We start from the raw sequence: 288,358 nt of genomic DNA, 5'->3' as shown, positions 1-288,358 counted from the left end.
CTGACGCGGCATTATTCTGTAATAAATGCACACACATAAATATAAGTAACTTAATTAAGTTAAAATTAGCAGGAATGTGTTCTAAATTTCATTGAAATGATTATTAGTATGATATTATCAGTTTGTGATTGTTGTATTATTGTAATGGGTTTATTGATTAATTATGTGTAGTATGGTTAATATTTATTTTCACTAAATATTGAGATGTCCGATGAAAATTGAATTAAAAAATCGAAATGTCGTAAAATTAATAATTAGTGTAATTAATAAATTTTCATCCACATTACTACTAATTTTCACTTAACATCATTTTAAAAAAGAACCTCTTACATATTTTTTTTTTTATTTAATAATTTTGATGTTTCATAACCATGTAACAGCTTAATTAATCAATTAATAAAATTTTAACTACGTTAAAATTTTAGTCGAAATTTTTATTATTTTTCTCATTCTTTATTTTAACATCTATTTTACCAAATTTTAGATAATTGTAAATTAAAAATAATTTTAGAAAACTTTTTATACAATTAATCAGCTAAAACATTATAAATTCAATTTTTTAAATATACTTTAAACTATATTATAAGTAACTTATATTTTAATTTTATAAATGTTATAATTTATTTTACATACTTAAATTTTTATTTTCAAAGAGCCGTTCAATACTTCATAAGTTGCATAGAATCAAATGAGAACTGACGAGTTAAATTTGTAGGTTAAGTTGATTGTTATTGAATGCACGTGTATACTTCATTAAAATTCATGAAAAATCATGTAAAATACTCACTTCAATATTGCACCTTACAAATTTGCACAATGTACATTTTTTAATTAAACTTTAAAACGTTATTTCAATAAATAATAATATAATATTCTCAATAAGCGCGCAATTCTAGCAGACTCGGCAATGCTTCGCTATTGCTAGATCTGAGTATACATACAGATTAAATGACAATTGAAAGTTTCATAAAACCTTAAAAATCTGAACATTAGCAATTTAACCTTTCACTTTATAAAAGTCAGAATGTAAATAAATTCAAATGGCAAAACAACATCACTACCTATCGGACATATTCACACCAATCTCTAATCACAGCATTCGGTGGAAAATACTTTTTTAACGAAAAGTGTTGTGGCTGCAAAATCATTTCAATTAATACTGAACATTAAGAAACTTACAAAACATTACGAAACCTTATTAAATATCACCTTTAACTTTATAAAATTCAGAATGTAAATAAATCCAATTGTCAGAACAGCACTACCTATCGGATTTAATTCAAACTATTCTCTAAATACGAATTTTAATATAAGACCAACACTAAGCTACGACGCAAGTAACTGATAAGCGAAAAAGCAACAAAATAAAAAAATTCCTAGAATCCGATCGCAACACCAACTACCGTTTGGTTTGACTGATAAACCAAAAATTAAAAAAAACTTCTAAAACGCGATCGCAGCTCTGCCTACCGGACCCAATTGTAAACCTTAACCATCCCAAAATCAACACATAAATAAATTTAAAAAACATTTTCACTTCAATACTGTCTTTCTTTTTTCCTGTTTAGCATCCGGTAACTACCGTTTAGATAATACTTCAGAGGATGAATGAGGATGATATGTATGAGTGTGAATGAAGTGTAGTCTTGTACATTCTCAGTTCGACCATACCTGAGATGTGTGGTTAATTGAAACCCAACCACCAAAGAACACCGATATCCACGATCTAGTATTCAAGTCCGTGTAAAAATAGCTGGCTTTACTAGGACTTGAACGCTGGAACTCTCGACTCCCAAATCAGCTGATTTGGGAAGACGCGTTCACCACTAGACCAACCCGGTTGGTTCACTTCAGTACTGTACCTTACAAATTTGCACAATGTATATTTTTTAATTACACTTTAAAACGTTTTTCAATAAATAATATAATATTTCTCAATACGCGCACAATTCTAAACGCGATCGCAGTGCTGCCTACTTGTTACTTAATCAGTTGTGATTTTGTTTATATTGGCAACGGCCATACAGACTCTTTGTGATTGGTCGTTGTGTTTGACAGCGGCCATCTTGTATTGATCTGATTGGTTTTCCTTTGTTTACATTTCCATCTGATTTATTAGCCTCTTATTTATTAAAAAACTGTTTTCTCGCGATTTTTTGTGACACAATAATAACACAAAATTACGAAATATTTTCTCAATTTGATCGCAGCACCAACTGTCGGGACAAACTAAAATTAAAATAGAATATTATTGAATATTCGATACTGCAATGGTAGTGCAGTCTACCGGATTCAATGTAAAACATTCCAAAATTAACAACTACTTATAAATAAAAAATTAAAAAAAAAAAACATTTTCCAGTGGACCAAATTGTGAATCTAAATCATTCTCGAATCCCCTTGAACACACCCACAAAATATCATCAAAATCAGTCCAGCCGTTTAGGAGTTCACTTTCATACACACGCACACAAGAAATATATATATAAAGATTTGAAACAATTTTGTTTAAAAAATCATAAGCATTATAAAATAATTACTCTTTTTTTTACCAAAATATTATTTTTACTACATTCATAACAAATACTACTTATAAAAAATAAATGTATCCAATATTGATCCAGTGTAACCATTTAAGGTAAAATGTACTGACAGAAAGAAAAAAAAAATTAACCAAAGGAATGAACTGAAATTTAAGCAGTACACTTTAGATTAGGAAAGATAACTGGCCAATTTATATCATGGGTTGATTAGAACAGTATTAGAAGAAACAATAAAAAAAAGGAGTGTGGCAAAAAGGAAATAACATCAAATAGGAAATAACATTATATAACATCAAAAAGGAAATACCATCTAAAAGTTACCTGAAACTCGGAAATTAGGCTTGGAAAAACGGGACATTGATCTAGGTATCTGCATCAGGGTAGTTAACTGACAATACAGAGTTTTCCGGAACGTATTCGGCGAATTTCGAAGTTGAAGAACTGATTCAGGACACCAAAATGAGATAAAAAGTTCATATCGACATAAGTCCTATTTTGCTTTGTTTTCCTTCTGGACGCCATTTTGTAATTTTCAACAAAAAATTTATTTCTCAGGAACGGGTAAATCTGCTTTAATTAAATTTGTCAGATCTAAAACTAGTGTCATGTGTTACAAAATAAAAAATTTTGAGAGTCACCTTCAAAAATTTTAAAATAGCGGTATCTTAATTTTTTAATCTTAAATCTCTTTGTAATTATTTTTTTGATCAAATTTTTATTTTCACGAAATTTATTAAGCATTTTATTTTGAACAAAACTATACATTATTTGTAAAAATCCGTTAACAAACAATCAAGTTATTGCATGCAGTTAACCCGTTAGTACGGTTGCATACCATGATACAAGCTGATAATTTTTTACCTGTTTTATTCCTTCTAAATGTAATAAGAATTATATAATGGTAAATTAATATAAAATAAATTAATAATAACTAATATCACCTTGCATTATGGGACCCAAGCGTATTATCGGTTTAATTGTCTGCAATAATTCGATTGTTTGTCAATGGATATTTAGAAATGAGGTGTCATTTTGTTCAAAATAAAATACTTAATAAATTTTGTATAAGTAAAAATTTTATCAAACAAATAATTACAAATATATTGAAGATTAAAAATTAAGATAGTCGCCATTTCGAAATTTTTGAAGGTGACGTTGTCAAATTTTTTTATTTTATAGAACAAGACACTAGTCTTAGATTTGCCAAATTTATTTAAAGTATAAGTATTTAGTATAAGTATAAGTATTTAAAGTATAATCTGTTCCTGAGAATTAATATTTTTGTTAAAAATTACAAAATTGCGTCCAGAAAAAAACTAGGACTTAATGTCGATATGAACTTTTTTTTTACTCAATTTGGTGTCCTAAATTAGTTCCTGAAGTTCGGTTATTACGTCACGGAAGATTCTGTATGATGATTTATTAATGTATTTGACCTTTCTCCAGCTAATTCCTAAATAGATAGAAAAAATCTGGAGTTCCATCATTCTAGGAGTTTTATGGAACCTGATTTTCTATTATTTAGAATAACCAAACTGTTTTTTATTTTCTACTCTATTAGAATAGTAATTTTTATAACGGTTATTAATTATTCGTATCTGTGGTATCGTCTGGTTCGTCTATGGTATCTAATGCAATAATAAATGTAATGATAATAATAATTTTAAAAAAGTGGTATAAAACTAAAAAAATCGATCTCGGCTAATTTGGTTAAGATGCAATAACCTTATCATGAAAGAAAAAAATACTGCGTAATTGAAGGCCGTTTAAAAATCTAACGAAATGATTTCATGAATAAATTTTCTTAACTGAACATTCTTTTTAATATCATTGGCTTATGAAATTTAAAAATTCATGACTTCTTATGTAATTTAAGAGTTTATGTATTTTTAAAATCTAACAACTGGTTTAACTTTTGGTTAACGTTTCTTTGGTTATAATTAGATAGTTCAGTAATTTTAAATTTTAAAATTCTTATCAATAACATAATGTCAGTGATTCATTCTTTCTTTTTTATGTTTAGCCTCTGGAATCACTGTAAGCACTTCAAAGAATGAATGAGGATAATATGTGTAAATGTAAATGGAGTCTTGTAAAATCTCAGGGCGACCGTTCCTGAGATGCGTGTTAATTTTAACCCAACCACTAAAATAACACCAGTATCCACGATCTAGTATTAGAATCTGTGTAAAAATAACCTTTACTAGGATTTGAAAAATTTTAGTATTCTTATTATTACCACATGAAGAAACGGAAAGCAAAATACTTTTAATTTAAATAGTTTTGTTAAGTATCATAATTTTCTTCTTCAAATTTATTCAGTTTTTAATAAATTTTTTAGATAGATTTTATTGAGAAAATTTTTGAATTCTCAAGATCGATAAAATTTAAAGATACAAAACGTAGAAAAATTAGCTAATAGTCTTTAAAAGATGGCATTAAGTGTACGAAAGATATAAAATATGGATTTTCAATATATTTTTAACAATTTTAAATTGCCCAGCCAGCTGATTAATTCGTCCTTTTTTTCTGGGCGCAAAACGAAGTGTCGTTGTCAACGCTTGGACACAAAATTACTGCAGTATGCAATTTAGCCAATCAACATCGAACTTAAAAATTTAGATAACAGCAAGATAAAATACGAATAATTAACAATTAAAACGCGTATAAATACCACAATATCACAAAAAAAATGATTGTATAATATAATTTTATTTTATATTATATAGAATAATTATTAAATATTCTAATACTAAAATATTCCATTGCCTTAAAAACAACAAGCCTTAACAACAACATTGTTGCCTTAACAAGATATTCGACAGAAGATAACAACAAGATATTATCGTCATATTGTTTCCTGGAATATCTGGAATGTTAGCTCCTAATCAAAATTTCCGACGCAATGATGCATTGACACAATTCACAAGGATGTGGGGTACCGATGGTTAATAGTTGCAGCGAACACAAACGGGTGGATTGGTCTGATTCATTAGGTGTCCATGAGTAAGTTTAGTGTGCCTTATTCGCAAACGGCAAATGATGACCTCCTCCCGACAGTTATTTCTGAATGAAGAGCTTCATGGTGACACATTATCCTTAAATGAACGAAATGGTAGTATACCACTCACTCTTCCACTCATCACGAACCACCCGATTTAAGAAAACAAACAATATCGATCGAAAAAAAGCGATTAATTAAAGAGGCTGCAAGTAGGCCTATTTTGCCGTACAATCAGCGCGCTCATTGCTTGGAAGTCAATTATGACTAGGGAACCAACAGAAGCTCACAGTTACGTTACGCTGAAACTCGGTTTGGGTTTAAATTATTCTTGATATTTGTTCTTCGCTGGTTCATACAAATAAATAAAAGACTTGACTTCGTTTATAATATAAATTGTTCGTATTATATTCTTGAACTTGTAAATTATATATTTAACATTACCTGTACATTCATAACAAACACAAGTTGAGTCTCTGGATGAAGAAACTAGACTGAACTATTCTAGTGCGGAGCCAGCTTTTACAGCGTGGATGGAGCCGAGTGAGCCGCCAGGGGCTGTGTGAGCTGCACGGAGCCGAGTGAGTTGCCAGGAGCTGTGTGAACCATACAGAACCGAGTGCAGCTGTCCGAAGGACTTAAAAATTAAAAGTCCTTTAAATAAAATCTAAAGTTCCTCACTTAATACCCTGCGACTTAACATAACTGCTCGCTAAGAAATCATATTATAATTTTTTATTTTTTTTTAACAATAAATGTAATTATTACAGATAATAACATAATCAGAAATTACTAATAAGTTAGATACATGAAAATAATTAAAATGGTAATTTTCACGATTAGTAGAAATGGCATTTACATTCATTTGCCATATAATTTTAACAGTACACAACAATTGTATAATAAATTAATTAAAAGCTCATGAAAAACATAATCTGTAATTAGCATTTCAAATAGTAATTATGTATATTGCTTAAATAAATAATAATACAATTGAGTATCGCAATATATAACGTTTTGAAATTTCATTCGCATAAATCTTATAAAATAAATCCAGGGAATTCAATTCCTCAAAATCAATAAATTATTGCATTATTAGTGGTGTTTTATTGCACCTTTATAATTATATAAATCCATATGTAAGCATTTAATGTATAATATAAATGTGAAATCATAAAAAAATTAATCCAGATATGTAAATTAGATTATAAATGTTAGTACAATGTTTTTGAGCGTGTTAACAATCATATTACAACAATAAAAATCAAATGAAATTACAAGAACATAGTACGAAAATAATTAAATCAATAAAAATATTACCGAAAAATATTATTTAAATCAATCATTTGAGATTGGTAATAGGCATAATTTATACACAGGTCTATTTGTGTTAAAACTGTGTATAATTCCTCAAAATTATGAATCGTTTGTACAATTTACACGACGCATGTGAAATTTAACGTCTTTGATTGCGCTTCCCATCAACCACCAAAATGGGGTGATAAGGGAGGCCTAAATGACCAGGGAAGAATAAAGAGAGGAATGTTGTAGATGAAAATGTTTGAATGTCTTGATATAAAATTGATTGAATTTAAAGGTTGATACAAATCGTACAGAATATTTTTGACGCCACGGAAATAAGAACCGTTGTCAGAAAATATTTAAGTAGGTATACCTCTACGTGAAATAAATCTTTTAAATGCTGCGATGAAGGACTGTGAAGTCAGATCAGAAAATAATTTTAAATGAATTGCTTTAGTAGAAAGACATATAAAAAGCACGATATAAGATTTAATTAAGGTCTTAGACCTTCATGACGAATCATAATTGGACCGCTGTAGTCTACTTCGCAAATAGAGAATGGTCGGTTGGTTTTCTGATACAGAAATACTACGATTGTTGTTATTATTATTATTATTAATGTTATAAAAATTATTTTTTTGTGATTTGTTGGAAGATGTTTCAAACCGAGCATTCATATTTTTAGCACTTGCTATATTTTGTGAATATTTACTAGCAATATTAATCGGTTTTTTCGGAGGCACATGGAATTCATAATTTGTAACAGATCTTCTTTAGTCTGAGTTAGATTAGTTCTGTCATAAGTTTTTAGTTACTATTTTGTTTTTGTTTGGTACTTTATTTTCTATTTCTGTTTTCATTTGTTACATTTGACTTCAAAGTTGTCATCGGTTCATCTATTTTAGTATTACCGAATTGTTTCATCATTTCTGATGATTTCTGTCTTTGGACATGAGATTGACTTCTCTTATCTTTTACAATACATTTCTTTGATCTATCAAGTGCTTTTATATGAGTTACCGAAAAATTGTTTGATTTAACGGTTTCGATTGTTTTTATTAATTCATTATGCTTACTAGTATGCATTAATGTCTAACTTTAAATATCTTTAAATAAGTGTACATCATTTTTGCTCCTCTGGCCGCAGATGATATTTGAGATTTTGAAGAATCATCATTTTCAGTCTTCCAGAACCGCGGATAAACCTGAAATTTTCAAGAATCTATTATTCAACAAATCACCACAATAAAGGAACTCGCAACAGTTAAATCAAAAACCTCATTTGCGTAATATCTTTTTAATTTATTAGGTTTAACTTACATTCTTTCATCAAATGATGAAACAATCAGCTAATATTTCGAAGTCAAACATTCTGATGTTCAAACCCTAGTAAAGGTTAGTTGCTTTTATACGGATTTGAATATTAGACCGGTCTACTTTGTTGGTTGGGGTTCAATTAACCACACCTCTCAGAGATTGGTCGGCCTCATTCTGTACAAGACTACATCTCATTTATATGTCATACAATATCATCCTCATGTCATTGAGCCAACCGAGGGGTTGCTCATTGTTCACTAGTTGAATAGATTGCAACGTACAAGTTAGGAGAAAAAAAATTAAATCGTGCTTGTCCAAATAAATTTTTTTTTAAATTTGTTTCACAGTGATTTTCTATTAAATCCTTCTTTCAATTGATTTATTACTAATTATACAGTTTTACCGTGATAACAATTATTATAATTGATTAGAAATTTCCTTTATTTTTTGAAATATATAGCGTAAATGAAATAAGCCATCAAATTTAATTACTTTCCCTGTACTTGTTTATAGTGCTAAATTTCCTATTAAAGGTGTAACGTAATTTTAATTATGAAAAAATAAATTAAAATTTGAAATAAATATAAGTAAGTTTGAAATAAATATAATATTGTAGTATTATTAACTTTTTACGTGTAACATTATCTTTCTTTTTATTAAATTCTGGTTAATATAGAGCAATTACATTTTTTAAATTTCTATACGATCGTGTTAACATACTTTTGTCGGTGTTTTTTTTTTCCAGGAGTTACACTATTCATGTTTCAACAACTTAATTTAAAAATGTGTATTTACTGAATACAAACCTAGCAGAATATTTTAATTAATTATAATTTTCTAAAAGGGAGAAGAAAAAGTTGTTTTTGTTTGTACTAATAAACAAATAAATACTTGAAGGTATAAATTCTAGTATTAATATGATTAATATTATTTTCCTTGTATATAAAACTGCAACCAATTTTAATTAATTAATTAACAGATTTACTTTAATGAAAATAATCATATCATTAAAATATTTTTCCAATGAAATTTTGCAATGTTAAATAAAATATGATATTTAATTTTTATTTTTTTTAATGGTGATTCAGAATATGCAATTTTGTTTATAACTAATCCTGAAATAGTTTATTAGTAGTTACTCTCTGGAAACTTTACTCAGTTATGGAACATTTTTAGTGATTACAATTCCGAAATAGCAATTATTTTTTTAAGTGTCAGTATAAAAATGTTAGTATGCTATTACAATTTTAATAAAAAAATTATGCTCGAATATTTTTTTCGAATTACAAAACACACATATATTCCTATTTATTTCTTTACATTTCTAAATAATATACTTGTATTATCGATTCAATGTAGTTTAGGACCACAAATATTTGAATTCTTACTCATTATTTTTTTCAATTTATCAATTAATAACTTTATCAATTTTTGTTTTATATATATATGAATTAATGAATAAATAATTTCTATATACTCGTATGTATATATATGCTTACATACATAATAGCCGCGGCTTCGCCCGCTTGCGTTTCCCGTTGCGGTCCAGGGTTGTTTAGCCGGTTAGGATACTCTGCTCCCTGGACCCCCGGCCCCCGCAACCCCCGGGTTTTAATTAAACGTATGCTTTTGAAAATAATAATGATAAATAAAAATTAAACCCTGTCCCATTTATAAAAAATAACAGTGTAAAATAATTTCTACAATGCAACAGTTTATTCAGTACAGAACCCGAAACTTTGAGGGATTTGAAAACTGCGGGTTTTAAAATAGTCGGTCTCCATCTTAAATATATTACTTATAACTGGTTACCTTTCGTACGGGTAAAACTGTATTTTGCGCAGTTCTTAATGTTACCCCACTAGGAAGTGACTGTACTTAGTTCATCTATTTTTTTATTTTATGTTTTTAGTCAAGTAACCGGAGGCAGGTGCATTAAGGCGCGTCGCATATATTATACAGTAACAGTGGCACTGGCTGTATTGGTTGAGCCACCCTTAAAAAATTGAAATTAAAAAAAAAACCGAAAATATTGTTGAGATATTTATCTGAAGATTATTTTCAAATCCAATTCAATTAAATCTGTTGAATATCGTGTTTAATATAGTCGGTAAAATGGAAATTTGCAATCATTATTAAATTTTTTTTTTTACCTTTCTTCACCCCTTTCAAGGTCGAATTTCAAAAATCTAGAAATTTTTTTTTGATACATAACGATTACAAACACCTAAAATCATGTTATCTTCCTTTGTTAGCAAGAAATGAAAAAAATTTCCGGGTTAAAACAAAATTTTAAAATCCATTTTAGTCCTTTAAAACTCGGAATTTCAAAAATCTAAAAATGAGTTTTTAGGTATTCACATGAAAATTACACATCCAAAATATCATGTTGATGTGTTCATTTGTTATCGAGAAATAAAAAAAAATAATAAATTTCATTGTTATTCGGAATTTAACCCTTTTACCAGGAATTTCAAAATCCTTTCTTAATATGCTCGTACATCATAAGAAACATTATATACAAATCTTCATCTTCAGTTGTTTTTGGTGGAGCGTTGATTATAAATCACTCACGACATGTTGTTTTGTACATATATATATATATATATTTACACATACATATTACTTTGTTAGTTGAATTAGTAAAAATGTTTTTTATTAGATATGAATCCTAGAGACAAAGCAGTACTATATTTTGCGGGTAAAAATGTTGATATTTAATGGAACGTCTGATCATAAAATTATTTCAGTGTTAAAATTATTACAGCTCTGAATGAATTTTAATTACAAAGACTTCATATTTAACTGTTTAAATTTATAAATTGAAATGAATGTTGACGATCGAACTAATGTTCTAAAACGAAAACGTTTCTTTTTAATTTATAAAAATTCCAGGCTTTTTTCCACAGCTAAGTTTTTGAGATCTGCGGAAAGGAGCTTTGCAATAGTAGAAAAAAGTGATACTGATATCAGTCGAAAACAATGATATCAGCTACTAATAATAGTAGTTAAAAAATATTAAAAAAAGAAATGATCCTTTAAAATTATTCAATGTTGAACGACTTGCTTTTAAAATGCTCGACTTGTTTCTTCCAGTAGACCTTTTAGAGCTAATTATCTTCTTCAGTGGAGTTAATGGTGTCATTGTTAGTAATGGCAGCACTAATAACAATGTTGTCGGTATTAATGGTACTTTAATAACAGTATTCAATCACCCACTGAAGAAGGTGATTGAATTGTAGGTTGAATTCTACAGTTCAACCTCAAATTCACTATGAATCTCTGCATCGTACGCTAAAGTATAACTATTTTATAATAAAATTTTAGTTTGCAACTCATTTTACCTAAGATATGTTAATTCTGACAATAAATGTAGGTCGTGAATCCATAAGTACAATTTAAAAAGAGGCAATAATGGTTATTCTTTTTCAAGCTTACAAAAAAAATAAGGAATTATCTGGACAAATTTTGTTTTGGAAATGTAGTGATAGACAAGGAAGGAAATATAGTGGGTGAATACAGGATGGTCAAAAGGAATAAAAAAAGGGGACCAACTTATTTAGTTTTGCACGAAGAATAATTTAGTAGTTGCCAACAACCAGTTTAAAAATCATAATAGAAGAATGTATGCATGGAAATAGCCAGGTGATACTGCAAGGTATCAGGTAGATTATATCATGGTTAAACAAAGATTTTGAAATAAACTTTTCAACTACAAAGCATATTCAGGATCAAATATTAATAGCGACCATAATTTAGTGATAATTAAATATAGATTGGGTTTTAAAAACCTGAAAAAAGTGTCAGATGAATCGATGGAATTTAGAGGAGCTTGATGAAGAGGAGGTAAAGAAGATTTACGAGGAGGACGTTGCAAGAGGTCTGAGAAAAAGGATAAGGTATAAAATATTGAAGAAGATTGGGATACTGTTAAAAAGGAAATCCTTAAATCAGCAGAAGCGAACTTAGTTGCAATATATTGCAACTGATGGATGAACGTAGAAAGTATAAGAATGCTAGTGATGAAGAAGGTACAAGGAGCTGTCGACAATTAAGAAATACTATAAACAAAAAGTGCAAATTAGCGAAAGAAGAGTGGATTTAAGTAAAGTGTTAAGAAGAGGAAAGGGAAATGATCATTGGTAAAATACAGGAAATTTAAGGAGAATTTTTCCGTAAATAAGTTAAAATCTAATAATGTGTTAAATAAAGGTGGTACACTGATTTATAATACGAAAGAAAAGTTCGATGGTTGGGTGGAATATATTGAAGAGTTATATGGAGAAATGAATTGGAAACTGGTGTTATAGAGGAAGAAGAAGAAGACGAAGAAGAAGTCGGAGAGGATAAAAAGTGAGATACAATATTGAGATCTGAATTTAATAGAACTTTATAGAACGTAGATGAACATAGATTATACAAACTGTTGTGTAATATTTACGAAAAAGGGGAAGTTCCATCAGACTTCAAAAAGAATGTTATTTTCATTATTGTCATGACACTAAAGAAAGCAGGAGTAGATAAATGTGAAGAATACAGAACAATTAGCTTAACTACTTAACTACATCAAAAATCTTAACTTGAATTCTGTATAGAGATATGTAGAGAATTCTGTATAGAGAATTCTGAATTGAGAGGAGAGTGGAAGAAGTGTTAGGAGAAGACTAATTTAGTGTTAGGAAAAGTATAGGTACAAAGGAAGCAATTTAGCGCTCAGATTAATAGTAGAAGGAAGATTAAAGAAAAAGAAACATACGTGGCATTTATAGACTTAAAAAAGGCATTTGATAACGTAGACTGGAATAAAAGGTTCAGCATTTTAAAAACTTTTTGGGCCCAAGTATAGAGATACTAACATTTACAGGAACGAAACTGCTACAGTAATAATCGAAGAGCATAAGAAAGAAGCCGTAATAAGAAAGGGAGTCCGACAAGCATGTTCCCTATTCCCGTTACTTTTTAATATTTATATAGAACTAGCAGTTAATGATGTTAAAAAACAATTTAGATCCGGAGTAACAGTGCAAGGTGAAAAGATAAAGATTCTACGATTTGCTAATGATATAGTAATTCTAGCTGAGAGTAAAAAAGATTTAGAAGAAACAATGATGAAGTCATGAAGAAATCATGAAGTCATTGAAGAAATGGTGAACATGGTGAAGCCCTATGCGAGAACTACCGCAAGAAAATAAACAAGAACAAAATGAAAATAACTAACTGTAGTAGAAATAATTTAGATGGACCAATGAATATAAAAAAATAGGAAGAAAAAAAATATGGAGGTAGAAGAATTTTATTATTTGGGAAGTAAAATTATTATTAAAGATGGACAAAGCAGGAGCGATATAAAATGCGGAATAGCACAGGCGAAACGAGTTTTCAGTCAGAAATATATTTTGCTTACATAAAAAATTAATTTAAAGGTCAGGAAAAGATTTTTGAAAGTATATGTTTGGAGCGTAGCTTTATATGGAAGTGAAACTTGGACGTTCGGAGTATCTGAGAAGAAAAAATTAGAAGCTTTTGAAATGTGGTGCTATAAGAGAATGTTAAAAATCAGATGGTTGGATAAACTGACAAATGAAGAGATGTTGTGGCAAATTGATGAAGAAAGAAGCATTTGGAAAAATATAGTTAAAAGAAGAGAAATTTGTGTAGGCTAATCTTGAATAATCTTAAGGCATCCTGGAATAAACGCTTTGATATTAGAAGGACAGGTAGAAGGGAAAAATTGTACTGGAATATGTAAAACAAATTGTTAGGGATATAAGATGTAGGACGTATAACGACATGAAAGGACTGACACTAGATAAGGAATCTTTGAGAGCTGCATCAAACTCGTCAAATGACTGAAGACAAAAAATACTTTATTAACAATCTTTTCAGTTTTAGAATAGTTATTTAAAGAATTTTCAGTTTTTCCTTAGTGTTTGTCGAATCCTATGTCACTTTACGCTTGAAAATTGCCGTAACAAATTTTTAATCAACATAAACAATTCTCTAGTGACACTTCTGGTGACTCTTTATACTGGTGAGATAGACTGGAAAGAAGAAAAGTGGCTGGTATCTCCCTACGTTTTTAATAAAAATGTATTTTGCGGCGATTTTCTACCCACTATCCTCTAGGTATCGCCATGCAGCCGTAGCCTTAGAAGATCTTTGTAGCGACCAATAGTGTGAGCAGTCGGAAGTAAAGTCTTAGTAAACACAACAGATTAAGAAGAAAAGGCTGGAAATATAATTTTTAATATCCCAAAAATTTTCATTAAAGATGAAATAATGATTACAGTTAAACGAAAAACCCCTGTATTTAGTGAATTTAGATAAAGAAATTCAATAAACACGTTCCTTTAAGTGAAATTTTCTTTAAAATGAAGAGAACTTTTGATTTAGAAGTTTACTCCATGTTTATCCTAAAAAGCCATTGTGTAAATTATTTATTCGTCGGTTGTAAAAAAAAATTACATTATCATAAAATTGTATGATTCCGCTTGATATTTCCACGAATCCCAAAAGGTTTACCGGAATGGCCCATAGCGATAATATTTTCCTTCCTGCTGTTAATTAATGGCCTAGTCGAACCAATTAAACTTTAAAGGGTTCCTCGATACTGTATTTTAACCAACATGCTATTTTTGGTTTCTTATTATTTTGGGTATCCAGATATGTAGCAAGGTACACTCATTACTTGAAAAAGCGTCTCAACTGCATATATGGTCCTAAATTTAAAAAAGCCACATTATACGGAGAATGATACGAACCAACAGTTGAAAAATAATTCTTGATAGCTATTTTTTTTTCATTTTGTGGTATCCAACTTTATTTAAAGTTTCCCATTAATTCAAAATAAAGTTGTTTAGAGTTGTATCATTCAAACTAATTATAATAAACTTAATTAGTATGTGCAGACCCGTTTAATCGACATCCTTTTATTTAACTATAATTTGATTAACTGTACCACTTTTTTGTGAATTGATTTTTCTGAAATAATTTTTTTTATGTAATCACTAGCCGGTCTAGCCAGAGGGCTCTGCTCTCCTGCACTTTCGACGCGTTCGTATCCTCATTTTTGTTAGAATATTAAGTATTTTGCACAAATATTTTATGAAAAGAAATATTACTGTGAAGAAAATATTTTTCTGAATATTTTGGTGTTTTTATATTTAGGCTTAAGAATTGAGTAGATATAGAATTTAATAACTTTAATAGAAACTTAATGTTTAGCGCTTACCATATGATAACAGGGAATTGGCTTGGGACACTCTCTTCCTCATTTAGTCGTGTGTGTTCATGTGCGGTTGTGTTAGATGCTAGTCCAGCTGCTGCTATTGGCGCAGAGCGGGCCACGTGATGTGCCCGCCGGATGCACGCCAACAACTCTTTCCCGCTGAATTAAGAATCTTTTTTTTTTTACTTCTGAATATTAACTAATAATCCCTTTCTTTTATTTATGAAATTACATAAATAAATTGAATAAATAATAAGTAAATAAAAATATGAATAAAAACAATATACGCTTAGAAACAAAATTAAATAATCTGTTAATTAACTGTCAACGGATTGCCTCTAGTGGGAGAGAGTCACCGTGCACAGCTGCCCGCCAAAACACAATTGATCCGCTCTGCGGCAATAGTAGCTAAAATAAAAGTGTGAGCACGTACGACAAACAAAAAACATACAAACAAACCCACGCACCATCATTTTTACTTCCTTGTACAAAGTAAAGGAATTATTGTAACCACAAAACATTTCGATTTTCATATTTCGACGGAAATATCCATTTTTACCATCCCTAAATCCATTTTGACTAGTTTCAGCGTGACGTCTGTACATACGTATGTATGTGCGTATGTATCTCGAATAACTCAAAAATGATTAGCCACAGTATGTTGAAATATTGGATTTAGGATTGTTGTAACATGCACCTCCCTTTTTGATTGTAATCGAAACTAAAATTAAAATTTTAATTAATGAAATATTTGGATCTTAAAAGGAGGAAGGCACATCAGTTCGAATCAGACTTCATCACCTTTTGTTTTTAACGTTTTATACTTTTAATGTTTTTTTTACTTATTTTTTTAAGTTTTACGTAAGTCTTTTTTAAGACCTTACGTTGTAGAATAATCAGTTTTTATTATTGGATTATATGGCAAACAATTTATTGAAAGAGTAATTCAGCGACTTTTACTCTAACCTAAATTATATGTATATGTAATTTAATAAATTTACAAGGAAGGTCATGTGGTGTCTACATCAGATTTTTTATGAGAGAAATAATCTCTTTACAGGTTATTATATCTTTACAGACTAATTTTTTATATGTACGACAGTATTTGGCAATAAAAGTGATGTATTAAAAAAAATGAGTAATTATTTAAAATCTGAATTATTATAAATTAATTATGAAGGTTGTTATTTTTTTTTAAATCCTAGTATGGTTTACACTACAAAGTAGTTTCTTTGTAAATACCATTAAGTTTTATTATTTTTTGATAATAAAAACTTGTTTTTATATTATTATGAACGATAAAGTTAAATATTTATCATATTTTTATTGATTAATTAATTATCTATTTTTAAATTAAAATCTAAAAACAAATCGTCACTGAGTTTTATAAAATTTTTTTATTCTAGCCATACGTTTAAAACAGCCCACCTTTTCCTAAATTTTAACTTTTTGTGACTTTTCATTGTACTTAATAATATCCAAAGTTACAACAACTTCTGAAAGTAAAGCCCCTGCTTAACGAATCAGCACTAAAATTGATTATTTGAATAGAAATTTCATTAGAGCAGGGAGTTTTCAAAGACTTAAGTATTCGTATTTCATTACTGAAACAAAACTTCCATTAGTACTTAATAATTAATTAATTTAAATATATTCAACTGCTTTCATTTTTAAATAAAGAACATTATTTTTAAAAGTTTTCTTTTCTCCGTTTTGATGTAATATAGTGGTTTATTTTTTAAAGCCCATTTATATCTTTTAAGGTCGTTTTATACTTTCAATTAACTTTGAAATCTGTATAAAAACTTACGTTAAATGATAAAATACAGATCTCAGTATTTTTAATTAAGTTCCTCATTTTTAAAGTATTTTTTTAAAGGCTTTAAAGAAATTACTTGTGATTTTCCTTACAAATTACTAGACTCTACGTTTTGACATGCATATCTGAATTATGATAGATTCATAGATAAATCTTTATTTTTATTTCTTATTTGATAAAATAGGATAACCTTAAGTAAAGTTTTGTGTTTTTTTTTTTTTTTTTAATAAAGTGTTTACGTGCCTGATTTTCACCAAGGATTTTTATTACAGAAGCGAAAAAGAATTCCTTCAATAATAAATTTATTAAGTGTTTAAAATTTTAAATAATAATATTTTTGTATATGACCTTAGTTGTCCATTCTAAAAAGTTGATTACATCAATAAATTATATCATTTTTTGAGAAATATTTTTAAGACTTAGAAATCAAGTTAAAGTTTTTAAAACTTTTATAACTGTGTCCAATATAACGTATTAAAAAGTAAACTTTTATAAAATATTTTGCTAAGCGGGTACGAAAACTGAATTTGTTTTTCATTTATACTTTAAATACTGATTTATATTTAAAATTTTCTTTATAGTGTTGTACTAGATTTTAGTGAAAAACCAAATTCTATATACAGTATTTACGTATTTCTAAAATAATTAATAATTTAGGTTAAAAATTTTGATTTTCGATACTGATATTTTATTGTACAGCTTTTCAATAAATTTTGATGATTTCTTTTTTTAAATTCGTGGAATAATTTTATCAATTTATTTAATAAACTTATCATAAATGTATCGCAAATGAAAATTTACTAACATATTTTGCATTTTTCGTATATTTACAGTTTGATGTTAGTTTTTTAGATTTGTTTAAGAGAATTGTTTTATATTAATATGCCAGTAGTGATTTTTATTTCCAAAATTTTATTGTCTAATTATAAAAATGGAACAAAGTTTTTAGACAGTAAGAGATTTAATAATTGTCTTAAGTATACCTGTAATTAAATGTTTTTATGATTAATTCAACACATAAGTTCGAACTTTGTGCCGTGGAATTATGAATGGAAATTTTGTAGTTTATGAAAAATGCCATGCCTATCTTGAGGGATTCAAACCTCAAGACCTCTGGATGAAAGGCCGAGTTGCTACTAATCCGCCATGGAGATAAGCGGTGTGGTGTATTTATTACGTACATTTTATGAAGGTGTATGTTTTATGTTTAACACAAAATAACACACTAATAATTAGATGCATACACTTAAATATATACTACTAATGTTTGTATATACGAGAATTACCCATGTTTACGTTTCTGTCTTGTAATAGAAAACTATTTGTACAATGAAAAAAAAAAATTTGTTGAAACGTAATATAAAAGGATTATTGTTACATCGTTACAAATAGAATTATCTTACATATGAAATGATTAATAAGTTGTTTTTGATTATAATAAACTTTTATCATTATTTACACATTATAATTTTATAATAATAGAAACAGCTAATATTATATATATATATATATATATATGTAATATAATTATTATTTAATAAAATAAATCACTTGTTTTATTATAGTATTCAGCAGAGTTTTATTTAAAAGAAGATAGTAAGTTGCATGTACTTTATATGCTCTTACAATGGAGAGAAGTGTAATACAATATGTATTTACACACAACATAAATAATCACTTATTCTTTGCACGATAACAGGAAGAGTTTTATATCATTATTATTAACGTAAATTATTTTTATTATCGTTGTGCAGTGTAAATTTAATTTTATAATAAATACAGTAAATAGTTTAGTAGAGTAAGTACTGTAATACCTACATTGTAATAATTGCTTTTTTTTTTAATAGGGAAATTAAATTAACTAATAATTCCTGTCAGTTAGTTGGAATTATTAATATAATAAAATTGAATTTCGACCTTTTAATTACTTTTAATTTCTGAACTTTTTAAGTAGAGGAGAAACATAAAACCTTGAAGTTGTAGGTTTTATGTTCTTCTTAATTATTAATTTTTATATTAAGTATATACCTTTCTTAGCTTCCTCATAATTAAATCATTTGTTGCGTTTCCGATATACCACATTTTCAAAATTCACAGTATTGGTACTTTTCCATTTTGTAAGGCTTTGTGTAGAGTTATGTCACGCCTCTTACCCCAGTCAAATCATATACATTAGATGGCTAGTCTTTCTTCTTGTACTTTTATCTATCGGTTAAATTATTTATTTTATAATCTATTTCCTCTTCTGAGCAAATTATGAATCCTAAATAAAATATCTGCCTGATTATTAATCTGTTCATTAATGTTCGTTTTTCAACTATTTTTTAATTAAAAAATTTCTAAATTTTCTAAAATATTTAACCTTCTTTTTACGCAATTATGAATCAGTTTCATCGATTCCTTCATTTTCAATGTGGTATGTACTTCTTTTATTAAATATGTTGCACAGTTAGAATTTTGTTTTAAATAATGTGTATGATTTGAGTGGGGTTAGAGACGTCACCTAATGCTACATAAAGCCTTACAAAATGTCAAAATCAACATATGACTTAATTCTTATGAAGCTAAGAAAGGTACGTAATTACGACGTACCTTTGTATTGAGTACAGTTGTACTCAATACAAAAATTATGACTCTTGTAGCAGAAGATATAGTAGATATTTGTGTGTATATATATATATATATATATATATATATATCCATGTTTGACCGGGATTCGAATCCAGAATATTATATGAGTAATAATTTTAATTCTTAATTTGGCAGTGATAAAAAAAAAAGTATTATTATTGTGTAGAATTTTTTTAACGTTTTTTACTTTGGTCGCATGTTGTTTGTGGTGGGATGAAAATAGATTTTCTTTAGTTTTTGCGGTATTAGGATTCTGAAAATACAATTCTCTTAAGTTGGTGTTTCCTTTGATATATTTATATATAAAATACAGATCTCCAAAATTACTAGATCAGTTCCATTATTTGATCTAATTTGATGAAGAATAAGGAAGTCATTCTTGAGTTACGCACAATTTAATTCGAAAAAAATTGAGCGGGGCAAATTAGAAGCGTGGTTCATTATGATGCTGCACGTTAGATCGTTGGCGTTCTTTATGTGCGGTATCTATTTTTAGCAATATTAAACCAAATTAAAAATATATTAAAACCAAATTAAATTAACGAAAAGTCTGTCTTCTTGCGTAGAACTGAGCAAGAGTTTTTTTTTGTTTTTAATTGCTGGAGAGTTTTAAAAACAAGTTTTATTTTTATTCAGTATGTTAAATTATTCAGTTTATTTATTAGTTCTATAGAAAAATGTTTTTAAGAAGAATGTTAACAATAAGAATAAATAAATATCGAGAAGAATATAGTGAAATATTGTAAATTAACTATTGCCAATGGAAAGCTAAGGTGTCTGGAATGTGAGAACATTTGTAAATCTTTAACCTCGAGTTTACCAACCTATTTTCTTAAATTATAACCCAAAAAGAATTTGAGAATCGTAATTAGAAACATTAAGTGATCTAAGAATGTGGATTTCAAAAGAGTCGGAAGCCATCTTAAATATATTAGTTATTAATGGTTACCTTTTGTAGAGGTAAAAATGTATTTTACCCGGTTCTTAGTATTATACCAGTAGGCGGTGACTGTATTAGTTTCCCATCTTTTTTTTTTATTTTATATTTTTAGTTAATGGTTGTGTTGGTTGAGCTTTCGCCGTGTACCCCGTTGAACCCCTTAAAAAATTGAAATTCAAAAATACATAAAGATAGTTTTTTAGATATTTATCTGAAGAGTATTTGCAAGCCCAAATCTAGTGTATATCGTTTAGTGTAGTTGTAAATGAGGAAAATTTGCAATCATTATTCAAATTTGTTAAACTGTCAAGGCCAAATTTCGAAAAATCTTGGAATTATTTGTTTAGATGTTCGTATGAACATTACCAACACCAAAAATGAAGTTGATATCATTTGTTAAGGAGAAATTTAAAAAAAAAGAAAGTAATTTCATTGTTTGTTAATTTTAACTCTTTAAAATTGGAATTTCAAAAATTCGTTTCTTTGGGTGCATTTACACCGAAAGAAATACAAAGCTTTTCTTATACAAATTTTCATTAGTTTTTCTAGATGTTAATATGTCAGTCAGTCAAGACAAGTTGCTTTACAAAAAATGAATATAAGCTGTTTTTGTATATTCTTGGTCATGCTGCTTTCCTTCATGTATTTTCCCAGCTTCATTCTTTCTTTGCGATTGTAGATAAATTGTTTGAAAGTCATAGATCCAACTAGTAGGCTGATTTTTAATGAAACAGATGTCAAGTTATATATTTTAATGATTAGAGTTCAATGTAATGTAAATATTTTTTATAAAAACAAAATGGTGACGTGGGAGTAAATACTAGAATTTTGTTTTTCAAAATTAGCGTGTATTATTTTTATACTTATAAAATATTTACCCAATTAATAAAAACCGTTATTTTTATTTATTTCAATTCCGTATTTTTATGAATCAGTCCCGCTATTAGTGAAAACGTTTGGTGTTTGCAAATCACTACAATTTTTTATTTATATAACAAGAGTACAATCACTACGCTGTTTTCATATTTACGTGTTTCTTAACCCAACACAGTAATAGCTTCTTTTTTTTTTTTGTCTTCAGTCATTTGACTGGTTTGATGCAGCTCTCCAAGATTCCCTATCTAGTGCTAGTCGTTTCATTTCAGTATACCCTCTACATCCTACATCCCCAACAATTTGTTTTACATACTCCAAACGTGGCCTGCCTACACAATTTTTCCCTTCTACCTGTCCTTCCAATATTAAAGCGACTATTCCAGGATGCCTTAGTATGTGGCCTATAAGTCTGTCTCTTCTTTTAACTATATTTTTCCAAATGCTTCTTTCTTCATCTATTTCCCGCAATACCTCTTCATTTGTCACTTTATCCACCCATCTGATTTTTAACATTCTCCTATAGCAGCACATTTCAAAAGCTTCTATTCTTTTCTTCTCAGATATTCCGATTGTCCAAGTTTCACTTCCATATAAAGCGACACTCCAAACATACACTTTCAAAAATCTTTTCCTGACATTTAAATTCATTTTTGATGTAAACAAATTATATTTCTTACTGAAGGCTCGTTTAGCTTGTGCTATTCGGCATTTTATATCGCTCCTGCTTCGTCCATCTTTAGTAATTTTACTTCCCAAATAACAAAATTCTTCTACCTCCATAATCTTTTCTCCTCCTATTTTCACATTCAGTGGTCCATCTTTGTTATTTCTACTACATTTCATTACTTTTGTTTTGTTCTTGTTTATTTTCATGCGATAGTTCTTGCGTAGGACTTCATCTATGCCGTTCATTGTTTCTTCTAAATCCTTTTTACTCTCGGCTAGAATTACTATATCATCAGCAAATCGTAGCATCGTTATCTTTTCACCTTGTACTGTTACTTCGAATCTAAATTGTTCTTTCACATCATTAACTGCTAGTTCCATGTAAAGATTAAAAAGTAACGGAGATAGGGAACATCCTTGTCGGACTCCCTTTCTTATTAGGGCTTCTTTCTTATGTTCTTCAATTGTTATTGTTGCTGTTTGGTTCCTGTACATGTTAGCAAGCTATACATGTTAGTAATAGCTATATCAGTTTTAATAAACAAACAGAGAATTATTTGCTTTTGTTTTTATATTAATTTTGAATGTCTGTTATCGAAAACAGAATGTCAGGCGTGACATCTTAATATTCAGGCATGTCAATTACAATATTTTCTCAGATACTAATAGGAAACAAAATTTTTATTTTATTTACTCATTTTATAGATTCTATGAAGTAATTTAGTAAATGATAACTTTTGCTTTATGTAATTCGTATTATGTTAATTTTAAAAAATATTTCATATGAAAATACAGTGATTATAAAACTGGTAAATGTTTTTAGCTTTTATATGTTTCATTTGTCAAATTTTAAAATATGCTACATTTATTATAAAGTTTAACAGTTTTTATTTGGTATATTAAAATGTTCCTGTTATCTATGTTTCCTACTAAAAAGTAATCCTTTTTGCTGGTTTAATATATCAAGTAATCTGAATTTCTTTTGACTTGCCGTAAATGGGATTTTTCAGAATACTTTATAGCTTTTTATAATTTTTTTAAAAATATAATGAATAGCCAACCTGTATATGTAAAAGATAATATATTTTGAACGATTATTTTTTATTTAATGGTTATAACAAAAAATTTCGTTTTTTGTTCCTAATATTTCAATTTACGTATTTAAGGTATTTATTCATGAAAAACAATGTAAAAATCTGTTTAGAAGTTGGACGGTTACAACGGGGAAATTTGATATTTTTTAATTGATAAGTATTTTATTGTGATCTACCGGTGTATTAATTAACATTTATTCAGTTTTTAATCATCAGGTATAAGAAAAGCTTAAAATATTACTGTTTTTTTTTTTTTTTTAATGTTTTACACCACTTAATCAGGCTATATATTTTATTTCTGTTAAACTAAAATTAAGTATAAAATATTAGTATCAACATCGTATAAATACTTAGTTCAGTTTGTACTAAATGACAAAAATACAAGAGAGAACGGTTCTAGATGAATAATATTGCCAGCAGCATCAGATAATTTCTAATTTATTATGTTTGCAGTTATACCTTTTTAATGAAAAATTAAATTTCAGTTATATCTAATGCTCCTGGCTATTATACCTTGATTTTATTATTATTTTAAAACCAGTTACATCTAAATAAATTCAATATGCGTATATTGTTAAGCTAAATAGTAATGTAATTTACTTACCGTTTAATTAAATTTTCTCCTTCTCAAAATAACTAGAATTTATTACATACTTCTTCCGTTCTTCTTCTTCTACTGTTGTATTTATAAAAGTTAATATTCCCTAATCTTCTTTATTCAGACCTAAAATTACTTTAGTGTCTTCTTTCTAAGATAGATAATTTATTAATGGGTATTTAAATTAAAAAGAAAAACATCTAAATGTAAGAAACTTTTTCTTTTAACTTAAATTCAATTTTGTTGTCATAATTCTAATTAAAATAAATTAAATTATATCTAACCCAATTAATTTTCCTTTTATTATTATCATACTATATTTATAATTATTAATAATCTCAAAGTCAATTAACCAGTGTAATTTAGTTTTGTCTTAAGATACGGTTGTATACATAAAACTATATTATGTAGTCATTCCAGTTATAATTGCCTATTTTTCATCTTATTTTTTATAGAGCTTATGTGGTCATTACCTCGTGTCACAAGCTAAAACTTTCTCATTAAAATAAAGTTAAAAGGCAAGTCTTATCAAGCAGGTCATCTGAAAAACAGACTTATCATAAAACAATAAAACCCCCCAGAAGAAAAACAAGATGACAAGTGTGTGCCCACTTAAAAACCTATAATCCTGACGTAACCAACTCAAGTGTTGTAATGACAATTTATTCTCAACAGGTCAGAGCATTTCTTGTTTTAATGGAAAATGGGCTACTAGTCTTAAATTAAGCTTCGCATAAGCATAAGAATAAGAATTAAGCATAAAACGAAGGAAACAGCTTGCTGAATAGCGTATAACTCTGCTTTATAGACCCTCGCTATTTTAAATAAATCCCAAAAGTGTGATTCGTCAAGTACGACTGTAGCTTCTGATATCATCTCGGTCTTCGACCCATCTGTGAATGTATAGGTGTAGCTTTTTTATACGAATATCAATCGTCGAAAAGTATTTTCAATATAAACATCCGGTACTCTCTGTTCTATCGTCTTTTTTAAGTTGATGCGGCCCTCCACAGTCGGCATTAGCCAGAATGGGGCTTTTCCTTTGGAAACTGACAGGACGTCTTGGTAAATCAATGCCATGATTTCCTCAGATTTCCAGTCTTCTTATCCCAGCAGGACTGAAAAAGATGGGTCTTATCCGATATAATTCGCCAAGTCTATAATAAAACGAAACGAAGTTTATGTCTGAGAAAGCAGAGACATGACCTGCGTATCTTAGGAATTTCCCTTCTGTAATTCAGGGGCATAACTGCGGCTTCTGAAAAAGTACTCTGGTTGCGTGGATGGTTCTTGTAGCGAGCCTGATTCTTATATTATGGATCACATCAAGTTTCGTTAGGTGAGACATTTTGGCAGAGTCACACGCTAGTGATCCGTAATCTATTCTAGACTGGACCAATGCTTTGTAAAGTCTTATAACAAGAGCCCCAATTAATGCTGGACATACACTTGAAAATATCTAAGGCTTTCGGACACTTCGTAACTACTTGCGTTATCTGCGCTCCCCACGAAATGTATCCATCCAAAGAGAAACCCAACAAACAAACTGTTTCTAAAGCCTTGTTATTTAGGCTATTATATAGTCTTATAATCCAAATTTTCTATTTTATCTGACAATAAATTTTTCCTGAGTATTAAACTGTTTATTTTTAACTTCCGTTATAGTTAAAAATAGCATGTCTTTTATCTTAGGTTTATGTATTTAAAACCGCTAATGTTTTTAACGATAAATATATGTCGTTAAAATGATGTCTAAACATCAAAGATGTTTAGGCTGTTTCATTATGAAATAATTATATATATATATAATAATAAATAAATATGAAATAATGTTTCATTATTTCATAATGAAACAGCCTAAACATCTTTGATGATATCGCCACGTAAGCTTAAAGCTTGTGCGTAGGGTATGGAAATGAAATTTTGTAGCGTAGGAAAAATGCCATGCTTGACCGTTATTCGAACCAGGGTCCTCCAGATGAAAGGCCAAGACGCTACTACTCGCGCCACGGAGGCCGATTGTAATAAACAGTATTTGTTTTTGGTCCATACTACAAGATTATTTGATTAATCTATGAACTTTGTCCCTGTATCTTTTGTAATGACAAATTCGTTATGCTGATAGAAATATTTTTATAAGTATAATACAAAATTTAATTTTTTCTCCAGCTGGTAGATGTAAATTTAATATATTTATAGTATAATATTTAGGATTAACCACTTGACTTACCCGACACTCAGTGCTATTTAATCAGGTTACGATGTTTAAAGAAACTTTTATCTTGTGAAGTGTCTTCTTGAGGTAATTCTATCCATGAGTTTTACTTCTTGCAGTTTTACTTAGTGTACATTATTTTTGTATTAGTTTTAAATGTTTCTATTCTTTTATTAAAGCATTTCTACAAAACAGTATGACAGAAATTATAAAATAAAATACTTAATTTAACTGCTTATTATATTACACTACATTATAGATACATAACAATGCAATGAATCTAATTTGATATACAATTATATGAAAATCTAAGAGAAAAAAGGTTTGTACTTAATTTTGTCTCATTAAATTCTCTAGAAAATGATAAATTAGAATTTATATCCAAATAAATACCTTCTGATTTAACAGAAAAGTTATCTTAACTACAAAATATTATTTTCTATTCTATTTTGTATAATTCTGGTTAGAATAAGCAGTCAAATGACATCTTATCAAAGAAAAAATATTACTTTTTTTGTAACGTTATTGTGAGAATTGGTACTAGAAAAACTTATTATTTGCATATTTATTGTTATTTTTTACATTTTATTTTACTGGCATTTTTTAAGACACATTTTATTTTGTATATTATTAAACATAAATAGCATAATTTATTATAGTTTGTTTCGTGCTGCATTTTTTGAAAGAGCTCTTCAGTGTTGTAAAACCCCTGGTGATTGAAGATAACATTCTTTCAAAATAGATTTTTGAAATTAGCGCTTATACCTGGTAGTATCACCAGCATATTTTTACTGTTCATTTAGTTTTTGAGAAATGCGAAATTCTTCCGAAATTATTATAACTATCAGGGAAGAGTTAAATCTCTATAATTAATCAAAATCCAGCAATATTATTGCCAGTTTTTTCTACTTTTTCATATATAACTTGGTAATATACTGTGTTTTCTTCTTAATTTTCGATTATTTTCTTAATTCAAATATTTCGATTATTTTCAAGATTTTAAATATGTTTTAGAATTTTTCAAACTATATTTTAAAAAAATGACTATGTTTGCATGTTTTAATGTATACTTACTTCAATACCTTTCTTGAGATGATGGTTAGTCATCGAAAGCACCAAATAATAAAATAAAATATTCAACTACTTACAGTGAACAATATTAACTTAACACTTACCAGTTACTCAACTAATTATCTGTTATTTTAACTTATTTTGAGCAGTTGAGCTTATTGTTATACTTTTTTTTTATACATTTATCTATGTTTTTTTTATTCTATTTCAATAAATATGCTTTAAATATATCAAGTGATAGAGCCAATGGATTTGATAATTATATATTTATTAGATTATATTGTAAGTAATTTTGTTCATTATATTATACTTATAATAGTTGAAGCTGGTAAATCTGTTTGATGAACAAAACGAAAGTGTTAACTTGTAGATATGAAATTCAACTTCATTTGGATGATCTTTGCGTGTTAATATAGAAAGATATATTTAGCTTAATGAAAAATTTAACTGGATATCAACTCGCTTCTTACTTTCTATATTAAGCCTGCAGTGGGATATTTATTATTCTTGAAATGGTAATGGAATCGTCAGGAGTAACTGATGTCTGTATATCCGGATATGTTTAACCATTAATTGTTACACTAAACATAAATATAATGAAATAGATAATTTCTAAACCCCATTTAAAAGTTCTTTGAAGTTAATCTAATATAAAAGAAATTAGTCTTTTCTTTAGACTATGCTTAGGTTTTAAAAACTGAATATTTTTAATTGAAGAAAGGACGTTAATGGAAATTGATTCACAAATTAAAATTTATTGCAATGGAGTTGTGCAAAGTATCCCATTATTTTTTTTGTTGAGATATCTTAAAAAATTTATTGGTAATAAATAATGTATCGTTGTTGCATTATATTATTGTAAAAATTACATATTATATTGGTAAAAATATACGTATAAATGTTGCTAATCGTTATTATCACTAATCTTTGTTATTACAAATATTTTTATTTGAAAAATGATTAGAATAATTTTCTAGTAAATATACCTACTTAGAATGTCATTAACTGTACATATTAAAATGCATTTATAAACCTTTATTCAATTGTTCAGGTTGCCGCTAATGGTTAAATATTTATAACTTAATGAGCAGTTGTTTACTATTTTGCTATAAAAATAAATGTATTGTTAGTCTATAATTATATTTCTACGGTAAGTGTACTTTTTATTTAATTTTTTTTCTTTTAATTATACTTTATTTACTGACAGCCGAAAGAGTTATTTATAATATGCTGCTAAGACTTGGCTTGTATTAATCTGGCATTATTTCATTGCCGATGAAAAAGTTATTTTGATAATTTTCTTCATAATAATAGTATCTTAAGCTAGTTAAATTTTACAATTAATTTTCTGTTAAAATGTTTCTATATTAAGCCTACAATGAAATATTTATTATTCTTGAAATGGTTATGTCATCGTTAGCAGTAACTGATGTCTGTATATCCGGTCTTATCTTATTACATTATTAAAATCATTATTTAAAAAAAAACTAAGAAAAACTAAAGAAAAAGATGACTTTTTAAATAAATTTTATTTAAAGTCGAATTTTACACCCGTCTGCAAATTACAAGAAAAACTCTGGTAATTAATCTTTACCATTTATAATAATATTTATTTTTTATAATAGCTTTCCATTTATTTGAACATTTTCAGAAAATATCTATTTTAACCAGTAATGATTATTTTTAATCAATAGATAACAAACTGGTATGTTCATTGTATTTTTAGTTATATTCGGTTTTTTTTAAAAAAAAATTCAGTTTCGAGATTCAGTTAACAAAAGATTATTTGTGTAGTAAAACAGAATATATCGGCGGTTTTTACCTCTTATGTAAAAACGATTAACCTTCAAACTCATCTGCGTGCAAGAATTTGCACCAAGAATTAACCTTCCAAGCACCAAGAATTCAATAATCGTTATACATTATCAGTTATAAAAAAACCTAGAATTAATTATTTATTACTATTGAAAGTAAAAATTTATAAAATCTTTGAAAGTGTTTATTTATTCGTATTGTTTTCGTTACATATTGAAGACAATGTATATTGTCATTTACAGTGAATTTAAATTTAAATTTCATCACAACGTTGATTGTTTCTCAAAAGAAAGATATATCTATATATATATATATATATATATATAAATTTTTTTTTGAGATTACAGGCATTGTCTGCTATGGTCATTTAGCCCTAATGGAAATTTTCAGAGTATGAATAATGCCATGCCTGACCAGGATTCGAACCCGGGAGGTATACATTAATTTGTGGACTTAGATTATCCGTCCAAATCTTTCTTGTAGCTAAGATAGATATAGAACTGATAACAGAATCTTTTCCTTAGTAACGTGCTAAATGTATATGATTAGCTAACATTTACATGTTTATTGAGATTATTTGTTACGAGTGTTGCTATTTGTTATTTAATTATATCAGAAAATAACTCATTAATCTGTAAGTGTTTCCTTATATATATTTCCTTCGTGTACGTGTTTACGGGCTTAAATTCTTATGATCTTTTACAATTGAATTTAAAAAATTATGTATGTTAAATGCTAAGAAAATGGCTTATAAACAGAAAAAAAAACATAATTTTGTCAAATTTTTTCATGTACGATTTATCACTATTTGTTTTAAATAAAACCGCCATATTATATTTTCCTTGTTCCTTTTAATAATGTAAACAAAACATGTGATCTGTAATCTGCCTGTGAATTCATTAAGTTTTGTTTCATTTTAAATTATTAAATGTAATGTATTTTCTAAATGTTCTGGATTTTATTAATGTTATTATTTACTTCAACGGATTTTTTTACTAGAATTTTTGATTTTTTTTAGTTACGTGTGTGCTATTTTTTACAGAGTTCTCACCTAAATGTAACAATTTTTTCTTGGTTTTATTTCTGTTAGATGAAGCATATGTTTATGAATTTATAGCTGATTTATAAAAAATATTCTTCAAGAATAAAGAATGAATTAATTGCACGGAAAAACATTTTCCATTTTGTGTAAATTTGCTGATATGGTGAAATCATTAAGAGTTTATAATTAAACTAAATATGTACGTGTATATCCTTGTATATATAGTTATAATGATCTTTTTACGTAATTTAATCATGAAATAAAATTTAATGAAGCTTATTATGATACAGTGAATTCATTTTCACTAAGTTGAATGAAATGACAAAATATTTTAGTTTGTGTCATTATTACTTTCTTTTTTTTTTAACCCTTCACCGGTTGTTTAAAACTTTAACTTCAATATACATTAGGCTTGTTTAGAGGTGTAAAGAGATTTATGACACACCCGGCTCAAGCAAAATTAAACCTTGGATCATCCTTCTTAAAAGCACCATTCTAGAAATGTTCGTGGTAACACTTCTTAACTTTTAATTTTTAATTTTAAAAAATGTTGTTTTTATTTTTTTCTCTTCTTTTATGAATAATCATTAAAGCCTTTTTTTATTATACAACGTAATTTGTAATTTTAATTTTTAATAAATTTTATATTTTTATAATTAAATTGGAGATTGTACGGTTTTTTTGCTGTATAATATCTACAATTTTTTTTCTTCCTTACAGAAAAATATACTGAAGAAATTTTGAATGTATTTAAATAGCCTTTCTGAATTAAAATTCCAGATTATTAATGTTTCTATATTAAATATGATGGTGGAGTCAGTAAAATTTATTTATTTATTTCAATGTTTAAATTAAATAATTAATTTATAGCAGTTAGGAAAGTCATATTTTTCAGTAAACAATATATAATATAATGTAATTTTACAAACAAACAAAATTAATCTCTTGTGTTTAGCAACATATATTGTTAAACGTTTTAGTTCTGATGTGTAAAAGAGAGAAGAGACTTCTGTGATGCCTCAGAGACCTCACAGTGATATTCTGAAGTACTTAAACCCAGCTGAAAGTAAATCATTTAATATTAAATATTATAATTTCATAATTTGCTGTTGTTAACACAATTTAAGTTAAATTTATTGTTTGATTGAATCTGAAAGAAGCACAATGAATTACCATTAATATTAATTAATTTTATAATTCATTTATATTTAAATCACAATATCCTTCAGTTATTTTCATAAATCGCATTGGTATTTTCCAGATAGGTTATTAATTCAGTCTGAATACTTAAAATAGTTTTTGTTTCAATTTTTAATTTACATATAATTAAGTATTGTTGATAATATTCTGAAATAACTTACCTCATCAAAATTTCATTAATTTCGTAAATTATAATCTGCATTAATTAAAATAAAATAGTTCAGATAACGGACAAATTTCAATAAGAGGTTTTCTTTCCTCTTTCCTCGGTTTTTAAAAGTGTAAAAAAAATTAAGAGACATTTTTTAAATTATGAATTTTATTGTAATATTTTCACATAATATAATATTTAATGATGTAAATATGTAGAGAATATAAATTATATCTTTAATTTTTTTTTTATTAGATATAGGTTATTTTATTTTTTATTTTCGTACAACGTTTAATTTATTCATCCACGTTTACCTGCACGCGATAATCTATAAATATATTCCATGACGTTGGAATTTCTATTTCTTATTGCCTTGGGTAGAGTAAAAAAATATTTAGAAATGTTAAATTTTGATATCTAATTAAAAGTAATTAATTATATATAATTAACATTACATTTTATATATAATTCGGAGGTTTCCATGTTAAAATGTTAATCTGAAAATTATAAATCAAAGATCTGTCACTAATATCTAATAGTTGTGTATTTTAAGATAAACAAGTAAAAGTGATCAACTTTTAAGTGAATTAAATGTTGATCTCTCGAGGGACTCTCCGATCCCTTTGCGGGTTAAGTATCCGTCACTTATTCCTGATCCCATTTTCTTTAGTAACTATAATACCAGGTATATAAACCCCCATATTAACTATTGATAAGGCGTCTATAAACAGTTGTTACATTAGTAAAAATAAGTTGGTAGATGACTTACGACTGCTGACTAATTCAGTGTTTCCGTTTACCAAATGGGACTGCGCAAAGTGGCTAAGAAGCTTACGAATAAAGAAACGTCTTCTATTACACGTAAATATCGAAATAAAAGATAATGAAAATGAATAGGCAAACACAATTTTGAAAATTACTTACGTGGCTTTGAGAAAACCTTTAGCTTATTTTAACAAACAGATATATAAATATTAGAATGTGTATTTAAAAAAAAATAATGGCAAATAATTAGGATTTTTAAAAAGGTTATTTAGTTAGGTAATTTTATTATAAAAAAAGATTTGCCGAAAAAAATCTGGACTGAATTTGATCAATGAAAAAAAAAAGGTTACTAAAACACTGAATCTCAAATATTATTTATATCTAATATTACCGCTGTATGTATTTGGTGTGTAAGATATGATCCTTTTTTTATTGTCATAGCAACTAAATTTGAAGCGGTTATGTTCTTTAAGGAATTTATTCTTTATTTGTGCAGAAGTCTTCGTGATGTATTCTAAATCAGCTGGTCTTGGGTCCAATTTCTGACAAAATTATGATGTTTCTTCAGCTTACTTTTTTAACCAACTCATTAAAATATGCTTGAAATATGACTGAGCTGTTCATACCATAATTATATAAATGTTAAGCACGTTTAATTATTTAATGTAAACCAAAATTATGTTTATTAGGCTACAGTTAATCAGCCGAAAGTCATTTAAATTGATTAGCATATAACTGAAGAAATTTAACATTTCCTGAGATCTTAAAATCCTTTTTGATTATAATGAAGTTTTTTTTAAGTGAACAGTATAATATAAAGAAAAACACTTTAAAAATTTTTTTGTATATTTTAATTATAAAACATAGGATAAATTTTATTTATTTACCTTACTTTTTTCTTTTCTTTTTTTTTAAACTTAAGGGCTAACAATTGCAAAACTTTGTCACTGGTTACAATTAACTAATATATAAGATAATTGAAATTTATTAATTATAAAATGTTGTTTGGTAAACAATAAATTCGTACAAAAGAAGTCTCTATTCAGTGTAAACTATCGCCAAATCACAAAATGTTGAATATTCCCTTCGCTTTTTTTTAATTAAAATGTTTGGGTTATTGATAATTGGTTTGATAAAAATGTTTACATCACGTATTTTTTTACACTTTGTTAAATTTTATATTGTAACATTCATGTGTATATGTATATAAACACAGAACCTGATACATTACATTGAACCTACTAGGTTCTATTACATAGAACCTACCATTACATTGATATCTATCAATGTAATGGTAGTTATAAATTTCAATTAAACTGTAATGCATTTACAATTTACACTGCGTGTACATTTCTAATTAACCTAATTTTTTATTTATCTATTTATTTATTTTTTAATATCAGATTAGTTTTAACTCGTATTACTACTATTTGACATAGTATACCAAACAGTAAAAGAGTCTTTGCTGTTAATTTTATTGTTAAATTTACTCGTACTTATATAATTAAAAATTCTGATGATTTATTTTAATTGTTTAAAAATTAATGAATCTTATCTTCTGTTTTTGATATTTATAAAATTTAGTTAGTGAAAAGCGCAGCCTTTATACTGTAAATGACAGGTTCTTTTTCTTCAACGGTTTTGTTTTTGATCGGAAATTTTATTGCTGGATAGTTTAGTATTAGATAAAATGTTTCAAATAATACTGAAATGGCAGAAGATTCTTTTCTGTGTATATTTTACTATTTAAATTTTTTTTTTAAACTAATAAAATTAATTAAAATAATGACGAAATTTTTCGAAGATGAATGTATTTAAAAAATTCAATTTTAATAGAAAAATAAAAAAAAACAACTTCTAATTAAATATTAGTTGTGTAATTTACAGAAAAAATAATTATTAAAAATCATGCGTTTTAAATACTCATACACCAAAAAAGTAAAATATAATAAAATTAAAAATTATAAATTTAGTCAGGAAGCGTCAGGAATTTTTAGAAAAAAATCCTGTCTCTTTCTGACTTATTTATATTTCCTGACTTTTCCTCCTTTTTCCTAACTGTGGGAACCATGTTAAAGCTGTTAAAATTTTAATTTTTTTTTTACAGATTTTATTTTCAGTATAATTACAGAATATTTTTATATACAGTTACACAAAATAAAATATTTAGTATTTCTTTAATTGCAGGAAATCCACCGTTGGTTAGATAATTTTATCCATTATGGGTAATATTACCTTGGTTTTACCGTCTTAAATTTCTAACACGGTAACTTTAGCCGTGTTTTTAAAATTTTGATTTGAAAAATTATATAAAAAAATAATTTGTAAGATATTTTTTAACTTAGCGCGAAGTTTCTTTTAACTGTGAAATTAATAAAATTAATTTTATATATATTTATGCATGTATAAATGTAGAAATTAATACAAATGTGTCTATAATAAAATCTATTGGTCGCCAAAGATAACTTCTTTTTTTTTGGTAAAGAAAATTATTATTAATTGAATATTCACTTTGTTTTAAATCCATTTCGTATGTATTAAAAATACCAATTAAATAATGAATATACGTTAAGTAATATTAAACAAATGTTAAACTATATTTCGTATGATTTCAAAAAATAATTTTGTTTGCTATAAAATATCCAAAATGGAAATGTATTTTAGGTATGAACATATATGATGAAAGTATTGTTTGTTGAGTATTTTCCTTTATTATTATACACATTTATCTCTGTGTATTGAACATGCGCGAATGAAAGTGAACCTGGTTCAATTATTATCCATTATTCTTGTGGTATACGATACGTAGTATTATTGTAAGTAAAAACCTGACCAGCAATGATTTTCTTCATTCGACCAACATGAACTCACTTTAATTATGAATGAGTGGAAAAATAAATTTACTCTTATAGAATATAGCTTTTGAATTTGTAATTTAAATAATACATTGTATATAATACTAAAAAGTATTATATACAAATAATTTATTAATAAATAATCAATTGATGTAAACTGAGATCATTCATGTAAAAATACTTCCCTGGTTATACTTATCCTGCACGAAACCTCTTTAGAAATTGAGACATATTCACCTACGGTAGAAAGAAATCAGTAGTTGTCAATAGTAGTATTGGCCATTTACAAATAAACGCTACTGCGAAATTTTGTTTTCCTCAGACATTTAAGAGCCATCAAAGAGGAATTCTTAGGTCTATTAAAGGAACACCCTATGATTTGTTTGGCATTAAGATGATCCAACTATATTGTAATTTTTTCAATTCAATCTACCATAGTTGCCATATATTTGCTACATTGAAAAATGGAATTAGAAAAAAATAATAGAATTTTATTTGTAAAAATAATTAAACAGGGTTATGTTAACATAACCCATACAAATATGTTAACATATGTATACCAGTTTATCTGCATACCAGTATATAACATGTTTGATTCAAAAAATTCATTTTCACAATAGTAAAATAATTCGATCTACCACAAATCAAGCTGACTACTGCTCGTTAATTATTGGCAATATTTCCTAAGGTAAATTTTTATCCTGCTAGTGCCGTAATTATTATTTGAAAGTATAACGGAGTTTAATGATGAAGAAGCTAGCAAATACCTATATATTTTTTGGGGACAAATACCTTTCCAGTGCAATTTTGGCTTTTTATAGAAGTTGATAGATCCATCAAACAGTTAAAAGTAGAATTTGCGATGTCTCTGTGTAAGATACATATTTTATCACCCTTTTTCAGGAAAAGGAAATTTTATCATTTTTACTAGTTTAAGGAAAAGTTTTTTAAAGTGCTTTGATGAAGGAAGATTAGTAGAGATATTAATGAAGATTGTTCCTAGAATATGAGACCGGAACGACTGGCTACCTTGACCTAGTTTCTACGATTTACTGTCCTTCCACCATGAAAAAATCACACAATAATTGGTCAGTACTTCTCAGTTCCAGAGAATTGATTTGTAAAAATTCTTAATAATTCTTCACTAAGTTCCTTAAAAATCAAAATCATTTGTTCCAAATATTTTTTTTTACGATTGTAAAAATCTTTCGTCTATTGTCATATTTTTGTTTTCTTTTATAAATAAATTTTAGAAATAGTTCCCTTAAATATAGATTTTTAAAAATTATCCGCGATCCGCTAGCTTCATTTTAAATCTAAAGAACAACATTTTGGATTGTGTCTTTCTAAGTTCTGAAATTCAGATGATGAACTGGAAAAAACGATCAATCAGTGTTAGAGCAATAGTTAGCACATTGGCTTATCGTTCAATTAGTCCCCGGTTCTACTCCCAGCAAACATTTAGTACCTTTTTCATACTATTTCATTCATCTATCTGTTCGTTAAAATATGTAGTAGATATGTTATAGTAATATATAAATAAATTAAACAATAGTAGAAATTATTATGTTTTTTTTTTTTTTATTAATAATGAAAGAAGAGAATAATTATGATATTAGAATTCTTTTAATAAAACTTTAATTTAATTTATTTTTATATTTTACATAATATTTAATTTGTATACCTGGATGAGTATCTCTGCCTTTGTGTCTAACTCTGTATGTAGGCTTTTGTTTTAAAATCGTAAATAATTCGTTATATCTGAAATAAGCTTGCAATTTTAACTTTTGAGGGGAAAAGTTTTCACAAAGTTCATAATTAGTGTTTTTGGACGCTGCAGATATTACTGCCTAGGCTTCTTCTATTCTTAAGAATTATACTTTCAAGCAAAATAATTTAAGAATGAAAATACTTGAGAAACTTTAATTGTATAATAATAATAATAATAATAATAAGTAAAATAATTATTATTACAATATTAACAATATTATGATGTTAATTTTAAATAAGTGTGATTTATCTACTATTTTTTTATTTTTAATTAAAACGGTTGTGTGTTTTTTGTTAAAATAATTTAAAAAATATATATTTTATTTTATTTTTTATAATTATAAAATTTGAAAAGTACATAAAATTTTATTTCATTAAAACATGATATTTTATCTTTTCTTTTTTTGTAATTATTGAATTATTATTAATCTCAAAAATTGTCTTACAGTAAGAGGTTAAATAAAGCAATACATTAAATTAAACAAAAAAAAGTTAAAAAAAGTAGATGAAGTCTGATTCGAACCGATGTACTTCCATAGATCGAAATATTTCATTAATTAAAATTTATTTGGCTGTAACTGGAACAAATGAAAATAAGTATCACGTATGATATATCGTTGAAAAGCCCTCAATGAGGGCTTATTACTGCAGTTAAGAAAAATTCCATAATCCAAAGAAATTTGGATTTTGGCCTTTTTTTGGACATTTATTATTATAATTTTTTATTTATTTTTGTACACAATAAAAAATATGCAGACAAACTAAAAATAGATTGTATGAAAATATCTGTTCTGAAGAACAATATTTTATTTATGAAATTGTACACAAAAATTCTAAAAATCGACTTTTATTAAATATGAATTATAAGTGGAATTCTTTATCCTTTATTTAAGACTGAAATATTTCAAAACGATTATCACAAAACATATCCTAGACTATGTCTAGAATTTTATGAATTTACCTGATAATGTACGTAGATTAAATTCAGCCTTTCAGCTTTCGTATAAGTTTAATACTAAAATCTTTTATTTTCTTTGATCTTTCCGAAATTTATGCAATTTTTCTAGTAAGGTCAGATACTTGAATAGATTATTATTCTTTTTTCGGTCCCTACCGGTTTCGGATGTTGGCAATCATCTTGACTGTTCTCCTTCTATCGTGAGTTACGTGGAATAATTCTTCAGATGTCTTACAGATTCAGTCTCAGAGATTTTTTACCCAGGAGATCAATCTCCTACTGACACCTCTCTTTTCTGGTATCTTTTCCCGTAAAATTTACTGCAGTAGGTGTTACCTGCTTCTGTTTCTTATAATATGACCGAGTTATTGAAGCGTTCTTGTTTTCACAGTGCTCAGGACTTCATTATTTTTCATCTTGCGATGGATATTTTCGTTTGTGATACGATCCGTGCTTGGCATCCTTAGCATCCTTCGATAGAGCCAAATCTCAAAGGTTTCTAATTTTTTGCTTTCAGTGTCCACGTTTCAACATCACTTCTCTGTATAGAACAGAAGTACATTTTTTGTGCTCGATGTTAACTCACGGTTTTTAAATATTTTTCCCATTTTGTTGACCACATTCTTGGCTTTTCCAATTCTAGATTTCATTTCCTCAGAATTATCCCACTGGTAATTAAAAATGGTTTCGAGATATGTTTTCTTTGTATTCTTTCAGTGAGTTTCTTGTCGATTGTAAGATATAATGGTAGATAATATAATCGAAAGTATATAATAAGAGATATAATCGGTTGTAAGATGTCGGCATACTTCTTTAGTTAATGACCATAGATTTTGTTTTATTTAAATTAATATCAAGACCGTATTGAATTTTGTTGGCTTTAAGTGTTAAGACCATTCTACATTTGGTGTAGAATCCATTCTACACTAACGATTTAGTGTGATTTTTGATATTAAAAATCCTGTCGGCTATGTCACAAAATTTAACATCTTACCATCTATTGATAGTATAACAAAAGATAAATTTACAATGTTCTCTTTTTAGCTTCTACTTTAGTTCACTTAATTAATCATATTCAAGACAGGACTAGCTTAATTGTTTAATATAATATCTAACCATTTAGACTGGCTATGCGACTGACGCTACTTGATCAATATTATGTGAAACCATTTTTTTTTAATTCTATACAATAGTTTTTTTTTATAAATTTTCTTAACAGTTTGTGATGTTAACTTCAAAAATTTACTATAATTAAATTGTGTACCTATGCGAAAAAAACATTTTTCGATAACAAAAGTCTTAATGTACGCTATATTCGCACACAATTTTTTATAATATAAATAAACAAAATCTTAGTGGTATATTAAAATAGTACAGGATTTTTTTTTAGTACCATCTAGATGATTTTTATTTAACATTATATAATAAAGGAAAACTCCATACGTATATTGTATTAAATAAACGAGCTAAAGCTACGTGTTCCAAACAATTTATTCTTTTAATTCATTCTCCATTTTTTATTTTAAATGTTTTTAAACTAGTATTGTTACTGGAATACCGAAGAGTAGGACATGTACAGTAGACAGGAAATATAGAACGTGATGATATAAAAAGACACGTTCAACTTTACGAACACGTTTATACAACAAACCAGCGAACTACAACACAGTCATTGACAGCTAGAACTTTTTTTATCTAATAGTCACACATAAACTGTGAAATCTGTTTATTTTAATTTTATTACTAATTATTATCCGACATTAAGCCGATAATTTCTTTAACGAACTGGCACTATACTCGTGAGGTTTCAGTTTACAGAAACCAGTTTAGTGCGGGATCTGTCAGATCTAAAATAAATCAAAATATTGTATTTGTTTAGAAGATTAAACAGAAATTTTCGCCAATTTATTCTATGAAACTTTTGTAATCTATTCTATTCTGTGTGCATGCGTGCGTGTGTGTGTGTGTCTGCGTCATATGCCTGGAGCAATTTCAACCAAACTTGGAACACATATGATTTACTATCTAGACAAATACTGTGAGGGTAAGACAACCTTAGCAACCCCCCCGGGATTGTGGTTGGAATGGGGTGACATGTAAAAATAATCGAAAACGACCGGTATTAATGTCGATCCCTTAGATTTTAGTTAAATTTATATTATAGTAAATTTGTAAAATATTTTACTTTATAAATTAGGTGGTATAATTTTAAAAACCTGTAAATAAAATTACTTTGATTTTGCACTATAGATAGATTTCTTTTAGTTGCATTGATATTAAAAGTAATATCTGTAACATAGTACATCCTGGACTCCCGTTTGTTTTTACTCGTATTATACTCTGATATTAACTAATAAAATGTTTTTTTTGGTTTTTTTTTTACTGGAATTGATAATTTGTATGCATCTGAATTACGTATGTATATTCTCAGTATTCTCACACCGACGTTGAATTTGATTAACCGTTAAATAAATGAATAACAAAAGGATGATTCTGAGCGATCGTAGCGGGGTGGGCGCACTGTCTTTGATAACATTATGTAACGTAATCCTGTACATACACAAATTGCAAGTAATGGTAATTAAATGGAAAAAAGTCTGCAATTAAATTTTAAACATTAAATGTAATGTGTTAACCACAAATTATTTAATAAAATTCTCCGTGTTGTACAAAGAGAAAAAGTTTAGCATAATTGTAAAATAATGAGTGGAATTATGAAGTTTGTAAAAATATTTTTCAACAGTAATGCTAATTCTTAGTAGATAATTAATTTTGGCATCAGAAGAATTTTAATAATTTGAAATATGGAATATTATGAAAGTAACGAAATATGTGAAATAAAGAATTTCTTTAAAGTGTATAAACATAAAAAATAAAAATGAATTTAACGTACATGAAAGACATTCGTATAAAAAAATATTAATAATAAATAAGACAAATAGCTGCTCTTTTATCAAATTCGGGCTGATCCGGAGACGTAACATAATAAATTAAAAAATTCCTTTCGGCACGCCGGAAGGTGGAGGTAGATTTCACCGGTGCTAAGTAGGGGATAAAAAAAAAATTCCATCTTAAAGTTAAGAAAAACTTCAAATTTATTCAATACGACAATGGTTGCATTTGAAAAAAGTTTCACATATTTAGCATACGACAAGCCCCATCTTTTTACAATCCCAACAAAAATTTGGTCATCCCTTGCCGTAAAGGTTGGTCATATCAAAAATTGTTTCAGACTAAAATTGTATAGAGGACTAACGACCATTTTAATTCGATTCGGTACTGTGCCTATTAAGGGAGGTATGATCTACCCTATCGGTAGGACCTACTCTGTAGGATAGTTACCCTATAGGTAGAACCTACGTAAGTTTTAGTTCCTTATCTAAAGAAAAGTAGGAACTTTAAATGAATTCGATATTTTACTTAATAAGAAAGTTATAGCAATATTTTGTTTTTTTTTAAAAAAGCCCTCCCATTTGCACCGCCATGGTCCGATTTTGCCCATTAACAATCTCGACCAAGATTTTTTATCGTTATACGGTATGTATCAATTTGAAAGTGATTGATGCAAAATTACGGCAGTTATCCTGTCCACAAGAAAATGAAATATATAAATAGATATATAAGTGTTAACCGATTGGTGGTCACACAAATTTCAAGATTTATTCGATTACAAAATTACGAAACATGAATTCAGTAGAACAGAAAATAAATATAAACAAGTAAATATTTGTTGATGATTTTTGAAGTTTAGTTTTTATATTCACTGATTTTTGTGTAGTTATTTAATGCATTATATTTTACTTAATAATTTGTTCCCATCTGTACTTTCTCACTATTTCTCACCCAACCGCTAAGAGTTATTAATGGCAAATCAATGTTTTCTATTTAATAACTCCCGTTGTCGTTTAACTAGTGAAATCACTATAAAGCAATCTTAATTTCCTGTTAAATCCAGCTTATAATACGTTTTATCTTTAGTTTTTACTGATTATTTTGACTCAATTTATTATATATTTTTATTTTTCATAAAAACCGTATAATTACTGTATCGTATATCTGAAAATATATGATCGCAAGATTTAAAATAAAATTCAGAAAAAAACAATGTAGGTTTATCTATTGACAAAATATTTCTTCTTATGAGTTATTCAAATATTATTTTGTAACAGGTACTATTAAAACGCGTTTGTTAAAAAATAAATAAATAAAAACAACTTGTTTCATAATATGACAAGCATCTGGTATGCTTGTCATATTTTCCGTCTATGGTTGCACTAAAAACTAAAGATAGAAATCATCTTTTATCACTTGAAAACAATTTGCTTTTTTGTGTTTCTAACATAGATCCACGTCTATACGTGAACTTTCTCCATAGAAAAACTTAACATTAAAATAATAGTTTCTCCATAGAAACGTTTAAATGAAAAACAAACGCAACGATCTCATCAATTTTTTTTACATGTGTACTTATAAATGTAGGTAAAATGTTTATAATAAATGATTCTTTAATTTTTCATAAAAATGATTTCATTATTGTTTACGTGTAAATTTTTTGGCCAATTTGTAACCCCCAGGTTGAGAAACGCTGTTCTAGATAATCAATTTCTATTGGTCTCCACCCCACCAGACCACTTCACATTATTTATTGGTTAACCGCAGATTGCTTCAGCCATCATTTATTTTTGGCTGAAACAGTTGTACCCAAACTGGAGTATCTCCGAGTAATGATTTTCACTTTTTGCAGTCCATTCTTTTAGTTAACAGAGTGAAGGTTCTTCATCGACAGTGCTGAACATCAGCTGAATTTCGGTTAGCTTCCCAAACTCATGTGCAGTTATAAATTAAGCTTATTTAAAAAGACAATGAAAAACAGTTTCTAATCCACTTAATTACAAAAAACAAGGATCAGTAAAAATAAATAGGTAGCTTATTAGTTTGATTTTCATCACAGACTGTAAAATATGACAAGATTCTCAAACGGATAACTATTGTTAACAACTTTAGAAGCTTGTTTAATTACATCCTAGATTTATGGCAAAACTATTCCCTATATCAAAGTAAGTAACAAAGCTAAGATATTTGATTCGTCTTTCAATTAATTTCTAATCTATCGAATTAAGTTTAACTCAATATAATAGTTATAAGCCGTTTTACCTTTACCGGCGTATGCTTACATATGCATAATTCCTCTATTCGAGAACGTAATACAGAATATATAAACCTATAGAAGAGTTTCTTTGGTACATATAACATATGAAATACTTGAAAATTTGAAAACTTTATCGTTACATGTATAATCAGAGAAGGAATTAAAAGGTATTAAACTATATTATAATGTCGAGATATCTATGTTAAAACAATTTTAAAAATTCATTAATAAATTGCGAATTATATGTGTAATATTAATATTTCTGGTCATTGTTAGTTAAAAGATTAGCGGTACATAATTATGTCACAAGCCATTCTCAAATTATTCTTTAACAGTAACTTAGAAATCATTATAAAGAATTTTCCGCTATATTTTCATTTACCCTAAAGGCCAGTAGTTCTCTATCCCTTGCCAGTATATTTCATAAATGTTATATCTCATATTAGTGAATTTTTTATGAAAAATACAATTGCAGCTATTAAATTATATTTTTTTTACAAAAAAAAAAGAGATGAATTAAAAACTAAACAGCATAGACTTATTACTAGGAGAACATTTCTGTCTGAAAATATACAGAAAAATAATGAATGTGACGTAATAGAAGGTTAATGAGGAACTAGATAATGAAGTAGAGATAACACAATAAACCAAAAAAAAATAAATAAATGTTACATGTATTTGAGAGACATTAAGAATAATGAAAAAAATTTAATTCATCCTTCGTGTCAATTAATTTCGTAATTTTTTACTTGGGTCTTGCAGTGATTATGTTTATGGCTTTTCCCTTACTATTCTTTATCTCCCTGAACTTGCAAATAAATATCCTTTAGTAGGATTTACTTAGGATTTATTTTATGTACAAGTACACTAATTTTGTTAGTTTATAGGATTAAGCATCATCCAAACTGAATTATTTCAGTTGCTTTACAATTTATTTGGCGTTTTTTCTTTATAAATTTATCCAATCGATTTTCATCACATAAAAACTGAAAAGATTCTTTTAAGAATTTTTTATTACAGCTTGTCCTGTATAATTTCTCAGGTTTTTCACTTCTTTAGCAATAGTAACCGGAGGCAGGTGCTGCCAGTCGCGCCGCACGTACAATAAAAGTGGCTATGTTAGTTGAGCCGGCGAACCGTACACTGTCACACCCTTAAAAAATCGAAATTAAAAAAAACCCGAAAATGGTTTTTAGATATTTATCTGAAGTGTATTTTCAAGCTCCAATGTAGTGAATATCTCATTTAGTATAATCAAAAATTTGCAGTCATTGTTCAAATATGTTTTACCTTTCTTCATCCTTTTAAGGTCGAATTTAAAAAAAAATCTAGAAATTATTTTTAGATATTTACATGAAAATTACAACGCAAGTTGCTATTTTCGTTTCTTATTGAAATTAAAAAAAAAAAAATACTTTTTAACCATTTAAAACTCGAAATTTAAAAACATAAAAAATAGTTGGTAGATGTACACATGAAGATTATATCATTACATGCAACAAAAATCAAGCTGATATCTTCGTTGGTACCGAGGAATTAAAAAATTGTAAATTTTATTGTTACTCCATTTTAACCCTTAACTCAGAATTTCAAAAAATCCTTTCTTAGTGTGTACTTACACCGGGTATACAAATTTTTCTCAATTTATCATCCGTAGTTTTTGCTGGGAGTTGAGAAATCAGTTAGTCAGTCACTCAGGACATGTTCTTTTATATATATATATATATATGTATATATGAAAATGGTATGTTCTTTATACAGATCTAAATATTCTTTATCTTTCTTCTTATATATTAGGTTTTGGTCATAAAATAAATTATATAACTCATTACGTTTACAAAATTGTAAATTCCTGTACAAATTATGCTGAGATCAAGTAAGCAACCTTTTATTTTGATTTTATTTGTAGTGTGAAATAAAAAAACTACAAACGGCACAGTTTATTAACTGTTAGAAATCGACTTATTTTATAATACTTAGATTTTGTTTTAATATTAAAACCTACTCTTTAAAAACTTTCATGGTTTCGCATTTTTTCTTTGTTTTAAAATAAAGTTCAGTTAAATTTAAGTTTAACTGTGAATAGTCAAATTAATGTTTTTCGTGGGTGTTAGATGTAGATAATTATATTTTAATATAATTTATTAGTAGTTTTGCCATCTTGATTTAAAATTAGAAAATCCTTAATATCCTTAAAAAGGTTTCAACGTGGTTGCGAGATTCTCTAAGCTGCATTTATTTCCACTTACTACCGTGTTTTTAAAATAATCGTGCGTTTAACAGTAATGAACATAATCATCTGGTAAAATGAAAAGGGAAGAACATGCCTTGTATTTTCACAAATCCGGCCATCCTTTAAAAAAATTAAATGTTTTCCTCCTACCTATATTAGAACTTATGCAGGGATCTGGATTTTCCACAACATTGTGTAACAATTTATACTTTAACGTATTGGAAAGGTTTTATTACAATTTTTTCTACCAAACTTTACATCAATTAGCGATGAGATAATCATTTCTCCAATACTAATACAATTTATACTACTATAACGGTGTACTAATCCCGTTTATTAAGTCCTGAATTTCCTATTTTTTTTTGTTTTATTTGATCCCCTTCTACCATACCAATTATTATATTTATACTTTAAAATGTCCAAAAATTTTAAAACCTTAAAAAGTTTTTGACTAATTTATTTATTTTTTTTGTCCGGAATAATTTATGGGGGAGTTTTGTCAGATTTTTTTACATTACTATTAACTGTATTTAATAGTGTTATTTTTTTTAGAAATATTTAACAACATACATGGATTCACAAACGACGAATTCGCACACGAATACAGAAATTTTGCCTCAAATTTTTTTTGCATTTTTAAATTCAAGTAACCTCAAAAACCTCAAAAAAAGAAATCTTGTACAGTTCAACGCTTTACGACCAACTTTACGACCTACATACGTTCGATTAATGAGTAGACTTTACGGACAAGCATCAAGTTTCAACTCACTCACTCATTATTGTAACACAATGCATAAATGCGTATGAAAAATACACCAGTAGAAAGTCAACATAACCTCAATGTTGTCTGTTGTTGACCTTGATTTAACGTAACTAAAGAACGACTCAACCAATATTAATCTTTAGATGCACTACTGTGACATATTTAAATTTGAATGAAATTGATTCGTAGTTTTGGGAAATTTGGTGCCACAAATTTTTTGCATAGACCTAAACATATAAATATAAGGAAATTAAATTTACCATTCATATAAGTGAATGGTATTTCCGTACTCCTCATACCTCAAAACATAAAGAAAATTCAATTTTCCCGCCCACCACCGAAAGTAACAGAAAGTAACACCGTACTTTTCTTCGAAAAGTTTGTAAAAAAAAAAAAAAGAAGAAGAATCTTACATACAAATTTCCTTCATTATAGCAAATAAGATGTTTTATACTGCTCATAACCGGTAAAAAAATAAATAAAGGTATATTTGCCCTTTTCACTTATATTTTATGACTAAGATACTCTTTATTCACAGATTGTAAGTAATGAATTTTCGATGTGGTTCTACAAATAAATTGATACTCTGTCGTCAGATAAACCGAATGCATAGAATACGCGTATATGGTGATTTTCTTTGTTTTGTTAAAGAAGTATTTACAAATATTGTTTTGTCTAGCAGAATAACATTTTTAAGTTTTATTACTGTAAACAATTACTTTTCGTATTCTAAAAATTATAGGACTTTTTCAGCGTATTATAAAATTACGAAAACTTTCGTTGTTAAAAAAAAAAAAACAAACCAGCAGAATAAATATAATTAGAAAAAAGCTGATTAATTGGAAATTGCATCATTATATTTCACGTGAAATTTAAAATTCTCTAAGTCATTATTTCAAGGCGATTTAATATTTTATAATAGACGTGACTTCAGAATAATATTTTAACGAATTATCTTTGAGTAGTTGCGTATTTTTATTTCATCTTCTGAACTTGAACTTATAATATTTTCTGATTTTCTGATCAGTTAGTAATTAAAATCTTTCCATTCATCGTTTTTTTTTTTTTTTGAATGTCAAGTATTAAAAATATGTAATAATTTTTTGAATAAAAAAATAGATTATATTGTAGTATAACAAACTTCTAATCATGTATTAAATATTATAATTAATTAAGTATAATTGACTAAAAAATCCTAATTTCGTAATTGACTAAAACTTATTTCCTAATTTTTACTTCCATGTAAGAAGTAAACGAAAAAATTTTGATTTTCAAATTCAACGAAAATATTCATTTTGACCATCCCTTGAATCCATTATGACTAGTTTCGGCGTGAGGTCTGTACGTATGTATGTAACTCGCGTAACTTAAAAACGATTAGTCGTAGGTTGTTGAAATTTTGAATTTAGGACTGTTGTAACATCTGGTTGTGCATCTCCCATTTTGATTGCAATCGATTGAACCAAAAGTGTACGAAAAACCCCAAAATGCAAAATAATTTTAATTTTGGACTTTTTCTTCAATTGTAGTAATAAGCCCTCATTGAGAACTTTTCAACGATATATCAGAAGTGGTCTTATTTTCACCTGTTCCAGAGTTATAGCCAAACAAAATTTTAATTAATGAATTTTTTGGATCTTAGCGGAAGGCATATCGGCTTGAATCAGACTTTATCTCCTTTTCTTTAATTTAAATTTGTAGATTTATTAATAATTATTGTCTCGTAAAAATTTTTTACGATGAATTAAGTAACAAAAAAAAAAGAAAAAAATATTAGATGTTATTAATGAAATAAAATTTTATGTACTTTTCATTTTAGAAAAATGTGTAAATGTAATTTAGTAGACGTACAAGGAAGTCATGTGGTGTCCACATCAGATTTTTTTATAAACATATTTTCAAATAAAAACACAAAAGTTACATTATTTCTTGTTGCACTACAGTAATATTATAGCTTTTACTAGAATAAAAATGTTCAGCTTCAATGGACAGTCACTTTTTCCTTTTTTTTGTGCTTGTTCTTCTGATAAAAATGTTATTGAACGTAAAGAATTCCCCTAAAACCATTTACTACAGACGTACTATATACTACAGTTTCTTATATAAGGAAAATGCTTTTAAAAGCATACCTACATAAAACGAATTCTATTTTATTTATTTTTTTAAACTATTTCTTGAACTTACAACATGGTAAAAATTCATTTTATTTAAAATTTATGAGTTGTAGAACAAGTCATCTACAATAAAAGAAAGATTGATCAATTGATATAAATTCATAGGTTCATTTTTTTAAACAATAAATTTAAAAATAAGTCGTTTATTATTTAATAATATTTTAATAAAATGATAACAAAAATACTTTAAAAAATTCAGTTCAGTAAATTTAGAATCTTTTAATGCAACGCCAAGTTATCGATGATTAAGTTACATGTGGATTGATTTCTTAAATTAAAAATGTAAACGAAAATTTCAAAATAATTTCGATTTTTATATTTCGACTAATTAAAAAAGAAATCTTATTTTACATTTCTCAGCCTTATTTTTATTTAAACTATATCTTGATCTACAATAAAAAGCCCATTTATTAAAAACGTTGTTCACAAAAAATTTTAAACATAAAGTAAAAAAATTAAAAAGACTTCTTTATAAAATTATGAAAAAGAAATGCGAACCAACATTATTTATTACTATTGCAGAACATGATGTAAGCTTTTCTAAAGTGTAGTAATATGTAACAATTTCTGTTTAAATTCTGAAAAGAAGTCTAATGTAGAAATATAGTTTATTAGATGTCTACCACAAACATTTAACACCAAGGAATGATGATGCTAAGAAAAAAAAGTTATATATAAAAATTTAAATGGTCTATTTTGAGAATTTAGTTTTTCGTTTTCAATAGAAAAAAACCATTATATTTAAATCTTCAATTTATTTGGAAAAAACTTACAAACGGAATCAAACGAGGAATTTTCTTTAAAAAGAAAAAATGAAATTAGACCATCTGATGAAGAATAGGGCTTGAAGATAAATTAAAATAAATAAATAAACATACAGGTTGGTTTTAAAATATCCGTTCGTATTTGAAGGCAGTTAGAGCCAGATCGTTAGATTGTTAGAGCCAGTAATTTAAACCAGTGAACATAAAATCTTGTGCCATAAATAATTGTCATTTCTAATTCTGAAAAAGAAAAGAGAAAAAAAGCAGATAATACAATATTTTTGATTGATTCTCTGTGACGTAGTTAGGTTCAGATTACTAAGTATTGAATTATCTTCCACTGATTTTAATCTTTAATGTCAGTTTAGACAGTAATTTAAAATCAGTTACAAAAAATATGTAAGATGTTTTGCTATTAATTAATTTTGGGTGTTCGAAGATCAAGAGTTGCTTTTAAAGTTTAATAACAATAAGTAGTGTATATTTATTTCATTATCAATAATTTTGTATAACCTAACATGGTACTTTGTATTATACGTTTATATATATATATAATATAATAATGTAATATAATATATATATATTAAAAAGAACGATTCTTCAAAAGGCTTGTAAAATTAATTTTTTTATTAAAAATTAACCTTCGCAAAAACGATTTATTTGGTCTTAAATCATTGTTCTTAATTAGAATTTTTAATTCTTATAAAAAGAGAGATTTATAAAGACTTGTGTAGAATTATTTTTTTTTTATACAAACTTTTCAAAGAAAAGTACAATATTACTTTTGGTCGCTTGGAGGGAGTGGGGGTGAAAATGAATTTTCTTTACGATTTGAGGTATGAGGAGTACCAAAATATAATTCACTTAAACTGTGGTTTCTTTTTATATTTACTCGTATTTTTAGGCGTTTATATAAAATTTTGTGGCTCAAAATTTTGAAAACTAGTAGATCAATTTCATTGAAATTTAAATCTACTGTAGCAGTTTATTTGAAGTTTTGTGTGTGAAAATTTGATGAAGATTAGTTGAGTCGTTCTTGAGTTAGGCTCAATATCAGATCAAAAAATTTAAGCCGGTCAAGAAAACATGTAACTTAATATTACATTTTTTCAAATAATGAAAAGACGGTCTTATTTTTTTTTTTAACTGTATAATTTTTAACAATTTATATGCAGTAAAAATGTATTTTCCTTTACTAAACTAATTCATTTTTCATTTATAAAGGCAAGGTTTTACATTATTAGAATGTAAAATTGCTTTTACATTTCACACTAAAAAAAAAAGAAAACAATTTTAAGCGAAATTTAACTCAATTTTTACTTCCTTGTAAGAAGTAAAGAAAGTATTGTGATCGCGAAAAATTTCGGTTTTCAGATTTCAACGAAAATATCCATTTTGACTAGTTTCCACGTGACTTCTGTACGTATATATCTCGCATAACTCAAAAACGATTAGCCGCAGGTTGTTGAAATCTTGTATTTAGATCTGCTGTAACATCTAGTTGTGCACCACCAATTTTGATTGCAATCGATTGAACCAAAAATGTCCAAAAAAGCCCAAAATCCAAATTATTTTGGATTTTGGGCTTTTTCTTTAACTGCAATAATAACCCTCATTTAGAGCTTTTCAACGATATATCGGAAGTGGTACTTTTTTTCATCTGTTGAAATGAATTTTTTGGATCTTAGGGGAAGGTATATCGGTTTGAATCAGAATTTATCTCTTTTTTTTAGTTTTTTTTAATTTAAATTTGTAGATGTATTAATAAATTATTAACGTCTCGTAAAAAAATTTTTACGATGAATATTAATTCAGTAACAAAAATAAAATAAATTAAAAAAATATTAGAAGGTTGGTTATTAATGAATTAAAATTTTATGTACTTTTCATTTTATGAAAATGTACATATGTAATTTAATAGGCATACAAGGAAATCATATGGTGTCCATATCAGTTTTTTTTAAATTACTTCATTATAGTCTATATAATGTTAAAAAAAATGAAGTCACTCATTTTCAATTCGGACGCCGTAACCCTAATGATTATCGATGTCTAAAAAGAGATACATTCTTTTCCGATGATACCAGCATTCTGAAAAAAAAAAATCACATTACATACCAGCCAAAATATAATAAGAAACTTAAGGAATGAAACGTCTTTCCGTCATCACTACGGATCGAATATACGTACTAGCTAGTGTATACGTACTAGTACACTAGCTAGTGCTGCACGTAAATATTTAGAGACAAGCCAAATGGTTATATTTAGTATTCTATAAGTTGAAAACTATACACTGTTCAACACTGGGACGACTATATAATGAACATTATTATTATAAAGGAATTCTTAACTGTTGCCTCTTGTACTACAGTTACTTTACAAGCGAACAACCATAAAAGACAGGTTATTTCAAGCAGCAAATTATAACAGACGTAACTCTAACTATCCTAATTTATAAATCTTATTTTTATTCTTATTTCTAAAATGTTTATTTATTTTAAACAACTCGTTTAATAAGAACTGATTAAAATAACAGATACTAATTTTGAACTCTCTTTAAATGGTGTACCTAATGCAGATTATTCCCTTTTTGGAGATTTTTTTATAATTTTTTTTCTATTATTCTCTTAAAAAAAAAACTAGCATGTAACTGTTTTTTTAAAAATGTAACAATTTCACTTGAAAGTATTAAAATAAAATGGGAATTTTTTCACCATTTAAATCTGCATACATATAGTTGAATAACCTATCTAATTTTATTTGATATTAGGTTTGGTTGGATAGACACAATTTTATTATTACACGAAATAACGTTTTAACAAGTTTCACTTGATTCTTTATATTATATTAAAATAACTGCTATAAATAAGTTTTATGAACGTCAGCAATATTAATGATGTATTGGAAGTTAGAAAATCGATTTTGTCGATTTATTTTTTTATTCTATAGATATATTTTATAAGAGAATAAAGTTAAAATGATTTCAGATAATATTTACTTTGGTTTTTGTTTTTGTATTATTATTTGTAATTCAACGCAAATTGCTTCTAGTATAATGATAATAATAATAATAAATTTAATGACGGGTTGTTTGATGATATTAGTTTTGTAAGACAAGAATACGGTCAACTGTTCCTTTAAAACAGAGTAAAGGTATTAACAACAACATAATAATGATGATAATAAAGTTATACATACTTAGATATTCAGTTTCTTCGTTTACGGGTATGGACAATAATAACTGGATAATTATAGAATAGAAAGTGTATTATATGTAATATATATTTCAAACTGGGAAATGTTTTCTTTCATAGCCATAAAACCTAATTAAGCACATATTTCTTTTACCCTATAACTACCGCTATTATTAATAAATTTAATTTTACCTTAATATTTTATATACTACTTATTATTGCATTTTTTCTTTTAGTTAAATGTTTATATCTACTAAATATAGAAGGAAGAAGGAAAAAATTATGTAAGCAGACCACGTTTGGAATATGTAAACAAATTGTTAGGGATGTAGGATGTAGAGGGTATACTGAAATAAAACGACTAGCACTAGATAGGGAATCTTGGAGAGCTGCATCAAACCAGTCAAATGACTGAAGACAAAAAAAAAATCTACTAAATAAAATTACCATTTTAAATACAGAATATTTGATAAATATATTACACACATTATATAAAAATATAATAAAAAAACACAATCAAAAGCGGGTGTAAATAAAGGTAAAAAAGTCACATGTTGGCTATTGTAAGAAGATTAAAGTACTCCGGTGCTGAAACTTAATTAAGAACACAGTAGGTTACTACTATAACTATAGTTACAGGCCAGGTTGGAAAAGCTATGAAAACAGATTGTAATTGTGTATATTGTGTGTGTGTGTGTGTGTGTGTGTGTGTGTGTGTGTGTGTGTGTGTGTGTGTGTGTGTGTGTGTGTATGTGTGTGTGTGTGTGTGTGTGTGTGTGTGTGTGTGTGTGTGTGTGTGTGTGTGTGTGAGTGTGTGCGCGCGCGTGTGTAAGAGTGTTTTGGATGGAAGGTAGATGTCACACGGTTACTGTACTATACTTTGGTTAGAGTTAGGTTTTGAAATTCACACAGTTCTATTGTACTACAGAATAGACGCCCACAGTCCAGTTCATTGTCACAGTTGTCCTATAACAGAAGCTAATGAAATTTTTACGGTGACCGTAAGGCCGTCGTTGCTATTTATAAATACGAATACAGCTTTTCTCGAAGACGTGGAAGGGATAAAAATAATGTAGCTTATTTTGTTCTTTTAATACTAAAATTTTATGATTCATAATGTAGATTTGAAAAAATTATCAAATAGATAATGTTTTAGTTCTTAAAAATAAACTGCTGTGTTATGTTTTTTACTTCAAAATTATTATGGAAATATATTCATTTTTATCGAATATATAGAATGTGTGAAAACTTTCTGGCAGAAAAGGGGAAAAAATTTATTTTTGGATAAATGAAAACAGTTGCTGTTATAGTAATTGTCTTAAGGAGTTTTGGTGAGGAGTAGGTAGAGGGGTAGAAGTGATAGGTAAAGTGCTCTTCTATCCCAATTAGATGGCCCAGTACTACTTAATATACCTCAACCACATCTCAGGCGCCAGAATGCCCTCGTACTACCCTGGAAAAATATTACCGATGCAGTGATATCAATCAACATGACCGTCAGTGGATTAACTAATCAGCGCTTGAAATCTTGAAAAATGCGTGGGAACTGGCCCTAAAGCTTATAGAGGAAGATTTTAAAGTCAAACAACAATGGCAGATCTCTTGAGAAATTCGGCTGCCAATGGATAGAGACGAATCATGCTCAAGTGCCGGGCTTTAGTCTACAAAGACAGTTGTAGTGCAGACTTAATGGCGTAACAGTTGGACATGGTAGTTGTTACTTTGTGAACTAATGGGATATATCACCTACGGCTAGTTGTGATTGTGGTGAGCCTATCCAAACTGTTGAACAACTAATTAAGTACTGACCACAGCGAGCAAACAAGGGTGATCCACAAGATGTTTACCGTGCTACTCGACCTGGTGTCAAAAGGCTGAAAAAGCCATATGTTAATTTGTAGCTATACTGAAGTCTGTAGTTATACTGTATAAATGCAGTGTTCAACTTTAGGATTATAAATAATCCTTTTTTACATAGGTTTTATGTTATGGTACTGTATTTTTGTGACATTTTACACTTTTTACAAAAAATAATCTGATATAGATATCCATAACTTCCTTGATATGACGCCTATTAAATTGCATATACACATTTTTTTTTAAATGAAAAGTACATAAAATTTTATTTCATATTAATAACTTTTGATATTTTTTCATAATTTTTTTTATTGTTATTATTATTGAATTATTATTTATCGTAAAACCTTTTTTACAATCAGTTTCATAATTAATAATAAATTAATATATTTAAATTAAAAAGAAAGGAAATGAAGTCTGATTGGTACCGATGTGCCTTCTCCTTGTAAGATCCAAATATTTCATTAATTATAATTTTATTTGACTATAGCTCTGGAACCAATGAAAATACATAAACCACTTATTATATATCGTTGAAAATCTCTAAATGAGGGCTTATAACTGCAGTTCGTAAAAAGTCCAAACTGCAATATTTTTGGATTATGGACACTTTTGGTTCAATCGATTGCAATCAAAAGGGGAGGTATACAACTAGATGTTATAACAGTTCTAATTTAAAAATTTCAACATCATACGGCTAATCTTTTTAGAGTTATGCGAGATACATACGTACGTACAGACCTCACAACAAAATAAAAAAAAATAAAATGGAATCAGGGATGGTCAAAAAGGATATTTCCGTTAAAATCTATAAACCAAAATATTTCGTGACACAATACTTCCTTCACTTTGTACAAGGAAGGAAAAACAAAATGCTTTTATGGTCAAATATTTCTTTAAATACCAAATTATTTAATCAATTATTTTTTAAGACAATAACCTTAAAATCAGAACAGATTAATTTGGTAAAGTTGAATAAGATTAAATTGAATCCAATATTATTTTTTTTTTTTTTTACTTTTTTTTTCTTTCATATTCACAACATAACGTGACAAATTGGAATAATTTATCCAGACGAGGAACATTACTCTTTCTGTGTACGTTGTGTTAGAAACATACATCCGTATTAAAAAAAAATGTAAAGTATATTTCATTACATGAATACATCTTGTTCTGCCTTAATTAATATTAAACATCATAAAATTATTTAAAAATTATATTTTTGAGAAAAGATATATTAATCTTATTAAAATTGAATTGTTATTTATTTATTTGATAATTCGACTATAATTTGTGTTGTTATGACCTCGAATATACTACATATACTTTAATAGCAAAAACGAGATTTGGTGAAATTGTAGAGGAAAAAATTCAAATAATTTTAGAAATCGAAATCACAATAGTTTAATTGAGCTAGCTTACCAAAGCATTATACCGGCTGTTTGGAGTTATTTTAGTACAAGTACGATAATAAGCTTTCACCAATACAAAATAGAATAAATAAAATGTTATTTAACGTAATCAACAAGCAAGTATTCTGAAAATAAACGTTAATATCATGTAATAAGAAATTACTGAAAAATATTGTGTAAAAAGGAAATGATTACGTCAGATTCATATAAACGCATAGTAGCTATTGTGTTAATTATATATTTGTTGAGAATGCTATATGTAGATTCGTTTAGGCTTTTCGGAGTAGGCCTGTTCTTCTTTACCAGTCATGATCAGATAATTTATTCACTAATTCGGAATATTTAAGTATTTTTTAATACCTAGAATATATACCTGGTAAGTTATGGTGTACATTAGAGGAATAAAAATGAATGTACCTTATCGTAAAGGACCTTGAAGCTCTTGTTTGTAATGAATGAATGCTGTTATGAATGAAAGGAATAATTACTATTATGAACAAACACCTCATATTCGTTCGCATTTATCCGTCTAGTTTGGATTAATGTGTACACATAGTATTTATACAAATTAAATTGAACAAATTTTTATTTAAATAACTTTTGTCGGTTTTTAGTAAAACAATGGAAAGTTATCACTGACTGATTATTTAGGTATAGTCTGAATAAACAGCAAGCAAATTGAAGTATGAAATAAATAAAAAATAAAAAAATAAAAAATATATGTTACGAATAGATTCCGCCTTGTAATCCAATACTGTGAATCCACCCTAAATTTATCATTCTAGAATATGTATTAAAAATAGAAATAAATTTAGTTTCTTTTGTTTTTTTAACGTATTTTTTTTTTAATTATTTAAATAATGTGAATTTGACTATTAAGGTTTGTTACAGAAATTACTTATTATTAAACGTAGAATAAAATGTATAAATAACAGTAACTTTTTTCGAGTTACCCACTTGGGGTATGTTGGATCTTTTATGTGTTTTGTCTGCCTTCCGTTTTATCTAATATTATTTCATTCTTTCTGAGGTTGCATTCATCCATTCTTTTGAAACTTTCAACCCTCTTTTGGAATTTGGTTTTTCTTAGAATCTTTACTTTTAGTATTTCTCTGAAATAGTATCTGTTTTTTGTTATTTAATCTGTAATATTTAATTAATTTAAGTCTTTTTCGATTTGTTTGAACCATTTACTCTTAGTTTTTTATTTTTTTTTTTGGAAAAATTCAAATATTTTTTTGTTAAGTTCTATTATTGTTGACGTTAAATATATGACTACAAAAATTCATTCTCCTTATTTTCTCATGACGTCTTAGAGTTTTCCAATCTTTAGATTCAGTTTTTATTGAAGATTCGTCTTATCTCATTTTAAAATTTTGGGTCAAATATTTTCCTTATTTTTTCTTCCTTTTCTACTTTATCTAGAATTCCTATTTTCTTAGCTAGGGTTTCAGCTGCGTACAAGGTTTCGGATTTTATTAGTTTTATAGTATCTAATCCTGGAGTTCCATGATATTGATTTCTTTTTATATTTGTGTTTGGTTAATTTTTCTATTTTTATGAAAACAAAAGGTAAACATATTATTCACTATGAAATATTTGTATTTATTTATTTTTAATATATGTTTATAAATCTACAGCTGCAAGGATTATAATCTTCGATGTAATAGTATAAAATGAGGAATAATACTTGTAAAATGTTTAAATTGTAAATAAATAGATTGGTAATAAAATGTATACAAAGTACATTATGTTAATACCAGAGTGTATCTATTGTTAGAATAGATGAAACTTCATTACTCTGCACGAACTTAAATCCGTAATTTAATGTTGTAGGTAGTGTTTTAGACAATAAATCCTTTCTTAGTCGTCTATTTATTTTATTCTTCTAAGCTCCCTTTTGTTTTATAATAACTGTACTAAATGGAGAATGAATTACTTTTTAACTTCATAAAAAAAATATTTTACCGACAGTAGAATATTAAACATTATAACTTTCATTCAAGATAACCCGAATCTAAAATGCAGTTGTAAAATGATGGATCTGCGCAAAGGAAAGTAGAATCTGAATTTCGAATTACTGTGTCTCTGATCAATGCAATAATAAAAATTTAAAACGTGGCTTGTATTAAAAAAAATTCTTTTTTAAATTTTTATTCATAACTAATAGCTTTATAACACTTATTTTGAGACTTTACAGTAGTTAAGTAAAAGAAAAGCGTATTAAATGTTTGGTCTTGATTCTTGCGATGAACCCGTTGCACAAAATAATTAATTAATAACGACATGTTATTTATATGTTTATTTTTTTTTTAAATATGTGAGAATATCTTCTTAGAAAAAAATTGTTTTAAATTTTTTGCTCTGGGAAAAACAAATTAAAAAATGGACTGAAAATCAGGTACTTTTCCTTCATTATCAGTTTTCAATAATGTTTTTAAATTACATACTTTTTAACTTCCTACGGCATTTTTAACGACATATGTTTTTAACTAACGAACATGCTTACAGAATGTTTTAGATTACTAGATTCAGAAAATATAGTCTTAAAATAAACTGTTATAAATTTTTGAAAATTTTCGTTTATTTTTTTATCCACTTTTTTTAAAATGAGCATTATTTTAATTGATGAGCTTGAATGTTTGTAAAATTAGGCTTCATCTGTTTTCTGATTTGCAATTTACTACAAGAAAATTAATTTAGCATTAGTTATTTATAATTTATCGGAAGGGATAGTCCTGAACGGGTTTGCAACGGACTTGGCGCTGATTGTGACGGCAAAGTCAGAACGGACGGTGAAGGACACTGCGAACAAGGCGAAAAATGGGATCATCTACCGCCTGCAGGTAATCGGGGTGTAGCTTTCGCTCTAGAAGACTCAACTGGTAACGATGTCGAGGAGGTGTTGAAGAAATTGGGAGATTTCTTTAGCGTCGGAAGAACGGTTGTCCAATCTTCTCCTGCGGTGAAGTACTTCGTGGTATGGATAAATACAAACACCACGTTCCTGAAGCAGGTGATCGAAGTGTTTTAGTAGGCCGAGAAAACAACAGCCGCCATCGGTCGGTTAATCAACAACATCGAGGGTCCGGCATATCAAAGCGGGGAGGGTTTTGTCACTGGTGGTGCTCTGAAAGTGTTGTACAAAGCACCAGTATGATCTATCACGCTGAGAAACGAGAGAGCCCGGGAAATTCTTAACCGGATGCACAGGGCTGTCTCCCTTTGGGTGTGCTGTGATTACAGCACTATCACGGGCGAAGAGAGGACCTATAGACTGCAGATTTAGATACAGATTGGAGATCCTGGACCACAAGAGGTGAGCAACTACTGGTTGCATCATTGGTGCAGCCAATTGCTGGAAAGCAACCACGATGAACTAAAGTACGAATTGACCCAGTACGTGACCGGTCACGGTTGCTTTAAGCATACCCTGAGGGCAGTGAAACCCTCAGCCGAGTGTAATTATTGCGGAAAGGATGACGTAGCAGAACACAGAGTGCGAACATGGGACCGGTTCTTGCAGAAAAGATAATTATACATGAGAGAATTCGGCATGCTTATCTGAGATAAAATTTTGCGGACTATGCTGCAGACCAAAACGGGCATGTCACGCTGTACGGAAGATGTTAGTAACTATTATTTGTACAAAAATGGAAAAAGAAGTACAAGGGTGAATTCTCCTCATTTTCCTGTGAGGGTGTGTTCGTAATCAAAGCAGGTCCGGCCCCAAGGAGAAATATCTGAGAAAAAAAAAAAATTTACTTTTAATTTACTATTGCTCTGAAAAGTTATTGATAAAAATTTAATCATTTAAACTTTGATGATATGAAGAAATTTTTATCAGAGGAAAAGTATTTTCTCAGTTGAACTAAAGAATATTATTTTATTTATTTTATATCTGGGTCACGTCAAATCTCAGTAACAGCAATATTTGATTTTGTAACTTTACAAATCCTTTGATATATACTTGTATATATACTTTCTTTGCTAAATCCCTTCTTCATTCAACTAAACACATTTTATTATTTTATTGTTTGCTTCGTTTTCTAGCTTTGTTAAAAAATCAAACGATACTCTTTCATTTAAAGTTATGTATAAGTTACAATATAATATAAGTTAAATTATTTATAATAGCTTTATTACAAATGACTGTTTTTTTATTATTAAAATATGTTATCAATAAAAAATTATTTATTATTCAAATTATCAATTATAATTACAACATAAGTTAGTAAAATAGCTAAAAATAATATTTCATAATTAGAAAATAAAGATAACTGTTATTAAAGAACGAAAAAGTTATGTAAATTTTATCTTCAGTAGTATAATAAACTTAATTTTATATATTAATTTCAGTGTTAGCTAACCTATGTGTAATATCTTTTTGGTAGATCTAATATAAATTATACACTTTAAAATTCTTCTTAAACAGTCTTTAATATTACAAGTTAAAACCAACTCTTATAAGCTTAATTAGAACTGATCATTTTTAAAGAGAAACATCAGAATTCTTCATAACTGTTTCCAATTAATTATTTCCCTGCTGATTAATGTAGCATGACTCATTTTACTTAGGTATTTTAAACTTTTTACTCTTTTAGTTGGCAAAACCTTCAAATGAGTAAAGAAAATCAGTTGATGTTTCTGCTTTAGAATTATGAGTAACCTAAAAATTATTTTTTTTTTACCTGTTTTGATCATAAGACATGCAACTAAATCATTCGAGTTCTATTATCCTTTTTTATTTAATCCTTTATTTATTTAACTTTTTTTTATGTAACCCGAATTCATCTATTAATCTCTTTTTATCGATCTGATTTCAAAAAAAATTTGAATAATTTCATTTTACCCATCTTGTGAATATTATTCTAGCAGTTGATAAAATACTAAATGCTTTTTTTTAAATTAAGAGATTGATTTTTTTTATTTGCAAATAACTTTTGAAATACAAAATGTAATGCCTTCATGAGCTTTAAAACATGTTACATAAAGTTACTATTATGAAAATTAAGGAATCTAAAAGTAGAATATTCGTAGTAATTGTCTGATACCATAGAATGCCATTTAATAATTTTATGAAATGTTTTAGTAAATTTTTCTACTTTCCGTAGTCTATGCTATCTCAGCATTAGTTTTTAAGAAAACAAAAAATGTAAGTTTACTTTCTAGTCACTTTAATTTCATTACAAGAATCTTTTTTAAAAAGTTTTAAAAAAGTGAAGCGCAAAAATTGTTAATATGTTTTATTTACGTCCTGAGAAGAAGTTGTCTTTTATTTTTTCATAAGGAGAAAATAGTGTTTTAATACAAATAATTTACTAGTTATGATTAATTTTTTGACAATTTTTTATTTTAGTTAGGATTATGTTATGTTTAAAAATAAAATAAAAAGCGGATACAGTATGTTCACTTTGATAAACTTGAAAGATATATAAAATTAAATAACTCAGAGAGAAAAGCACTATACAATCTCTTAATAACATAGATAACATATCTTCTACTGTGGATTGCTTCTCGTGCTTATGAAGCGTTTCCTTTATAAGCTTATATTTCTTACGATATTTACCGTACATCCCCGAAATGAAAAGAAATATTTAAACAGGTTTCTATTTATAAATATTAATTCATCCACGACTTAAATTAGTTGATTTTCATTGCCTTTAATTTATTTTCAATAAAATTAAAATATTTCTACTCATCAGTAAGGATGTAATGTAACTATTGTAGATTATGTTATTTTGACTGAGCACACGCTAACTCATGTACATATACGATAGTTATCCCTCACCACCGTTTCAGGAAAGGTTATCTGTTATTTAGCTTGTTATTATAATAATTTTTGATACGAATAATTTCTAGAAGTGGTTATTTTCATACATAAATCTTAATCATAAAACTTCTGTTTGAAACCATATAATATTCACGCTTCAGAAATGTCATATTAGTCTATTGTTTGCATAGATGATTGATTGAAATTGTGTAATTATATGATTAGTCAATTAATTTAATATTAATTAAATTTATTATTATTATTATTATAGCTTACTGTTAGAAGCTGATCATCTTGGGTATAGTCTAATGTCCCTGTATTTAATTGGAGTAAGCTATAATACCTGTTAACACAATAGATGCAGAGACAAATGTTTATCCTAAGATTAGATAGGGGTTAATACATCCGGGATACACAAACTGTCAGAAGTTAGAAGGAGCTCTAATAACCTTTCTGTGTTAAAGAAAAATGGAAGGAAATTTAAATATAAGTACTGTATTTTTTTCTGTTCGTTGTAGAATATAAATATATATATATATATATATATATATATATATATATATATATATATATATATATATATATATATATATATATATTTTGCCACTATTAATTTAATAATAATTTTAAACTGAAAACATTTATATATTCTACATCATGTAGCCTAGAGTTTTATTTTCTTTTAGCTTTTATAATGTTATAACTTCATACTACCAACTTATCTGAAATTAATATTTAATATATGGTCCGTTAACCTAGTTTTTCATTTATCAAAATTTTGCCATAAGCTTTTTTCTTTTCCAAACTCTTTCTGCATATGTATGCAGAGTAATTGCACAGAGTTTCACTCCGTAATTTTTTTATTTAAACATCACATTTCAATCATTCCTATCTTTTTACTTGTTTTCCGTGTTTCGATACCCAGGATAAAAACAATAATAACATTGTTCAAATTATTTAGATTAATACGATAATTTGCGTTATAAATTATTTCTTAAATAAGGAAAATGTTTGCATTAAATTCATTTATATAAATGTAAACAATTTTTTTTTAAGTTTTAGTGTTTTTTTAACAATTTATTTAAAAGTAAACTAAATTTTATTGGTCTTTTTTATGGTAATTAGCATTGAGTTCGTTTATTTACGAATATTTCTTTGTATGTATAATCAAAGATAAATATGGAGTAGACTTTAATTTTATTTTTTTTGTTAATATTAAAATATTAACGTAAAAAACTGTAATTAAAATCAGTAAGCATTAGGAAGTTAGTTGTAACAAACTACATGAAAAGTGTATCTTCAAACGATTTTATTTTTTATTTATAATAAATTAATTGACTGTTCAATTCAGTAAGATCTGATAGATTTTTTCTTACTTTTTTTCCTTGTAAGGACATTTTTTAAATAGGAATAATTCTATTTTATTTTAGAAATTTAATTTCTAAAGAAGAGTGTTTTGTCTTGTTCTATCACTGCAGTAAATTAAACATACGAAAACTATACGTAATATCCTATTCTAATTATTGCACTCTGATTATTAAAACCCGTTTTTTTTTCTGCACGTATAAGCCTTCAAGGACCATGAAAATATAATTTTATGTAGTTTCTTTCTATTTCTTCCAGAAGTTCTTCATTCTTTCGGACTGGTTGGCTTTCTTCTTTCTTCAGTCAATTCCCCGCTGTTAAGTTTTTCTTTTCATTAAGAACCTTTAATTCAAAAATTTTCTTTTCGAACTAGACAGTAATTTTCTGTAACGTTGAACTTTTTGAGCATTTGTTTCATCTATTTAACATAAACACCTTGACCTTTATAATTCCAGAGTTTATTGAAAATCTGTTTGTTTAGCCTTGATTGGATCAATCGGATCATGTGTCCATACAATTTTAGACGTCGTTTTCCTGTTGTTACTTTTAGGTTTACAATTTTTCCTATATCTCTTTATTTTATCTCAATCTGTGGCTTTCTTGTGTTCTTCTTGGACCATAAATCCTTCTTAAAGGATTAATAAAATAGAAAATTTATACAATTTATTAATTACATATTTTAATAGATAAGATGAATAGAATAACAGTACGAAATATATTTTAATACAGATATGCAATAATTTGTTCTATTGCTACCTTGCCATGTTTCAGTAAAGCAAACAGATTTTACACTATTGTTTATTGTTCAAATAAATGTTGTTTGGCTTAACATTTACAGCAAATACTCGGATAAAGGTTTTTTTTTTCATGCATAACGTTGAGATCTTAAGCGATTATGTTAGAATTAGTTTTGTAATTGTTCAATAACATTATTTAAAAAACAACGTTGAGATCTTAAATTTTTGTTAGTTATTGTTTAATAAAGTTATTTAAAAAAAAATATATATTTTTTTTTTACAATGTAATTTATTTTAATTCTCATGCAATTTTCATGTGATTACTGAGGGGAAAGGATTATTCAGTATGATTAGCTCCCATTCTAAAAATTAAATATTTATCTGAAGAACTTATTATTTTACAATGCTGATGTTTATTACAGCAATCTATTTGTGTATATAGAATTTTTAAATAAATAACTGCACGAATGTTTGCATTTACACCCAGTCACGGACATGAATCATGGGCTCATATATTTTATAAAGGAAATTTCAGATTAAGATATATCTGCAACTATTATTTCATTCAAATTATTGTATTTGTGTGTATATATATATATATATATATATATATATATATATATATATAGATAGATAGATAGTGAGAGAGAGAGAGTGAGAGAGAGAGAGAGAGAGAGAGAGAGAGAGAGATAGCAAGCGAGAAACTCTCTCTCTCTCTCTCTCTCTCTCTCTCTCTCTCTCTCTCTCTCTCTCTCTCTCTCTCTCTCTCTCTCTCTCTCTCTCTCTCTCTCTCTCTCTCTCTCTCTCTCTCTCTCTCTCTCTCTCTCTCTCTCTCTCTCTCTCTCTCTCTCTCTCTCTCTCTCTCTCTCTCTCTCTCTCTCTCTCTCTCTCTCTCTCTCTCTCTCTCTCTCTCTCTCTCTCTCTCTCTCTGTGTGTGTGTGTGTGTGTGTGTGTGTGTGTGTGTGTGTGTGTATGTGTGTGTGTGCTCGCATGCTCGCGTGTGTAACTAACTGACTATTTTAAATAAATTTTTATTGTAAATATGTAATGATTATTAGGGTTTTTTAGCATCTACAATTAATGTTAACTATTTTAACCCATTTTTTTTCTGTAAGGTAAAAGGGCTAAAGAAAATGACAATTTGTTTGTAGTACATTCTCGCACTATGTTAGAGATATCTTATATAATCCAAAACACTACTATTAATTATGAATTTCATTGGTAGAGTAATATAATTGAACTTGTGTTGGGATCGATCCTGGGATATTTAGATTACAAAATGAATATCATAATAGTTAGTCGGCAATTTTACTTACTATTTATAATAACAGAATTGCTTTCGTATTACATAGCGTGATATTTTGGTTTAAGTGAAAAGGGTTTTTATGTTTTTGTTTCTTTTTTCCTTTTTTACTATTTTTTTTTTTTACTATTTTGATGAGATTGTTGTAATACTCACAGAAAACCTGAATTTTCTAGATACTCGTTTATTCACCTACCGGGTTGTTCTAGTGGTGAACGCGTCTTCCCAAATCAGCTGATTTGGAGGTCGAGAGTTCTAGCGTTCAAGTCCTAGTAAAGTCAGTTATTTTAACACGGATTTGAATACTAGATCTTGGATGCCGGTATTCGTTGTTGGCTGGATTTCAATTAACCACACATCTCAGGAATTGTCGAACTGAGACTGTACAAGACACTCATACATATCATCCTCATTCATCCTCTGAATTATTATCTGAAAGGTAATTACCGGATGCTAAACAGGAAAAAGAAAGAAGTTATTTAAGTGCACATAAACGAGTATCTTTTTTATAGTACTTTTTACTCATTTTTCTATATTGATCAAACATTTTTCATCCTTGATCCTTCTAGGCACATAAAACAGCAGTTCATTTTTTATTAGCATACCTGCTGTTTCTCTGGTGTTATATATGTGATATTTAATTGTGTTATATAAAGAATTTTTTTTTATTTGCCATTATTTTTAACTTTTCTTTTTTTAAGTTTTTCTGTTCTGTGTTAAATTGTCGCAAATTTTCAAGCATTTTTTCTATTATATTGATAATTGATATATATATATATATATATATTTTAATTTTGATTACAGTTGTTGAAATCTAATCAGTAACTGATTTATTTCACGGGAGATGAAATTCCGTGAATCAATCTCCTGTGAATTCTAAGCTGAATTAGTTTAATGGGCGATTGTGACATCTACAGCAAATAAAACTTAAAAATCTAGTTGATTTAAATCTATCATTAAATTTAATCTAATCATTAAATGGCTCTACTCTATTTACTTGTTTATTTGTTATTATTCTCTTATTAATCTGGGTGTTTCTTTGAAATAATATGACTTTCTAATTTCGTATAAGGTGGAATATGAGATTACCAGGAATTTTTTTGTTTAAAGCTTGTTTAGAAGTGTAGGAAATATTGTTACCGTAGCTGATCTGTAATTATTTATGAAGCATTTGTAATGTACCAGGGGAATTACTTGGTATTTTGATTTGAGGCGGTATAGCTTAGCTTTTATAAAAGCTTTATTAACAAAACACCTTACTCAGTTTGGATGTGTGGATCACATCCAAACTGAGTACAGTATTCTCTTGAATAGCTTAAATCACAAATTTCAGTTTACATATCAGGCGAGACTGTTCACCTAAAATAAGATGGGCTATTTTCATCTATTCTCTAGCATTTTATATTTTGGATTATAGTGTGTGTTCCAACAGAAAGTTCAATACGTGTGATTATCCAGGATAATTTTAACTTTTATTATTTTGAAACTTTTTTCTTGCAGAAATTCAACAACTATTATTACTGTCATTAGAAACGTTTTTATTCAAAAATTGTAGTTTCTCTCGTTTCGGTTTTTTAACATTTTTTATAAATTAGCCTATTATTACCTTTATTTTTGTAAATATGTAGTTTGTACTTACGACATGCTTTTCTTCTCCTATGTAAGTGTTAATAGCCGGAATGTGTAATTGACATGCACTTTTTATTTGGTTATATAAAAACTAGGTAGCAGGTTGTCGAGGACTTAAAGTTTGGATCTTAATTTAAACTTAATCTTACACTGAATATCACTTTTTTTTTAAAGATATTTTTTATATTTTTGTCCTGTGAATTTGGTTGGTGGCCGTCTCTTCCATGGTTTGCTATCTGCAAGGCTTGCTTCATCTGGCCATACTTTTTTTTGGAAAAGTAGTTTGCCAATGGTTTACTTAACTGAAGAATCATTACTACTGAATCCTATAATTACAGTTTATTGTAACAGAGTCAAACAAAAACCGAGGTATTGCGTACGATTTGTAAACTTTTGAAAGGATCGCTTCCTCTCCATGTAACCATCAATAGTTATATAGTAACAGTTTAAATTTCTTATAATCATTTTTTGGAAAATAACTGAGCGGGAAATAAAAACGCATCATTTATTTTATAATCTTCATATAACACAATACTTAGATTACGTTTTGAAATTTTTATTTAATAATATATACATTATTTAATTAAAAATTTATCTTAAAAGACTGAAATGACAAGAGATACTTCACGAATAGTCAACAAAGATTTTATATATTTATTTTTTTTTATTTTACAAGCACGTGCTTTAAATTAATTGAATTCCAGACCATAACATTTTAGAGTGGTAGCGTCTCGGCCTTTCATCCGGAGGTCCCGGGTTCGAATCCTGGTCAGGCATGGCATTTTCACACACGCTACAAACAATTCATCTCATCTTCTGAAGCAATACCTAACGGTGGTTCCGGAGGTTAAAAAAAAAACAAACAAAGTTTGTGTTTTGTAAATTGTATGTATTTTATTACATTTTTAACTCGTACTTTTTCTCAACTACGTCAGAAATATATTTTGTTTAAATATATACATTATTTTCTCCTATAACTATAAAATCAGAAATCCGATTTTCATGAAATAGTTTAGAATCATTTCTGTATTGAGAGTGACAGTAAGTGCAAGGAGATTTGTAAAAAATGGCGTACATTGTATACTTTTTTAAAACAGACAGATCGTAATTACCTGAAATTAGCAATTGTGATATAAAAGAGTAAGTATAGAAAATTTAAAAATATCTTTAAAAAATTAATCGATTAATTTAGATAATAGGACGAATTATGGTACTTTAAAAAAGCTAAACAAAAATAATCTAAATATGGAATTAGTAAATTATTGTTTGATTTTATAAGATAAAAGCAAACATAAGCAAGATATTATTACCTGAAATTCGATTAATAACTTTAAAACAAATGCTGGTAAAAAAAAACCCATTGTTGAATATTTTTGAAGTATCCCTTGTCATTTCTGGTTTAGAAGATCCTACCATCAGATATCCTATATAATAAAAATAATTTATTTATACTTCCAAAAAATGTAGAGAAACATTTAATAAATCGTTGGAATGGCGGTTTTTCTTTTTTGTTTTTAAAATCCTTTTCCATTATACCCTTCAAATAAGTGGAACATTGTTAACAAGTTATTTTTGGCCTTATTGAAAAGTTCAATGAAAATACAAACTCGATTCGTGATTCTAATATACTTTTTTATTTAAAACCGTACAAAATATCACCATACCTGTTACCTTTGGTTTAAGTTTTTTTTCAATCTCGTAATTCTGGAATACTTAACATTTATTAATTAGCGCCAGCAGGAAATTATTAGAATCTATGAAAAATTATTAGAATTTTCGTGACGTGTAGAATCTTTTGTACACTTCAATAATTCCATACCACTTCTTCAAACACAAGCTTTAAACTCTGAAAATAAATCATACAAAAAATGTTATTACAAAATATATAACAACTTAAGCCGAGGTTTTTCATTCAGCAAAAAAATTTTGTTCATTTTCATAATTCGTATATAAACTATCGCCTGATGATAGTAAATTCTGAATCGTTCTACTGTCTGTTGTTTGTATTGAATTGATTACTTTACATCACTTTGTTGAGCTCCTTATTTAATTTATTTCCGATTGTAAAATTTTATTATTATTTTTTTTTCATTGTTATTATTTTTGTTGTAATTTTTATTATTACGCTTGTTTCGGTAAATACTCATTACGAAGAGAAGTAATATAAAGTATTGGTGTCGGTATTTCACGAGGAGTATCTCTGAGTTTCTTTCTGGATACTCTTCATTCGTTTCATTTTTCAATCCATTTACTTACGGTTTCGATTATAATTAAGTAAAAAACCGATTGTATATAAAGTATAACAAAAAAAATAATAAATCTCTCAGTATCTATAGAAAAAACCAAACCTGAGTTAAAAAAAAAATTTTATCATAATTTTTTTTTATTTGTTCAATGCATTTCTTCATCCAAAATGTTCTGTGCTAATATTTTAACCATAAAATATTTATTAACCAACACTCTTAATTATTTGTTTAACTTTTTTTATTTTTCTGTTTTGCTTTAAATTTTCATGCCTTTTTTTTTGATAAAATTATTCACTCTCAATCCCCTAATATGTTTTTTTTTTATAACCTCCGAGACCACCGTTAGGTATTGCTTCAGAGAATAAGATAAACGATTTGTAGCGTGTATGAAAATTTCTTCCATGGCAGGGACTCGAACCGGACCTCCGGATGAAAGGCCGAGACGCTACCGCTCGCATCACGGAGGCCGGCAGGATTTTAAATTCTTACTTTTTATTTTTCACAAAATTTTCTCTTCCTTCATTTATTTTAAAACCAATTTTAAACCATTTTCTTATTCCTCTTTATAATATTTTTTTCAAATTAGAAAAAAAAGAAATAAGATTGATTGTACATATTTCGCTTTTATTAAAAAGGGCCATTAGCTGCAAAAAGGGACATTTGCGGTAAAGCTGCATTATAAAACACTTTTTTTTTAAATATAGTTTTTATTTATTTATTTTTTTCTTATAAGTCGGCTATTTGATAAATGTTAGAGTTGATATAAATTTAACGGGTACATGAACGTCTTGAATAATTTTTATTTGTTCTTGCGAAATTGGACGATCAAAAATTAAGTGTTACAATTATTTTTCATGTATAATAATAATAAAGATATAAGAAACTGGTAAGAGTATTTTTATAACGTAACAATGTTGACTGCATTGTTTTTTTTATTGTACATTTTGTATGCAGTTCTATTTAATGATTTATTATTTCAAGAAAAATGTAAATTAGTTAAAACTAAAATAAAAAGAAGAATTAATCCGAACGATTCTATATTTGGGTAATATATTTGTATCATAATGGTACATTTGAGAGGGTTTCAAGTCCTAGATTAAGGTAGTTATTATGTACGTACATATAATTATTATGTACGTATAATATAATATACTATAGCTTTGCTATCATTCTGATATGGCGAACGAGCAAAGTGCGTCAGCTTTATTGTTAAGCAAGGATTGCTTGCGTCGAGTTGAATGCATTTGTTGCCTCTACGAAATACCATTAATACTTGTCAGGTTGTACGCGATACGATCAATAAATGGCTGTACCTCCGCTCAGAATTATCCGCAATTCGTCTACGTTAAATCATTCCGATCCATTCCCCAGCAGATACCAAATACTCTACCTCCAACCTATCCACCTGCGTCGTCTATCAGTAATATAACCAAATATATCTATCTAGTAACTAAACGGTACCGCCAATAATGCGATCACGCCCGCACGTATACGCACACCAATACAATACGTATTGTACATATACCATATGGTATAACCCGTGAACGAAGGCACTGTAAAAAATACCTAACCTATAAATTCTCCACCTAACCAACATTAATCTCAATTATCCACATCAAAACAAATCGAAGTTTATTGGAAAAGTCATATTTAATCTCATCTGCAGGATTTAGAATTATTTCGTTTTTTTATCTGTGGTAGATGAACTTAATTTATTTTATCTTTTAACGAATTTTACATCAATTTTATTTTTTTTTTTTTATAAAAAAGTTTTTTTCATAAAAACCTAATTATTTTTATCTCGATTATTCCTTTACTCAATTAATAAAAATTATATTTTAATGTACAAAAATGTTGAAAATTTGAATAAAACTAATTAATATTATTTTATTTATATATATATTTTTTTTTATTCTCGGATTGTTCTTAAATTATTTTATTACAATTTAAGGTACAAGGGGTACTAGTCAGGGCTACTTTCTTGGAACGCATGAATATTCAATATACTCACGTTACTAGTCTTGAACAGATTGAATATATAATCGAAAATATTGAAGTTACCGAATTTTTACTTATTTTATCGTATTTATTTTCATTAGTTCCAGAGTTACAGCCAAATAAAATTTTAATTAATGTAATATTTGGATCGTACCATGGGAAGGTACATCAGTTCAAATCCGACTTCATCTCCTTTGTTTTAACTTTCTGTTTTTTAATTTAAACACATTGATTTATTAATAATTATTAACCCCTGATAGTAAAAAAAAATGTTTACAATAAATAATAATTCATTAAAAACATAAAAAAAAAATATGAAAAAATATCAGAAGTTATTAATGAAATAAAATTTTATGTAATTTTCATTTTAATTAAAAATTCTTATAGAGTTAATAAATTATTAATAAATCAATAAATTTAAATTAAAAAAAAAAAAATGTTAAAAAAATATATGTATATGAAGCCGGTTTCGAAACGATGTGTGCATGGTTACGCATCCGACACGTTCTAACTTACACCACATAACTACTTGAGCGACGTGAAACAAAATTAATATATTAACTAATATAAAATGCTGATACGGACACCACAAAAAAATGTGATACAATGTGGTGTTCACCACAATGCAATTGTGTAACTGTCCACTTAATTAAAGAACTGGATATCGTTTCAAATGAAATAAGTTTAAATGAAGTGCAGCAAAAGATGTGTGTATGTAATTTAATAGGCGTACAAGGAAGTCATGTGGTGTCCACTTGAAACTTTTTTTCTAGAAGTTCGGTAAAGTACAATTTTACGTTTGGAGTGGAAATCAGGCCGAAATCTTTAGAAACCGAAAAACAAACACCAACCTTTTTTGAGACTACAGTTTTATTAAAAGTTTGTTTTTTTATCTGTACAGTCCATTTTGAATATATTGTCATTTCCCCAAGGAACACGTATAACACATACGAGTATACCATAAACTGCATTTTATGTAATTTAAAGTTAACCAACCATAAATTTTCCCGCTTGCAACTCTAACTTAAATGTTAACATAACAACCATACTCGTATAATTTTCATTTACCTTAAAGATCTTATAGAAACTTGAAATCATAAGCAGAACGACGATCAGTGTATCGTATAATATACTTCAGTAAATACATAGTTGGTTAAATTAAGAATATAAAAATGTAACATTAATTGTTTAATATTTTATTATTCATATAAATCGAATGAAGAGGTAATAACAATAGAATTTACAAATACATTATGAATGAGAAAGCGATTTGTCTTTCCAACGCCAAATCATGGATAATTGGACTGTGGATTTTACATTTTATATATAATTTGAATCTATATATATATAATTTCCCGGAATCTACGTCAAAATCCTTCTAAAAACTTAAAAAATCCTACTGAAAACTTCCTTGTGCCGTTTTCCGTAAGAAGATCGACTTTTCGTTCATTTAATTTGGCTTTAATATTTTATTTATTTATTTTTTAAATTAATTTGGTTTAATATTGCAACAATTGATACAGCAGATAAAGAAATGCCTACGTTCCAACTTGCTGAATCATAACGATCCACGCTTCTAACTTGCCCGCTCAAATATTTTGACGTTAAATTGAACGTAACACAAGAACAATTCGACCAAGTTTCATAAAATTTTCACATACACAACTTCAGAGTAATACATCATATTTAAATTTCAATGGAACTGATCCTGTAGTTTTAAAGATTTTCGAGTCATAAAATGTTATTCAAAGGCTCTATATATATATATATATATATATATATATAATATATATATATAAACCCCAATTTAGCTGAATGGTATTTTCGTACTCTTCATAGCTCAAAAGGTAAAGAAAATTCATTTTCATCCCCACTCCCATCATGCGACCGAAAATAATACCGTACTTTTCTTCTAAAAGTCGGTAAAAAAAAAAAAATGAGTCGTTGTAGTTCTTTCAGAAGAACCAGAAAATAAATCTTAGAGGATTATTTTTATATCTTTTTTCAATTTTTTTCGATTAATTTTTGTTACTAAAATATTGATTCAATTTTGATAATTTATAGAAAATTTGTTTAGGAGTTGTACTTTTTTTAATACAAAAATTAACTGAATGATAAATAAATATATATTGAAAGTAGATTAAAAATAGAATTAAATGAATCTAAAAAATTCAACGTATCCTTTATCTTAAGAATTTAATAATTAGTTATTATTTATAACCTAAAAAGAAATTAGTCATTTTTAAGAAACATACAAAAACGGTTCTTGGTTAAAGAAGTTGATCGTAAGAAACCATCATTTAAAAAAGTTGTAAAATCAAACTTGGATTCCTGCCAAAACATTGACTTGTCTTATAACTTTAAGGGCGTAGCTGAGAAAAAACATGATGTTTTCTCCCTTTTTATCAGTAAAATCAAAATATATTTATATGTATATGTATATAATATAAAATAATTTAATTAGGTCATATATTTGTATGTGGAGACATTAAATAAATATTGTTCATTTACACGCGACGAGGATCATAGAATTAAATATTTTATCAGTTTGAATTTTATTACATCAAGATTAAACAAAAAGGTTCATTCTTAAAAAACTCAATAAAATTTAATTTATGGTTATTACACATCGTCAGGCTCTTAAACTTTTTTAACAGTTGATAATAACGTTGAGAATTGCATTATTTGGTCAAATAAATTCTAGTTACACATTATGTGTTTGCATTGACTAACATAAAACCTGCACGCTGTGTAACCAGTATCTCTTTTAACCTTTTATGAATAATGTATATTCATATATAATTTATAGATAAAATGAATTAAGGTTATATTTTTTTTTAATCACGTGACTGTAGCGTTTATTTCCTGGTATATAGACTATAATTATTACTGTTTTTTTTTTATGATTAACAATATTCTTCTGTTTTATAAATGGGAAAGATACTGATGATATCGTCAGTAACCTATTTTATGAAATATAACTGCAAATAATGCAGTTAAAAAAAAAAATAGTTTTTATTATGCAGTTTTTACACTTACAGACTTTTATTTATTATGCAGTTTATATTTACAATAGAGTATTTATATTTATAGATATTTAGTTAACCAAATTATACGTATACCAATTTGTTTTTTACGTTCACCAATCCGAATTAACCAGTTAATAAAGAAAAAAAATGGTGAACCTTATTTTAGTAATAATTGTTAGTTAATATTATATATTTATATAATAATTTCATTATAAAATAATTAATTACCATAATGGTTAGATATGTGCTGATATATGAAACAAGCAATTTAAAAAAAAAATGTTAAAGGTCTTTCCAGCTATAGTAACCATCCCATAACATGACAAGCATCTTAAGGAAACCGAAGAGTAAACAAGTACAGTTTGCTTTCTTTGATAAAACTAAAATATTTCTATACATTAACATGTCAAACACACCGAAATAAAAGTAGTATTCAGTCTTAGTAACGCTTTCATTCTGCATAACACTGCAAGAAGCAGTACATCATTACTTTTAATGAAAGCAACTCCTTCTTGTACTTGTTGTTTTACTTATAAATAGTCGTAAGCAAGACGGTTTAATGTAACTGATTGTATTCACTATATGGTGTATATGTATATATATATTTTTTTTAATAAGTAAAACTGTGTAAAATGCTCTATCAAAGCCTATACTTTATGCTACATTTTAATAATAATTTTTCAATCCCTTCCCCAACACAAAATATGTTAGATCCACACCTTCATAGATTAGTTACACCCACTACTAAAATTTTAATTAAATAATAATAATTTAATATTATCACCTCAAAAAATTGATTTAAACGAATAATTATTATATAGTGGTGATATCGTTCAACAGAATGTTGTGGGAATAGAGAATCTCCTGTAAAAAATTTCACAAAATTTTATCTGTCTTAAAAGAGAAAAATTAATTAATAGATTTTCATGGGAAAAAAAAGAAAAGGAAGTGAACTTATTTAAATAAAAAAATAGTGCTGAATAATATACAGATATCACGAAGTTCTCCCGGGACTTTCATAACCTATTTCATTTGTGAAAATAATTTTCTAACTTTAAACTTCATATAAAAATATGTTCTAAAATGCTTCGTGTACGAGTTACGGCTAGTGAAAGATTTCGCTTGGATTTCAGCTATCCCGGTGAAATGAAGTGGTACTGAAATTTTTAGGGAGTTAATTAAAGGATAATATTAAAGATTTATCATGATTTTTGACTTGAAAAATCGAATAAAATAGGTCTTAACCTTATATGCAGTAGTTTTTGAGAAATCTGGGGTAAAACCAATAAATTGGGGTAAAACCCTATTTTTTTAAGTGTGACGTATAATAACATTGTTAAATGAGTAAACATATAACAAACAGAACTTGTAGATAGAATTTAATTCAAAATAAAATATTGTAAGATAAATTGAATAAAAGAAAGAAAATTAGATAAATTCGAATTTTATTTACAAAACAGTACGTTAACTACATTCTTTACAAAAATATTTAGTAATGTAAACAAAAACCAAATTTTTTTTTGATGACGTGAAAAATTTGTAAAAACAAAATTTACTGTTAAAATGTTTTAAAAACTGGATCTTAAAATATTTGATTTTAAAAACAATTATAAAATAAAAATTAATTGGTTAATAATTATTTTATTAATTATAGAAATATAATAAATCATTTTAAGAATTATTATTTCAAATTTGGTAATAAAATAACAGCAGCTGATCAACAATGCATAATAATGTATTAGTGTTTTTAACAAATTGTAAGGTACATTAAGAATGTCGGATTCTGTGAACTGTGCTGTCGTTAGCGAAGGTTTCTGTGAATTTCAGTTTTAATGTGATCGGTTTGCCATTGAAGTAATGCCGTACTTATTTAAAACAGAGAAATACACTTATATTGTATTCACTTTGGGTATGTGTAATGGTATTGCTACAGCTGCTGCAGTAGGATATGAAATAAATTTGCCAAATCGCAGGATTGCAGTACCCAAAACAATTACCGCCAATTTTCGCAACCTTCGGGAAACAGGTTCATTACTTAGTATTTGTACAGCTACGAACTATTTATCCAATACGATGCTGTTATGGATAAAATTATTATCTTTGCAGTTCAGCGCTGTCTAGTCGTCAGTTCACGACGTCTTTCTAAGCGGATCGGAGTTTCGCATTCGATGTTTTGAAGGACACTTAAACAAAACAAGTTTTATCCTTATCATAAACAGCCAGTCCAAATCTACAACAACAAGTCTACAACAAATCTACAAATCTACAAGACGGTCCGCTTCCCCTGCAAATGGTGGAATACAAATCGACAAGTCTGTAAGTATGTTTGTTTACCGAAGAGGCAAATTTCACCCGAGATGACGTCAAAAATTTACGCAATGAGCAAACATGGCAGAAGTAAATCATAATGAAACGGTGGAAAGCAAGTTTTAACACGTTCTTTACGGTTTTTGGCCCCGAGGTCAAGAAAATTTCATTTACTAGTGACGGGCATAATTCTTGGTATAACTTAAAGAAAAAAGCGGGGTTGTTTTATTTGTTTTTTCTTACTAGTTATACGTATTCTAAAAGAGAATATAGTGTTAATATTTTCATAATTTTATTGATTATTGTGTTCTTTACCCTGAGGTCAATTGCCGTTTCTTTGCATATCATATTCTTGTGCGTAGTGCCAAGACCCGATTTTATGTTATGAAGTTATAGATTTATAACGGCTCTTGCTCTTAGAGTTAACAACGAAAACACGCAGACATGATCATTCATGCACTTTAGAAGACTATATTTCATGGCTCTTACGTCTTGCGTTATATAGGGTCATTGAATACAGACATGATTCTTGTCAGATCGTTCAATTAATAATTATGATATTGCAATGCTGCTACTCTGTTTGTGTATAACCATTGATCTAGTTAGTGTCATTTTGTTATTTAGATAAAATAAGATTATGTCTTCACGAGGAAAGCAGTTACTTGCATTAGCTTTGATGCAACCTGACTCTGAAAGTCAACCATTTAGTAGTGATGACAGCGATTATGACCAGAATTATGAACCTGAAAGTGAATTTAGCAGTGACAGTAATACAAGTGACAAAATAATGATTATTATTGAAATTTTTCTAATTTGATTTTTAAATGTATTTACCGAGTTATTCTTAATAAAAGTCTGTTGTCAAAAGAAAAAAAAACACTAATGATAATTACTAATGAAAACTAATGACGATTTTTTTGTTTATTGATAAAAGTATTGTATAATAACAAAAAGTTTTTACAAGAATATGTCATACTTTTTTTGGATAAAATAATAAGAAAATATTTCAAAAACTTTTTATTGCCTCTAACCACGATTCTAGTTGCCGGAGTCGAGAACGGGCAAGATAAATAAATACTTCATGAAGTGTACAGCACAGTTTAGTAAACGAAACGGCGTAGCTACAAAAGATTGATGTAGACGCCAATAGAGCACTGTAAAAGTGTACGTTCTTGACGACGGGGACAAGATCAGACGTTTTGTAACTGCTTACCTCTTTACTCAGAGGATAAGAACCGTTTACAACTAATTCTGTTAATATCAAACAACCGTACGGAACGTGTTAATACAGATTTTTAGCGTCAATATATATAGAAGGCCGCACCAATATATGGTGCGGCCTTCTTCACAATCAGCTGTTTGGACCGTTCATATTACCTGGCTGCTTAAATTCTGAGTTCTACTTGCACTATCTTCAAGAAGAATTACTGCAGCTGCTTGAAGATTTTCCTCTAGTGCCGAGACGCAAATTATACTTCCAGCACGATGGCGCGCCTCTTCACTTCAGTTTTACCGTTATCACTCACCTAAATCATCATTTCACTGAGAAATGGATCGGTCCACATTCCTGGCCATCAGATCGCCTGATTTAACACCTTCCGATTTATGCATTTGTGAATGGATGAAAAATATTGTATACAAAACAAAAATACATTATTGTGAGGAAATTAATTGTCCGAATTACGGACAGTACTAGTGTGGTGTTTCCAAATAAAATCTAACTTTTCTTCGTTTTTCCAACTTATCTTAAAATATTTTGTTCAGAATTAAATTCTTTACAAAATTTTTTAATAGTTTTATATGTTTATTACCCATTTCACAATGTTATTACACGTCAAACTTATAAAACAGGGGTCTTACCCCAATTTATTGGGTTTTATCCAAGATTTCTCAAGAAGTATTGCATATATGGTTCTAGGATCTATTTTATGATGTTTCAGAATAGTTCTGTCCCTTAATTAACGTCATAAAACTTTTAGTAAGATCTCACTTCACCGAGGTAGTTGAAATCCGAGCGAAATCTTTCACTAGCCGTAACTCGCAAACGAAGCATGTTAGGACATATGTTTATAAAAACTTTTCTCATTATTTTCACGAGTAAAATAGGTTATGAAAGTCCCGGGAGAATTTCATGATACACTCTGTATGTTACTATTCCGCATTGTTATTTTTTTAAATTAGTTTACTTTTCTTTTTTTTATGAACTCATTTCATTTTTTTGGTACCTTTTTTTATAATGAATAATAATAGTAATTTTATTATTATTATTTTTTTAATAGGTAAACATGGGTAACAAATGGATTCTTTTTTTAAAAAAAAGCGATATAAAAAGTAGTACCATAAAAGGAAGGTTACTAGGTGATTTATAGAAAATTTCACACAGCGAGGAAAGAATTTTCAAAAGCGTAGGTAGAATTATCAAAAATCCTATCATTACCTTAATTAAATTTGAAAAATAAGAATTATTAACATAAAAAAAGAAGAAACTTTCGTTTCATCTACATTTGTTCTTGATAGATTAATCAAAAAAGGCTTTGTAATGAGTTGAACTTTTTATTTATTTATTTGATCACCCACACCATTATAGTTGCCTATAATTTTGTTTAAAAAATACATTTTTAAAACCAGTTTTTTCAAAATTCTTTAACATTAACAATATTAAACCATTATGATGAGAAATTTTTTTAATTTCATTTATAATTCGATAGACTTAATTTGTTTAATTTGAACTCCCAAAAAATGTATGTGTTTTTTAAAAGTACGGCTCCTGGGGGGCCCTCTTAATATAATTTTTTGATTTGCGAGAACAAACGTTTGCATGAAGGTTAAAATTAGACGGGATCATATTTAAATCCTTCTCGTTTTATTTCTAATAAATTTTAAAGATAGCTTTGTACTGAGCTAATTTACTGTACTGAGCTTCAGCGATAATTTAAATAATTTTTTTTTATTTCTTAAAAATTCTTCAGTTATAGTCTTAAAAGACTAAGATTTACAGAATCTTCGAGAGAGGGTTTAAGAACGGCTCCCTTAAGAGCTAAAACATTAATTGTTAGGAAATATACCAAAATGCTTCAGTTTAATATGACCAGATATTTTGATTATAAAATCCATACAAAATTTTCATTTTATATGAATTACAGAAAATTCTTTCTTATTATTTGCATATTACGACAAATTTCTTTACAGATGGAGCTTTCATGTCTTTAAAATTTACTGAAAACGAAAAAAAAAGGGGGTTGTTATTTCCAAATGCCTGGAAAACGTTTTTCATTTCCTATTTCTTCATAGTCTGTCATCAAAAAATAAGAGCACTGACTGTCTATATATAGAGGCTTCACATCCTTATTGAACTTTGAAAAGAAAATTCACTGTTTTTTTATAGGCCAATGGTGGTAAACTGTATGGAATGTAATAACATTCTATTCACTAAAATATTACTGTGTTTTGGCAGAACCCTTCTTAAATTCAACATATTTTGTTGTCTGTAGATTTAAGTGTTTTGTGTAGTAATATTTTCAAAATGACCTTTCAGTATCTAATATAGAAGAACCAAAGATCGTAAGAAATTTTTATTAAAAGTTAATGAGATAGGAACATTTTCTGGTTTAGGTAACTATTAGTTCCATAAAATACTTAACATGCAGAATTTAATGTAAAATAAAATTATGCTTTATTCTTAAGCGTTGCACAAACTTTTTTTCACATTATGATTTTTGTTAAATTTATTATTTTATTTAATATCTTTATAATTTCATTGTTTTTATTGAATTTTAGTGATTACACTAAAAACTACTCATGAAGCCTCGATTTTGATGTACTCGTATTTTATTTGATTTGTTTAAGTCGTTCGTTGTTTAAATTGATAATTTCAAAATGTAGTTGGTCAACCGCGGGTAGATATTCTTTCATTAATGATCGTAAAAATAATTTTGGAAACGTTAATTATATATTTGTAAATAGAATAAATTAAAATTCAAACTTACCAACAATTCGTCTGTGTTTTTTCGAGTACTTTCGATCATTTGACCATCATCAGGAAAAGTTTTCTCTCAATTTAAAAGTATTAAAATTAAAATTGACATACTTAAAAATAACAATTGCAACTTTCCTACATAACGGACGTAATTACTTTTACACTATGACGACCGGTTGTTATAATTTTAATATTTTATAACTTATTAATCCATTTATGTTAATTTTAATTTTATTAAATTTTAGTTAAAAGAAAACTTTTCCTGATGATGGTCGAATGACTGAAAATGCTCAAAAAACACAGACGAATTGTCGGTAAGGTTGAATTTTAATTTATTTTATTTATATGTAAATAATCTTATATACCAACGGTGCCATGATTTAAAAATTAAGTTTATTGTATACTTTACGTCATAGTTATCAGTTTTATTTTACCTAACTTAATGAAAATATTCACTTGTTTTCAGTTCCGAATTATTTTTAACACTGATTGCGTAGTACCAATCCCGGTAATAATAATAATAATAATAATAATAATAATAATAATAATAATAATAATAATAATAATATTTCTTTTGATTTTTAGAATAATATTTAAACGAATCTACTGTCAAACAACAGACTATTAATCAAATCAGGATAACGTATTTTCCAATATTAGGTCGACTATCCCTGAGCAGTAGTGTTACCTTAAATTAATTGAACCGTATCGATTAATTACATTTACATTTAGATCAAATATTGCTCTCTTGTTCTGTTGTTTTTATTTTAACTTTAAAATATTGTAAAATAAAAACTTATCATAATTAAAGAGTTAAAAAATAAATAAAGCTCGTATAATGTTTGGTACACAAAATAAATTTTAAAGAAGTAATAAAATATGATATTAAAATCGATTTCAAAAATCTCCAAAAATTAAAAAGTAATGCCTTTTATATGCCTGTAAAAATCTTTACTCTTTTTTTAAGCCGTCACCACATTACAAAAGTTATTAAAATCTTATAAATCCTTAATTTGGCAACGATTTCAAGTAGAAAACTTTTTTTTATGAATTGGACTATATATTTATTTTAACTTTTAGAGCAATTTTTTAAGATTTGTTTTTATGATAAAAAAGGAAATATACATATTAAAAAAAATTAAATGGTGGTACAAGAAAGGGAAACCAAGGTCTTAACAAAAATTTAAAAAAAATGAAATTGATGAAAAAGAATGAGAAATGATATAAAAGAATTGAGGTAAGGTTATCTGGACTGAGGAAGCATGTATTTATTTTGCCTTAAGGTTCTAAGTTATTTGAATTTTCCCATGAAAATATTTTGAATGACAACGTTGTAGCAGTATATATATATATCATTCTATAAAAATCTAAAATTGATAACAAAATAATGAATATTATTTTTAAATTATTTGTAAAGCAATATGATTTTTCTTTCAAAAAATTTGTGCTTGTTATATAAAAAAAAGAACGTAAAATAAGACCGTTATACGTATTTTGTCTACCAAAGAAACGAATCCTCGTAATCGGTCCATAATGCGAAGACTAAGAATTGAGCATACAAAAAAATATACACAAATATAATAATTGAATTAAATCTTTTGATTTCTATTTAAAAATAATTATTAAAATTTAATTTATTTAAAAAAAAAGTAGAACAGAATAAATAAACTATACGGCCAGCTAAAATTATTATTTTATAATAAATCTAGAATAAAATAAAGGGTGGATTTGTGTGTTTGATTTAGTAAAAGGGTTTAGAGAGTAAAGACAAATGCCTTGTAATTTTATATTCATTTATAATTATTTATATATACATTTTACCTCTTTAGAGATCTTAAAAGTAAAATTTCTCGCGTCCATAAGAGTGTTTGTTTTGTACAAGCGTTTAAAGTACAATAATAATAGTAGTATTACGAATAGTACTCGTAATTATTATAACGAATGGCACTTCTCTTGATTGCATTAATTGTGTTAAATTATAGACATTGAAGTTGTTAAGATGTAGTAACAATTACGTAGTACTGCTGTATTTCTGTTCTTTCTTTCACAAAGTCTTTAAACAACCGAGTTAAGTTGAAGAATTAATTTCGCTCTGTCTACTGTAAGCTTTTAATTTCAAGTGCCGCATTATTTTAGGACCGAATGAATACATCGCGCAATGGTAAATAGCAAAAGCAATTGAAATAATAGGGACATTAAAGGACGTAAATAAAGAACATAGTACCGTTTAGAGCTGTAAGTCACGAAGGGTACTAGTAAGAAATGCGAGGGATTGTACTCAGAGGTTAAGAAAAAGCTTTTGAATAAGAGCGTTAGGAGGGGGAGCGTTTGGTTTTGGGGGGAGTTAGGGAGGTATGCGTCGGTTTTATAATGGGTCTAACGAAGGACTGTATACAAGCTTAGCTGATGATAATTTTAGGACCATGTATTCTAGAACTTTTATGGCCGTTAAATAATTCCCCTTCCTACTAGTATATATAGTGTATGCTACCTACGTCATTGACAGGCCGGCCTATTTAAATTAATTACAATTTCTAATATAAACAAATCCTAACCCGCCTTAACTATTAAACCAGAAACACCTGTGTTATCTTTGGGGGAAATATATTTTTTCCCTGCAAAAAAATTGACTTTTGCATTCTAATTTTCTTCATCTTGCCATTTTATAAACAGTTTTTTTTTTAAATTAATTTACTTTTAATAGTAATTAGTAGTCAGAGGTATATTCATTGCGTTTCTTATTTCGTTATTATAAAATTCAGCATTACACTAGCTATTAATGAAACGTTTTATCATCATTAATATTTTTATTCTTTTTCATATTCCAGTGTGATATACACATGTATAATATTATCTCTTTGATGTAATACCTCTAACGTAGAACGAATTTGAAAAATATAAAAAAAATCATTTTGATCACCCGAAAAATCGCGAACAATATTTAGTAAAATAAGTAAATAAAATGTATTTATAATCATTTACTCAAAGTACATCATGTTATAATAAAAATAATCATGTATATCAAGCAAAATAAACAGAATTGTTTTCTTGTAATCCAGCACAATAGAACTCGGTATATACAGTGTGTCCCATATAAAACGCAACCCAACCTTATATTTGTAGGTATTGAAATAATAAAAAGGCATGTGTAAATATAAATGTAATTTTTATTATTACCATCCATTACCTTACATTTAGAGTAAATGTTGGAAGTGGCCGCCATCTTCTTGAATACAAGTTTCAATACTTTTTACAGCATTTCTTGCAACTTTTTTCAAAGTTTGTGGTTGGATATTTAATACAGCTTGTTCAATATTGACTTTCAATTGTTCGTGGTTTGTTGCTGTAGGCTTTTTCTTTGAGGTAACCCCGTAGAAAAAAATCCGCCGCAATCAAATCTGGAGATCTTGGTGGTCACAAGCCTCGACCGATAACACGATTACCAAAGAATTCCTCAACGAAATCAGAAGTTGAACCTGCGTAGTGCGATATCGCACCGTCATGTTGTAGCCAGCAGTGTCTGTCCTCTTCCAAAAGTGCAATGAACTGAAATAAAATATCCTGATATCGTTCGGCATTAATGGTGTACTCGAAAAAAAAAAGGACCGATTATTTTCTTCCGCGATATCGCGCACCACACGCCCAACTTCTGCGGGTGTAATTATTTTCGTGATAAACGTGGGGATTTTCAACACTCCAAATTCTACTGTTTTGGCTGTTTACGTAGCCGTTTTTCTTTGTCGGGCTCAAGAAGTTGATGAACCGTTTGAATGCGATAAGGTCGTAATTGTAATTGTTTGGTCGCCCGATGAACAGTTGATTTAGACAAATTAATTTCAGCAGACAAACGTCTGATCGATTTATTTGGCGAGGCGAGTAATCGGTCTTTGATTTCAGTGACTGTATATGTATTCAACACTGACACAGATCTTTTGTGTTCCTTGTTATTAACAGAACCGGTCTCTCTAAATTTTGCGACTAACCTTAATACTGTTGTTTTATTAGGAGCTGGTTTATCTGGGTACTTATGGCGAAACAAATCTTGCACTGCAACCACTGATTTCGTACTGAAGTACGACTCAACAATGATAACACGTCCATCTAGCGAAAACACCATCTTGTCTCTAGCAATACACTAAACGTTATGATTGCATTGTTGTTACTACCGGTAGTGTTCTACTGCGTCGCCGCGATGTTCAGATGTTGGACGAATCCATTTTAGTAACGAGTAGGGGAGTAAGCTTAACTTTTGAAATTTCATGGATGAGTGATTAATGGGTTGCGTTTTATATGGGACACCTGTAGAAAGAGCCTTATTACGGTTTTGTTGTCATTTTTTTGTTAATTAACTCCCTATCTGAAAGATTTCCTTTAATTTATTGACATTAGATTAAAAGATTTTCCTTTACAGCACCTATTTTACTCTTTAGTCAGTCGATGACTTAACAATATAAAAAAAAAATCATATTGATTTTTTTTGTATATTTTTTAAAGTTTTATTTTAATTTTATTTATTTATTATTTTCACATACTTTATTATTATTATTAATATATTATTTCGTATTTTACCTGATACTATCCTTTCTTTTATTGCTTCTCCGGTCTGCCACGGTTTCCTTTATAACCTGTTCGGCGAATACTAAGCCAATTTATTTTTAATCTGTTGAATAGCATACTTATTCATTCCTGACGTGATGAAGTAAACTCCCGAACCCATTGCTTTTATTAGCCATTGTGATTTTATTTTTGATCTTTACATAAAAATCTGTATAATAAGGATTTTTGTACAGATTTTTTACGTATAATGATTATGAATTAATTATTTTATGTAATGAATTATCTCATATTGTACATTATTAAAAATAAAAATTTTTCCATAACTATTTAAGAACTTTATTTATTTATCAATTTCTTTTTTAAATTAAAATTTAAATGTGTTTGTTTTCCTTACCACCTCATGTTATTTTACTTACGTTTCACCTGGTGTAGATAATTTTTGGATTAGTGAATTTCAAATAGAAATGTAAGTATTTTGCATAAATTATCTTTGTTTATGTGTGATCAATAGATTAGATTACGATTAATCTGAAATCATGTAATCAGCCATTTGAAAAATTCTATTTTCCTTAACAAGAAACGCATATTTGTATGGTGTTGGAGGGGCAAGTGCTCGGGGTATACTTTTAGAACTTCCCATCTCAGCATTGCAATATATTCACAGAAATATATTTTAGTCTAAAAAAAATTCTTAGTTAAATAACTGTTTGTAGTGCATTAATATGTTAAATAAAAATTCTTAAGTTTTATTGATTGAATACATTACATAATTTTGGATATTTTTAGTAAATTAACAAAATGAGAGTTTTTTTTTATTATAATAGGAATAGGCAATACACTTTATAAATGTACGGAAATTAAATTTATTCCCTTGAATTATTAAGTAAGTTCGATTGCACCTTCACGCTACCTATTTATAGGCCAAACCATTGAATCTAATTCTACCTGATGAATTAAATAAAAAATAGTAATAAATAAGGCAACTTGGCTTATTCGATTTGAAGAGCACTCACTCTACCAATAATATTCTTCATCTTCTTCTTCTTTTTGTTACTAGGAAACATTATAATTTTTAAATAGCTAAAATTTAAATTTATATAACTAAATCTTAAAATTTTATATAACTAAATTTTTTATATAGGTTACATTTTTTTATAGCAAAATTTTATTATAGTTAACATATAAATACACTGAACAAATTATATATATATATATATATATATATATATTCGTTAATACACATAAGGTCAAAGACAGTGGCTCAGTATCTTTTACTCCAAGTATACAATATCCTAGCCGGTCTACGTGGGCTAAGTGGTAGCGTCTCGGTCTTTTATTTGGAGGTTCCGGGTTGGAATCCCGGAAAGGCATGGCATTTTTACACGCAAAAAAATTGCCATTTCACTTCAACCTCTGAAGCAATACCTAACGGTGGTCCCGGAAGCTAAAAATCAAACAAAAAAAAGGATACAGTGTCTAAGAATGCAGTGAATAAAAGCTTTCTCATATATGCATAATACAAGCTATTTTCCGAAAATCTTTGTCTTTATAAATATTGCTTAAAATAAAATAATTAAGATGTATTGAAAGCTAATAAGTATGCTGCTGTATTTATTACGAAAAAAAGATATTGCACATTGCTAATCGCGTTATCATTATCCATAAGCTAGAACCTTAGAACTTGTTTCCTAATAATGTAAAATCCCCGGATTTGTAAATAATTTATTCTCCAATCTCTGTCTTATCAAACTGTAAAATTTCATTTCAGTATTTTTATTTAAAAACTAATATTGAAAATATTGAAGAGGATGTTGTTTTTTGACAACTTTTTTCTTAAATTAATGCATAACAGTGTGAATGAAACTCGCAAAAAGTTGTTAATAACTCACTGTTTGAAAGTCGAAATAAATTAAAAAAATTATGTAAATATCTTTAGTTTCCTTTAATTTTATAAACATAAATTTAATTATGAAATGAAAATCCATAATTTAATGAAAAATGATCGAAAGTAAAACATGACAACATTCAGGACATCTAATCATATAAGTAAATTATCAAATACTATCTCATTCATATATGTTTTGATTGTATTACTATATATTTGAAAATAAATTATATGCTTACGGCTATAATAACAGTGATAAATGCATAATGTTGACAAGATAGGTAGGAAGGAACCCTTCCTTCCTATCTTTTCTTCTAACGCACTTGTCTTAAATTTGCAAGGTGAGCAGGTGTGCATGCAGTAAGCTACTCACAGACAAAATAAACGAACATGTCTGAACAGGTCTGCGGATAGATACCACGGTTCGCTGTTATACAAATCGTTATCGTATATTAAACATCGTAATTATGTAATTACATATTATTTTCAAACTAATCGAGTAGACCCAATTGTTTATAATAAAAAATATTTAAACAGCTTAAATTTAGTAAAAGTAATTTAAATTCCTTGTACGAAGTAAAGGAAGTATTGTAATTGCGAAAAGATTTTTGAAATCGGTTTTCAGATTTCAACGGAAATATCCATTTTGACCATCCGTCCATTTTGACTAGTTTCGGCGTGACCTGTATATCCGTATGTCGCATAACTCGTAAACGATTTGTTGTAGAATGTTGGGATTTTTGATTTAGGACTGTTGTAACATCTAGTTGTGCACCTTCTCCAAAAATGTCCAAAAAAGCCCAAAATCCAAACAATTTGGATTTTAAACTTTTTCTTAACTGCAATAATAAGCCCTCATTGTGAGTTTTCAACGATAAATCATAAAGTGATACTTATTTTCATTAGTTCCAGAGTTATATCCGAATAAAATTTTAATTAATGAAATTTTTTGATCTTACAAGGGGAAGGCACATCGATTCGAATCCGACTTCATATACATATTTTTTTTTTAACTTTTTTAATTTAAATATATTGATTTATTAATAATTATTAACCTCTGATTGTAAAAAAAGTTTTACAATAAATAATAATTCAATAATAGCATACAAAAAAAAATATATATATATTAAAAAAATCAGAAGTTATCAGCGAAATAAAATTTATGTACTTTTCATTTTAGTTCAAACATTTTTACAATCAAAGGTAAGTTATTAATAAATCAATATATTTAAATTAAAAAAAAAGTTAAAAAATATATGTAAGTCGGATTCGAACCGATATTTGGTTACGGATCCGACATGGATTATCCACACAATTACATGAACAGTGTGGAAGAAAATTAATATATAAACTAATATAAAATGCTAAGGAAATTTTTAGGGCCATTTTTCTTACGTATAATTGAATATTGCCTGTTAGTATTTTGTGATAAAGACATGTAAATGGTTTAAAGTGATTGTTGAGAATTTTTTTCACTTGTCCGTAATATGCTTCTTATAACTTTTATTACATAAAATATTATTCTACATCAGTAATTATTCGTATCTTTGTGAGTTACTGATTAACTAAAGTTTCAGATAGGTAACCCTTACATGGTTCTCTATTTCTCTATTTCATAAATACATATTTTTTTTTTATTTATGCATTTGTTTCAGTCTACTTGTAATAAATATCGCTATAAAATTTAGTAACCTTCTCCTGTTTTCATTTTGTTAATGGTTACATCATAATAATTTAAAAAAACACAGTATTAGATATAAGACTTATATTTATTTAAAGACTAATAAACGGGCTTTCTTAATAATAAGGAGCTTTTTAATTAATAATTAAACAAGTATTTGACGTTAATAAAAACTAATATTTTAGCAATTGTGTAACTGTTCACTTTATTAAAGAATTGGAGGATCGTATCTCACTTTCAAATGAAATAAGTTTAAATGAAGTGCAGCAAAATATGTTTATGTGTAATTTTTAATAGGCGTACAAGGAAGTTATGTGGTGTCCACATCAGATTTTTAAACTTTACTATACTATGTTAAATAGTATATTAAATAACGAGTCATAAATTCCGCTTAATAAATTCAGTTTTTTAATACGTGTGATTTTTGAAGGTTTTTTGTCGTTTATGGCTGCGTTAGTGTAACCTACCTTAAGCATTCTGCAAATTTCTAATACGTTATCACGCTTGTATGTATTTATCAATAACCACATAAAATTTTGCTAATACCTTCTACTTTCAGGTTATTTACTTCATATTATTTAACCACAGAATATTTAAGTATAGTTTATTACAAAGAAAGAATTATGATCTGTTAAAAAATGACCCTTACGGAAATTTTTGTATTAATTAAATTTTCAGGTTCTGTGATCTAGAAACACAAAATTCTCATTTAAAACCTTCTTACAGTTAGTTAGTTCATGTATAACCTTCTTCATGTATAGTTAGTTGTTTATAATTTCAAGTAGGATTTATTTTTTAGAAAAATAAAAATAAATACTATTATTAAAAATTAATTTATTTGTAGTGTCTAAATCGTTGTTTACGTCGCTAAGAAAATTATAGGTTTTTTGCCAGCAAATTATGTTATTTCTTTTTTTGGAGTGACTTAATTCATTATAAATGAAGTCTAATGAAGGAGTTCGATTTTTATAAATATTATTCCTTCACTAAAAAAAATGTTAGCCTAGCTTACATAATTACCTAACACCAAACTGCCTTTTGGATGAATCTGTATCATGTTTCTGTTATACTCGATTCACTTTAAGAGCTATATTTTGTAAACAAACCGTGAGGTGTAATAGACAATCTCGGAAGTTACATGTACAAATTACTAAAAAAAAAATAAAAAATAAAAATGATTCGTATATTATTTGATGTTTTTATTTGGCACTGACTGAATCAAGTTATTTACAAATTAATTACATGGTAGCTATATTTAAAGTTATATCGCTGTTGAAAAAATACGATGGACGATGAGGTATTATACTAGTGAGGACTAATAAATTGAATCATTTGGTACATTACTTCTTTCTTTTTCCTGTTTAGCCTCCAGTAATTACCGTTCAGATAATACTTCAGAGGATGATGTGTATGAGTGTAAATGAAGTGTAGTCGTGTACAGTCTCAGTTCGACCATTCCTGAGATGTGTGGTTAATTGAAACCCAACCACCAAAGAACACCGGTATTCACGATCTAGTATTCAAATCCGTGTAAAAATAGCTGAATTTACCAGCACATGAACGCTAGAACTCTCGACTTCCAAATCAACTGATTTGGTAAGATGCGTTCACCACTAGACTAACCCGGCGGGTTCGGTACATTCGGTACATTACTGTGCTAATATAATCGCACCCGTTGCAGTAAAATCTCAATACTACAAACAACAGCTAGAATAGTTCTTACGCTGAACTGAATATAAAAATGTTTTAATTATTTTTTTTAAATTAAATTAAAGTTGAAAATTGATTTTAGTAAAATGATACCTGCTAGTAAATGAGTTTTGAAAAAGGTAAAATATGTTTAAACTGTCGTTGGTATGGTTGGTACATTTTTTCTTTTGAAGTCGAGTATCCACCAATTTTTTCGTGATTATACGGGAGAATAATAATATTTTGACAAATAAGTAACCTCCTGAAGTAAAAAAAAAAATAATTAGCATATTTATTGATTACATTATTACTAGCTTATTGTAAAAGAACAAAATATATTATGAATTTTTATGCTATACTATTTGTACATTAATGGATCAAGTAAAAGAATAAAATTATTTGTTTTTTAACTTGTAAATATCATTTATGTACAATTGATATTAAAAAAATAAAAATGGGGAAAATTACTTGTATTTTTTTAAATTTTTACTTTTTTGTGCCGCATTAAATAATAAAAAAAATTATGAAATATACTTTTTGTGTTTATGAACTATTTCTATTAACAGATAAGTATTATTGCCCAATTAATTTCATATTTTGAAGTTAATATGCACGATATATTCATATACGAATGTTAGCTATTGATCATTAATCATTTTTAATTAATTTTAATTTTCATTTATTGGGAATGGAAAAAAAATTTTAATTACGTAGCTGTACCATTTCATTGTAAAAAAAAAATTGAAATGAATGATAATTAATTTTTGCATCTCTTGTTACGAGCTGAAATTCCAATTAACATTTTATATATTTATTTTTTTCCCCTCTTGATATGTGAATGTAAATTAAAACATGTTACCAATGTACTGAAATATTTAAAAATAACCTTTTTTTTTCGGTGTTTGATTGCTCGGGATAATGAAAATTTACATATAATTATATGTTAAAAAAAAAATTAAATACACATCATATTTAAAGATATGAAATGCCAGTAAATTATTTATTAGCATTTAAGCTTATCGAGGACAAGTGTTATTATGTATTTTAATTAAGATTAATTTTGAACGATTCTTAAATTAACAGCAAATCAGTTTTTTTTTTAATTTAATGATTTTTGTCTCACGAGTAACAATAGGTGAAATTAATACAGTTTATTAACCTGATTTCAAAAGTGTATTCGGAATTTCTCCATCACCCACAGTTTTTTGTTATTTTAATTTTTTTAAATATTTTTAAATGTCTTTTCTTCCATTTGTTAAAAGTTCCTAGAGCTTATGATGGAAACAAATGAGCTAACTCAAAGGGTAGCTTTGCTACTGTTGTGCAGGTTCAGACGTGTACAGACATGTACAAACGTAATCTAGTGTAGCACACATTTATCAGAACGATGCCAGTTGTGAATTAGTAGTGAATCAGTAAACACGCCAATGTAAGTGCTTTTCTTGTCTGAATTATTGTGTATTGCACATTTAAAGTTTATTTCTTTTAACTAATCGTTAGTTACAAAATTCCCTAGAGTTTGCTTAAATCATCCTAACAATTTTTGTTAGAGTTCTGCGAATCAGCCTAGACGTTATGACGTCAGTCTGTGAGATGTAAATATGCGAGGAGAGTTTGCGAGAGTGCCACGAGTTATTACGTGACGTCGACGCGATTAAGGTGTGACGTCACACGTAATTCCAATACACAAAAACAAGAAATGGTCCGGTGAGTTACTGTAAGACTGTAAGTGAAAGATAATATAGATAATGTACTAAATTTCATTCCTAAATTGTTAGGGCAGTTTTATATCTGAGCAGCAAAGGTATTTACAGTAAAAGAACTTTATACTTGTCTTTGATTTTACTATTGTTAATACTAAACTGGTGGTTAAAAGTGTTTAGACTAGCGTCATGCTAATGTCTTTTGTCAATGGGGCTGAATTCTGGTTTCCATTATTTATCTACCTGAGCATGAATCCTGACGATTACTTTAAATTCTGTTTTGTATGTAATCTCTGATTATTTTTATTATCTACATTTTTTATTATTATCCCACACCTTCACAGCTTTTACTTTTGCCGGTGACATTCCTAATACTCAGAGTAATTTGTACCAACGAGATTAGGCTTGCTATTGTTGACTAATTGCCTTCCGGGCAACATGGCAGGTGTCAATTATCACTCTCCTTTGCATTAGCGCGTGGGTCTTCCACTGGATCTTCAGTTTTTCAAGACTATTGTGCAAAGTAGATGGTATTATTCCCTCCGCAGATATAATTATTGGGATTATATAAACTTCTTTTTGATTCCACATTTCTTTAATTTCAAAAGCAAGATATGTATATTTCTACAGCTTGTGTTTAGTGTTGTTGCTGCTTGATGGGATGGCTACTTCTATTAGGTAAGTTACTTTTTCCATTTTATCAACTACTACCATATCTGGTTTATTACAGTTGATGGGTTTTGCTGTTACAATTCCCTGGTTCCAGAAAATTTTTGCGTTTTTCTCCAAAAAGGAGGCTGGCTCATAAGTATAGTAGGTCCCTTTTTGAAACTATAACTTGTATCTATCGCAGAGTTCTATGTATACAATTTTTGCCACAATGTTGTGCCTCCTGGTGTACTCTGTTGGAGCTAGAATCGGACAACCAGTGATTATATGGTCTATTGTTTCATTGTGTTGCATACATAGCCTACATTTGTTGATATTTTCTTTAAGAATAAATCTCTTAAAATTTCTCGTTGCTACTACTTGATTCTGTATGCTACATATAAACCCCTCCGTCTCAGAATGTAACTTTCCCTGCACAAGCCAATTATTTGAAGCTGCTATGTCGACTCCTCCTGCTCTAGACGGTGCCTATATCTCCCATGCAGCTCTTTTCTTCTCCAATCTAGAATTTTATCTGCATTGCTCTATTTCTTGTGTTCTACGTTGTTAGTCCTGTTGGCTAGGTTCAATGGCGTATAGTTTTGGTCTGCCGCTACAATTGCTTGATAGAAGGGTTGATGCCTGCTATGGAAGTAATCCCTTAAGTTTTCGTTCTGCCGTAGCATAGATTTTTAATATCGAGTACTCCTCTTCCACCTTCCTTTCTAGAGGACGAGAATCTTTCTTTTAACGAGTGGATGTGGTGGGACTTTCCTTTGTAGAATATTTTTCTAGTGAGTCTGTTCAACTCTTTTAACTCTGCTTCACTGTATTTTATTATACCTAACGCATACGTGAGTACTGGTACTGCATATCTGTTCACTCCCTTCACTTTATTTCCCCCATTAAGTTCCGATTTTAATCTCTTTTCATTCGTTTTCTTAATGTTTTTCCTTAATGGCTTTGTGCTCCAATTTTATCGTTTGATCGCTTCCTAGGTACTTGTACACCTCCTCTTCTTTCTTTGCTTCTATGCTACTCTGGGCCTGCAGGTCGTAATTCTGCGCCTGGTGGAACTTTCCCTTTCACAATTGACGTTTATCTTGCACTTACCTTTTCCTACTCCATTCTAATGTCTTCGCTGAACATTTCGACAATTTGAGCAGCTGCTGTACAGTCCCTCCATAAATCTTTAAATCACCCATATAGAATAAGTGTGCCATAATCTCGTGCTCGCGATTTTATATTATAACCGAATCTTGTCTCCTTTAGCATGCTTGAGAGCGGGGTGATAGCCATACAGAACCAGAGCGGGCTCAGGGCGTCCCCTTGAAATATTCCTCTACTTACATTTAGGGGTCCTGTTTGTGTTTCTCTGTTTCACTGTTTGCAACTAGTATCATGCTCCATGCACTCATTGCATGCCTCGAGAACCTAATCGTCTTTTCATCAACTTGACAGGTTTCTAAGATCTTCGTCAGCCACGAGTGTGACACACTATCGAATGCCTTTTTACAGTCTATATTTTTTATTGACATTTAACATTATTATTGTTTACTGTTGGCATTATTGTCATTATTCTAATTATTATCGTGAGATGTTTTCTTATTGTTTCTTATTATTTTTATTCTGATTAATTTTGTGCTTGTGATTACTATATTTTTTTTTATTATTGTCGTTTACTACTATGATTACAATTGTCGTTATTATTATTGATTTAAATAAATTAAAAATTAATATAATCCACCTTACCAGCACGTTGATACGTTCTCTAGATCTTTCGGCCTACTAGAAAGCCATCTTCAGGAGTTAAAATTAATGCATTAAAGTCAAAATTTAAAAATCATAGTTAAAATTTAAAAAAAAGTTGTTTAAATTAAAAAGAAAAATTTTAACTATGATTTTTAAACTTTGACTTTAATGCATTAATTTTAACTCATGATAGCTTCCAAGTAAGCCGAAAGATCTAGAGAACGTATCAACGTGCTGGTAAGGTGAATTATATTAATTGTTAGTTTATTTATTTAACATATCAGCGGTACCATGTTTGAAATATTAATAATTTGTCTTGTTTTACTTATATTTTTAGATCAATAAATTGTAATCATTTAAACATTTTTACTTGTCAGTCTCTCAATATCCTGATCGAGCCGCGAACACGCGACGATATTTTGTATTTCATAGCATTTATATAAAAGCTGAATTTAAATTTAACAAAGTATTTCTCTTCTGCTGTTTTTTTTTTTAATAATATTTAATAAAGTATTTGGAAATATGAAGGAACAATTTCAGTCTCAAAGATTTTTTTCTTTAGTTTATCCTTTTCTTATTTTGTTCCGATACAGCGTAAGACCTATAATATGTTGCTTCTTTCTTACGAAGCAGAGGTTGTTTTTCACTCCTTCAGGGAGTTAAGTATAAATGTTTACTGCTTCGGGATTTTGATCGTTTGAAGGAAACCATTCTTGCGTTATTTCATCTCAATAGCTTATCACCAGTTTATCGAAAATCTTTCAATGTATAGATACATTAAATAATTATTGATTTTACGTAATACATATATTTGTTTGTTTTACTTTTAATTATTTGTGTCATTGAATCCAATAATATAAGCCGGTAAATATCTTATGTGTGAAATCTTGTAACTAAACTTTTCAATGATCTTTTCACTTTCAAAAAATTTCCAAAAGTTTTTTTTGCCAGAATGAAAGAATGATTTGAATTGACTTATTCTTTAACGTTAAAGTACTCTAACGTTAACGTAAAATTATTCTTTAAATTAAATAAGGATAATATTTCTATTGTGACAATTATCAAAGAACATGTTCTGTACTCAAATGAGGTGTTACAATGTGAGAAATGTATGTACCTTCGTTCAATTCAAGTTGTTCTAATCATTTATTCATTACAGAAATAGTTGTTAACCCACCGGGTTGGTCTAGTCGTGAACGCGTATTCCCAAATCATCTGATTTGGAAGTCGAGAGTTATAGTGTTCAAGTCCTAGTAAACGCAGTTACTCATACGGATTTGAATACTAGATCGGTGGATACTGGTATTCTTTGGTGGTTGGGTTTCAATTAACCACACATCTCCGGAATGGTCGAACTGAGACTGTAAAAGACTACACTTCGTTTACATTCAAACATATCATCTTCATTCATCCTCTGAAGTAATGCTTGAATGATAATTCCCGGAGGCTGAACAGGAAAAAGAAATAATTATTACTTGAAGAAAAGTGGCCGATAAATTAGATATCATTAATTAGTGACAAAAATGCCCAGATTAGGCTCTGACAATAAGAGAAGAATACGTAAAGGGCAATTAAAGGGGGGCAGTTAATGTTTTTAGAATTTTTGAACTTTCTGACGGGCGTAAAGAGGCAGTATGTTGAAGAGTTTTGAAAAAGGTTTTTTCTTTATTTTTTTGTAAGTAAATAATATTTACGAATTTTATTGAGTAAATAATTAGAATGTAAAATATAACTACTCAAATTTTATTATTGTGGTTATGAAGCAGATAATTAAGACTACTACAGCAACGTATTAATCGATGTATAATCATATTTCGAGCAATTTCGGCTGGTGTCAGACGGTTCATTTCTAGTTTTGACACCAGAGGAAATATTGAAACATATCACAATGTTATTCAACAAACGCATACAATTTACTCGTTCAGTATGATTTCATTCATTGAGTAGATTGTGTCAAAATATTTGTTATTGTTTTGTCTAGTTATTTTCTCGCTCGACGGCAACCTTATTTCCCTTTCCTGCTTTACAACTTTTAGGTAAATCATTTTATTATTTGTTATTAACTACATATATTTATATTTTAATACGTTATGTCATCATACGCCTCTTTCTAAATCATTTAATTACTGTTCTACAAGTAGCCGCCACGTAATGACGAGCTTGGATGATCAGCTCGCACGTCACTCCTACACTATTGTTCTCTGAAAAATTGGCACACCCTGATTAGTCATCTGTTAATATCATAAATATGATACATCATATGTTGGGTATTAATCGTCGCCTATCCAAGCTCGCTGTTACTTGGCAGCGACTGATGTCATGGTTCATAAGGGTCTGATATTTCGTTTTGGAGGGTGACATCAGACATCATATTTGTAATATGGCATTTAATTTTCTTTCGTTTCTTGTGTTTCATTATACAATAGATAAAAAGTTGAAAATGATTTGAAAATCATATGATGTTACAATAGATGCAGTTTTATTATCAAACTCTATTACCATTTCTTTCTATATTCTCTCTGAAACATTAGCAGATCCAAATATAACTGAAATATCTTCTCAGTCAATACTGAAGAAAATTTCTCCTCCTCTTACAAGTGAAGCAATCGAAAAAATATAGATGTTATAAAGTGAAGATTTAAATTTAACCTATAAAATAAAAACTGGAAAAAAGGATCTTAGGATCCATTTCTTACAATCGAATTGAAAACAGAATCTTTGATTCTTTCTTTTTCCTGTTTAGCCTCAGATAATTGCCTTTCATATAATTCTTCAGAGGATGATATGTATCAGTGTAAATGAAGTGTAGTCTTGTACAGTCTCAGTTCGACCATTCCTGAAATTTGTGGACAACTGAAACCCAACCATCAAAAAACATCGTTATCCACGATCTCGTATTGAAATCCGTGTAAAAATAACTGACTTTACTAGGTTTTCAACGCTGGAACTCTCGACATCCAAATCAGCTGATTTGGAAAGACGCGTTCAGCACTAGACCAACCCGGTGGGTTACGATCTTTGATTTTGCGTTAACTAGAAGTAACGTAGAAAGACACAACAAAGATATGTAAACTATCAAAAAGTAGAAAAGTAAGAAATATGAATAGAATAAGCGAAAAAAAGAAGTAAAATTGTCATTGACATTCCTATCTGCTGAAGATGATGAACAATTAATTACATCATATGTAAAAAGAGCTTCGTGGAAAACTAGATTTTGTACTAAGAATATTATATCCGAAAATTGTGCAGAACTAGATTCAGGGGTCTTGTATTGTTTATATGATATCCGAAAACGAAAGAATACACTTTCTAGATTCAAAAAATTACGATACAAGTTACTATACTATACTAAATTAACCGTCTTCTCTATGTTACTATAAATTGCAATAATGGACATTTTGTATTTTTTCAACTTTTTGGTTTTATGTGTTTTTTTGTCATAAAAAATCTGATGTGGACACTAAATGACTTCCTTGAACGCCTACATATACACATTTTTTTTTTTTTTTTTTAAATGAAAAGTACATAAAATTTTATTTCATAAATAACTTCTGATATTTTTTCATACGTGTTACTTTATTTACAATCGGAGGTTAATAATTATTAATAAATCATTATATTTAAATTAAAAAAAAATATTAACAAAAATAAAAAAAGGAGATAAAGTCAGATTGGAACCGATGTGCCTTCCCCTAGTAAGATACATATATTTGATTTATTAAAATATAGGGAGATTTATCTGGTCTGGATTAACAATTTATCTTTAATGTAAATTCTTCTACTGCCAAAAATTCAGGGATGAGCGAGATTGTTCCTTTATACACTTGTATCTGTACACGATGACTTTTCAGTTTCCTCCATATATTAATTAAAGTCAGTCATTTTTGTGGTAGCATATACTGAAAATGGTCAGTGTGTACTGCTAATGTATTTATAAAATCTGAAATATACTGTTTAATCAGGATAAAACTATATCAATCTCCTGTAGGATTGTAGGCTTCTGGACACATTCTGCCTGAAAGGAACTTTGTTATTTTTCTAGGTGAAGTTTTTGTTTTTTATTTCAGTTTTTCCGACAGTAGATTGTTCTTTTTCATCGCCCTTTCTTACACATTAATATTACTATGACTAGTTCTAACCCTACTTGCTTCATTCAAAATTTAGTGGGATATGTAGCGTAAAATATTGCGAAGTGGAAACCTGTCGATCGAGCATGGTAGTCTGTGTTTCCTATTCGATAGCTGCCCTAATAAGCCTAATAGTTTCAGAACCTGTTAATAAAACCTGGTCTTCTCTTATTCATAACTTTTCTAAAATACAAATATCTAAAATAATTTTGAAATCTGGGTACGAAATTGTATCTCTACGTTATTCATTATACAGAGAGATTACAAATGAAAAACACACTTTCTATAGCTTATTAAAGATTTATTTTTTAAGAGTTAAGAAGAGTAAATAGAAGAATTCTTTAAGTTTTTATTTATAAATGTTGAATGTATGCACCGTTTGTAATACGATAGATATCAACGCTGTAGTCAAATTCGTCCCAAACACATGCAAGCATATGCCGGTCAGCGGTAGAAACAGCATTTGCGTTGTTTAAAGTCGTCGATATCAACAGGAAAGTGTGGTACAAAAACATTTTCTTTTACATAACCCCACAAAAAGTAGTCGTAAGGCGTTAAGTCTGGATACGTGGTGTCCAACGCTTAAACACCATGTTTTCCTCACTTGCACGGTCAATCCATCACCTGGGAAGGCGTTCATTCAGATAATTTCTGACCTGTAAGTGCCAGTGAGCCGGAGCTCCATCTTGTACAAAAATGAAGTTGTCATTATCTTCCTCGAGTTGAAGCATTAGCCTTTCACTAAACATGTCCACATAAATTACTACGGTTACGGTCACTTCGTGAAAAAAGAACGGCCCGTACACCCTTCCACGAGATACAGCGCAAAACACGTTCAATTTAGGGGAATCGCATATATGTAACTTTCTCTTGGGATTTCTGTACCACATATTCTTACATTATGTCTATTAAACTTTCCACTGATCTTAAACGTACATTCATCGCCGAAAATCAGGCGATGAGAAAAGCCGTCGTCATTTTCAACACATTTCTTCCACTCCACACAAAAAGGGATTATTTAAGACTTTATCGCCGACATTTAAACTTTGTACTAATTATAATTTATAAGGCGTCATTTTCAAACGTTCCGCAGAATTTTCCACACAGTCGGTTGAGGTTGAATCGGTTGAATCTGCAATTCCAAACTTGCTGATCTAGTCGATTTTCCTGGGCTACTTTGTTACACGTCACGAACTCGATCGTTTTGTTTTTCTGAAACAGGAGATCTTCCAGCACATTTCTTTTTACACAAACACCCTGTGTTTTAAAACCCGTTTATTCCATTCGTAGATTGATTTTCTTGTCGGTGGTGATTTACCGTATTTTGTTCTGAAACGTTACTACCAGGACAGTAACCGAGTTTGGTTTTGCTAATTCGAGCAAACTAAAAGCTTTCTCTACCGCAGTAGCAGCTATTTTGCCAGAATTGTAATGACACGTCAATCATTGACGTAGCAGCAGAGAAAATATATCACCATAAGCATTAAAAAATTCCCTGTAAAAGCATATTATTTATTGTATTCACATACACCAGTTTAATTCTTTAAGCTATTGAAAGCGTATATTTCATTTGTAATCACTCTGCGTTTTTAAAGTGTTTCATTAATAAATATATTATTACCAAACATTTTTTCAAGCACCAATGAAAACATATATTTTTTAAAAACAAAAAGACGAACAAATATAAATCAGTATTATATCTTTTCGAAAGTTTCTGGATCACAGTTGCTGTTTGCAACAGCATCACACGAGAACAAAGCTACCGATTGCTTTCATATTTTCGAAATATATTCGTGAATCTTAGAGAAGGTTTTATGCCATAGATCGAGGCCATAGTCTACATTAGGGGTTGAGATATTAAAGATATTCATTAAAGAAACAAAAATTAACCTTTTCGTTCATTATATTTCTGTAACCATGGCAACAGAGATATAATAAATTAAAATGACTAACTCCTTTTTACTTCCTTTACAAGGAAGTATTGTGATCGCTCAAAATTTCAGTTTACAGATTTCAACGGAAATATCCATTTTGACCATCTCTGAATCCATTTTGACTAGCTTCGACGTGACGTTTGTACGAATGTAGAGACGTATGAATCTCGCATAACTCAAAAACGATTAGCCGTAGGATATAAAGTTTTGGATTTAGGACTGTTCTAAAATCTAGTTGTGCACCTCCCATTTTTATTGCAATCGACTGAACCAAAAGTGTCCAAAAAAAGCTCAAAATCGAAAAGAATTTGGATTTTAGACTTTTTCTGAACTGCAGTAATAATCTATATCATAAGAGGTACCTATTTTCATTGGTTCCAGAGTTATAGCCAAATAAAATTTTAATTAATGAAATAATAAGGCCACATTGGTTCGAATCAGACTTCATCTCTTTTTTTTTAACTTATTTTTTTTTATTTAAATACATTGATTTATTAATAATAATATTAACCTCTCATTATAAAAAAAAATTACGATGATTAATAATCAAATAAGAAAACAAAAATACTCGTGTATATGAAAAAATATCGAAGGTTTTTAATGAAATAAAATTATGTACTTTTAATTAAAAAAAAAAAAAAAAAAATGCATAAATGTATTTTAATAGGTGTATAAGGAAGTCATGTGTTGTCCACATCAGATTTTTTTTTAATGAATATCTGTAAAATATTTAATATTTTCATAATCATGATGATAACGAACACGACGGGGGTCCAAGGAGCGGAGCTCCCTCGCTAAACTGTTGAGCGAGCAAAACGCGCTCTTACCAGATAGTTATTTTATAACTCTATTTTATTAAACCATTATTATTATTGTTGAAAATAAAGGTGTTATTTCTATGAAAAATTTTATTTATTAAGTAAAGTGTAGTAAAATCTGTTAATAAAATGATGTAACTCTCATACACAAGTATGCACTAATATCATTAGAGAAGGATAATGAGAGTATACATTAATGTCTAAACGTAAACTAAACTGTCCTGAGTCCATTGTTTGACCCAGATGGGTAGAATAAATAATAAAATGAACATTACAGTCTAGTAGATTTAATTATATTCCAGTTATTACCATAAATTCAACTTAACAGTGTTCCAGTAACATGACGTGTATATATATTACTGATAATAACGAATCATAATTGGTATAAATCACTTTATCAACGAACGGGTTTTGAGTTTATAAATTTGGCCATTATATTATTATATAAATTAATATACAGATTCTATTCCTTGTATTACTGAATCAACTACTACCAAATTTGTATATTCATGTATAATTTTGAGATTGAATTTTTTTTTCTTTAGGAATATACAAAAACAGTAATACATTTTATGAAGAACCGAGATAATAGTTGCAGTGTCGTAATAACTGTGTGTACTTTCATGATAAATTTAGCATAGCTATAATTAGTTGAAATTATACAGATTTACATGCCAAATAAAAAAAATAATAAATGTTCCCCATTGCGTGTTGTAATGCTTTAAGCTGTGACCTTGATTAAAAAAAAAAAAAATCTAGGCAGTTTATTATGATATACAGGCCTACACTTGTAGCGAGATCTGAATGAAATACAAATGGAATATAAAAAGAATTTTACGGAGTAATTTAAATGGAATTATCTTTTTTCTTGACGTTTACAGGAATAATTTCTTTACATCACGGTACCAGCATAGTTTAGCAGTTTTTTAAAACAATAAATCCGCTACATAGTAATCCTTACTTATGTTTTTTATTTTTTGTAAGATTTATCTACAACCGTTATTATATTCTGTCAGTTTAACCTTATTTATTTTAATTTTCTTTTAGTATTGTATAAACGTTTTATTCTTCAAATTGCTTTATACATTATTAGACTAGTACGTAGAATACAATTAAATTGTTTATCTTTTTTCCTTACTCAGATTACGTCTAAATTAACTGTCCAAAGATGTAGGTCGGAATTATGTGTTTTTGTTGTTTTTTTTCCAGTTCCTTCATTTAAAGAAATGTCGGTGAATTTTTTAATTTAATAATAAGATTCAGTTAATCATTATCATTTGAAGTGTCAGCTTTCATGTGTTATTCTGTAGGTAATTTAAGGAAAGAGAACAATGAAAAGCTGGATGCATTTGAAATGTGCATATGGAAGAGATTGGAAACAATTTGTTGAACAATCAGTTCGAAATATGATAATGTAATTACGAGAGGTGTTGTTCTAAGATACACCAGAATAGGAAATCAGTTTGCTTGGAAAAATGGAAGGAAAAGATATATAAAATAATCTAGAAGAATCAGTAGAAATTGTATCGAGAAAATGAAAAGAATAAATATTTATGGATGATCTAAAAGTAAACGAGAACTAAGTTTCGCTGGAAGTAGAAGAGATTGGAGACAGATTTTGTACAAGAAACCAGCTTTAGGGCGTGCAACCACATGAAAGTGATTGTTATTATTATTACTACATTTATTGTTATTATTTTTATTAATATTATTGCTATAAAAACTTCAACGAACATAGAATCGATTCATAGATCAAGCTTTTATGCCTTACTAAGTTTCATTCTAATTTTATCCATTTTGGGAGTTTTCTTCATTTATGGTATTTGAATTACCGACGTACAGAGAGAAATTTGAGAATGGATTGAATGAACCGAATCAATAATGAGGATGTACTCAAAAGAATTCGAAAAGAAAAAAAATATTAAATATAAAAGTAAGGAAATTATAGCGTTCCGGGTCAGGAGAAATACACTACCTTTTACAACTAATTATTAAAGGAATTATACAAGGCAAACAAAGTTGTAGAAGAAAATGTATTACATGAATTAAATACGTCAGAAAATAGTTTAGCTGTTTCTTCACTAAATTATTTGAACTCTGACAATAAAAGCTAAAATCATCGCGTAGTTTTAATCTTTTTTATGTGTATTTATACTTGTATCTTTATCATATTCGTACCACTTTAAATGCGCTTTTCCTGTTGCAAAAGATGGTTAAAGATTTGTGAAACAGGTTGATACAGGTAACAAGTATGTTTTGTTTGCTACAGAAGAATCATAAATAACCTGATCACATATGAAATAGTCGAATCTGTATTGTAGATTATTTTTAATTCATTGTACGAATTAAAGGAAGTATTGTGATCGCAAAAAATTTCGGTATTCGTTTTTTAACGGAAATATCTATTTTGACCATTCCTGAATCCATTTTGACTAGTTTTAGCGTGACGTCTGTACGTAAGTATCTTGCATAAGCCAAAAACGATTAGCTGTAGGCTGTTGAAATTTTGGATTAAGGACTGTTGTAACTTCTAGTTCTGTACCTCCAATTTTGATTGCAATCGCCTGAACCAAAAGTATCCAAAAAAGCTAATAAAAAAAAAATGGATTTTGGACTTTTTCATAATAACATTAATAAGCCCTCATTGAGAGATTTTCAACGATGTAGTGGTACTTATTTTCATTGTTTCTAGAGTTATAGCCAAATGAAACTTTAATGAAATATTTGCATCTTATTCAAATAAAATAAAAATAAAAACAATACTGCCTCACCAATTTTTAAATAAAATTTGAGTTTTTCAAGCCTATTATGTGACCAATAATTTTTGAGACAATGCTACTAACCGAACTCCATCGATTTGTTACATCTTTAACAGATTAAAATCCGCTTAAAAATAATCCTTCAATTTTTTTTGGAATCTTATATTATAATAAAAATAATAGTGTTTAAAAAACCCTCGTTATATCAGGATCCAACATTTTCTTCTTAGAAGTGTTTAATAAATAATAAACTAAATAACATTAACAATTAATGAAATCCACCTTACCAGCATATTGATATGAACTCAAGATCTTTCTCTTTCTTTTGTTGAGTATATTGGTAGGACCGGATAGTCATGACTGTTTTACATTTTAGCTGTGATCTTTTAAATTTTTGACTTTAATAAATCCCGGAGATAATAATTATCTCCTGATAATGGTTTTTAAGTAAGCCGAAAGATCTTGAGTTCATATCAAGGTGCTGGTAAGGTGGATTTCATTAATTGTTAATATTATAGATTTAGCATATCAGCTGTACCATGTTTGAGAAATTAAATAATAATCTTTGCAAATACTAAAAAAAAGAAAAACAAATTTTTCTAATCTCCATAATGCAATTACAACAAAACTACAATGTATTGCAGTTAAAATAAAACTCATCCGTGTTTCATTCTTGAGTTATTTTATTTATTTATTTTCAAAAATAAAGTTTCAGTTCCAATTATCCCCAGTTATAGTTAGTTTATGATATAATAATTTTGTAGCGTATGAAATATACCAAGTATAAGTAGGATTCTTACCTAGAATTTCCTAAATTATCGACATTTCCGACATGAAGGTCGGCAGAGATGCAGAAAGTAAAAATAAAATTAAAAAATTACTAGACCTCTAGTGGTGAACTCGTCATATCAAATCAGCTGATTTCGAAGTCGAGAGTTATAAGATTCAAAGCTTAGTAAAGGTAGTTACTAGGCGGTAACTACCTAAAAGGTAGGTACTTTTATACGGGTTTGATTACTAGATCATGAATACTGATTTCTTTGGTGGTTGGGTTTCAATTAATCACACATCTCAGGAATGGTCGACCTGAGACTATACAAGACTTCATTTATGTACTTCATTCATACGTATCATCCTCATTCATCCTCTGAAGTAATACCTTACGGTAGTTGGGAAGCTAAATAGAAAAAGAAAAGAAAGGCCTAAAAATATATTATTTTGTTAAAAGGAAATACAAATCAAAAAATCGATGCCAGGAGATATAGACAGAAAAGTGTAATCTAATAATTCAATTTTTTTAATTTGAATTAAATTTCCAAAAATCTGTAAAATTAATTTAATTTCTAAATATTTATATTAAAAATAACAAGCTTACTTAAGTTTTCACAAATCAGTAAATTTGTAAAAAAAAAAATAACAAATAAATTTCAATTCTTGTTTAAATTTTGAAATTTTTTCCAGATGAAAAATGTTTTTTTTTTCTTTTCTCTACATTCCTGGGCCGGACATTTACTTAAGTATACTCGGCCCAGGAACGTGTCCATTAGACTCTAAGGGGGCGTCCCCCCCCCACCGGTTTTACACCCGGCACGGTAGGTCAACCCCCCCGGTTCAGGATCTTTTAATGCCTGCCTCTAATCCCCGGCAGAAGAAGATGAGGTCCGGTTATGCCGTCCCCCCTCCCCCCACCGGGAACCGGGTCTCGGTCTTTATGCCTTGCCTCTAACCGGCAGATGAAAAATGGTTAATAACAGTTAACTTAACTTGAGTAAGCTTATAATTACGTTTTAATTTTTGTGAGGCTTTTTAATGTTATTATTATTTTTTTTTAAAATATGAATAAAATAAAAATTCCTTTGAGACAAACGCAAACAGGATGTCCTCATAAAATTAGGAAAGATCCAAATAAACGCATACAAAGATTACTATCAGATGTGAGCTAAGGATCTTTGGAGTGCAGGAATCTGTACTATTCTTTTAATTTATGATTTCTGATTGACTTTCTTACATTTTTTCAAGTAAATGTTTGAATATCAAATCGATATCTGGTTATAGATAATTTCATTTTATCAATCCAGTAGCGAGCAGTGATAAATTATAAATTAGCAACTACAAAATATCTTCAAATGGTCTTTAAAATAAACAAAATTTAAAAAAAATGTTTAATTTATTCGTTAAAAATAAAAAAAGAAGATCTTACAAATAATAATAAAAAAATGATCTTGCCCTTAAATGTTGGTAGAGAAAACAGTGCTAAATATTTAATAATAATGACTTTTAAGTGAAGTTTTTTTAATGTAGGTTATATTTATTCACGAAATTGCTTTTTCCTTCTCTGATGTTTTTAAGCGCTGTTCCTAATAGCACCACTTTCTTTCATATTTTAAATGTTAGATGAAAAATGAATTATGTAATCCATTTTATACTGATGAGAGTTGAAGGGTTTTGGTATATTAAAAAAAAAAAAAATAAAATAAAAATTCTAACCTGGTTAAGCCATATAAGTTAGGTTGTGTTAAAATTTATTTATACGCAGGTCTTAAAATACTGTAAATGTGCATATTTTATTTATAAATTAATAAATTATTTTTAATAATAAAAAACACGTTGATAAAAATAATTACTTATTCGTTTGCAATGAAATTAGATTGTTGATTTGTCCTTGGTCCTTATTCGGACATATGCTGTATTACAACCTTTTTTTAGAAATATGCAGCGAGGCTGAGATCTAGATTAAAAATAATTTATTAGCAGATTTTTTCGTTAATTTAATTTATTAAAAATTAGACAGACATAAAACAATCGTTTCTTCTACACAGTTGAGGTAATATATATGATTTTTTGTTTCATCATAAAAAAGGGTACGTTCATTTGTTAGTTTACACATCTGCCCCAGCTTTTATTATAGTAGTAACGAATGTAAAGCGAATGAAATAAATGAGTCACCAGTCAACATTTACTTTCTCTGAGAGTAATGATGTTCGTTTTACATCCAGTTACTCTGGTGAACAGAGTCAGGTGTTACTTTTAAAGCTAACTACACCCGAAATTTTTTGTTTGGTACGCTAGACAGTTTATAAAGCTTAATGAAGAAGACAACGACTTCATTCCTCTAGTAAACATGGCTTAACTACGTATTATTGAAAATGCCTGTTGTTTTTCGAAATGATTTGTTACGTAAACCTTTAACAACTATTACAGGGTTAAGGCATCCAACAAAACATATTTATATCTACAAAATAATATAAAATGAGACGTTACTAATATAAAATAATATTTTCAATTTTTTTTTTCATTTCTTCAAGTACTTCACAGATATAATCAGTTCTACTTATGGATTAAATTTGGTACCTTTTTTAAAAAATTCAGATGTATAAACTTATTTAAAAATTTCTTTCTCTCTTAAATCATATGTACTTAATTATTTTATAACAATAGTTATTAATAGCGTTTTTTTTCTTTTATCTTAGTACCAGTTTCGAAATAATCTTTCTAAAGAATAATCTAAGGTATAATTTGATTTTTTTTATCTATATTGTCTTCATATATAATTTTTAAGTAACTAATTAAATATATCAGCGACTCAACACGATATGGATCGTTTTGGTTGATAAAAGTTTCTGTTTTTTGATCCGTAACCGGGAGTGAATAAATCCCGAGACCTTCGGTATAACAAACTCGCTACCATCCGTACCACTAAGATGATCACGTATTTAGATTTTCGGAACATTTTTTAAAATTTCTTAATTGAAAACTTAATTTAGTTTTTTTTTTACGATATTTCTATTAATTATAAAATAAATATTTTGTTTTAATAATCTCCCAGTTTGTACAACACTGAATTTTAAAATACAATATTTTTGGTTTTTCAAATTTCCAGGAACCGATTTCCCTTGTGTAAATGAGATGGCTTAGGGCTATTGCGTTCATAAACGAAATTATTACTTATTAATTAATATTTTGATTTCATTTTTACTACGTTACATTTATTTTTAATGTAATATCGACGAAATTTGTGTAAAAATTTATTAAATTAAATCATTTAATTTGTTCTAATATTGATTGTTACGCATGAAATTTATAATTAATATTATTTCATCTCATTAATGATATATATTTTTCTTAACTATGTATCATAATTTAATGTAATTGTGAAAAATGTGGAGTAATAAAGGAAAAGTGGATCCTACTCCTACTCTTACAAAAAAAAAGGTTAGTAGACTTCATAACTGATTGATTATTATTAATACAAATATAACACATTTTATATACTGCAGTAAAAATTTATTCATAGAGAAAACTGTAATGAATGTTTTATAAAAAATTTAAATGCGTTTTCTTTAAATATAACTTCTTTCTTTTATAAAATTTTATTTTAATCGTAGATTTCCGTGAAAATTATATAGGTATTTTTATATGTAGTACATAGTGTTGTGTTTTCATTATGAATGCACTGATTTTCAGCAACTAAAACGTATATTAACATTACAAACATATTTGTAATGTTAATTACATGATTTTTAAGCATTTTTATTAATCTTTTCTGTACACTTTTGTGGACTGCTAATTCAGATTCTGTTTGTTACAAGGTTACCTAACTATTCATGAAACTAATAACAATGAAGATGATATACTTAATATTTTGTAGTTCCTGGAATTTAATAGGTTGAATATGAATCGGAAACTGGGTCACTGAAACTTATTTTTTGTAACGAAAAAAAATGATTCAGATTCATTCAATTATGTTATATGATAGTGCATAAATGAGACAATATATATTGGAACAAAATAAATCTATTGCGGCAACTATTAAACAAATAAATTAAAATATAAGTTTTAAGTACGTTTACAAAAATGTAGCATTGACTAAACAATTGGCTTTCTATCTCAAATCAAATATAAATGATTTTTGACATAGATCATTAAAAAAATCTCAACCAGACCAGTTACTTATTTTTTTCCCCTGTTTAGTCTCCGGGAGTCACCGTCAGGTATTACTTCAAAGGATATGTATGAGTATAAAGTGAAGTGTATTCTTGTACAGTCTCAGGTCGACCATTTCTGTGATGTGTGGTTAATTGAAACCCAACCACTAAATATCCGCGATGTAATATTTAAAACCGTATAAAAGTAACTGCCTTTACTACTTTACTACGATTTGAACGTCGGAACTCGACTTCGAAATCAGATGATTTGTGAAGACGCGTTCACCACTAGACCAACCCTGTGGGTTCAGTTACTTATTTTGTCACAGCTTAATCAGTAAGGACGGCCTCTGAGGTGGAAGTGGTAGCGTCTCGGCCTTTCATCCGGAGGGGCCGGGTTCGAATCCTGGTCAAGCATGGCATTTACACACACGCTACAAATCATTCATCTCATCCTCTGAATCAATACCTAACGGTGGACCCGGAGGTTAAAAATAACTTAATCAATAAAACCATTTTTTTTAAATTACTAATTAAAAGGGTTAAAATGCAGTAACAATGAAATTTAAGTTTTCGGTAACAAATGAAGATATATCAACTTGATTTCTTTTGTGTGTAATTTGTATGTGAATATCTAAAAGGCAGATTTCTAGACATTTGAAATCCGACTAAAAGAATATTTTTCTTTAATTTCTTGGTAACAAACTTTTTATTCTGTTTCCACCAAATATGCTGTTACCACCAAAATTCACGTCTTGATTTTTGGTGTGTGTAATCTTCATAAATATCTAAAAACCAGTATTTATATTTTTCGAAATTCATCTTGTAAGGGGGTGAAAACGGTAAAAAAATGTTGAACAATGATTGAAAGTTTTCCCCATTTCAGATTATACTATAAACGTGATACTTATTTGGGTTTGCAAATACTAATCAGATAAATATTTAAAAAGCATTTTCGGTTTTTTAAGGGGCGTGACAGTGTACGGCGCGGCGGCTCAACCAACATAGCCACTACCACTGTTACTGTAAGTATGACATGACTAGCTGCACTTGCCTACCATTACTTGACTAAAAAACAAAATTTAAAAAAAAATATGTAAGAAAAAAGTACTGTCACTTCCTAGTGATGGTTTCTAGTAACCTTACGAATCGGGTAAAATAACATTATTACCCGTACAAGGATTGGTAAGCAGTTATAATTAATACTTTTAAGATGGAGGTCGACTATTTTGAAACACGCTTTCTTCAGTCCACTCAAAGTTTCTTGTCCTGTACTGACCAAACTGTTGCTCTGAAGAAATTACAATACGATGATATTTTTTATAAACTGAACAGGCTTTAATTTTTTGTTTATTATTATTATTCTCATAAGCATGTTTAATGAACATATGGGGATTCAGGGGTCAGAGACCCCTGGTTATAAACGTGAAGGTCGAGCAAGCGAGCTTTGACCTACTAAATATTCCCACATCGCGACGGAAAACGCAAGTAACTATACAGCGCGGGCGAACCCGCGATGGGGTTGCTAGAATATATATATATATATATATATATATATATATATATATATATATATATATATATATATATATATATATATATATATAATCTACACACTACAATTCTGAAGTTTCCAATACAAATTGCTGCTACTATCTAATGCACACCCCTAGTATAAAGTTGGATAAATAAAATTTTTCGCACAAAAAGATACAGATGTTATGACTTTAATTTAGCTCTTTTCATTTGTTCATTGTTATTATTTGTTTATTTAATTATTTAAATGAAAATTAAATATAATATTTAAGTCATGTGTTACATTTTTCAGAATATATTTATTTTTTATTTACTATTTATGAAATATTTTATTTCATTATACTAATTATTTACTAATGTTAACTTTTGAAGTATTAGTCGTTGAAGTTACTAAATGTCGAAGTGGGCTTTAGTTTTAGATTAAATTTTCTTTTTAGGGTACTCTAGTTTTTAAATTTAATTCATTTTATAATTTATTTTAAACTGAGAATTTCTATTTATTCAATAAAATTTATGAGCAGAAAGAGGACTTTTTACTGTTTATTTTTAATTATTTCTTGTCTCAGTTTGTTATCTATCAATTTTATATATATTTAATTTTAATCATAGTTACGTTAATTTACAAATATTTTAGTGAATGTTCAATTTACATTAAGGGAAATGCTACTCATAAAGAAAAAAAACACGCTGCATGCTCATCTATATTTATAATTCTTCTTACAAATTACATCTACTAAAAATTAACGTAATCAGATAATTTCGAACCGGTTGAATTAAGAATTAATTGCAGTATAGTTATCCTCCTTAAAGTTTGCTTCATTATCAGAGAAGGAAGACAAAACAAATAAAGCCAATTTTTAAATTTCTATCAAGAAATCATTTTTACTTACTTTTACGAAGTATAGGAAGTACTGTGATCGCGAAAAATTTCGGTTTTCAGATTTCAACGAAAATATCCAATTTGGCAATTCCTGAATCCATTTTGACTAGTTTCGGCGAGACGTCTGTACGTACGTACGTATCTCTCATAACACAAAAACGATTAGCCGTAGGACGTTAACGTTTTTGATTTAGGACTGTTGTAACATGTAGCTAGCTGTACACCTCCTCTTTTGGTTGCAATCGACTGAACCAAAAGTGTCTAAAAAAGCCCAAACTCTCAAAAGATTAGGATTTTGGACTTTTTCTTAACTACAATAATAGACCCTCATTGAGAGCATTTCAAAGATGTATCATAGGTGGTGCTTATTTTCATTGGTTCCAGAGTTATAGCCAAATAAGATTTTAATTAATGAAATATTTGGATCTTACAAGGGAACGGCACATCGGTTCGAATCAGACTTCATTTCCTTTGTTTTAACTTTCTGTTTTTTAATTTAAATATATTGATTTATTAATAATTATTAATCTCTGATTGTAAAATAAGTTTACAATAAGTGAAATAAAGTGTTGATGTACTTTTAAAGATGTGTATGTGTACGTAATTTAATAGACATACAAGGAAGTAATGCGGATGTCTACATCAGATTTTTAAAGCAGTTTTCAGGAAACCTATCAGTATCTCTTTCCTCTTTCAGCCGTTTAGATCATATTCTTATCTGTGCATCACCTGTTACCACCATATACTCAAGTAGTAATCTGTCTTTTGTGCGTTTATGTATGATTACACAACTCGTATGTTATGCGTTTGGGATTTTCTGGATAGATTTATATATATATATATATATATATATATAAGTAGAAATAATGTTTAATTTGATACATGTAACGTATTACTTGACTAAATTTCGCTTGTCATTGATTTCTCAAAAAAAAACAAAAAAAAAAACAAAAGATAAGAAAAAAAATTATTATATATGGTACAATTTATTCTTATTTCATTGAAAAAATAATTCTCTCATCTCAATAACAAATTATATACTTTTAGCTTATTTATTTATTCGTAATCAATAAATCTCTCCAGTCTGCCTATGCTTCGCAAAGCTAGTAAAGAGAGCATGGCTGTACTCTTGAGTTTTTAATTATGAATATTTATTATATGCTTGACAATTAAAATTTAATAATGTATGAGATTTATTAAATTAACTTTAAAAAAAATGATAATTAAAAATATCGTTAACGGATGTTAGGTAAATCCAGTTTTTAAATCATTGAAATATGTAAAAGGAACTCGTACGGAATTCGCAGTAAAATTACTTTAAGATGCTTGAGGAAATTTATGTGGTCGTTTTTTCCCTAAGAATCAACCAATAATTTATTATTGATCCTGGGAAAAAAACGGTCAAAGGTTGGGTATTTTTTTTTATCCTTTTAACAACTTTATCCTTCTCTGGTTGGTATCAAAAAGGTATTGCAGCAGACTCGTTATTTTACTACACTCAGGAACATAGTAGGTTTACCACAATCCTACGGCTATTTTACAAAAGTTAAAAAATTATTCCCATGAGTTATTCTATCCCTATCGCTATACCTTGTTTAATGGTTTTTGTTTATTCTTTTGTTCATAGGTAATTCTTTTATTGTCAAATACGATAATAAAAATTGCACGATCTTCATAAATATTAAATAATATTTTATCAAACTTGAAAAATGGAAACAAATATCTTTCCTTTATTTATTTAATAAAAGCTCTCTATCAGAAAATCAATACATACAATATATGACTGTTAAAAAAATTCATTGTACAAGAGATATAACTGCATTTGGAAAATTATATAACCCAAAACCCAAATGACACAGATTTAGATTGTTAAAAGTAAAATATAGATCATTATCATTTAATAACTATGTGGGAACCATTATAATTTTTCCCTGTCAAAATTCGATTTATATTTTCTAGGAAAATAGATCTTTTGAGTCATAGTTTCTGGAAATATCTTAATAAAATACTTTCTACTGTACTTTAGGTACCTCCTATTTACTACAAAATTACTCTAATGGAATCTTTTCTTACATAAAAAACCTGCCCTTGAAATTAAAAAAAAAATGTACAATAAAAGTTCATCGTAGAAGGAAAATTTTTGGATTAAAATTAAGTTGATGTATATTAAGAAAAAAAATGAATGCTATTTTGTTTTACTATCCCTTTTTTGGATTCTGTTAACGAATACTTGATGAAAATATTAACCATTGTAGTAAATACCTCTCATCATTTTCTGTAGTTTCTAACACTTTAAACAAAGCGGAAGAAACTAAATTCGAAACGTACATTTTTATCCTTTATTTGTCTAATTCATAATTGCTTATTCTTGTAAATGGAACGGTTTAGGATAGGGGTTTTTGGAGAGAGGTCCGTTCTGGTAGCCAGATAAAGTTTCTTAAGAAAACATGAGTGAGAAATTCTTTTTAATCTGGATTCTTTATTATCTGGATAGATATTCTGAAGTATTTATTAATTTGTAATTATAATTACTTAATGTTTACTACAACATCGTAAGGATATAAAGCTCGATTTCATTATGACATTCATAGTTATGCTCGTAAAAATTAATTGGAAAACAAAGAAAATTCTAAAAAATAATAACTATTCCTGTTTTCTGTATAACCTTAAACTTTAACGGTAAGATTCTTAAAGTCTGAGGAAGGTTATACCTTAAAATTAACGGTTTTTTTCTGTTTAACATTCGGGAATCACCGTCAGGTATTACTTCAGAGTGTATTCTTGTACAGTCTCTGGTCGACCATTTCTGAGATGTGTGGTTAATTGAAACCCAACCACCAAAGAATACCCGATATTCACGATCAAGTAATCAAATCCGTATAAAAGTAACTTCTAGGACTTGAACGTTGGAACTTTCAACTTCGAAATCAGCTGATTTGTGAAGACGCGTTTCTCTTCATATTCATCTTCTTGTCGTCGTTTTTTTGAGATATATTTCGTCATGTTATCTTTCTTTTCCCTGTATGATTGTTTCTTTTTCATTTTTGATTATTCACCAAATAATCCAATAATAAAAACTGAATATTTTATATCGTAAAGTCGAAATTATAATTTGTAGCCAGTATACAGATGTTTATTAAACTGTATAGTTTGATTATTATTAAGGTTTATTTATACGAAACACCAGAAATCTGAAACTTTTGTTAATTAGTAACTCACAAAGATACAAATAATACTAATACGAGTAATAAAGGGACTTTTAACTCTATCCTAATATTTCATGAAAAATTTTGAATTAATAGCTGAGTAAATATTTGATGTTAATAAAAACGAATATTTCAGCAATTGTGAAACGGTCCACTTTATTAATGAATTGGAGGATCGTACCTCACTTTCAAATGAAATAAATCAAACTGAAGTGCAGCAAAAAATGTGCATATGTAATTTAATAGGCATACAAGGAAGTCATGTGTTGTCCACATCAGATTTTTTTATGTAGTTGTTGATTTTCCATTATATCTTCTGTAACAACAATAATAAACTTTTTAAATCCTTTTTTTCCATTACCAATAATTTGATTAATTATTATCATCGTTACGTTTAAACTTAAGTTTAATATAAGTTTATTAATTGTCATATAATGAAGTGACAATTATCAAGAATTCTGTAATTATTTCCATAAAAATGGTGTTTTTATAAAATCAGTATCGTTTTCATAATTTTTAATCTTTTGATTCAGACATCACAGATACGCGTATTACCGTCCATTATCACATTACACCTTATCACCGTCATAGCTTCATATCAAACACGTTATTAAATTCATATCGAATAATATATTTAAGATATATCCATTGTCACAGAAAGAGTTTCTTATATGATACGTAATATCAGTATGTATCAATATGTATGATATATAATATCAGTGTGTAAAAAGGAATCAGTGGATACAGTTTATTCATCTTCCCTTAAAAAATAATTTTAATTCTAAAAATAATGATAAATTTTCTTCTGTAATGTACACACAAATACAGTAGAAATAAATATAGTAATAAAAGGAAAAACAAAAAGTATGAACTGTAGAAACCTTTTATGAACATAATCATTGGAAAGAAGTTATTGAACTGATCTCCTTAATATACCATATGCTATTTTACTTAAAGTCTCCTCAGCTAAGAATTTTTTATGCGTTTTGGTGAATTATTTCAGAATTTTTCCCATCAGAATACCTAAAAGCATTTTGTTAACTGTTATATTAGCCAGTTAAACCAGTTTAATATTACAGAATAAATTTATTATTATTACGTTTTAAGAAATACGATTGAGACATTCACATTTTCAGCTGGAAGACTGTTTTGATTAAAAGTAGTCCATTTTGAGTTTATTTATATATATTTACTACACGATGATATCTAGATTTCAATAAATTAAAGATTCAACTTATATTTGAATTCAACAGGTAAGAATTTAATTACTATTCTTATTATTGTTAATGATGGAAACTCCCTTATAACACCTTCCTATTAAAAACAAAGTTCTACGTATATTGCATTATACCATTGCAAAACGAAAAACATTTTTAACTTATAGTAATAAACATTTACTTCCTTCATTAGAGATTACAATAAAATTTCTAAAAGTAATATAATATTTTAAATATTTTGTTGTAGAATTTACTAAAATAAGTAAGCCTTATCCACTACATTAATTTAAAATTATTATAAAATATAATATTTCAATAAAATTTGTTTATAAAACAATAAATTTCATCACAGTGATAATAAATTTAAAATTAAAAAAATCCCTGTCGGCACGCCAGAAGGCATAGGTAGATTTCACCGATGCTAAGTAGGGGATAAAAAAGATTAACCAACTTAAAGTTAAGAAAAACTTCAAATTTACTCAATACAACAGTGTTTGCATGTGAAAAAAGTTTCACATGTTCAGCATACGCTTGTCGTATGCTAAACACGTGAATTTTTTTTTCACGTGTTCCCCATCATCATACAATTTCCGCAACATTTTTGTCATCCCTTGCCGTAAGAGTTCAAAAATTGTTATATCAAAAATTGTTTCAAAAAAAAGTTTTAGGTAATGATTAGAGGACTAACGACCTTTTTAAACCGATTCGATACTGTGCCTATTAAGGGAGGTATGATTTTTTTTCTTCGAAAACCCATTCTTTTCTATCCCCTGAGTTATTGGTTGGTGATAAAAAATGTTATTTAGATATGTTTTAGGCCCTCATCCAAAAAAATAGTAGGAACTTTAAACGAATTCGATATTTTACTTAATAAGAAAGTTATAGCGATATTTTTTTTCGAAAGAGCCGCCCCATTTCCACCTTCATGATCCGATTTGTTCCATTACTGAAATCTACCAAGATTTTGAGTCGTTATATTTTATGTATCAATTTGAAATTGATTGGCGCAACATTACGGCAGTTATAGTATCCACAATAAAGCGAAATGTACTTTTGATCTGACGGTGGTTTTGGGGTCTGGGTGATGTGAAACGCGAAGATATGTCGAAATTTTCCGGAAGTCGAATCATGTACCTATTACAATAGGTAACTTTCTTATGAAATCTAACTAAATTCCATTAAATTGATAGTCGATATAGCTAAACTTTTTAATCATAATTATAATTACTGCAAAATCTCTAGAAAATACAATAAAAAGACTAGGCAAATTATAATGATCTACTCGTATACCATACAATATACAATATGTATTATATACATTCTTTTCATATGAAAATAAATTTTTAATGTTCCTAACTAGAGAAATACGTATATTTAAACCATCATATTATGATGTTCCAAAATATAATGTATTCATTATTAAATGCTTGTTGCTTAGGGGAATGCTAATTCAATAGAAATTCGATATTCATATTTAGAATTAATGATATTTAGATTGAAATGAACATAAGCAAATTCAATTACGTGATGTTGGATTTAATTTTGTATCTTTAATAATATAATTTAAATCCTTAATACAATAATTATATGTTCATATTACAATCTTATACAAACCAATGTTGGCAGCAATATAGATAAAATTAATTATAACATCTTACGGTACTTACGTATTAACGCCACTGCAGCTACAGCTTTATTTAAAAACAAAGTAGTCAATCGGATTTCTGTGGAAAATGGGCCGAAACAGATTCAAAACAGAATATAAATGGTTATTTATATTTATTTATTTTATAAATATAATTTAACCAAACTTAACCTACGCTCGCTAACCTTGACTAATTAACACCGTAATTGAGTATTTATTTAATAAATTCAGTAATTATTGCAATTTGATTATTTAAATAATAAATAATTATCATTTTGATTATTTAAATAATAAATAATTATTTAATCAAAAATTTACGGTGTTAATTAGTCAAGGTTAGCAAGTGAAGCGAGCGTAGGTTAAGTTTGGTTAAATTATATTTATAAAATAAATATTTCTTTATTTATGTTAAACTCTATAGCGGCCCATTTTCCTCCGAAATTCGATTGACTACTTTGTTTTTAAATAAAGCTGTAGCTGCGGTGGCGTTAATACGTAAATACCCATAATACATATTGGATTGGATCTATATAGAGGACCACATTAAAAATAATTTATATTTATTTTATATATATATCAGTTATGACAGACTGTTGCTCTTTACATGACTCATGTGTGTGATTATTTAATTCTGTTATAATAAAAAAACCGAACAGATAAAAATGGTATCATGACTACAGATTAAAATTTTTATAATAATGATGGATGTTTCTGATATGTTTAACTGTAAAAGAGATGTTGTCATCTGGGAATGAATGAATGTTGTTTTTGATTCAAATGATTATGTTCACAAGTAATGACTTATTGATTATTTTATATTACTGCTTTCATTTTATTACGGACGCTTTGTAATTGTTCCTCTTTCATTAGCATTCTATTATTGCTACGAACAAAATCACATTTCGTTTATTTTGAATAACGTTTCTTTATTTTGTCTCTCCCCTCTAAAATTCGCCTACACCCACACGCTCACGCGCGCGCACTTACTTTATTGTTGGTTTTTTTTTTTGTAAAAAATACCAGCGTAAATATTGTTTAAAATGGAAGGGCAACAGATAATCCTAAATTATCTCTTTCAGTTTGATTGTAGTATCAATTAAAAATGAAATATTATAAAACCAAATAACTTATATCGTACTATTAAAAAGCATTATTGTTGCTATTATTATGATAACTTTATAAAATTATAATAATTTTAATTGTAGAGCATATAATCAACAAAAGTGTTGCCAACAGACAACTTGCAATTTTATATTAACAAAATTACTTGGCCTATGATTTGTTATAAGGCATAAGAAAAAAAGTTTCTCATTTATTGTTTCGCTTCTTTAACTATTTAATCAATTAACGTTAAAAAAAAACTTCCGTACTTTTTATTAATAAGGATGATTTATTTTTCCGTAATTAATATCAAGCCTAACAGAAATCCCAGCTCAGAAACTTTCGGATGAAAGACAAAAAAGTCTACTACCACTGTCAACAGATATGCTAGTAACGCATTTTAGGGCATTTTTTATTTACTTTTGAAACGTGTGTATAATAAATTATTTAAAATTTGAATTTATTCAGGTAGATTTAAGGAGAAAGTAATTTAATGTTGTGATTAAATGAAATTAATATAACCAAAAATATTTTTAAAAAAATTATATTAATAAGAGTGAAAAACAATCTCTTAACCAATCATATATATATATGATTGTATGATTGATTTATATATATATATAAAGAATGTGAATGAATTAATATATAAAATATAAATGAATGTTTGTTTGTCTGTTATGCATTCATATGCTATTCATCTCATTGCGATGAAACTTTGTTGAGTTGTTGCGCGCACGCCCACAAAGGTCTCTGAATTAATTTGGACCCGCTAGGTGGCGCTGGGATCGAGATATTTTGAAAAAAATTATTTGTGGGCCGAATTGGCTCATAAACTATACCCGCTAGGTGGCGCCGGTGTCGAGATATTTACGAAACAAACAAAGAAATATACAAACAGACTTTCTTCTTCTATATATATATATATATATATATATATATAAAAGGGAATGTTTGTATGTGTGTCCGCTATAGACTAAAAAAAACTACTGGTCCGATTTACACGCGGGGAAAAAGGGAAAGGGAAAATGGAAAGAGGAAAGGGGTAAGGGAGAAATGGTGAAAGGAAAAAAGGGAGAACTGGAAAAGGGGGGGGGGAATCGGGAGATAAGGAAATATTGGTAAATGGGAGTAGGGAAAAAGGGAGAAGTGAAAGATTATATTTTGTGAAGTTCCGTAGTTTTCAGCTTTTTAATTTTATATCGAACTTTCAATTATGTTCATTTAATCTATGTATACACTCAAATCTAGCAATAAAATCTAGCAATAAATCTAGCAATAAAAGTCTGCTAGTAAAATTATAAAATATACTGTAATGCATTTTATTTTTGACCATTATTAGTAGATATTAACATTTTCCTTTCTTTAGTCATAAATGTTTATTAAAATTAAAAATATATTTTTTGTAACAGTCATTTTCAAACGTTATAGTTTGCCTTTACAGTAATAGTCAATCTAAATAGTGTTGAGTATTTAAAATATTTTGATAATTGCGCACTGAAATTTTGTAAATGACTGTAACATAAATACTTTTAATAACTTTTTTTTATATATTCATCTGTCTAAAAAAATTTGAAAATTCATTAGAAATGTATTGAATTTTGTTGAAAAGAAGTTGATTTTTCTCGTGTTTAATATTTTTGTATCATTTATTAAAACTGATAATAGGTATGCGAGTATTTGATTAAATAAACATTAATTTTGTTTGCAGGGATATACTACCAATTTCCTGCTCTAACTGCGAGTTCACTTTCTTCTTTGATCCAAAATCTGTTTCTAAAGCTGAAGCGGATTTTTTAGGTTTCCTCTTTGGCTAGTGAATCTCAATATCTCTGTTGAATAATCTTTGTCCATGATTTTACAACCAAGCAATTTAAGCTTACGTTGGATAAGTTTTTTTTAATTATTTTTTTTTAAATCTAAGAAAGTAAATGTTCTACAGTAAGTGCTTCCACTTGGTTTCTTTTGCTACAAAACTATTGAGGTTTAAATAAAATAATTGCGCTAAAGTAAATGAAGTAATAAAATATTTGAGAAAATTATATGTGGAAGCCAAGTGAAAAAAATCGACTACAAATTTACAAATTTTGAGTGCATGTGGATATTTGTTCTTCCATTTATTTATCTATAATTATTAACTTTATACGTGTAATTTATTGACCTGTAAAATTTTAATTACGTTGTAAAACAATACAAACACCTGACTTCGTATAATTATACAGAATTCTTCCTGTAAAGTAGGAGGACGACTTAAGGTAGTAGAGACTGCGTTAACTCTCTTCTCTTCTTCTCTCTTCTTCCGTATATTAATGTCCTGAATATTAGTACGACTATTTCCTTGACAAAATTGGCTACAACATTTTAAAAAGAAGAAAATTGTCTGATATGTACTGTCTTTCATTATATTTTTTTTTCGTTTTAGGTTGGCATTTCAGTTTTATTAATGTAAAATAAAATTATTTATTTTAATTATCTTTGCAAAAATCATTAATGCATTGAAATATAAAATATTTCATATATATATATATATATATATTCACTATACACACTACATATAGTAGTGTATACAGTTTAGTATACTGTAATATTCTGACTATATAGTATACATGTAGTAGTACATATAGTATAGTATACGAGTATATATATATAGTATTTCATATATAGTATATTTAATCAATATATTTTTATTAATTCTTTTGAAAAAATTTTCTTTATGTATTAATATGAACTGTTAATTATTTTTTCCTTTAATTTATATCTTTTTTTCTATTTTAATATGCTCCTATCAAGTATTTTTGGAGGTTTTCCTAAATTCTTCGAAATGTTATCGTTTTAATAGTATTTATTTTTTTAAAATTAATATTGTTATGTATTCTCAACGTCAAGATTTTATTGTAACTTTAACCAGGAACAAGAGATATGTCATGATCCATCATTGAAAAAAAGGGAAGAGCCTCTAGAATTAAAAAAATTGTAAATTAAAATTTTTAATACAGTATTTTTTTTTGTGATATTACAAATTTTTTATATTGATTGGGTAAATGTATAGTAACAGAAAATAATTAGGTAAGTTTTCCGTAAATTTTTGCTTAATGTTGATTTTAATAGTCAAAATAAAATATATAAAACCATATGTTTAGTGGGAGGGTATTTCTTTATTTAAAAATTTCATTTACGTAATAAAATGAACGTAGTTATAAATTTTATCTTTTTTTTTTCTTTTTTCAGGTATGAAAGTAGCAGTTCTGAATCTAACACACTAACTTTGTAAGTAAAATTTTTCTTTATTATGAATTTTTAAAAACAGATTAGATATAAAGAGGAACACTCTATGATATTTTCATTTGAGTCGCAATTAATTGAACATTATTTTTTACTTTAAATTAGGTATGATGTGACTATATTTTAAATATAAATTAAATTGATATATATTTTTTTATATAATTGTGGGAATGAAATAAATATGTAGTTATTATTATTATTTTAAAATAACTGATACAAGTATTAATCGAATAATATTTCTTGTATATTGATAAATAAATTAATTTTTTTTCTGTTACGTTATAAAATTTCGGTAATGAAATGCAATTTTCGATGAAGATTTGTATATACTGCAATAAATATTTAATAAATGGTTAGATTCAGACAAATTAATTTTTGATAATTGGGTTAAATCGATATTACCTAAAAAAAAAATTTCATTAAAAATATGTAAATAAATATTTTGTAGGCTATTATTTATTAAGTTTACATCTACGGTTTTGTTTATAATTAGAAAGGAGACATTTATTTCCTTTTTGTTTTTTAAAGCTGAACTTTATATATTTTTGGTGAACTTCCGGTAATGATATAAAACAGAACATTATCAGTACAATCGATGAAATAAAAGCATTTAATCATTTTCAGAAATCTGATTATATTTTAGGCATCTTTTAAATATGATATACCTTCATATAATTATATAAATGGAATATTAACGCCAACTGTTTGTTATTTATTTCGTTAATTAATTATTATTCGATATCATTTTGAAATTTATAAATTTTGTTTGTGACTATTTTACTGTAAGAGAAATGGCTTAAATTATTTTGATTAGCATGGCGTGATAGAACTTTCTTAATAACGTAGTAACGATTTTATACATATATATATATATATATATATATATATATATATATATATATATATGTGTATATAAAGTTCAGTAGTTTGGGTTTTGGGTACAACTAAAATTTGGAATACTGTGTGTAAAATGTAGTATTAAAATGCCATTGTTGCTGTAGAAATCCTTTTTAATTTATTTTGAAAAAATATATACATGTACAACGGTTGTAGTACAATTAGATTCACTTTTATACAAATTTATAGAACTGCAGTTAGTAGTAAGAACTTTAAATTGAAAGAATTATTATTATTTTTTCTGTAATTATTAACACTTAATACGAAATGTTTATATTTCACACAATAAACCTTAAACAATGGCATGACAATTTTTCGTGATTATTTTATCGTAGATTTCATGTTTGAAATTCAAATTTTTTTTTGTTTTTGTTAACTTCCGAGACTACCGTAGGTATTGCTTTAGAAAATGAGATGAAGGATCTGTAGCGTGTTTGAAAATGCCATGCCGACCGAGATTTCGAACCTGGGATCTCCGGATGAAAGGCCGAGACGCTACCACTCGCGCGGAGGCCGGCAATAGATTTATATTTGTCTTATATCATTGACATAGAAGTATAATGTTAGGATTTAATATTTTTATTATTTACGATAAATTTAAACAAATATACAGGTGATTCAAAGAAACGGGAAATTTTGAAAGTTGTGTTTGGTAGCCGTGGGCGATTGGTACCACTCTAGTGGCGCCAACCTCTCTAACCTAACCTGCCATTTAGTTGTCATGGATCGTTGGAGTGGTGGGCAACGTGCATTTACTATCAAAGCGTTTTACAAAAACAATGACAGTGTGGAGGGAGCGCGTAGAGAATTTCGCCGTCATTTTAATCTGGGACGGCACGACCGTGTTCCATCAGCACATGCAATTAAAACATGGATATCTAATTTTGTGGAAACCGGTTCGGCAATGTAAAAGAAACCTCCAGGCCGTGAGCGAACCGTCCGTATACCACAGAATGTTCAAGCTTTACAAGATGCTGTCACACGAATTCCACATCGGTCAATCCGTCGTCTCTCAGCATCTTTACAATTGCATAGTTCAAGTGTTCGAATAATGTTAGTGAAGGACTTGCAATTCCATCCATACAAGTTGCAGATCGTCCAGGAACTGAAACCGAACGATGCAGTTGTGCGAGCACAATTCTGTAATGTAATGCTTCAGAAGATAAATGATAACGAAGAGTTTGTTCACGAACAGTGGATGTTAGACGAAGCGCATTTCCACCTCAGTGGATTTCTTAACAAGCAAAATTTCAGATACTGGACACAAGAAAATCCTACGCAGCTACACCGGCGTCCGTTGCACAGCCAGAAAGTGACCTAGAAAGTGTGCTAGAAGTACAGAAAGCTAGAAAGTGTGCTATGTCATCTTACGGTGTTATAAGCCCTTATTTTTTTGAGGATGACAACGGTCTTGCGATTACAGTGACGTCGGCTCGTTACGTAGCCATGCTTGAAACCTTTGTTGTGGAACAACAAAAGAAATTTCCACCGATTCTTAACACAGGCTGGTTTCAAAAAGACGGAGCAACGTCACATACTGCACGCATATGGATGGCAGCTGTACGCCGATTGTTTGGACGTGTCATTTCACGAAATGGTGACATTAGATGGCCTCCCAGATCGCCTGATCTCTCAGCTTGCGATTACTTTTTGTGGGGTCACCTTAAAAGCAAAGTGTTCCACAGTAGACCTGCTACAACGGAAGATCTGAAGGCAAAGATCCGAGAAGCAATTGCGGAAATTCCAGTTGAGATGTTACGTCAAACCAAGAACAATTTAACGAAGAGACTTCGTGAGTGTTTACGTAGAAGGTGAGGTCACCTGGAAGATGTCATCTTTAAAAAATAAACTAAAATGTATGTATCCTAAAATGGAACATTTGTACAATTACACAAAATAAAATTCATTTTCTAAAAAAAACTTTTCATAAACGTTATTTAATTTTTTAAATTTCCCGTTTCTTTGAATCACTCTGTATAAGCGTAGTTATTTTTATAAAACAATTGTAGGAAATAAAGCTAAAAAAAACTTTCTTTATTGGCAATAATCACTCACAAAAACGTAATACTCCAGCCCCCCATAGTCACAATACGTAAAAAACTAATCGTATCCTCAATTTTTGCGAGTTATTGCTGCAGCTGTATCGAATTGTATTATTATTATGGGCAACGACACGAATTTTCTTTCTTCCAAGTTTTTTATATGTCGTTTAGAAACCCATACAGAAAAATCGCTTTTATAATGGATCACAGTGGTGGATTCTGTTGTCATTAGAGCATCAAAGTTTTTCTAATAGGAAACAATAACCAAAACTATTGTTTTTTATATCTGAGGAACGTATTTTAACTGATAAATTCTACTGCAGTTTATATTTATTTCAAAACTGATTTATCAAAAAGTTTTCTAATTTTACAAAAAAAAAAATATCTTACAATAAAGTTGTAATATTTTCCGTGGCATTGGTTATTTATTCTTCTATATTGGAAAAATTATACATGAAAGAAGTTAACTAATTTCTTATTTAGGGTGGGGCTAATCTATGATAAATTTTTATTTAAAATTATCATTATAACAAAAAAAAAAGCAGAAATACAAAAATTGTAATTTTTTCCTTTAAATGTATACTGGTTACAAATATTAATTTTGACCTTACGATGTAGAATAATCAGTTTTTGTTATTGGATTATTTAGTAAACAATTTATTTAAGGAATAATCAAGGGACTTTTACTCTAAACTAATATTTCAGGTAAAATTGTTGAATTAATAACTGTATAAATATTTGATGTTAATAAAAACTAATATTTTAGCAATTTTGTAACTGACCACTTTTATTATAAAATTGAAGGATCATACCTCCAATTCCGAGTGAGGATCATACCTCACTCTCAAATGAAGTAAGTTCAAATGAAGTGCAGCATAAATGTGTATATGTAATTTAATAGACGTACAAGGAAGTCATGTGTTATCCACATCAGATTTTTTAGTTCCAATTTTGGGTATAGAAATTACTTTATTGATTCGATTATTTTTTCCTTTTATTTCTAATTTTGTTGCATTTATTCGTGAATGTTTTTTTAATGTTATTCTGGATCGTACTGTGTATTTGTTATAATAAAACCCCAATAGCTGTTTTTAATTATTAGATTAATATTACGAAATTTGGCAAATTTATTTTTATTTAAAAATGATTGAATTCAACAAGAAAGTAAACTAAATAAAACTTAATACTTAGCTAAAACAAAGAAATTATTCTCAGTCAAACAACTTAATAGTATTTGAAGAAAGCTCTCTTGTTAAAAAAATAAATAAATTTATTTGTTATTCCTATGAAAGAAATTCCATTTTCCCATTTTCTTATAAATACATGGAAATGTTTTGTTGTCTGAATGAATGTCGTTGCAATTTTCTAAACTCAATATTTAGTTTACCGTATTATGTATTTTAATAAACCAGATTCTTCGAGTTATCCAATAATTTCTTAAAAACTAGTTTGACTTCTCGAAAACTTTCTATAAAGTATTATTTATCTACAGGTTGATTGAGTTCGAAGATGAGCCGAATTAACACAATATAAATAATACATAACAGGTTTATATGAGAAATTCATCGACATTTAGTGAAGTGTAAAGCTATGTCCGAAGGAATGATGGTAAAATAGGTTAGGGCATTCAAAGTGGTCGTACAAACGTACACTAAATGGTACGCAGTGGGCGACCGTCTGTCATTACTGATGACCTGGTGCACAAAGTTAATGGAAAAGTACGTGAGAATAGACGATTTAAGATTTCATCACTAAGTAATGAATTTCCTTTAACTTTACGAAATGTTCTATATGAAATTGTGTTAGTAGAAGTTGTCCTCAGACTGGCTATCAAAAATGCAGACCGAATTGCACAAAAAAACATTTAGCCAGTTTTTTGAATTTTCTCACAAGATACAGCAATGAAGGCGATTTCGTTTTTAAGCCGAATTGTTACATGATAATGTGAGACATGGGTGTCTGTCTATATATATATATATATATATATATATGTATACGTACATACCTACATACATACGTACAGATGTCACACCGAAACTAGTCAAACTGGATTCAGGGATGGGTAAAATGGATATTACTGTTGAAATCTGGAAACCGACATTTTTCGCAAAACTTCCTTCATAATCTCAATACTTCCTTTACTTCGTACAGGGAAGTAAAATTTCAACTTTATGTGTTATGTATGTCAAAGTAATAAATAATTCTTTATTATAATTAATGTTTTATAATTTTTAATTATTTAATAAGATTAATTTATTTAAGCAGATTAACTTAAATTTAAATCACTACGATTTTAAATTCTTACTTAATGTAGAAACGCTTCTGTGAGTGATTTTACGATGTAGTTAAGTGATGTATTTAAACATGCATTAATTTTTGAAGAAACATTTGAAATTAATTTAGTCTAGTACGATTTCATATTTCACATCTTGTAATTGTAAATATTATCAGATTAAAATTATGCTAGTTTATATGTAATCAATGGAAATAATTACTGTAATAATTGAATAAACAAACAATTGCTACATCATATTTGATTGTTTAAAATAATCGACAATTGTGTCAAGTACACAACGATGCACAGTTGCACAGTAGCATCGTTTAAATATTTAATATTTAAATGTAAAGCGGCGGGTGATTTCCATGGAGTATATTCTGTATCAAAATAAACAGTACAGGCATATGGTTTAAAAATTCAACAATACGTGAATATCAAAATATGTGTCTCGGTAGAAAACTTGTAATAACATTTTTAACAGGTACTATTTCGCCTAACGATTCCATTATATATATATATATATATATATATATATATATATATATATATATACTGCGCGAGCGCGAGTGCGTGCATGTGTGTGTGTGTGTGTGTGTGTGTGTGTGTGTGTGAGAGAGAGAGAGAGAGAGAGAGAGAGAGAGAGTGAGAAAGAGAGAGTTAGTGCACGTGTGTGTGTGTTATTTACAATTAATTTTATTGAAAATATTAATTAGAAAAAGGAAAAAGAAATCCTTAACTTATCTTGATGTAAATTTGGTAAGTCAATAAAGCAATAAAAATAATGAGTCTTGAATATTTATTTAATTCAGTTATTTCTTCAATAAATTATTAAATTAATGATTAACAGATATTTAAACTTAAATAAAATTTTAATTATTTATACAACCGCTACTGAATCGATGCATTTTTAGATGTTTTGGACTTTGCAAGGATTGAACATTAGTATGTACATGAAATTAATTTTTTAATGAATAATACAGATATTGATCTAATGTACTGTTGGTTTTATAAATTAATGTTGGGAAGACATCGAAAAAAAACATATACCAGTTGTAACTTTCAGTCAAAGAGTGACATCAAAGTGGATGAGATGTGATACCAGTCTTCCTGGTTGAGGTATGATAATGTCACACGTGCCATTCAAGAGATGATGATCACCTTGCTTCCGGAAAAGAAGATGATCATCAGTCATTCTGTATAAAAACCATCAATGGGAACACTTATGAATCACCCTTATCTATATTTTACATTCGTTTGAACCAGAGACGAATAGGACTCTGCCCCGATTTTCTGTTTAAAAATATTATGTGATATTCCAGCCCATAAACAAAGATTTATTATATATTTTCTTAGAAATAAATGATACTTACGATTTTTAATTCAATTTAAACTAACACTACATTACGTTCTTGGGGGAGTACATTAACGTTCTTGGGAGTAGCGTCTCTCCCCTTCTTCCGAAAAGTTCTCGAATCGAATCCTGCTCGTGCTTGGCATTTTACATTCGATAAAAAGTTGATCTTTCGTAAGTGACTAGTTCAGTCGTGCTTGCAACTGTCATATTAAAACTAGATCCATAAACATAGTAGACTCATTAAAATAATTTTTATTCTTAAATTTTTAATTTATAGCCTTGTGTTATTACAGAACGTATTTTTTAAATGGTGTGTTCTTTTTTTTTGTTAGGTTAAACTTTTTTTAAATGTTCATATTTTAGATCCAAAACATTGAATTACAGTGAATTTCCTTCTAATGATTCAGTAAATTCTACGAAATAAAAATAGTGTGTCAAGATTATCCAATTACAAACTGGCATACATCAATCCGTATAATCTTAGTATATTTGTATTTTGTGACCTTAATTAAAAAATAAACGAAACTACTATAATTCATAAAACAGTTATTAAATCATTTAAAAGCTAATTTGTAATGGCTTCTTTTATTAAATTGATAGTACAAATATGCGCAACGTTTTCTCGTTACGAGATAGATTATATCCTTTACAATCTTTAAATTACAAAATGCTTTTCAATGGTACTTTGAACGAAATTACAAAAACAAAAAAAAAGTATAGGAAAAATTATTTATATTATTTTAAAACTGTTATTTTATAATAATAGATGCAAAATTAAACCAGCATAAAAATGATAATTGATTAATCATTCATGTATATATCAAGTAAAGTAATTGGTATTTCTTTGGGTATAGATACATACCTATTAGTCAGAAACGACTGATGTAAGAAAAGTTATCAAAAAAATTGTATTAAGAAAATGTCATAAAGACGTAAAACATTTGTATCAAATTTATTTTATTGGTAATATGATGATTAAATAAATCTGAAATAGTTTACTTAATGCATATTTAACGAATAAACCAGTTAACTTTTTTCCTAACTGCGTTGGAACCCTGATCTCAATTTAAAATAATTTTTCTTAGTTACTTCATCATCAATTTTAGTCTTAAAATGTTTTCTTGTGAATACTTTCTTAGCGTGTAAATTACAAACAAAAGTAATTTGTTTACATTGGGGTCGGGGCGCTCTAGAAAAAAGAGAATATATTTTTTTGTTTGCGTATTCTGAAGAGAACCATAACAAATTTGTATTTTATTCCATACTTCTCATTCCAACAATTTTTGATGAATATTGAGACTTCGTTTTGGATCATACGTTATTTAACTGTAGGGTAAGACGAAGTTAGTGTAATTTAGATAAAAGTTAGTAAACATAAATATATTTAATAGGTAATTGTAAGGTGTATATATATTTTTTTTTCCTTAGACACGATTTGGAAACAAATATAGTATTTAATCCATTAAATATAAAAATTACAGCAAACAATTATAACTCAATATTTCAAAAAAAGTTTAAGATGCTTTTAAAATGTATTTAGATTCACGTTTACCCTTGTAAGTACTATTCTAAATTTTTAGCTTATTTCATGGATGAAGAAACTTCATTAGGCAATTTGCCTTTTTTAAAAGAAATAAAATAATACTTCAGTTAGGTTAATGATTTATCATCAGCATCTTTATTGTTTTTCTTATGGTTTATAAATGAATTCTTCATCAGCAACTCTTTTAAATATACGCACTTCTAACTCGTATCGGATCTTCATTCTGAAACCTTATAGTATCAGATTAATTAATATATAAAATAAGCAAATGAAATTCAAAGATATGTTTAATAACACTACTGTCATTGTTAAACTGTTTCTATAATGATACAAAGTACAAAACATTTAGTAAACATGAGTCCAGATGTAAAAATTTAATTTTTGTATAGGTATGGTTGGTAAAAACATTTTACAAAAACCGCGAATAGTAAATTCACCAGTTACGTGAGTTTATATAATTATATACAGTGGATTCCGGATAATTGAACCACTTCGGGTCCAGATCATATGGCCTTAATAAATGACTGGTCCTATTAAATAATTTTAATGAAAAATGAGGAGATATACACAAACACAAAACAGTAAATATTGATTATTAAACGCGATTTAACGTCTTATTATTCAATTTTTTCTTTGGAAACTAGTATTAAAGTTACATAAATAACATTATTTAATTACAAAATTATTAAACTGCTTTTGTAGTCTATATCACTGATAAAAAACAAAGCTGGATAAAATAAATAATGGTACAAATGATAATGAGTTCCTTTTATGGTGATTAAAATATAAAAGTATGTACTTAATATCTCTTATTTGGTTAAACCTGAAAAAAATCTCCTAATTTACTCTTTCGTCATCGTTCGTTACATTATACAAATCTGGCATAGATTCACAGTTTGATTAGCTAACAAATATAAAATACTGCCTGCTTAAACCCGTCACTGAATTTTTTGTGTAGATACGTATTTGACTTCAGCCTTTTACGTATTTCATCTTCAACCTCGTCCACTTCAGATTTCATTTTCAACTTCGCCCACTTTCTGAGTAATCTTTTTGATTATTTCGTCATCCCCGGTTCATTTTTATCGCAGCATTCTGTTTTCGTCGACTTTTGAGAACTATTCAATATTCTGAACCTCCTGCTTAAAAAAAAAGCATCATCGTCGGTATCGACTTCTATTATATATATTTGTAATAAATGAATTATTTATTACTTAAAAGATATCAAACGTAATCATCGGATTAAATACTTCTCTATTAGTTTTAGAATAATTTTTATAATAAAGTAATGAAATGTTAGGAAGCAGATTTTGTCGTAAATTTATTTACGACAAAATATTTTATTATAATATTTATATTATAATATATATATATATGATATATCATATATATATATGATATATATATATCATATATATTATATATTTATTATAAGCAGATTTTGTAAATTTATTTAACGTCACTGTATTTTCACGCAGAAAAAATTGAGATTAAAATCTAATAAAAACATTTCATAGATTTTAAATGATTTTCTTATTTCTATTCAAAAATATTTACGAAAATCTAATCAGAAGTTGAGACAGTTTTTGTCTACATTTAACTTAAAAGAAATTTATATTAATGTTAAATATTCAAAGCTGAAGTAATATCTTTTACATAATAAAAATCAATCAAGTAATTTTTAAAAATGTTTGTTGTAATATATATGGCAGACCGAAAAAATCGTTTACTTTAAGAAATACACAATCCTCTGTTAATGAAATACAAAAAAAAAAAATGGTATGACCACCTGGAAATTGGGAGAGCTTCTGTTGGATCAGATTTAATAGTACAACAATTAGAAAATTAAATAAAAATAAACTTTCCTTTTTTAGTTATTAATTGAGCTATAAACACTACTTTGTTGGTTACTAGAAAAAAACAAATATTTTTTCCTTTACTAAGTAGAGACATTGTATATAAAGCACATAACTGTTCGAGCCCTTTTGATGAATACAGCTCACATAAACTTTCTGAGATAAACTAGACACCAGTGAGCATTTCCTTTTCTGTGATTAATGATTTTTTTAGTAAAATCAGTCCAACAAACTAAGGATGTCCCTTTGTAAGGTTGAGTATCACCTCTAATTCATTGGAGTGTGAATACTTGTGTTGAACATGTTCAGTTCAATGGAAAAGCATTGTTTTCCTCAATTTCATAGATAAACCTGTCATGGATTGCTTGTTATTCTTGAGAATGATGTATATTTTTTGAAAAAAATATTATATCAGGTAAAACCTGATTGTAAAAGGTTTTACAATCTTGTCTATAATATATTCTTAATAAATAAAATAAATATTATTTAAAAATCAATGTACCACCTGAATTAATAACTGAACTTCCGCCTTTAAAACATCCGTTAAGGTACTAGTTTTTTCTATAGTGATAACACCAAAGCACACTTGATAAAAACTCATAATAATAAAAAGTAAGTAGTACCAATGTTATATCCAGGATCTCCCATTATCAGATAAATCTAAAAGATATTTTAAATAAATGTAAAAAATAATTTATTTATGTTGTATGTAACTTTGAACTTTGTTATTCAAATCACGTTTTTGTCATAAATAATAATTATTTATTATTATTTTAAATCATAAAAATTGAATTATTACTTTTAGATAGAACATATTTTTTAAATATTTGCTTGTTTTTTAATTATAACTAAACCAGTACGTTAAATAATAAATGATTTCATTTATATTAAATGAGATGATCTTCATTTACAATAAAAATGAAACAAAATCTGAAGGTTACCTTGCTTGCATTTGCTTTTATAACCACAATTTTTATTAATAAACTGTTATTTTTAATGTACTCGTTCAGTTATATTTCTGTATTCTATTTACCGATTGAACGTATATACAATTCCAAGAGTGTGCCTGCAACACTTGTTTGCGTGGAATGTTTTATTAGCAGTTTCTTTCATCCACAAAAAAGTGAATTTAATACAAAACAAGTAAAAGTAGTTCCATTTTAACTTAATTCAATATTATAACGTACCATAAATAATAATAAGAAGAAAAAAAAGAAAAAGGAAAGAAAACGATATTTCTATTAAGTTATTAATATTTGACCCTAACTGGTGAAGGTTTTATTTTAACAAATGTGGCTTAAAATAATTAATGACTGCAAAAGGAATTCTTTTCCACCTGTAAAGTTGTGAATAATTTTCTTTCGTAAATAGCTCATTTTTATAGTCATATTAATCGATTTAAATTTTTAACTACTAATAACAAATTAGCCAATTTAATATGTTATGTTCGTGTTAAATGTACGTGTACTCTTCTGGACACGTGATTATTTCAATTTAAAAATATAATGAAGAATAAATCATTAAAATGGACTTCTACTTGTTGTAAACAAATAAATTATTGGTTTTTCTTCCTCTTATGTACTATATATATATATATATATATATATATATTAATGTGGGCAACTGAGCTATAGCTTAAACATTAGTCTCAATTTACTAGTTCTGTAGCAAAGGGCGTATGAATTTGAAACAAATTTTGTTCGCTGTTTATTTTCTAGTAACATACAGTATTCATATTGTATTCATATTAAGTATTCATATTAAGTGTGACGCAGTTAGGTTCTCTGAAATTGTAACCTCTACAAAATACATTAAATTGAGAATTTCATTTATTAAAAATGCATTATTGACTTCAAATCACTACCATTTTTTAAATATGGGGACCGTTATTTTTTAAAGTAGCAGTATGTATTTTTTTTTTTATTAGGAAAAAAATATTAAGATGTTATTTTTTCATAAATGCTACCGTAGGGCTGTCGTAGGTGAAAAGCAATTTGGCGGCAAACTTAACTTTTTCAAATATAACTATGTTTAATGTAATTGTCTCATAAGAAATAAATATCACGTATGACTTTTTGTAAGAAAAATAATTTTAAAGAGCTTTTTACACGACTGCCCAAAAACGAGTGTAATGTATTTAGGATGTATGTATGTATGTTTGTTCCACCGTTGCAATTCAGTGGCTGAACCGATTTAAATGTACGACACCATTTTGAAATCCTTACTTTACCGGGAGTGTCATAGGCTATATAAATATATATATATATATATATACTATTATATTAAGAGAAAGAAGGTTTTTTTGTTCAGGATAAGCAAAAAGCTACCCGATCTATCGCTACTAAATTTATACCCATGGTTCTTGGCGAAATTGAGAAGATTTTTGGATATAATTAATCCCAAAAAATGTCTAATATATATATAAAATGTAGCAGTGGTGATTTGCCGGTTGAAAAATAAACTTTAATGAACTGTGAACTATGAGTCACTGTGTGAGCTTGGTTAGAACTAACTGAATTTAAGTTTTTTTTGAAACCCTGTTATTTTTTAATTTCTGGGTATCAAATGAAATCAATTTGATTTTTGGTGAGTGTAATCTTCATGTCAATAAACCAATTACTAGATTTTTGAAATTCGATCTTGAATGTGATGAAGAAAGGTAAAAAAATTTTAAACATGATTATAAATTTTCCCAATCCCGACTATAGTAAACGAGATATTCAGTAGATTTGAGCTTGCAAATACTCTCCAGATAAATATTTAAAAACTATTTTCAGGTTTCGTTTAATTCTGATTTTTTAAGTGGTGCTAAGGTATGTGGTGCTAGGCTGAACCACCACAGCCACTGCCACCGTTATCGTATGTGCGACTGGCTGCACCTGCCTACGGTTACTTTACTACTACTAAACATTAAATGAAAAGATTGGCCGCTACGGGAAACGCAAGTAACCGTATAGCGCGAGCGAAGCTGCGACCGGAGCTAGTATATATATATATATATATATACATTAGTATAGAAGAACTTGTGAATAAAATTGGACTTAAAATTTCTTACGAAAAGACTAAAATGATGGTTATAGATCCTTTAGTTATTAATTCTGTGAATATGTATGGAATCTTGTTCTTGTGTAGTAATGGAACTCGTAGAAAAATTTAAATATCTTGGAGAGATCATTACTTGTAATTGTAACGAAAAACAAAATTACAGTAACCAAAAATACTTACAACAAAAAATCGCTCACGATTAACACTAAAATTGGACGTTACAAAACTGTGGTTAAACCAGTAATTACTTACGCGAGCGAGACTTTATTTAGATTAAATCAGAAAAATAGGACTGAACCTTTGCTTAAAGTTGAACGCAGGATTCTTGGAACCTGCATAAACAAAAATATAAACATGAAAATCAGTACAGATTATTGCCTAATAAATTTCTGTACGAAAACTTGGAATCGTTATATGATACTATGAAAAAGAAGCGAATTTCTTTCTGTGCACACTTGTTAAGATTACCGCAGGATAGGATTACTAAGAGTATTATCGATCAATTTTGATCTTTAAAAAATCCGCCATTATGTATCAAAGAAATTAAAGAAGACATGCAACAATTAAATTTGACTTACGAAGATTTACTTAATAAATCCAAAAAATTGAAATTTGTTATTAAAGATCCGAATACCAACTTTAAAGTAAGATTTTTTAATTATACAAAAAGGGTTTATTCAGAAGAGGATCGTAAAGGAAGATCATTAAGAATGACTAAATATTGGGAGAAAATAAAAGCTAAAAACTTAAAGGCCAAAAGATCGGCAAAAAAGACTTGAATTATTCTGACTAAAGTGGTCCTTTGCGACCTTAAAAGTAAAAAAAAATATATATATATATATATACATTAGTAGTATATTAATATACTGCTGTACTAGTAGTATTATACATATTAGTAGTAGAAATTTGCCGGTTGAATCACAGAGTTCAATGAATTGAATTAATGAACAGTGGACTGTGTACGTCTATCACTATGTGAGCTGTGTTTGAATTGAACCTATTATTATTACGAAAATAATAGAATGAAATCTGTGTTAAAATAAAACAATATTAAATTTTTAAACTTCCTGTGTAATAACAATTGGCTTCCCGTGGAGACTGCCTGAGAGGCTAGACCGGTAAGGTAATGCCAGCATCTTGTGCGAGGTTAGATCAATCATTACCATCAACTGGTAATAAACGGGTTGCCTCTGAACAGCTGTTTTAGGAGGTGCAATAGGGTACTCGTATAATATCTCGGCATACAATCGTCCGATTTTCAAATTCAAACGGGGGGGTATTTGTTTGTAGTTGAAGGTTAACTTTTCCATGCATCAGATACACTTTTCATCTGACAGATCACGGTTATTCAGAAATGTTGTTATATCTTCGCAACCAATCTTCAAATTCAAACGGGTTATTTGGTAGTATAATACAAAATCATGATGGAACCAAACCAGAACAAAAATTAACTGATGTATTCAGAAATGGACCTAATTTATTTAATTAGACGTTGCAGCTCAATGGCTGAACCGATGTAGATGTATGACCACATATGTAGATGTATGTATCCCACGTTGGAATGTTACGCTACCGGATGTGTCATAATCTATACAAATATATATATGGTATATATAACTATTTAAACAACTTACGCTCTCTGAAAAAAAAATCATATGATTTTTTTGACAGATAATATGTTCTTTCATGTTGCTTTTTCATGCTTAATTGTTTATTAACATTCTGATTTTTTCTGACAGTTTTAATTTGTTTAAATATGTTTTTTCCTGTAGAAAAACATAAATGAAAGAAAGTGATTTAAGATTGTCAATGATTAAGTTCTCACGTCGTCTTACATTGATAAAATTTAGGCCTTGGTTGAAAATTTTTAAATGAAGTCGAGGAGGAGGTTCTCTGAATAGTAATTATTCTGTATTAAATAATGGGAGTGTCATAGGATATTTATATATATAAAATGCTTATTTAAACATTTAAATTTAAAAACATAAAAAAATTTATACTATATACAAAATTATCACTCCCACGCTCTTTAATTATTCTGTATTAGTAATTATCCTGTATTAAAAAGCAATGTTTTTTTAGTAGTGTATGCTTTTTAATATTTATCTCTTTTTTATTTTTGAGTTACCGTGAAAAAAAGTTATGTTGGCTGCCATACTGGTTTTCACCTTTAAGAGCTTGAAAGACCCCTTACAATTTAGAAAGAAATAAACAAGAATAAAAAAAAAAAATTAAATTCCTTTTCTTCCGAAAATTTGCACACAAAGTTTTTATTTAAAAAATAAAGTTGGCCACCATCTTGGAAAAATGTAATTATTTAAAAAATTCTAACACTGAATTTTTAATGCTCACGGAAAAATGCAATTGCCGATAAGTGTGTGTGTATGTATGTGTGTGTGTGTGTGTGTGTATATATATATATATATATATATATATATATATATGTGTGTGTGTGTGTGTGTGTGTGTATGTGTGTATGTGCGCGTGCGCGCGCGCGCGCGCGCGTGTGTGTGTGTGTAAAATACACTCGATTGTAATGTTTTATTTGATATTTTATGATATTTTCTGCAACATTGATACATATTAATATTACCACTACATTAATTTGTTATTTATTAATTTTTTTTTTTTTTAATAAAAATGTACAATATATATCAATAATAATAATAATAATTATTATTATTTTTTTAATTATTATTTTCATTATAAAATAGTTCGGTTTATGCTACTTGTGATAAAATAGATTCAAAACGTTTAGGTATGCAATAATATTTCATTTATTACACATGCCACACTCATTTCATCAAAATTTTTTTTTTTTTTTTTTATCTCATAACCCACCGGGTTGGTCTAGTGATGAACGCGTCTTCACAAATCAGCTGATTTCGAAGTCGAGAGTTCCAACGTTCAAATCCTAGTAAAGGCAATTACTTTTATACGGATTTGAATACTAGATCGTAGATAACGGAGTTCTTTGGTGGTTGGGTTTCAATTAAACACACACCTCAAAAAAGGACGACCTGAGACTGTACAAGACTACAGTTTACTTACGCTCATACAATTCTCATTTATCCTCTGAAGTAATACCTGGATGATTCCCGGAAGCTAAAATGGGAAAAAATTTTATCTCGTAAATATATTAATTAATTAGCTAGCATTAGGCTATGTAATTATAACCTTCTTTTTTCCTGTTTAGCCTCCGGGAATCACCATTATGTGTTACTTCAAGGATGATATGTATGAGTGTAGTCCATTTCTGAGATGTGTGGTTAATTGAAACCCAACTAAGAAAAGAACACCGGTATCCATGATCTAGTGTTCAAATCCATATAAAAGCAACTTTTCTTTCTTTTTCCTGTTTAGCCTCCTGGAATTACCGTTCAGGCATTATTTCAGAGGTTGAATGAGGATGATATATATGAGTGTAGTCTTGTACAGTCTCAGTTTGACCATTCCTGAAATGTTTGGTTAATTAAATCCCAGCCACCAAAGAACACCGGTATCCACGATCTAGTATTCAGATCTGTAACTAACTGCCTTAACTAGGATTTGAAGGTTAGAACTTTCGACTTCAAAATCAGTTGATTTGCGAAGACGCGTTCACCACTAGACCAACCCGGTGGGTTATGTAATTGTTACAAAATTACTATTATTATGACTTTATCCATTCTGATGAAGAATGAAAATGTTTCATTGAAATTTCTGTACAATTACATTTTTGTTTATAAAATAAACATTTATGATGACTTGCCGTCATAACAAAAAATTAGTTTTATATGTTTTCATACAAGTGTGTGTACGTGCGCACGCACGCGTGTGGCGTTTTGAATGAAATATGCTGATACTTAATTTTGTATCAGTTGTAATTTAGTTCTTTGAATAAAATGATTAAAACAATAACTATGACGCATTCTTTAATATACGTTGTTTAATTTTTCTATGATTGTGCGTTAGGAAGTATTACATTTCAGACTACATCCAACAGGTTATTTTTTCATTTGTTTTCTAATATACAAATTAATAATTGCCATACCTTTTTTTTATACAATAATTATTCATCTTTATTGTGATACTTTTCACCGTCGATTTTTTTTATAAATTTTATCAATGTTACAGCTCCCCCCTCCACCGATTTTCATCAGCATAATAAAAAATAATTGCTTTTTTATTCAATAAAACTATAACTGCTTTTAGTATTAGTATACTTTTAATATTGACTACTACTACAGTCAATTTGTATTTTTATTTGAAAATCCTTACCTACAGATTGATGTTTTTTCCATATGTTAGAGGTGATGAGGGAAGCTTAACCCCAGATTTTTAACATCCCCCCTCCCTTAGATTTTTTAAAAACTCAAAAAAATTTTGAAATGCGTTTTCTCTGAATCTATGCATTTTAGAGAAAAGTTTTTTAAACAAAAAATGTAAATCTACAATTAATGTCTTTGAAGTTATCCCGTATAATTTGAAATGAATATACTAGGTGGCGCTGAAGTTATAAAAAACGTGTTTTTTCAGTTTTTTCACCGGGAAAAATTGTTTTTCGTCTGTATTGCATTTGGAAAAGTTGTTAATCACATAGAAACAGACACCTTTTATTCAAAAAATTTTCTTGTACGATTCGGAGAAAAACGCATTTCAAAGAGTTTTTGAGTTTTTCAAAAATCTATGGGAGGGGGATGTTAAAAATCTGGAGTTAAGCTTCCCTCATCACCCCTAACGCATGGAAAAAGATCAATCGGTAGGTAAGGATTTTCAAATACTGCCTATTTTGATGACAAATTGCCTGTACTATACTTTTAGTCAATACTTATTAACAGGTTTCATTTTTGCTTGTCATATTGTAGACATTATATCTTCCTCGGCAGCTAATTGAATAAAATTCGGTTTGTTCAAATTTAAACCTCTGTGGTATTTTTATATGTAAAAACTACAAGCTTGGATCTTGTAGCATTGCTATTCATTGAAATAGTTGTGTATAATTTTTCTATCGTACTAGTTACAATGCATTAGTTGATGCATTGTAACAAATTCGATTACACATAAATTATTGTGTGTAAATCGTGAAAAAAATTAAACCTAAAAAATTAGACCTAAACCACTTAAAAAACAGGATTAATGAAGCAATGACAATCATTTACGAAGAAATGTTAACTAATGTTTGAAGAGAAGTTGAGTATCGTTTGGACATTTGTCGAGCGACTAAGGGCGTACATATTGAAATTTATTAATTATGTAAAAAAATGTTTGAGACGACAAATTTGAAAAATAAAAAACATAAACTGTAAGTAATTCTGTTTTAATTTAAACCATGTTCAAAACTGCACCATTATTTTATGATAACTCTGTATTTTATAGTTTAGTTAGAGAATTGTGTAACCAATTTTTCTCTGTAACTGTAGTACATTGTGTTTAATCAGACATGTTACAAATTTTTTTTTGTTTATCTGTTAGCAGATGATCATTATTAAAAATCAACTGTTTATTTATCTAGAAGTCGCTACTCATTGCAGCCAGTTATTTAAAAAAAAAATTTATGTTGTGTTTTAGTTTGAGTTTATTTTCTTCTGTTAGTTGTGTTAAGTGTTGTTTGCCTCAGGTTTGTGTTTTTATTTATTTACAAGTACTTTTTTTTTTAGTTATTTTTAGTTATATGCCTAGGCTAGGCTACATAACCTAGCGGTCGTGGCGATGCTATGAACCAGTTTCCAGCTGTTCCCCATAGCAACCACTCAGCGAACGGTAGCTTTTAAGCGGTAAACAACAATTCGCTGGTGAATAGAAAACGGAACCGTTGAATTACTCCGACCGGGATACACGGAAGTCGTCGCGAAAAAATTATTTAGGGATGGGATCGTTGAAAATATAAGCAGTTCTTCGGGTATCATTAATTCGGCTTCAGGGCTGGTCACTCGACTGTAGAACAAGCCCATAGAATTACTGTTGTTATCGTCAGGTGTCTAGAAGAGAAACAGTATTATTCAGCGGCCTTTTTGGACATAGAGCAGGGTTTTGAAAAAGTTTGGATACCAGGTCTTCTTTTCAAATTGAAACCGTGCCTACCAAAACCGTACTTTTTTAATCCTATGCAGCTATCTAGATGGTCGCTTCTCACGTGTTAATTACAATCAAGAGGTGTCACCGTTTTTCGTAACAACTCTGAGGTTCTGCAGAACTCAATTCTGGGGCCGGTTCCGTTCCTGATCTACATTTCTGACTTTCCTACTCCAGCCAATGTCACAGTTGCCTCGTACGCGGTTGACACGGCGATCTGGGCGGTTGACGATAGTCCAGCTACTGCCTTGGAGAAATTTCAATCTGCAACGGATGCCATCAGCGTTTGGTTGAGTACATGGAGGATAAAGGTTAATCCGGCGAAGTCAAGCCACGAGACGTTCACGATGAGAAGGGAAAATTGCCCTCTGTTTGGGTTATTCGGTATCAGGATACCTCAAGTTCAGTACGGTACGGTACATGGGCCGTTCGACGGCCCAGGTACGATCGGCGTTTGACGTGAAGGGATCATATTAGGAGAAGAGAAAGTTGCTTGAAATTAAGCTTAAGAAGATGTACTGGGTGTTAGGTTAGACATCTCAACTTTCTTTGTCCAACAAGGTTCTGCTCTACAAGGCTTTATTGAAACCGGTATGGAAGTACGGAATTGAATCTGGGGAACCGCCAGTTACAGCAACGTGGAGGTCATTCAACGGTTTCAGAACAAACTTCTGCGGAACATAACCCACGCGCCGTGGTTCGCGAGGAATGCTGAGATCTACGATTACGTAGGCATTCTATACGTTCGAGAGGAAGTTGGACGTCTAGTTTCAAGGTATGTATCCAGGTTGGATAAGCATATTAATCATCTCGCTTAGAATCTGCTAGACAACACCGTGGACATTAGGCGACTAAAAAGACTCCGGGTGCTTGATCTTGTTGATGGCCCTTTATGATGATCCGGTTTCGTGGCTTAGTGATTGTGTTTATTGTTTCTTGGTGTTTCAAAGTTACTGTTTTGTTTACTGTTCTATTTAGAGTTATTTATTTTGTTGTTTTAATGTTAATGTTGACCGCACATCAAAGACACTATCAAATGTTATATTATTTATGTTATTTTATTGTTTGTTTGTTATGTTCAGCAAAGTTTGTTAGGAATCAGCAAAAAATAGAAGTTTTTAATGAAATAAAATTTTATGTACTTTTCATTGTAAAAAAAAAAAAGTGTAAATGTAATTTAATTGGCGTATAAACAGTTTATAACCCACACGAATCAGTTGTAGTAGGTTCAATAAATTTGTACACTATTTAATTAAGATAAATTAATTAAATTGATCAGTTAGTTAATAATATTATTAGGAATAGTAATAATACAAACGAATCAAAAGATACAAAAGCAAAATTTTCAATAGAACGTGCTTGTCCCTGGTTACACCAGTTCACTCTGCTGGGGATATTTATCTGATTATTACAAATACGTTCATTTACTAATTATAGCTAATTAATGAACATTTGTTTTCCTGATGAATAACGTGCTTTAATTTTACTAACAAGCGTAAATAAACAAATTTCACAAATTGTTCTATAAAACTAATTTTGGGAATGCACTGTTTTTTTTTTCTATATACGTCAGTCTTAATCAAACGCATGCAAAACTGCGCACAAGTGAATGTACAGACTTTCGTTTACATTAGTTGAATATGTTTTTGAGCACAGTAGTACGTTTTACTTCTAAAACAATGGATTATTTAGTTAAATTATAACCATTATGTTTCTGTTTAATAAATTTGTAATTTTTGTCATTATAAAAATTTCATTTATTCATCTCATATTAATTGAAAAAAAGTAGGACTGTATAAAGGTCGTTAAAGAATAGAAAGTTTATTGTTTCTTCAAATGATGGTAGAGAAATATTTTCTTTATTTCATTCTTCCTTCCTTTCATTAGAGTTTACAAAGATGGCCTACTCATTTTTCTGATAAATATATATTTCGTAGTTTTCATACAAAAGAATAATCTGATCATTAAAAATAAGAACGTGATTGTACTTTTTTCTTTATATTACATTTATTTTTTAAACATATATAAAACCAACATTCTTTATATTCTAATTTACAATTTTTTAATAATAGTTTATTAATTAAACAAGGCTTTTATACTTTTTTCTTTTGTAAGTTTCGTTGAATGAAAAAAATATAATATATAACTGGTAATGATGTATATTTATTTTTTTGTATGTCGTAAAATAATAAAAACGGATTACTTATTTTAAAAAAAAAACTTCTTTACAAAAAATTAACGCCACACACTAAAAACACAAATTGATTCAATTTGCATGCGTGTCATAATAAAATTATAAAAATAGGAAAAGGTGTACTTCACGTTCTAAATGGACCCCTACAAATAATTGATGATTTAAATGCATAATCTAAAAGTTTTTCTTTAACTGATAAGTTTATTATTTATGTTCTGATAAACAGAACATGGCGTACTAAAAATAATATCATTGAAAGTACTACTAATCTTTACATTTTCAGAAAAAAAAAATATTATGACAGAGTAATAATGTTTACCTATTTTATTAGTAATAAATATGACATAAGCTGATTTTCGCTTGGATTTTGATTTACTTTATATTACAGTATATAATATATGATTTCTTGAAAATGGCGATATTTCAGTTTAGGCGATCAGTTATATTTTTTTTTTATAATCGTAGTTGATGTTTCATTACATTCAGTTAAACTTTATTATTATTAATTTCGATGAATATTAGCATTTAAATTTTAAATGAATAATAATAACATTTTGGTAGAAAGTTTTGTTTATATTCTAATAAAACATTAAAAAATCTGATGTGGACACCACACAACTTCCTTGTACGCCTATTAAGTCACATATACATTTTTTATTTTAAATGAAAAGTACATAAAATTTTATTTCGTAATAACTTCTGATATTTTTTCATTCTTTTTAAAGGTAGTTATTTTAATACGGATTCAGATCATAGATGCCAGTGTTCTTTGGTGGTTGGGTTAACCACCCATCTCAGGAATAGTCGAACTGAGAATGTACAAGACTACACTTCATTTACACTCATACATATCCTCATTAATCCTCTGAAGTATTATCTAAACGGTAGTTACCGGAGTCTAAACAGGAAAAAAGAGAGAGGTACTTCTCATAAACAATTCCAGCACTACTTAAAAACGAAATATGGAGTAATATTGATCTCCATATTTTTCATTATAAAACTTTATTAAAAAATAAATAGTCTCACTTTTTAGAAAACATTTATGAATTTATTTAATTTTACAATCAAGTAAAAAAGAAAGAAAGGAATATTTTGGACTTAATTTTCAACTGCACTTTAATTTTATCACTCAAGTACCCCTTTTTAAAATACGTTACGAATACTATTGCTATATTGTGTTGTATCTTTTCTAGATTTGTAAATCTCGAGCATATTGAGGCAGTAGATAAAAATTATTTGCTGGACGTGTTTCTTTGCCTTTTATTACATAATATAATAAAGCAAGTTACAAAATTAAATTACAATCGATTCAGATTAACTAAAAAAATATCAAAACAAATTAACTTATTTCTTGATGTTACGGATACTCAATTTTAACTATTAAAAAATGCATATGCAATAATAATATTTTGCAGGAAATAAATTACGTTATCTCAGCTTCTTTCTTTCTTTTTCCTATTTAGCCTACGGTAATTACCTTTCAGATAATACTTCAGAGGATGAATGAGGATGATATGTATGAATTTAAATGAAGTGTAGTTTTGTACAGTCGCAATTCGACTATTCCTGAGAAGTGTAGTTAATTGAAACCCAACCACCAAAAAAAAAAAAAAAAAAACACCAAAGAACAACCGTATGCACGATCTAGTATTCAAATCCGTGTAAAAATAACTGACTTACCCTACCTCAACTAGTTTGAAGCAACTTTACGTCATATATATTGAACACACAAACCTATTGATTTTTTATTAAAAAAAACTTCTGTAATCGTACTATATCAAGAAAAACTAACAAGAAAGAATATTAGGCAAAATAAAAAATTAACTGTGTAAAAAGAACGAACTTATTTAATGAAAATATAAAACTTATATTTTAACTGTATATTTAAACTTATTAAACTTAATTATAAGCTTAATTACATAATTAACATATACATAATACATATATATTACATAAGTAACATAATTATAAACTTATTTAACTTATATTTTGACTTATTTAAATATGTATATTTAAACTGTTATTTAAAAACAGTTAACCAATTAAATATTTTTTCCGCACATTTTTCATTATTATTTTATTAGGCCTTCGATCATATAAGAAAGTAATCATAATTTTTTTTTAAATCATTAAAAAAAATTTATGTGATTAAAAGAAATATTTTAAATTGAAAATACTTCAACTTAAATTAAGCTTTTTTTTTTTAACTAGAATAAAATTGAAAAATTATTTCGAGAGGAAAAAGTTGACAGTTTTAAATTTTATAATGTAATGATGGATTTACTCTTGAGAATTTAAATATTTACATTACAGTGTCACGAAAGAAAAAACCTGTTATTGAAAGTTTAATTTAGGAACAATTTGATAAAAAAAAAAAATTATATTTTGTACTGTATTAAACCTTGTTCTTTTCACCGTTTTTATTAAAATTTGCTATTACTTTTAAGAAAGTCTAAAATACTTTTAAGAATATTATAAATAAAATTTACCTCGTTTTAGGGCAATATACTGGGAAGTTAATTTTAACGTTCTTTAACTTCGCTAACAAATAATATAAAAAAAAAACAAATTAGTGTAAAGTTTATTCAAGAACTGATGATTTATTTATTTATTTTTTTAATACTTAAAAACTTTCTTATGGTCGATTTTAGTCTGACGACCATCTTAAAAAAACTACTTTTTTTGTTTTTAAGAGAGGATAGCAATTTTTTCCCCAATTATCTGTTTCAACAAGATTTCGGTACATATAATTTCATAATTTTAATTTAATTGTGATGGAGAAGGGTTTGCGTAGAAAGTATTTCCATTTCTGCAGTCTTAAAAACTACTGTAAAGAATTATTAAAAGAATTAGAAAAGTCAGTTGGTTTATGGTGAACAATTTTACAGGCAAATACGTTTTACTTTTCCTGAAATAATTCTTTCCTTCCGATCCTTTTTCTATTTCTGGGTTGTTTAACGTCATGAAATTATATTCGTATTATGTACGGTAATGTTGTTCAAATATATTATGTGTTTTTTCTCGTAAAACTTAGCGGAAGCGTAAACTTTTCTATAGTGCAACTAAATGTAACAACCTCTAATATCCTTATTATTTTACACTTTTATTATATTATTTCCAAGATTAATATCATTCAGATTCTTATTCATTATTCTATAACGCGTTAGGGACATGTCTTAAGTAGGTTAAATGTCGTGACTCCTGTAAGTTCATTTGTACATGCAATGTGTCTATTTATTTAATTATGCTAATAATCATAGTTGAGTACAATAAAAATAGAATAGTTGAAAAATAAAATTTATATAAACTAAAAATATAGCATACACATTTAAAAAATCCTCTAAATTTTTTTCTCATAATTTAAATTATTTGATTTTAATTATATATATATATTTTAATTAAAATAAAAATTATTTTTTTGCTGAACTTGCATTTGAATAGAGCATACATATATATTCCTTCCCAGAGATAAAGTTGAATATTATTACTCTTACGATGTGTTTTTATTTAGCGGATTTCCAATGAATTTTGAAATCACAACTGCGCCGGATCCTGTTTATATACATATGTATACATGTACAAAGTTTTTTCATCCGTTCTACCGGAAGCAAATCTAAATCGATTTTAACGAAACTTGATGGGATGATGTAAAATTATTGGGAATACAGCCCTATTGATTTTCAAGCGAATCGATTCACGGGAAACTGAGTTACAAAAAATAAAAATGGATTTCTGGGTTTAATTAAAACCAGAAATCCGTCCTTATGACGCATTTACTGCGTCAAAGTTTTATTTACTTAATTTTCCATTAAAATAAACCTGAAGATAATTTAAGTAAATATTTATAAAAAACAAATTCAATCTGTAATATTATATAAAATATATAAAAAAATATTTAAATTAATATTTTAATAATATCTTAACAATTTTAAAATATCGCATCTTAACTCCTGTCACCCAGTGATCATTCTGCTTCAACATTATAACCAGTTGATGATCCCACTATTCATTTCATGAACACCGAATGCGACTGCCTACGTGAATCCAGTCCAAAAAACTTTTCCAGGTATCTGGACACTTTCGATATATCATAAAAATCAATCATTGTTTTATAATATAATTACTAAATTCATCCTTAACATGAAACAGTAAAAAATTATTCAAATTTACTAATAGGCTAGGAGTTTAGGAATCTATTAAACCCTAATCCTGTGCTAAGCCCTAAAAACTGTTCTGTCTGCAACGCTGATAAAGACAACGTAAATTAAGACGACATTTGATCATTAAATAGTTAATAAAACTTAATGTCAAGTAACAACACAGTCATTATTAGTTAGCTATAAAATTAGTCGTTACATTTCTGGTAGGATATTGCAGTCAGATATTATAGTACTTTGCGCTGTATATATATATATATATAAAATGGTAAAAAGCTTGAGGGTAACAACATATTTTATTACCCATTCATTTCTCTGCTAACATTCAAAGTTACATTTCATTACTTCAATTTCCCTTAATAAACAAGGAAAACTAAAAGTAAGTACCGTTTTTGGATTACTTTACGCCATTGTGAAACAAAAAAAAATCTAAAAAAAATCTATTACTGCTTTTGTTCATTTTACCGAAAAAAAAAGTTAAATTAATATAGTTTTTTTTTAAGTAGCACTGTTTTAATTTTTTTTCAAATACCATTTAACCTGCGTCGTATTAATGATTATTTTTTCATTGTTTTACATATCCTCTAATTCAGATTATAAGTATGAATATACCGGGGATTTTAAATTTTACAAAAAATGTTTATTATTTTTTTTTTAATTTCTGATAAATAGAAAACTGTTGTTCCAACAACTTTTTTTTTCCATTACATAATGAAAACAATCATTTTTATTAGACACCTAATATCTTTATATAGGTTGAGAAAAAATTATTTTAATGGTCGTTAAAAAATTTAAGATTAAAAAGTAATCAAAATGGTTCCAATTTTTGAAGAATAATATTACGGTAACGAAATGAATCTGCATAGATGAATAGTGGTGGGAATAAAATAATTCCATCCTCTAATTTTACCATTATAATATTAAAGTGAAACAAGATTTAAACTGCGCAATGATAAATCGCGCCTGGCATAAGTAATATCCAAAAATAATTTACAGGGAAAAATAAATAAAAGTATTCTATATAAAAGAAAAGGAAGAGATAAATTATTTTTTCTGACGGTGCGATTCTTTACACCGGAAGTGGCTATCGATGTTCTACAAATACCTAACATTGTAATCGTTTTTCAGTTGTTTTTTCCACATTAAAACTGTTAACCTGTTCAATATATGAGATTTAGTTTAACCGTTGTTAATTGTGGGATTTAGATGAAGGTTTTAATGCATTAGATAAAAATTGAGCATCTAACATTTTGTAAAATCAATATTCTTACTATATATATTAATTCTACTTACAATTAAATAAAAAAATCAAATTACGTTATATAGTAAATCAAAATTAAAAAATTAAATAAATTTAAAAAATCAATATTATTTAAAATACACAAATAATAAAAAAATTATTCTTGTCTTTTATAATGAATCTTTATTTTTGGTCTTTTGCATTTACATATTAACAGTAAAAATTACAATTAATGATAATATAGAATTTGTAATATTTCAATTTAAATTTATTTTAAAACAAAATTAAAAAAAAAAAATTAGCTAATTTTTTTAACAAATTTTTATTATTGTTTTAATGTAATGATACACCAAACTCTGAATTTTATATATTCACTTTTCATGCTTATGATTTTTTTTTTTTTTTTTTTTTACGGAGTCTTTAGATATATATTTACTTAAAATTCTGTTTTCAGGAAATTTTAATCGAATAAAATTTAATGAGTTGCAGAGAATGTTTTCTTCTTCTAGTTTGAAAAATAGATCTACAAATTGGTTTCATTCTGTTATACAATATCCAGTCTTATTTGAGTCATTGAGATAATTCGTTTGATGTCATTTCATGAAAATCGATACCGCAATGTTTTACTGCTTGAATATCAAAAGTTATACAGAGCCTCGGGAAAGTTGCTGTGCACTGAAAATTACTGAAATGTTATGACGAAACTTTCTTAATTATTATTCTGTCTTTTTATTTCATTATTTTATAAAAACGGATATTTCAATAACTGGAATAGTTTATAAAACCTATTTGGTTTAGTTTAGGAGGTTGAGAACGACTTCCTCGAACATCAATACAACACATGTTTCAATCTGTTTTCAAACTCTTTACCTGGAATGTCTCTTACGAATGCCTTTATTACAATTTATAATAATTCGTCAATCGTGCTTGGTCTGTTGAGAGATATACTACTTGTTTCGCTGTTTCCCCCCGTAGAAAGTAATCGGTGGGGGGGGGGGGATCAGATCGAGCGATCGTGCTGGCCACAAACCCCCGCAAAATGATTCGTTCACCAGACATTTCTTAAAAACGTCATTGACTTGTTAGTTGTGTGGGCTGTGGCGCCATCTTGTTGGAATCAATCGTGATTGATTTCCGCTTCTGCAAAGTGAATAATGAAGTTTGATAAAACAGCACAATAACACTCACTATTAAGTGTATTTTCAAAAAAGATTGGAATGCGCCTTCTACTCACACTGACCCATACTTCAATTTTTGCTTCGTATAAAGATTGTTCGTGTAATTCTTAGATGTCGACCACAGTCTGTTATTTTGACAATTAATATATTCACCCAGATGAAACCATACTTCATATGTAAAAAAACGTAATAACGAGGATACCTAGAGAATTTTGGTCAATAAAACGTATAACCATTGACAATAATTTAGTCTTTTGGAACGATCTGTAGTTGCAGTTCCTGAACACACGTTACTTTGTACGGGAAAAGTGTCAGTACATTTCTTACAGCTTTATGGGCGGTAACAAGCCGCACAGCAGCTTATCTTGCAGCTGTACTAATTTACGCATTGAAGTTAATGGACTTTCGGCCATAGAATCCGAAATAGCAAGCAGCTTCTTTTCGTTTAGTTTTGGTGGTCTTCCACCTCGATCAGCACCTTCAACAGAGCCTGTTGCCCGAAATTTTGTGCTTTACTAAGTCGGTATATTTGTCATCTGCATGAAAAATACGTTCCTATACTGAAAAAAACCATTACGATTCTCGTACCTAGTCATTCCAATAAACGAAACGACACGTTCAATCCCAACTCCACCATTGACGTCTTGGTTTGTTGCTGAGCAACGCTCAACAGACCCACACGGCAACCAACCTAACGCTGAAAGAACAGAATACATACATCCCATAATTAAAATGCCTACTGCACAACGACTTTCCGAACGCTGTGTATAATACTGAAACACATTAATATTTCCTTGACGTAACCGAAAAAAGTTACCTGATATTAACAAAATTGTGTTATAAAAATAATAAGTTACAAGCTTTGGAAGTTTCAACATTTTAGTTATAATATGAAAACCAATATTAAGTGACACTGGATGTATTAATAAAATATTGATCGTTAAATTCATATCGTATGCTGGTATAGGATTCTGTGGTAGAAGGGCATAGGGTGTAAAAATTTCCAAAATAAAACTATAAAACTATAAAATAAAACACAACCTCTAATTAAAAATACAAAAGACATAAAAAAACAAGAAATTCAATCAAAAAAAAAATTAAACTTATAGAAAAAGAATTAAAAAAAAAAAATAATAACTCAAAAAAAAACAAGATCAGGTTCGTCATAAAAAAAAAAAAAAAAAAATATTTTTATTTATTTGTATATTTTAATTAGTTTTGATTTTTATTAGTTTTATTTTTCTAATTTCATTGAAAATATAACATAGATTTTTTCACTATAATTTAACAATAATGGTTTTGAAAATTAAGTAACCTTCTTCTTTTAAGCAGATTGCGCAATAAGAAGTTACGTTGTTATGTGCTTTAGAATAAAACAACTTTTTTTTTAAACTAAACTCTTAAAGATGAAATCGCTAAAGCACATAAAAGTAAATAAATACTTTTATTTAAAAAATTAAATTATACCAGATAACCATGTTACATATCTTCTATTTTTTATAATTTTCATTCTTATTATTTTAATTGTTTCATCTTCCACCATTAAAAAAACAATCTTATCTTAAATAAAAATTGCTAGAAATGTGTTATCACTTATTTTATTAATTTGTTATATTTGGTTGCTAAAAAATATTTTATTATTATTATTATTATTACTATGCTGTCATGACTCTTAACATGAAACGGACGAAAAATAATAAAAAATGTTTTACGTGCTTTATACATTACCCTAAAAGATTGCTTTTAAAATATTCATGTTATTTTTCACTGTCATTACTTTTTAATACATTTTTGTCGTTAATAAGGTAATAAAGTAAGCATTTTATTTCGATATCATCATTACAATAAAAACATTGTCATAATTCCAGTTTTGAAATGGTTTTTACCCCACAACGTTAAAAAATATACTTTATTAAATGCGTTTAAAAAATGTATGTTTCTTTTTACGCAGTTTACTTATTAAATATTAATGTTCTTATATTTAGAATTTAATCTTAGTGCTTGTATATATATATATTTTTTTTTTTTTTTAAATTTAATATAGAAATATACAATAAATTATAATAAAAAAATAATTTTATCACGTTTAGAAATTTAATTAAAGAAACTGTGATTTATGAAAATACGTTTTGTAAATTTTATATATTATTTACTTATATTAAATATTGTACAGTGTCTTTTTGTCACTCCTCGTCCAAAGTGAAAGTAAGAAAAGTGATAAAGAAACAAATAATAATTATTTTAATAATAATTTTATTATTTAAATATAATTAAAATAGTCATCATCATTTTTCTTTCCGGTAACAAAGGTCTTTCCTACAAATAAATGAACGTGCGTGGGTTAGCTCACATTTTTATTTTAGCTGCTATTGTCGCAAAGCGGACCACGCGGTGCAGCGGGTGGCTGCGCGCAGCGCACGAACTATCCGTACGTTCGAATGATTTATACTTCTCGAACAATTTATACATTTTATACGAACAATTTATCTAAAATTATACTTGTGTTTTGGAATATAAAATTATATTATATTTTCCTTTTAAAAAAACAACAATGGGGTTAGAGCTGTATTAAAATAATCACAACTCAAGAAAAAACTAAAATTGTTCAGAATTTTGAAGCTTTTCATTATAAAAGTTTTTGTTGTTGTTAGTACGCTAAATTCATGAACGTTATTTAGTTACAGTTGGCAAAAACATTTAACGAAATTATGTGTAATGAAACATAAACCGTATAAAATTTTCGTTTTTTTCCTAGTCTTTCCCGTAAAAAAGGATGGTGCTTGGATTTATTTGTTTGATGTTTGTGCTCACATTTCTATTTTTTTCTGCTACTGGCACAGAGCGGACCACGTGGGTGCACTTGTTGGCTGTGGGCCAACAAGTACGAACGATTCATTCGTTTGAACGATTTACACTTTTTTATACCAACGGTTTATCTAAAGTTATATTTTTGTTTTGGAATATAAAATTATATTATATTTTCCTTTTAAAAAAGGAAAACATCGGGGTTAAAGCTGTGTTAAAAATCACAACTCACGAAGCAACTAAAATGTTGGGGATTTTGAAGTTTTCGTTGTAAAATTTTTTGTTGTTAGTATGCTAAATTGATGAACCTTATTTGTTACCGTTGGCAAGTTATAAGTTATAAGCATGTTATAAGTTACGGTTGGGAAAAATTGAATATATTATATCCATCCAATATTTGCTTTTTAACTGATGGTAAGAAGAAAAAAGTGAGCATTTTGCAAGAAACTTCAGTAAATTATACAATATCCTTGAATTAATTACTGGTAGGAATACGAATGCGTGTTACTTGTTGAATTTAGCAACATGTTGACAAATTAATGCTATATTAGTGCTATCTGTTGCAGTCAATGTTGATTAGTGCTAATTATTGTTATTCGGTTTATTCACCGATCTGATTAAGAGCCTGCGCAGCATGATCTTTAGATTCCGGAAGAGGGATGACTTTCTTTCTCTCAAACTATATAATATTGAAACATTAGGCCAAAGAGAATCCACCTACGAGTTATGTAATGGTTTTAATTAATTTAATGTATGATTTTTATCTTATTCATGTATAATCTTAAATAGCTTTAATCTTAAATAGTTAATATGCGTTTGCAAATGTTCTGATGTACATTTTGAGATTTTGAGGAGTATTGCAGTTTTGTCTTTACACGCTAATATATTCGAATAATTTAGAAAATCATGGATGTAAACATTATGGAAAATAAAACTTAATATGGATCCTTGAGGAATTCCAGCTAATACAACGAAATAATTCAAAAAGGGATAAATCTTGTGAGATAAAAAATCTCTCTATAAGGAAAGCTTTTATAATTAAGAAATATGTGACGATTAGTTTCATCATGCTAAACTTTGTTGAAAGCCTATAAAATATAACAGGCAATAAAGTTTTACTTAAATATATACTCAAACATTTAGTAATGTCCTCAAAATTGTTATTTTATTATTTTTCTCGAATTTTTTTAAAAATATTCGTAACACTTGAATTATTTCATAGAATTAAATATTAATTTTTATCTGTTAATATTGAATTAAACAATTCCCGGTTTTTTTATCATGCTCCTTCGATCAAAGGTTTTCCTTTCAGAAAAATTCCGGAGATATTTTATTAACCATAAAATAGCAGAGCTATGATAAACATATCTGTATATAATATACAGATTATATATATATACATTACATATATTATATATATATATGTATAATATATTATATAATATTCAGCTCATAATATCTAAGCTATGATAAACAATAATTGTATTATGACCAGAATAAAAGATTTAATTACTAAGTAATAAAATGGGAAAAGTAAAAATTATTTTCTAGAATTAGTTTTTGTAAATATATTTCGTTCACAATTTGATTCTAATCCAAAATCCAAAAGTGGTAAATATTACACCAGTGTTAAACAGTCATAAGTATTTAAAGATTTAGTATATTGATAATAAATTTATGATTATTTTACCTTTATTATTTATTATTTAATTATCATGGTTAAAATGTCTAAAAAACCGTGAAATCGTATAGTATTAAAAATAATGAATATCATTTTATGTAGAAGAGTTAACTGAATTAGGTTACAGGCTATGGTTACTGTATTAATACTTTGTAATAATTATAATTTGTAATTGTAATTATACAACAGAAATATGTGAACAATCAATATTATACAACAGAAATATGTGAATACATTCAAACTACATTTACAGAATAATATTGGATTTATTATATGGATTAATTACTGAAATACTGGACCTATTTCAGTTATTTTAAAGTACCATACTAAGTTCATTATTCCGTTTTACAGTGTAATTAAACAATGCAGCCTATAGCTGGAAATGCCAATTTGAATGTTTAAAATGTTTCATATTATTTTCCATAAGCAATAAATAAATTTACGTCCACAACTTTAAATTAAATATTAACACATATAAATTTTTAATTGGCTAACATTTACCATTTTTTTTTTTAATATTATTAAAAATATTATAATTAAAATAATATTAAATTTTCATTCGGAGAAATTTATTTTAAATACATATCAAAATTCAAGAAATTTCATTGTAAAAATATTAACCGATTTTGCTTTTTTCCTTTAGGTTAGTAATTAAATAATGTTACATGAACTTCCGATTCGTTTTTTTTCTTGCACGTAAGCAAATATCAGTAGATTGAATTTATATACTATTATGGAAAGAAGTCCATTACATCCTGCAAGGATTTATTTTAATTATTCGACTAGCTAATATTTTTTATAGATTTTTTTAGTAATATTTTTAAACATGATTTGTTTCCATTTTAATTTATTCCATAAGTATCATTAAATTCTTTTATTTCATGTTAAATCTTGATAATTATGAGATTCCATCAACTTTCTTACTTAAGACACGTAGGAACAAAATTTAATTATAATTAATCTGTGTTTAAAAATATACTTTCAGTATACAATCACTCCGTTATTAAAAAATAAAAATAAAAAAAAATAAATAAAACAAAATTGATTTTATAAATAAACTTTTACGTTCTTAAATTCTGCAATAAATTGTTACTTTACTGGAAAATTTTCATGGATTACGTTTAATACTATTTTTTATTTTTTTTTTACACATTGTTATTTATAAATAATTCATATAAAAGAAAGTAAAATCTACACGATAACTTCATATTTCTTGTTTTAGTTCACTATCATTTTATCTTCATATTCCAAGATTGAATGATGGTAGGATCAAAGGGTATGTTACTGAAGATATATTTCCAATTTCGCCGATGTAAATTGATGAAAAAATAAAATTTTACATCGTAATAACAAAAAAAAGATTACATGTTTCTTAAAATTAAATTTAAGTAATGAAAAATATCAATGAAGAAAAATTAAAAAGTTGAAATAAAAAATCAATATTTTCAATTATTTCGAAGATTTAAAAGTTCTTGCAATCAAAATTACTTTATTTTAAGGTGAAATTTATAAAAATTTGTTCGAGGAAGCTTTCGGTATTTATTGAAATTCTTTACAGATATTCACTGGATGAACTGAATGTTATAGTTCGTATTTTGTAGCTGTGGTGTGTGAATTAGGTTTTGAAAGATCTTACTGAATGATTTGTTATATTAAATTTTGTTCATTTAAATTGTTGTGAAATGTGTGTGTATATTTCAAGTTGCTAAAATTTTTGTAGTCTGCGTTTTTTATTATTTATGTTTGTATATCTGTGAATAGTTTCACTTAGTTATTATATAATAATATTATACGCAAAAACTGCAAAGGATCGAAACTGTTTAGTTGAAACATGAGCATCTCAAAATCTCAAAACATATAAACACGTTGAAACAGTATTTTAAATGAACATCTATAATTTAATCACCCATCTCATTAAACGCTTCATAAACTTATAAGACACTTCAACATCAAATTCAAACATTAGTGTTAGATCCGTTTGCATCACAACACTCAAAGCTTACTACTGAAGAAGCTTAGCATAGAGAGAAAAGTGGAGCAGATAAAGATAATATTTTTAAAAAAAAGTTATTTGATTAAGTATATTTTAGATAAAAGAAACCGCAGAGAAAGTAGGGTTAAACTTTCCTTCGAAAAAGACAGAATTCATGTTCATCATAGATTCCTCCACATCCCTATATACGTAATATGGAAAAATCATCAAAGTCGGCAAAATTAAATATCGGAATAAATAATCCAATTTAATAGTTTATATAAAAAGTCAATCAAACAAGAACGAGAAAACTGGCATTGGCTTGCCAACTAGCAAAAGATATTTATAGCAAGAACATCTCAATAAAAGCCAAAACCAGACATTACAATACGGTAATAACACCAGAAGGCCTGTGTGTTTGTACGTACCAGAATGCATTTTCAGTTTGAAATCAGCTGAAATAAATGCAATAGAAAAAAAAGAAAGGAAAATATTGAGAAAAGTTCTAAGATTAATAAAAAAAAGGTGAAAACGAATACAAATCTAGAAATAATATTGATCTTTACAAATAAATGAAACTAACAAAATGTCAGATTCCATTAGTAAAAGGAGCCAAATTCTTTGGCCACGTTGTAATAATCAATGATAACAGGCTAACAAAAAAATCTCTACCGAATTTACAACAAAAAGAACGGAAATCAATGGATTTCAGTGATTCGAAACTACCTAAAAGAAATTAAAATATTTAATGAAATATTATACTTAAAACAATTTTCCGAAAATTGGTACAAGATTTCAAAGGTTTCCAAGAGAATGAAAATTTCTGATTAGAGGACAGAAAGCGAAAACAAAGTTAAAGGATGAATTATTCTTGGAAGATCAGGAAAGAAAGATCAGAAGAAAGATAAATGAATTCAGAATGTTGCTTCACGTGATTCTCAGTCGATCAGCTCGAAAAACGTGTATTTTAGTTCGAATTAAACTTTTGAATCTTTAAAACATGGTACATCAGGAGTATTAAAACCAAACTTTCAAAAGTTATAAAGAAAATTAAATCGCAAATACGGAGTATAATTTTTTGTTGACTTATCATTTACCTTCAGTAAAACTCTAAGAGGATTATGCAATATGTAAATTAAATTTTATCTGAAGAACGGTCTTATAAAAAAAAAAAAAAACAGCAAATCTTTAAAACCTCAAAATTTATAATTTTCAGAATATTATTTCATTGATGAACTCAAGCTGTAATGATATTAAAGCATTAAGAAAAGAATACAATTAAGAATAAAGATTTAATTTATTAAATTTAAAATGGTGGAGATCAATTTGTTTTATTTTCTTTCATACAGATTAAATTTAATTTAATAATTATGTGTGAACGTTAGAAAGTATAAAATCTCACACCGACTTTCAAATAATTAAAATAGTATATTAATTTTTATATTCTATAATAATATGCTACAATAGGTCGCTTTAAATGTAAACACTTTTAATTATTTATAATAATGGAGTTGATGTAATTTACAAAGGTGAAATTACTCGGAAAAAATAATTAAAAAAAGTTCTTCATCGAGTAGAAATTGTATATAGTGCTTCATTTCCAATATTAATTTCTTACGTTACTCAATTTTTATTCAATAATATTTATAATATACAATTCAATAATATACAATAATATTTATTGTAAAAGAAACATCAGAGTTTATTTTTCTGAGTAACGAACAATTTTCATTACACAGCCAATCTCTGTTATGAACAGAATGAAATTATCAATTGTAGTGCTGAATATCGTTTACATTTTTGAGGGTTTAGCATGTTGAAGTACAATAAATACATCAGTATATTCGGTTTAGCAAAAAATACAATACGAAACCACTTCACTCCTTTCTTTCCGTAGTAAATCTGGAATGATACGCTTGTAATTACTGATTAACGCTGTACGACTTTAGGATTTGATAAGTGTCTCATACAGCTTCCAAGTATCTATTATTATTATTATATGACCTTACATACATATATAGAAAATATAATATCATTAATAAAGGATGAAATGCATAAGTGCAGCAGAACACATAAAATGTTGCTATTGATTTGAATACAATGAAATAATTCTATTATACACTTATTGAGTTTAAACGTGGTTATCTTTTTTAGCTAACCTCTCGTGTACTGCATAAATAGATTATAGCGAATTTATTATTGTTAGAATGACCGATTAGACCAATGAGTGTGACACCTTATTATTTGTGTCGTTAATTTTTGTAAAATTGTACTATAAAATAATAGTTCTGTAAAAAAATAATAAATAGTTAATTATAAATATAAATAAATTAATTAATTATAAATTATTATTTATTTAATAATTTATTAATTATTTATTGTTTAATTATAATAGTTCTGTAAAATAGTAGTTGTGACTTTGTTTTCTGTTTTGTTATTATGTTTTAATTAATTACTTATCAAATTATAATTTAACATTTTCCTTGTATTAATCATTAAAAAATTTCAATCAATTTTTGTATAAATTTTTGTAGGTATGAGTTACTTTTTATTTTAATTGCAAATTTAAATTAAATTTACAAATTTTTCAATGTAGGTACTATACCTTCGATACTTAAAAATTGGTTGTTTAATTTCTTCATGAAAATTTAAATGAATTATTATGATCTCTACTCTTAAAAATCATGAGTTAATAAGAAATACGCTATTCATAACTTTTAACGCTGATATTCCAGTAAATTGAACAAATATAGTCCTTTATTTTATAGAAAAGATTCTTAAGTATGCAAATGTAAAGTAAATTAAAAACCCCTCTAATTTTTTTTTATAATTGAAACAACTTTTTGCGGTTTCTGGCATTCTTCCTTGTACCGAGAGGCTAGGTCATTGAACTATATTTCACTTTAAATAACTATATTTCTTCACTCTTTGATTTTTGGGCAGAGGTCGGGTGCGGGACAAATAAAAAATGTTAAATAGGTTCAATAGTCATTTGACATATCATTTTAAAGAGCTCGAGAATACGAGAAAAATATACAATTAAACTAAATTTTGATCGCCCAGTCCAAAATGGAGGCCAACAGTGTGTTTGTAAGTTCCACTTTAATTATTATGTTAGTTGAAATATCCCGATTCTCTCTTTGGAAATCTCCGATAAGAGAGGCTAATCCAATTACGGCAATTTATTTCATGAATAACTTCTAATGTTTTTTCATATCTTTTTTTATTGTTATTATTGAATTATTATTTATTGTAATTTTTTTGTTTACAATAAGAGGTTAAGAATTATTAATAAATCAATATATTTGAATTCAAAAAAAAAAAGTTAAAAAAAAGGAGATAAAGACGGCTTTGAACCGATGTGCCTTCCCTTTGTAAGATCCAAATATTTCATTAATTAAAATTTGATTTGGATATAATTCTGGAACAGATTATGGTCCCTATTATTTTCACGCAGTAAATTAAAAAAAATTAACAGAGAAATTTTAGTGTAAAAAATTATACATAAAGATAGCTCAAGCATTGGTAGCAGTGTTTTTAGAACGTTTCACTAAATTTAATTTCTTACTTTTATCAACAAATGAAAAAAGGCGTTTCGCATCTTTATGTTCCTGTAAGCTGCGTTTTTTATATAACAATTTTCTAGATTTATCTAAATTTTAAATGCAAATATAAAAAAAGTTTGAGCAGCATTTAGTTTTCTTTTATTTGATGGAACCAGAAGAGTTTAATACCTAAGGAACAAGAGGTCCTAAAATTCTATTAACATTATTATATGCAGTTTTTACTTTTCCTTGAAAAAAGAATGTTTTGTTAAAGAACAATTTGAACATCTGGTAATTTTTATTTTATTCATGTAAGAGTATCTAATAATGTACCTGACAATGCAAGGAAACGCAAACTCTACGAACTTAATGGAATTTTTATTCATTAAAAAAGAGCACATTTAAAAAAATCCCTTTCGGCACGCTGGAAGGCGGAGCTAGATTTCACCGGTGTTAAGTAGGGGATAAAAATATTTCCACCTTAAAGTTAAAAACTTCAAATTTATTCAATACGACAATGGTTGCATGTGAAAAAACTTTCACATGTTTAGTATACGCAAGCCCCATCTTCTTAGAATTCCAGCAAAATTTGGATCATCCCTTGCCGTAAAGGTTGGTCATATCAAAAATTGTTTCAGACAAAAGTTTTAGGTAATATGTTTAGACGAATTACGACCACTTTAAACCGATTTGATACTGTTCCTATTAAGTAAGGAAGGATATTTTTTGTCTTCTAAACTCCATTTTTTCCACTCCCTAATCCAATGCTAGGTGATATCAAAAAACTTTATTTAGGTAAATTTTAGGCTCTTATCCAAAGAATAGTAGGAACTTTAAACGAATTCGATATTTTATCTAATAAGAAAGTTATAGATATATTTTTTTTTTAAAAGCCCCCCTATTTCCACCCCCATACATCGATTTTGCCCATTAACGAACTCAACCTAGATATTGGGTCGTTATATTTTAGTATCAATTTGAAAGTGATTAATGGAAAATTACAGCATTTATCGTGTTCACAAGAAAGTGAAAAATGTATAATATACATATAAAAATGTATATATAAACCTTTGAGTTGACGATGGCTTTGGGGACTGGGGGATGTGAAACGCGAAGATATGTAAAAATTTTCCGGAAGTTGATTCATGGTACCCATTACAATAGGTAGCTTTCTTATGAAAATCTGCCTAGAAACTGGTTTAAGTACATCAATATTTGAATAAGATTAAAACTGTGGAGGTAGAAGGTTTAAGACATTGAAGCTTCTATACTATTCGACATTGTTAAGGGTTTTTACTTCTTGAAAGAAAGGACGTGTTATAAAAGAATCTTGATTATCACAATATTTTAATGTTTTTTAACCTATTCACGGGAACTCGGGAAAGAGTAATTAGTGGTGAATTGGGAATCTTTTGGGTATGATGGTAACGGACCTAAATCTCATGTTTTTCATTTGTTTTAGTGGGATAACACATTATGAAAAAATAAAATTAAAAATTTAACACGCTTTCATTTTTTCCTCATGTAAATCCAGGATCCGTTATAGATTGCAGGAAAATTCTTTCTTTTTAAATCTAATGAGGTCGATTTTCTTTATGAAATGAATCACACCTGCATTGGATAGAGTCCTTATAGTAAACAAATTTCTCGCAATCAAACTTTAATTAAATTTTTTATACTATTATTTATTTTATTATGAAAGGGGTAAATAGGAAATTACATTATGGTCATAGGTAGGGTTAACGTAATTATTAAATCAGTTGAGAAGAAATAAACTTTTAAATAGTGAAGAAATTTTTTCAGATCATTTCAGTAGTTCTGCAGGTTTATATATATATATATATATATAATAGCATAGATTTAGTTTTTTCACTATTTTTCGTACTGATATAAATTTTTTCTAGAAAGATGATCATTATGAATAAAATGTTCACAAGAATGATTATCGAGCTAAATAAGCTTCAAAGCTATGGTGAATTAAAAAAAGTAATAATAATAAGACTAATATCAATCATATGGCATATGATTATTACGCCATATTTCCTTTCATTTTTAAATGAATACAGCTGCAGATACAAAATGAAACATTTATTTACTTTTTCGTTACTTTTACTCCATAAAGGGTTTTTTTTAAAAAATTAAAAACCGGAGTAATTAAAATACTACTCATTTGGCCACTACTGCAATAGGCTGGAGATGCATTTTTATAAAGTTGCAATGAAAGGTTGGTCTTTGAGTGTGTGTGAGTGGGTTCATTTCAGTATTGTGTAGAACTTCATAGCACCAATTAGCCAGCTCATTGCAACGATTATTTTTACGTTTGTATAATGAAAATATTACGAGAAATGCTCTATTTATTACTCTTTTGTGGAACTTATCCACTCATTCCATGCTGAACAATATTGTTTTCTCATATTCACGAACATTTCCTCTATTTCACCTGTTCTCTTTTATTCATAGTAACTATATAGTGTACAATGATAGTCTCTTTTTTCTTTTTATAAATTCAGTTCCTTCTGTGTGTACAATACGCTACATAGAAAGAAAACATAAATAAACAAATACATTTTTTCAATTTATTTTACCGTATCTTTATTTACACAAAAACAAAACGACTTTTTTTTCAAAATTTTAATTGCATGCATTTTTGAAATTATTTTTCTTTCAAATGTACCAAACAAATACTTTCATAGTTTACTGCTTTTAATTTGTTTACAATAAATTGAATTTCATTAGTATTATTATTATTAATGGTACTAACTTAATTATTTTTATATGCAAAACTAAAACATTAAAATTTTTGTTAACACGTATAAATTTAACATATTTGATATTAAGGAAAACATTAAAAGATTAAAAAATCCATCATATTGTTTATCATTTCAGTTATTTAATTATTCCTGTTATTCGAAAGAGATGTTTAATATTAAAATATAAAAAAATAATATTCTACTTTTTAGCTTCACTTCTTTATTTCAATTACACTCTACAATCACAAATAACAAATATACGCACCTCGTGTCAGCGTGTTATTTTGTGTGGATGCGATTCTGAAATAAATTGTATTAAATTACGTAGTAATTTCCAAAGCATAAGAACTACATTTCTATTGCGTAAAAGGAACAAAGAAATTTCAAAAAATGAATAAATAAGCGATCCTTAGCATTTCCATCAGAAATTAATTACTTACAGGACCTAGACTTAAAAATTAACTATAGAATGATTTTATCTGTATAATTAATTCCAATATAATTTATGGGCCTACCTATATATATTTGTGTCGTGAGTAATTAAAAATTTTTTGAAGCATTTCACTGATCTTTTCGAATCAATTCAAGTTTATTGTATTCTATATTTTGACTCGAAGGTAGTAGTACTTCTTTGACCTTCACTTAAGTAAACTCAGATAATCTACTAGGAGACAAGTTTACAACCGGAATTCTTAACCAACAGGATGTTAACACATTTCATGAAAGATAAGAGGTAAAATATCTTGAGAAATATATGGTTTGCATACAAAACTTATATGCGTTTATAATTTGGAGTATAAATATTGTAAGATAAAAAAACGTAAAAAAATTATATGATTCCAAAGATTTTTTTACGTTTACGTTATGTGTTTAATAAAATTGTTGTATTTAGAAATTTAATAATCCAGACGAAATAATAAAATCAAATCTTATTATTCCCCAAGCTAACACTGAAAAACATCTTATGAAATTTGAGAAGAAAATTGTGTAAATTTTTCCAACAGAACTTCTTATCGTGTATGTTTATTTCTTAAATTGGAACATGTTTAAAAAAAATTCAAAACAATAATTAAGATATAATATTGGATAAAAGATATAAGATATAACAATGGAGATAAAATAAAATTAGTTTAATCATACGTTAGCTTATCCATAAATACAAAATTATAAAATGTTCAGTTAACTAATAAATAAAATAATTTAATAATTAAAAAAACGATTTACTACCATTTAACGTTTTTTTTTTTTTTGTAATAAGAGTCATTAATAATATTTACGCTACGATAAGTTTTGAGTTACATCATTTACTATTTTTTTAAAAATACTTTAACGGGCTTAATGGTTTAATCGTATCTACTGCACGTCACACAATTTTAGAGAAGTATAAGGGTTTACCTAAATGAACAATGAACCTCATTATTGGTGATTGTTTATCATTTCAAGAAAGCACAATTATTTATCGCATAAATTTAAACTAGCGAACGCAAACTTGTTAATCAGTCATTTGCTGGGCTAATGATATCCAGAATTTATCATATAATTTCTCTGGGATTGAAGACTGGATGAGTCTTCATCGATGGGAAGGTTTAAACTATCTTTCCGGGTTTGGTTGAGTTGAGAAAGTTGTGTTGTTTAGATGTTTGGTTTTGGGAAAGTAAACCTTCTTTCCTCTATGGTGGTTTTTCCTAAACGCTCATTGATCCGGATGTAGAAGACTCTTTGAGATTTTTGAAATTCAGTAAGAAAAGCTGTTCCTATAAACCGGTTCGCGGGATCTGTTTAAAAAACCTAACCAATGCCTGATTTGTTTATCGGGTTATAATTGTTTCTTTCCAATTGTTTATGATAAATTATTAATCAGAAAAACAATTCACTACATTGTAATACTCGACAATATAGAAAGATATTCATACAGTTAAATGAATAAATGAAATAAACACGCTTTATTATTAGATTAAATACAAATACAGAATGAACACGAGATTTCCTTGGCGAAGTGTTAAATGTTCGTCCTGAAGGTTCTGGGTTTGAATATCAGACGGGCTTGGAAATTTTCAAACATTATAAATATTACACATCATATTGAATGACATGCCTTAAATGAAATGGTGGCAATAAATGGAATAATGGCATAATGGATATTATGGAATAAACAAGTGTATCAAATAAAAATCAGCGGCTTACAAAGTTTTAATAAATCACATTTTCCGGTATTACAACAAACTAAATAAAATTGGAACTAAACGAATGGATAGGCGTTCATACTTATAAACGAATCCATAACATATTTATAAAATTGGAAGGGTATCTGGAAATAAAAATCGCTACTTAGCTCTTTATGGAAACAAAAAAAAAGTATAGAAATATAGGCTTAAAAATATAATTTTGTCAAAATAGAAATTTGGATAAAATTAAAAAAAAAGTTATTAATAAATTGCTATTGAAACAGGTATTTAGTATTTTTTTTTAGAATTATTCAACATAATTAGGATCCTTAGCGACTTAAAAGAAATTAAAAGCTTTTTATTAGAGAGAAATTGTAAGTATTACGAATAAATAAGACCCTCTGATATTGAAGAAAATAATTCAGTGTGCTTAAAGATTACCAATTAAAAAATTAAATTAAAAAGAAAAAATGTAGGAAGGAAATCTAACTAAACGTTTCTGAGCCTAGTATATTAAATAAATAATTAAATTACTGTTAATTGTTTTGATTGTGTTGTAGGTTAATTTTAAAATGAATCGTAACAATGATAAATGCTTGATGATAAGATAGGGAACATAACCGTGTGTATGGCTAGTACAATTATACTAAATTTGGAAGGCAGATGCGCACGCAGTAGGTTACTAGCAAGTAAACAACATACGAACCTGTCTGAACAGGTCTGTTGTCAGTGTCGCGGCGCGCTATAGTATAGCTCACTGCGATGTATTTGCGGGTGTAATTATATAATTTGTAGCATTTTTGACTAATTTTGTACAGGTTGATTAATTTTATTACGTTGTGTTTATTTAAACAGTATATAATTCAACAAAAAGTGTGTCTTAAAACATTACTATAAACGGATGGAAAGAATAAATAGGAAGTTTTACAATTTGTTTTAATAGATGACGTTTGCTTTTAATACGATTGATTAACTGCACAGTTTCTTATCGTTTCCATCTGAATCCTTCTATTTTAAGCATGCTGTGTATGTGTAATTCGTAATTATGCTTGTAAGTATTTCGTAAAATATATATAAAATCCAAACTAATATGTTAATTTTAAATTAAAATTTACACAATTTACAAGTAAATTTAAGTACGTATTATTTTTAAATCCTACCCTACTAAAGGGCATTTGCATGTGTGTCTGTCTGTGTGTCCGTCCCCCTTAGCTTAGCAGATAACAGGCACTGATTATGTACTGATCATGATCACTAGCGGAAAATTCAGATTCGTTAGTACGTTTCATGGCAGTCAGGTGTATTCTTGTTATATTAGTATATATTTGTTGGTTGTACTTGTTAATATTCATACTTATGATATATATTTTTTTCTTTAATCGATATATATGCAAAATATATAGTAATAATATTATATTTTTTATTTATGTGATTTTTTTCTTCGTAAAATAATGAACTAAACCAAAAAGTAGGTACCGGAATGTGGCGATCACTAGCGGAAAATCCCGATTCGTTAGTACATGTCTCGTGGTGGCCAGGTATATAATTTTTATTTACTTATTTTATTAATAAAAGAAAGGAATTATTAGTTATATTTAGCAGTAAAAAAAGAATTCTTATTTAGCTGGAGAGAGTCGTTGGAGCGCATCCGGCCGGCGTAGTCCGCTCTGCGCCAGCAACTGGCAACTAACACAAACTCGCACGAACACACACAAGCCAACTTCCAATTATCAATATGGCTAGCGTTAAAACATTATATACTATTAAAAATGATTAAATTTTATATCTGCTCACTCCTTCAACCTATTTTAATAATAATAACACCAAAATGTCCAGAAAAATATTCTCTACTCGCTAATATTTTTTTTGTTAAAAATTGATGTAAAATACTTAATATTCTCACAAACCTGAGGATACGAACGCGACGGGGGTCCAGGGAGCAGAACCCTGTCGACTAGACTGTCGGGCGAGCGAAGGAGCCCTGACCGGCTTGTATTTACTAAATTCACACTCCTCAAAATATACAAAAGTTATATTTTAAACCTATTACCCCCTTTAAACGATTCGACCTAAAATTAATAATTATTTGTTCTCACTGATTTGTCATCAAGGTGGAAACAATTAGCAAACATTATCAGATGGTTAAGGGGAAACAACCCCCCCCCCTCCTGTAAAAATAGAAGTTCTGTCAGTTTAATATATACATATTTTTTTTGTTGTTATGCAATATATTTTAGCGTTATCAAAGTGGGGATAAATCTTTAACCTTTATCACAGATGTAGTAAATAAATTATTATTGTAATTGTTCTATTATTACGTAATCAGGTGTATTCTTGTTATATTAGTTTATATTTATTGGTTGTACTTGTTATTATTTTTATACTTGTGATATATATTCATTTCTTCAATCGATATATATGCGAAATATATAGAATATTATATTTTTTATTTATGTGATTTTTTTTTCTTCGTAAAATAATGAACTATAACCAAAGCGTAGGCACCGGAATGTAGCGATCACTATTTTCTCGCCTATTTTATTATAAATAACAGAGAAAATATACTAATCGGTACAAATTTGATTCCCGAGATAATTATACTTTTGGAACCAACGGACTGTTCGTATTAAAATTATGAGATTTTCGTAAATAGATTTTGTATGGGTTCACATACGTTTTCATTTTTATCTTCAGAACAGATTTTGGTACTTACGTATTAACGCCACCGCAGCTACAGCTTTATTGAAAAACAACGTAGTCAATCGGATTTCGGTGGAAAATGAACAGTCTCTTAATTCATTTTAATAAATGGTTATTTATATTTATTTATTTTAAAAATATAATTTAACGAAACTTAACGTACGATCGCTAACCTTGACTAATTAACACTGTAATTTTTTGAGTATTTATTTAATAAATTCAGTAATTATTGATATTATTTATTATTTAAATAATCAAAACACTCCTGTTAATTAGTCAAGGTTAGCGAGCGTAGGTTAGGTTTGGTTAAATTATGTTTATAAAATAAATAAACCATTTATTAAAATTAATAAATAGACTGTTTTAAATCTATGTTAAACTCTATATCGGCCCATTTTCCACCGAAATCCGATTGACTACTTTGTTTTTAAATAAAGCTGTGCTTTTTAAATAAAGTACCCAGGTTTTTGTTGCTAATACTAAAATTACTACCCACTCGTATGTATAAGGCATTGATTATATTATTTTTTTCCTTCGATTACAGAGGAGAACCTTTGTATTTTAAATGATGTTGGACTAATGAAAATGTTAATCTTAATTTTGTTTCGCTTATAAAAAAAAATAACAATCGTAAAAGCATTTATTTTATTAGCATAAAACTATTCCGTCTCTAAAAATTAAACATTCTTTTTTTTTAAGTAACTCAAAATATTGCTATTTAAACTGGTTTAAATTAAATTTACCGATAGCTACAGATAGAATACGCTAAGTCAGTTATGTACTGCGAATTAAGATTATCCTTTTGTGATAATTTAGCTCAAACTGACCGATCGTATAGATTAGCCCTTCTCCCATCAGAGTATGTTACATCCATCTTGGAGGTAACATAGCTTGTAACTTGTTACTACAACATTCATAGCCTGGTCAGGGTGTGTAGTTAATTAGATTAGTGGTCGGAGACATTATTGAGGAGCCGTTAGCATTAAAATATGATAGGTTAGGCTGGAATTCAAACTATCAGTCTCTATGGGAACGGTTTCACTAATTACCTCTGACAGCTCAGAATAAAGATTTTCTCGACTTTTTATGTTTATATAAATATTTTTTAAATGATTGTCTTGATGAGAGAATAAGTAAATATGAAAAAAATAATTTAAAATTTAAATTTTATTACTGAAAGAAGAGAAATTTTAAGCTTAACGTTTAATGTTGTAATTCAACATTCATTAACAAATGCTATCATCTATTTCTTAGAAGTTTTTAATCTTCTAATTATCTTACTTTCTATACTGTATTTGTTCATACGTGAATTAAGTAATCCTGTAATGTTTTCTTCCTCATTTCAGACCATATAACTTCATTAATTAACTTTATTTAACACATTATTAATAAACATATTGTTATTTTTTTAGTTTTTAACGGTTCACCAAAGAGTTACGAGAGTTGCATGTATTGGTTTTTTAGGAACTTAAACGTTAATATATCAACATTTGAACGATAATGTAAATCTGAAAAATACACTGAATAAAATCATTCAGAATACCCTTGTATTTTATCTGTTTTTTAAATAATAGGTAAGGAATTTTAAATAAATAAGAATAACTTTTATTATCTGTTTTGTTTTCAATTTATACAATAACTCACAATTTGATGTCGTCATGAAAAGCCTTCGTTTTTTCTAAATATTTTATCTAAGGACTATTTATTATATAAATGTCCCGGATTATGGAATATAGATTTTATTCTATTTTAACACATTTAATATTAACATAAACTAGTATTATTTGATATGAGGTTGGAAATTTTCCATTTTTTGGTACTTACGTATTAACGCCACCGCAGCTACAGCTTTATTTAAAAACAAAGTAATCAATCGGATTTCGGTGGAAAATGAAGTCTCTTTTTATAAATGGTTATTTATATTTATTTATTTTATAAATATAATTTAACCAAACTTAACCTACGCTCGCCTAGGTAAGTAATTATTGTTATTTAAATGATAAATAATTGCAATAATTACTGAATTTATTAAATAAATACTGAACTAAAAGTTACGGTGTTAATTAGTCAAGGTTAGCGAGCGTAGGTTAAGATTGGTTAAATATATTTATAAAATAAATAAATATAAATAACCATTTCTTAAAATTAATTAAGAGACTCAATAAAATAAATACTCAATTTTAAATAAAGCTGTAGCTGCGGTGGAGTTAATACGTAATTACCCATTTTTTTTAATATTTTAGTTATATGCATAGTTTTTATAACCTGTCGGGTAATAATACCGAATAACGTATGCAATAAATATCAGATTTAAATCCAGGTGAGAATATTAAATTAAAAAAAAATCGCTCATTATAAAAAACATTTTTTTCATTTTGTTATTGTCAATTCTTTTAATTTTGATAAGTAATGATCGTAAAATTAGTACATGAATAACATTAGTGATCTACAAATAAATAAGTAGAAAAAATAGGTGTTTTCTACCTATTTATTTGTAATCAGGAAAAATTTAGTTCAGAACGAATTCATTTATTTTCATTAAATTTTCTTATTGTAGTAGAATGTCTTTCTAGATATTCTGTAAGCCAGTTATCATCGCTTGGATCGGAAAAATACCGATGAATATGGGTTAATAATATTGCTTTAGAATGCATAAATTATATTTACCTTGCCGACTTTAATCTAAGTAACTTAATAACGAGAAATCTCCATGCAATGTAATCGGTGACAGTAGCAATACTGAAAGGGGTATTTTTAAATAATTAATTTTATTCTTGTTACAACAAACAAAATGTCATCTTTTAAAGTCATTATATGAGTATAAAGTACATTTTAATTTGTATAATTATTATTTCATTATTAAAAAATGTTATTTTTAGATGTTTAATCTTTTAATAAAAAAAAACAAAAAAAACGGTAAATATTCATTTGAATATTTTACACTTGTGTTCATAATCTTTTCTCAGCTAAAATTGTCAACTACAATGTAAAGGAGATATCACTCAAGTCAATAAAACTTTTAAAGTAATAAAACGTAACAAATTGAATTAAATAAAAATAAATTGATACGTACAAATGTAACAGCCGATTAATCTTTAGTACTGTAATAAGTAAGCATCTCGCTTTTTTCTAAAAAAAAAAATCCAAAAGATTGTAAACCAATGGTTTTTATATAGTAAAAGATCCTTTACAATTAACACCATTCATAAAATTCTATATATATAAAATTTATATATATATATATATATATATATATATATATATATATATAAATAAATAAATAAAGAATTTTGTGAATGATATAGACTGATTCGTTTACAACAAAATTAATCGATACTCTTTCACTTAGAAGCGCCTTAATGAAATTATTAAACATTTATTAGGTTTGCGTATATTTCCATCTGAAATGCAGAAACGAGTTACCTCGAGTTATTTGTTTTGTACCATGTACGAAACATGTAAACCGATATTTAGAGAATTAATAATTTTAACTTTTCCTTACGTTTATATTTATTTTTGTTATAAGGAGTACGTCACTTTTTATTCAAAGAAAAAAATATCCACCTCTTATTAAACTAAACCGAACTTTTAATTTAATAAAAACACTCCTCTAAATATACAGAAGTTATATTTTAAACCTATTACCCTTTAAACGAATCGACCTAAAACTAATAATTATTTTTTCTCAGTGATTTGTCATCAAGGTGGCAACAATTAGCAAACCTTATCAGATGGTTAAGGGGAAACAACCTTTACAATAATTACAATAATTCGGCTTCAAGAAAAGGCCTTGTTATGTTCTGAGGCCATTTTTAATAAGTTATTAACCTACTGAAAAAAAACTGTTCATCACTTTATTTAAAATTCAATTTAAAGCTTATCTTTTAAGATAAAAATATTACTATCGATAAATTGATAAGCTTAAAATTTTTAAAACAACCAGTATTTTTTTGCATTTCGTTCATTGTGTACATAAATATTTAGTTACATAATTTTCATTTAATTTTCTAAGTTGTAAATTATATTTTGCATCTAGTAAATTCATGTATTTACCTTAAAATTATTTTATGTGTTTACATTTTCAATGTTTAATTTGGCAAACATACATATTTACAGCGGTTATATTTAAACTTACGCGTATAAATTATACAAAACGTATAAGAAGAGGAATCGTTTAACTAGAAATGACTACAGCGGATTCTAAAGTTGTTACGTTAATAACATTTATTTTTATTTAATAAATATTTATGTAATTTGTGATGCTGATCTAATCAAGGTGTTAGCATGCTTCTCTTGATTCATTCAGGAAAATGTTGAGCAGTTTGTTTTCCTAACCTTTGAGTTGCATATGTACGCAATCCTAATGATATTTACATAATGGTATATATATATATACCAATCAGAATAAAATATTTATTTAATTAAATTTTTATCATCACAGACTTATTAATCAAAATTAGTGAGTATATATGGTGATTTTGTAGATACTTATTTAATGTTATTTATTACTTTTAACTTCTATAGTATTTTCCTATAGAAAATAAATATAGTTATTTAGTTCCTATAGTTATAAATTCCTGTTTCTTATGTATACTACAAAATTTATATTATATACTCGTAAATTAAGTAGGTTTGTGTATGTAAATTACAAGTAAAATAAGTAGGTATAAATGTGTAATTTTATCCACTCAAAACTTACTTTATAGAAATTAATATTCAGTTCATTTATATGATTGAAATAATACATTAATAGTTAATACTTTCTGCCATTTCTTTTGGTTATTTGTGTTTCTGCAGCTACGTCTGAGAACATACGCGAGTATTAAGCATAAATATACGACTGTAATGAATGAAATATCTATTACTTATATTCGTATAATACCATTTCAAAATAATTAACTAATGCCGTAATAAATTTTAATAAAATGTAGAAAGTTGTTTTTTTTACTTCCTTGTACGAAGTAAAGAAAGTATTGTATCGCAAAAATATCGGTTTTCAGATTTCAACGGAAATAACCAGTTTGACCATCCCTGAATCCATTTTGACTAGTTTCAGCGTGACGTCTGTAGAACGTACGTACGTATGTATCTCGCATAACTCAAAAACAATTAGCCGTAGGATGTTGAAATTATATATTTAGGACTATTGTAACATCTAGTTGTGCACCTCCCCTTTTGATTGCAATTTTTCTTTTTCCTGTTTAGCCTCCGGTAACTACCGTTTAGATAATTCTTCAGAAGATGAATGAGGATGATATGTATGAGTGTAAATGAAGTGTATAGTCTTGTACATTCTCAGTTCGACGATTCCTGAGATGTGTGGTTAATTGAAACCCAACCACCAAAGAACACCGGTATCCACGATCTAGTATTCAAATCCGTGTAAAAATAACTGGCTTTACTAGGACTTGAACGCTGTAACTCTCGACTTACAAATCAGCTGATTTGGAAAGACGCGTTAACCACTAGACCAACCCGGTGGGTTAGTTGCTGGATACTGTTTGGAGAAAACATAACGTATTTAAAAATTAGAAGTAATTAATGTAAAATTGAAAAAAAATCTATATGTAAGGTTTCTTTTATTATTTTATGTTTACTTTTACTTTTCTGTCCAGCGTTATAGCAGAGCTATAGCTTTAGAATGGAAAGTATTGTAATCGGTCCATTTTGGACAAATGCTGTTTTCAACAGATCTGCACGTTTTGACACCTAAAGAAACCAAAAATCGGATGGTAATTTTCCGGGTGTTCGGTGTCGCCCTCTAAATCCCCTTATATCTTCAGAACTATTGGACCGATTTTGATTAAACTTGATCAAAACACTTTATATATGGGGTTCAAATTACTTCTGTATATGGGGCATTGATCCATTAAATTTTCAACTTAAAATGTCAGCGGTGTTGACATTAAATCAATAAAGAGAAATGAACTAAGCTAAAAACTCTGTCGTATTTTACGTCTGTTTTGTAGTTATAAAAATATTTTTGGTGATTATTTATATATATATATATATATATATATATATATATATAACATTTTTTTAAAAATATTTGTAAATATTAAATCATGCAAAAATCGTTTCAAATATTAAACAAAATATAAACTCTTTTTAAAATATTTTATTCATATTATTTAAATAATATTTTCGTTTTCAAAAATGTTAATGAGTGGTTATACAGCCTATCGGAAAGTGATCTGAAAACAATTCTTTTTCGTTAAATGACGGCTTTATTTGCAGCTTGTTTTTATATTATTTACAAAATATTATACGTTCATAATTAATGGAAACGTAATGGTTTTAGTATAATTTGCTATATAATATATTTTTTAGTACTTTTGTTTCTTTCATCAGCATTTCAATACGGTGTAGCTGATGAGTTAAAATAAAATGTAGGACCATTTTTTTGATCTAAAAATTTAAAACATTTTTTTTTTTTTTTTTATGATACCCCTCCTTAATTTTGCTACTATTTAAAATGGCATGGTAACTCTAATAAACATTTAAAAACATAAGTTTATTTGAAAAAAATGTTAGCTGTAAAACATTTTTTCCGTTGTGAAAGATGAAGAATTAAAGTAACTTATGAAGTCGTAAAAAACTATGTATTTTATCTTTTAGAAACAATTTTCCAAAACGAAATTTCCTGTTTTTCCGCTGAACTATCAGGTTCAAAGAAATAGCTGTTTAAAATTATAAATTATTTTATTTAAAATACAAGTCTGATCCGTGATATTATTTGTTGCTGCTTTGTTTACGTTTTTATTTTAGTGTATACGATTTAAAAAACACTAAATATTTTATGAAAAATTTTTAGTTTGTGCGTAAAAATGAGGAGTACGTAATTCATTATCATAAGCAATTTTTTTTTTAACCAAATTAATAATTTCAGTTACATTTGTTGTTAACGGTCAAGTAATATGAATAAATAAAGTAAAAACCGTAAAGCTTTCAAATGTAAATGGAAGAATCTAAATAGTAAAAAACTTTGTGAATTGTTAATTCGTGTGAATTCGAATATGAAATATGCTTTAAATTCAGCATATTTTGTGAATTTGATCGAGTGTACTCGTGGTAAATAAAGCTTTTCCTTTGAAACAGTTATAAAATGCATATATGAGTTTGCGTTGGGGAAACATACACGCGCGCGCATAAGTTCATGTGTATTTCTGCTTTGTTATTTATATTTCATTAGTTGCTACCGTTTCAATATCATAAGAGAGTTAAATATAAGCATTTCAGTTTGTTTACAAAAAAAGAATATCATTATTATTATTATTATATTTTTTTTACCTTCAATTTTTTTGGTCATATTCTCTTGACTGGCTTTATGAACTTCTCCATTTCTTTCCATTCTCTGCTATTCATTCAGTTTCACGATACTCATTCTTATTGTATTCTACATCATTAATTACTAATCTACATCGTATTTTTTCTTCGACTTGTCTTAATCCTCTTAATTTCGGGCATTGTTTAACAACCTAATTTCTATCGTTTTTGTATCACATCACACATTTCAATAATGTCTGCTTTCGGATTTTTCTTTTATCCATATTTCACTGCTATACACTGGAACCCTTAAAAGGATTTTATTTTTAAATCTTATTTTAAACTATCGAATAACAAACGGTATTTGTTGTTTTTTTTCAAAAAGACTTAGTTGACACATAACCCTTGTTTTACATCTCCTTTACATCGTCCATTCTCAGTGAATTTACCGTCAAATATCAAATTTTAATTTTTAGTAGGTAAAGTTTATTTGCTTTATACGTTTTTACGCACATCTCAATATTTGTAATTTAATGCTCTTTATTTTCGATAAATATCTTTTTATTATTAATTCTACATATTTTCAATATTTCTTTTACTCGTTCTTAATTTTAGTTAAAAAAAAACTATCATCAGCGAATCTTAGTGCCTTTAGTAATAGTTAAATTTATTTTTCTCCATTTTAAAATTTTTCCTTTTCAAAGTGTTTATTTCCTTTCCAGTGTACAAGCTGAAAAGCAAACAGGAATAAATTCCTTTTTTTACTCCAGCCTTAGAGTAGTTTTGGTCTTCTGTTCTACTCATACATATACATATATATTCGTATATACACATCTTTTATATGAAAGTTCTTCCTTTTTTTCAATTTTATCTTTCATCCATTAATTTTCAAAATGTTATTCGCCTAAATGTCATAAAATTTTGAGAAAAAAATTTTAAACATTTATTATTCAATAAAAAATCGTTAATCTAGATCGTCGGGAATCGTTAATCCCATTAAACATGATATCGCTTAATTCGGAAGAAGAAACTACGAAAAATTACTTTTCTACAGTTACACATTTCTATTATTTACGTTTTTTAATGCATGGAATGTCGCAAAGAAAAATCTATCAGTTTCCTGTCGACTAAGAAAACACACAGTGTGGGTATAAAGCATGTATATTTCCAATGAACGACATTTATCAAAGGAGAACTAGATGCTGCTCTCTTTGAAGATTGGTTGGAAACTGATGAGTAATATCTCTTGTTATCATAATCTAACCAAAGAAGAAATTTCAGATAACGTAAGGTATCTGGTTTGGAATTCGAAAATAACTCATAAATGTAAGCCTGTAATTAATTTTTTTTTTCCGTTTAGACTCCGGAACCACTGTAAGAAATTACTTCAGAGGATAATATGTATGAATGTAAATGAAGTGTAGTCTTGTACAGTTTCAGGTTGACCATTCCTGAGATCTGTGGTTAATTGAAACCCAACCACTAAAGATCACCGGTATCCACGAGCTAGTACTCAAATCCGTATAAAAATAACTAACTGCCTTCACTAGGAATTGAACCTTACAACTCTCGATTTCAAAATCAGCTGATTTACGATGACGAGTTCACCATTAGACCAAGCCGGCGGGTTAAGCATGTAATTAAAACTAGGCAAACGCATTGTCATAAATTATGTTGTTGACTTTACCGAAAAAAATAAACTCTAAAAATTTCAGCTAATTATGAATTTTTAAGACATCGTCGAAATTTAATAGTTAAGAAAATGAAGAGGAAATATTTATATAAAATAAATAAGTGTATCAGCCATTTCTAAGTTAATATAAATATGACATATTGCCTGCCATGGTGAATAAGGTAAGTGAAAAAAAATTAACTCGTACATCACAGATCAATGCATTCACTTGGTCAATGGCAAAAGACAAACTAGATTTCAGTTTTTATTTACACTTACAACAATGACGTGTTACATCTGTTTTAATGCAAATTATTTTTCAATGCTAATGTATATTATAATGTTTTCAGGATTTTAATAATATTTTGTTTTACTGTAATATCTCAATATTATAAAATTATTAAAATTTCTTACATTGTAACAATAATATTATTATTCCAGTTGAGATTACTTCGACTTATTCAATTTTATTCAGGAGGAAAACAAAACTGGTTTTTTAATCTAGAGTGATTAAGAATAGGAGGAAAACAAAACTGGATTTTTAATCTAGAGTGACTTTAATTAGAATTTTTGCCATTACTTTGTTATTTATGTACGGATTTGGATAAATGAGATGTCATTTTCTTTGTCATATAACACAGTTTTTTTTTCTAATAATGTTTAAATAACTTGTGGTTGCAATTAAAAGTTTGCTGCCTGCTATCTTGGAATGAATTGATAGATCAGATTCATTATTTTTTTACAAGTAAAACCTCTAGGTAATCTAGCAGTATACGAAATTTCATCTCGATAAGATTAAACATTCCACAGTAATAAATTTTTATGTAAAATATACAAAATGGTGGATAGCCGGTAAACTAGAGTTTCTGGACATACGTTGATGTAAAGATTTTTCTTTATTTAGATGTGGGAGACCATTCCCTGAATTGTTGAAACTGTTTTTATAAACTTTATGTATTTATAATGTGTATGTATCTATTGAATGTGTTAGTTTAAATAAAATTTTATTTAATTAACTGCCTTAAATAACAATATTCTACGTTAACTAATTTATTCGTTTTGGCAATGTAAGAATGAACAATAAAATTGTTTATTTTTATAAAAGTAAATTATTTTGTGTTACCTTATATTTACGAGTTTATCATAAACAATATTTCTTATAATTAGAATCTTAAAATATTAATATTTTCTTAAGCAGTTTATTTATTTTTGTTGGTTTGTGTATATTACATTTCTCACAAAAAAGCTGCCAGCCGTGTAAAATTTATATAATTAGTCTCTTCCACGTGACTCAGTTTTGATCCAATCCTGTTAATTGTATCTGTTGTTTGAAAAAATAACTAAAACAACTCAGATTTTTAAAAAAAGTAAAAAATACTCGTACTTAAATTTCCATTTTAAAACAAATAAACAATTGTTTTGAGTTATTATTTTTTTTATCGTAATGTAAAATAAATAATCTCGTTATTTATAACCCGACAACGATTTTTTTAAAAATATTTAATGAAAAAAAGCAAAATAAAAATAAAATTATTATATTTAAATTTAATGGCAAAACTTTAACTCCGATGTAAACGAGAAAGGGTTAAACAAATGCTGTAAAGAGTTCAATATAAAATAAAATATAAAAGAAAAATGTGTGTTTTTCATTAAAAAAAAAAAAAAAAAAAAAAAAAAAAAACATTAATGAGCTACCCACCCTTAACAAAGTTAGAACGCGGTGAACTATAATAATGATGACTTGCCAAACTTCAAGAAGCACGTTTCATAAACTTCTGAAAATGCTTTACTTCTGTAATGAAACTTGGTAAAAACATAATAATAAAGTTATCTGAAAAAGAAGGCAGTGAGGAATCAATTATTAAATTAAAACAGGGCAGTATAACGAAGAAGGTCACATGGTTTATTACAAATTGACCTTAATGGACTATCGTGTCCCATAAACTGACAAATTTGTTTTGATTTAGGTTGCCAAATATGCATTTATGAGGAATCTAATTATTGGCGTTAATAGTTAATTATGATCCATTTTAGTAACGAAAAACAACTTGATAACGTAAGAATTTTAACTGAAATCACATTTATATTACGAAAAGATTAATTTTTGTTGATGCGTGTCTTACAAAAGGAATCAATATTTTGAATAATAATTCAGAATAATTCAACCTCATCGTTTAGGAGTTGGAACATTATCATTTTTCATTTCCATCATCGTGATGGACAAGTATCATATTATTACATAAAATCAGGATTAAGTCTATTATTTGATAAACAGGAAAATGAAATTGTTTTCGTTTAAAAACCCTTTTAAAGAAGCTTTTATTAAGTTGAACTAATGAAAACAATAAATGAACATTAAGAGTAATTCAATTTTATTGATTTATTATCAAAATCAAAGAATTTCGTAGATTTTAGTTTCATTTATATTTTTGTACCTTAGACATTTGACACGGGTTATTCAGTCTTGCATTCCTAAAAAAAATAAATAATAAAATAAAAATCTGGAATTAAAGTCCCGTTAGCAAAATTTCTTTGATATCAACATAGTTAGTTAAACACGAGTAGCTGAAGAAAACAAACCAATCCAGTTATTATTTATAAGCATATCGATTGAGTTGGCACATTATCAATATTATATTATCATATTATTAATGTGATGGCATATTGTCGTCATATTACATCCACTCCAAATTTATTAGAAAAGTTAGGTGAGACAAAAATGTGTGGCGAGTTTATGTAGATTAATAAGTTTTAATTTCGAAATAAGTGGGTTCTCGTTGCTTTTAAAATTCGTCTGAAATTTTAATGTACACATTATTGTATGACTAAAAAATCATAGCTGATTCTTTATTCTCACAAGAGTTATTTTTTATTTATTGAACTTATTTATTACTTTTTAGTTAAAATTGCTTTAAAGAAATCAGTTTAGACATTTTTTTTAAAGAGTACTGATTCTCTTAAATATCAGGTGCTTTTTGAGTCAAATTCATAAGATAGATTGGAATATAAAACGTAAAGCAACAAATGTATCGTAGTACAGTGAACTACGTTTTAAGAACTAAGGTACACTAGTTAAAAATATTTTAACAGAGAGTAACAGTCTCTGTTCAATGGTTAATTTTATGTTTAATACGTATATTGGTATTATATATACATATATATATACATATATATATATATTTATATATATATATATATATATATATATATATATATATATATATATATATATATATATATATATATATATATATTATGTATGTTTTATGGTTAATTTTAGATATCCTACCCTACTGAAGGGCATTTATATGTGGGTTTGTGTGTGTGTCCGTTCCCCTTAGCTTAGTGCCGTAATGTACCGATCACTAGCGGAAAGTCCCGATTCGTTGGTATGAGTCTCGTGGTGGTCAGGTGTATACTTTTTATATTATATATCAATATATCGCATGTATATAGATATATATGCGAAATATATATTAATAATATGATGTTTTATTTATGTCATTATTTTTCTTCATAAAATAATGAACTATAACCAAAAAGTAAGCACCAGAATGTACCGATCATTAGCGGAAATCCCGATTCGTTAATATCAGTTTCTAGGGTTAAATATCTAATTTAACTTTGGTTATATCAGTTTTTATCATTCAAAAAAGGAAATATTTTTACACAAGAGGTAATCAATTTTGGACACCTAATAATCCCATTCCGAGACGCCAGGGCAACCCGCTCTCCACAGCTAGTACTTTTATAAAACATTTTATATATGAATTAATAATTAACATTTTATAAAAGAAGAATAGAGTTATGTTAAAATTTTATAACATTTTACAAAATTTCTGTGTGATGTAGAAATTTGTTAATTTTTTTTGTCGAAAATGCACTATCGTCGTTAATTATCACTGTAAAGAATTCCGATTTAAATTTTTTTTTATTTTAAGTAGCTTATAATTTAATTATTTTATATACTCTGTAAGTATAAAAAAATTATGAATAATTACGAAGTTCTAATAATATTTTAATCTAATTAAAAACAATTTTATTCGCTTTTTACGTAATTAAAATTTATCATAACATTATATAATTTCTTGCTAACAGTACATGAAGTTTTTTTATGTGGTAACTTCAAATAACTTTGATTTAAAACTTTGATTCTAATTAACAAATTACTTAATTTAAGTAAAACAATTATTTTCCATTAAAAAAATTATAAATTTGATTCTAGTGCAATACTGAAACTTTGATATTTAATATAGATAATTGATATCATAAGAGATATTAATTTTCATCACATAAAAAGCAAAGTGGGCACCCTGATTATTATTTAAAGTTAACTTATTATTTACTCTAAATTCATTTTTCATTTATTATAAAAACATTTATTTTTAAAAAAGCAATAACATAATAATATAATGTGCAAGTTAAAATTACTTATAGTGAAATAAACTGCTTATAGAGTTGTTATGAATATTAATAATGAATTTCGCTGAGATACGTAAGATTGGTTTAATCAACATTTTTTTTTAATTAATTTTTTTTTTTTTTTGCCTATCATGTTACAGCATATTCGAGATGAAATATATTTGTTTCGCAGCCTTTTATGATTAAAATATTTTTTATTGATTTCATTTTACACAGTAAAATCGATTATCTAATTAAACGTTTTGTAAAACACAACTAATCTATATTCTCTTCAAATTTAAAACAAATTTAGTTTACTAAAATATCGGTACTTATATCCGAGATTTTTATTACCATGAAGCTTGTTTACATTAGGAAATTATATTTAATTCTCTCATTTTGAAGGTAATTTTCAGACTACATAATTATTGTACATGAAAATACAGAGGTAAAGATTTCACAGGGTTCGTAGTTATGATTATTACCCTGAAGGCTGGTTTACCCCACCACAGTACCACCTTAAACAATCTGTATAAATCTAGGAATCAGTTCATATACAAATGTAGAGTAGTTCAGGAACAAGTTGCCGTTTGTTTCCACCCCTAAAAACACACACTAGTAACTACTATTTGATACATTAACCACATAGTCATGTACTATTTACATGTGGGGAAGGAAAACGAACGGACGCGTACAGGAGGTTGTTCTTTAGCCAGAATCATTCTATTATAGATGTATTTTAAGTAAGACATATTAAAAATGAAATAAATAATTTTTTTTCTACATGAATTGTTAAATTTGAAATAAGGCCAACAATTTTTTTCATCAAGAAACCGTTACAAAAAAAAACATTGCTTGAAATTCGCGTTGTGTTCCCGATTTATATCACTTATAGTGATTAGCTTAAATGAAAAATATGATGTGGTTAATTATCCTAGAAGATTTTTTGAAACAGATTCGAAAGTAACAACCATTAAACGGTCATAATTATCATCACTAGATAACTGGGGGATTACGGGATTAGTGCAGATATGTATATAGTAAATATTGATAAATAAATAAAAGAGTTTTGTATAAAAATGCAAAAAGGCGTTTTGAATGCTTTTATAAAATTTAAAAAAAAGTTTTAATTTAAAAATGCCCAGTATTATTTGAGATGATTCCACTCGAAATAGGAAAGTTAGCTTAAATTTAGTCTTAACTATTTGAACTCCCAATTCATACTACACATTACGCCTAATCATCCATCACACCTCCATTATACGGGGTTGTAAAAGATAAAATATCAAAAGGCTGGAAGGATAAGGTCAGGAGGCATAACTATTAAATATTCCTACTTTCATAAAAGATTTTTAATGCAATTAAAATTTATAACGCACTAATGATCCCCGACTGTTAATCAGTGTATTTTGTCCACTATTAAAAAAAAGTTAGTTTTCATATTATTATTTCCTTTTATTAATGATCCTTTCCTCTTACTGTTGTTCCTTTTATTGATCCTTTCCTTTTATTATTGATCTTTTAAAAGTATTTTGTTATCAGTTTCCCTGGAATTATCGGCTATGATAGAGTTGTCTGGTCTTCTATAGTAGCGTGTAAATTAATTCAAACAAAGGAAAGTTTTGTTTATTTCTAATTTTTGGCTACAATGCTTGACTATACCCATTTTTTAAGTTGTGTAATGTGAGGGTATTGTTTTTGGTTATTTAGCAATCATCATATACAAATAGTGTTTTGTGAAAGTTTGTTTTCTTTTAATGGTAACAAAATCATATTTTCGCATTTTTTTTTCTGTGTTTTGAATGTATAATAATGGACATATTTCCAAGAAGGCGTTGGAAAGTTGTTTCTCTTTTTCTGCGTATCAGTATCACACAACGATAAATAGTTTCTGAGTGTAGCGTTGGACTAAAACAATTTAAAGAAATTGGATGATTTTCACCGCAAAGGAAACACGAATGTGGCCGTAAAAGAAAGACTACTCCAACACGTGATCGGTTATTAATGAGAAAAGTACACATGATCCAAAATTATCTACTGTGGATTTAAATTGAGAATTATCCGCCAGTGGAACATATTTACGCGTGACAACAGTTCTACAACAGACACCGACTTCTAACGACTGGACTGAAAATTCGTCGGACAACTAAAAAGCAGCTTTTAACTTCAGCAATGGCTAAAAAGGTAATAATAATATTATTAAATATAAACTAATGTACAAGAAGCAAAGAAGGATTTCAGTTAAAAAAAACAAAAAAACTATTAACCTCCAAATTTAATATTACCACAAATTAAGTAAGTTTTAGCAAATCTAATGCACACTGTTTGGGGCCAAAGCACATGCTAACTGAACCAAATAAGACCCCCAAAAATATGCCCTATTTCGACGAGCCAGATTTTTATGTTCAAGGACGTAGGGTTCCATAGGTTAGAATAGAAGCAGATGAAAATACATCTCAGGCTCATATCCAACAATCAATTAAACATCCTCATAAAAAAATGTTTTGAGGTTGTCAAACATTTGAAGACTATTGTTTTTTTACTTCCAGTAGATAGTATGTTGAAAAGTGATGGATATACCAATATACTGAATGAAAGGGTTGTGACAACTTCAAAACAAATTTCCACAGCATAACGGATTGTTCCAACAAGATTTGGCGCCGTGCAATACTGCCAAAAAGGTGGACAAAGTTTTTGAAGAACGAAACATTAAATTGGTAGCCAACTCCTCAGACTTATTGAGAATTTTTGGGCAATAGTCAAAAAACGATCTTCAAAAATGAATTGTACCACGAGAACTGACCTCAGTAAAGCAATAATATCAGTATGGTTTCGTGATGAATAAATAAATAAAATGTGTACACCTGTAGAGAAGACGATGCTAAATCGTGTACGTGAAGTGATTAACATTAAAGTAGGAAATATTAATTACTATATATTCACAAATCGTACAGGTATAAATTTGCTTTTTTATTTCTATATAAAATTACCTTTTATTAAATAATATTTGTATTCAGATTAATTTGCACAGTACTGTATGTATACTATTGATGTTTAATTTTGAATCTATTAAAATTTGTATTAATTAACTATATTAATCATTTGTATTTTGCGTTAAGCAAGACTACACAAATGTGAGAGGACAGTAAAATAGAAATATGTGGAAAAAAAATATTCGTTTTTTCTGGGAAAAAATATGTATTTCAGCTAAAGAAAAACATAGAGTTCTTCATAAATTTCCTTGAAAATATACAATCCGAGAAACCGTTTTGTAACATTTATTTTTTGGAGATAATATTTCGTTGTTGTAACTTCGGTAGCTTTGATGCTAGGCTAATATTTGTTTACGTCATTAAAGTACAAGTAAATCGGACGTTTCCGTTTGTCATACAAGTCCAGAAGTTTTGTTATCAATAAGAAAGCTAATATAACATGTAAATAAAATCCTATATAGAAGATTTTTTTTTTTTTGAATGTGAATTATTAAATTATTACATCATTAAAAAGTATGTCTGAATTAAAATGTAATAAATTTATCAGACTTAGTACTTTATAATAAAATAGTACAATGATTATAATCCGTTTACAGTGTAATAAATGAAAGTAATCTTCCTTCCTTTTTCCTGTTTAGCCTCTGGGAATTACCGTTTGGTATTACTTCAGAGGATGATATGTACGAGTGTAAGTAAAGTGTAGTTTTGTTCAGTCTCAGGTTGACCATTTCTGAGAAGTTTGACTAATTAAACCCAACCAACAAAGAGCACCAGTATCCACGGTCTAGTATTCAACTCGTATAAAAGTAATTGCCTTTCCTAGGACTTGAACGCTGGAACTCTCGACTTCCGAATCAGTTTATTTTCGCGATTCGAAAACCCGAATTTTTTGTATTTTTTTGAAGTAAACTCCAACCTTGCAGTCTTGATCAGTTCAGCTTGATTTTTAGATAAATTTAAATTCCTAACCGTCATTTATTTCACCTTGTTATACAAGGTGTGGCTTATTGGAAGATAATTCAAAATCAAAATCATTGTTGTATTCTTCAGTACCTGCCTGATTCTTCATCGTTGCTTTCGAAATATACATTCACAGGTGGCTCAGAAACTGGAATAATTTCACAGTCAGGTTCAAGCCTGATTGCAGATTGCAATGAAGAATATTTTACAATATGTTTAGATTTTTTTAAAATTACAAACACACTTGTTAAAAGTAACAATCGGTTACATGATTCTTTGGTTCACGCCAAACCATAGGTACACCAAATGGCAAAGCCTTCCGTGTACCTTTCAGCCATCCTCTTAAATGTACAGAACAATTAGTGTATAGAACAACTATATGAGGAGCTACATCTTATCGTGATCACCAATTTTACACTGTAACTGCAAATGATATGCTTTTTAATTAAAGGTGTAATGTTTTTTCTATTTGATTTTACGGTAAACTCACCACATACGTTACAAAAGGCATCCACATAATTTACAAAATTTCGAGGCATTATGACACTGCACTGTTAAACTTAAGACAGCAATAAGAATGAACAAAATTAATTCATTCCTAAATCCTGTGTTTTATACAAACACAGCTGTGTTTTCAGCTACATGTTTTGACCTGCACAGGCATGATTAATCTTGTCCATGAAGGCTCACTCTGCAGTATTAAATATGATGTGATTTAATTCTTACTCTAGTATTGTTTATTTATAGTTTAAAATTATATTAACAAAGTTAAACAGTAAAACATGAGCTAACAAAATAAAATATGGGAGCTTAAAATGCTAATTATACGTTGAAAAATGAAAAAAAATCCGTTAATTAAAATTTAAACATTTTTCAAAAATGGTGGGTGATAGAACGATTCAGAGTTCATATTCGTTTTCAGCATCAAAAAACAGATTAAAACCATGTACGCAAATTAGTAAACAAAAATTATATTTATCAGTGTAATTAATTAATAATTGTTGTAATTTATATATATATATATATATATATATATATATATATATAATATGTACAAAGAACCTAATGTTTATTAATGTCCGGTCATAATATTAATGAATGCAATGCGTTATACTTGTATGTACCATGCTATTATATTTATGTATTCATACTTCTCCAAATGATTCCGTCCTTGTGTGTATGTGTGTGTGTTTAATCGTGATACTATTATACGAGTTTTTATTTTTATTTTCTTCGTGTAATTTATAACTTAAACGTACGCGTCAAGTTACCTTTCTTGACAGTAAACTTTTACTGATGTAAGAATTTCCCTTTTTATTTTATATTAATTATTATTATTCTTGTTGTAGAAATTGCCAGAGTTAATAATTAAAAACTATTTTTACAGGGCAAATAATAATGAATTAATAATTATTCTTTCATTCATTCATTTATAGTGTTCTGCCATTAGGTCAGGTCCTGAGACGGCTGTTTTCCACCTTGTTCTATCCTTTAGTAACTTCTTTGTTTCAGCATATTTTCCCTTTTCCATAATCCCATCCACCATTTGAAATGTCTTTTTTCCTGTCATCCACCAAGCCTTCTATAGCATCCACTAATAAATATCTATATATTCCTTTATATTTTCCTATATTCAGTTACATCTCGCATTTTCCTGTTTTCTCCGAATCTCCTTAATACTTACTTCATTTGTTATACGGTCTTGCCATCTGATATTTATCGTTGTGCGCCATACCTACATCTCAAAAACCTCTATTCGTTTACTGTCTTGCCTTTTTTATCATCCACGTCTCAGCTCCATAGAATCACATTCTAAATTAAACATTTCATTAATCTCTTCCTTAACGCTAAGTTTAACTTTCCACACAGCAGTCTTCTTATTAAATCCTTGCGTACTTCTTTATAGTCTTGTTTTAACTCATTAAAAGAAATTTTTGAAAATATCAAATACAATAAATAAAGGAGTTCGACGAACCTTACTTAGAATAACTAATTTTTAAATATACTGAATTGATATAATACATTGGATGCTACCGCAAAAATAATAATAGATTAATTCTGTTATTAAAATTAAAAAAATTACGAATGATTTGTCGATAAGGTAATGGTTTTTAAATTAGCAGCTATGAACTTACTGCACTTATGAAATGTTGTTGAAAATGCCGACAGATGCTCACATACATTAATCTGTTATGAAGGGAATGCAAGATAAATTTTGGTGTGTATGAAAACGACGAAACTTCTCAGATTTTAGATTATAATTATTTGAAGTTACACTAATCGTAATTTCATACCCCTCACATCTCGAATGCATATTTAGGTGTATGTTTTGGTTAAAATAAGAAATTTTGTTAAGGAAACGATACAAATTGCTTTATAATTAACAGTTAATTATAATTTACATTGTTTCTTAATTGTTTACATTTACAATTATGCTATATTTCTACTTTGTACATTCAAGTAAAGTACACTGAGAAAACAATTATACAAACCTAAAATATAGTATTGTTGGAGAAAATTACATTGAAAAATTACAAAACGAAAAGGAGGTAAAAATCCAATCACTTTTCATTAAGTATTATTTAAATCAGAATTAGGAAGATTTATTTATATTATTGATTTTAGAAGTAACTGCATATTAAGTGCGTTATATCTTCCAAATTACCTAATTACCAAATATTAATATACCAAATTAATAATATTACCAAATATACCTTTCAAATTAAAAACTACAGTAATAAATTAATGGTTGCCATTTTTATTTTCCATTCTTATTAACCACGGATGTTATTTATTTTTATAATTTTCTTTAAAAAATTTGTTTTTTTGTCTTCAGTCATTTGACTGGTTTGATGCAGCTCTCCAAGATTCCCTATCTAGTGATAGTCGTTTCATTTTAGTATACCCCTTACATCCTACATCCCTAACAATTTGTTTTACATATTTCAAACGTGGCCTGCCTACACAATGTTTTCCTTCTACCTGTCCTTCCAATATTAAAGCGACTATTCCAGGATGCCTTAGTATGTGGCCTATAAGTCTGTCTCTTCTTTTAACTATATTTTTCCCAATGCTTCTTTCTTCATCTATTTGCCGCAATACCTCTTCATTTGTCACTTTATCCACCCATCTGATTTTTAACAATCTCAAAATGTTGTGAAAAATTAAAAAAAAAGCTCAGCAAGAATATAATTGTGTCAATAAATATGATTTTTTTTTTAGTAGCTATTCATACTAATGTAAAAAAAAATCAGTAACTAGAAACATGTTAGTTCAAAACTGAGTGAAAACAATTAGAAAAATAAGCTATAAACTGTTAATTTTTTTGAACGTCCTCGAATATGTGTACCTTCACAGAGTAAAATCGAATACAAAGAAAATAAACTTTATCTTGTTTTTGAAAAATGTTATAGTAACGAAACGAAATTACAAAGATAATACTAAAAGTTTATTGAGGAATAAAATAAAATAAGGAAATTGTCGTCTTTTACCATATTATGAAACTAGATATTAAGATTCGGATTCATCTGCAAAGCTTAATGTCCGTCTAGGAGATTATAAGAATTGCAGTAAAAAAAAAGAAAGTTTTATTACATAAATGGTTGTTTTTCACCTTTTATCAAAACAATTTATTAAAACGTAGAAATAAAACGAAATTTAATAAAGTTAAAAATAGGTTGCATGTTATTGCTTGTTGAGGTTTTACGAATAAATGGTTAATTTTCTTTTCTTTTAAACAAAGTGAGATAAAAGTAAACTTTGCTTTGCTTTTTAAGTGTTAAAGTACTTGGTAGAGGATAATTTCTTTTGCAATTATATACGTAGTTGTAAATAGCACATTTTAAACGTCGTGTTAAAGACTGAACAAAAATTTATTTAACAATTTTTATTAAATAAATCTTGTTTAAATAATTTCATTGCTGTGCAAAAAAATAACTTAACGTAGGTTAAGTTAGTATTAGGTATAACCTGAATTTAATTCTTTAATTTTTGAAAATGTTTTAACATTTATCAATTAGAATTTTATTTTGTCAAAGTTTTACTAAATTACTAATTAGCTTTACTAAGTTTTTCATATATTAAATTTAGTATTAGGTAAATTTTTATAATTATGATTACAACTGAATTAAATAATTTCCAGTAAATGTTTATCTACATTCATCTATAATGTTACACATATGAAATTGTCATACACCTTTTACAAAACGTTAATAAATATTGCATTTTCAATTAGATTTTTTGCCAATATTATAAATCTAAAATAGATTTCGTAGCGGTAATTAAATTTAAAATAATGTCGAAAATTAAAGGATTTTTGTGCTACAAAATTGATGCACTTCATTACTGTAGATGTGCTGTGATCAAATCGTAATTTTTTTAGCTATTTGATATGTAACCGTTTTTACTTTTTTTTTTTATTCTCTTTTTTTTATTAAAACTCTTTACTTGTTTTTAAATTCCAATTTTCATCACAGTACTTTTGACAGCTTTCCTAGAACCTACTTTCTGTATCTCATACTTCTAACAGTTTCATTGTCTTCATTTCTTTTACCCTTCTTTATATAAAGAAAAAATCTTTTTTTTCTATCAATAAATAATAACAAAAGCGTAATGTTTTAGTACAACCGGAATTTAATTCTTGAATTCTTAAAAATGTTTTTAACATTTATCAGTTTGAATTTCATTTTGTCAATCACATCTACTAAGTTTTTCATTAATTAAATTTAGTATTAGGTAAATTTTTATAATTATTACAACTGAATTAAACAAATAATTTCGTGTAAATGTTATCTACATTCATCTATAATGTTAATAATATGAAACTGTCATGCACCTTTTACAAAACGTTAATAAACATTATATTTTCAAATAGATTTTGCCAATAATCATCATTCATCTATGTTAAATATTCAACGGACACGTGTAACGCTGTGTATAATAAATAATTATTTATTAAGGAAAAATCTGATAACTACTTGATTTGTCATTGTTATTTTTGTTATTGAAAGTTGACTAAGATGTCATTTTCGTGACAAGTTCAAGATTACATCAATATATTAAAGCGCAATAATATCAAGATCTATCAAATAAAATTTAATATTCTGTAGTAATTAATTGATTTATGAAAAAAATATCCGTTGAAATATTTTTTATATACGTATTTTAATTCATTAACGTATTTTTTCCCTAGTTTTATATCTTAACTACCCATCGGCTTTTTTTATTTATCAATCATTATTTATTCAGTGACAATAAACATACGAATACTATGCGATTATTTCTGTATATTTCATCAGTTTATTTTTCTTTCGGTACTATATTGACTAAAAAAGGATATAAATATTATTTGTTTGTTTCAGTATGAATTCAATTTCATAGTGAAAATAAAATTAATGTTATAATAATAATAATGTCGAATAAAACTAATTTTTCCGGAATTATCTATTTTAATGTGTTTTCTGAATTCTTTCACAAACATATGTTTGTTTTACGATAATAGATAGGGATCTAAAAAATCTAATTAATTTTTTAGGACAATACTAGATATAACACTAGTATTGTACCAAACATATAAATCTTCTCTGCCGATTAATTTTAAATCTAATCCCTATTGTCAAAATAAAGGTAAAAATCGCGGGTGGTCTTAATTCATTCAGAAATAGTTTTTCCGTTAACTTACGCAACTTCATTTCATTACTCAAATTTGATTTTGAAAAAGTAAAGAAAATAGAACTACTCTTTTTAATTAATTTATAACTAAGACAATTTTAAGAAACGTATTAAACATATTTGTGAAAATGTGTCATATTTTTATTTACTGCTTTTTGTTTAACCTCCAAGTCCACCGTTAAGTATGCTTCAGAAGATGAAATAGATGAATGATTTGTTGTAGCTTGTGTGAAAATGCTATGCCAGACCGGGACCTCTGGATGAAAGGCCGAGAGGCTACAACTCGCGCCATGGCGGCCATCATGTTTGGTACCCAATAAATCATAGTCTCCTGATTTTGAATTTTTAGAGTAGATTTTTGTTAATCGGATATTTCTAAGGAATATTTTTTTTTTATTTTACAATTAGGAATTTTTAGTTTTTAAATCTATAAAAATAGTGGTACACTCGTTTTGATAATATTAGTATGAGTGTGTAAAAAAGTAAAAAGACAATGCGACTAGTACAACGTAAAAGCTGCATACAATGTGGAACCATTACAGTCTACGTCCTGTCCCACTGTGAAATTTTAAATATCTATTTGTGACATTTTTAAATAACTATTTAATATTGTTAATAATTTACCTATTTTCGGCCAAATAGAATGGAATTCTATTTTCCATAATATATATTACTTGTTTTAAAATTATAAATATTAAGAAAAATGTCAACAGAATTTTATAAGAGTTTTATAGCAATTTTTTTTTTTAGGTAAGTTTTATTTTTGAGTGAATGGGGAAATGGAATGGTAAAAGTTTCTCCTCCAAAAGTAGGAAGAGTGATAATTTCAAATCGTTGCATTTCAATCAATTTTTGTTTTACTGCAACAAAATAAAAAGGTATCTTTTTTTAAAAGATATTTTTTTTTATAAAACCCATGTTTTTGATTTTTGAGAAAAAGGTCTTCGGCTCCCTCTCTAAAAATACTGGCGTTCTTGATTGTGTTGCTGAATTACTTTCTGAAGAAATAAATGGAAATCTTATTAAATTTTCATCGCTCACACATTAAATTTAATTTACTTTTTTATATTGGACTTCATTTAAATAATTGAATTAAACGTCTTCTAAAATAGAACTCAACAAGTAGATTTTAATCTTTTATAATATTAAACTCTTCGTTATAAATGAAATTAATTTATTAGAACAGAAACGACAATAGTTAGTTACAACTATTATTATCACTTTAGCTAAGGAAAAAATTATCTTAGTAAGTTTAACTTCCTGAAACAAAGCTACAACGGCTGAGAAATTTAAAATAATTATTTTTTACACGACTGCCCAAAAAGGAGTGTAATAGGTGAAGAAGTGTATTTAGGGTGTATGTATGTATGTTCCACTTTAGCAGCTCAACCTGTGAACCGATTTAGATGTACGACTCGCGTTGGAATTCTTACGCGAGGGTCATTGGCTATATAAATATGTGTGGGTAAATATATTATACAAACTTGAATGAATTGAATTAATGAACTGTGCGCCTCTATCACTATGTAAGTTTGGTTTTAACTGAATGATACGAATCAATCGAATGAATAATATTACAAAAATAATAGAATTAAATATCCGTTAAATAAAATAAATTTAAAAAATTTTTTAATAATAATGGGCTTCCCGTGGGGGGGGGGCTGGCTGTGAGAGTGGTGAGGTATTGGTAGCATCTCATGGGAGGCGAGACCAACCATCACCATGAACTGGTAACATACAGGGTGTCCCGGGGTGCTTTTTAGGAGGTACAATGGGGCTGCCCTTATAATATCTCTGCAAACAATCGTTCGATTTTCAAAATTCAAATGGAGTATTTGTTAGTATGTTGTGATCTAACAGATCATGGTTATTCGGAAATGTTGTTTTATCTTTCTAACCAATCTTCCGATTTTCATTTATTAATGTGTTCTGTATATTTTCATTTATTTTAATGAAATTAATATAACTGCATGTGTTCTTGAAATATTTTTTGCCAAAAAAGAAGTGTAATGTATTTATATTGTATCCGTAAGTATGTATGTTTGTTCAACTGTAGCAGCTCAACGGTTGAACAGATTTAGATGTGTGACCTTGCGTTTGAATCCTTACCTTACTGGGAGTGTCGTAGGCAATATATATATGTTTAGATAAATCAAAAACAAAAAATTACACTATATACAAATACTATATACAGAATTGTCACCTGCACGTTCTTTAATTATCTTGTATTAGTATTTATCTTATATTAAAGAGCAATGTTTGACAGAAATGTTCTTTTTTTGGCAGTCGTGTTTTTTTAATTTTTAATATTTATCTCTTGCTTATCGATTTAATTTCGGTATGCTAAACAGAATTAATTGCATTTTTAATCTATTGTCATTTATTGTATAATTAGTAAATTTCTTTAGATTATTTCTTTATTTAAAAGGATTTTCAATTTAGATACTAAAGCAGGAAAAATTTCATAAGGTTGATTTTAGCACTATTAAGTTTTTCTTTAGCAAGATAGTTTAAAAAAAAAAGTTACAAAGAAGGTGATGTTAGCTTATAAAAAATATTATATCCATTCGATTTTGACATTTTTTCGTATCATTAAAAAATTATCATTTATCAAGCAGGACGAAGGATTTTTGATGATTTTTTTAAAAGTAATTAATGATTCACCTTAAAAATAAAACAGTTTGGAAATACAGGTAAAGTTGGTTGGTCTGAATAAAAAAAGTTAAAAATGCCACATTATTTTGCAATAGATTTTGGCATTTTGTAAAAATCTATATTCAAAAACATATTATTATACTCTTGAAATTATGAATGTTCTACTCGCTTATTAAGAAATTATGCATAATTTTTGTACAGATATTTATTAAATTAAATAAACAGTAAATTTAATACAATGATACAAAACTTGTAATATTAATAAACTTAGATATTATCTTTAATCCTTTCCAAAACCAATCATTTTTATATTCACAAATAATAGATTAAAGAACATTTTAAAACTTCAATTTTGTATGCAAAATAAACAAACATATTTAAAATCTTAAGGATTTTTAAGTCTGAAATCATTGGAAAAAAAATTTGGAACTATTTTAAAACTATTCGAAAATGACAATATGAATAGGAATTTTGGGTCTTATATGTTTTCCCCCACAATGGGTTATTACGTTACGTATTAGTAATTGCCCATGTTATAATTATAATTATGTGATATTTAGAGGTATTTTCAGAGAAATTATAAATATAATCTAACCAAACATAACCTACGCTCGCTGGTCTAGGTGAGCGAGCGAAGAGAGCGGAGGTTTAGGTTTTGTTGCATTATATTTGTGATTTATATATAATTATATGTTTATAAATAAAATACGAGGAATTACCAATACTTAATACGTTATGTGAAAAAAAACCATTGTGGGGGAAAACAGAAAAGACTGTGCATTTAATTAAAATTTTTTGTCGGCTAAGTTAAACTGTTCAATACATAAATTCACTATTACACTGTTTATCTATGTAAAATAATAAGAATAGTAATTATTAGCTTGAATTTAGTACGTTTTTACAATTAAAATAGATACAAACTGGATACATCTTTCCTTTTTTTTTCCTGTTTAGCTTCCGGTAATTACCGTTCAGATAATACTACAGAGGATGAATGAGGATGATATGAATGAGTGTAAATGAAGTGTAGTCTTGTACAGTCTTAGTTCGACCATTCCTGAGATGTTTGGTTAATTGAAAAACCCTACCACCAAAGAACACCGGTATCCACGATCTAGTATTCAAATCCGTGTAAAATAACTGACTTTACTAGAACTTGAACGCGGGAACTCTTGATTTCCAAATCACTAGCCTAACCCGGTGGGTTAAACTAGATACATCTAATTTTTTTAAACACTACGCACACGTATGCATGAGATTGGAGGTGGAACATTATTGTGAAAAGGGATAACGCAATACCTGAGCAAATAGATACAACAATAAAGCATAAGTACAACCATATCAATATCGAAAAGTGGATTTTTAAAGGTACAAATTAGCAAAATTATTTATGTTAAATGTTGCTAAATACAAAAATTAAAAAAAGGCTTCGAGTACCCGTTTACGAGTTATTTAATGTGTTTTAAAGTTGCCAAATTTTATACGTCTATTTACACAAAAGCATTTCAGTTTTATGATATAAAATCATTAAGTTAAGCAGACAAAAAGTAAAATTTTTGTTACTGTTGAGTAGTTTTAGGCATTCATTTCCGTTAAATAAAAATAACATTTTTAAAAAAAAACATACTTTTAACTTAAAACATCAATAATTGGCCAACATGATTTTGTTTAAATTTTTTAGTAACATTTATTATTAGCAGGTCCACTACATTATATTTTAATACATATATATTATATTATATTACATACATATTATATTTTATACATTAATTAGAATCAAGGAAATTGATTCTAATTTTGTAGTTATAAACGAAATACAATATCTTTAATTAATAATTTCCTTTTAAAAAAAATTATGTTTTTTAATTAGCTTTATATGCAAGATTAAATTTACAATTAATTAAAAATAATATAAGATACCTATAAAAAAAATTAAAAAGAAATTTGTAGTTATGTATGTTTGGAAATAAATGAACTTTGATTAGTGATATTTTATGTGTTGTTTTGTTTCATATTGAAGTTTATATTTGTCGATAAAAACTCTATATTCATAAAGTATCGTGATAGAATTGCATTAAAGTTTTATTATTTCACAAACATTTGAATACAATCAGAAGTGTTCTAGCATAAATTGGTTTTTTATAACTAAAAAAAAAAAATAACTATAAACATTTTATTCGTATTACCGTGCTGTTCAATTTTATTTATCATATTCTGAACAAAATTTTGATTAAAGGCTCTTCTGAAGATTAAAAAATCTGATGTGGACTCCACATTACTTCCTTGTACGCCTTTAAATTATATATACACATTTTTAAAAGTACATAAAATTTTATTCCACTAATAACTTTGATTTTTTCATTTTATTTTTTTTATTACTATTATTATTGAATTATTGTTTATTATAACAGATTTTAGAACCAGAAATTAATAATTATTAACAAATCAATATAATTAAATTAAAAAAAAAGGTAAAAAAAGAAAAGAAATGAAGTCGGATTCAAACCGATGTGCCTTCTCCTTGTAACATCTAAATATTTCATTAATTAAAATTTCATTTGGCTATAACTCTGGAACCAATTAAAATAAGTACTACTTATGATATATCGTTGAAAAGCCCTCAATGAGGACTCATTATTGCAGTTAAGAAAAAGTAAAAATTCATATTTTTTGGATCTTGAGCTTGTTTGGACACTTTGGTCCAGTCGAATGCAGTCAAAAAGGGAGGTGCACAACTAGATGTTACAGCAGTCCTAAATCCAAAATTTCAACATTCTACGGCTAATAGTTTTTGATTTACGCGAGATAAATACGTACATACGTACAGACATCACGTCGAAAATCGTCAAAATGGTTTCAGGGATTGTCAAAATGGATATTTCCGTTGAAATCTGAAAACCGAAATTTTTGTGATCACAATACTTTCGTATAAGGCAGTAAATAGCATGTTTTTTTTAAAATAATTTTTATGATATTCGTAGCAAGAAAGGTTTCGGTAGTGTATATTAATTTTATAATGTTAAAAAAAAAATGAACAAAAGGCGAAGGGGAAATTGGACTTTCCTCAAAAATCCTCCTTCGAAATTGTAAAAAAAAACTAATTTCGAAAATATCCTTGTTTACCAATTATTAATTTCAGTTTGTAAACTGAAATATAGATTAAGAAAAAATAATTCAATATTCTCATTTTATAAGTCATTATAACCAGAATTCTATAAGGGATGATGCTTTTTTACTGAATTAAACCAAAACGTAACAAAACAAAAAAGAAAAGGCGAAATCCTGTATGACGTTCACGGCTAACAATAAAAAAAATCAAAAGAATTAAGAGCCAAAAGACAAAAAAAAAATCTCTAGAGGTAGGAAAGAAGATATCTAAAATACCTTTCTATTAATTTTCATATATTGGTTAAGCTTAAAAAATTTGCTAGTAAAATTTTCTCTAAAACTGATATACTCCCTTCAATACAGGCTAAAATAAAAAAAAGAAAATTTTCCAAAAACTTTTTAGTATTTTAGGCCTGACCTTACAATTAGAAAATTGTAGACCTTACAATTTTAGAAAATTGTAGATATTTCTTGATTTAGCGCGTTTTTACTATAAAAAAAATCCCTTTCGACACGCCGGAAGGCGGAGTTAGATTTTACCGCTGCTAAGTAGGGGATAAAAAAGATTTCCACCTTAAAGTTAAGAAAAACTTCAAATTTACTCAATACGACAATGGTTGCATGTGAAAAAAGTTTCACATGTTCAGTATCCAACAAGTCGCTTCTTACAATTCCAGAAAAATTTATATATATATATAGTATTAAATTTTCCCCAAAAAATCTGTGATAAATATTTAAACCGAAGGAAAATAAAGAAAAAACGCAAAAACGTTTATTTCAATATTAATGCGTGGGGGGGTTGATTTTTTGAAAAAGATTTCTGATATTATTTCTATATAATTGTAGGTAACATTTTTGGTAATAAAGTTTTCTCTAAAATTCCTCTGAAGGAAATAAGATTGTTTTTTAACGAATTTTCCCCACCTCCTAAAGGAATTTTGAAAAAAAAATGAATATGATCCATCCCTCATATATAGAAATATTTGAATCATATATGAAGAAGGAACTCCATTTGAAAATGTTATCCTAGAACGGCCAAATGTTTTTAACGAAAATTGTAACATTACCATTTTTATTCTATCTAAAATCTTAATTTTAAATATTTTTGTTCCGGCCTGCGTCAATTTAATCGGTTGAATATAGATATTTTAAATTTATTCTCTCATAATAGAAGATAATGCAGATTAAAAATTGCAAAAAATATTATAGGAAATTTTTTTTTATCTAGAATATATATTCGTTCGGTCCATCAAGTAAAAACGTATTCATTTATAGAATTTGTAAGAAATTTTATGTATATGATTTAAATTTTTTGAACAGGTTCATTCCTTTTTAGAAAGTATTCTTTCACAAAGTTCCAAACTTTCTTACGAAATAATTTTTTACATTTCAAACACGGGCTCAATTCCCCTTTTGGAATCTAATTTTATTTAGTTTTTTAGCTTTAAAGATCTAGTTAAGTAAAATTCTTGATGCAAAATTTAAAGCAACAACAATTTTAAATAAGTTTTATAGGAATATGTTTTAAATTTTTGATCAGCCAGGTTGTTCTCATTTAGAAAAATTAGTTTGTTTTTTATTGAATCATTTTTAATATATGTAAGAAAACATTTTTTAGAGGATTAAATAATAGACAAAAAACTTTGAACAACCTTTGTAGGAAAAAGTTATTTAAATTTTATTTTTATTCAAGTTTCCATCCGGCTAATAAAAAACTAAATAAATATTTCATTTACGTAGAAAAGTTACACGTTACGTGGACCAAGCCAGAAAAAATGAGCACTACACTACTCTACAGATATAAAAAATTAACTGCCATGTAAAAAAAAGTTATTGTGACACACTAATGGAAGTACATCCTACTATATGTACAATGCTTATTTTAAATTTATGAAAAGAAGTTAAGTATGTTTAAATTGAAAAAAAAAGAAATTTATTGTAAAACATAATTCTATTCTTACTTATTTTATCTTTATTCTTCTTTTATCTTAGTTTAAATATTTTTTTCAAGATTGTACTCAAAGTGGTAACTAGGATTGTGGTTGGATATTACCCAAATATTAAATTTCCTAATATCATTTTTTTTTTATTTTTAGAAAAAAGGCTTTGTTGCGTGATGTAATTATTATTCACCAGAGAAGTTTTGAGTAAATTGTACGTGGTAATATAAAAATGGGATTTTTTTAGCGTATGAAAAATGCTATGTCTGACCGGGATTCGAACCCAAGACCCATGGATGAATGACCGAGACGCTACACCACTCTGCCACCGAAATACTTAGAATTTACAGGACAAGTATCATAATGTATTATCAAGGTTACACAGCCCACAGAAAGTAATATGTATAACCATATTACCCCGGTAAATCTGTATATTTCAGTTTTTTAGTTGTCTAAAATGGTTGTAAACTGGTAAATTCGATTCACAACTGTTTTGAAATAAATTTTTTTTAATACTTATAGCTTAGTCAACAAAATTTTTGTCATGCAAGGTAGACTTATTTAAATGCATTCAAAAAGCGATTCTGTAAATCATAAACAGCTAAAATAATTGTAAGATCTATTTAAAGCAAACACGGAATATTTATACAGTTCAGTAACATTGTAAAAAATACATAAAAAATTCTAACGTAATTTCTCTGTTTGAAAAACATATACATGATCTCAAAAAAAATGTGAATAAGATTCAAGTACAAACTAGAATCAAGCTAAAGCAATATCTGTTATTTAACTCTAAAGGAACGTAGAAAACGAAGACGTTTTAATTTTGAAATTTTCATATGTAATAATAATTCTTATTTATTTATGTTTATTTGAGTAATTGTAGAAGTTCTTGGATTAAATTACAAGTATTTTAAAGGAAAGGTGCGAATTTGTAAATCAAAATCTGAGAGCAATTATAAGAATATGCCAGTAATTTTGACAATTAAACTGAAAAGTTAAAATGTAATTATGCATATCCTGTTATAAATTAGTAGGTCTAATAATAATTTAATTTAATTAAAGGCGTTTTGATATTCTTTATTTAGGCAAATGAAATGTGAATATTAATTATGAACTGATAAAAAAAAAAAAAATTGAATAGAAGTAAGCTCTTTGAAAAGCTTGCATTATATTCTACATTTATTTTTATAGCGACATTCGTATAGTAAACACATTTAACTTTTATTTAATATTTTATTCACTAATAAATTTTAACAATGTATATATTTTGGCTAATTCAAATGATCAGAAATCATTTTTTTTTAAATAGCATTACGCAATAACGCCCAATGATTTTTGAAACGTTTTAATTTCATCGATATGCATCAATTGTCTGAAAAATGTATATATTTTATACACAAATATTCTCAGGATAATAATCAAAAGGAAGCAAAATATTAGCCTTTTATACCATTACATAAGATTTTAGCCGGCTGATGATATATTCATGTGAACTGAAATGCGTCTTGAGGTGGAAAATACCTCAAAGCAACAAAGCGATAAATATATTTTAATGTAAAAGCTGAAATTTTGAATATCTTCTTATTAATAATATGATTAAATGCATTATTTATCAATAAAAACGTTTTCATTCATTTCTTCGTTCAGGAAGTATGTTGGGTATGTGTGCGTATGCGCCGTCGTTTATTAAAAGTTTTTTTGTTTTTTTAATATTTAAGAACATGTATGCATGGAGAATCTATGACTAAAGTGAGGTTAGTTTAAAAATTAGAAACCGTATAAATATTTCATTATATTAAGTAACAATGGATATTCATAGGGTATTTCCAGGGAAAAAGTTAAAAATTGTAGGATTGAAGTCCAGAACATTTCAACCTAAATTTAATATTAACTACCTAATCAATAAGCTATTTTATTAATTTGGAAATATTACTGATAGACAACAGGCAACAAGCGTAACTAAAATTTGTAATTTTCTGTTTCGAGAGTAAACTGAAATGAAGTAAAATTGTGAAAAAAAGTTTCTACCTGGAAAATAGAAAAAAAAACAAAATAAGATAAGGAGTTCTTACAATTTACCACTTAGGTAATATTTATCACCTGTATTTATTTTTATATCACATAAAACAGTGGTATTCGTAAGTAAAAATTAAACTTATGCATGATTTAAATGAATGTGTATAAAACAACTTCAATGTATAATGACGGATATACATCATAAAATATTATATTTATACAAATGTGTGTGTATATATATATATCTTCTGAATACTTTTATAATAATTTTTATGGCGAAGACTGCGTGTCGGTTTCTATGGTTCCGCGTGTGCATTAACTTACGTAGTATAAAATCATTAAGTATTAAATTGTACATAAAGTGAAAAAAAATGACAGAAGAAATGTTATTGTCTCCAAAATATAGTATATATTGTGTCCAAAAAATTGTTTCCAGATGCCACAAAAAAAAATCGAATAATCTCTTTCAGATTTATCTAATAAAATCAAATAATATTCATTTATTCCACATAAATTTTTCTGTGATCAAATAAATTTACTTTGAAATTGTAAAAAAAAATGTTAACAATAAGATATTTTTCAAAGAAATTATAATTGTTTTCTTTCTTTTAAATATAACAGGATTAATTTTTATAATAAATAAATAAGCAACTTGTAATAATATTAAAGAAAGAAAAAAATGTATGTATGTAATGTAGTAATATCCTTATGAATGCCTTTGAAATTACAGACATATTTTTAAAAATAAATTTGTAATCAATAGTCTGCTCTTTTTTTTTTAATAAATAAAATTATTTATTAATTACACTTTTAATATTACTTTATTATAATTTATTGCAGATGTATGGTTTTAAAATGTAAATTAATTTAAAAAAAAAATTGCAAATATTATAATCAAATTTGATAACTGAATAATAAAGGGACTATTTTTTAATTAAAGAAAAATATTGAAGTTTGAATAACTTGCGAGAATATTTACACGAAAAGAAAGGTGAATTAATTATTTTGCAAGTCTATAAATAATGCAGTACCTTTATTTTCTTACCATTAATGAAATATTCGTTTTATGAATGAATATACACATTAATTAATAATGAATAAATTAAAAAAAATAAATAAATAAAATTCTCCTGAACAGGAAAGTTCTTTGTACTAACATTAATATGGATTTCTAATTCATACACAGTTGATGGGAATGTGAGGAATTATATGTAGGTTAATATACATATACATCGGCAAATTAAATTAGAAATAATAAAAAAAATAAGAATAATAATTTAAAAAATATCGTGAGAAATTTTCTATGCACTTTTTATATTGTTATATACAGCAGATATCTTTGAAAACCAAATATAGTCGTCCGTTTAACAGTTAATTAAAAATGTTTTACTATTAAATTTTTCTTTTAATTTATATAAAAACTAATTTCTGTAAATGTAATTTTAATTTAACAACTATTCTATTTGCTAAAAATAATAAGAAAAAGGGTGTAGAAAAAAGCCGTACGCAAATTCTGTAGAACAAAAGGTTTAATATGTAACTTATTTACCAATTCACATAATCATCTGTAATTCGCTATTATATAATCTTATGTACTTTTATGTTACTATTTTATTTTATTTTTTTGGTATCAAATCCGTATCATGCTATTAATAATAGTTATATATATATAATTTATAAATCATAAACTTTCAGTCTTTGCATACCTATATAGAGAACAATATGTTCTTATAAACTTTGGCTTCATCTTCACATTTATACAATTTTTTTTATATGTATAATATCATTATTCATTTTAAAATGGGTTTCTTATTGTTTTAGCGCGAGTTTCTTAAAAAATATATTTTTAATCTACATTTCAATGGCAGATTGTTTTAATTTTATAAATTCATTATATACAGCTAAATAATCTTGGTTTTTAATAATAAATTGTACTTTAAAAAATCTATTAAAACTTATATTAATAATTATTGTCTTCCGTTACAACTGAAATTTTATATATATACATATATATATATATATATATATATATATATATATATATTTCATTTTGCCGTAAAAATTGATATTCGGTCAATATTTATCTTAATCATAAAAATAATTTTAAAAATGTGTAAATAAGTTAATGACACTTTCTCTGGCAACACAGATTTTTTTTATTGCCCGGATTAAAATCTATCAAGTTATTTTGTTTTTTTTTTTTTTTTTCAATGTAGTAGAATAAACATATCACTGCAGACAAATATGGTTATATTTATAAAAATAAAAATAAACTTATACATTTGCATTTTATATTTAAGATAAATATTGAAAAATAAATTATATTTTAAAAAAATATTGAAATTTTAATTATTAAAGGCTTTTAAATTGTAAACCTAGTTTTTACAAACCATTTAATAGTGATCCAAGTTACATTAAATACAGCACAATTAGTTTTATCTATTGCATTCAATATTATATATAATACAAATTAACTTGATCACATTTTCTTCTCTTTTAGTTATTTTATTCGTCTAAAATACCCAAATAAAAAAATGGTTCGTTTTTCCTGGTATAACATTGCACAATATAAATTCATTTTTGGTAAATGGTATTTTAATAAAATCTGCCATTAAATTGTATATTAGTATAAAAAAATTAATTAAAAAAATTTTTTTTAAATATCGATATAACTGCTAATTTCTTAACATTATAAAAATATATTTGTACACAAGATTTCATATTTATATGTATATATATATATATATATATATTTTTTTTTTTATAATACAATCATCTACACATATTTATTACGAAGGAGCGACTTAAATTCAATAGAAACCCAACATTAATTTTGATACATTTCGGTTTAAATACGATTATTAAATCACATCAAATTAATTGAATGTAATCAATTACGCAAATAGAAACCTATATCTACAATCATAGTTCAATAAGTGTACATTACCTGTTGGTTCACATATAGAGAGTTCTTGGGGGACTCACGAGTATCACATATAATCACAAAATATTACATCTTTACACATCACTAAAAGCACTCGCGATCTAAACGTCTGTGCCACACCCTTCTTGATATCCTTCATCAGGAGAGTTGCGAGAAAGAACACGTTTCAGTGCTGTAACTGGTGGCAGGACAGGAACGCCGCGTTGCCAAACCCGCAAGGTCTTGGCGCTGGGATGTGGCGGCTGTGGAGATACCCCACCTCCGGGGCTCGTTGCGGGTACTATGGGCAGTCCGTAGTCCGGCGGATATCCACCTTCTAGGGCACGACAATACTCATCATCCATTATAGGAGTCTTATCATCGGTGTCGTAGCAGAAATTAGTGGTACTATTTGCTCGCTGTAACTCCTGGTCCCAAAGGGCGGTCGTCGCTGGATACATCGTTTCACCGGTACCCTCCCCGTCACCTTCAGGCCTCTTCGTATCGTTGATTAAATCCGGATTGGAGTCGGGCTCGCTTGCACGTGGTGGTTTTTGAACAGGATTCAAATTTAAGTCGTTAGGAACAGGTTTTCTTTCCGTGAAAGACGATGTTGTTTCAACTGTGACCGGGGAGGCGGCTACTGCCTTATTCGGCTGAGTCACAGCACTGCCGTTGGCGACTACCTCTACTTGGGCCGGTGTTTTAGTTTCGGAAAACGGCATTCGTCGTAATCGAACTAGCAGTAAAAGAATGACGAGAAGAATAAATAAGATAAGAATTACAAGTGCAGCGCTAAGACCGGCTATTTGTCCACTACCTAATGTCGCCATTCCCGCTAATCTCGGCGATACGTGAAGAGTATAGTTACCTTCAGCATTACCTGCTCGATTTTCAGCGACGCAGAAAAAATCACTCGAATCCGATTCCTGTGCGTTCGTTAAAATTAAAGAACTTCGTTTTTCAAACACTCCACTTTCAAATATATATACTCTTTGATATGAACTGAATGCAGAATTATTAAGAAGTAACCGACCGTTCCAATACCAACTGATATGTGCCGCAGGCGTCGAGTCGACTCTGCATACGATCGTTGCGTTTTCACCACTGGTAGCTTCAACGTATCTACTATCGAGTTTAATAACCGGCTTACAGGCAAAATCATCGACTTGTAATTCGGCAAAAGATCGATCTAGAACACGGTCAGGTCCACCTCTACACACAGGTGCTATCGGATAAGGTATGTTGTTGTCGGTAAGCCACAGTTTTGCTGCTCTTAAATGACAATCGCAGTACCAAGGGTTATCGTGTAATTCCACACCGTGTAAACGACTTAATGTTTCGACAGTCTTTGGTCTCAGTTGATATAGTTTATTACCGTTTAATTTAAGCGATTCAAGAAGTTCTACGCCATCGAAAGCTTTAGGTGCGATCATTTGTAATTCACAGTGAGATAAATCGAGTTTCACTAAACCAGGAACAGTTCTGAACGCATGACTTTCTATTTTCTGAATAGGATTGTAGGAAAGCGATAAATCTCTAAGGAAAGGTACATCTTCAAACAAATTGGAAGGGATAGATGTTAATAGGTTATGTGATAGATCGAGTTCGACAAGATTTGATAGTCCTGTGAATGCTCCGTCGTCGATTTGCCCTATTTTACAATTCCGCATATAAATTCGTTGTAAATTAAGCAGGCCGGCTCTAACAAACATTTCTTTCGGTAAAATTTGAAGGTTATTACCAGAAATGTCAAGTACCTGATATTCGGGAGCGATTCCGGCAGGAATGGTGATTATACCCCGATCCGTACACTCCACAGTCTGCTTACCGCTCTTCCACTTGCAGACGCACACTGACGGGCAGGGATCCGTGGGAAAGGCGCTCGGCAGCGCGAGCACCACAGGAAAGACGACCCAGAGAAGCATAGTAGATCAGATGTTAAGCAACAGGCCCTCCGTTGTGCAAGGATTCCTGCCACTGTTACGCGGATACATGCGCCACCGGTCGCTTGCCGCGTTTAAAATTTAACAAAACTTTTTTAAAATTATCAAAATCTATTATATTTTTAATTTTTATCATCGAACACAAAATATAATATTTGAGTAGAGTTATAACTCACACTGAAGTTTATTTAAAGATTTTTTGCGCACACTAACTAATAGGAACACAATAACAACAGATAAAAAACATTGTTATCCAAATCCACCCGGTACGTCCACAAGGTAATCCGTTAAGGTGGGTGAATTACCGATAATAATCCGAAAGGTCTTCATCACTTCATCACACACACTGCAAACTGACACTTATGCGGGAACGGAACGTTACACGACTCAACAGCTCGATGTCTAAGTACGGACTGTCGTGCCGCCGATCATACGGAGCCGAGGGCAGCGCTCGTAGCGGACGGCTTATGAACTTCCCCACCCACAGGCATCCTTTGTTCGATATTCCCTCTCCACACCTTCTCTTCTGACCAATTTTTCACACCAAAGTGAGCTACGATCAATGGGACACCGTCATCATCTGCCGGCCTAGTCTAATAAAAAATAATTACCTGATATTTCGGTCTAGGTATCTTCGAACACGCAGCTTAAGGATTTCCGGTTTTTTTTTTAATTTCACACATGTTGTCAGTCCTGATTGTCGTTGAACGTTAATAATAATTGTTGCTGTTGAAATTATATGCGTTAGATGTACGCGTTATTATCATTATATTAACTTAATGATCTTTCGACCTTTGTATATTAAAGAATGTGAATAAAAAACTAATTTTAAAATAGTTTAACCGTTAACGATTTAATGATTTGGCTTGAGCTATATGCAGGTTTTTTTTTTATTTTATAGAGTACGTGGTTTGGTTTATTGAATTATACATGAATAAAGTTTTGATATCGTAAAAATTAAAAACAAAAAATATTCCGATTTGCAAACGTTACATAATTTTTTTTTTCTATTTTTTTTGGTTATTAGAACTTAATTCACATGATAAATGATAATCAGCAATTCAACGGCAAAGAAATAAACAATAATATTAATAAATATAATAAGTATACTACATAAGTATAATAAATAAAGAAACAATATTTATAATTTTTAAACAGAAAAATTTACAAAATATTTGTTTTACCCTACAGATACCAAATTTTAAAGTAAATAAAAAAAAAAAAAAGAAACAACATTTATTCTGGATTTAATATTTTATAAATACATAATGGCCTCATCTAACTGCCGACTATGATGTCTGGTGTGATAACAACGCTAAAAATTGTATAATTCAATGAGATTCTGGAGGCAATTTATTGCGGGGCTAACAGCATCAGTACTCACATACGGTTTATTATTTTTTCTGTAATCTGCATTTGTAAGGTAATTATAGCACAGTTCTGATTTTTAAAAATCTTAAACGATAAGTAATTTTTATTCATGTAAATAAGCTTGTGAGTAGATTCTTGAACAAATAAAATTTGTATGCTTTGCTTTAGTATAAAAGTTTCACTTTTGTATTAAAAATATACCAAATTAAAATGCGTGTAGTATATGTATTGTTCGGTTAATATTTATTTGTTATAAAGTATAATTTTATGTTGATTTCATTACCTGAATAGATATTACATTATCTCTAAAATCATTCACTAAAATCAGCAATTTTTGATTTTTGTAAATTGACTAAAATAAACATAGAAATTAGTCACTTGTTAGAATTTCGTATGTGAACACAATATTTTCTTTCCATGTCTCACGTTAATTTATAATAAAAAATCCTTTATTTTTTTAATTAGAAATACCCTATCTTTCGTACCCAAATAAAAATTTCATACATCTTATCAATGTATTAAAATAAAAGAAATCTAACGAAACTACGTAATTTTTTTTCAGATTAAAAACGCCAGGTTACGCAGTTAGTTGTCTTGTTGCGAATAATTATGAAAAGTAATCGTTTAAAAATCTGTGAATTTAAATTTTATCATAGTGAGAAACTTTTTGTAATTTGTTGTAACATTATTTTTTTGCAATAAAATTAATTTTCAACTGTACGCTTACTTATAGAATCAAAATTCTGTTAACTTAAGCAGTATATTAATTAATTTTTAAACTAAATAATTATAAATAAAACAGTTATCATCCAATATGTTACATCTTGTTATAATTTAACCGGATAAAATAATTTTTCATGCAGAATAAACTACTATGTAAAAATATATACAAATTTAGATTTATATGTTCTAGTGTAAACAGTGAACAAGGTAGTGTGTAAGATTCCTTTAAATTGTTTGATTTTAACCTAATCTTTAATTTTCTGTACATTTTGTGTAAGAAATACTTCATTTTGAAAACTTGACATGATACAATCGAACGCTTCGGTAGTTCAGAGCTTGAGTTTGAATTTGATTTTGTGATAAAAAAATATTTTCCATATTTATATCAAAATTTTTTAGAATTTTCTATTCCTATTGTATATGATGTGACCTGTTTAACTTGTAAACAATAGGGCCCGATAAGATCAGTGTGGTTTGTATGGCATTAAAATGAGGTTTATAAATTTGTACACATTCAGGCCGACCATTCTGAGATGTTGATTGATTGAATTCTAACCACCAAAGTACACCCGGTATACACTGTCTATTATTCAGATCCGCATAAAGATAAATAATATTTACAAGGATTTGAACCCAGAAACTTCGACTTCAAAAATCAGCTGTTAAAAATATTTTACTTAGAAAATCATTTGTCCAATTCGGTGCGTTTTTTCTAAATTGCTGAAAATTCCCATATTATTTTACATTCCTGGATATTCCGTAAAAAGGATTTGTTCTTACAAATTTCTCGTTTAAATAAACAATTAAGAAAAGAAAAGAAATCAAGACATCTGATGTGTTGATTCGACATCCTGACACTGAAAATAATCTGGTATCTTTACTCCCAAGTTTTAAACGTAATTTACTTGAAAGTAAATTATTTAATCAAGTACTGGGTGATTCAAAAATGACTTCACGAATTTAAAAGCATATAAAAATTTATTGAGATAACTTACAGATTCGCTTGAGGTCTCAACATAGAAAAACACAAGTTTTTCACCCAACATTCGCTTTGGTTCGATATGGCTTCCATTTATAATGCGACATACATCCTATTTAAATTTGATTTCATTTCAGACTATAGCGAGCAAGTCCGGCGTTACCTATGCAGCTGCAGCGTTAATTCGAAGTCTTATCTCGACAAGATCAGCAGGCAAAGGTGGTACATAACTCGATTTTAAATGAAACCTCACAAGTAACAATTTAGTGGGGTTAAATCTGAGGAGCGAGGTGGCCGTACAATTGGAACTTCCCGACCAATACATTGACCTGGAAATCGAGTATTAAAGAATCTCGGACTTCTAGAAAGTAGTAACCCGTCTTGCCGATAGTGATGGCGTAAGCTTGGTCATTATCGTCTAACTGAGGAATTAGAACATTTTGAACCATATCCAGATAAACGATACTTTAAGGGTAGCTTTCTGGAAGAAGAACGGGCCGTACAATCTTTTTGTTTGCATAGGGTACAAAAAACATATACCTTAGGTTTATAATGAATGTCTTACAAAGTTTCATGAGGGTTTTCGCCACATTCGGTAGTTATGGCTGCTCATCTTGCTACTGATTATATGAAACGTTGATTTATCTTAAAAATGACATTGTCTTAAAAATGTATCGTTGTCTGCAATTCTATTCATCATTTGCACAGAAAAATGCAGCCTGGTACCTTTATCATCACCTGTAACTTGTTGAACCGCAGTTAGTTTGTTTGGCTTCAAGTGCAATCGTATACGCAATACGTGCCAAACAGTACTTTGTGGAATGCCACTCCCACGTAATGGACGTCGAGTTGATTTGTTCGGCTACGTGCGAAGCCTTCTCTTAGTTGCACCACAACAACTGCAGGGAGAGGTATCCCTGCAGTTGCCTGCTGGTGATTTTGTATCTTTAACAGAACAACCTGTCTCAACGAAGGTTTAGTGCCAAGAGTAAATTGTACGCCTACTAGGAGGCACTTTACCGCAATCTCTACAAAAAATTACGATGAACTGCAGTTTCTGACTTGTAAATTGTAAAACCAAATTCACAGCGAGCACGTTACGCACCAGTAAATGTATCAGTTTTTAACAACAATGAGCCACCAAACGGTGGCCGAATTCGGTACTAATGAACTAAGTGAGCCAAAACTTGATGTATTTTGCTATGAAATGAGACCTCAACCGAATCTTTTTCTTCTGTTTAGCTTCTGGAACTGCCGTTTGATGTTACTTCAGAGGATGATATGTATGCATGTAAATGAAGTGTGGTCTTGTATAGTCTCAGATCAACCATTCCTGAGATATGTGGTTAATTGAACTCCGACCACAAAAGAACACCGGTATCCACGATCTAGTAATCAAATCCGCATAAAAGTCTTTGTTATAAAGCCTTATAAATCCGTAAAAAGCCTTTGTTATGATCTGAACCTTAGAACTCTCGACTTCAAAATCAGCTGATTTGCAATGACAAGTTCACCACTAGATCCTCCGGTGGGTACCTCAACCGAATCTGTAAGTTATCTAAATAAATGCTTATGTGGTTAAAGTTTTGAAGTCCTTTTTGAATCATCCCGTATTTTCATAGCCTAAAATTTTATTAAATATTCAAAAGGAATAAACGATATAACATAAGTGGTACTTTTTTTCATTGGTTCCAGAGTTATAGCCAAATAGAATTTTAATTAATGAAATCTTTGGATCTTAGGATAAGGGAGGCACATCGGTTCAAATCATACTTCATCTCCTCTCTTCTTTTTAATGTAAATATATTGATTTATTAATAATTATTAACATCTCGTTGTAAAAATATTTTTACGTTAAATAGTAATTCAATAATAATACAAATATGAAAAAATATCAAATGTTGTTAATAAAATTAAATTTTATGTATTTTTCATTTTATAAAAATGTGTAAATGCAATTTAATAGCCGTACAAGGAAGTCATGTGTTATCACATCAGATTTTTTTTAAATTTCCTTTTCGTATTTTTTCCCTTTTTTCATGATCTTGTTACCGTAATTTCATATTTCTTCTTTGATCAAGTCGCCGTCCTAAAAAGATACTTATTTTCCCAAGTGACAGATGATCCTTTTTTCTTTGTAGAACTAATTGATATTAAAATATTATAAACTTATTTTTGTAGTCGACTTTTTTCTTAATAGCAATCTGGTTTTTCCACATAGCCTATCAGTACTACTCTTCTATTTCATAAATATTTCGTATAAATCCCTTCACGTACCTTTTCAATAAATTCGCATTAATTACTTTTTGATTAATGGATGCAATGACGTTAAAGTAAAGAATATTTATATGATTTGATGTTTCCTTTTTGACGGGAAATGTTTTTTAAATATTTCTTAGCAACTTCGATGAGGCAATAATATTAAACAAATTACTTATAGCGGTGAAAAAATGACATCCTCTTTTTCTTTTCTATACTCTTTTACGTCAAAAAAATAAAAATAAAATACTTTTACCTAACGGTGGGTCTGATTGCTTAATCACGTATAAAGTCGGTTAGCCATTTTGTAAAATTGAAGTCAAATTTATCGGATTTTTTAATAACAATATTTCTCTTTATGGTCAACGAAGGTTTAGTTGTGTCATATATTTGACCTCCCTACATTAGATTAGTGATAAAATAATTTTATCTACGGGTAACACTGATTTGGTATTAATTTTGGCACTTATTAATATCTCTTACTGTGTACACAGTACACTTTTACTTAAGGTATAGTACTATTCAAGACAACATGATTAGAACAAATGATTATTTGTGTGGGCTTGTTTACACTGTAATAAAATTTGACAGATCTAAAAAAAATTCCATTTTATTAATTAAATTTAAAACAAAAAAGTTGAAGTAATAATATTAGTTAAATATATGAAATATTATTATACGTAGAATAATTATAAGTATTAAGTTTATGGTAAAACATATTCTACTTTGTTTACTTTTAATGTCAGCAATAGTGGATCCTATGTGAAATATTTAAATCTTGAGCGGCATGGAAATGTAAAAATGGATTACTTTTTACTGCAGTAAAATCTTTAAATAGGTTAATGCAGTATTATATGGATTTTACTCGATCAAGTAGTTGTATTGAAGTAGATATAATGATAATTCGTTTTAGGTAATATAGCATCTTAAATATACATATGCAATTTTACATATAAAAAAGGTAATTCCGTAAGCCTATCTCTAACAAGATTTTGTAAAACTCTATATTAAAACTTTATTTAAATTTTATCATTTTCTATTTATTTCTTCCATTTAAATCCATTTTTTATATTGAAATGGAGCGGAAAAATTTATTCTCTCATGAAAGGCAGTTATTTCATTCAATTGACTGTATGAATGTTATTAAGAAATAAGTTACGTAAGTAAGTTAAATAACATATTGGTTATTTTCGTTTTTATTTCTTTGTTTCCTTCTTCAATAAACCTTTTCTCAATGATACTCGTTTAGTGTAAAATTGTTCGATGAGTATTATTCGATTTTAAGAAGAAGTCGTTAAAAATAATAAAATTTAATATATCAGAAATATTAATTGTTTTAATTAATCTTTAAATAATTAAATATTTTAAAAGCAATTATACTTGTAACAGAATTTTATCGTTCTTTATTTTTTCTTACTATTAAGTTTATATTTAATATAACTGCTAAATTATTTGTAGACCTACAGTTATTAGTAAATTATTGCCATTAAGAATCCACATAATATAAAAAAATAAATTCGATCAGCAAGTAATAAGGAAGAACCAAACAATTAGAAAATAGGCATCCGATTAAATCATGCCCTAAACAATCATAATATTAAAAATTTTACCAAACATGGGCCGTGTGATTATATAATTAATAATTAAAAAACCCACTTGGCAACAATTCTTTTACATATAAGTTCAAGCGCTTTCAGAATAAAAAAATATATATCAGTCTTAATAAAACTAAAACTTCTTCGTCATGTAAATTTGTTTATGTAACGCATTGATTCCCAAAGTGGTCCAGGTGGACCCCCAGGGGTCCACGGGAGACTCGACGGGGGTCTACGTTGGCGTGACAAAAAAATGGGGGTTCACAATTCGTAAGCGGGGGTCCACGAAAATTTTTTGGAAAATTGAAATTTATGAAGCAAAATATTAGTCGGCGCGTATTTTCCCAGTTTTCAAACTTGTCACAGGTAGAATGCCTTGATGAGGATATTCAGACATACGTTCAACATTTAATTGCCCTGCATGATAACTACAAAATCAGATTTGAAGATATTCTGATGATGGAAATACCACCATGGATCATAAATCTATTTGATGAAACGGAGGTGGAGAATGTGATACTACAAGATGAGCTTCTCGAGCTTAGCACTAATGAGGAGCTGAAGGTGATATTTAAAAGAGGGTATCAAACATTTTGGCTGCAGGCAGAAATACCAGAAAAATATCTGGACTGTGGGGAATTGCGAGAAAGCTTTTGATAGCGTTTCCCTCGTCATATCTTGTCGTTACAAACCTTTTATCAAAAAAAGGAGCAGATTCAATACCACAGAATGGGGAGATTTGCGCTTATTCCTAACAAAACTGAAGCCAAATATTGATAATTTGCTGTCAATCCATCAAGTACATCCCTCCCATTAAAATTGTAACTATTTTGTGATTGTATTGTAGAAGTTACATTACGTTATTAATGTTTAATTTTAATTATATTACGACAATTTTATTATATTACTTTGCAATATGATAACAATAATAATTGATAGTGTAATGATTACATATTTGAATAAATGCAACAAAAAAATATACTATTTTCTTTTGCTTTTTACCACTCTGAATGGGAAGTTTTCTTAATAAAATAAGTGAGAATTGATTGCTTTCTTGTGCTGTGACTAGATATCAAAAATGTAAAGTTGAATGGAAGCATTTTTTTTGATCGGCCAACTTTACTTTTTTAACATCCACTCACAGCACAGTCAATCAAAAATTAACCGATCAATTCTCACTTTTTTTCGGAAGCTGTTAGTTCGTGGAACTCAGCCGTAACGCAAATTTTCATAGTTAGATCTAATCTTCCCATTTTCCGTCGAATGGAAATATGGTAGAAATGTAGCTGCAGGGGATCCAACGGAACCAGCAAAATTTTGAAAGTGGTCTATGAGAAAAATAAGTTTGAGAACCTCTGATGTAACGTAATATAACACCGTTTAACGGTGGAGACATTCATAATGACAGGACGTTAAGTCGACATAATTTTAAACATTTGACCACCACTGTTTATAATATAAAAGTTAACATTACTTACGTTAAAATAAACAATTTTACATGACAAAGAAGTTTTAGTTTTATTAACATTATAAAATACATTTTTTAAGTTCCTGATGATGGAATTTTATATTGAAAGCGCTTGAACGTATGTATAAAAGAATTGTCGATAAGTGGGTTTTTTTATTAACTATAATATTGCCTTACATCTTCTGAGCAACCGAATAGTCTGAACAACTACACCGATCCTTCTCATGATTTTTATACCTTCTTTCCTTTTATTTCTTATCTTTTGAAGTAAAAATATATATGTAGGATTTGTGTGAAAGAAAACCAAACTATGTGCAAAGGACAATGTAAAAACCACACTAGAACTTCTTGTAACAGGTGGCTTTGGAACGAAATTTTCTGTACAAAATATGGCTGAAATAGAGATGAATGTTTTACCATTAAAACTTCCTCTTTTTCAGTTGTAAGAGAGAGGATATAGTTGCATTGGATGAAATATAGAAAAAATGAAATATATAGAAAATCTTTCAAAAATTATTATTTTTTTATCAGAAAAAAAATTGTTTACGTAATGTGAGCTAACTAATCAGTTTTTTTTTTATATATATAAATTTGAGAATCTACCAAAATAAATCCTTCTATGTATGGAACTCGATTATTTAATACGTTTAAAATATATGTATATTTAATCAATTTGAAATATTTATTTATTTAGCGTATGGCACCAAAACATAACACCAATTACAGTAAAAATTACAAACAAAGATTTAATAAACTAATATATGCTACTGATTCTGGAGTCGCCATCAGGAAATCTTCCGAATTCCCGTCATAAGCTGTCCTAGGGCAAACTTCTGTGATGTGTCTGACAGTTTAATTTTCACAACACTCAGAAAGGGGCGTCGGTGTTTTACCCCATTTATACAGGAATTAGGCGCAGCTGCCATGCTGAGTCCGTATTCTGATTAGCGTTGACCATGTCTTACGTAGCAAGTCAAAACCCGGCGGCCTTTGAGTAATACATGGGATTTGGTTATTCTGCTTTGTGGTCCATTCTCTATGTATTGGAAGGTTCGATTGTCCATAATTTTAAGCTCCCTATTAGCAAATTTGTTACTCAGATGGAAGCATGACACTTCTGTTTTACTAGCATTTGGTTGGAGGCGCCATCTCCGGAAGTACCTTCCCATTTTCTCCAGGTCAGCCATCAGTACCTCCTCCGACTCTTCAAATGATCTACACTTTATTGTTAGCACCCAGTCATCAGCGTAACCTTGCTTTTTAGATTTTGTCTCTGGCATGTCCGCAACATAGAGGCTGAAAAGGAGAGGCGCAAGTACCGACTCTTGTGGCAGGCCATTCTTGAGTTTCCTCGGTGAGCTTATATCGGATCCCATGATAACTTGGAACATTCTGTCGTTCAACATGTAATTAAGGAGGCGAGCTGTTAGTTTGCATGGGATTACACGGAGGACCTTACTCTCCAGACATGCCTTCTCTCCAGACAGTGTCGTTAGCGGCTGATAAATCAACGAATGCAGCAGAGGTTTTAAGATTTCTTTGGAACCCCGCTTTAATATACGTTGTGAGCGAGAGAATCTGGTCGGTGCAACTTCGTTTTGGCCTAAAGCCTGCTTGTTAAATTGGTATAACATCATATATCCTCTGACAGATTATGTTGTAGATAAGCCTTTCTAGTAATTTATATGTCACTGATAGCAATGCTATAGGCCTGTAGCTCTTAGGTAAGTTTGCTGGTTTCCCTGGTTTTAAAATGGCTACTACCTTCGATCGCTTGAACTCTCTAGGCACGCTACCGGTCTGCGTTATGTAAGTGAAGAATCTGGCCAGCCAAAGTTTTGTGTATTTTCCGCAGTTTAATAAAAATTGTGGATTGATACCATCGAAGCGCCGACTCAGTCTATTCAAGTGTAAAAGGGTGAGCGTACTCAGTCTCTCCTGCCTTCCTCCTCAAGTTTCTTAGTTAGCGTTTTATCTCAATTGTGTGCGCCCTGACTCTTGGTGCTCTGGATGTTGCCACTATGTGGGATGCCACAGTGTTTGGGGAGACACCTGCTTTTGGTCTCTGAATAGGAGATCCGCTTCCTAATTTTCTTAGCAGAATCCATGCATGAGGACTCGATGTCTGGAAATTCAGGCTTCCCACCGTTTCTGACCATTTCTGTTGTCTTGCAGCATCGAGGCTATGGAGAAGCTCGTCTAAAACCTCTTGATTGCCCGTCTCGAGGAAACGTCGGTAGAGAACTTTGGTATTTCGGGACCACCCTGGGATATGTTCTCTGCGAAACCCTCTAGGGATGCACTTCTTAGCGGTACTTGTTACTGCTCCAAAAAATCTACTATAGTTTTTGTTGATTAGTGGTATCCATCCTATGCATTTATACAGATCCCTAGAAAAATTTTCCCAATTAGCCTTTTGAAGTTCCATCTAGGGCGGGGTACAGAGGTCACGAAATTCGGCTACCTGCCTCTATAATAACTGGACGGTGCTGGCTGTAGGGAAAGTCGCAGAGAACTTTTCGGGTGACTAGCAGTGGCCGACATTTGCTGTCAGTTGAGGTGAAACATAGATCCGGGTAATACTCCCTCCTCCAAGCCGCTGATTTAAAAATAAATCGGTCTTTGCCATCAAAAACAAGACTAAGATTCTCATCCTCAGCCCATCTCACCAGAGTCTCACCGTTCGCATCACAGTCCTTATATTTCCATTGCTCATGGTGGCTATTAAAATCACTCAAGTAGACCGGAGGATGAGGTTGTATTTGGATTACTGACGTTGCCCGTGATATAGCTGGTGGTTTATTCACTGTTATACTTCCGATTTTAACTACAACATTATGAATTTCATTGTCCGTGGAGATGGAAATGAGAGTGGCGTTTTCTGTATCGCGCCTAACGTAAGTAGCAACGCGGTACGCATCATGGTATGTAGCACCAAGTAATTCATATCCAGGTATTTTGTCTCTTCTCCGCAATTGTTCTTCAGTGTTACAATGTGTTTCCTGGATTGCAATCAGATCAACATTGTCGTTCTTCAGTAGTTTCGATAAATACTGGCTCTTAGAATAACTTATGCTTTCCATATTTATGTGGAAAATTCGGATCGAAGATCCGGATTCTTGTTGGCAAGTCCTGAAAAGGACTGGGGTATATCTAGCGACATGGCCTGCAGTTCGTAACACTGTAGGCTTGTGTCTGTGTGGTCAGGAGAACCTGTGTTATTGGTTTGTCTGACTGCCAGTATCTGCTAGTTCATTTAGCGTTGCCCAGAGTGGACCACATGGAGGCGAACTAGCTTTACACAATTTTGAAATAATGATTAATATTTACGATAATACCTTGTTTAAAATAATGTAAGATGAGAGTAATTATTGGTGTTTAGATCGTTACGTATAGAATTAAACCATTAACTGTAATTTTTTTTACTTACTTGTTTACTTCCTTATACAAAGTAAAGGAAATTTTGTGATCGCGAAAAATTTCGGTTTCCAGATTTCAACGGAAATATCCATTTTGACCATTCTGAATCGATTTTGACTTTGGCGTTTACTAACATAGCGAGATTCATACGTACGTACGTATGTATTTCGCTTAACTCAAAAACGATTAGTCGTAAAATGTTGAAATTTTGGTTCCAGAGTAAAATAAAATTTTAATTAATGAAATGATTGGATCGTACAAGGGGAAGGCACATGGTTCGAATCTGACTTCATTTCCGTTTTTTTAACTTTATTTTTTAATTGAAATATATTGATTTATTAATAATTATTAACTTCTGTTTGTAAAAAAAAAAAAATGTTATATGCAATTTAATAGGCGTAAAAGGAAGTTACGTGGTGTCCACATCAGATATTTTTCAGCGTAAGTGCTTGAAATTGCTTTTGTGTTTTATCTTCGAAAGAAAAATTTTCTTATGAACTATTTTTGCAATAACCGAATATTAGTAAATAAATAATATATAATTTAGACAAATTTTTGGAATGGTCTTGCTATTATTTCTGTACAAAATTGTTTGATCTTGACTTGAATAGCAGAGAGAATCATATTTATCCTAACTTTAAAGACAAAGTGTAATAAATAAAATCCAAATCTAAGAAAGAAAGAGAGATAGAATGAGAGAGCTCGGGAAAGCTCTGATTCTCAGACGTATTTCGCTTCTGATTCTTTGTTGCTTTGACGCATTCTCTTGCTAACTTTCTTTTTATTATATCAAGTTTCACATCGGAATCGTTATTCTGAATTGTTTTCAAACAAAAGCAGCTGCGGTTGATAGTTTGTTGACTTCTTAAAAACAAATCGCTATATATTATTAAGATAGATACTTTTTTAATTAATTACTAGTCTTCGGAAATTTGATTTGGTTGTTTATTAAGTGTATATTATAATCAAAGTGTATATCAAATTATGTCGTTCTTATTAAGTATATAAAATTTCCCATGATTAAGTTTGTATTAGATTGTTATTTTTTTATGCATTTCGCTATTGATGAATGGGTCAGAAGCATTTTTCTAACAAAAAAAAAGTAATAAAATACAAGTTGCATAGCAGCGAAAATTTATCGTGCAACCAATGTAGTGGTTGCGTGACTTTTGGATCACAGTACACATATAGTGTACGTAGAACCCATATATATAAATATATATATATATATATATATGTGTGTGTGTATTTTTGTGTCGTGACTTTCGTAATTTCTTGATATATATATATATATATATATATATTTGATTTTTTATAAATTTAATATTGATCAAACATATGTGGTTTAAGAAATAAAAAGATAACCATTACATCAATGAATTATTGCATATCATTTTTTTCTTTTTTACTGTATGAGAAAAACTAGTTTTACTCGATTAATAGTATTCTTATTTTGTATGTAATCCCTTAAAAATACTTTTGTCATATTACTAGTTATACAAATTATATTTATATATCTGCATTTTATATAAGAAATGAAAATAAATTAGTTTCTTCTTCCTTTGTTTTTACATTATCGAACTACAGTTAAGCGTTTATACATACAAGATGTTACACAGAAGATTTACTGTCGGTCTTTGTTGTCAATCTAATACTAGAAATATTTATTTTCTACATACAGAATGTACATTTTACAATTAAAGAGTTCAACACAGATTTGCATTTGCGCTTGTATTAGGTGATAGATTGCATGTGCTAGAGAAGAAGCAATATGATTAATGATACAATTATTTTTATTTAGCTTAAACTTGACATAAAATTTATATTTGTACATTTTATTTCATTTGTAATTAATTATTAGCCTACAGTAGATTTCACGTTACAAAAAAAGTAAAATTTGAATTTTATCACTAGAAAACTATTATTTTTAAATTTAGATTTCATGGCAGTTTATCGTAATGTTGGTTTTACATCTTCGAAAAGTGCAACGTGATTAAGCGAGTTTTAAGTTGGAAATCTTTTTTATCTCCTACTTAGCACCGGTGAATTCTACCTCCGCCTTCCGGCGTGCCGAAAGGGCTGTTTTTTATACGTTTGCCTATCTTGTATGGTATTTTTGATACAGGTATTTAATTTAATTATTTATAGCTTGTACTACTAGCCATGAACAACCATTTTAAATAATAATACCAAAGAAAAATGTATTAAGAAACACACACATAAAAAAAATTTGAACATTCTTACAGTTGAAATAATAATTATTACCATTATTTTATAATAATTTAGATTCGGTCATTTATCCGAACGGTCCCAGGTCTGAATTCCGGTGACTTGGAATATTTCTTACGCTAAAACTTTTCGTATACAACGCGCAATTTTTAACTGATGTTCTATTAGTTTATTAACAGTTACTTGAAAATTTTCTCAAATTTTGTAAAACTTTCATTTACAATTGCATAAAATTTGTTAGAAATAATTGGGTTTTTATCGGTTATGTGCCCGCCACGTATTTTTCCGTTCAAACAGTAAGTAATCAGTTTACATGTTAGCTATGGATATTTAATTAAATCATTATATTTAATTAGCGAGACAATTATTACGACTTGATAATTGTTATATCTATTGATAACAGCGCTTAATTCAACTGGTATCTTTTAGAAAATTGTTTTTATTCTAGTTAATATTTCACTTCAATTAGATCAGTTCGTAGTTTTGTGATTCTACTTTACATTATACAAAATGAACATTTGGCGATTACCAAATACAGAACATAACGCTGTGCAGTTCTTTATTGAGGCTGGGGTTTTAGGGAAAATATTGCCTATGTCCAAAAGATGGACATTCATCGTCATGTTATGACGATGAATGTAAGCGGTAGAGCGAGATGGAGACAACATAGTTAAGTTACAATGAATAAGTTAGTCGCAAGTTAAGTTGCAATGGATTATAGCAGTAGAGTAGCGGGCGGGTTGATTAAAACATCGATTTACGATTGTACGTGGCGGGCAGATATCCGATACGTACCGATAATTGATTTATTTTCAATTACGAATTAACTTTTCTGCGTTTTTTTTGTTATTTCAAAACGTAATATTGTTAACAAAATATTTTAACTATATTATTTTTTTAAATAATACATTTTTTCAAGGTTTTTTAAAATAATTTTCCTAACTATATGTTATTTTATTAATTACTGATAATCGGAAATAAATATAATTTTTTTGTTAAATTTATACTTTTATCTTTTTGAATTTGTTAGGAATATTAATACAAAGGGATTTAATGCTAGAACGATCAGTTTAATCAGTAAATTGATACCTTTTGTGAAGAGGATGTATTCATATATATCGGGTCAATGAAGATAGTTTCAGTTTTAATAACAATTTGAAAATTCAAAATGATACACCAGCAGATTTACACATCGTTTCATTTTATTTATTGTTTTGTATCTTCATTTTATGGATTTGTAAAAACTGTGGTTAATTTTACCTTTTTGCATTTTACTTTTCAACTATATATAATTCGCATTTGATTCTGTTGCTGATTTGTAATTTAACTACAGTTGACTGTTGTTTTTTGATAACTTTTTTATTATGGATTTATCAGTTATCTGTCGTTTATGTTTGTCTAATCTGTTTATAAAATTCTTTTGGGTTAAATTTTTCTGAGTTATATTCCTTTGTGTTCGTATGTGTGTTGTGGGCGCGCACACGTTCGCACGAAGTTCATACTTTCACACGCGCGTCCGTACTTCAAATAAACGCTTATGTAATATCCATTCAGGTTTCTTCATCTTACTTCTTTTTAAAGGTATGTCTAATATAGAGAGTCATCATTTATGATTTCTATTACTACGATCTCCTGCACATCTAATAAACAGGATAGGGTGTAGTTATTCTATTTGAATGTTGCTGTAAAAATACCAAGTATTATAAGACACATAGTTATTATCAACTCATCATGATTTAAAGTAATTTATTTCAGTTTCTGTTTACGACGTGAATTTTTCTATGTGATTTTAAACGTGTGCATAGCATATACAAGTAAAAAATAACTTATTCAAAAGTTATTTTTGTATTTTGCAATTCTGTATTTCATTGATGTATAAAAATGTATTTTAAAAGAATAATATTATTAGTTGTTAATTTCGAACATTAATATTCTTATTGTAATACGCGTCCTTTTTAACTATTTAAACTGCATCAGTTTTGAAATGTTCTTTATATATTAGTAAGAAATAAATTAATAAATTCTAGACAGAAAACGCCCTTTTCTTTATGTGGGATATAATTTAATTTAAAGATGGCAGAATTATACAGAAATGCTTTGCGTTCACATTACTAAATATAAACATACAATAGGATATTAAAATTGTTTTGATGATGATTAAATATTTTTGTTTTTAATTGTCATACTAGAACTAGAATAATTTCTAGTTCTAGATTGATGGAATAGTTTGTTATTCTCTCTTAATACAAATTTAGCTAATAATGGAAAATTTTTCATTCACTTTAAAACTTCCATTGAATGTTTTTTTTTTGTATATATTCTTATATTTTTCTATTTTTTGCGTATTATATCGACCAACTACTATGATCATTATCCCTTGTCGATAGATAAAACTTTCCCATCATCATTAAAATAAAGAACTAAGTCAAAAAACCAGTCTTGTCAAGCAGATCATCTAGAAAACAGACTTGTCATAAAATCATAAAATCTCCGAAGAACATAAGATGACGACAATGGTGTGTAGACAAACCCCTTGACACTTAAAAACATCCAATCCAATTGTAGAAATTTCGTGAAAACTATTAAGCGAATATAAAGAACCCATAATTAATGAGAACACATCCTTAAAGAAATTCGTCATTAGCAGAAAATAGACATAAAACATACTTTAGCGAGAATAACAGTAATTAGAAAACATCAATAAATAGTCATCCTGACATGAAACATATCACATGTTAGTCATAGTCATTCTAACAAACCATTACTCTTAAAAACTTGATATCTTTCTACTCTCTTTTATTATTATAAGACAAATTGACATCGAAATTTTCTGTTAATTTTAGTCTCATTCTGAGATCTCTGTAAAACTTGCACTTTTTATTATATATTCCACTGTGATATACGAGTCACAGTTTCTAAATATATGTCTCTGTTTTCTGCTAACATGTAAGACGAAGTGAGTCTAGTATGACCAACTCGAATTCTTCAAATTGTAACTTACAATCGGCGCATCAGAAAAATTCTTGTTTTTATGGAAAGCAGGTTAATGGTACTAAACTTCGTTTTAAGCGTACCCCATTTCCTTATTCATTCCTTTCTTATGGCCTGCGTGACATAGCTTTTAATGTCATCCAATCCAACTGAAGTAATATCCACGTTAAGCTCATTTTGTTTGCCGCTTGTTTGGCTGCACTATCAGCTGTTTCATTCCCTGGAGTACCGGTCTGGCCAGGTGTCCGTATGAAAACGCATTGTTTCCCATTGTCTTTGAAATTCTTCTTAATTGCTGTTAAGAAGAAGTGCATCGTGTGCATCCAAATTTCCAATCTTCTTATCTCAGTAGGTCAGGAAATGGTAGGTCTTTTCTGATATTGTTCAGCCATACAATGTTTATAAAAGGAAATGAAGTTTATATGTCTTGGGAAAGCCAAGACCTGAGCGCATATCTTAATACAATTTTCCTTCTGTAATCCATTGGCATAACTCTGACTTCTGACAAAATACTGTCAATTGGGCTTGTGCATAAGGCTCCTGTAGCAAGCCTGATTCCTATATTATTGACCACGTCGAGTTTTTTTTGGTGAGACATTTTGGCAAAGCTATACGCTATTTATCCATAATCTAGATTGGTTCATTGCTTTTTAAAGTGTCAACAATACGTTTTTATCAGAGCTCCAATTTAAGTTAGACAGACACCTGGTAAAATCTAGAGCTTTCTGACAATTCGTTACTAATTCTGTTATGTGCGCCCTCCATAAAACGTATCTGTCTAAAGTGAGATCTAAAAAAAACAAACTGTTTCTTTGCATTCAATAATACTACTAAGTCCATTGTCAAAACTGGGCATGCGTAAGCTGATCATTTTTTAATAAAATGCCTACATGTTTTCTCAAATAAGAGCCAGAATCGATTAATGTTTGCAACATCGACTAGCTTGTTAATAGCTGACCGTAGCTTGTATTTAACCATTGAAATTTGGCTACTGACGTAGAAAATCGCAATATCATTCACATATCTTTTCTTGCATCATTATTGTATCCACAAATCATTCTTTCAATATCGGATGGTATAGCAGTAATAAGCTTATTCACTGCGACTGTGAATAAGATTCACCTTGTTCACGGATCACCTCTAAGTGGCAATCTTTAAGGTGTACACCATTTTCCAACTTCCTGAGCGACGAATGTTGGTTCACATTTCTAAAAAAGAAGAGTCTTTACTCCAAATAATCATTAATGATACATGGAAGTCTTCCTCTTACTCTTCAATCTTGTAACCGTTTTAAGATGTTCGATCTCAAAGTTATACCAAAAACTTTTTCTAAATGAAGAAGAGATCAAAGTAATGTTTAGTAGCCAGGAAATTATTTAATATTGCATTTTCGGTATTAATCATCTGATTTGTGGTAGAATGAAACTTTCGATATCCGTCTGCTAGGAATCTATTCTACTTTTTCAAGCGCTCGAATAAGTCTGTAATTTATCATACTGTAATTTATCTAAAGTTTTTCCTAATGTAGAAGGAAGCGAGATGCAACGGTAGCATCGTGCGTACAAGGGAATTTTCAAACTATAACTTTAGTGAAGGAGCTATAAGAGCTATAATCACTTTTTTCCATAATCATGGGTATTATACCATAAATCCAAATTTTGTTAAAGAGCTCTAGCATTTTCTTGTTGGATTGACATCTAACATTATGATCATTTCTTATCGGATGTTATCTGGACCAGTGGTGGCGTTCGCTGTTTCATTCAGAGCGTAATTGAACTCTTCTTCAGGAAAACGATACATCATTTTCTGTAGCAGTTTTGAACTTTGTATAATCATCGACGGAAACCAACAGATTCACAGTGACTAGAAGACATCTCAGCTATCTTCAATGACGAGTCAAGAAGCTTTTCTCCATCTTTAATACAGGTAACCTGGTGGTAGGATGATCCAACATCAGATACCGCCTTTACTTTATTCCATACTTTTGTCCAAGTAGTCTGTCCTTTTATCGCGGAAACATTCCTTTGCAAGACGGTCTTTTTTCAGTTAAGATTATTCTTTTGGCAAAGCCCTGTATTTTTCAGATTTACTTAAATTTTATGGCGTTGGACTTTGCCACAAATGTTAAAAGCCGTTTTCTTCTTCTTCTTAGCAGCATCGGATCACCAGGGATCATTCGGTTGTTGAATCATCTCTGAGGTTTGAGGGAGTTGCCTTGATGCTACATTTGTCACATGTTCAGCATCACTGTTAATCCCTCTAGTTAAGATTTGAATACCTCCATCCTTAGTGAAGCTAGTCCCATCAGCAAAAAATGTTTGAACTAAGAACCCGTCTCTTATGTTTACAATTTGACAAGAGACTTTGCAGAGCAAACTCATATCAGCTCACCGGCAACCCAGTTTTCACTACTGGGAAGGAGGACAAGCACGTTCCGTTTGTACTCTGCTCAACATTTTCTCACGATCCTTCCCGGCAAACACTGAAGTAATTTTTTTTACAATTCGTGTAATAATACACTACCATTCCTGTTATGATTTGTATAATTCATAATTAACTATATGTTTATAATAATGTATCTATTTTGTGTTGAAAATAAAATTTTAATAAAATTTTAAATTCATAAATTCGCTGTTTTATTATCTTTACAATTATTATTATTTTTAAGTTTTATTTTCTGATAATCTAAACTTACATTAAAAAACCTGTTTATGTGCAATGAAATGGCTGTTGTTCACGGTCACAGGGTCGTTTTTGGATTTATATTAACTAATTATTAGTTTGTTTACAATAAAGATTAAAAATTAAATAAAAGAAATACCATCCGGCTTTTGTTTCAAATTACATCCATGAATTGATCTGCTTGAATTTTTATTGAGTATTTGTGTGGTATATTCAGTTAGATGGATGAAAATAATGGACTAATTTCAGTCAGATACCGTACTAAATTGAAAAAATAAATAACTATCTAATGCATTTGGTGCTACACAGTGTTTGTAATAATCTCTTTTATGAGATAGGGTGGCTGCTAGATTTTATTTTTGCATTACTTTAATATATTGTAATATACCTACGTGTCGATAACATACGCTGCGAATACAATGCTTTACCTGTGTCCTATTAAGCTGCTAATATCATAAAACTCATTTATGAAACCACAAAATTTATCAGTGGTCTTTTTTACTTATGACGTAATTATGTTCGTTGCAGTATTATATTTTTGGAGTTTTAATATGAATTTTCAATATATTGTATTTTAGCTCTTGTTTTCGACGGATTTATTTTGCCCTTTTTTTGCTCGTTTTTGGTATACTATTTTCATAGGTTAAGTAAGGGTGTATTTAATATTATTGTTAAATAGGGTTAGTTTTTATCTACATCTAATATCAGTTTATCTTTTATCAGGTCAAAGTATTGTCGCGTGTTCACCGTTCGACAGGGATATTTTAGAGATTAACAGGCGTAAAAATTTCTTATAAATACAATTTATTTCTCTCCAATATATAAAATAAAATAAATAATAAATATGTAACATAAAATACTAATTCAAATTAAAAACGAAACTGATCTATTGACAATTATGTTATAAATATCAAAATTCGGTCACATTTACTAATAACAGTTTATAATGATTAATAAAAATTAATATTGAGTTAACAATAACAGGAAAATCTACAATTGATAAAATTCACTTTCTGCAAGTATTATTTACCTTTACTGTTTACATCAGAACTATCTACGCGTTATGAGTGAATACTGTCACTTTCACTATTGTTTACAAATAACTTGCCGAATAACTTCTTGTTTCTAACTACTGTTCATACCACGCATTCTTCATTCGTCGTTATCAATCACTTACTCTTATCATTTCTGTCGAACCCTGCATGAACTCGAACTTGAAAAATACTGACGGTCATTCGGCTGGACTCCGGCAGTATTTATACCTTCTGGTCAACAGAACCAGTATTCGAGCCGTACTTATTTTTATTTCCCGTGTCTTCTACATTTTTCTATAAGTCCTTTTCCTAGAAAGAATCCCTTTGTCGTTCCTTCTAGAACTTTATTTCCTCTCTCTTTCTTCTTTCTAGAAGCTTCTCTACTCCTTATGGTATATTTTAGTAGTGCTTGTATATATATATATATATATATATATATATTTTAGTGCTAGTATATTTTAGTGTGTGAATAGCTTGTAGTACAGTTCGTGCCTGTACTTTTATGTACGACATGTATGCACGTATAATTTTCTATTCTAATATCTATTCACATATTATTTTATAAAAGCCAGGAGCGGATTCGCTATTTTCTAATTCATGAAATACTTATAAATAAAGAACAATGCGGATAATTAAAATTAATCTATATAATTTTTACGGCCTTATACGAAGAAAAGGAAGTATTTTGATCGCAAAAAGTTTAGGTTTTCAGATTTCAACAAGAATATCCATTTTGACCATCCTTGAATCCATTATGACTATTATCGGCGTGACGTCTGTACGTACGAATGTATCTCATATAATTCAAAAACGATTATCCGTAGGATGTTAGGACTATTTTAACAGCTATCTGTTGTGCACCTCCCTTTTTGATTGCAATCGACTTGCAATCCTAAATTGTCCAAAGAAGCCCAGAATCCAAAAAAATTGTATTTTGAACTTTTTCTTAATTGGAGTAATAAGCCCTCATTGAAAGCTTTTCAACGATATATCTATCGTAACAGGTAATTAATTTCATTGGTTCCAGAGTTATAGCCACATGAAATTTTAATTAATCAAATATTTGGATCTTAGAAGCGGAAGGCACATCGGTTCGAATCAGACTTTATCTCTTTTTTTTATTTAAATATACTGATTTATTAATTATTTATTATTAACTTCTCATTGTAAACACTGCATAAATACTCTTCTTTTCTTTATAAAAATAGTTTTGATTTTTAAACAAGTCCGTCAATGGTATAATATAGCTCCTTAGTGTTTTCTAGGTAGTTTCAAAATCAAAGCTATTTTGAGAAAATTCAAAAATATCCAGTGCTTTTTGAAAAGCATTTATTTAATTTGTCACTATGTAACATCCAATTTTTAACAACCGATTGATTACGCACAGTCATTAAAATACAAAATTATATAATAGAAAATCTATACTTGTATATCCAGGAAGAATATTTCTGCGATCCGTCTATTATTTCTGATGCTCTACGTTATTGTGTTTCCGTTACTACCTTTCTTCGTTATTCTGCTTGTTCAGTTAAAATATGAACATATTATAATAACATTATTATATTCATAGAAATAACTCATGCTGTTAAAATCAAGTATATTAGATAAATATAACAATGATTAATGTATACCGATCGTCCAATTTTCAATCATATTATAATTATTTAATTTTTATAAAGTTTACAAAAAAATCCTGGTAAAGTATTAAAAATGTTTGACTGAAGTTTAACACACCCTTTTATGTTTATATTATGTACTAAACCTAAAGCGATGTGCGTTATTTTATTAATACAGATAATTATGAAAGTTTTCATATTTTAACTGCAGCAAGCGATGAGATGTAACTAATTTAAATTAATAGTTTAGCTGGGTATTCTACACATCCAGCCAAATTTGGCTAACTCGACTGTAACTTGAGACGGTCTACTCAGATACGCTACGTAGTTTACAATAAATTACAATATTCTCATGATAAAATCAACTGGTAGTATATTTGAAAAAATATTAATTAGTTGTTAACTATGAAGGAAAAAACATATTATTTATTTATTTTTGAAAACCAAACCATTTTACTAATGTTTTGTTTTTTTTTTTTGATGGTATGGGTGCATCTAATTCATCTTAGATTACATTCGTTAGTAAAATTATTGACTTTTAGCGAGGTATTTTTACTTATATTAATGTATTGATTAAAAATTTATAAGTGTAAACCAACCGTATCCATATGAATTATTGTTTTCCCAATGATCACAAAAAAATATTATGAAACAGTCGTTCACCACTATTTCCAACGTAACCATGTACTAATAGTCAGTCAAGAGTAAATCAAAGGTTTGCGTGCATCAAACCTTTGATTAACTGAAAGGATAACATGAATAAGCAATTATTACAAATGAATATTCAGATAATCCGAGTTATGTACAATAATTTATAGCATAGAACAGAAATTAATGTCGACCTATACACTACTTCATATTTAAGTAATATTCCATCTATAATACCTATTTCGGTTATTGATTATGTAGGATTTAAATTAAATTAAGTCATATTTTAACTAAAAAATATATTTTTAAAATCGTTTAATCATTTAAAATATATAAAGAATGATGTTTGCTTGTTTACTAGTTATTAGTTAGCATATTCATTTTTCAGAATTTAATTCCTTTTAAGTCCCTTTAATACTAACTATATGTATTGAACGTAGTGAAAAATCTGGAAATTTGATTCTATTATAAATTAATCGTTGTTATAATAGATTTATTTGTTGATAAAACTGTTCTTTTGAATGAAACTAGAAAGAAATTAGAAGAATCAATGAGTGATAATGAGCTATAGATTCTTTATTAATTGGGAAATTTAATTTAAAAGTAATAAAAATGTGTCAGAAATTAAGAAAATGGTGTGATGTAAGATATTTCAATACAATATCGTAGAATTTGCAAAAGTTGTATTTGTAATACAGTTAATTACTACTGATTCTCGAAATAAGAGCTTATATTAAAAAAGAACTTTGTCACCGAAAATATATTTATTAATTATATGAATTTCTGAAATATGTTGTTTGAAGACGGTTTAGAATGCCGAATAACTAGTTAGAAATGTGGCATTACGGGAGGAAAATTGTTAACGTTGTTTGATAAGTTTGAAATGGTATGATTTTAAGATAAATTATGTAGGAGAAAAGTGTATGGTTTAATTCTGTAAAAAGAAAAGTGATGGATTGGTACAGGAATCCTCTGAAGGAGCAGACATAGATTTCAGGAATGTATTCTTCCGCTAAAATAAAAAATAAAAATATATATAAAGGTAAGTCTGGAAAGTATTGTTTTCTAATTAACGGCTGCGGGTATATAATTTCAAAATTTGTACCATAAATGTAATTAGCACCTATTGCTTTTCGATGACACCAATTATGGGGCCAATCTTATGGTTTATAAGGGCTTAAGTAAAATGATGATTAACAGTTTTTCTTTTCTATCCTTTGAACTAATTATTGTTTATTTTTTTATTTTTACCACTATACTTGGAGTTAAATTCCAAACAAATTTTATTTTATTTCTTTTTAATTTAATAGATTATTAAACTAGAATTATTTACAACATATATATAAAAAAAACAAAAAAAAAAAAAACAGTTTTTTGGCAGTTATTCTACTAGGGATATCTCTAAAGTAAATTTCTAGTTTGGAAATTTCTCTCCTTAAGTTTAGCGAAGTTGTGACGTTCATGGCCACGCTAGTAATGTACACACTACATTGTTATCTGTAAATTGTCGCGTTGTAGTATCTTTGATTACGAATTATTCCGTTATAAAATGAATAGGTAAATAGATATTGCCACCGACTGTGAAATACGTGGAGTCATACGTTTATTAAACCACCAAAACATAAGCAGTCTAAAATTCCTAGGCAGTTGGTTGCTAACATACGGTGATAATGTAATGAATGAAAGAAGCTTTCGAAAATGGTGTGAAATGTTTAGAAATAACAGAATTAATGTGCACTATGAAGAACCTTCGCGGAGGCTCTTGATAATCATGGAAGACTTGTTGAAACGCGTCAATGATGAAATCAGAAAATATCTTCGCTCAGCTATTTCCGACCTGGTACTTCTTTTTCCTGATGTTTCAAAAGCTGTTATGGGTCGCATTGTTCATGACCATTTAAGCTTCAGAAGGTTTGTGCTCGTTGGGTCCCTCACGTTTTAACGGAACGTCACAAAAAAATCCGAAGGGATTTGTCTTTGGAATTTTTGATGCGCTACACAGAAAAAAGTGATGAGTTTCTTAATTAAATTGTTACCGGCGATGAAACATGGGGATTTTGTATTACACACCAGAGAGAAAACGGCAAGTGATTGGCGTCCACCTCAATCACCAACTAGACCAACAAAGGTCAAGCCAAACCATTTGGACGCAAACTGATAGCCACAGTCTTTCGGGAACCGTTTGGGATATTGCTGATTGATTTCATGCCGTGTGGAACGACTATAAATGCAGAAGTCTATTGCGAAACTTTACGTAAGTTGCGGCGCACCATTCAAAATCGGCGACGTGGGCGGCTGACCGGGGGTCGTACTGCTGCACATCTACATGTTGCGGGTCCGAGTCGTGATTTACTGAGAACATTTGGATAAGAAATTTACGATCACCTACCATATAGTCTGGATTTAACTTCTTCTGATTACCATTTCTTTGGAAAATTGAAAGAATTTTTGAAAGGTAAGCAATTCGAAGGTGACTACGAACTTAAACATGTTGTTAATCAGTGGCTAAATTGAATGGCGGCAGAAGAAAACGACGAGGGTATATTCAAGCTGGTGTATCGCTACGACAAATGTCTTAATTCATGGCGATTATATAGAGACGTGGTATTAGGTATGTAGTAGACAAATAAGAAATATTTATAAAGTTTTCAGAATAAATGTTTTTACAATTAAACAGTCTTTATTTTAGAGATAAGTTCTCGTATATCAAGAAGTTATTGAATTTCAATGATAGTAATGTTTAGAGACAAATTTTTTTTTTATTCAAGTCGAATTTTGCATATAACTATAATAGTTTTTCGTAATTAGTGGGCTGTACCTGCGGCAGGTGTTAGTTTACATTTCGCAGTAAAGATTCTGAAACAATATTTTTTCATTCATAACTAGAAAAAAAACAACCTAATGGACCAATACGTGATTGTTTTTCTTTATTTTGACCAGTAGGATTACCTAATTTCTGATGTTCGTATGTTCCTCGAGGGACACATATAATTTATCAGTGTTAATTATCTTTTATGTACCAAATAAATTCAGGAATATACAAGGTAAGAACTAAACTGTGAAAGAAAATAAAGGATAGAACACAAAAATTAATTTTATTTGAAAAATACATTTGAAGTTTAAAAGATCAGCGCAGAAACAAATAGCTTTAAATTAACCAAGTAGTAGCAGATGAGTTTTCCGGCAAAGATGATTACTAATGTTCCAGAATTATTATAACAGATATTTCCTTGATATCTAGGTTAAAATTCTTTACCTCGTTTACAGTAATGTAAAAATATACATATGCTATGTATTTATTGAACCATACTTTAATAGTAATAAAACACCACCTAAGGGTAAAGTTATGTAATTTAATTACCTTGTATTATTGTAAAAATATGTAAAAATGGCATACATTTTTATTAAAACAAATTTTGTTGCAAAATTAAAAATAAACAAATTTGAATAACTCCGAATCCCTTCTGAATGTAAAAAATAAACGAGAGTTTAATTTACATTACAGTTTATTCTTTTTATCGGTCTTTTATTACAAACTGCTGATTGCGTTTTTAACAAGAATTTTTACTGTTGAGCACATCTCTTTTTCTACAATCTATGTATTACTGTCTAAATTATTGATGCAATTTAAGATTCCTTGAATGTTTTTATCTAAACTTTTTTTTAAGTACTATTACCATTTGATGTAATCAATCTCCTGATAGTTAGAACCGGATTATATTCATTTGCATATGCGTTTGCATATTAAGCCCATTCTCACCGGTTATTGCATATTTTCCTTAAAATCTAGTGGTGATGCATATTTTCGCTATATTTACAATATTTTTCGGTAAATTACGCATTTTATTGTTGACGTGTTCATTGCATCAGTTTAGTTTTTTTTTTTATTTATTTGAGTAAATTTTTATTTATTTGATAAATCATGGAACATTTAAATACGAAGGAAATGGTTTTTTTTTATATTGTCCAGTATGCGAAAAAAATATTTCGTGACAAAAAAGTATCAAATTGATCACCATGTCAAGACAAGTCTTCATATCGCAGGATTGCAAAAGAAAGGCCCACAACAACAACTTGTAACAGCGGCAAGTACCAGTGATTTCACTTCCAAAGGTAAACAAAAAACACTTTAACATGGATTTATGCGAAGCATTGCTTACAAGTAATATTCCTCCTCACAAACTTACAAATCCTACCTTCAAAGATTTTTTTGCGAAAATATTGCTTGAATCAAAATATACCAGATGAATCAACATTGCTTAATAATTACAAACCAACAATAGTTCTGGAAGAAATACGCAATGAACTCAAGGATAGTATTATTTGGATTTTAGCTAACGAAACTACCGACACTTGCGGCCGTTACATTGCGAATTTAATTGTCGGCGCATTAAAACTAGGGGCCTCTTCCTGTTTGGTGGCCTGCAAACACCTTGAAAAGACCAATCATTCTACGATCGTCAGATTCGTAAATGATGGTATTAAAAAAATATTTCCTGAAACTTCTGTAGATGAAAGACTGTTTATATTTTTCTCAGATGCTGCTTCCTATATGATCAAGCCAACCAAAGCTCTCCAAGTATTTTATCCAAAGTACCTGATTGTTTACGTTTACAAAAGTAACTAAATGTTAAATAATTGTTAATTATCTAATTTATTGATTTTATTCAACTACCTACTGTTGATTAATTATGAAATAAAAAAAACTAAAAATTTCTAATTTTTTTAATATTTATAGTTTCATATTTTGACACTTTTTCATATTTGACATGGATAGTTAAGCATTTTTCATGCATATTTCAAAATGTTTATGTTTGATATAATCCGGTCCGTAGTGATGGTATTAAATCATATCTTTTAAAAATATTCTTATTAAACTTTCTTCTAAAATATAAAAGATATTTTTCGTTGAAATAATACTTGGACTTTAATTTTTTTCTTTATATTTATTGAAGAATAATATGTAAAAAAGGAAACCGAAATATTTTGTAATCTATGACACAAAATATAACCTATCTTGTAATAATATATTTGTTTTTCTTACAATAATAATAATAATTATATGAATTTATGGGTGTTTTAAAATAAAATTTCTCATTTTGTATTATTTTTTAAAGCTTGTTCATTTTTTTTTAGATTTATATTTCAATCAAACTTTTTACATGCTTTCACCGTTTATTTTTATTATAATAAAAATTAATATTAATATATTTGTTTTTCTTTAATACTTTTATTTATAATCGCATCAATAATTAGCGACTTATCAGTGTAATGTAACTGTACCGGTAAATTTGTAGTCTTGAACAAACTCAGGTCAACTACTCCTGAGACATGTGATTAATTGAAACCCAACCACCAAAGAACATCGCTATCCACGATCTAGTATTTAAATCCGAATAAAAGTAACAATTACTTTTACGTATTTTATCTAATCTTTATATATTGTTTAACTAAAATAACGATTAATTGGATATTATATGTAGAATTTATGCGATTATAAAGTATAATTAAGCTATTTCGTTATCTTGAATCTTCTACCGATGGTGTCTGATATAGTACTGTATTTTATTGAGTCATTCTTCAAGTCAACTAAGCATTGTAAATCCTATTATTAATTGTCAATTCAAAATAACATTTTTGATTTAGGAGGGGACCTTTATTATGGTTTCATTTATCTACCTGTTAAATTTACAACAAATGAAAGAGGAATTAATGCAGAAAGAATGCGACCTTGTGGGATCCCTCTGTGGATAAAAAATCACAGAAAATGATGGAGTGCATCTAGTATTACAGGACTATATCTCTTGAGTGCTCTTCTGATTTTTCCTGATTGAAAAATCAGAATTTTCTATCACCAATCTCACCGACATAATTAAATGTGACGAATGCATTGTCAGCTATATTCATTTGCAGAATAAGGATTAGTGTTGCTTACACAGTTAATACTCGGAGTACATTAGTGCATTCAACATGTCCACTAGAGAGAAACCAAGCACGCTCCAAGAGGCCAGAGCAATGGACTTTCGGTGCGGGCAGACCTGTTCGCGGTTTCATCAGAGGCTGTTGTCACAGGCAAATCCTATCTATCCCACTCCAATCACCAACTTCAGTAGAAATGCGGCGGAGCTTCTACGATCTCATTCAAACCAGTGCAGATAAAAATTTAAAAAAAGTGTAGTAAATATAGTTAATATGTTTAATAATAAAGACTGAAAAAAAATAAATAGTGTACCAAAAGTAATAGATTTTTGAACCCAAATGGCTTACTTCGTTATTCCTTTGTTATTTAAGAAGAATTATATTTATACTTTTTTTATGTTCATTACTATTTAATCCCAGATTTTTTCCGTTTCAGCCAACTATGAACTGTATTTAACAGTCTTAGAGTTCCTTTTCTTCCTTTTCTATCAGTACTTTTTAAGCGTTTAACTTGCCTTTTTCCTGAATTCTTCTGTTACTTATTTTTTTGTTTCGGAATTTCTTCTACGTAGAAAGCCCTCCATTCTGAGAAATATATAATTTTTTTCTTGATTAATTTTCGATTTCGAAATCCGGCATTCTATCCCTGTTTTGTTTAAGTCTTTCTTAAAATTTATCACAATTAAGCTTTTAGTTATTACTGATACAGTTTAATATTATATTTATAGGTACATTGAATAGCTAGCCTCCGTGGCGCGAGTGGTAGCGTCTCGGCCTTTCATCCGGTGGTCCCGGGTTCGAATCCCGGCCAGGCATGGCATTTTCACACACGCTACAAATCATTCATCTCATCCTCTGAAGCAATGCCTAACGGCGGACCCGGAGGACATGTATAATTAAATTTAACTACTCGTATATGTTTATTAGAAGACGTATTTCTTAACAAGGAAATCCTTTTTACATTAAATATATTTAGATTATTTTCGGTAGAATTTTTTTCTATTTTCAATAGAATTTTTTTCCTTTTTTAAAAAAAAACCGTAATTGGTTGAAAGTTGTGTTTTATATACTGGTAATTGCAGTTTACGTGAGTGAAATCTTAAGAATATCTGTTTAGGTTTACTTGAAGTATTTACGAGTTTACCGCTCTTTGGTGATGATAATATGAGTTCTGGGATTTAGTCGGTCATCAATCTCAAGATGCATTTAATAAAAAAAATCTCAACTTAATTATTTTTCCAAATTACTTATTAATGGGAAACTTCCATTACAGATATATTTTTTTTGTATTACTAATTAAAGAAGCATTATAGAGATTTCAAGAAATGAAATAATTTATGACCCCCCTCAAAATGTTTACAAATACTTTCCGTAAATACAGTTTGTATGATGGTCAATTTTTTTCTTTGAATTATACAATTAATTACGTTAAAATGATCTGTTTTATAAAAAGGTAATTTTTATTGCTAGTATAATATTTTTTCAACTTTTTTTTTGTATAGGTTTTATTTCTTTATGGAAGGTTTTATGGAAAAAAAGAAAAACATGGAATATATAGTTACATGTAATTACACATTATTTAGTATGTCTTTAAGTATAATAGATACCGGCATTTGTTGAAGGGTTTGTAAGTAGTTCGTAAAGTACAATAAGTTTGATAGTAAGTGGTGAATTGTAAGGTTAGTTGAGGTGTAGAACGATGGTAAAAGGTTTAGTGGTGAAAGACTTGGTGATAGATGTTTTAACTGTGCACCAAGTTCATTTCTCCTCTTGGTGTTGTGCTGCTGTTGTGTTTGCTGGTTATTGTTGAACTGAACAGCTGGCCAAGTATGTCTGGACACGCCAACGTATTGATCTGATCTCTCACTCCGACCGATTCACTCACTCATACTCCCTTTCTCTCACGCTCACTCGCTCTCTCTCACGCTCACTCTTTCTCTCTCACTTACTCACTCTCTCTCTCATACTCTCGCACTCGTTCTCTCTCTCTCACACACGCTTTGCTTTGGCCTGATTCACATGCCATACCGTACTAAACGAGCCTTACGTTTCGTAATTCTAATCCAAATCCACCAGTCAACATCAACGGTTAATTCTCAAGTAGTATTTAGTACAAAATCAATGGGTAAATGCCATAGTTTGGTATGAACAGACTGTAAGTAATGGTGAGCTGTAATGCACCTGTGATAATCTCTGACCTATATTTCAATATAAGCCGTAATAGCGTATATAGGAGATTATTTTAAAATTAAAAATTATTATGTTTTATTAAGTGGTTGAGGAATAAAAAAAAGTCATAAGAAACTTTTATTGTTTTTTTTTTTTATTTTATTTTTTATTTATTAGGCTAAATTCTACTATTTTAACTAACGTTAAGTTTTTTAATCTGAACAAGATGAAAATCTGAGTGGAAAAAATCTCAAATTTTTTAATAGCCGGCGCTGAACACTAACTAAACTAATCCTCCACTCAAAAATAAATGTCAGAAATCCTTCTAAAAAAAGTCTATTCTAAATTGCCTTGATTAAAAAAAGTCTATATTTCCTATAATGTTATGTAAATTCCTGTGATATTTTAGAACCAAAAAGGCGCTAATTATTATGAATATAAATGCAAGGAAAGCGTAAAGATGTGAATGCGCCAAAATTCTGCAATAGGTTTTAAAAATTTCAATTTTTATGTCTCCTATGGGTAGGTAATAGCTTAATTTTGGCTTTCGGTAGTTAGCACAGTTATCGCATTACTTCGTAGCTTTGTTGCTGTTAACTTAAGCGGAACACTAACTTAATTTTGTAGCCTCAAGAAATATTTTAATAATATTTGTTTCTAAGTGGGAAATTTACAAATCTATTCCTGATTAAAGATAAAAGACTTGTTTTGTTCTAGACTATTCTATACCACTAATAGAAATGTATTTAACTGATTTATTTATTATTCAAAAAGGGTTCCGATATACTGAATAATTTTAATGTTTACTATACATTTATAAATGAAATTTAAAAAACTTCAGAACAGATATTTCACTATTTGCTCCGGTATTTTTATATAACTAAGACGGCGGACGCATTGCTTCTGCAAAATAAGAGATTAGAGTTTAGATCGATTTCTCTTACAGTAATGATGCTCAGTGGACAGCTTATCCCAATGGTAAAAACGAGAAATCACTTCACTTCTTACTTTCCTTATTAATTCTGGCGTTGGATGCTTGTTGTTCTTACAAGTGGCTGTAATATTTTTCATTGTGATTTTTTTCCATTATAAATCATTACATCCGTTTAATTACGGTATTATAGAAAATTCTATTTAATTTATTTATTGATTGCATTTTAATTATGTACCGGCATGATTTTACATCCAATTTTAAATGTTAACAGAATAAGATACTCAACGATATTTAGATACATTTTTAAACTTTTAAAAATTATAATTCTTAAAAATTGAGAGGTATTGTTTTTTATTTATTTTTTATTATCAGTTATTTATTTGTACAACATTAAATCGTCAACAGGAAATCTTTTTGACCGTTGTATAATTTTCCATAAAAGTTTTGGAATTATTTTAATTACAAGTAGATATATCTTTGTGTTTTTATATAACATTTTTTTGAAAAGCTTTTAGAAATGTAGTTGAAAAAAATATTTATGTATCTGGAAGTAGCATGCATTGATTGATAATACTTTAAATGTAATGGGTGAATTAAAAATTATTAGCGTATGAGTTATGAGAAGAGAAAAAATTAGATAAGAATTATTTATCAATAAAATTTACGATGAAATCTTGATTAATTTTAATTATTTATCGATATCCACTGGCTTTAATTTCATTTCTATAAATAATTAATTGGTTACATTGCATACGTTTTAGATGCACTTGTTCATTTAAAAAAAAGTTTTTGATTACCTGAAACACGAATATAGAAGGATTAATTCTTATTATTGGGCGGAGGGGAAGGGATAATCTGGATCAATTTAAAAAAATTATAACATCTTTAATCAAATCTTTTAATTTATTTTAATAAATGTAATTAGATGGAGGTTAATATAATGATTTAATTACTGATAATTGGTCGTGTACGTATGTTTTGTCAATTTCCTGTTATTTACATCGGTAATAGATTTAATGTAATACAAAAAAAATTTAATAGAAAAATTCATACTTTAGGTGACACATTCATATATTACCTTAGTTTATAACTTTGCGTTTCCTTCCATTGCCTTAGCGCGATTGACTAATATAGAATCGGTTTTATGTTAACTTATTTGCGGATTGATAAACGTTATTTAAAATTTGTTTGTTGGCGGATTGATAAAATCCGCAATAATTTAAAATTTTTTTGTTGTAAAGCGTAACAACGGAAAAATTTTTTATATTTATTTACCGAAATTTATCGTGGTCTATTTTTCAAAAAGTAAAAAGTAGTATTAGTAGAATATTTCTACAATTATTTTTGTTTTTAGATTATTTCAAAAAAAAATCTTTTGGTACAGTTAGTTACCTGAGCGTGTTTTTAATATAAAATAATTGTAATAAAAAAGTAATTCCTGGAGAAATGTCCGAATAATTCAAAATGTTTTATTATAAACGATTCCATTTTTTTGGATTTATGGTTGTATGAATTTATAGACTTTTATAAAAAAATTAGTATGTACTATTGGATGTTTATTAGGAAACGGTACTATTATATCGGTCATTTGAGTTAAATTATGAACAGTGATGCAAACCACTGCAGTTTAGTAATTGTGTCAAATGGGACTGTTGTCACTATCTCACTTACACCATGTTCCGAGTTACACTGTTCCTCTTTAATTAATTAGATAACGCTTTCAGTTCTTCATAAAATGTTTCTAATTATTTTTTTTAAACAAAAAACCATAAATCAGGGTACTCTTTCTCTTTTACTGCAAATAAACTATAACAATAAGGCTTCATTTCTATTATTTTCCGGTTAAAACTTTCTATTTTTCTCAATCCTTTAATACCCTCCCAAAAAAAATCTCCATTGTCCATACGTTTTAATGAATTTAACTTCCCTTCCATTGTCACAATCATTTTTTTTATTTCTGAAAATTTTCTAACGAATTTTGTAAGTGGCAACAATTAATATGGAACATTTCATTGTTTCCTGAATTAGAAAAGACTACATTTTGTATCAATAACGCATATAGCACACCAGTTAAGTAGAATAAGAAAGATAGTAGAACGGCAGTCACTGATAAAAAAAGACAATCCTATTTACATTTAATACAGGGTAGAGCTAGTGATTATCTTCCAAGATACTAATTTATTATATCGTACAGGAATTAACCTTTTTTTTTTTTATTTTGCAACGTTTTTGATAAAAAATTCTCATAGCGCAAATTTGGATTAATGGAGTTCCACTGTTTACCTATTGTTTTGATTCATTGAAACATTTCATTGTTTTAATTTTTTAATTTGCATATTCACTTTCAGTTCAGTAATTATTTTGTGTTGTAAATTTACAAAAAGATTAAAACATATAATTAAAAGTAGTTCTGTAAAACAATTTTTTAAAATTCTAATTTTTTCGAAGTAAATAGATTATTACAGGAGAAAGTTTTACTGCGTAATTTCTATCTGTGATAACCTGTTCTTAATATTTGTTTTTCTTGATAGGTTAATAGACGAAAAAATATTTCCAGATGAGATCAAGAAACATTTTCCCAAAAGTTAAAATATATCATATAATAATATAATACATTAATAAATACATTTAAAGATGAATAAATAGTAATATGGTAGCAGCTAGCAGTAACCCAATTGAGGACCCACCTGGTTGGTCTAGTGGTGAACGCACCTTCCCAAATCAGTTGATTTGGAAGTCGAGAGTTCCAGCGTTCAAGTCCTAGTAAAGTCAGTTATTTTTACACGGATTTGAATACTAGATCTTGGATGCCGGTATTCGTTGTTGGCTGGATTTCAATTAACCACACATCTCAGGAATTGTCGAACTGAGACTGTACAAGACACTCATACATATCATCCTCATTCATCCTCTAAATTATTATCTGAAAGGTAATTACCGGAGGCTAAACAGGAAAAAAAAGTAACGCAATTGAGAAAACATTTTACGTAAACATTGTCCGTTAAATCTAACATTTTGAATGGGATTTTGGTGTAAAGAATGCGGCTCTATAATTAAAAAAAAAAAAAAAAAAATTGTGGACATTTCTTAATAGCTATATATGAAGTATAAACTTTCAAAAAAATCTTTGAAAAATACTTAAACTGAAGGGAGGTATAGCAAAATAACAAAAAAACGTATTTTTCAATTTTAAGAGGTGGGGTTGATTTTTTGGTATTACTTATATTCGAATTATAGGTAACAGATTTACTCTGAAGAAATTCGAAATTGATTTTTTAGCGATATCCCTTGAATACTTTTTGAAAAAAAAATATGATCAAAACCCCTATACAGAAATATTTGAGCCAAATTTCAAGAATTTCTGTTGGGTCAATTCTGAGTTACACGGCCAAAAGTAGTGCGGCATACATAGTACGCACATACATATATAAATATATTTTATTTTATCTAGATGAACTAGTTGGACTCTAAAAGGTAAAGATTTGAAAAAAGCGAATACCTTATTTTTGAGATGATCACCATACTTTCTCCTTTAATATAACTGGAATATTCACCGGAAAAGTAATTCTGAACAAATATATATATATATGATTTACTTGGGATGATTTGAATTAATTATTGATTCTGTTTATAATTTTGTAAGAAAGTTTTCATCTAATAGTACTTCGATTAACACTGCTTCTCAATAAGAAGGCTTATTACTGGTTGCTGTTATAAATTAGTCAGTCATGAACTACATCTGGTTTACAGTTCCACTTAGCAATAAAACTTACTAAATTTGGGAAACATCCCTTCAATGAAATACGCTTGTATTTAAAATTTCCTGGGTCTCTGTTTAAAAATTTCAATTAGATTCCATCAAGAAATAATATTCCTTTTACTTTTTGAATTTTTTTATCTTGAAGAAAACGGAAATTTTTATGTTAATGATAAAAATACTACGTAATACTTTTCGTAAATATCGTTAATAGTTTTATAGTATTATGAAATATAAATAAATTCCAGTTTTATGTACTTTTTATGTTGTTATAAATACTGTGATTGAAAGTTATTGTCTTTTTTCTAATTGTTTATGAATTTCATATATACTTTTATTTGAATTATATTTTAATTATTCACTTTGTAGTGTTCTTTTTTTATTATTTAATTTTCAGTAGAGGTGAATAAACTAGTTAACTGCAAATAGTAAATTGTACATCTAGTTTTTTGTGTTTGAGATGATGGGAATCGACTGCTTTTGGTCATTTTGTGTCCCATTTTATCTTATGAAAATTAAAATTTGAGGTATGAAATATGCCAGACCGGGTTTCGAAACCAGAACCTCTGTGATAAAGCTCGAGATGCTACCACTCCGCCACGGAATCTATTGAATGTCTGCGAAAAAAAAAATGTTTGCTTAAATAATTTTAGTTAAACCATATGGTTTTTGTGTTTACGTAAGTACAATTTTATATATATTTTTATCCATATTTGTTTTTAATATATAGTTAAATTTTATTAGGTAATTAAAAATTTATTGACATTTCGGTTTTTTTTGTGTATTTAGATGGAATCGTGTTGATTTGTATCAATAAATTACATGATTTTTTTTTTTTTAAATAATAATTATTCCTAGATCTTATTGTTATAACAATTATTTTCTTTTAATAAACTTTAAAAATTTTAAAACAGTATTTACGAACAACTCAAAGTGAAAATTATAATATATATTTTATTAGATTTGACTTAAGTCCATACTTGTAACCATTGGTGATTAATTAAAATTGCAGGTATCATACAATTACCGAATACTGGTGTTCTTTGGTAGTTGGGTTTCAATTAAGCACACATGTCAAGAATAATTGACCTGTGACTGTACAAGACTGCACTTCATTTAAATTCAATACATATCATCCTCATTCATTCTCTGAAGTAATAATATGGTAGTTCCAGAGGTTAAGTAGGAGAAAAATATGTATCTTAAATTAGAATACAATATTTTATAATGACAGATAAAATGGTTTTTGATTACTAATTGAAGTACAAATTTTAAAACTCACATTTCGTTTCAGTTTAGTGAATTGGAAACTATATATAATAAAATCGATCGTTTAATTTTGGCTAACAATGATTTTCAGTATTAATAGGAATATACCATGGTTTGAAAAATTAAAACTTATTTCGTTAGCTCGTATTTTTCAACTTTTTTGGCTTTTTTTTTGTCAAAATCACGCATGATATAAGATGCTTAGTTGAACTATCTTTGGGTGAAATAAAATTATAACAGGGTGATATTGAAACATTTATCGGTATTTCGATAAATAAAATTCATTTCATTATGCTGCATGATATTTTTTGAAGAGTTTTCTGTCTCATAATAAAAATTTGGTAAAACAGGAAATAATATTTATTTCGTTATTAAATAAAAACGTATTTTTTTAAAACAACCTTTCTTTGATAGTTTTTAACATTTTTCTAATATTTAAAGATATTTTAATAAACAAGGAAATTCAACTTTAATATAACATATTAAATAGAAATATCGACTTACTTCGAGAAAAAATCCAAACTGAATACTTTTTACTGTTGTATTCTTATACTTATTTCTACAAACTGATTATGCCGAATAAATAATGATTTGCATCATGGCCCATACACAGACGGCAACTTGATAAATAGGTCAAACTCCTTCTGTACGTTCGAACTTAATTACATTTTTAATTAATTTTTTTTTGTAATTAGATGTTTTTTTTTTAAATTTTTTTGAGTTTTACGTACGAAATCTCATATATAAAGATATTTGAGAGGCAAATTTTATACAAGGGAATTAATTGTGAAATTTTGTACCGAGTTTTTTTCATGGCCCGGTCTTTTTTTTTAAATTATGTCATTCATTATTAATTATATAATATTTATTTAAATCGTTTACTGTATAATGTAATAAATAGTAAATTTATTGCATAAATATTATAATAATATTTAAATTATGCATGGTTGTTAATTAAATGTAACATGAATTCATTCTTGTTGATATAGCAACAGTAAATCTTTTGTTTCTAACTGCTTTTGTTCCATCACTGGAAGCATTGTTTTGTAAGATATTGTTTATTCTATTGTGGAACACAATTTTCAAGAAACATGTAACATTACGTTCGAATTTATCATAGCACGGAGTAGAAGCGGAAGGCGTTAGGTCAGGTGAGGTTTACGCCTGAGCAGCAGGTTCAGAGATCCGCCTTTGTTCGCCATATTAATTAATGCAGAGTTTAATTAACAATTAGAACAATTTTACAATTTAGGTTAAGTCGGTGTTAGATCAAAAAGCTGATGATAATTCAAGCAAGAGGGTAAATGAATGGTCGGGCGGATTGAATTAATGTTTAAATTCAAGTAAGGTTTCGTTTTACTGTTTGATGTTAACAGTAATTATTTTATTATATGAATTCATCATTCAAATTATCTCTTGTCTTAAGAAAATCGTAAAATATTAATATAAGGGTTTTGTTTAATTTTATATTATTGTGTAGCTAAATTATTGTTTTTTTAAAATTATAAATGTACTGCATAGGTTCATGTATTTTTATTTTCTCTTTTAATGAAAGAATGTCTTTGAAAATTTTATGTTATGATTATATTTTCAAGTCTTGATTTCCGGTGTATGTATACCATTTCACCTTATTGAGCTGTTTTTTCTGAGCATCTGTCTTTTGTAAAACAATATGCTATTTTTTTTATAAAATGTTTCCGCATCTAGAAAGTCGAATTTGTTATCTTGGTAATGAGGCAAACGATATGTTTCTATTCTTGTAAAGAAAATGAGGGTTTTTACAAAAAAACTATGTTCTTGTTGTATTTCATTTTGTTTTTAATGTTTTATATATACATATATATATATTTCTTCCTTTATTGGAATTTCTTATTTTTAACAAAATACAAAAATCCGATCAGATTAGAGTTTGATTATAATTGATTGAAAAAGTGTTGTGAAAAAACATTTAATTTTCTTAATCAGATTTTCTATTGTGTAATAGAATATCGTGTGATTATTATCATATTTATTATACATCTTTTAAATTCCTTTCATAATTAAATTTTCCCCCTTCGTATAAAAAAAGTAAATTAATCAATTATTTTTTTGTTTTTAAAACACAGAAAAAAAAGTTCTTGAGAAATGTTCGGGCAACTTACTTCTATGTTCATAAAACTAAAGATACATTAGATTTTTGGTTATAGATGTATGAGTTTATAGTGTAACAATATTATGTCACTGGAATTTAAAAATACCAATTTTACGTAATAAATAATTCTTTATGTAAACAAAAATAAATAATTTTTTATGTAAACAAAAATAAATAATTTTTTTTTATTTATGTATTAATTTTACAAATATCAGTACACTGTTATTTAGCTAGAGCATATTATAAAATGAACTGCTAAAATTGAAATAAAATAAAATCTTAATGAAAATGCTAACTACTTTTAAATGAAATGTTAAGTATTTTTGGATGGTGATGCATAAAGGCTTTAGGGATAAACTATAAATAATTTAGGAATAAAGTGTAGTCACTCGTAGTACAGTCTAATTTATCTTTTCGATAAACAATTTCAATATTTTTACATATTGACGTTTGTAAGTTAAACCCAGACTCCAACAGCTGAAGGTAATTAACTGGATATTGCCAGATCCCAAATATACTCATGCATCCAGGTTTGGAAAATTGAAAAAAGTAAAACAATTTTGTTACTTTTTTTGGTTTTTATTACCAGAATCGCGATAGAAGATTGAACAGACTTTTTTATTTGCATAATCCCAGTAAAACAGTCTATACTGTAAATATTTGATTAAAAGCATAGAAATTATAGTAGGAATGTATCTTATTAACTGTCATCAGCGATCGAGTTTCTCTCATATGTAGATCTCTCTTAACCACAAATAACCGTCCTCACTTCCATCGATAGCGTTCGAAATAAATAATTCTTAAAAGTTTTTTTAATCAAATCATTTGGTTTTTTCGACCGAGCCGCCCAGTAACTCTCAATGCTGTATCAAAAACGGATTGTTAATTTTAACAAATGATGTAGACTTGTGTCCTATGGCCAATAGGACACAATAATAGGCCAATAGGCCATTAGGACTGGAAGGCCATTCCAGTTTGTGTAGTGTTTACGGAATTTAATTTAAAATGGTCGGTTTAAACAGATATCTGGAGGTTGAAGAATAAATGTCATTCTAAAGGAAAAATAAGTACATCACACTTTATAACAATCAGTTTTTGCTTATTATCGGCCGTGTGATCCCTAAAACTGTCCATTACAAGTGTGGAAGCTTTTCTAAGGAAAAACCTTTTCAGTTGTTACTGTTGATGGATTTCGAAAGTCAACGGTGTTTTTGAGGAATGTTTGGCCCTCATTTCCAATTTCATGTATGGAATAATTGTTTCTTTTTAGTAAATTTATGACACATCTCTGAAACTTTGTCAGTTTATCTTTGTACACTTTTGATAGCAGCTCTGCCACTAGAAGAATACGTTCTTCTGTAGGCACAGGATTTCTTCTGGATATCCTTCTGTGACTAGAAAACTGTGTTGGCAAAGAAATTGGCGTACCTGTTAAATTCATCCCTACCAATATTTCATCGATTTCTAAGACTTTCATAAGTCATATTTCTGTAATCACTTATCCATATGACGTACATTCCATTTTTGCGTTGCAAGATTTTCTTCTATTTTAGCATATTTCTTGTTTTTCGCCGAAATGCTCTCTTGTTTTTATTGCCCACGAGAAATGATTTTTTCTTTTCATGAATGCAGTACTTTGCTAAATTAGATTTTCTTTCCGTTGCACGATTTCCACGCTCCTTTACCTAAGCAATTACTCGTAAATTTTCTGCAATAGTCATTGCAGTCTCTTTTTTACACTTCTGTAATTCTACTGTACACGAAACTTTTACGTAATTAACAGTCGTTGTCCCTATGAAACGTGATCTTAACTTGACTAAAAATTGATCGATAAAAATGTTTTTGTGTGAAATAAAAATAACCTATGTGTGAGAAAAATGCTAAGGACAGCTTACGATAGAAATATATTTTTTTTTTGAGGTGAAGGAACCCATTTATGGGCGCTGAAGCAGTGTCGGACTCGTTAACAGGTTCCACAAGCTGTTAAAGAAAATGCGTATGTATTCCTGCGCACTACCGACTAAACCTTCACCCCTGGCGATCCCACCTCCTGTGAAACTGCTCATAAAGCATTACTTCTAGAGGGGGGTAAGCGCCTACACACACATTCGGTCTCAACAAGCAATCATCATTCATACCAGACCACTACACGCACACACTGCACACCACAGATACCTAAAGAGAAAAACATTTAGAAAATAGAACACCTAACCTTGTCTTGTGAGGTACTAAGGTACCTGACAAGACAAGCGCACAACAATCATGAATAAATGGCCACAGGACATAACTTATCCACCAAAGTACACTCAAAAGTTAATTAAATTTCCACAATCTCACTCAGAGTACACAAAACACACACTCTCCATATAACACACATACACACAACTCAGCTACTTGCCAATTTACCACTTACCCACACGACCGTCAGCCATAATCATTAAAAACGTTAGCAACGTCCTCAGGCACCGGGAGCGGAGTGTCCACGGCTTCACTGCACCAAAGCGATCCCCCTCATGCTCGAGAGGGCCCCCAAGGCACTCAGCCGCAGACCTGTCCAATCTGGCACCCTCCGACGCCTCATTCCCTTGCAGGCCGCGCCAATGCTAGCCGTCTTCTACTATTTTTTCTGTTTCACTAAGTTCATCTAAAACTTTTCTATTATAATTTGCGAGTCCACTGCTTCATATCCTGAAGCATTATCTGCTGAAAATCCTCAGGTCTGAACCTGTCCAACCGACCCAGGGCATCAGGCATGCACCTTCGTGCATCCTGGAACCTTGTACAACAGAAAAAGACATGGTACGGAGTTTCCTCCACATCGCAGGCCGGACAGTGGTCTTATGATAAATCTAGCGCCATGTCATAAGTTTTAATTATTTAATACCGAAAATTACTAATAACCAAGTTTTTGATTTATTTTATTTTACTGGATGTATGTTCGTAGTAAAAAAAAGCACTTGTATTACTATTCTGTATATGTACGTACTAGTTTAATGATCACTAAGATCATCAGTGTAAAATGGTACGCGTAGTAAATGGGTGTATATGGTATGTAAGTATCTTGACTTTATTTTAAATTGATGTTCTTTAACACTGAAAACTTGAAATTCTATAAATGAATGTGAATATGTAATATGTATATAATATAATTATTTATATGTGTAAATGAATCACTGTAAATGAATATATTTTATTAAAATTTGATCTTCTTTTTGTTCATTTATTGGCTTGTTTATTGCTGAAATGTCTAGGTTATGTTAGTTATTTTCAAAAATGATTTTCATCTCCTGAAAGAATTAGTCAAGCTTTGCTTAAATAAAAACAGGAGAAAACAATATTATTTTACTTTTATCTTAAAAGTGCCATTTCATCAATTTATAATCTACCTACGTTTATTGCTGTTAAGTTTAATATAAAAGTAATTCCACTGATACACTTTCTTTACTAATTGTAATTGCTCGTTCATGTAAGCATAATTCATTCTTCTTATTTATCTTTCATTTGTTATTTCATATTCTTACATAAAATAATAGTTTTGGTAAACATATTGCCCGGCAGTATCTTTGAGTTCTCCGTTTAAAATCAGTTGAACTTAGCATTTAGAATCTTTCAATATTGTCGTTCAGTGAATAAATATATATTCTAACATAAATAAATATTTGTTTTTTATGTTAAAATGTTCCGGTACCTTTGTGGCATGAGGCATTAACATTTGAAAGTAACCGAATGTAAGAGTCGGGCGTCAACGTTTGGAATGAAATTTTTTACTTATGAATAGCGAACTTTGTATTTTATTCTCTTCTACATTATATATTTTTAGTATTATTTTGGTTATTTTAGAAATTAAGACTGTTAAGGAACAATTTTTATTTAGGGTTTAGATTTTGAGGGCCCTCTCTTCATTTTTTACTTTTAAAAGGTATCAAGACAGATTAAAATAAATGAAATGACTAAGTAACACAACATATACTTTATATTTTGCCAAAAAACTCATGAATAAAATGATTCAAAAAATTCTTGAATTGAAAAGAAAAACTAACTGTGGAAAAATCATGAATATAGAAATCACAGTTACAATAATATTTTTACAAAAATTTGTGCTGGGAATTAAAAAAAATTCTTAATAGAGTTTTCAATCTGAAAAAACTGAAACCTGTATTTAAAAATACCTGGATTATGCCACATATCAGACCGATTATTGATTCTACTGTGAATATTTTGCTGATAGTGGTAAATTGATGAAGGAAGAGATTGAAGATGGTAGATGAAGTCAATAATGGAACTTGTAAGAAGACGTATAGAATAGAAACAGTTAGTTTTAAGGGTGGTATGAGAAACATTTTCACTGTGTAGAAAAACACACGATGATGTTTTTCTAGGTGTATGTTTTTAATTGCACTCTGAATATTGTGCTCTAGATTGTTGTTCAAAGTAGAATTCCTTTTCTAGTAATTTTTTGTTACATATTATTTATTTATACATTATTTAATATGAATTTTAGCAAAATAATTGTATGATTTTTATTTAAAAAAATACATTAATACGTAATTAGACTGTATTATTTAATTGTATTAGGAATATTATGTAAAATATATACTGCAAAACTACTTATTTAAATTACTTATTCTTTTCGTCATTAAAATTAATTTTTATTTTGACTCTCTTTTCTGAATTAATGAAATAATATTAGTCGTTTATAAGTAACCTGAAAGAAAAATTTATAATTTATGTTCGCTTTATTTTTTCTATTTCTTTGTACTACACTAGTAGATTTATTATATAGTGTAGTAATTTACGTGAGATTTCTGACAAAAGGGTTACTACATAGCCTGCCGTTTATGCAATAATGAATTTAGTAATAAATTTACGGGATGATTGAGCAATTAGTTAGTGGTGGGCACCCATGACTTCATTATAATTAATGCACTCTATATTGCGTAATGTCTCTACAAAGGGGTACCAACAGGTGGCTGGTTTAACTGTTAGGCCTCTACTACTTTGTCCATTATGACCTTTTGACATATCCCTGGCATAATCAAATGTAAAAGCGTAGTTAGCTTTTGCTTTAGGCTAGCCACTACAGTACCTACTATCTTTCTATCTCAACATGTAACGTTTATCTATTTTCCTTCCCCTTTAGTAACGTTGCTTTACTAAAAGCAGTCCTCAAAGTAATATTCTCCACAAATTGCATCGTCTACTAAAACGATGTATGATGGGGAAATTTAAATGAATATCAAACAATTGCTACTATCGCTGTAACGGCTGTACCATTTCCATTTATTTAATATTCGTAGCAATTGTTTTCTCCAATGATGTTATTTTCCTTAAATAAATAGTTCTGTTTCATGATGACACTGCAAATATTTAAAGAAAAATAGCTAATTCAGTAAATGCTACTACTCTATACGTATATTAAATTACACTATAGATAATATATTTATGTAATTCAGATTAAGTAAACTTTAAAGGCACATTATTTTGTATGTAATGTAGATGTATATATGTATATAAATAGATATATAAATATATGGTACAGTTTAAAACAAACTATTATAATTTTAATTTAATAATATTAATTATTAAAGTATATTTATTGTACTGCAATGACACTTGACCAATTTTACCTGATTAAAATGGACTATTTAATAAAATACGGTATGTGGTTAAGTTTCAGTCCAGCATCTCAAAAACAAACTTCACATTTTCGTAAATTATACAAAACCGAAAACAAATTGACTAGTTCCGTATTTATTCCTTAAACAATTTTTTGAAAGCGTTATATCTACTCCCTAGAGCTCAGAAGTAATAATTATAAATTAATTAGTTATATTTTAAACTTATAAATATATATCTAAAAAGGTTTGGCTATTAGTGAGGTCATTACTAATAAATGACATTTGTTTTTAATGAAACTAACTGATTGATTTTTTTTTTTATTTGCCCCGCCACCCAGAGCCGGGCACATACTCAAACAGAAACTCAGCTATGGAGGGTGCCATTGCCTCAAACCTCCTGGGCAATAACCCTGGGTCCGGCTAAGCCGTTCCTAAGGCCCCACCCAGGTAACCGGGATTCAGTCTTTTCTTGCCATGCCTCAAATAAGGAAACCCTCGAGTACATACATGAGTATAAATATATATTTTCTTTTTAAGAAGATAAAAATATATGCACGATTATATGTGTGTGTCATTATTATTTGATATTATGCATTCAATGCATTTTTCTAAAAAAAAAGCGGAAAATTAATAGTTGATTTACATTGTTTATCTAAATTTTTCTTATAAATACAAACAGCTAAAACAGCTAAGGTACATGAGGTACCAGTCAGAGTTACTTTCTCTTAGATTAGTGATGTTCACTATACACCAAACCCCTGCGGTGACAAAGTAAAGATGTCCTTGTAAAACTGAACATCTCCTGCTTTTCTATAGATTTGACAGGTTGATGTATTACAATCTATACGTTGAAATGAAGAAGATATTAGCAAACCGCTTAATTCGTAATTTTATTTAGTAAGCGTGGTGTTTCTTTTTTTTTTGAAAATGGATATCCCAATTTCTGGAGTAATTATTTCATGTCAGATCATTGGTAATCGTTTTAGGTTTAAGATTTCATATCCTTACGTAATCTATATTTATGTTCTAATGTGTCTAGCAAACTGGCGTAGCGTATTTGTTAAAAAAAAAAAACAAATCTTACGTAAAATGCTCTTATGCCATTATTGTTTTCAATATATTAAAATTCAATCAAAATTATACAAATAATTTCTGAGAAAAAATAATCTTTGACTTGTCATAATTAACGGTCATGATAAAATTTTGGATTTTAAATTCTGTTTAGACTATTTTAAATTTTACAGTATCGTTAATTTTAACAATACATGAGTTTATGTAATCGCTGAAGTTTTATAGTAATAAGCGTGATGATTAAATAATGGATGAATTATTTTATTTTATATTTAATATTAACATAATAATTTAAAGGATTTTTATTTTTGACGATAATTTACGCATACATTCAAAGCTTATTGCCTGGATCAAACTGAGACACAAATTTGGACTTTCAGGAAGAAAACAAAAGATTCTGCTATTCAGAGAAGAAGGTTAGTATTGCCATGGTTTATATCAGCAAAGAGATTCTTGTATAAAAACAAAAAATTACCAATAAATTCATTTCACATAAGATCAAAAGTGGTTAAAAATTGGTGAAGACAAAACCTGTATAATTAACGTAATGTTTACTTGCATGAAACACAACGTGGATGGTTTTTCTGAGTAGAAATTGAAACCGGACTTAATGCGTTAACAAAAGTTAATTTGTCAAGGAACGTTATATTGAGAAGTCCGTGAACATCATTTTCTTACAAGTGTTTGTTTTTAGGAAGTAAAATTACATGCAATTCTGTAACATTTTGCAAAATATGTTACAAATAATAAAAAAAAAAAAAAAAAAAAATTAAAATGATTGAAATAATAAAAATAATTTCAGGGTATTTTATTTTTGTAATATGGATTTCTTTGGGTTTCTGTAGATTTCTTTGTTGCTATATCCATGTATGTTTGAGTGAATATTTCCGTAAATTTTCAATTTGTAAGTATTCTTATTTAACTTGGCTTTTGTATAGTAGGATGATAATTTATTGAAAACTGATAATATTGTAATTTCCTAGACATAATATATTATGTACATATCGAATCTGTATACTATTACTATTTTTTAGAATATGCTAAATTACTGCACTATTATAAACTATAATACGCTAACCGATATATACGTGTTTTGAATTTATTTCTTTAACTACACATAATAAATTTATATTTACACTTTAAGTCGTTTTATAGACCATAAAGATCGTACAACGTTTTTTTTAAATCGCACCATTCTGCTCTGTCATTAACCCAGTCAACGTCCATTAGTACGACTTATCTCCAGTAAATTCCTTTTCACACTGTCTGTCTTTTTTCTTTCATTTAGTTGCGTTCTCGGGGTACAGACTAATTTGGAATTTAATGTAACTATCTTCTTTTTATAGGATCAAACATTTTACACTTCTACTACTGGTACTTTCTTTTTTGCCTTTTTTACTATGTTTGACATCTTACTTATTGATTCCAGTTTCTTTGTTAATAATTTTGCAGGGAGTTTTAAAATACGTTTCATGTTTTACTATTATTTTTTTTTATTCACATATATGATAGATCATGAAGTACAATGCTAAACAAAACTTAATGCTCTTAGTATCTTTTAATGATTACATTGGTGGTACCATATTAAAAATATTAAAGGCTGTAGAAAGTTCAATGCATCTTTTATTTATTTTTTTATTTTTTTACTTTATATGATGATAATATAAATAATAATAATGATTATATTATAAAAAATTACCATTTCTGTTACTTATTGAATATGTTCAGCATCTTTACATACTGTTTAGATATATGCTTCAGTTTTGTTTTTTATATAAAAGAATCGGTTATTCTGTAGTTATTAAGATCAGTTGTTAAATAATATGGAGACCCCGTCAATAAGGATAATAAGGAGAATCCGTTGTAATTGTTGCATTGGTATCATATTAACAGTTTTTTTTTAAATTATAGTTTTTTCTAAATTTAATAATTAAGTGAAAAGTGTTTATTCCCAAATTCAATTATGTGTGCAATAAAAATATTTTATAGGTATTTGAAAAAATATACTCGTCTGTGTATATATATATATATATATATATATATATATATATATATATATATATACATATATATTATACCAGAAAATTTTTTATGTATAAATATAATAATCTAATTATAGTGATCATAATAAATAAAATAGCAAAATTAAATCCCTTGCACTTGAAAAAATGCACATATTAAAAATGTAGAAATAAAAATATAGTTGATTAACAAACAAAATTAGAACATGGTAATTGGGTTGGTGAGTAATGTATTTAATCTAAATATACAAAAAAAATATTATCTTTAACTTAATGTATAATATATTTAGATATATTCTAGTATGATAATAAAGCAACAGTTTTATTTTCTACCAGCTGATTATACTAGCCACAGAATAATTCATTTTATTTCATTGATAAGTAAATTTATACAGTTTTAATGCCTATATTTGAACCACTTCTAATAAAGTAAAAATTTTGATGAAATAGAAATCTCTGTGAAATATATTTTCCCAATAAAAAAAAACTTGATAAAATTTTTAAAATACTAGCCAGGAGGCTCTGCCTCGGGGAACCCTAGAGCAGATCCCGGGACCAAGCTAGACGCTAGCCACGCCACGCTAGCTCAGCGGGCCTAACCTAGAGCCGCTGAGCTCACTTCGCGCGCCAATTGTCCGTAGTTCGCTTCGCCCGCCATTCCGTCAACCTAAAGGACTCCTCCTCCTGGATCCTAGCAGTGTTCATTACGATCATGGTTGTGAGAATAATACTGATAAATAATTAAAATATTCAGGCTTTATAGAAATCTGACTAAATTATAAAAAGACAGGGTAGTTGTAACTATGGTAACTAAAGTACACACACCTTTGACTACGAAAAATTCAAAACATATTTCTGTTGCCATGTTGGTACTTGTAGAAATATAAAAAGGAAATTAATCTTTTTTGTCTTTAATAAATATTTTTAATTCACAATTTCAATCCCAAAGAGGCTAGAGCCTCGGTATATAGCTTCAAACTTTCCCTGGGATAACACGAATGTATCTTACAAATTTGAAAGCAATCGCACGGTTGGTTCTCGTGAACAAGTGAAAGAACAAACAAACAAACTTTCGGCCTTATAAGATGATAAAATACTTGTTGCTAGGTTGCAGTTTGATAAACTATTTATTTAAAATTATATGATAGCATTTAATAGATATTTAAATAATATCTATTTTACAAATATTTATAAAAAAATAATTTATATATATATTTTTTTCGTGGGGAATATATAGACATAAAAAGCAAATGGTATGGGAAAAAGTAAACGTCTTATTATTCTCATTATTTGAATATAAGAGAAACAATTTTTAAAAAAATAGAGAAATCGTCTGTTTGCTGTTGTTTTATCCACTGATAAAGAATCTTAGTTTTATAAATTGTTCGTTTTTTAATGCATAAATATAAAATTATTTTTTTCTTTTTATTAACTCTATTTTTCCCATTTCCACTCATATTATATATTAACTTGCTAATACTTGATATCAAGGTCTATAAAATGAGAAAAACTACTTTTTAAGAAAATTCTTCAATTTATCTTCAGTTTATTTTTAGTACATACAAAAGAATATATGAAACAAATTTAAGAAAATCTGTCCTATATATTATCCATGTAAAATTTAAAACATAAATTCATTAAAAAAGTTAGCTATAAAGGAATGAATACTCATTTGTTTAAAAATTTAGATACGTCAAATTAATTAAAATAAATAATTTATTAAACTAATGAATAAATATTCTTTTCTATTATTTGAATATATTTTAATTAAAAATCAATATCTAAACGAGCTAAAATCGTTAATGTTTTTTTAAACTGCATTGTTTTGATCGTTTAATTAAAATTTTTTTCGCATATTTTAACTTCCTCTTTTGTTACTAGTGTTACTATACATTTTTGAAATGGTAACGCAAATATACAGCAATAAATCCTCATAAATTATATAACGAATATCGACATCTAATATTGGGAGAATCGATATGCTTCTTAGATTACCACTCCAAAAATACATGCATCTACAATTTGTATTTCTACAAAATCACTTGATTGAGTTCATACGTATACACAAGATTTTGTCTCATAGCCTACTTAAACTGCAAATTAATATAAAATTTATTGATAAAAAAATGTTAATTCGCAATTCATGATGGCTTGATACGGAACTTTTAATACGTAAATGTAACTGTTTTTATTCATTGTTACTTTCGACGGCTATATTATTAATTTTTTTGAGTCTAGACTGTATTTCTGGTATTGTTGTAAGTTTTATTAAAAAAAATTATTTAAATAAAAATATTAAGTAAATTATATTGTACGTAAATTATATTTACGCGTACAGATATTCTTGAAAATGTTTTGATGCATTTAAATTATAAACAGTTTTGTCACAGAAATATTTTCATAATTAAATAATATATTGTGTATACGTGACAACTGACAAGTTTGAACACGGAAGCTTAAACTCGTTTCGTTTCATGACAAAGGTGATAACTCTGTAATAGTATATTTAGCAGTCTATGATATTAATGAAAATTCAGAGGCGTGATGATAATGCTCTGAAGTTTGCGTGTTGTTAAGTAGTTGTCTGTCACGTCCTTCGAAAATTTCTGTAAAGCTTGGAAACAGTATTTCATAGTTATTCAAACTGTCAACATTTTTAGCCTAATTTGAATCAAATTTAAAATATTATGGGTTTTATGATATAATACATTAAATTGAAATAAAAGTATTAGAAAACACCATTGACGTACTTCAATATAAATATGTATATTTTCAAGCCTCCATTATGATTATATTAAAGTTTTATACGTATTGTAAGATATTATTTATTATCTACCTCCCCTGTGTGTTTCTTGTTTGTTCTGCTTTTTTTTCTTTGTTATTTCAACCTTCCTGTATCTTTCCTGTTAAAACCTGAACGACGTAATATGCGTGACTGATACTACATCCAGCAAAGGCACGAACTGTAATTGTAACTTAGTTCTTTAAAACAGTTTTCTTAGATTAAAATAAAATAATTTATTTGAAAATGTGTGTTAATGAGGGATCTCTTTTACATGTTTTCTATATATATATATATATATATATATATATATATATATATATATATATATATATATATATCTGTATTTTTTTATTTCTAGTAAAAAGTACAATATAATTAAACAAACAGGTTGTGGGTGTTAAAGTAATTATTTTTAAAACATAAAAAATATTAAAGGATTTATTAAATATCAAAACGTTCTAAAAATGGTTTACCTCTTTTTTATCACTGTGCAAGGATATAAAGTGAATGTAAACAAAAAAATTAAAAAAAAATTTTTTCAATAATTTTCTTCTTTTTTATTTTATTTATTTCTTTTACTAAAATTTCATTCGGTGTTTCTTGAAATATATTATTTTTTAGTGTTATTGTAAGTGCTTGCAACTTTTATATTGTTACCGAAGGATTTTGTAAATATAGATCGGTTACGTCACATGTACGGTTCATATAATCTTAGTATCAGTTTAGATTCGTTTTCAGTAGTTCCTTTACTTTTATGAAAAACTTCTGTTTTATCTTAAGTACTGAATCGATTTAAACGGTGGATTTTAGAGTTGTGGTTTACATTCTATTAAGTGAATCTATTAAAGCGTAAATTTCTGAGAATTTAACCTAGAGCTTTACCAAGTTTATCCCTGGATAAGTGAGGAGTTTGGACAGCTAGTGAATTACTCTATACCGTTCCATTTATACTTATGTAATATCCAAACTGATTCTAGATTTACAATATTATAGTAGTTGTTGGGCGTTAAACTTTACGATCGACTATTCTGCGCAGTAGAAATAAAAATTTTATTGAAATTTTGTTTTTATGTATAGGTAAAAATTTTGAAAAGGGTTTCCATTATAAATATCTAAGATTTACATTCATGGTTTTTTTTTAACCTAGCACCATTAATAAAAATAATATAATTTTTTTAAATACCAAATTAAAATAATTTTTGTCTCAATGCAGTGCAATATATAAAATATTTGTTTGTAAAATAAAATGTATGTTTAGTTAAAAAGCTGCCAACAGAATTTTTTTGAGTCCGTTCTACCAGAATTTCTTTTTTATTTAAAAAATAAATTATATTGTGATTTTTTTTTTCAATAATTATATAAGAAGATGTCATTAATAAATATATTTCTGGAAATGATATCTTATCCGAAGTTGTCAAATTTGTAAAAATTCATGTCATGAATTATGGATATTTCATATACTCTATAAAAAGTTGTATACTTACGTTATTTTTATTCAACAGTATCTTTAAGAAAAAAATATAATTCGATTTATTACTAATCTTACAGTAGGAAGATTTTTAAACATTTAAAAATGTATTATTTGATTTAAACTGATTGCCATATAGATAAAAATTTAGGTTACGTTGACATTTTTATAGTTATATACAATTAAAAAGAGAAGAGCGGATTAAAGAAAAGTGTTCAGAAGTGGAAAGAGAAATGAACATTGCTAAAATAGACGGAGCATACAGGAAAGTTAAGGAAAATTTTGGGGTACATAAATTAAAATCTAATAATGTGTTAAACAAAGATGGTACACCAATATATAATACGAAAGGTAAAGTCGATAGATGGGTGGAATATATTGAAGAGTTATACGGAGGAAATGAATTAGAAAATGGTGTTATAGAGGAAGAAGAGGAAGTTGAGAAGGATGAAATGGGAGAAACAATACTGAGATCTGAATTTAAGAGAGCATTAAAAGATTTAAATGGCAGAAAGGCTCCTGGAATAGACGGAATACCTGTAGAATTACTGCGCAGTACAGGTGAGGAAGCGATCGATAGATTATACAAACTGGTGTGTAATATTTATGAAAATGGGGAATTTCCATCAGACTTCAAAAAAAGTGTTATAGTCATGATACCAAAGAAAGCAGGGGCAGATAAATGTGAAGAATACAGAACAATTAGATTAACTAGTCATGCATCAAAAATCTTAACTAGAATTTTATACAGAAGAATTGAGAGGAGAGTGGAAGAAGTGTTAGGAGAAGACCAATTTGGTTTCAGGAAAAGTATAGGGACAAGGGAAGCAATTTTAGGCCTCAGATTAATAGTAGAAGGAAGATTAAAGAAAAACAAACCAACATACTTGGCGTTTATAGACCTAGAAAAGGCTTTCGATAACGTAGACTGGAATAAAATGTTCAGCATTTTAAAAAAATTAGGGTTCAAATACAGAGATAGAAGAACAATTGCTAACATGTACAGGAACCAAACAGCAACAATAACAATTGAAGAACATAAGAAAGAAGCCCTAATAAGAAAGGGAGTCCGACAAGGATGTTCCCTATCTCCGTTACTTTTTAATCTTTACATGGAACTAGCAGTTAATGATGTTAAAGAACAATTTAGATTCGGAGTAACAGTACAAGGTGAAAAGATAAAGATGCTACGATTTGCTGATGATATAGTAATTCTAGCCGAGAGTAAAAAGGATTTAGAAGAAACAATGAACGCCATAGATGAAGTCCTACGCAAGAACTATCGCATGAAAATAAACAAGAACAAAACAAAAGTAATGAAATGTAGTAGAAATAACAAAGATGGACCGCTGAATGTGAAAATAGGAGGAGAAAAGATTATGGAGGTAGAAGAATTTTGTTATTTGGGAAGTAAAATTACTAAAGATGGACGAAGCAGGAGCGATATAAAATGCCGAATAGCACAAGCTAAACGAGCCTTCAGTAAGAAATATAATTTGTTTACATCAAAAATTAATTTAAATGTCAGGAAAAGATTTTTGAAAGTGTATGTTTGGAGTGTCGCTTTATATGGAAGTGAAACTTGGACAATCGGATTATCTGAGAAGAAAAGATTAGAAGCTTTTGAAATGTGGTGCTATAGGAGAATGTTAAAAATCAGATGGGTGGATAAAGTGACAAATGAAGAGGTACTGCGGCAAATAGATGAAGAAAGAAGCATTTGGAAAAATATAGTTAAAAGAAGAGACAGACTTATAGGCCACATACTAAGGCATCCTGGAATAGTCGCTTTAATATTGGAAGGACAGGTAGAAGGGATAAATTGTGTAGGCAGGCCACGTTTGGAGTATGTAAAACAAATTGTTGGGGATGTAGGATGTAGAGGGTATACTGAAATGAAACGACTAGCACTAGATAGGGAATCTTGGAGAGCTGCATCAAACCAGTCAAATGACTGAAGACAAAAAAAAAAAAAAAACAATTAAAAATTAAAAGACTTTTTTTTTGTCTTCAGCATTTGACTGGTTTGATGCAGCTCTCCAAGATTCCATATGTAGTACCAGTCGTTTCATTTCGGTATACCCCCTACATCCAAAATCCTTAAATAATTTGTTTTACATATTCCAAACGTTACCTGCCTGCATACGTTTCCCCATCAACCTGTCCCTTCAATATCAAAGCGACTATTCCAGGATGCCTCAATATGTGGTCTATAAGTCTGTCTCTTCTTTTAACTGTATATTTCCAAATGCTTCTTTCTTCATCAATTCTTCATCGCCACAACACTTCTTCATTGGATACTTTATCCACCTATCTGATTTTTAACATTCTCCTATAGCACCACATTTCATAAGCTTCTAATCTTTTCTTCTCAGGTACTCCGATCGTCCAAGTTTCACTTCCATATAAAGCTACGTTCCAAACATATGTTTTCAAAAATGTTTTCCCGATGTTTAAATTACTTTTTTATGTAATCAAATTATATTTCTAACTGAATGCTCGTTTTGCTTGTGCTATTCGGTATTTTATATCATTCCTGCTTCAACCATCTTTAGTAATTCTACTTCCCAAATAACAGAATTTTTCCACCTCATTAATCTTTTCCCTTCCTATTTTTATATTCAGTGGTCCATCTACATTTTTTCTACTACATTTCATTACTTTGGTTTTGTTCTTGTTTATTTTCATGTAGTAGTTCTTGCGTAGGACTTCATCCACTCCATTCATTGTTTCTTCTAAATCTTTCTTGCTCTCAGCTAGAAGTACTATATCATCATAAAATCGTAGCATCTTTATCTTTTCACCTTGCACTTCTATTCCGGATTTAAATTGTTCGTTAACATCATTAACTGCTAGTTCTGTGTAAAGGTTAAAAAGTAACTGGGATAGGGAACATCCTTGTTGGCCTTTTTTGATACCGCTGCTTTTTTATGTTCTTCAATTATTACTGTTGCAGTTTGGTTCCTTTAAATGTTAGTAATCGTTCATCTATCTCTGTATTGGAACCCTAATTTTTTTAAAATGCTGAACATTTTATTCCAGTCTACGTTATCGAATTTTTTTTTCTAGGTACTTCCTCACCTGCATTGCTCAGTAATTCCGCATGTGTCTGTCTATCCCAGGAGCCTTTCTGCCATTCAAATCTTTTAATGCTCTATTAAATTCAGATCTCAGTATTGCCCTTTTTATCCACTTTGATTTCCTCTTCTTCCTTTATAACACCCGTTTCTACTTCATTTCCTCCGTGTAACTCTTCAATATATTCCACCCACCTATCGACCTTTTCTTTCGTATTATAAATCGGCGTACCATCTTTATTTAATATATTATTAGATTTTAATTTACGTATCACACAATTCTCCTTAACTTTCCTGTACGATTCGTCTATTTTACCAATCATCATTTGTCTTTCCACCTCTGAACACTTTTCTTTAATCCACTCTTCTTTCGCTAATTTACACTTTCTGTTTACAGTATCTCTTAACTGTCGATAGTTCCTTTTACCTTCTTCATCACTAATTTTCTTATACTTTCTACTTCATCCATCAGCTGCAATATATCCTCTGATGTCCAAGGTTTTGTACCAGTTCTCTTTGTTTCGCCTAATTTCGCTTCTGCTGATTTAAGAATTTCCTTTTTAACATTCTCCCATTATTCTTCTATAATTTCTACCTTATCGTTTTTACTCAGACCTCATGCGATGTCCTCCTCAAAATTCCTCTTTACCTCCCCTTTCTCAAGATTCTCGAAATTCCACCGATTCATCTGACATCTTTTCTTCAAGACTCTAAACCCCAATCTACATTTCATTATCACTAAATTATGGTCGCTATCAATGTCTTCTCCAGGATATGCTTTGCAGTCGATGAGTTGATTTCTAAATCATTGTTTAACCATGATGTAATCTATCTGATACCTTGCAGTATCACCAGGCTATTCTGTGTATTTATTCTGCCATTATGATTTTGAAACTGGGTGTTGGCAATTACAAAATTATACTTCGAGCAAAACTCAATAAATCGATCCCCTCCTTCATTCCTTTTGGCCAGTCCGTATTCCTCGACAATTATTTCCTTCGTTGCCTTTTCCGATGCTTGCACTCCAATCTCCAAATATTATTAATTTTCATCCCCTTTTATGTGTTTAATTGCTTCGTCAATTTCTTCCAATACACACAACCCCATCATCATGATGGGCACTTGTAGGCATACAGACGTTAACAATCGTTGTCGGCTTAGGTTTTGATTTTATTCTTATTACAATGATTCTATCACTAAGCTGTTTGAAATACTCAACTCTCTTCCCTGTCTTCTTGTTCATTACGAAACCTACTCCTGCCTGCCCTTTATTAAACTGTTATTTGATTTTAAAACTTATGAACGGTCCTAGTAATAAATGACTAGATGAAAATTCATAAAAATATTTCCCGAGAAGAATTGTGTACGTGTGTGTGTATACAACAGAAAGAGATGTATTAAGTAAATATTTAAAATTGTTTGTCACAGTCTTTCTCATTGTTTTATGCCTAAACCAGTTAAGGTACAAGAGATAGTAGACTGTTCAGCCTTCTCTGAAAGTAATGATTTTCGCTAAACACTTTGTATCCGAGGTGAACAGAAATAAAATATTCATTTAAAAACAGAGTATTACCTCCATTTTGATGCATGCTAATGCATCGGTTTACATGGTAGATTTAAGAAGACAAAGGGAAATTATTTCACTTCTAGCATTCCCAAGTATATTTATCACAATGTTGGTTATTCTTTAGAAAGGCTCTGCCGTGTTTTATAGTAATTTATGAAAAAAGCTATATATTATTAAATATAATTTCATTTAAAGGTTCAATGTATATTTTTTTTAACAATAATTGTTATTTTTAAATTTCGTATCATTTGGTTGCGTCGGCAACAAGCAACTGCCCAGGTATTATTGCTGTTACTCGATAAAATAAATTGGCTTTGGGAGATCTTCTTTGCAAAGTCAAAATCTATATTCTGCAGTTGTGAAGTGATCTTTGAACGGAGTGTAGTTCAGTTGAACTATTCATTTCTGAATAGAAGTGTATTCTATTCTGAGAATTGGAGAAAGTTTTCGTTATAAATATTTTTATCTGATCTCAAGACTATCTAAAAGAAAACCATTCAGTGGAACATATATTTGAAGTGATAGAAAATCAATTATTCGAAATGTGTTGCTTCTATCTTAGATGATGATTAAAGATATCCTGATTTTTTAATTGAATATGTGTAGGACGAAAACCCATCCCCTAGAAGTTGGTTTGAAATGGAGAAAGGGTTTTCTAGTTTTTGGTAAATTTTCAGTGGTTCTGTACAATGTACAGACTGTATATAATAATAGTGGATTTATTGCAGGGTATTACACTCTTAATTTAATGGTGATTTTTTTTTTTTTATAACTATTTATATATAGTAATGTAAGTTATTGATATGATTTTCAAACAACTGAAAATATAAGTTCGATCGATTCAGTTCATTAAAACTATTTACAAGGAAAAATGTAGTGCCTTTAAATGGAAGTTTGTGGCAAACCGACAGCACCGAAATTTATTTACAGTAGAGAAGTTATTTAAGGTAAATTTTTGAGTTTACGGCTTTTATGTAAAATATGGACTTGAGTTCAATTTTTAAAAGTTTTACTTGTCTATTAGCCTGTTTTTAATAGACTCACAAAACAAGTAATGAAATTTAAATGATGTTTTTAATGCTAATGCATATTCGGATGTGGGCTCTCTTAAAATTCCGTTTGAGTGAATATATTTATTTTATGTACTTTTCTCCATTCTAGTGAAAGATGTTTTTGAAAATATGTTTTCACAATTTTTTTTTTTGTAAGTATAATTGAAATAGAAAATGAGACATAAAGTACGTAAAATAATGATGTATTATTACAAATTTTTAATCTTCTTTTTTGTTGGTCAGAAAATTTCCTAATATATAATTCTTTTTTTGGTTTACTCCTTCGGAATAGATAAAAAGTTAAATAAGTTTAAAAATGCCAAGCGTTTTAAAATTTCAAAACCTCTTTCCTAGATTATCTGATGAACATTTTTCCTTTATTTTTACTAATCTCTTGGTAAAAAAAATAGCTTTTAAATATTTTCATTCTGAAAATGTAGATGAAGTCCAAAGTTTTTCTTTTATTTAAATGGCATATTATTAGTTTTCAATTTCTATTTTTCATGAATAATTATATTTAACTTTTCCTGCCTTTTTAAATATTATTGATTAAAAAATTATAAAATTTAATTTTTTAAAATTTAATTTTTTAAAATTTATGTAATCTCTTAAACCTACAACAAATAATTTACTACGTACAACAAAGTTTAAATACATAATTAAGGGTTTTTCTTAAAAAATAATAATATTTAAGCTGCAATAACGAAAACCTGATTTAAAATAATATAAAAAACAGTTATCCTAAGATATTATGAAATTAGTGGATTTTTTAATTTAATGGTATAATTGAATATGTTATAATTCTTTAATATAATGACATTGTCGAGCATTTCTCAAGTAAATTAATGTTTTACGATTGAGTCTCTATTTCATCATAATTTAAAAATGTATATACGTATATTCGTTCTTCGTATACAATTTTTAACTTTTTATAAAAGATTCTCAAATAAATTTCCTTAGGCTACTGATAATAATGTCAGAGAGTTACATTTTATATATTTTTCTCTGACTGTTGTATCAGTTTTTTCTGGATTAAAAAGTATATGAATAGCTTTTCAAGTTGTTGTTCGCTAAGCGCATAACTAGGTTTACCCAGAATTTACATAATACCAGAAACTCCTCTCGTTTTCTCTTTTTTAAATATCTTTCTTCCTTAAAGAAAAATAATAAATTGTTAAGCAATGATCTATACGGTTAAAACATGCAATTGATGTACACGGCTCGTTATTAAATTTACATTAAAAATTCATTGTCATTGAACAGGAAGAACAGAAATGCAGCGTCTCAGCCTTTCATCCGGAAGTCCATGGTTCGAAACCCGGTCAGGCATGGCATATTCACCCGCTTCAAAAATTATCATTTATCTCATCCTCTGAAGCAATATTTAACGGTGGTCCCGGAGATAAAAAAAAAAAAAGGAAGAACAGAAATGATTCCAGTAAGGATGTCAACAAAATTTCTAATTGGTTTCTAAAATAATAGAAACTAACAATTATCGATTACTTTATGACAATTGTAATTTCATCAAGTACTATAAACTTCTCTTATTTTATGGCATTTTCTTAAACGTTTAATTGACTGATATAAGATATTATTATTTGGGTCTTTCTGTTTTTCTCCCACAGTGGTTTTTTTTTTTTACGTTACGTATTAGTAATTATGTTTAAACTCGAGAAATTATAAATATAACCTAACCAAACTTGACCTATGTTCGCTTCGCTTGATAGTCAAAATTAGCGAGCGTAAGTGTAGTTAATAGATTTTGTTTTATTATTTTACTAACACTTCAGTAACTTTAGATAAAGAGGATAATATAAATTACTGTAATGTAAAGATACATATTTCTTTTCCGAGTTACTCTTTGATTAAATGTGTAATTAAAAAAAGGATAGTTATAACAATTCATTTACTTGTATATAGTTCTGGGTAAGGTTGTATGTATTTCTTTGTCTGTCTATAGTTAAAAATTTTAGGTTGGTTACGTAATAAGAAAATTACAAAATATCGAAATATCACTGCAAATTGTTGTACAGTTTTATCTCAAAAATAATTTAATAAATTTTTTCATTTATATAAAGCTTTCGTTTATCGTTTTCGAGTAATTAAAAAAGAGCTAGCAGTTGTTTTTTTGTTTTTTTAACTTATGTTGCACAAATGTTTGGAAAAAAACATTTATGATGAATAGAAATATAAAAAAAAAACTTTATATAAAATTAGTTTTATTTTATATGAAATAAAATTGTTAATTAATTGACAAAAGTAATTTCTAAAAAAATATTGGTTTTGATTCCAGTTATGGTAAAAATATTCAGAATAATTTGATAACTTAATGGAATATTGTACTAGGAAATTAAAACAGCATAACCAAGTTTGTAATTTATTGGTAAAGTATTAGCGATGTATTATTATGCAATATACGAGTAATTTATTATTATTACATTATAGTACGGCTGATAATAAAGGCATCATGTGTTCTAAAATATTAACCAAGTAAATTTCTGTTTTCTTTTCCTTTAGTAAAAATAATCCGTAGCTCAGACCTTTAAATCAGCTGCACAGTTTGTTAATTTTTTCTTAATATATAATATGCTAGTGAAAAATAATTTTATTAATCGTATGATGAAATCGTATTTAAACAATGCGGTTTTTTTTCGTAGTATATAAACTCTAGGAAGTAAAAGCGATTATATACATGAAACAGGGGTTGTTAAATTACTACATGTTTTATCATATTAAAATATTAATTTTTTAAATGATTCATTTTATGGAGTCTGCACTTAGCCAATCATGCAAATTAAAAGATATAATTACCGTTTAAATACTTAAAATATATACACTAATCATTAATATTAATAGTCGCTATGACGTCATTAATTACTGAAAAACAATTTTAGTATTCACGTTCATAAATGAGAAGAGATTATTTAGATCGGAAAATATAACTTTTTCAAAGATCACGGTATATACTTGAATTCCAACTTTCTTGTAGTTCGTAACACTTGTCAGCAAAGAATTAATTTAACTATTAACAATGCCTTCATTGAACGGTGTAATTAAAACAAGATAAAATTTAATAATTTTAAAGGAATCATTTTAAAATACTTGAATTTTTTCTTCTAAATGAGGTTTGGAAGAATTAATTAGTAGCACTTTTCTCGTGGTGTTAACTGTAGCTTTGTTGTTAATGGTGCACGTCGAAAAAACTTAGAAATTTCATAATTTGTATAATTGATTAGTAAGTTTAACCTATTTTATAACTTTTATTCAATATGTTGTTTTAGTGAAACTTTGTGTGTGTCAATTTTTTACTCTTCAGATATATTTGGAACTTGTTTATTTTTATGAATTATTTTCTTGTTTTCTATTTTCTTGTACTAATTAATGTCTTTCTAGTGTTTTCTGGTAATGTGATTATGCATTTTTTATATCATGTGTTCCCACGTCAACGCACTTTCAAATTTTGCAATGAGAATATAAGAATAAGTCGCAGTACAATTGAAAAAATAAATTTCTACAAAAATGAAAAAAAAATTAGCAAAAGTAACATATTTTAATCATCAAATACGATAGATATCAAATGAATTATTATTATTATATATTTAAAGGATTTCCTTACCTTTGAAAGAGATACATTGTTAACAAAAACTTCTGCTATAATTCCATTGAAAATCTGTTGCTTCTTACAAGTTCTGAAAAGTATTTTGAAAGAAAATGTTTCAGTATTTTGGAAATTTTCAGTTAATACTAATTATATAAATTTCGACGTTTGTCACGACTAATTTTATATATTTTACACTGTCAAACCAATATAAAATCAAATGTACAAAGAAGTTTTCTTTTCTAATACTCATTAAGTTTATCATATAAATTAAATACGAATTTTATTATTATTTTAACCAGCGTCCCGAATTTAAAATGTACAGTCTATTGTTCTAGTCAAACTCTCCTGTTTTAGAATTTTATTTTGTCATCTGTAGTTTGACTGGTTTGATGAATTTTCCTGTACATTCATTGCATTTCTTGTGTACTTTCTGTGTACTGTACTTTCCTGTACTGATTGGTACATTTTGATCTATACCTTCTTATATATCAGAATTTTTTATGTACTTGAATTCTTAACGTAATATATTTCATTCTCAATTATTTATTATATATACTATGACTTTTACGTCTCCTATACTGTTTTCTCTTTCTAGAATTTCTTGTACAATTAATTTCATTAACTATAGCAAAAGACCCAAAGAATGTTTAATGACTAATATACTGATAAGGTATTTTATGTGTTGACGGTTTAAGTTTACAATAAAAAAAGTTTAAAAATTTAAATCTTTAAATAAATTCTTGAAATATATTCAATAATTTTTTTATTTGTAATGCGTTCTTTGAGAATATTACGTCTAAGGAGTAAGTGATTCAAAATATTTTCATTGATTCATTGTACTTTCCTGAATTTATTTTTAGTCTACAGAAACTATAATGACAGAATACAGCTAAAATACTTAAAACAGTGAGGAAAATACATAAAACGAATAGAAAATTATGGAAATGTCATTATTCAGAATTTTGTAATCGCCTAAAAAACGTGTATGTGTTATGCATGTACTTCCTAGTTATGTAAAATGAGAATAGAATATCCCTTCTTTATATACTATGAAAATCTGTATAAAAGTAGTTGTTTGAAAATCTTTTATGTTTGATATAGGCCAATTTTTTTTTACCATGTTTTCATGTTTGTATGTTTTTTTATAAGTTTTATATAAGTAATAGTTTTCGGATATAATTTTGTACCCATGCGTTTTAAATTCAGTATATTATAAAGGTTTGATTTTAACTGTTCTATTTCATCGACCCTCATTCAATCGTCTGGTTTACTTCAAATCCTGAGAATGAGATTGTAAAAATCGTTGTTAATAGAAATTAAAAATTATTATCGTAAATACTTTATGAAAATTTCGTTGCAATATCTTGACAATTTTGCTTGTTAAAGTAAGAAAGTTATTTAATAAACAAAAGCATTATAAATTTATAATTATGAATTTAATTACGAAGTATTAAAATGTATACTGCTTATACATTGTTTGCTGTTAAAACAAGTAAAATCGATATTCATTTATGCTCGTGCACTCAAGAAATAGAGGAAGAGTACTTAACTAGATCGGTTGAAATAAATTTGAATGTTAATATATGCCAATTTATGGTTTTTGTTTACTGAATATTTGATGTAATCTTTGCATTCATATTACATGAAATATGCATGCAGGAGGCTATTCGGTTGAACATTAATTAAATACTGCTTCACTACGTAGTCTTTTTATTTCATTATATAAATAATATGTTGGAAGAGTAGGGATTTTATTTTCTTGTCTTATTTTTAAAAGAATGTAACGTCTACTTCTAAATATTTTCAATTTTTATTTTCATTTGTTACTTTTATTCTTTTATCCTTAATAATTATAGTTTCTTTGTTTGTTTTTAAGTGAGTGAATCGAAATTATATGTTATTAAATTTAAAAATGAAAAATATAATCCAGGTACTTCAAATTATTATAATTTTTTAATTGTTCGTATCTATATCGAATTAACTATTATACTATGATTTATAATAAATTTCAGTAACAACAAGCACAATATTTAATAATAATAATAAAAAGATTATAAATATTTTAAATATATATATAAATATGGAAAATCAAATTTTATTATTAAAAGCTCCTTCGAAACGCTATTTATATATCTAAGAAGAGGGATGAAACATGAATGAAATAAGTGAAAAAAGGGTAAAGTTTTGCTGAAAAACGAACCCGATACCAATTCAACAACGATCGAAAAAGTTTTCAACTTTGTTGATCGTCCATATCAGTTGAAGACTAGCCTTCACTGAAAACAAATCATTATATCATTATACCATTAATCTTTACTGGCCAGTTAGCTGGAGGTAAATTTTTATCGTCTTATTACATATATAGTAAAGTAATTAACAGAAGAAAAATTAATTTTATTATTTGTTTTTTAAATAATATTTACGTCTTAATTTTTAATTTATACTTTTTTTTAATCATTTAATAACATAGTTTGACTCGGACCTAAAAATTTACGTTTTTTTTTTGTCTTCAGTCATTTGACTGATTTGATGCAGCTCTCCAAGATCCCCTATCTAGTCTAGTCGTTTAATTTCAGTATACCCTCTACATCCTACATTCCTAACAATTTGTTTTACATATTCCAAACGTGGCCTGCCTACACAATTTTTCCCTTCTACCTGTCCTTCCAATATTAAAGTGAATATTCCAGGATGCCTTAGTATGTGGCCTATAAGTCTGTCTCTTCTTTTAACTATATTTTTTCCAAATGCTTCTTTCTTCATCTATTTGCCGCAATACCTCTTCATTTGTCACTTTATCCACCCATCTGATTTTTAACATTCTCCTATAGCACCACATTTCAAAAGCTTCTAATCTTTTCTTCTCAGATAATCCGATTGTCCAAGTTTCACTTCCATATAAAGCGACACTCCAAACATACACTTTCAAAAATCTTTTCCTGACATTTAAATTAATTTTTGATGTAAACAAATTATATTTCTTACTGAAGGCTCGATTGGCTTGTGCTATTCGCCATTTTATATCGCTCCTGCTTCTTCCATTTTTAGTAATTTTACTTCCCAAATAACAAAATTCTTCTACCTCCATAATCTTTTCTCCTCCTATTTTCACATTCAGTGGTCCATCTTTGTTATTTCTACTACATTTCATTACTTTTGTTTTGTTCTTGTTTATTTTCATGCGATAGTTCTTGCGTAGGACTTCATCTATGCCGTTCATTGTTTCTTCTGAATCCTTTTTACTCTCGGCTAGAATTACTATATCATCAGCAAATCGTAGCATCTTTATCTTTTCACCTTGTACTGTTACTCCGAATCTAAATTGTTCTTTAACATCATTAACTGCTAGTTCAATGTAAAGATTAAAAAGAAACGGAGATAGGGAACATCCTTGTCGGACTCCCTTTCTTATTACGGCTTCTTTCTTATGTTCTTCAATTTTTACTGTTGCTGTTTGGTTCCTGTACATGTTAGCAATTGTTCTTCTATCTCTGTATTTGAACCCTAATTTTTTTTAAATCTGAACATTTTATTCCAGTCTACGTTATCGAATGCCTTTTCTAGGTCTATAAACGCCAAGTATGTTGGTTTGTTTTTCTTTATTCTTCCTTCTACTATTAATCTGAGGCCTAAAATTGCTTCCTTTGTCCCTATACTTTTCCTGAAACCAAATTGGTGTTCTCCTAACACTTCTTCCACTCACCTCTCAATTCTTCTGTATAGAATTCTAGTTAAAATTTTTGATGCATGACTAGTTAAACTAATTGCTCTGTATTCTTCACAAAAATTACGTATAAGTATTAAATAATAATGTAATATCATAACTAAATCTCATCCTATTAATCACAAAATGAGGAAGGTCAGGTCGTAAGCTATTACGTAGCACTTTCTTTTTTATTTTTAATTATTTTAAAATTTCGCAACTATTTTTGAGTTTAGTTGTACAGTATAGAAAAAATAACTAATATTTATTAAAAGATTATTATAATAAAATAACAAAAAATAATTCAACCAAAGTTAAATAATTATTTTTTTACCATCCTTTTTTAACCACACAAAGTCAACCAGTTAATAAAATATTAAAAAGTAATCATTCTTTTATCATAAAGATAAATATATTTTATCTATATGTACCAGGTTTAATCGGATTGATTGATTTATAATCTTATAAAATAAAAAAAAATCTTGTAGTTTATCGATGATGTTTGCTGAACTTCCCTTGCATTTGCCTAGTGCTTAAAATTTAATCTTTCTCTTAGTGATTATTTATTTCCTTAACAATGTTAAATAGTTGAATAAATTAGCTCAAAAAATTTTTTTAAAACTAAGAAATAATAAATTTAAATTCCCATTCCGGACTGAGGAGAGACCTCCTACTCCTATATCTTTCTTTACATTTAATTAATTTAAAATTGCAAAAAATATTAAAATATGGAATATTTAAATTAATAATTTTAAATTGATATGAATAGGGGCAGTTGTAAGATAGATTTCTTTTGTATTTCATTTTAGTTTTTTAATTTATCCTACTTTTCTTTAAAAGTTTAACCAATTTGCATCTGGGTAATGGTAATAGTCATTGGTCCAAAAAGATGTAACCCTAACCGTTTTGTTACTTTTTTTATAGATTATTATGTTTTATATGGTTGGAAAGATTTAATTTCTTAACGTTACTTTTAATATTAAAATTTGTTGATAAAACATTTAACACAATGCAAGTACAATGTGTTATTAGTAATCACGAGATAAAGGTGGACATGTCAGATTTTTTAATAGTCTCGTAGATAACAGCTTTTTTACGAGTGTAGTCCAGGCGGTATCTGTTTTGGGTTGAAAGTTTTATGCATATTCGTAATTTTTGCTTTAATATTTCCAGAATATCACCAGAAATGATTATTTCGTTATACGCCAGTTGAAAACGGTTTCAAACATTCTTGAATTTTTAATCAAATTGCATAATAGTTAAAACGATAAATATCGTACTGGTAAACTCGAATTTTTGCCTAATATCGGTCTATTAATTTATCGATAATTTATTTCAAAGATTACACACTCAATTTTGATCGGTTGTAGCTCCGGAGATAATTAACGAATTGAAACGTTTTTTTTTTTTTTAAAGAAGTGTCTTTCCAAGTACTTTTATGCTGTACTTTGTAAAATTGATTTAAGTGAAAATTCGTGAAGATATTGAATTTATTTAAAAGCAACAAAATTGCAAGTATGTTTGATAAATACTTTAGGCTCTCGTAATTATCCGATTTAAATTTTTAAAGTGCTTTTTTTTATGTGATTAAATTTTCAAGTATCTAGATACTTTATTTCAGGCTCTACAAAATTTGGAAAAATTGCATTTTTTAAAAATCGATTGCAAAATTATTGTGCAAAAACTACCAAACCGGCGTGATGCTTATCATATCAAAAATTTCTTTGATGCAAAATCGAAGGTCCTATATAAAATTTAATTAATTGAAAAAAATTCCCAATAAACCTTGTTTTTTTTTTCCATTATTTTGACAGTCATTGCTATTTTTCGATTTGCAACCGACGATTAAATTTTACACACAGTAAAGTTTAATAACAAAATTTTTTTCCTCGGGCTTTTCTCTAAAATGGACAGTTATCGTTATCTAGAAAAATAAGAGAAAAATGGATATTTTTGCTATTTTTTTTATATTTGTTTAATAAAAGTTTAAGCACACCTTTTTTCAACTTGCGTATAACGAAATAATCATTTCTGATGATATTCCGGAGGAATTACGGCAAAAATTAGCGATTATATAAAAAAACTCCAATATGCACATTTTATTTTAAAACAAATACCACCTGTACAAGTGTGTGCTGTAATATTTTTGTTTGTGTATTTAGGACTCTCTCCTCTCGTATACTGTTACATCAGAGTAGCGTGATTTCTATTATTATATTTTCGATCACAGCTAGTTGAATGAAAAATTTTTATTGTTTTACTAATATTATATAAAAAATTATATTTCTTTAGATATTAGGAAAATAGAGTAATTTATTTCATTTTTTGCAGGTGAAAAATAAATACATAATACGAATTAGTTGGAGTATTAAGATAAAAAATGAAAGATATACATTTTTTCATAATAAGGCACGAAACAAATTTCAAGGTTATCATTACGAAACTAGTGCAAATATTAGGCTTGATTTTCCTTTTTATCCACAATAATAAAATATTCTTTTAATCACTTACGTAAATGGCGTGTTGGTATCTTTTTATTTGGTAAATGTGTTGAAGACTTATTGATTTTTCTCCTTTTTAATGTTACTAATATTACTTTTATTATTAGTACTATTATTGTTTATAATTGAGTCACGGCATAGTATGGAATATTACAGTCACGAACAGTGTTATTTACTGATTTGTAAAATAAATAATTTAATGTTGCGAATTAATAAAACTTTATCGATTCTCCTACTTGAGAAGGAAAATATAAATTGTATGAAATTTTAAAAAATAATAATGTTTTTTATCTGTATAATTTAGTATGTTGCTGGTAATAACAATTTTAATTTTTAGTGTTATTAAACGTTTTCTGAAATTCCTTATACTTATTATTTAATTTAAATATCATTCTTCTTCTTCGGCCTTCTTGCGAATTGTATATTTAATTTTTTTTTCAAATTTCTTAAAAGTTGTGTTGATATCAGTATGTCATTTATATTCTAACTCTGTTTGATATGAATTGATATATATTAATGAAAACTTCTAAAAAAACAAAAACGATAGCAGATGTTTTTCTACTATGTAACCTTATGTTGTGGTTGTATAAATATGGGTCAAGGTTTTTACGTAAAGGAGTTTGATGTTTTATGCACCGCACACTACTTTGCCTAGTCGAAAAAAGTTTTGATTCGTGTATTGAAAGTGAAGAGGATTGAAATTTTGACTACCCTTTTCTCATTTTCATATTTCAAAAAATTGCACTTAACTTTCTAATTCAAAAATACTTTAACCTTGTATTTTTTAGAAGTTGTAATTCAAATACAAACTGAAGTTTCATTCTTATTCCTAATACTTTGTACGTTATGAAAATAGAAAGTTTGTTTAAATTATAGAAGAATCTCTCGTTCAATATTTCGGAAAAAATTTGTTTTATAATAGGGAAAATTATGAGAATATCATGGCCAAAATTTGGATGTTTATATTCTAGTTTTGGTGTTTGTAAAAGAATTTCTAAGATAGTATACAAATTAACTGAATATTTATTACACAGAGCTTAAACATTTTGGAATGGTGTATTTACTCAGATTGGGAACAATTGCTTCTCTCTCTCAGTGTGTGTGTATGTGTGTGTGTGTGTGTGTCTTGCTGACATTCTAGAAAGTTGAAATGATTATTATTCCTATTTATTATTAAATAAAAGAAGCTTGTAAGAGAAAAACAGCTTCTTTACAGTTAAAAACTTGGTTGATCAAATTTTGCACCAAAACTTCTGCAAAATTACATGTATCAATTGTGCAACATAACTTTTTTATCACATATTTCATCTTTATATATATATATATACATATATATAAAATGATATTAACAATTAATTAATTAATAAAATCCACCTTACCAGCACATTGAGATAAGCTTTAGATTTTTCGGCTTACTTGAAAGCCATCATCTGGAGTTAAAAATATTTTATTAAAGTCGAAAATTAAAAAAATCGTAGGTTAAAATGTATAAACAGTCATGACTATCCGGTCCTAACAGTACACAGTCCTAACGGTATCCTGAGTATACTGTCAAATTTCCTTTTACTTTCTTTGTACTTTTCCTCACTCTTTTCAAGGCAGAATTTCTAAAAAATGTAAAAATTGGTTTATATATTTTTAAATTCACATTATATACACCAAAAATCAAGTTGATATTTTCATATACTTCCGAGAAATTAAAAAAAAAAATAGCCAAGTTTCAAAGGAAATTCAAAATCCATTTTAACTCCTTAAACCTGCAATTTCAAAAATCTAGAATTTAGTTTTCAGATACTCACATGAAGATTACACACATCAAAAATCAAGTAGATACCTTCACTTTTTATCGAAAAATTAAAAAAAAAATAGTAAATTTCATTGTTACTCCATTTTAACCTTTTAAACTCGGAATTTCAAATACTCTTTTCTTAATGTGCACTTAAAAGAAAATGCATAAATTTTTTTTTTGTATCAGTTTATCTTCAATAGTTCTTGTTGGGCGTTGATGAATCAGTCAGTTAGGACAAGTTGCTTTATAGGTACAGTATTTATATATAAATATCGGAATATATCAGAGTGAGAATAATGTGTTTGGTTGATGTGTTTGTGTCCCTAGTTGTACGTAACATAGCTGACCAAAATGACATTTTTCTGAAACTGGAAAACCGCAGTTGTTTTCGACCCATTAAATAAAGAATTTAATAAAAGTGTTTACCAAGGCGGAAACGATAATAGGTATTATTGTATCGTAATTATTTATTTAAAATAACTATAAAATTTGAATGAAAATGATTAAAAGATTTTAAAATAATGTGTAAATAAGTATTTTCATTTTTTTTATTTTATAATAATAATAAAATTTGCAAGTATATCAAAAAGACAACTGATGACATTTTTTCAATTAAATTTAATATTTTACTCGCAGTTACCTCATAATAATAAATAAACACATATTTAAAAATATTCTACTAGAATTTCTATGTTAAAGGAATTATTTAACTCTTAAAAATTTAAGATAATTATTATTATTTAATTACCTATTGATGATTAATCTAGTTGTGTTAATAATAAATCTGTTTTTCGTAGTAGTTTATATTTAAACTGGTGCTAGTATAAAAGAGAATTAAGATGTTGACAGAAATAAAAAAAAATATAATTTGGATTTTTTTGTTAACAACACTAAGCTTACTGCCATCGGAAGAGCACCAATCTGCTTTTCAATCGAAAGTTTTACGCGAGATTTTTTTAGTCTCTCATTCAGTATTAGTAAAAATCAGTATTTATGATTTTGGTTAGTGTTTTCATTCATCTAATGCCGCTATTCCATTTTATTTGATGATAAAAAATGTTTAAAGTTCAAATCTATGTTAAGATTGTGTTTTTTATTTATGTAATCGCTAAGTAAAAAAAATAAACTTAAAGTAACTTATAGATTATAAAAATTCTATGAGGTTACAAGAGAATATTATGAAGAAATTTTATGAGATAAATTTTAATTAGCAATAAATTTCAAGTTTTTTTTTTGTTTTTAAAATTATATTTCAAATAAGATATGAGAGTTCTTAAAATATTAAATTCGTAATTTTCTAATGTTTTTATTATCAGACTTTCTATTAAAACAGGCAATTATGTTTCACTGAATTAACTTATAACGTTTCATTGAATATCAGTTTTTTTTCCGTAATTACTATAATCAATGAAGAAAGTTAGATAAAGAAACTTTTTAATTGGTACTGCTGAAGCGTTTATTGAAATCGATATCCGCGTAACAAGATTATTTGTGTTAATTAGATTTTAACATTTTATTACATTAAATTAGTTGGCAGACGACTGGGTACTGTACTGGTTTAACTGTTATGTAAGCTAGAGGTACTAGCAGTTTATAAATATAAACTGCAGTATATTCGTGTATTCTGAATATTAATGCTTTACTGAAGCCAAATTGTAGTAGGATTTTTTGCTATAGTTATGACGTTAATTGTATCTTTGGTATTTCCGACACTAGTTGTAGCCATTCTGTTCAAACTAAAAATTAAAAATATTATATGTATTTAAAAATGTATGTCAACGTTCAGAAAAATATTGGAATATTAAAATTAATTAAACCTTATTATCGTTTTTATAGAATAAATGTTAATATGTAATTATAAAAAGTCTCCAACGTTGAATGTAGCGTGATGTTTCTTATTCTGTGTATTACGAATCTACCTCATAATTTTTTTTTTCCATTATTTGATTTATGTTCTAAAAATGTCAGTTTTTTTTCTTAATATCAATTTGTGTAATCATGAGAGAACTTATATTAACAAAATTAATAATAAATCCGCTAATAATACATTTATAATATTTCATAATTAATATTTTTATTTATAAATCCATCAACAGATAATGTCATTAGCGACTCATTAAGATTTGTGTGACTGTACCGTTAAACGTGTATTCTTGAACAAATTCAGGCTGATCATTCTCAAAACGTGAGGTTAAGTGAAACAAACCATCAAAAAACACCGGTATCCACGATCTAGTATCCAAATGGGTATAATAGCAACTGCCTTTATTAGGATTTGAACCTTAGAAATCCTGACTTCGAAATCAGTTTATTTGCGACGACGAGTTTATCACTAGACTTTGTCATTTTTGTTTCAATTTGTGAGTGAAATTTTTATCAGCAGATCTCATTATCGTTGTATTAAAATTTTGGGAATAACAAAACGTATTTATGTTATTACGTAAACATTAAGATCTTTGACAAAATTATTATTATCCATAGAAATAAGCATCCCATCCATGACTTAGAAAAGTAAGTCTTTATTATATAACGATGTATTGTATAATGTACTTCGTCAAACTAAGTCCAAATGAAACTAACATTTATAACGGAGATGGTTTCTCCCAGAAAAAACTGACTAATGCCTGTTATATCTCAGGAGATTTATATAGTCATGACCATTAAAGGTGGTACAGATAGCATAAAGTAACAAATTAATAATTCTGTTGTAGTGAAACAATTCATTTTATACTTTATCTCTGATCAATAGCAAAAATGATGAAATAACGTGAAATAAAACAGTTTTTTTTAAAGATAATAATGTAATATATATATTTTCTCCTATTCATAAAAAAACATCTTTCATTTCTAAAACCACTATACAAAGTTCTTTTCAGTTTTATTTTTCTTTAAAATATCGAACTGTAAATTGCATTGTCGGTAACATAAAATCTATCTTTACCATTTACTATAATTTTGTTTTTATAAGTGAATTATAAAATATGCTATGTTATTTATGAAATATGCTACAATCTCAAGAGGACAATGGAGTAGGCTTGGAACAGAAATGAATGGAGACAGTAGCGGTAAAAGGGACCTTCCGCCTTGCAGAACACCCAATGATGATGATGATGATGATGACATGTAAATCAGTTTGTAATTTGACCTGTGGATGTAAAATACCCTATGAATGTTTTTATGTGATGTTAAATTTTTGGCCTTAGATAATGTTTTGTTAATTATTTCAGAAATTCAATTTTATAATTAATTTATTAGAAATACCCAGTCGGATTTCAACTCGTGCATTGCAACTGGATTGTGAAATTCATGGAAACCCTCAATATTCATCCGTAATCCAAGTTATCTTTTTTAAATTTATTTCCAAAAGAAATCCAAGTTGTGTTTTCATTGAATGATTTTTGTCTGTATTCAGTTTCCAGTATTTACTGCCGCGTTTCGGAAGTTATACGCAGTTAGAAAATTTTCAATCCCAGTAACCCTCTTTATGAAAATTTTAAACGGCAGGAAATAATTTTCCTAATATTGATGAAGCAAATATTTCTGACAAATTCTGATTTTATATTTCAGTTGAAACGAGATTTCCTGGTTTTGAATATATTAGTTTTCTGTATTAATATGAAGAGGAATTTACCCCCATATACTAAGCGGTTACTTACATTCTAAGGAAAAATCCATGATAGGGGGTTCCAGTTTCCACTTCTTTCGATTACAGCACTGCTTTTATCTACTCTTACCATATCCCTTTTTTAAAATTGCTGGCAGAAACTTTTTATCTATTTTTCCTAATAACTTTCTTAAGGAAAATATGCCAAAATTAAATTTTCTACCTTTTCTAGAAATGTGAAGAATGATAATGAGAGGGTTAGTGACGTCTTTGCCCTAATTTACAAGTATGCATTTACTATTTTTATTAATTTAAAAAATAATAAGGAGATCTCCCATCTTAGCGATAGTTTTCTACCTAAGCAGAACATTTCGCAATGTTTCAAGTTTCGTGATCTTCTGGACACGGTAACACTAATGAACTCTTTTATGATCTAATCCTTTAGAAAATTTTTAACAAAAATAATTTTTGTTTACTTTAAATAAAAATCTGCATAGGAAATATCACGGCAAATTCTAGTTTCTTATCAATGCCAAAATGTATTAGAATTATTTTTTTAAGGTAGCGAAATATTCCGTTTTTACGAGTAAACAAATAAATTTATTTTCTTCTAACCCTCAAATTCCCAAAATTTCAACTAGTACTTGAGTTAAAAATCTTACGATTACCATTGCTGAGGTATTGTAAGCCTCTTTTGAAACTAGCTTTGAAAAATATTTCATAGTCACCATTTTTTTTTTATAAGTGTAGCTCGATGTTTTTAATTAAAGATTTTTGTTTTTCAATGCCCTTTAAAATGATGCATTATAATCCTATCCTTTCCTTTTAAATCTTTGAACTGTTCTTCGATGGAATCCCACTAGTGGATTGGGCAGTGATAGACTGAAAAATAGACATGTTTTGAGAAGATAGCATTTCCTAAATTCTATTGTTACTATATATGACTGTTTCATACCTTATTAAAAATTTGTAAGTGGTACATATAAGGGTGCGATTTATGAACATTTTAATTTTGTATATCTACTTTAGTTATTTGAGATTTTGTTCAAAATAGTTCGTTAAAGTATTTTAAATTTTAAAATAATCAAACTTGAATACCAGCGTTTTATTATTAAAAATAGATTACTCTTTCTTAGGTTACATATGTATAAATATTTATTTTTGGTATTATTAACTTTAAGAAATAACAGTTTTAAGGACTGGAATGAATTATTTAATTAATTTCTCAGTTTATTTTGCTTTTGTTAAAGTAATGTTGATCAATTACTCTTTTATAAGAATATTGTTCATTTATAGGGAATCTTTTTCAAGTGGAAACTGAGACTCTTTTCTTTTTATCAGTCTTTATATTTCCAGTTTTTAAAAGTCAAGTACAAAATTTTCTCCTTTTTTCCTTCTTTTAAATAATATTTTAAAAATAGGTTTTATCGAGTATTAGGACGGTACTGTAAAGATGCTTCATTTACTATCTTGCCTACTGATATTTCTACGTAGAAGATAATAAATTTTTATATATCTTTTTCGCTAAAATGAGAAATTCATTACTTTTTTATTCTTAATTAATTTTATCTTTTGGTACCGATAGATTTTATATGTCGGTAATATTTTATTATAGTAATCGTTAAATTTTTACTTCCTTGTTTTAATTTATTCTTTATTTTTATTTCATTTTCTTTGATGAAATAACACCAGGATATTAGATAATCTCATTTACTTATGTATCAAAGATTATGTGATTCTTTATCCTTTGCTATTACGTAATTAATATCTCTAAAATTTATTCCATTTAAAATATTTTTTTCATATAAAGAATCTTTATTTTAATAAATAATTAATTTGACTGCACTTTTAATGAAATATCAGTATTTTTCTTCTTGTGTTTTTATTACTTTTAGCAAAAATAATTATTTTCTTTTTTGTAAGGTTTGTTGAACTAGGGTATTTACAATAACTATTTAGAGGTTAACAATTTTAGGTTAGAGATTAATATGATGTTACTAATATTATTTTATCCTTTTAAATATTATATATATATATATATATATATATATATATATGAATAAGGAAGTACACAATAGAACAAAGTTAATGAGCAGATTGAGAGGCAAAGGTCGCATTGGATGAGAGATAAAAATACATTTATTTACAAGAGTAGAAGCTGAAATATGTGTAAATGTTATATAAATAAATAAAAAACAACAGAAAAGAAGTTACACTTATTTGATAGTAGTGATTCTGTTGTTGCTCTGTCTGCCATAACTGGTTTTGACAAGATCACTTTGTATTTTTCTACCAATGTTTGTTAGAGATGACAAACATTTGCAAAATATACGAATATACTAACATCAAATCTAGTTTTCTGGTTAAGGTCAGAGTAATTTTTTTTTAGATATCTGATTTTTAGCAACATTATGATCTGGCTTAATATCAATGAAAATAGTCTAAAGATTAGAGTTTATTTAATGTTTTACATTCATGCGTTTTTACTGACCTTTCGAAGAAAGGTATTAATTTCGGTCACATGGTAGGAATAGGTAAATTGATATAAAAATGGGTTGTGGTACATGGTAAAAGTGAAAAGTGAATTTTATTTACGTTTTGAGGTACGATGAGTACGAAAATACCATCACTTAAATTTTAGTGTGCTTTATTTATCTATTTTTTTTTTCCGTAGAATGAAGGAAAAACTATATCAGCCGCCGCCAGGCCCGCTCTGATAGCAGTGCGGGGCTTGCACCCGCTAAAAGACCTTCCGCTCTAATTGCACAGGGGCTGGACCTAATCCCTATGGCATGTGCACAGCCCCCGTGCACTGCTGTGGAACTGGTATTCGACGGATTTCTGGGATTGACATTTCCAGAAGTGGTCACGGCCCAGGCTTTCGCCGATGACTGTTTCCTTTTAGTTCGTGATAATTCACAACCATAGCTAGAAGACCGGGTGCAGGCGGCCTTGTCAACCGCGGAGGGCTGGATGGACATTCAAAATTTAAAGATTTCTGTGCCCAAGACGAAGTTTATGCTTCTCAAGGGTGCGGACAAATTATCGTACATTCGTAAACCCCCCCCCCCCCCCATATTAAAGGCTGTGTAATCAGCCGAGTTAGAGTTCATAAGTACCTAGGTGTTTTGTTTGATGAAAAGTTGCTGTTTAGCAACTACATTAGGCAAATAGCTACGGACGCCGTCTCAGTAATACACAAACTATTGGTTGTCGGGTCGTCAAATGTACATGATGTACCGTGGTTTCTTCGAAAGCATGACCTCATATGCGGCGCCCGTTTGGGCGCATAGGTTGGATATGAATAAAGCACTTGTTCAAAATTTAAGGAGTGCCCAGCGCAGTGCCTAAATTGTATGCACTGGTGTTTTTAAAACAACTTCCTACGAGGCTACCACCGTATTTGGAAAGGCTCTCCCAATCGATTTAGTGGTGAAAGTTCGGACAGTATGTGGAGATTACGAAGAGGCCGGGAGGCTGAGTTATTTGGGATGCGGTTTGCCTTGCTTCTCTTTCGTTGAGGACACTCTCCTTGCTTGTGGCCCTCTCCGTGACACTTAAAGCACAGTTTGGTGCGATCCGTACCCTTGAACCTTATCGCTATATGCCCATCTTCACCACATTTATAGCATCGTAAATCATCTTCTCGCTTAATCAGCCGACAGTTAATCCAGCCAATCCGGATCCGTTTCACTGAAGCCAACTTGCGAGCTACTTCCCCGGATATATAATATTATTCAGATACGAATAATATTATATATTCAGGTATTAGTATCTGAAGATTTTCTCCAAATGTAATAAATACAATTAATTTTTTACTACCGTTTTTACTTTTGTTTTTACTTAAAAAAAAGCAAATGGCTGCATAAAAATTATTTTAAATGTTATTTTTGAGAGGAAAATTAATTTTATCTTGTTTTCCGTAATTTTTTCTTCATTAAAAAATATGTTCTCGCATGTTCGCGGCTCGACCAGGATATCGAGAGATTTACATTTGAAAATGTTTATATAATTACAATTTATTTGTTTAAGAGCATAAATAAAATAAGACAAATCAATAGTAAAAAACTCACAATATTATTCATAGTAATCACAACTACAAAAATAATAATAATAATAATAAGTAATTACATACAAAACAGAATTTAGAGTAATCGTCAGGATTTATTTACAGGTAGTTAAATATTGCAAATCAGAATTCAGTTCCATTGACCAAAGACATTAACATGATCGCTAATCTTAACTGTTTTAACTACTAGTCTTGTATTAACAACAAAAGACAATAACATAACATAAAAAAAGTATAAAGTTCTTTTACTGTAGACACCTTTGCTGTTCAATAATAAACCTACCCTAACACTTTTTGAATGAAATTTAGTACATTATCTGTTTCACTTATAGTCTAACAGTAATTCACCGAACCACTTCTTATTTTCATGTTCTGGAATTACTCGTGACGTCACCTTAATCGCGTGAAACTTGCACTAGAAATTCGCTCCTTCACTGATCTCCTCGCAGAATACTCCCGTTTCAAACTCGCATTATAACTCCTCGCTTAGAACTCTCTCGCAGATTCTCCTCGCAAATTCCAATCTCACAGAACTCACCTTGCAGACTCATATCTTCCAGACTCTCTCGAAAGCTGACAACTTGCAGAACTGATTTCAAATGGTCTTGCCCGGAGTATTTATAATTCAGTCCTCTTTACCTGCAGGACCAGACCCCCAGTTGAGTGTGAGAACGATCGACCGAGTCCTTTCATTCCCGTGCATTCCTAACCTGGGTTCGGTAACTCTTTTGTCGTGGGCAGTATTACAAAGCACGATTGTTAAACCGACCTGTTAGCTTTACTAAAAGGATTGCTTTTAGCCCTTTTCTGGATTCCTCCCATTATTATATTTTCCTCTACTTTCTTCTTAATTGGTAGGAATCCGTTACTGAGGTCCATTATACCAGTCTTTTTACAATATATATATATATATATATATATATACACACACATAAAATGCATATAATATTATTTCGATAACTTTGTCAATTGTTTTTTTTTTAACCTACTTATGATGGGGACACATTCGCATGAAGGATGTTAATAATATAAAACTACGTGAATCATATGAAACTATGTTGTGAATCGTGTAAACCTGTACACTTGTATCATTGTTCAGCGTACAGTTTGTAAATTTCCAGCATAAATTAAATAATTAATTTTTAAATTTGTTTAGTAAACTGGCAGCTGGTTCTAAAAAGCTGTGCTACAAAATTTTCTGAATAAATTTAATTAGTTAAAACTTCATTTATATTTCATCAGAAAAAAACAACTGAGACAATCCATTCTCTACATTGAGATTCGAGATATGAACTTGCTGTTGTCGAGCATATTATTAGTTATACAATTTTCATTCTTATGTAATAAATCTTTGTTTAAAATACTATTAAATTTTTACCGTTGTTAGTACTATTATTTTTATTTACTTTATTGCTAAAAGTGTTTTAGTAACTATGTATCAGAAGTTAATTCTCATTAAATATCTTTTCCGATGTAATGAATAACATATTTTCCACAAAAAGTCACGTCGTAATTTATAGCCATCCCAAAACAGGAACCATAAACCTTTTACTACAAATAAATTTTATATATAAAAACTCATGAAAGAGAATTATGTTATTTTTAAATTTAAGATAAGAAATATTAATTAGTATAATACAAAGGCATATATTATTAACGTATCGTAGTAGGTAATAAACATCCCGTTTTTTTTTATTACTTTAATATTATTTTATTACCTCTACAACGTTACATGTAATCGTAAATCAAAAGCACTGGAACATAAAAGTAATTTATTTGTGTCAGGCAAAATAAAATGCGTTACTTTCTATTCACTCACACTTGCACACCCGTTCACTAATACTTTCAAATGTATGAGTTAAGTTATATACGGTGGCTTATTCGATCAATAAAACGTGTAATTAAAGTCTTACTTATTCTATACAATTTATTTTGAAGTTCAGGAAAAAATGTTAAAAACATACTTTCTTTATGTGTGGTTTAAATATTTTTAACAGTTTTTTTCTTACTCCATTAATTTAAGTTAAAATTAATCTTTAAGCATAAATTAGACTGCAATGTCTTTAAAATCTTCTTGATAAAACTGAGCTGAAGTTTGAACTATAATTTTATTCGGTATATTACAATTATAGTTTAGTTGATTGGATAAATTTTGAAATTAAACTTAGTTTGTTAAAAATATATTTTTTTATCTACTTTATCTGTTTAAATTTATTAACCAACCACTGTATGACTCGAAAATTTGGCACTATAACCACGCGAAAATACGATAACAATGTCAAGTAAATATTGAAAGTTGTTTCTGATAAGTTGTTTTTATCAAAATGTAATTTTATTACTTTTAATTTTTTATTAAAATGACAAAAAAATGGCAAACCACTGTTTGCGACGAGTTTTAGTATATTTATAATGTCCTATCAGCCTCTTTGTCTGTTTTAAAGATTATGCCACAAATCCTCTCCTATTTGTTTGTCTGAAAATTTCCCTAATTCTAATTTATGGATCTACCTAATTAACAAACTCCTTCTATAAGACTACATCAAAGAGGGATGTGTTATTTTACTTCTTGCCTTTTTTTTATTTTCCTTGAATCATCATCATAGTACGCTTCACTACACACAAGTATTTTCTTTCCAATTCTGAGATCTATATTTGATACTCATCGATCTTTTTGTTTGCATGATAAAAGTCTCCTTTCTATACAAATCTGTTTTTGATGTCTGCATTACTTCGTCCATACTTTGTATTTTGACTACGTAAATAACAAAATTCTCCCGCTTCTAGTGTATTGTATTCTCCTTTCTTTGTATTTAACTCCTTATTAGCTTTGTTAAAAAGTACTCCAGCTAATAGATTGTTATGATATAATATTAATTTTAAGTAAAAAGGAGTAATTTGGGGTTTTCTACTTTATCGGTTTATATTAAAATCTTTATATTTTGAACTGAATGTTAATTGCAATGTTTTTTTTGTTGAAGTACAAACATTTTTGCAATTACATTGCAAAAAATATATCAAAATACATTTACATTTTTTTATCATTTATAATATATATATGTATAATATATAAATGGATAATAATTTTTCACGTAATGCTTATTTTTACGTTAATATTTAGTATGTTTATTGATCTTAGCTATTTTCTTGTATAATATCCAAAAGATAAAAACATTTTAAACTCACAAACATTCAGAAAAAGATTTTACATTTTCCCATAAAAGACAAAATTAATAATTATTTGAAACCTAAACAGTGAAATAACTTGTTTTCATTTCTTTTTAATATCGTAACCTATTTATCTCTTAGGTAAAACTACAAAACAATAATTTGTCCAGAAGCCTTATATGCAAGCTAGTGATTAGGAAAGTTTAATGTAAGAGATATTGTAAAAGTAGAATTTTAAGGAATATTTTTGGATCCAAAGAATAGAGGAAAGTTGTAGACTAAAATCTAACAAAAAAATTTACTAAGAAATAAAGGATTTAGCAGCAGAAATGTGGAAAAGAATGAAGGATTGGGTATATTTCTAGAATGAGTGACTTAGAAAACAATTATTTAACTTTTACAAAGATAGAAAAACAAAAGTAGGGTGGCACCGGGAAATAAACAACACAGAAAAACTAAATAAAAATTTAAAAAATATAATGACAGATAGAATGGAGTTTCAAAAAACAATTAAGAATTTCAAACTAGGTGAAAGGAATAATATAAGAACATCTGCAGAAAATTTACAGAATATTAAAATCAAGCACTCTCGGAAAGAATAAAAAAGTACTGAAAATAACGGAAAGAAGATGAAAGAAGAAACAAAATGCAACGGGATCTGAAAAGGTCTAATCGAAAGAAGTAGAAAACAAATTATGTTACTGTACGTACATTGCAATACTGGTTTATTGGATTGTTCTTCAGGCTGTTGATTGGTTTGATGCATTTTCTATTTTTTTTATCTTCTACTGTACACACCTCTATTTCAGGATTTTTCTCAAACTTACCTTTTTCCATTTCATTTTAAAACCTCTTCATCTCGTACTTTTCTCAATCCACTTGTAAAAATTTGTTTTTCCGTGTTGGTCCAAGCTACATTACCATAAGGCACACTTCTATATTTAAATATTTTTAAATGTTTTTCTCAAATTTGTATGCCTACATTTGATACTAATAAATTTTTTTCATACAAAATCTTTTGTAGTTTGTGTTTGGCTGCTTTTGGTATTTTCTTTACATCTTCCATCTTTTGTAATTTTATTATCTCGAAAACAAAGTTCTGCAACTTCTGTTGTTCTAATAATTAACTCGTTACCCTTCTCTGTGCTACATTTCATTACTTTTGTTTTATTATCTGTCTTTTAAATTTAATTCCTTTTCTAAGTAATTTAATATTTCATTTCTATGGAAGGCATTTAAGAACGTCACTATCCAACTAAAACATTTTTATTTCTTTGTTCCTGGATAGTTACCACGCTCAGAAATTTTCTTTTAGTTATTTAATTGCTTCTTCCAATAGAAATAAAGATAAAGGAGGTTAAGTTGCAACCCTGTACCGTACCTTTCTACTCTATAGATCACTTTCCTCTTTTTGTACGATTATTCCTAACGGATTATTACATGTATGTGTAAAGTGGAATAAATTTACCGGTTGTAAACGATTTATCATGATACAATGTCACTCATAAAGTTAGATAGCCCTTCAAAGAGTTAACTACGTTAATGTAAGTGTATAATCGCTTTCTGAATCGAATTTAGTGCGCTAAACATTTGACACCTTCCCTTTGTTCACAACAGGGACAAGCTGTGTATTGAACATCATTACTGTCATAGACAGCGATTGCGATTAGTGCATTACAATCATAAGAAATATCTGAAAAAAAGTACAAAGAAAATCAATGTACCACTCACTTATTGTGGAAAACAATGCATTATACATATTGTAACCACTTATTAGGAAAGTTTTCGTGTATCATAGATTTGATTCTTGTATGAATTATAGAATATTATCTCAAAATTTCAATTATATTTTTTTTTTAAATGTTAAAAATTAAATTTCTATCCTTATTATCAAATACTTTTTTAAGCATTGCTTTGTATGTGTGTGTGTGTTTATGCGCGCGCGTGGTTTTGAATTTTTAAAAATCTGCCTTCTAAAATCAATGTAGGGCTAAAATTACTGAATATATTTTCATCAAGCAAAATATCCTTCTTTTCTTGAAATTGTTATAATACTAATTTGGTAATTTGAGATATAACAATTTTAGTACGATATTTGCCACATTTACAGTTTACGTTTACTTTTTGGTATGGTAAAAATTACATAATTTAAAAAATATGTTACAATCTGTAGGCAAACTCATAAATTTAATGTACTAATAATATGTAATTCTATTGTATCCTACCTCTACCTGATAGCTATAAATTCGCAAGATGAGCCATCTATTCATCTGTTATTACTACTTTATTCTTATTTAAATACACACAGTGAATTTGATGAATGTGTAGATTATTAGTAAGTAGTATTTAAAAATTTTTTTATTTCATACAATTCTCTTTTCATTAAAAATTTGTTTTTAATAGATTCCTCATCTGTTTTTCCTTTACTTAAGCTGGACGACTTTAAGTGTTGTAACAATAAAAGATTAAGGAAATTCAGAAATAAAAGTAAATATTAACATACATTTATTCTTATTTAATTTTTTTTTTCATTCTACAGAACAAAGCGCATTAATCTGATTTATTGTATATTTAATGGGCGACGAATCTTTGTCTAGTAACGTTTGGAATATTATTTGGAAACTTTTTTTAAAAATGTGATCAACAAATTTTTATAAATGGTTTTATTTCTTTCTTCCACAATTAAAAAAAATGCTTAATTTATTATTATTCTTCGTCTACATTTAACGGTAAACCAAATAAAAGTTCTATGTTTTCTTCTTGTTTGTATAAATCATATTAATTTAATTTATGAAACTTATTTTTAGAAGAGTTCTTTGACAAATTTTGAAAGGTAAAAGATTAACTATTCTTCAGTTACGTATTTCAGCTCTTTCATATTATTTTACTGGGCTTCTGTTTTTCTCAAGCTTTTAATATAAAGGTTTTTTCTATTATTAGGCTTCTCGTAAACTTATACTGTGATTTTGTAAAAATTATTGAACGGGAAAAACAGAAATTCTAAAACGTATCTGTAAATAAACTGCCTGTTTTTTACGTATTCGCTTTGCTTTTAACACGAAAATGTTTTTTGTTTAAGCGTTTTATGAAAATAAAGCAAAAATAATATTTTTTATTATATTTTGCTATATATACGATTCTTTGATTATATCGCTTCAACAGATATCTTCATCAGATCGTATCAGAGGTAGATGAAAGATGAAAGGACAATCCAATAACTGAAACGGAGAGGGGGATTGTCGGATGGACAAGGCTTCGCATACCAGTCACACAAAGGCCGAATAGAATGACTGTTATATTCAGGAGGGTGAAGCGCAACAGGCGGCAGTAACAGCTGCACTAAGAGTTCTTCTTGGATTTACCTGTCCAACCTTGTCGGTCCTGTTTACTAACACCGGGCCTTGTGTCGTTATTATAACCTCTTCCTGTATGCCCATTCACCGCTGCCTTCTTCTCCTCCTCTTTTTTAAACCTCCCTCGTTTCCTGTTCTTTGTTCTCAAGTTAACAACCCCTCCCAATTTTTCATAATTTACTGGTGAATGAATACAGCAGCAGTCCAAGTGCCAATCACCCTTTATTAATTTGCCTTTTACTATACTTTAATGATCATTATTACCAAAGTTTTTAATATCCCCTTATGTTAATTTTTTTAATAATAATAAAATATTCAGTTTCCTGAATAAATACCTTAAAAGATTGTATTTTTTAAAATTAAAATGAATAAAATATAACAAGTATGCGGAATATTTCCTCAATTTTTAATTTTATTAATGTAAGAAGGCTAAAAAAACTAAAGAAATTTAGAATTTCCGTTACTTCACTTAAGAATTTTGATATTTGAGAATATATATTTTGATTTTTGTAAAAAATTGTTACCTCATTATTTTCACAGTAAGTTGAGAAATCTGATATTTTATTAAAACTATAAGTTTAGTTTATATAATTATTAAAACAT

At 28.2% G+C, this 288,358-nt stretch overlaps 1 protein-coding gene across 1 annotated transcript; it reads right to left on the bottom strand.

Annotated features, from left to right (window-relative positions):
• Window positions 1-67,884: 67,884 nt before the first annotated feature.
• Window positions 67,885-204,557, bottom strand: kek1 (leucine-rich repeat, immunoglobulin-like domain-containing kekkon 1 protein). Its single transcript, XM_075369949.1, has 2 exons — window positions 202,196-204,557; window positions 67,885-68,056 (listed from the first exon to the last, which is right to left on the bottom strand). The coding sequence occupies exon 1, from the start codon at window positions 204,097-204,099 to the stop codon at window positions 202,294-202,296; it is 1,806 nt and encodes a 601-aa protein (XP_075226064.1). The 5' UTR covers window positions 204,100-204,557; the 3' UTR covers window positions 67,885-68,056; window positions 202,196-202,293.
• Between the last annotated feature and the right edge of the window lie 83,801 nt (window positions 204,558-288,358).

The sequence above is a fragment of the Lycorma delicatula genome, chromosome 6 (assembly GCF_047948215.1).
Source record: "Lycorma delicatula isolate Av1 chromosome 6, ASM4794821v1, whole genome shotgun sequence".
NCBI lineage: Eukaryota > Metazoa > Arthropoda > Insecta > Hemiptera > Fulgoridae > Lycorma > Lycorma delicatula.
Note: the sequence above shows the minus strand (reverse complement) of the source record. Positions and strands in the feature narration are given on the sequence as shown.

Coding starts and splice junctions, on each gene's coding strand:
- kek1 (XM_075369949.1), bottom strand. CDS start 204,099: ATGCTTCTCTGGGTCGTCTTTCCTGTGGTGCTCGCGCTGCCGAGCGCC.